At 42.7% G+C, this 261992-nt stretch overlaps 5 protein-coding genes across 7 annotated transcripts; 3 read left to right on the plus strand and 2 right to left on the minus strand.

Annotated features, from left to right (window-relative positions):
• The first annotated feature begins 5643 nt into the window (after positions 1–5643).
• Positions 5644–41034, plus strand: LOC112258335 (carbohydrate-responsive element-binding protein). The gene is made up of 17 exons (XM_024432647.2): positions 5644–6068; positions 11865–11971; positions 12733–12815; positions 12989–13078; positions 13195–13236; positions 23442–23616; positions 24007–24087; positions 33011–33162; positions 33424–34114; positions 34313–34386; positions 34500–34773; positions 34876–34988; positions 36921–37040; positions 38657–38784; positions 38885–39008; positions 39374–39503; positions 39703–41034. The coding sequence occupies exons 1-17, from the start codon at positions 5698–5700 to the stop codon at positions 39846–39848; spliced, it is 2901 nt and encodes a 966-aa protein (XP_024288415.1). The 5' UTR covers positions 5644–5697; the 3' UTR covers positions 39849–41034.
• A 3844-nt stretch (positions 41035–44878) lies between these two features.
• On the plus strand, positions 44879–188302 carry LOC112258336 (serine/arginine repetitive matrix protein 3). Its single transcript, XM_024432648.2, has 14 exons — positions 44879–45063; positions 133238–133539; positions 152143–152244; positions 161199–161315; positions 164371–164451; positions 165143–165211; positions 171227–171262; positions 171417–171467; positions 172686–172796; positions 173100–173286; positions 182740–183056; positions 183713–183982; positions 184235–184357; positions 185931–188302. Exons 2-14 carry the CDS (start codon positions 133250–133252, stop codon positions 186136–186138), a joined length of 1962 nt encoding a protein of 653 aa, XP_024288416.1. The 5' UTR covers positions 44879–45063; positions 133238–133249; the 3' UTR covers positions 186139–188302.
• A 4204-nt stretch (positions 188303–192506) lies between these two features.
• LOC112258337 (heat shock protein, alpha-crystallin-related, 1) lies at positions 192507–198271 on the plus strand. Its single transcript, XM_024432650.2, has 3 exons — positions 192507–193084; positions 196095–196158; positions 197172–198271. The coding sequence occupies exons 1-3, from the start codon at positions 192622–192624 to the stop codon at positions 197398–197400; spliced, it is 756 nt and encodes a 251-aa protein (XP_024288418.1). The 5' UTR covers positions 192507–192621; the 3' UTR covers positions 197401–198271.
• Positions 198272–205621: 7350 nt separating this feature from the next.
• ywhag1 (3-monooxygenase/tryptophan 5-monooxygenase activation protein, gamma polypeptide 1) lies at positions 205622–223287 on the minus strand. The gene is made up of 2 exons (XM_024432651.2): positions 223051–223287; positions 205622–208645 (listed from the first exon to the last, which is right to left on the minus strand). Exons 1-2 carry the CDS (start codon positions 223135–223137, stop codon positions 207989–207991), a joined length of 744 nt encoding a protein of 247 aa, XP_024288419.1. The 5' UTR covers positions 223138–223287; the 3' UTR covers positions 205622–207988.
• A 6753-nt stretch (positions 223288–230040) lies between these two features.
• LOC112258339 (scavenger receptor cysteine-rich domain-containing group B protein) lies at positions 230041–244649 on the minus strand. 3 transcript variants are annotated; one of them, XM_042327117.1, is made up of 12 exons: positions 244234–244649; positions 241053–241239; positions 240379–240411; positions 238014–238061; positions 236604–236906; positions 236328–236396; positions 234930–235244; positions 234703–234786; positions 234276–234344; positions 233751–234065; positions 230903–230977; positions 230041–230685 (listed from the first exon to the last, which is right to left on the minus strand). In XM_042327117.1, the coding sequence occupies exons 2-12, from the start codon at positions 241183–241185 to the stop codon at positions 230369–230371; spliced, it is 1761 nt and encodes a 586-aa protein (XP_042183051.1). In that variant the 5' UTR covers positions 241186–241239; positions 244234–244649; the 3' UTR covers positions 230041–230368. The 3 variants fall into 3 exon arrangements, with proteins under 3 accessions (XP_042183051.1, XP_042183052.1, XP_024288420.1); XM_042327118.1 differs by lacking the exon at positions 244234–244649 and having other exon boundaries at positions 241053–244215; XM_024432652.2 differs by lacking the exon at positions 244234–244649 and having other exon boundaries at positions 241059–244214.
• Positions 244650–261992: the final 17343 nt, after the last annotated feature.

The raw sequence follows: 261992 nt of genomic DNA on the forward strand, positions 1-261992 counted from the left end.
TGCTTTGAAGAAAGTCAAAGATAACATATTTTGATTTGTTTTACACTTCTTTTTGGTTACTACATGATTCCATATGTGTTATTTCATAGTTTTGATGTCTTCACTATTATTCTATAATCTCACCATCAACAATCTCAACATAAAAAATAATAATAAACCTTGAATGAGTAGGTGTGTCCAAATGTTTGACTGGTACTGTATATATAAATGTCCTACCGTTGACAGTGCATGTCAGAGTTGAAACTGTACCTTGATGTCTAAGGAACTGTCTGTAGACTCCGAGATAGGATTGTGATGAGGCCTATATCTGGGGAAGGGTATACAAGAATTTCTAGAGTGTTGAACGTTTCCAAGAGTACACTGGTCTCCATCATTGGGAAATAGAAAACATTTGGAACTACACAGATCCTGCCTAGAGCTTGCCATCCGACCAAACGTAGCAACCGGACAAGAAGAACCTTAGCCAGGGAGGAGACCAAGAACCCAATGACCACTATGACAGAACTACAGAGTTATTTGGCTGAGATGGGATAACCTGCCAGAAGGACAACTGTCTCTACAGCACTTCACCAATCTGGGCTTTATGGGACAGCGGCCAGATGGAAGACACTCCTGAGAAAAAGGAACATGAGAACATGCCTGGAATTTGCTAAAAAGGCTTGTGAAAGACAGAGCATAAGGCAAAACATTCTGTGGTCTGATGAGACAAAAATGTAACTCTTTGGCCTGAATGCAAAGCACTATGTCTGGAGAAAACCAAGCACAGCTCATCAACCGTCTAACCATCCCTACCATGAAGCAAGGTGGTAGCAGCATCATGCTATGGGTATGCTTTTCAGCGGCAGGGATTTGGAGACTGGTAAGGCTAAAGGGAACAATGAATGAAGCAAAATACAGGCAAACCATTGATGAGAACTTGCTTCAGAGTGCAAATTATCTTAGACTGGGGCAAAGATTTATGTTCCAATGACCCCAAGCATACAGCCAAAGCAACCCTGGAATGGTTTCAGAACAAGAATGTAAAAGTCCTTGAGTGGCCCAGTCAAAGCCCAGACTTGAATCCCATTGAAAATCTGTGGAAAAGACTTGAAGTTTGCTGTTTAATGCCGCTCCCCACAACAAACTGTGGAATAATTCAAACTGTAAATAAGCCAACAAATATTAGTTTAATAAAATATCTAACAGTAAATAAAAATGTTCAATATAGGTAATTAGCAATAAAACCTCACAATACGGAGCAGAACGTATGAGACCCCAGCTCTGCTAAAACCATTGACAACTACATGCCGTTTTCAACGGATTGTTAAATAAATTGTGTTGTAAACTATTTCGTTGTAATATCTATCATCTTGAAGAGCATAGTCAGAACCAAAACGTTTAGATTATTTCATGCAAAACAATCATTAGCTCTATCATCAGTTACTACAGTAAGTAACTGCATGTTTTTCATGATCAATAAACATCAATTAATCATACCCCCTAAATAAATAAACAAATATAAATTGATCATGTACTTTCCGATACGTGAGGGTAGCTTATCCATTTGGCATGTAGCTAGCAAGCTAAGCAAACAACGTGTAATTTAGCTTGCTTCATCAGAGATTGGGCTTTCGGGAAGAGTTTGACATCGGCAAATCCTCATCCTGGTAAAGTTGTCAGTCGTACTACTGTCATCACCACTATAGATGGAAAGCAAATCAAACAATATTTGGATATAGCCATCTAGTTTATCCCTTGAAAGTTAGCTTGTTAACTAACCATATTGATGTGATATGTTATTAGCTAGCTAGCCAATTTGATGTGGTCCCAACCAATGTGGCGTATCATGTCTGTCCATAGCAATTGTGATTAAGCACTCTTAAAAACAATGTTGATACGGGGATAATGTTAGCTAACTTCACTAGGTAGGCCTACGTTGGTTGGAGAAAAAGTACATTAGGACTACTTACCACTCTGTTTAGCCAATTGTACAATGTTTCTACCGGTAGCTTGCAAAGTAAACATTATCAGCTAACACAACAGAACATGGCAAATGCACGCTTCTGGTGCTTGACAGGCAGACCCCACAAAGGATGGGAAATTAACCTAAACCACTCATACTTGTCAGATATAGTTGACAATTATTTTATATCACTCAAATATGTTTACTGATCATGAAAAGCATGCAGTTAGTTACTTGCTGTATAACTCTGACGATGATGTTAAATGTGCGCAAATAATCGGAAATGTGATGTGATGAAGTGATAATATTACAGCCAAATAGCATGCAGTTTTCAATGGATTTTGCACACCCTGATCTGTTTCACCCCCTCCAGGTGTCACCCATCTTCCCCATTATCCCCAGTGTATTTATACCTGTGTTCTCTGTTTGTCTGTTGCCTTTTAATTTAGTTTGTTGAGCCTACCAGCGGTTTTCCCATGCGCCTGTCTTGCTCTTGTTCCTGTTTTCTAGTTTCCATATTTTGACCATTCTGCCTGCTCTGACCCTGAGCCTGCCTTCCGTTCTGTATCTTTCGGACTCTGTTCTGGATCACTGACCTCTGCCTGTCTTTCACCTGTTGTTTGCCTGCCCTCTGTTTTTGTGATAAACTTTGAAACTGTCTGCATCTGGGTCTTCTCGTGTGGTAGCCGTGCTGGTTAAGTGTGCCTTGAATTCAAAATAAATCACTGACAGTGTCACCAGCAAAGCACCCCACACCATCACACCTCCTTCTCCATGCTTCACAGTGGGAACCACACATGCGGAGATCATCCGTTCACCTACTCTGCATCTCACAAAGATACTGCTGTTGGAACCAAAAGTCATCAGACCAAAGGACAGATTTCCACCGGTCTAATGTCCGTTGCTCGTGTTTCTTGGTCCAAGCAAGTCTCTTCCTCTTATTGTTGTCCTTTAGCAGTGGTTTCTTTGCAAACAATTCGACCATGAAGGCATGATTCACGCAGTCTCCTTTGAACTTGATGTTGAGATGTGTCTGTTATTTGAATTCTGTGAAGCATTTATTTGGGCTGCTATTTCTGAGGCTGGTAACTCTAAGGAACTTATCCTCTGCAGCAGATGTTACTCTGGCTCTTCCTTTCATGTGGTGGTCCTCATGAGAGCCATCATAGCGCTTGATGGTTTTTGCATTTGCACTTGAAGAAACTTTCAAAGTTCTTGAAATGTTCCGCATTGACTGACATTCATGTCTTAAATAATGATGGACTATCATTTCTTATATGAGCTGTTATTACCATAATATGGACTTGGTCTTTTACCAATAGGGCTATCTTCTGTATACGTACCATGTCACAACACAACTGATTGGCTCCAATGCATTAAGAAGGAAAGCAATTCCAGAAATGAACTTTTAACAATGCACACCTGTTAATTGAAATGCATTCCAGGTGACTACCTCATGGAGCTGGTTGAGAGAATGCCAAGAGTGTGAAAAGCTTTTACAATGTAGAATATAATAAAAATAAAGAAAAACCCTTGAATGAGTGGTTGTGTCCAAACTTTTCACTGGTTCTGTTTTCCATTTTGGATCAAAAGTAGCTAGTAGCTGCCAGCAAAGGTGTCAGCTAGAGATGCCGGAGGAGATGCAGGAGATGCCAATTTAGCATTTTACAGTCTGAGAGTAAATGGAATGGTGAAAAAACAATTGAAAAAACATTTTTGTGTTTCATCGCTAGGTTTTATGGGCTCTAGTAGCCTATTTGCCAACATATTGGCAACTCTTTGAATAGTATATTGAAACTATGAAACTATATTCATTTTTTAAAGAATGTCCAATTATTAATTGTTGACAATAACAAAATTGAGCAGATTGGACTAGAATGGGGCATAGCCTACTGAACTTATCATCCACTGTTCCAGATTGTAAGAGTGGCCTCCTTTCAGCTGGTTCCCAGCTGACCCGGAGCCTCATAACAGGACATTTACATGGCATGGGACAACACATCTGATTTTGTGTCACACTAGAGGCTAGTGGGGCCAGTTTTGGATTGGATGTATCCCATGCTTTCCAGGTTACATCTGTCAACTTCGGCATGTTCTGCACTTACTCAAATGCCACAGTGATTGGCCAAGTTAGAATTGGACCAAAGTTGACCAAGATAAAATTAGTTTTATACTGGATATTCAGTGCTATTCTGTTTTCTCTCACCAATATATATATTGAACCAAGCATGCCAGGACTATGAAGATGGTATATTCTGAATCAGTAGTGTATGGAGAATTTTTTTAATTGATTATATATTTATTTTTATGAGATGGGTGAGAGGGGGAATTGGCAAGGAGGGGTAGTTTGAGGTGGGATTTGCCCTGGTGTTCAAACAAAACATGCCATAACTATGAAAAATATATATTCTAAAATGGGGGTTGGATGGACAAAAAACTGCTTTTGTGGGTGGAAATTTTGAGAAGAAAAAAAATATTCCAGCTTTCAATCTACACAATGCGTGCCATGACTATGAAAATTATATATTCTGAATCGGGGGAGGATGGGGGAATAATGGCTCTGGTCCACATTATAGTCCAGTTTGTGGAAATGCAAACAAATAAAGTAATGGCATGCTTTGTGTAAACTATTGAAGATTAAAAGATAAATTGATGTCCATCTGACTATGAAAACTATATATTCTGAATTGGGGGAGATTCAGAATATATAGTTTTCATAGTCATGGCAAGCTTTGGGTAAGGGCTATTGAAGATTGAAAGCAAAAAATATAAGCCAGGGATTTGGGTCCATCCTCCCCTGATTCAGAATATACAATATTCATAGTATTCACATACTTTGTCTAAGAGCTATTAAATATTGAATGCTAAAACAATTCAAAATAATTCACAAAAATAAAAGCTGTGGATTTTAGTCCATCCTCCGCTGATGTCCATCATCCCCTGACTAAGAATATATCATTTTTGTAGTAATGGCACACTTTGTGTTAGAGCTATTGAATATTAAAAACAAAAAATTGTATTAAATAAATACATTTCCCCCCGAAAAAGCAAATCTGTCGTTTTGCCCCTGAACAGGCAGTTAACCCACTGTTCCTAGGCCGTCATTGAAAATAAGAAATTGTTCTTAACTGACTTGCCTAGTTAAATAAAGGTAAAATAAAAATTAAAAGCCAGGGATTTTGGTCCATCCTCCCTCGAATTTTCATAGTCATAGCATGCTTTGTGTAAGAGCTATTATAGATTGAAAGCAAAAACATTTTTAAAACTACATTTATAATAAATAAAAGCCGTGGATTTTTGTCCGTCCTCCCCTGATTCAGAATATAGTATAATTTTCATAGTAATGGCATGCTTTTTTAAAGAGCTATTGAAGGTTGAAAGCCAAAATATTATTATAATAATTTTAAAAGTCTCTCTAGATAAAAAATTAAAAAGCATTGGATTTTTGTCCATCCTCCCCTGACTCAGAATATATAATGTTCATAGTCATGGCATGCTTTGTGTAAGAGCTATAGAAGATTGAAAGCCGAAATCTTATAATAATAATTTTTAAAAATTAAAAAGTGTGGATATTTCTCCATCCACCCCTGATTCAGAATATACCATCTTCATAGTAATGGTATGCTTGGTTCAATAGCTATTGACAAGAGAAACCCCAATAGCCACCGAATATCCAATATAAAACTAATTTACCTCAGTCCAAAACCGGGGGAAAAGTTCATTGCAGCGCGGAACAAGTTGAATTTTATACTGGAATGGCAATGGCAGAAATAATGTCCCCGGAATTGTCTCAGGGACAAGGACAAGGAAAGCAGAACCAGCTCAACGACTTAGAATCAGATTCGGACCAAGAGGAAGATCATGCGGCGACCACCGGGACTGGACCGGCTGTTGCTGGCTCTTTTCTCCGCGCGCAGGTCATCCATAGCGGACACTTTATGGTGTCCTCCCCGCACAGCGACTGCACCCCGCGGAGACGGAAAAGCGGAGCTACGGTGCGATATGATTTCGATACCGTGAACAGGACTTGGTGTCAAACATACAGATTCGGTCCGCTAAGTTCTGGGAGCCTTAGCATCGACCCAACGCTGACCCGGTTATTTGAGTGTATGTCACTGGCTTACAGGTAAATACCTCATTATTGATTATTGTATTGTTTACTTGTGTGTAAAGTTGTCAATGGTTTCAACAATTCCACGAGGGAAGTTGTCAAAGGTGTCTACATTTCCACACTGCATGAAAATGAACCACAGTACCACCAATTAAAAACGTTTTTGTTGCATCACATCGCCAAAATATTGTCTGCCCTTACTGTAAAAGCTAGAATTACAAGTCTCCTATTATGCCTAATATTATTACACTTTCACAAAACAATTGATTGATACTGTATGTATAGAGAATGATTAGGCTTAAATAGAAATTACAAACTCAAAAGGTGTGTCTGTGTGTGTGTAGGCTGTGTGTGTACTGTGTGTGTGCGTACATGTGTGTGGTTGGGTGAAGGGATTCAGAACAGGCTGGAGCCTACTTGCGAAACTGTTTTGAAAATCTTGACAGAGAAGTGGACTTTGGTTTGAGTTGGCAGCCGGTATGTTATGGAAGATTACAGTGTAACTAAGGGAAAGGATAAGAGAGAGTTACCACAAAGACCCTGTGCTTGCTTGCTCCTCTCTATCCCCTTACCCTATATTCAGTGTTTTTCCTTTTGTAATGAAGAAAACAAACTGATGCCAACAGGGACTTTGGCATGCTGCAGGATATTTCACTGCTGATTAGTCTATACATTATTATTAGCACTTCCCTTTCTGTGAATCAATTACATCACAAGTATTTGTTATCAACATTTTTTTTAACAACCACTGGTTGATAGACAGTATACATTATGTACAGTGTCCAACATTGTTGCCCACCTTCCATTGAGTAAAGCAACTGTTCTTGGCTGAGTAATGGACAGATAGCGGAATACAAATATTAAAAAAACCTTGACAATAAAATATTTTCACCATCATCAGGAATGATAAAGGGAGGAAGGAGACAAGAATACTTGACAAAAAGTTTTTATGATACATTTTCAGGGGCAATTTTCCATGCAATATTGCTGGCAACGGAGTGTTGAATGAGACACTGTCGCAATTATGAGCAATGGGCAACATGGACATGAATAATAAATGTTAATTCCAGTACAGATGTGGCAGTCAACAAAAAGGAAAGTGAAAGGGCTATAGGAGATTCGTTAATAAATGGGGAAATTGAGTTTTAATAAGTTGAAAAAGTTTTTATGATACATTGGCAATTTTCAGGGGCAATTTTCCATGCAATATTGCTGGCAACGGAGTGTTGAATGAGACACTGTCGCAATTATGAGCAATGGGCAACATTGGACATGAATAATAACATTTATTATTACAGCCACATCTGTACTGGAATTTATCAGCTAACAAACAAGCAACAAAGGGGTGTTGGCCCTGCCCTGGGCACCCACTCAACCTACTGCCAGTCAAGTCAATGACAATGCAGACATAAGGATAATTAGACTTAGAAAACGTTTTACCTCACAATTCTAAGCTAGGAAGTGCAAACAGTATTCATCAAGCTAGCCAGCTAGTTAAATATAAAAAAATATATAAAATTAAATGTAAAATCTACATGACTAGCTAGATAGCGAATTAGCCTGTTTGTCCCATTGACTTAGCATGGGTTTGCGGTTAGCATGCTAATCAATTAACATGCGCACCACCGTGGATGTTTTTGGCAGTTAAACCTGACAAACTGAACATAGTATGTATGTAATAATGTACAGTATCATGATATAATATTGTAGTGGAGTAACATATTGGATGTGAATGGCCAACAATTCATTCCAACATGTGAGTTGATTCTCTCTCACTTCAGCTCAAAAACAGCCGCCATGTTTTTCTCAATATTTTGGAAGAACAGACTGTTCACATGACCAATATCTGTGCTCTGATTGGAGGATTCCTACACATTTCCCACTAGGTGGAGCTGCCGATCAAGAGTCGCAAGATAATAAAAAATTGCTAATTTTCAATGTAAATTAGTTGCAGCAACCATTGCTGGCAACATTGCTCAGCAATATTGTATTGGGTCTTGGTTAGAAGGGATCCAACTTTTAAAAAATTAACATCAGATTTGACTTTCGTAACAGGGTAGGAAAACTTATGCATCAGGTTAGGAGAATTAACGTAGTAGTTTAGGATAATTAGGTTAAGGTTAAGAAAAGGGTTAGAGTTACCAAAAACGCAAAAAATATAAACTGTTGACGTTCATTTTGACAAAAGCTGGATTCTTTCTAGCCATGACCGCAATTAATTTGGCCGCATATTGGCGGTGTATCCTGTCCTTTATTATCTGGGGAATTTTGATATGCAGCGCCACTGTGTGGACAGTTGTATTATTTTACAAATCCTCAATTAGAGCACAGATATGGACTCCCGAGTGGCTCGGCGGTCGAAGGCATTGCATCTCAGTGTAAGAGGCGCCACTACAGTCCCTGGTTTGAATCCAGGCTGTGTCACATCCAGCCGTGATTGGGAGTCTCATAGGCCCAGCGTCGTCTGGGTTTGGCCGGTTTATGCCATCATTGTAAATAAGAATTTGTTCTTAACTGACTTGCCTAGTTAGGGATAGGCGGGATGCAAATGTCTCAACTGGCCAATTGCCAGGGAAAATGCAGAGCGCCAGATTCAAATAAAATATTATAAAAGTCAAACTTTCATTAAATCACACATGTAAGATACTCAATTAAAGCTACACTCGTTGTGAATCCAGCCAACATGCCAGATTTTTAAAATGCTTTTCGGCGAAAGCATAAGAAGCTATTATCTGATAGCCTGCACCATCTGCACCAGCAGTAAACAAAGGAGTTAGCATATTTCAACCCTGCAGGCGCTACACAAAACGCTGAAATAAAATATAAAACATGCATTACCTTTGACGAGCTTCTTTTGTTGGCACTCCAATATGTCCCATAAACATCACAATTGGTCTTTTTGTTTGATTAATTCCATCCATATATATCCAAAATGTCCATTTATAAAGCGTGTTTGATCCAGAAAAAAACAGCTTACAAAAAACCCAACGTCACTACAAAATATTTCAAAAGTTGCCTATAAACTTTGCCAAAATATTTCAAACTACTTTTGTAATACAACTTTAGGTATTTTTAAACGTTAATAATCGATCAAATTGTAGACGGGGCAATCTGTGTTCAATACAGGAAAGAAAACAAACCAGCGCCAGTTTTCAAGTCTTGCGCAACTCACAAAAGTGTCCCCAGTTCCTAGTTGGCCTACTTCTTCAAGGAATAACCTCAACCAAATTCCAAAGACTGGTGACATCCAATGGAAGTGGTAGGAACTGAAAAAAGGTCCCTAAGAAATATCCCTTAGCAATAACAAGTCAGGAAACAGATCTGAACAGTTAGTCCTCGGGCTTTTGCCTGCTACATAAGTTCTGTTATACTCACAGACATGATTCAACAGTTTAAGAAACTTCAGAGTGTTTTCTATCCAAATCTATGAATAATATGCATATCTTATATTCTTGGCATGAGTAGCAGGAAGTTGAAATTGGGCACGCTATTTATCCAAAAGTGAAAATTCTGCCCCCTAGCCCCAAGAGGTTAAATAAAAACAAATAAACTATTGGTCATGTGATCAGTCTGCCATTCTAAAATATTTAGGAAAACATGGGAACTGTTTTTGAGCTGATGTGAGAGAAAATCAACTCCTGTTTTGGAACGAAATGTTGGCCATTCATATCTGAAATGTTTTCTCCCTACAATATACGATCATGATATGTAAATACATACATACTGTGTACAGTTTGTCATGTTTAACTGATGAAAATATCCATGGTTGGTGCAAGCTAATCAGTTAGCATGCTTACCGGAGCTCATGCAAAGTCAATGGGACAAACTGGCTAAATTAGCTAACTAGCTAGCCACGTAGCTTGTTAGCTAGCTATAGCCATTTACATTTAGTTTTCCGTTTTAGATATTTTTTTGTACGTTTAGCTAGTTTGCTAGCTAGCTTAAAACCATTGACATGTTACTAGCTTATTATTATGACATATGTTTGCTAAATTTAGTTATCTTTACTGTATGTCTGCATTGCCATGGACTTGACTGGCACCTCTTTATTGCTTGTTTCTTAGTTGATGAATTTCAGTACAGCTGTGGCAGTTAACTGGCAATAACAAACTATAGATGAGTAAATAAATGGGGAAATCAACTTTTAAATGGATTTATGCTTCATATGAAATCTATTATCATGTCCATGCTACTCATTGCTCCAGTGTCTCATACTCCTCTCCGTTTCCACCATCATTGCTCATCAATATTGCATAAAAAATTGCCAATGTGTCATGCCTTTAGAACTGCCCAAAAAATGTCTTCAGTGTGTGTGTGTGTGTGTGTGTGTGTGCCACGCCATCAACAATGCTTGGCACAGAGAGGAAGTCTCTTCCTTCTACTACTCCAATCAAGCTTTTACAATCTGATAGTTGCTCCATGAATAAAACACACACGACCAGAGCCAAGAAAAATACTGCAGCCCTAAAGAAAGACTGCTACTAAATCCATGTTTCAGGTGTTTACTAGACTATATTCAGCGATAGACCTTTCTTTGATTGAGGAAGGAAGCTAGGAATATTTTATCATGCTAAGGATACAACAACAAAGTGTACTAGAATAACCAATCATTCAATCATAACCAATCAATGAATGTATCCTGTATCAGTTTAAACAAAAGCTAGCTATTGCCAATGAAATGCAGCACTGAATCTGATAGGATACACACTATTAGCACAGGAATTGTTATTTATTTTTAATGTCCGCTGATGGATCTAATGAACATTGCCTTTTCAAACAGTTTTTCTGAGACATCTTAGTGTTCGCTTTTTTTGTAAGGTGTTAACAGCATAGTTTATGTCAGGTACTTTGTTAAAACAACATTTTACATAGAACATTTATTAGTCACCCTCCAGATGGGTGAATGTTATGGTTTATTTAACCCATTAGCTTCATCAAGTCAATTTGTACCCGGTTAATGTGCCTCCTCTGCTGTTTTCCTGAACGTGGATGCTGACAGGGTTTTCACTTTAGCTATTTGACATCATCCAGCATCCAGCCCCTAGGAAATGATTCACCTGGCTTCCTAGCAACCCAATAAGCACCAGCCATTAAGTGGCCCCTTCTCACCAACTGGTGTGCTGACTGTCTTAGTCTCTGACACTGGAAAGGCACAGGGTCGAAAAGAGCCTGCTTTTTCGCTCAGTGGCATCTTTTTCCCTGTTTAGTTAACCAAAAGTAGAACATTATTTAGGAAAGAGGGTGCCATTTTGTACACATACCCTTTCAGTGTTCTGGTGGAAAGGCTCCTCTGATTGGGTACCATCAGGGCTGTGTGAAAATGATGACGTCAAAGAAAGAGGCAGCATTAATATACAGTTTCAGTGCTCTTGTTTTTAACAATGAGGCAGAGGACTGGTCCTTTCATATATTGTATTGTATAGCTTTTTCTCAATGCTGGATGATATGTGGAGAATAGAATAGAGAATAATAGAATAGAGCATTCAGTTTCTGCATCTCTAATATTTATCCTCTGCTTGTAATCTCATCGTTGTGTTTTGACAATCATTAACTCTGTCAATTGCTTGTCTCTCTGTCTCTCTTTGTAAATGGGAGGGAAGGAAAGTTTACCCAAGGTTGTCATAACATAACCATTCCTCCCTAATAAATAGAATATCTTGAAGTGGGACACAAATTACATTGAAGCATATTTTTTACTTAAATATCACAGGTATAATGCTTTATTACTTGTTATAAGCATGTATATGAACCTTTTATAATGTTTTAATTCCTTTATTTTGTGTGACTAAGGATTATGTTATGTCTTTTCAGTGGTAAAATAGTCTCTCCGAAGTGGAAGTCTTTCAAAGGCCTGCGGCTGCTCTGGAGAGATAAAATCCGTCTGAATAATGGAATCTGGAGAGCCTGGTTCATCCAGTGTAAGTTCTCCTCTCCTCTCCTCTCCTCTCCTCTCCTCTCCTCTCCTCTCCTCTCCTCTCCTCTCCTCTCCTCTCCTCTCCTCTCCTCTCCTCTCCTCTCCTCTCCTCTCCTCTCCTCTCCTCTCCTCTCCTCCCTCTCCTCCTCTCCTCTCCTCTCCTCTCCTCTCCTGTGTAGCTAAGTTCGTAGAACATGATGGTTGAAACACCAGAGTTGTAGGTTTGATTCCCACAGGGGACCAGTATGAAAAAGTACCAAAATGTATGCACTCGTTTCTGTGAATTGCTCTGGATAAGAGTGTCTGCTAAATGACTAAAATGTAATTCCATTCATCCTCACTCTGTTCTTTCACTCTGAGCAGCTTGCATGTCTCCTGTCGTCCCAGGGTTGTTTAATCTGATAACAGACAGGGAGAGCTTTGTTCAACCGAACTGATACATGGACTTGTTACTACAGTACAGTCACACAACAAAGAGAATAGCTCGAGTGGGATGTCTCCTACAACTACTGTACAATGTGGACTGAATTAATTTTAACACAATGCAGTGTACAGCTTTCCATGCCAAAAACATACTAATGAGAGCTCCATTACTTTATTCACATGATGTTGAAACCACATTTGGAAAGAAAACACAGAAAAACTAACAGAATTTACTGATTTATTGAGAGAATTGGCAGAGTTGACAGATGTGAGAGTCCATTGAACCATTAATCCAAGTCATGATTGAATGATCAATTGTTTCTCGTCCGTCCCGTGGTACAGACGTGGAGAAGAGGAAGAACCCTGTGTGTGGGTTCGTCACCCCACTGGAGGGCTCCGAGGCCGACGCCCATCGCAAACCTGAAGTAGGTGACCTTTGACCCCCAAGGCCGAGTGAGGAAGTAGCCAATATAGTGCACTGCTTTTGAGGAAGGCCTATAAGGCTCTTGTCAAATGTAGTGCACTATGTAGGGAATAGGACATACCCATTTAAAATCAACTCCTATTAACTCCTATGTTTTTTGTTTTCTCTTATAAGGCTATAGTTCTAGAAGGCAGCTACTGGAAGCGTAGGATCGAGGTAGTGATCAAAGAATACCACAAGTGGAGGATCTACTACAAGAAGAGGGTGAGTTCTCATTTTGGACATAGATAAGGATCCTTTTGCATTATGACCTTTTGTTATGCATTCTTTTCATGTCATTCCAATTGTACTAAATTCTGTTTCTTCTTCATCCATTGAAGCTTCAGAAAAACAAAGATGGCCTTTTGTCAATGCTACAGAAGGTAAGATAAAGACTTGAATAATTCAACTCTACTTATAATTTCCCTCTTTTTGGAACAGGTTTTAATTTCCCAACATTTTTGTAACAGGCCCTGCCAGTATGTGCACTCCTTAGTCAAACATTGAAAACATGTGTGAGGAGAGTTTCCATATCTCAATAATTATATATGTTTGGTCAAGTATGGGAACTGACCATCGTCTGACCGTTTATGCAATTAAGTTTAGCCAAATGTGCATGCATGCGCGCGCGTGTGTGCGTGGCTGTGTGATATTGACAGAGCAGATTAATGACCCAGGTGTATTGTGTTTACCTTAGTAGGTTTGGAGCTCACCATATGTTTGTCAAAGTCCTATCACTGTCTATTAATAGATTCCATTCAGATTCTTCCGGCCTTGGTCAGTCAGAGAAGAAAACAGAGGGGAGGCACAAAAAGGAAAAATAGAAAACATGCAAAAGTACTTGCGTCACAGGCCGACATTGGTGATCAAGTTTGTATTGTCTTCTGTGACAATACCTCTAATCTCTCTCTCTGTACCCCCACCCAATCTCTCTTTCTCTGCTCTGCCTGTCTTTCACCAAGGATGTGGCTTCAGACTTTAATATGTAATTTAATCAAATCTGACCCACTTGCTGATGGGTTGCATTGTGAAGCAGGGGGAAATGTAAGGTCTTTGTTGTTCTACTGGATGTGTGAACGTGAGTTTGTGACGTCGGTGTCACTCTGGCGCAAAAACAAATTAGCCATATTGGGAAGAGGATGTGGTTTATTTTTTGTTCTTTTTTGTATTTAACCTTTATTTAACTAGGCAAGTCAGTTCAGAACAAATTCTTATTTACAATGACGGCCGACCCAGGCCAAACCCTAACCCGGACGATGCTGGGCCAATTGTGCGCCGCCCTATGGGACTCCCAATTACAGCCAGTTGTGATACAGCTTGGAATCAAACCAGGGTCTGTAGTGACGACTCTAACACTGAGATGCAGTGCCTTAGAACGCTGCGCCACTTGTTTAAGAAGAGAAGCATTGGGAGGAAAGAAAGAGGCTGAGGGATGGAGAGGGGAGAGCTGCTGGATATGTACCTTATTAATGACTCACATGAGCACACGTGTGTCCTCTCAACCCACAAAACCCTAAACCCACTCTGTGTGCAAAATACATGGTCAGGTGAAGTTCCACACCCACTCTGCATTATGCAGTACATGGTCAGGTTTCCCCTATGCTCCTGTGTTGTCTCCCAACCATTCTGTCACTCTATCTCATTCATCTTCCCCATCCTTTCCTGCACCTCTTCCTTTTCACCTCTATTTTACTTCATCTTAATCATTCTACTACACTCTTTTTAAAAAGTGTTCTTCATTTATCCCCGTAGGAGAACCCTTTTTGGTTCCAGTTAGAACCCTTTGGTAGTGAAAACATTTCTACCTAGAACCATTTAGTGGTGAAAGGGTTCTACGTAGAACCTCACATTAGTTTAAGGATTCCTCTTGGAGCCTAAAATAGTTATTTTCAGAGGGTTTACTATGGGGACAATTGAAGAACCTTTTATGGTTCTAGGTAGCACTTTATTTTCTGAGAATGTACAGTTGAAGTTGGAAGTTTACATACACTTGGGTTGGAGTCATTAAAACTAGTTTTTCAACCACTCCACAAATGTCTTTTTAACAAATTATAGTTTTGGAAAGTCGGTTAAGGACATCTACTTTGTGCATGACACAAGTCATTTTTCCAACAATTGTTTACAGACAGATTATTTCACATATAATTCACTGTATCACAATTCCAGTGGGTCAGAAGTTTACATACACTAAGTTGACTGTGCTTTTAAACAGCTTGGAAAATTCCAGAAAATGATGTCATGGCTTTAGAAGCTTCTGATAGGCTAATTGACATCATTTGAGTCAATTGGAGGTGTACCTGTGGATGCATTTCAAGGCCTACCTTCAAACTCAGTAGATCTGGTTCATCCTTGGGAGCAATTTCCAAACGCCCGAAGGTACCACGTTCATCTATACAAACAATAGTACGCAAGTATAAACACTATGGGACCACGCAGCAGTCATACCGCTCAGGAAGGAGACGCATTCTGTCTCCTAGAGATGAACGTACTTTGGTGCGAAAAGTGCAAATCAATCCCAGAACAACAGCAAAGGACCTTGTGAAGATGCTGGAGGAAACAGGTACAAAAGTATCTATATCCACAGTAAAACGAGTCCTATATCGACATAACCTGAAAGGCCGCTCAGCAAGGAAGAAGCCACTGCTCCAAAACCGCCATAAAAAAGCCAGACTACGGTTTGCAACTTCATATGGGGACAAAGATCGTACTTTTTGGAGAAATGTCCTCTGGTCTGATGTAACAAAAATAGAACTGTTTGGCCATAATGACCATCGCTATGTTTGGAGGAAAAAGGGGGATGCTTGCAAGCCGAAGAACACCATCCCAACCATGAAGCACGAGGATGCCAGAATCATGTTGTGGGGGTGCTTTGTTGCAGGTGGGACTGGTGCACTTCACAAAATAGATGGCATCATCATGAGGCAGGATAATTATGTGGATATATTAAAGCAACATCTCAAGACATCAGTCAGGAAGTGAAAGCTTGGTTGCAAATGGGTCTTCCTCAAATCAAATCAAATTTATTTATATAGCCCTTCGTACATCAGCTGATATCTCAAAGTGCTGTACAGAAACCCAGCCTAAAACCCCAAACAGCAAGCAATGCAGGTGTAGAAGCACGGTGGCTAGGAAAAACTCCATAGAAAGGCCAAAACCTAGGAAGAAACCTAGAGAGGAACCAGGCTATGTGGGGTGGCCAGTCCTCTTCTGGCTGTGCCGGGTGGAGATTATAACAGAAAATGGCCAAGATGTTCAAGTGTTCATAAATGACCAGTATGGTCGAATAATAATAAGGCAGAACAGTTGAAACTGGAGCAGCAGCACGGCCAGGTGGACTGGGGACAGCAAGGAGTCATCATGTCAGGTAGTCCTGGGGCATGGTCCTAGGGCTCAGGTCCTCCGAGAGAGAGAAAGAAAGAGAGAAGGAGAGAATTAGAGAACGCACACTTAGATTCACACAGGACAACGAATAGGACAGGAGAAGTACTCCAGATATAACAAACTGACCCTAGCCCCCCGACACATAAACTACTGCAGCATAAATACTGGAGGCTGAGACAGGAGGGGTCAGGAGACACCTAATGGACAATGACCCCAAACATACTTCCAAAGTTGTGGCAAAATGGCTTAAGGACAACAAAGTCAAGGTATTGGTGTGGCCATCACAAAGCCCTGACCTCAATCCCATAGAAAATTTGTGGGCTGAACTGAAAAAGCATGTGCGAGCAAGGAGGTCTACAAACCTGACTCAGTTACACCAGCTCTGTCCGGAGGAATGGGCCAGAATTCACCCAACTTATTGTGGGAAGCTTGTGGAAGGCTACCCGAAATGTTTGACCCAGTTAAACAGTTTAAAGGCAATGCTACCAAATACTAATTGAGTGTATGTAAACTTCTGACCAAGTGGGAATGTGATGAAAGAAATAAAAACTGAAATAAATCATTCTCTCTACTATTATTCTGACATTCCACATTCTTAAAATAAAGTGGTGGTCCTAACTGACCTAAGACAGAGAATTATTACTTGGATTAAATGTCAGTAATTGTGAAAAACTGAGTTTAAATGTATTAGGATAAGGTGTATGTAAACCTCCGACTTCAACTGTATGTACCCATCTGAAGTGCAAATGTATTGCATTGGGAAGTCTATACATTGCATGGGAAGTCTGAAGTCAGTTAAGTCATTGTTTACTGTGTCGAAGGTTCTGCAGGTCCTTGTAATACCTGATCAGGTTTGTGACCACCAGAGATAATGTTTGACTGTATCTAGAACTCTGTGTTGTCTGGGACTGTGCTGTACTAGAAGGATAGAGGGAAAACTGTGTATACAGGGCAGAGTATTACAGGACTGACTGTGGTTAAAAGGAACACAAGCCGACAAACCTCACTGAGGCACAATAGAACACAGAAGAGTAAAGTACAGTACAGTACAAAACGGTAGGGTACAGGACAGTAGTTTTTTCAGTACATTACAGTATGGTATATTATAGTAGAGTTACAGTAGAGTTTAATTCATTAGAGTTAAGTACAGTAGAGTACATTACGTATAGTTTAATTCAGTAGAGTACAGTACAATACAGTAGTTTAATTCAGTACAGTAGAGTATGATACAGTTTAGTTTAGTAGAGTAGGGTACATTAAAGTATGGTACAATACAGTACACTACTTTATACTTTACAGTACTCTAGTGTGCTCTAGTGTAATGTACTGTACTCTACTGTCAAATTTTTGTAGGTCTGTTTTGGGGGGGTTTATTTATTCGCACCAAAGAAAAGAAGTGAAAGACAAAACAGTACGGACAAAAAACAGGTAAAAAAGGTGTGCAGGTGAGGTTGGAAGCACAAAAGCGCTGATATGAAAACCACACCACAAATAAGTACAACCACAAAAAAGTTTGTTCAATCAGTTTAACAAAGCATGTTAGTTATAATTGCACATGATATACTCAGTATACAAGAAAAAACATGTTTGATTATGTATGTGTGTGTTAGAGTGTGAGAGTTAGGCTACATGGAGGGGATTATTGGTAGTTTGGTTCATCAGACTGACCCCCAGTCTTCACTTGGAAGTTATTGAGGGATGATGAAGTTTTGGCAAGATTACGAAAATGATTCCAGAGTATGGTACCTCTCTATCTGATAGAGAATTGGCTATGTGAGGTGTGGCAGTGGGGAGGGTGAAGGTTATCGCGGTGTCTTGTGTTCTATAGATGGATTTCAGAATGAACCTGGAATAATCTATTGAAGGGTTTAGGTAAACAGTCTGCGAGATATGAGTATTTGTGTACTGGCCCAAATAATATTACAGTAAATGAGATATGGGTAAATTAAGCTATAGTATAGAGTTAGGAAGCAAGTCTGATGAACCAAACCACTAATCCTTTTGATGATACCAACAGATTTCATTACTTTGCTAAAGACAAATTGAACATGATCTTTCCAGGATAACTTTTCATCAATTCGAAGGAATCGAGTGGATGTGACTTGTTCCATTTCATTCCCACCAATTCCAAATCAAATCAAAGTTTATTTGTCATGTGCACCGAATACAACAGGTGTAGTAGACCTTAGAGTGAAATGCTTACTTACAGGCCCTAACCAACAGTGCAATTGAGTAAAAAATTGATATTAGGTGAACAATAGATAAGTAAAGAAATAAAAAACAACAATAAAAAGTAAGTGAAAAATAACAGTAGCGAGGCTTTATACAGTAGTGAGGCTATATACAGTAGTGAGGCTATAACAGTAACGAGGCTTTATACAGTAGCGAGGCTATAACAGTAGCGATGCTATATACAGTAGCGGGGCTATAACAGTAGCGATGCTATATACAGGCACCGGTTAGTCGGGCTAATTGAGGTAGCATGTACATTAATGTATAGTTAAAGTGACTATGCATATATGATAAACAGAGAGTAGCAGCAGCGTAAAAGAGGGGTTTGGGTGGTATATTGCAAATAGTCTGGATAGACATTTGATTACCTGTTCAGGAGTCTTATGGCTTGGGGGTAAAAGCTGTTGCGAAGCCTTTTGGTCCGAGACTTGGCGCTGTCCGGTACCACTTGCCATGCGGTAATAGAGAGAACAGTCTATGACTGGGGTGGCTGGGATCTTTGACAATTTTTAGGGCCTTCCTCTGACACCGCCTGGTATAGAGGTCCTGGATGGCAGGCAGTTTAGCCCCAGTGATGTACTGGGCCGTACGCACTACCCTCTGTAGTGCCTTGCGGTCAGAGGCCGAGCAGTTGCCGTACCAGGCAGTGATGCAACCAGTCAGTCTCCTGAGGGGGAATAGGCTTTGTTGTGCCCTCTTCACAACGGTCTTGGTGTGTTTGGACCATTCTAGTTTATTGGTGATGATTGAGATTCTGGCTCTATTTTTTTTCAATATTTCCTATCCTTACTAGTGAATACAATAAAGTTAGATTTGTTTTACATTTAAAGATCATTTGTTTATCTGGAACCATTCAGAAAATGTTGTCATACCTGAGTTGGCTTCATGAGTTAGTGAATCAAAATGATCGTGTGATAATAATCAAATTGGTATCATCAGCAAAGAGAATGGGAAGTACAGTAGAAGATACAGCAGCAAGGTCATTGATATAGATTAGGAATAACAAAGGTCACAATTATCCAACCCTGTGGCACATCACAGGATATCTTGGCCCTGGTAGATGCACAGCCAGCCGATTGCATAAACACATTGTTCTCTATCATAAATATAACTATATAACCAGTTATACCTGTATGTATAATCATGAAAACTGTAATAATGCAATTTAGAAAATAATATTTAATGATTTACCGTGTCAAACGCTTTGGATAAATCAAAAAAGATGCCAAGAGCGTATTCATTGTTGTTAAGGGCTGTAAAGATTTTATCCACAAATTGCAAAATAGCCATATATGTGGAGTAGTTTTTACAAAAACCAAATTGGTGCTCATAAAGAATACAGTGTTGATTTAAATGTTTCAACATTCTTTTATACATATATTTTTCTAGGATTTTAGAAAAACATAATACAGATATTGGGAGAACATTTGTAAAAGATCTTGGATCCTCAGATTTATAGAGGGGAATAACTTTAGCAATTTTCAAATCAATACCAGTTTGCATAGATTTGGTGAAGTTTGGTGAAACTTAGATGTCCATGATTGGTTCAGATTTGGTCTGGTCATATTCTGAACGTCTATGTTTGGGCCAGACGTCTGTGGACGTTTAAGGTAAGGCCGGCCCGGGTCAAATCTGAACCAAAAAATAGGCGTCCATGTTTGGCCCAAATCAAGGCCTGTACGGATCGGACCAAATCTGAACCAATTATGTTCGTCTGTTTGGCCCAAATATAGGCCGGTCTGGACCAGACGTCTGTGGAAATAGAAATCAAGGCCTTCTTATGATTGTTTCTGATTTGGTCAGAATCGGACCATAAACTTACGTCCGTGGACATTGAAATCAAGGCCTGTCCAGAACCCATCTAAAAAAGACGTACAAAAGACGTGGCCTGACGGTAAATGCTTAGCGGGTTGACTCCATTCTATTTGCACCAAAATTACAATCTGTTTGTCTGAAATGCTTTTTGAAATCTTAACACTGTAAGATCATATTTTATAGCTTACCTAGCTAGCCATGTTGGCAATAGAATAAACTTTCAAATATTGACCACCTGATCCAGATTGTGATTTATACGTTTTTGGATTGCGTAAACAACAACAGTAATTGTATGATAGTTGAAAGCTATTTCCTTGAGTCAGTAAAGTGCATTGGAATTTACACTGAACAAAAATATAAACGGAACATATAACCTGTTGAGCATTTCTCCTTTGCCAAGATAATCCATCCACCTGACAGGTGTGGCATATCAAGAAGCTGATTAAACAGCATGATTACTACACAGGTGCGCCTTGTGCTGGAGACAATAAAAGGCCACTCTAAAATGTGGCATTTTCTCACACAACACAATGCCACAGATGTCTCAAGTTTTGAGGGAGCATGCAATTGGCATACTGACGACAGGAATGTACACCAAAGATTTTGCCAGAGAACTGAATGTTAATTTCTCTACGATAAGCCACCTCCAGCTTCGTTTTTGAGAATTTGGCAGTATGTCCAACCGGCCTCAAAACCACAGATCACGTGTAACCACGCTAGCCTAGAACCTCCACATCGGGCTTCTTCACCTGCTAGATTGTCTGAGACCAGCCACCCAGACAGTTTATGAAACTTTGGGTTTGCACAACCGGAGAATTTCTGCACAAACTGTCCAAAACCATCTCAGGGAAGCTTGTCTGCATGCATCCTCACCAGGGTTTTGACCTGACTGCTGTTCTGGGTCGTAACCAACTTCAGTGGGCAAATGCTCACCTTCAATGGCACGCTGGAGAAGTGTGTTCTTCATGGATGAATCCCAGTTTCAACTGTACAGATTTATTTATTTATCTGTTATTTTACCAGGTAAGTTGACTGAGAACACATTCTCATTTGCAGCAACAACCTGGGGAATAGTTACAGGGGAGAGGAGGGGGATGAATGAGCCAATTGTAAACTGGGGATTATTAGGTGACTGTGATGGCCAGATTGGGAATTTAGCCAAGACACCAGGGTTAACACCCCTACTCTTACAATAAGTGCCATGGGATCTTTAATGACCTCAGAGAGTCAGGACACCCGTTTTAACATCCCATCCAAGAGACTGCACCCTACACAGGGCAGTGTCCCCAATCACTGCCCTGGGGTATTGGGATATTTTTTAGACCAGAGGAAAGAGTGCCTCCTACTGGTCCTCCAACACCACTTCCAGCAGCATCTAGTCTCCCATCCAAGGACTGACCAGGACCAACCCTGCTTAGCTTCAGAAGCAAGCCAGCAGTGGTATGCAGGGTGGTATGCTGCTGGCAATGACAGACAGCATGTATGGCGTCGTGTGGGTGAGCGGTTTGCGGATGTCAACGTTTGGAAAGGTGTGTGGCCACCTTGTGACATCAGTTAGACCTCTCACTCAAACCCTATCTAATATTTTTTTCTTATCGTGCACCTAATCAAAAATGTCTATGAATATTCTTATTATGTAACCGAATGTATCAGAGTATTTTCAGATTTTGTTATTGACAAATTCTGTGAAAAGTACAGTAAATTTAAAAAGCACATAGTTGTTCTGTTAGAAACATTTAAATGTGGCCCTATCCCTATAGGACAATTTCCACGAATGTAAGGGGTTAATTATTGGCTTAATATTAGGGCATTATCACAATTGACATAGCCTAAAAATTGCTATTATTATTGTGATAAAGTGTAGGGAAAGTGGAGGGAAATAGCATGTGATTGAAAGAATAACTGAATAAAACAGGTAGAAGTGACAGAATAGGATAGTTAGTATTTCTTCTGTATTTTCTCTGAGGTTCATTGCGTCCGTGTGTCTGCAGAGGGGTGGGGGTCTCTTCATGTCTGTCCGTCTGCACGTGAATGTGTGACTGACAGAATTAGGTCAGGGACAATAGACTGCTGCTCTCATTATATGGAGAGACATTAAAATAAAGAAATTACTAAAAATAACCAATAATGGAACCAGGTTCCCTGCACGTACACACAGCACATCTATGCTATAATTCCATTTCTGTGAATGAAAAAAACTAAAAGGTGTAAACAGGGGGTTTGTCGTAATCAAAAGTCATTTCCGCCTCATTCAGGGCTTTTCTATAAATGTCTCCCCTGGTTTGGGACGGAATATTAAAAGGTTAGGACATGAGTGTGTAACACAGCATTTTAAACACAGAGAGCAGACAGAGACTAGATTAGCTGTGAATGATCGTGAATATTTATATGATTATTGGATGGGCTTGGGGGACTTGATGAAGAATATTTAAACTATATTTAACCTTTGGGCTTGAATAGCTGAATTGGACATTATTGGACACAATGAGGGAGGCAAGTGAAGTTCCATTAATGCTCAGTTGTTTTTGTCTGAGTTTAGTACATTTAATGGACAGATGAGGACTGTGAAACATTCCTTTGCTGTTTTGATTTGAGTTGATATTCATAGTCTTGCATTTGTTTAGAATTAAGAGAATTGGCCAATTTAAACATTTTATCATAGTTTGAGAGCAGTTAAATTCACATGACACGCTGTGAATTACTTTCTATTGGACTTACTCAATATTCTAATGTGATGTTTGCCAGTCTTTTTCATCTACCCCTGTCAAATATTGTACTGTACTCCTTATCACATGCTTTAGTGTTGTTGTTAGTGCCCTCTAGTGTGAGGACCAGGTTTTGAGATGTGATTTGTATCCTGAAATCTCAATTTGGGTGTCCATTCTTCGGCTCTATCTCAACTAATCTTTCCGTGTTTCCTTGCACCTCTCTACGCCTCCTTCTCAACCCAATTGGAGGAGAAGGCCCAAGGGCTCTCCTCTCTGACCTTCTTCTTCAAAGGGTTTTGAGAATGACGCGAGGAAATAGTATGGGAGGAAGTGCATGAAGATGAATTGCGATAGAGCCATTTTAGATCAGTGATTTCTTCAAGGGAGGCAGGAAGGATTTATTTTAGTGTTGGAACTGAGCCTTCATGTTATCCCCACCCCACTGTGTCCAGGGTCAGATCTGCAGGGCGGAGCTAGAGAAATGGTCCAGTCAGATGTACCAGGAGCCTGAGGTCATGCCAGAGGAGGTCCACATGTTTGACCTGGACTGCTTTCTGTCCGACATCTCTGACACCCTGTTCACCATGACCCAGAAGCCCTGCCCGTGGGCCAACGACCGGCACAACAGTGAGTACCACCCCACAACGTCCATTCTACTTACTTATCTACCTACAGTATTAATATTATACTTAGAGGAACCATTTTACTGTCTACTGAAGCCCTACAGAAGCCCTGTCTACGATACTTGTAACACTATGATGCAAATCCCAATGAAATTGAAAATATTTCTTCTTCTTTTTATTTTATTGACAAAAATAACAGAATACACCACTTACCATTTATCCAACCTATGGTCATGTGAGACAATAATGCAGGAAAGAAACCGCCCAACAAATGAGGAACTTCAAATGAATAAATTAGGCTAAAGATGCAAACAGAGGAACACAGCCACTGTCTCCCTGTCTCTGGTATGTTTTTCTGTATGTGATTGTAGTGTTCTACCTCATTCCTCCTCAGCGTACACCAGCAATGCTGACATGATACAGCCAGGTCTCACCCCACTGCAGCCCAATCTAGATGACTTCATGGATATCCCAGGTAATTGTGTGTGTGTGTGTGTGTGTGTGTGTACTGGATTTCTCTAGCAGTTTACAAACTATCAGGTCTAACCGATCTGTTCCTGGCTGGTTCAGATGTTTTTTTCATGACTTCTCCGATCTCTTAAAGTCAGCTATAACAGCCTCCACTCTTCTGGGAAGGCTTTCCACTAGATGTTGGAACATTGCTGCGGAGCATTAGTGAGGTCGGGCACTGATGTTGGGCGATTATAGGCCTGGCTCGCAGTCTGCGTTCCAATTCATTCCAAAGGAGTTTGATGGGGTTGAAGTCAGGGCTCTGTGCAGGCCAGTCAAGTTCTTTCACATCTATCTCTACAAACCATTTATGTATGGACTTTGCTTTGTGCACAGGAGCATTGTCATACTGAAACAGGAAAGGGCCTTCCCCAAACTGTTGCCACAAAGTTGGAAACACAGAATCGTCTAGAATGTCACTGTATGCTGTTGTGTTAAGATGTCCCTTAATGGAAACTAAGGGGCCTAGCCCAAAACATGAAAAACAGCCCCAGACCATTATTCCTCCTCCACCAAATGTTACAGTTGGCATTATACATTGGGCCAGGAAGCGTTCACTTGGCATCCGCCAAACCCAGATTCGTCTGCCGGACTGCCAGATGGTGAAGCGTGATTCATCACGCAAGAGGACGCGTTTCCTCTCCTCCACAGTCCAATGGTGGCGAGCTTTATACCTCTCCAGCCGACGCTTGGCACTGCACATGGTGATCTTAGGCTTATGTGCGGCTGCTCGGCCATGGAAACCCATCTCATGAAGCTCCCGACGAACAGTTCTTGTGCTGACGTTGCTTCTAGAGGCAGTTTGGAACTCGATAGTGAGTGTTGCAGCAGAGGAAAGACGCTCAGCACTCGGCTGTGAGCTTGTGTGTCTACCACTTAATCTGAGCTGTTGTTGCTCCTAGACGTTTCCACTTCACAATAACAGGATTTACAGTTGATCGGGGTAGCTCTAACAGGGCAGAAATTTTTATGAACTGACTTGCTGGAAAGGTGGCATCCTATGACGACGCCACATTGAAAGTCACTGAGCTCTTCAGTAAGGCCACCCTACTGACAATGTTTCTGGAGATTGCGTGGCTGTGCGCTCGATTTCATACACCTGTCAGCAATGGGTGTGGCTGAAACAACCGATTCCACTGAGTGTCCACATGCTTTTGTATATATAGTGATATATCGAAAGCTTGGGACTATAATGTTGTATCTGCATTTTTGTCAAAACTGAGTAATTGACATAGCCTTGTTCTATTCAATGTTCTCTAACTACATAGTACTCTAAGTACCTCCAATTCATGTTGTTAAGTTCAAAAGAGTACAATATAAAAATAGCCTACACCATTTAAACAAATGAGGGTTCGGAACGTTAAAGTCAATTATCTCAGAATCATCTTTTTGCAGATATAAACTTAAAGTCCCAAGCTCTTGTTATGACTTACATTTAATTTGCTCTGTTAAACCTACCCTTTGGAATGACTTCGACAGCAAAAGTGAATCTATTTTAGTTAGTAAGAGATCCCTCAATAATCATTTTCATGACCGCACATTGGTAGTAGTCAGTGACAAATATCAAATATTGGTTTTTAATATTTATTGATGTATTTAACCTTTATTTAACTAGGCAAGTCAGTTAAGAACAAATTCTTATTTACAATGACGGCCGACCCCGGCGATGCTGGGCCAATTGTACGCCTCCCTATGGGACTTCCAATCACGGCTGGATGTGATACAGCCTGGAATCAAACCAGGGACTGTAGTGACACCTCTTGCACGGAGATGCAGTGCCTTAGACCGCTGTGCCACTCAGGAGCCCTGGATGGGAAATCAAATGTATAGCTGTAGATAGATCAACTCTCCAGTAAGAGGTGATGCCAATCCTAAAAACAATTTCTGATACTAAATCAAATCAAATCAAATCAAATTTTATTTGTCACATACACATGGTTAGCAGATGTTAATGCGAGTGTAGCGAAATGCTTGTGCTTCTAGTTCCGACAATGCAGTAATAACGAACAAGTAATCTAACTAACAATTCCCCCAAAAAACTACTGTCTTATACACAGTGTAAGGGGATAAAGAATATGTACATAAGGATATATGAATGAGTGATGGTACAGAGCAGCATAGGCAAGATACAGTAGATGATATCGAGTACAGTATATACATATGAGATGAGTATGTAAACCAAGTGGCATAGTTAAAGTGGCTAGTGATACATGTATTACATAAGGATGCAGTCGATGATATAGAGTACAGTATCTACGTATGCATATGAGATGAATAATGTAGGGTAAGTAACATTATATAAGGTAGCATTGTTTAAAGTGGCTAGTGATATATTTACATCATTTCCCATCAATTCCCATGATTAAAGTGGCTGGATTAGAGTCAGTGTCATTGACAGTGTGTTGGCAGTAGCCACTCAATGTTAGTGGTGGCTGTTTAACAGTCTGATGGCCTTGAGATAGAAGCTGTTTTTCAGTCTCTCGGTCCCAGCTTTGATGCACCTGTACTGACCTCGCCTTCTGGATGACAGCGGGGTGAACAGGCAGTGGCTCGGGTGGTTGATGTCCTTGATGATCTTTATGGCCTTCCTGTAGCATCGGGTGGTGTAGGTGTCCTGGAGGGCAGGTAGTTTGCCCCCGGTGATGCGTTGTGCAGACCTCACTACCCTCTGGAGAGCCTTACGGTTGAGGGCGGTGCAGTTGCCATACCAGGCGGTGATACAGCCCGCCAGGATGCTCTCGATTGTGCATCTGTAGAAGTTTGTGAGTGCTTTTGGTGACAAGCCGAATTTCTTCAGCCTCCTGAGGTTGAAGAGGCGCTGCTGCGCCTTCCTCACGATGCTGTCTGTGTGAGTGGACCAATTCAGTTTGTCTGTGATGTGTATGCCGAGGAACTTAAAACTTGCTACCCTCTCCACTACTGTTCCATCGATGTGGATGGGGGTGTTCCCTCTGCTGTTTCCTGAAGTCCACAATCATCTCCTTAGTTTTGTTGACGTTGAGTGTGAGGTTATTTTCCTGACACCACACTCCGAGGGTCCTCACCTCCTCCCTGTAGGCCGTCTCGTCGTTGTTGGTAATCAAGCCTACCACTGTTGTGTCGTCCGCAAACTTGATGATTGAGTTGGAGGCGTGCGTGGCCACGCAGTCGTGGGTGAACAGGGAGTACAGGAGAGGGCTCAGAACGCACCCTTGTGGGGCCCCAGTGTTGAGGATCAGCGGGGAGGAGATGTTGTTGCCTACCCTCACCACCTGGGGGCCCCGTCAGGAAGTCCAGTACCCAGTTGCACAGGGCGGGGTCGAGACCCAGGGTCTCGAGCTTGATGACGAGCTTGGAGGGTACTATGGTGTTGAATGCCGAGCTGTAGTCGATGAACAGCATGCTCACATAGGTATTCCTCTTGTCCAGATGGGTTAGGGCAGTGTGCAGTGTGGTTGAGATTGCATCGTCTGTGGACCTATTTGGGCGGTAAGCAAATTGGAGTGGGTCAAGGGTGTCAGGTAGGGTGGAGGTGATATGGTCCTTGACTAGTCTCTCAAAGCACTTCATGATGACGGATGTGAGTGCTACGGGGCGGTAGTCGTTTAGCTCAGTTACCTTAGCTTTTTTGGGAACAGGAACAATGGTGGCCCTCTTGAAGCATGTGGGAACAGCAGACTGGTATAGGGATTGGTTGAATATGTCCGTAAACACACCGGCCAGCTGGTCTGCGCATGCTCTGAGGGCGCGGCTGGGGATGCCGTCTCTGGGCCTGCAGCCTTGCGAGGGTTAACACGTTTAAATGTCTTACTCACTTCGGCTGCAGTGAAGGAGAGACCGCATGTTTTCGTTGCAGGCCGTGTCAGTGGCACTGTATTGTCCTCAAAGCGGGCAAAAAAGTTATTTAGTCTGCCTGGGAGCAAGACATCCTGGTCCGTGACTGGGCTGGGTTTCTTCCTGTAGTCCGTGATTGACTGTAGACCCTGCCACATGCCTCTTGTGTCTGAGCCGTTGAATTGAGATTCTACTTTGTCTCTGTACTGGCGCTTAGCTTGACTAGATCTCTAGATCTCATGTTGTTTCAAAGGCACAAATTCAACATATTTTATGGATGGTTTGTCTATGTTGAAAATTGGTTACCATGATGACAATCCTGTGATTGACATTTCACCTTCAAAACAGCAGTTTACATTGACTACTTTTTTCAAACCAATGTATTTTCCATGTAGATTCCACGCCACAATACGTTGGCAGATTACGTTGAAGCAATGTCGATTTAACCAGTTTGTGCCCAATGGGTTACTACAGTATATGTGTAGGGAAATCTGATGGACAGATGTGGTGACCAGAAACGATTGAAGCTCCTGATAAAAAGTTATAAATGCTACTTTACCTATATATAGATTAGACTTATGTACTCTGTCAAAGAGAGTTAGAGCTACAAGAATAGTTTTTCACATACAGAATCACTGCATGTAGCCAAAATGACTCGGTTAAGCAGGTGGCCAGATATGCATCTTTAATCGATTTATATTTAGGGCTTCTCTTCTAAATATGCAGCTGGGGAAACCCATATGAAAATTAATATATTGGCATGTATTATTATATTGTTGAGTTAAAGATTCCTCTGTGAGTGGCACCCCTGGGCTGTGTCATGTTTATGCCATGTCCGGAGTGAGCTGGAGGTCAGAGGCTGGGTTGAGACACAGTAGAGTAGGGAAGTGGAAGCGCATGTGGTTAACCGCAACACGTGGCAAAGGGGCCCAGCGGGATCAAGGGATAGAGATGGAGGGAAAAAAGGATGGAGGGATAGACAATAGAGGGATGGAGATATTGGAAGGCAGTATGATTTATTTTCTTCTCCGGTGGTTTGAGTAGAGGATTACATTGTTTATGAAAGGAACTCTTTATTGCATTGTTGCAACTCTCAGTTTGATCACTTCCTAGGATAGTAATATGCTCTGGACTGCCATATTGATTTGATAATTATGTATTTGTCAGTGCTGCATTTCGTCCTTCTACATATCGGTACTGTAGTCCCCTTTACTGTGTGTGAGAGTGGGTTGTCAGGGGTATTGGCACGAGCATGTTCCTCACGGTCTGTTCTTATGGCCTTGCCAGTACCAGGGTCCTTTGGCAGTAGGGTCCTTTGGCAGTAGGGTCCTTTGGGATCAGCTTTCTGCCTCCGTCACCAGGGTCAGCAGGGTGGCAGGGTGCTTGTCAGGGCCCATGTGTTTAACTGATGGACACCCAAATAGAGACACCCTTCCCTTCCCTCCATGTGACTGTGTCACAACATACACCATGCCATGATGTGACTGAGACAGAAGGAAACAAAGCCTCGCCGCTGGTCACTGATCTCAGGTTGTATATCATACCAGGTTGGTGTGAGTGGGTATGATCCTCAGTTGTTAGAGTAGGGTTGCCCATTGATACAGTGTCTTCTTGAACCTTCTTGAAGGTTCACATTGCTAAGGAACTAAGGTTCATATTGGTAAGTATTCTTGTAAATTATCTCTGAAAATGCACTACTGCTAGATTTTATGGGATTTTTTCATATCTTAACAGGTATTCCCTTAAAATATTGCATTCAGTAGGGAAGGACATTCTTTCGTTCAACTTGTTTTAAACTTTAAAAAACGATTTCCTGATTTCACTGAAATAAATTCCTGGTTCCTGCTGTGCAAAAGATTCACAGAATGTTGTTATCATAGAGGCGGGAATTGAATAGGGTTAAAATTATAGAAACTAAATAAGTGATTGACAACAATGGGCTTGGGCCAGTATCATGGTGCAGTGATGTACTCACGTGTGTTTATTTGCTTTGACTGCTGTACTTTACAGTATTTGTCCTGAAAGTGTATACTTTGGGTTGTGGCGGTCACGAAATTTCGTCAGCCAGTGATTGTCAAGCAAATAATTGTCGGTCTCATGGTAATTGAACGTTAATTAACATAAACAAATTGAGCATATCCTGTCTTCCACACACAGCCTACAAGCCACTGATGCAGACCTTTGGAACATCTACATTTGAAAAAGTCTAATAAATCCATGTAATATAGCCTACAACTTCACAATAAATCCATTATTTATTTTAGAAGCATGATATGAAGAAAATGTAGTCTATTTCAGAAGAACAGAACAGAATAACATACTCTGAGTTGTCCTATGCCAAATGGCTGTTGGCTACACTAGCTCATTTAGCAGACTTCTAAGATTTGCTTAGAATTCCATGGCATTATTTTCTCCAAATTATTTGAGGGAATGTGGCTATTCTGTGATGGGCGGTTAAAAAATAAATAAGTATTCCTATATGCTTAATTTGGAGTTATTAATGTAACTTTAGATGTTCTACAAACATTTGACTATATGTTTAGATTTCTAATACATCGTAAGGCTGCATGATGCAACTCTAATGATGATTTTAAAAAAAGTTGCTTGAAAGGCATGAGCTCTGCTTTGTTTTTTTGAGTAGGCTGTACACACTTTATCAGTCTCTCATTCAGAATTTGACAAGCACTTGATACCAAAAAGTTCTATTTTGGTTTCATCTGTCCATATGACATTCTCCCAATCTTCTTCTGGATCATCCAAATGCTCTCTAGCAAACTTCAGACGGGCCTGGACATGTACTGGCTTAAGCAGGGGGACACATCTGGCACTGCAGGATTTGAGCCCCTGGCGGCGTAGTGTGTTACTGATGGTAGGCTTTGTTACTTTGGTCCCAGCTCTCTGCAGGTCATTCACTAGGTCCCCCCGTCTGGTTCTGGGATTTTTGCTCACCGTTATTGTGATCATTTTGACCCCACGGGGTGAGATCTTGCGTGGAGCCCCAGATCGAGGGAGATTATCAGTGGTCTTGTATGTCTTCCATTTCCTAATAATTGCTCCCACAGTTGATTTCTTCAAACCAAGCTGCTTACCTATTGCAGATTCAGTCTTCCCAGCCTGGTGCAGGTCTACAATTTTGTTTCTGGTGTCCTTTGACAGCTCTTTGGTCTTGGCCATAGTGGAGTTTGGAGTGTGACTGTTTGAGGTTGTGGACAGGTGTCTTTTATACTGATAACAAGTTCAAACAGGTGCCATTAATACAGGTAACGAGTGGAGGACAGATGAGCCTCTTAAAGAAGAAGTTACACGTCTGTGAGAGCCAGAAATCTTGCTTGTTTGTAGGTGACCAAATACTTATTTTCCACCATAATTTGCTAATAAATTCATTAAAAATCCTACAATGTGATTTTCTGGATTTTTTTTGTAATTATGTCTGTCATAGTTGAAGTGTACCTATGATGAAAATTACAGACCTCTCTCATCTTTTTAAGTGGGAGAACTTGCACAATTGGTGGCTGACTAAATACTTTTTTGCCCCACTGTATATCAGTTAGGCTCTACACCCCTTTTAAAGCAGCTTAATGTACTTAATTTTAGTAAGTTATTTGGCCACTTTAGTTGTAATACAAACCTTATTAAAACATATAGGCCTATGGGCTAGGCTACATAAGGTGTGTGACTATGATTTGAGAAAGTAAAAACAAAAGGCTTTGTTACTTATGCTGGGCATCATTCACAGGTGATAATATATAATTCACAAGTGATAGGCTAATATTGTCACCTGAATCAAAACAGGAGCAGGGAAAAAATACATTTTATCTATACACTTAAATAAAGGAGGACGCTTTTCCCCGTGGTTTATTTTCATGCCAGTCAGGTAGGCTATACTCCTGTAGTAATTATAATTAATGTGCTTAATATTAGGAAAGTTGAGAAATAAATATAGTAGGTCAAGCCTATAGAAAGCTGAGCCTCCTCTTTTTAGTAGAGGCCATCATTCTGTTTTCTCACGCAATTTCATAGCCTATTGAAATGTTGCGCAACATGAGCTCATGCGCCATCATGAAGTGTTTGATTAGATTTTCAGACACATTTGCATTGATGTCAGAGTGATTAGAGGGACAATAGAGTGCTGAGTACCAGGCAGTTAGCAAGTTTAGTATGCTACTAATGGCCATCAGCAGCATCAGAGCTTGGAGAAACCCAATTACCATGACTAAACGGTCACGTGGAATTTGACTGCCTTCATGACTCGTGACCGCTGGTGTGGTGGTAATACGGTCACCGCAACAGCCCTAGGTATTCCGTATTCTGCTTGAAATGCATTTAGTGCGAGGTGGAAACAATGTATGTCCAGTTGGTACAGTATCACTGTGCCTTGCCAAGTTGGCAGTGGCCGAGTTGTTTTATGATGCTTCATGACCGCTGGCAAGGGCAGACATACTCTGGAAGCCCACCCAGTCTGATTCTATGATGTCATCATCACACCACAAGCAGATAAGATCATAGAATTATGTAATGGATCAGATGCCTTTCCTGAGTTAGCAACAGACAGGCAAACATAATACATATTGAAGTACACAGAATAGACTATAATAGTTGACTAAAATAGAAAAAATTGAAAATATCTTTATTTATTTACATTTAACATTTTAATAATTTAGCAGATGCTCTTATTCAGAGTGACTTACGGCGAGTGAGTGAGTGTGGCCATCTTCATACTTTTTTTGTACTTTTTTTATCCACTTTTTTATCCATTTGCACAAAAATTAGGCCCCTACATGTACATTATTCAGTACAGACGTTATACTTGCCAAGACTGCAGATGTGTTTTATTGACAGTATGTTGATTCATCAACATGGTTCAGGTGTGATCTTTCTTTCAAAGTCGGTGACATTACTGACAGATCCTCAGGTGGGTGGGGCATACGCCTTGCTAATCTCCTTCCATCTGTCCAGGCAGGTTCTACCTGGAACCAAAAAGGGCTCTCCTATGGGGTCAGCCAAAGAACCTGTTTGGAACCCTTTTTTCTAAGAGTATAGGGTTGATGATTGTCTTTTTTCCTGTCCTGTGTTAGATATCTTTATGAGCTACCGGGGCCAGTCATTGGAGCAGGCTGCTTATGCTGACTGTGGCTACTTTGAGAGCTCCTCCAGCGGGGCTTTCCCCTCTGTGTCCAGCCCTGTGATCACCGTTCCACAGCTACACGTCGACACTCAACTAGCTCAGGTACAGTAGCTAAGCGTTTTGCTTGACAATTTGGAAACTGTTGTTCTTCCACTGTTAGGGGATGGAAAAGTGATGAAAAAGTAAACGATTCACATGAAATTTGGCACATATTGCCTGGACTATGCATTCTTTGTTTTGGGTACCTGCGTTTTCATTGCATAGTTTGTTTTACTGTTTACTGTTAAAGTGATAGTTTATAATATAAATTGTACCCAAAATGTTTTAGTCATGAATGAAACTTACAATAAATCTCTCTTCCAGTCCAACCTCTCATCTGACAGCCTGTCTCAGCCCTCTTCATCCAACTCTCTGTCAGGCCCTGGCTACCACAGACAACCCCTGACCTCTGAAATTACCTTCAACCCCACTAACAACCCCAAGTTCAAAGGTCACCAACAACAGGATTACCACAGTGAGTACCATACTCCCAGCATGGTATCAGGGGCCATGCCCTCCTATGGACACCAGGCTTACTCCGGCGCCGCCGTCTCCATCGCAACCACCAACATACAACAGCAGCCCGTCTCCCCAGGAGACGGAACCTTTTTGTATCCGCCTCCCTGTCACAAGTACGGTTACCACGCCACCACTGCCAGCTCAGTGACCTCTACCGTCATCACCCACACGGGATCCACTATGGGTGGCAGTATTCTGGGATCAGATCCCCAGGGTCATCACGGGTACTCCACCACGGGAGACATGTACTCCCCAACATCCTGCCTCTCTCAGGGGTACTCGTCCGTGGTCTCGGCCCCGGCCCTCCCCTCTCTCAGTGTACCTCCTCACTGCTTCTCAGCCCCACAGCAGCCGGGTGTGGCGGGTGGTAGAAGGGGGAAGCACAAACAGAAGACAGCAGTGGGGGTGCAGATGGGGTCCCGTCTGTCCACCCCTCAGACGGCTCCCCCCCAGACCAGCTTCCTGGCAAAACTACTGTCCTCCAGCACCCAAGAACGTGAGCATATCCATTCACTTATTTTTTCCTTCGTCATAATTTCATACTGCAGTGATACACTGATGCACATGCCGTTCCAACACTCTTGGTCTTGTAATCACCATTATCCACTATCACTGTCTTACAGAAACATTAACCAAAACCATTGTACGCTTGTTTTACCTCCGCACAGTTCACTTTTGACCATCTTGTTTTTAGGCAAACCAACGCTGGGATTCGATGCAACTTTAGTAGCAACCAAAGGGCACAGGTCAACCTCTCCCAACTCTCCAGTAAGTCCAATATAGTTTCTTTAGTTAACACAGGTGTGAGTTTAAAAGACATAATTCAAACCTTTACTGCAGATTACAGTTGTACTTTTAATCAGATAATGTTTTTGGTTCAGCATTCGAGCAGCAGCATGCGTATCGGAGGAGTGTCTGGATCTCAGCTGCAGCCTGGGTCTCCCTGGCCCTCAGGGATCCCACTTCTTACACCAATTCACTGCCAGACGTCTACCCACAGCCACACCGGTCTATACACTAGTACCTCCCACGGATCTGCCGTCTCTGCTCTCCTCACCCAGGGCTCAACACACCCCAACATACCTCTCCTCATCCCCAAGACAGAAAAACTCTCCCCTGTACAGATCTACGGTTCTGAGAGAACTAGTTTAACAGGTAATTAAGGACGAACATAATTTCATGTAAAAATGTTAACATGTCATGTGTGGTTGAAGAGCAAAGAAATCCATTCCTCTTTATTTGTTTGTTTGTTTTTAGTGAGCTTCTCGGGACACTCAGGGCAGATGTCCCCAACCAACCTTCTAGAGAGGGCATCCAACACTGAGTCTCCGCACTCCTTACCTGGACATTCCAAAATGGAGTCAAACAAGGTAAGCAAAAACAACTTGAACATTCATTACTCAACACACATCCTATGGAATACCTAAAACTACTCTCTTATAGAAAGACAATGATGAATAAACAAAATACTGAAAGGGAAAGGTAAGTTGCTATTGTGTCTTTCCTAAATTGAACTCGAGGTCAGACGACTTATGTATTTTTCCCCCAATCAAATCAAATCAAATTTAATTTGTAACATTCAACAAATTAAACAGGTAGACCTTACCGTGAAATGCTTACTTACAAACCCTTAACCCACAGCGCAGTTCAAGACATAGAGTTAAGAAAATATTTACTAAATAAACTAAAGTAATACAATAAAATGAAAAGTAATACAATAAAATAACAATAACGAGGCTATATACAGGGGGTACCGGTACCGAGTCAATGTGCTGGGGTACAGGTTAGTTAAGGTAATTTGTACATGTAGGTAGGGATAAAGTGACTATGCATAGATAATAAACATCGATGTCAATGTGAATAGTCCGGGTGGCCATTTGATTAATTGTTCAGCGGTCTTAAGGCTTGGGGATAAGACTTGGGGATTTTGGGATTTTTTGGGCCTTCCTCTGACAGCCTAGTATATAGGTCCTGGATGGCAGGAAGCTTGGCCCCGGTGATGTACTGGGCCATACTCACTACCCTCTGTAGCGCCTTACGGTCTGATGCCGAGCAGTTGCCATACCAGGCGGTGATGCAACTGGTCCAGATGCTCTTAATGGTGCAGCTATAGAGTTTTTTGAGGATCTGGGGACCCATGCCAAATCTTTCAGTCTCCTTAGGCTGAAAATGTGTTGTCATGACCTCTTCACTACTGTCTTGGTGTGTTTGGACCATGATAGTTTGTTGGTGATGTGGACACCAAGGAACTTGAAACTCTCGACCCGCTTCACAATAGCCCCGTCGATGTGAATGGGGGAGTGTTCGGCCCATCCTTTTCCTGTAGTCCACGATCAGCTCCTTTGTTTTGCTCACGTTGAGGGAGAGGTTATTGTCGTGGCACCACACTGACAGGTCTCTGACCTCCTCCTTATAGGCTGGTTCATCGTTGTCGGGGATCAGGCCTGCCGCTGTTGTGTCGTCAGCAAACTTAATGATGGTGTTGAAGTCGTGCTTGGCCACGGACTCGAGGGTGAACAGGGAGTACAAGCGGGATCTAAGTACGCACCCCTGAGGGGCCCCCGTGTTGAGGATCAGCGTGGCAGATGTGTTGTTGCCTACCCTTACCACCTGGGGGCAGCCCGCCAGGAAGTCCAGGATCCAATTGCTGAGGGAGGTGTTTAGTCCCAGGGTCCTTAGTTTAGTGATGAGCTTTGTGGGCACTATGGTGTTGAACGCTGAGCTGTAGTCAATGAACAGCATTCTCACATAGGTGTTCCTTTTCTCAAGGTAAATGTCCTATTGGTAGGATAGTCTTGAGCAGAGTTTATTTTCAAGTGATTGCACGTTGGTCGGTAGAAAGGATGGTAGAGGCGGGTTACCCACTCGCCGACAAATTCTCACAAGGCACCCCTACCTCCGCACCCCTGTATTTTCGTCTTTTCTTCATGCAAATGATGTGGATTTGGGCTTGGTCTTGGAGATGCAGAATATCCTTCGCGTCAGACTCATTAAAGAAAACATCTTTGTCCAGTTCGAGGTAAGTAATCCCTGTTCTGATATCCAGAAGCTATTTTCTGTCATAATAGACGGTAGCAGCTACAAAATAAGTTACAATCAATGTGAAAAAAAACAAAATATCACAGTTGGTTAGGAGCCCGTAAAACGGCAGCCATCCCCTCCGGCGCTATTCTTCATTGCACTCCACCCGTGTCAGAGAAATGAACAGTGTCTGTGTTGAGGAGACCGTCGATAGATAGATGTTGACAATCTCAATTTATAAGCACACAGTTCCTGATTGATGAGGGGTGTGTTTGTTGCAGACAGAGACCAGGAGGATAACTCACATCTCTGCTGAGCAGAAGAGACGTTTCAACATCAAGCTAGGCTTTGATACTCTACACAGTCTCGTCACCACACTAAGCTCTCAGCCAAGTATAAAGGTAGGTACTGCAGTACGATATCCAAGACTCGTTAAAAAGTGTGCCAAACAAAAATCTTTGATTGCAAATGTAAACAAACCACACTCTTCTATCCACCAGGACTACTTTTAACCATTTCCACAGGAAATTTTACAAAAAATACATGTAAAGTGCAACAGAATGTGCACGTTTTCCAAAAACTCAGTTAAATATCTACTCCGAATTAAGATTCAAAGATCTTAATTCAGAAAGAATGGGGTGTCAGCTATGACATGACAACTTGAGTGTGAAAAAATATATTCTGGTTCAGTACAGTAAAGTACAGTACAATACAGTAGATTATACTGTACTCTACTCTAATGTGCTGTACTGTACTAAACTGTACAGTACAGTACTGTACTATATTGTACTGACCTGTACTCTACTTTCCTTTACTGTACTGTACAGTGCTGTGCTGTCCAAACTTGTGAAACAGATGTCTATGATGGGTTCAGATTTGGACTGATCAAATTTCAACTACTTTTCAACGTCCGGTGTTGGTCGATGCACAGTGGTTGAGAGGGCTGGTTACAGTAAATGGAAAGAGAGTGGGCTCATGGGTAGTTGTCAGTAAGAGCTGGGAGAAGTGACATTAACTGGAGAGAGAGAGAGAGAAGAGAGACTGGGAGAGAGAGGGAGGGGTTCTTCAGACAGTTTTCACACTCTTGCTTTAACTACCATGTTACAGAAAGAGAAAGAAAAGAGTGGAAGGGAGGACAGTAGCAGGTGACCCAACTGTGGTTTGTAACTACTATGAATTCCCATAGGCAATTCAGTTGCAGTCATTCTGTTACTGATTTGGGGTTATTCTGTTACTGATCTGGTAGCAGAATGATGCATTTTAATCACGTAATAAATCACAAAACCAAATTGCTATCAGTAAAAACACTATAGCTAATTGGTCGGTCTACCTTTACTTGTTATTTCCGTGAATTTTCATTATCCTTTCTCCTCATGAGGGTTGAGAAATTAGAAAATATCTGAAAGATATGTGAGTTTTTGGTCACAGAAGACAAATAATTTCTGCACAACTAACTATAAATGTTGATTTTAGTTGGCAGGGCTCTTTACTTCAGCGTTATTGTGTTTTGATGTATTTCTAATACCTTTTAAGACTTTTGCTACCAGGTGTTTTCCAATAGCCCTTTTCCAACTGTTTGACCATAAATCAATGCCTTTGCTTTTTAAAATTTTGTGAGATTTTTTTAGATTTTTTATATGCCTTCATTTCTCATGCTTCATGCTCTTATCATTCATTTGACACCAACTTTTATGTGCTACTATGAACTTCATATGTTAGTGCTCATGCAGGTTTTACATTGGAAATGCCTACTGCACAAAACAAGGCATAGTGGAGCAGAGGATGGGAAGCTGCAATGAGCCGTATTTAGGAACTGTTATCAATACCAATCACCTCAGTTACAGTAACACAGAATGGTTTTAGTAATCATATCTTGCCACTATTCCAAACACACAGCATGAGATTCCGTGTGGTGTTTCCCAGCAGTAACCCCTTTGTTCCATCGAAATAGAACAAGTAAATACATGGAGCATTATGTATCTACATTATTGTCTCTGTGCTCTGTCCCATGTCCCAGATCAGCAAGGCCACAACGCTACATAAGACAGTCGAGTACATCAGTAAGATGCAGCAGGAGAGATCTCAGCTACATGAGGAGGCTCAGAGACTCAGGGACGAAATTCTGCTCCTCAACTCTGCCATCAAGTAAGACCACCATCTTGAAACACATTAAACATAATCTGTGTGTGTGTGTGTGTTTGTGCGTGTGTGTGTATGTGATCATACCACTTCTCTCCCGATGCAGTGTATGCCAGCAGCAGCTGCCTGCCACCGGTGTGCCCATTACCCGTCAACGTTTCGACCACATGAGGGAGAAGTTCAGAGAGTACGTCCGGGCGCAGACACTACAGAACTGGAAGTTTTGGATCGTATCTTTAAACTCAGTGATAGCACAATTAGGAGGTGCATAGATTCAGTGTTAGATCCAGACCTGGGTTCAAATAGTATTTGTTTTCTTTCAAATAATGTACTTTTTCTGGTGTGCCAGATGGTCTTTTTTTTTTTTAAATAGATGACTCCATTGTTTACATTGCACCAGACAAGATCAGTCAACCGCGCCTACAGTATTTGGAAAAAGCTAATCAAATGGTCTGTTTTTGACTAGTAGCTCACATATGAACAGCCAATGAACAGCCAATGAACAGATATGCATATTTTGTATCATATATTGTAAATAGTGTCATGTGTGTCATAATAATACATGAATCAGGTGCTTTCCTAAACACGGGCTCAGTTCAGCATTATCATAGAGCCCTTGTTTGAGTCCTATAACGGGATGGTGTCCACAGCCAGTGTTGAGGATCTTTGTCGCACCACTCTGTCCTGGCTGGACCAGCACTGCTCTCTGCCTGCCCTCAGACCCAGTGAGTTCAACATCACCAGCTTCAATGACTATCAGTTCGTCATCTAGTCTGTCTGTCTGTTAGTCATCTAGTTTTTGTCTATCTGTCTCTGTGTTTATCTGTCTTTTGTCAGTTAGTCATCAAGTGTTACTCTGTGTGTCTGTCTCGTTTTTCTCTTTCTCTCGCTCCTCATCTCCCTCTTACCTGATCCTCTCCTCAGTGGTCCTTAGTTCACTCCGTCTCCTGAGCACCTCCACGTCCATCCTGACAGACCCCAGCCTGGTGCCAGAGCAGGCCACCCAGGCGGTCACCCAGGCTAAGGGCCTCCCTCACCCTCACCTCCCTGGCCAACCGCAGGACCACTGAGAGACCGTAGCCTGCTCCCCAAGCAAGCCACCCAGGTTGTCACCCAGGACCACTCCCCCTCCACGTGGCCCATTAACAGGGAAAACACACAGCCTATGTGACCCTATGGAACATTATAGTACCCTGTAACACAAAAGCCCAGTGATCCTATTAAACATTTTGAATACCGTAGATTGAAAACCAAACGGTGCCAATGGATCACAGAGCTGAACCCACTTTCAAGCACACATACAGTAGGTATGGTACGGTTTAGTGCCCAAAATAACTATATGATTCTCGGAGGGACCAGAACATTTCTATCCTTTACAAAAGGGATCATGTATATAAGGAGGACTGGAGGTTCAACATGGAGGGACTTAATCCCAGACCAACACCCACCACCTCACCATTTCCCGATGAACCAATGTACTCGAATAAGCACAAAACATTCCAAAGCTATAATCTTAGTTATATTCTTAGCTATAACCTTTCTGTAAGGTTACCTCATATAATGCACTTTTATGGGTGATTTTATAGTGCTGAAATAATTTTGAAGTGACCATTTTTGTGTTCTGTTGTCCCAATAAAATTCAAATGAGGGAAGAGAAATTGAACGGGGGTGCTTTTCAATCCACATAGGCTACTATATCTGTGAATGAATTATGTAACTATAATTATATCCTGTAGTTATATCATTTTGAAATGACATCTGGTAACACAGCTGCCAAAGGTATTTAACTATTCTGTGCTAATTGTCTCTCAGGTTATAATTGTATTGTATATTGGAAGTATGTTCATACCCAACAACACACTATCCCCTGCTTAATATAACTGTCTTGAAGGCAAATAGATGAGCCATATGTTTCCTACAGGCATGCTAATATTTCGATATTAATCTGATTATGGCAATACTCCGAGTTTGGCATTAGTCATTTTAACGCCTTACTCTGATTATGTTTTTTGGAGTAAGGTCATAATCTATGCATAAACCGATTAAAACACCTGGATTTTCAGCTCTTTCAAACATGTAAACAGTATTAAAGATGTATTACATTTTTATCATTGTAACATAGAAACTGCAACCAATAGCCCCTGGCTATCCCTAAATACTTTACTTTTACAGTGGTAGTAAAAGTAAAGATACATTGATAGAAAGTGAAAGTCAGTAAAATACTACTTGAATAAAAGGTTTAAAAGTTTTAATTATAGCCTACTTACAGTGCCATCTGAAAGTATTCAGACCCCTTGACTTTTTCCACATTTTGTTACGTTACAGCCTTATTCTAAAATGGATAAAATAAAAACAATTCCTCAGAAGTCTACACACAATAGGTGTGTCCAAACATTTGTATTAAAAATACAAAACAGAAATAGCTTATTTGCATACAGTACCAGTCAAATGTTTGGACACGCCTACTCATTCAATGGTTTTCTTTATTTTGACTATTTTCTACATTGTAGAATAATAGTGAAGACATCAAAACTATGAAATAACACAAATGGAATGCATTTCAATTTTACAGGTGTGCCTTGTTAAAAGTTAATTTGTGGAATTTCTGTCCTTAATGCATTTGAGCCAATCTGTTGTGTTGAGACAAGGTAGGGGTGGTATAGAGAAGATAGCTCTACTTGGTAAAAGATCAAGCCCATATTATGGCAAGAACAGCTCAAATAAGCAAAGAGAAACAACAGTCCATCATTACTTTAAGACATGAAGGTCAGTCAATGCAGAACATTTCAAGAACTTCTTCAAGGGTAATCGCAAAAACTATCAAGCGCTATGATGAAACTGGCTCTCATGAGGACCGCCACAGGAAAGGAAGACCCAGAGTTACCTCTGCTGCAGAGGATAAGTTTATTAGAGTTACCAGCCCAAATAAATGCGTAAATCAGGCCTTCATGGTCGAATTGCTGCAAAGAAACTACTACTATAGGACACCAATAATAATAGGAGACTTCCTTGGGACAAGAAACACGAGCTATGGACATTAGACCAGTGGAAATCTGTTCCTTGGTCTGATGAGTCCAAATGTGAGCTTTTTGGTTCCAACTGTGTGTCTTTGTGAGATGCAGAGTATGTGAACGGATGATCTCTGCATGTGTAGTTCCCAACATGAAGCATGGAGGAGGAGATGTGATGGTGTTAGGGTGCTTTGTTGGTGAAACTGTCAGTGATTTATTTATTACTCAAGGCACACTTAACCAGCATGGCTACCACATCATTCTGCAGCGATACGCCATCCCATCTGGTTTGCGCTCAGTGGGACTATCATTTTTTCCCCAAGAGGACAATGACCCAACACACCTCCAGGCTGTTTAAGGGCTATTTGACCAAGAAGGAGAGTGATGGAGTGCTGCATCAGATGACCTGGCCTCTACAATCACGCAACCTCAACCCAATTGAGATGGTTTGGGATGAGTTGGACCGCAGAGTGAAGGAAAAGCAGCCAACAAGTGCTCATTAAACTCCTTCAAGACCGTTGGAAAAGCATTCCTGGTGAAGCTGGTTGAGAGAATGCCAAGAATGTGCAAAGTTGTCATCAAGGCAAAGGGTGGCTACTTTGAAGAATCTCAAATATAAAACATGTTTTGATTTGTTTATCACTTTTTAGGTTACTGCATGATTCCATATGTGTTATTTCATAGTTTTGATGCCTTCACTATTATTCTACAATGTAGACAATATTAAAAATAAAGAAAAACCCTTGAATGAGTAGGTGGTCCAAACTTTTGACTGGTACTGTTAGTATTCAGACCCTTTGCTATGAGACTCGAAATTGGGCTCAGGTGCATCCTGTTGCCATTGATCATCCATGAGTTGTTTCTACAACTTGATTGGAGTCCACCTGTGTTAAATTCAATTGATTGGACATCATTTGAAAGGCACACACCTGTCTATATAATCTCCCACAGTTGACAGTGCAGGTCAGAGCAAAAACCAAGCCATTAGGTCGAAGGAATTGTCTGTAGAGCTCCAAGACAGGATTGTGTTGAGGCACAGATCTGGGGAAGGGTACCAAAAAACTTCTGCAGCATTGAAGGTCCCCAAGAACACAGTGGCCTCCATAATTCTTAAATGGAAGAAAATTGGAACCACCAAGCTCTTCCTAGAGCTGGCCGCCCAGCCAAATTGAGCAATCGGGGGAGAAGGGCCTTGCTCAGGGATGTGACAAAGAATCCGATGGTCACAGAGCTCAAGAGTTTCTCTGTGGAGATGGGAGAAACTTCCTGAAGGACAACCATCTCTGCAGAACTCCACCAATCAGGCCTTTATGTAGAGTGGCCAGACGTAAGCCACTCCTCAGTAAAAGGCACATGACAGGCCGCTTGGAGTTTGCCAAAAGGCACCTAAAGACTCTCAGACCATGGGAAACAAGATTCTCTGGTCTGATGAAACCAAGATTGAACTCTTTGGTCTGAATGCCAAGTGTCCCGTCTGGAGGAAATCTGGCACCATGATTTTCAGCAGCAGGGACTTGGAGACAGGGACTTAGGGACTTAGTCAGGATTGAGGGAAAGATGAATGGAGCAAAGTACAGAGATCCCTGATGAAAATGTGCTCCACATCGCTCAGGACCTCAGCTTGGACGAAGGTTCACCATCCAACAGGACAACGACCCTAAGCACACAGCCAAGACAATGCAGGAGTGGCTTCGGGACAAGTCTCTGAAGGTCCTTGAGTGGCCCAGCCAAAGCCCGGACTTGAACCCCATCGCACATCTCGGGAGAGACCTGAAAATAGATGTGCAGCAACGCTCCCCATCCAGCCTGACAGAGCTTGACAGAATCTGCAGAGAAGAATGGGAGAAACTCCCCAAATACATTTTAGCCAAGCTTGTAGCGTCATACCCAATAAGACTCGACGCTGTAATCGCTGCCAAAGGTGCTTCAACAAAGTACTGATCAAAGGGTCTGAATGCTTATGTTAATGTGATATTTCCCTTGTTTTTTTAAAATATAAATTATCACACAAAAAATTAAACCTATTTTTGCTTTGTCATTATGGGGTATTGTGTGTAGATTGATGAGGGGGAAAAAACTATTTAATCAATTTTAGAATAAGGCTGTGATGTAACAAAATGTGGAAAAAGTCAAGGGGTCTGAATACTTTCCGAATGCACTGTAAAGTAGGCTATCAATAGTAAATGTAATTGCTAAAATATACTTAAGTATCAAAAGTAAAAGTATATAGCATTTCAAATTCCTTGTGTTACGCAAACCAGAAAGCACAATTGTATTTATTTTATATAGGCATAGCCAGGGGCGATCTCCATCAATTGGACATCATTTACAAACAAAGCATGTGTGTTTGGTGTGTCCCTCAGATCAGAGGCAGTAGGGATGACCAGGGATGTTCTCTTGATACGTTTGTGAATTGGACCATTTTCCTGTCCTGCTAAGCATTAAACTTTTTGGGTGTCAGGGAAAATGTGTGGAGTAAAAAGTACATTATTTTCTTCAGGAATGTAGTGAAGTAAAAGTTGCAAAAAATATATAAATAGTGAAGTAAAGTACAGATACCCCCCCCAAAAAAAAAAAAACTTAAGTGGTATTTTAAAGTATTTTTACTTAAGTTCTTTTTACCACTGCACATAGGCATATCATGGCGTAAAGGCATGTGTAGAATTGGATGAAATTAGTTTTAAAACATTTTGCCCACAATGTGGGGCTGCCCCTGACCAAATATTGCTTGTTATTAAATCTACAAGGAAGTGAGTTCGGAATCAATTGGACTTTCCCCCAAAAATCATAGATTCACAATAATGGGGTTATTTTGTGCATGTAAACGTAGTCCTTATGGTATTATTTTGTACTCTCTACAATCAACCAGCATGTGCTTGTGGTCAAAAAAAGTCGCGCTAGATGGCGCTATCCGAGCGTACACGTCCACTAAATATTACTCTTCATTGTCCAGGATTTTGTAGGCTATTTTTCTCAGACGTCATCCTGCGTTGTTCATAGATGCAATGTTCCCTCCCATCCGGTAGAGGTTACTGTGCAGTATTTTGGGCGTGGAGCGCTGTGTTTTTACAATACTGCTTTGCCGCTTCTTAGCGCTGTCCACTTCAGCACCAGGCAGGATAACAGTCAGCTCGAACTTTGGAATCCAGGACCACGAACAAAACCTTCACAAGAGGACGGCACCGCTAAACGTCACACGGTGTCCGAAATACATAAACCATCACCGCCGTCAGCCGTCCAACAACTCCGTTATTCACGAGAAAGAGAGAACAAGGTAAGAAACATCACGTAAAACCGTGCTTATTCATAGAAGAGGATGAAGTTGGCAAGCTCGCGACAGCAGGCTGTTCGCGCATCAGTGAAGAATGAACGGTAGCTTGAGCCCCGTTAGCATACGCAGGCTGGATTAAATAAACAGATTAACTTCGCCGTTTTTATTTGACAATTACTTCTGTATTTGCATCAGATAAACACGACAATCTATTTTGCTATGGTACCGGCTAACTTCTGCGTTCAAGAACTGTCCATGTACAAAGAAAGACCGTTGTTGTTGTTAATCACACTGATCCGTGCTCTGCAGATGTCCCTGTTTTTTTTTTTTACATTTATTTCCGGAGCTAAAATGTTGCTTGCTACGTCTTTAATTTGCAGGTTCATGAGTTGAGATGTTTACTGTTTACCGTTCAGGGAATTGTCTGTGGTTGTTCATAATCATTTTTGTCTCGAACATGAGCCACATTGATATGAGTGGGTGATGACAAAGTTCATTGGGTATGCTTGGGGGAGATGTGTTTATAATTACTTACTGTTATTCATCTTACTTGACAGTGCATTCAATGGAGTATGTTTCATCCTATCCTTGACTCCCTCCCCCCAAACCTTTAGTTATACATAATCTTCAATGTTGCATTTCTCACTATCATAGTCAGAGTCCTGATCGTGATGAATGTCCTTGATTGTTCCCCAATAATGGTACAGTATACAGTACATACTGAAATAGACCGGCATCCATGAATACAGGAATCCATCTCAGTTCAGTAGGGCTAAACGCAACTTAATGGGTACATGTCTGCAAGCGTTTTGCTACACCCGCTAAATATGTGTGTGTGACCAATAAAAATGGGATTTGATTTGAAATTGCTCCCATTTCCCCATGGTTCCTGATGCAGTTGGCACTTGTTTAGCAGTGGGTCTGTCTGGCTTAGTTCCGCGTGGAGGTAGACACCTTTACAATAACTAAATGTACACGTCATGACAGCATTGAAAGACGAGGAGAGAGTCGGTGTCGTCCTAACCAATATCAAACAACTTTTCCTTGTTTCACATCTGATGAACCAGTTGTACAGAAGATGCCGCCATCATACGGTGTTGTTTTTTTTGTCATACTGTGTATTGGTTGTCAAACACGGTGTAGCGGTTGTTTGTCACATGGTGAAGGTTCTGCAGTTGTCGTCATGCCGATAGGTCTCATCCAATGTTACTGTTAGTTTGTTTGTGTGTGTTTGTTTAGCCCTCACCTCAGCAACCCTAAGGCGGTCAGCTAGTCAGCCGGCTAGTCCAGTCTAGCCCGATAGGCTGATAAAAAAAAAGGATTAGATCAGATTGTATTAAGATGAAGCTAGCTGCTGGCTGCTTGTTGTTCACACGCAAGGTGACAAAGAGAGGAAAGTTGAAGTCTGGCCAATAGAGATCCCTAGTCGCTGAGCTGGACGAGCCGTTGAAGCCGGTCACGGAACAACTACTCTCAGCAGAAACCTCTCCTGTACTCTATATCGCTCTCTTTCTCATGCTCTCTTTTGTCTCTTTTTTATCTACATTTACATTCTGTCTGCTGTTCTATGAACTTGGTTATGTGACGAGCAGTGACATTTCCCCCTGTCTGCCACCCTTCTCTCTCTGTGAGTCTAGCTACTCCTGCTATTCTCTTTCTTCACATCCAGGCTCTGTCAGTCAGTGCCTCCCTCCCTCCCTGGGTGCTTCGTCCCCCAGCAGACACACACTACTCCTCCTCCTCCTCCTCCTCCCGTCCTACTTCCCTCATCCCCCTTTTTATGAAGGACACCCAGCACAGCTGGAAGTGGGAGGAAGGGAGGGGGAGATGAAGGTTGTAGCAGGGGGAGGGAGATGTGTCAGTTATGGGGTGCGGGGAGGACGAGAATGGAGGTGGAGGGGGGAGAGGGAGAGGGATCCAGGGAAGGGGGGGGTGTATCCTCAAACTACAAACGAGGTCTGCACATGTCGCCCCACATCCACCGCCTTGTTTTTAAAATCCGAACTGTAGATGTTAGAGCACAGCGGGTGGCGGATAACTCTTCCTTGTTTAAAGACAGTGATTCCTTCCAAATGATGCTCTTATCTCTGAGCAGCATGGGGAAGGCAGCCAGAAACTGTTCTCCTTCAACCCCCTTGAACCACCAGGCAGCATTGGGCTGATGTGTGTGTGTGTGTGTGTGTGTGTGTGTGTGTGTGTGTGTTTGTGCGTGTTTGTGCGAGTGGGCATGTGTGTGTGTCCGGGCATATGCGTGTGTGTGTGCATGTGCTTGTGTGTGGAGAACAGAGAGGACAGAGAGGTGAGAGACAGTGTGAGGCACTAATGGCAATAGGTCATATACATTTAGCTGGTTGTATGTAAAAGTCCCTGACAGTTCAGTAGACCTGAACTTGGTCATAGATGTATGACGAGGTCAGTAATGTGTGACTAACCACATGTTGTTTGATCCAGGAAGTCACCTTCAGATCTGTACTATCAAAGGAGGCTTTCTATTTGGGTTATAATGATGCAAAGGATTGCAACACTGTATTCTATAGCCTCTTCCGTAGACAAACTACAGAGTGTTATCTGAATGATCACATAAAGACAAGCCGCTAGTCTTTCCTGTCTGCCTGCCCCATATACGCCCAGGGACTCGACATACAGTTCTGGTGGCCAAATTAGCACACCTCCGTTTCCTTGTTATAACACATACATATTTTTGATCTTATCCCCCTCCACGCAATCACACACACACACACTTCACTTCATTCAGTCTCTTAATGTCATTCTGCGTGCTTGTGTATGTGAGGGAGATCTGGCAGCTGGCAGGCCTGTGTGTGTGTGTGTGTGTGTGTGTGTGTGTGTGTGTGTGTGTGTGTGTGTGTGTGTGTGTGTGTGTGTGTGTGTGTGAGTGTGAGTGAGAAAGAAAGATCTGGCACACATGCATGTGTGTGTGCTCGTTTGCGTGCTCATCTGCCTGTCTGCGCTACTGGAGACCTAGTCATGGACCCAATGTCGTGTTCCTCACAGATGGGAGAACGTATGCTTCCTCTTCCTTTTAGAGTCCCTCTGCATGTACAGTAGTTCCCATGTATCCCTCTACAGCAGATGCTACTGGAGAAGGCTTGCAATTACCACACCAGATGAGTCGTCTACAAAACTAGACCGTGGCTCTTTCTGTCACTCACATCTGATAGAGGCTTTAAAGGGGCAATCTGCTGTTGCTACATCAAACGTATAATATGTACCCATTGATTCTTTAACTTTTTAAATGCCTCATGAGCTTAGTTCAACTGCTGTACCCCATCAGAACCCAAAATATAAGCTTTTTTACGCCAATGTGTGTAAACAAAGTAAGTGTTAACGAACACTGTATAGCCTCAAAACATGGTTAAAACCATAACGTTGATATCATGGGAACGTCAGTTCTTGCATCCATAGCTCTGTCTATGAATTTGACGACTGGTTACATTTCTCCAGCCCCGTCCCTCAGCTTTTTACAGCAACGCTTTGTCATTGTTTATATTGCGGATTGCCCCTTTTAAGATAAGCCACCATTCTGGTGTGCTGTGTACTGTATTTACTTAGATAGCTTGTGTCCGTGTCCGTGTGCGTTCGTGCATGTCGGCTACCTGAGGTATGTGAGTGTGAGGTCAGCATAAAAGCGTGGGATCTAGATATTCCTTTACACCCAGAAGAAGACTTTACTCCATGCCCTTTGATCAGAGACAGTCAAGGCTTAGATTCTCTCATCAAGCAGCAAAAACACATTACATACAATTTAGATCAAGGACCCAAATGGAATAATTGAATAATTAAACCAGCACGATACATTTTTTCTTTTTAAAACTGCGTCTTCTGCTAATATATTGTGTCCTCTGCAGGCTGGTAGTTGTTAAATCAAGACTGATATATTCTCTTTTTCTCCCCCCTGAGATTTCTTATTACTCAATAAAATATTGGCGTTGTTATTCATCGTTTGGATGAATTATAAAAACATTACTCCCCTACAGGGCTAACAGGCTTCTCTGCAGTATAGTAGAGCTGCTTCCCAAATGGCACCCTCTTCCCTACATAATGCGCCCTATTCCCTATGGGCCCTGGTCCAAAGTAGTGCAACGCACTAGTCTATAATAGGGTGCCGTTTGGGACGCTACCTAGATATTAGAGCAGGGAAGGCCTGTGTTTTTGATGAGAGGATCAGATGAAACTGCATTATTGAAGCGAACACACAGTCATGACAAAAACTGGAGGGTGAAAATGCAGAGTTTTTCACACGCACGCATGCACAAACACACACACAAACAGGCACAGTCACGCATGCACAAATGCACACGCACACAGGCACTCTTAGAGGGTTGGCTCTGTTTGAAGCTGTCGCTGAGTTACTACTCTGCAGCGAGAGGAAAGGGCACACTGCGCCTTTGGACAGCTCTGGGTGCTGTGTGTGTGTGTGTCCTCTTGGGATCCCTTCTCTCTCTCTTCTTTCCCACTGACTTCAGAGCTGCTTTGAAGTTTCCTCCACAGTAACGGGGTGAAAGGAAGAGAGAAAGATGAAGGGAGGGAGATATAGGGATAGGAAAAGAGGACAGTAAAGGAGTAGAGAGAAAGAAAGGGAGGTACAGAAAGAGAGGAGCTGCTTTATTTCTCTTCCCTTAGTCCCTTCTCCGTCAGCGGAGTAGTGGGAGAAGAGGACAAAAGAGAGAGAGGAGGGGAGACGAGTAGAGAGGAGAGAAGAGATGGGTAAAGAGGAGATGAGTAGAAAGGAGAGAAGAGATGGGTAAAGAGGAGATGAGTAGAAAGGAGAGAAGAGATGGGTAAAAGAGGAGAGAAGAGATGGGTAAAGAGATGAGTAGAAAGGAGAGAAGAGATGGGTAAAGAGGAGATGAGAAGAGATGAGTGTAGAGGACAAGAGAGGAGAGGAGAGAAGAGATGAGTATAGAGGACAAGAGAGGAGAGATGAGTAGAGAGGAGAGAAGAGATGACTATAGAGGACAAGAGAGGAGAGATGAGTAGAGAGGAGAGAAGAGATGAGTATAGAGGACAAGAGAGGAGAGATGAGTAGAGAGGAGAAGAGATGAGTGGAAGAGATGAGTAGAGAGGACAAGAGAGGAGAGATGAGTAGAGAGGAGAGAAGAGATGACTATAGAGGACAAGAGAGGAGAGATGAGTAGAGAGGAGAGAAGAGATGAGTAGAGAGGACAAGAGAGGAGAGATGAGTAGAGAGGAGAGATGAGTAGAGAGGACAAGAGAGGAGATGAGAAGAGATGAGTAGAGAGGACAGGAGAGGAGACGAGTAGAGAGGAGAGATGAGATGAGTAGAGAGGACAAGAGAGGAGAGGAGACGAGTAGAGAGGAGAGGAGAGATGAGTAGAGAGGAGAGGTGTCGTGTAGAGAGGAGAAAAAAGATGAGGAGAGAAGAGATGAGTAGAGAGGAGAGAAGAGATGAGTAGAGAGGACAAGAGAGGATAGGAGACGAGTAGAGAGGAGAGGAGAGATGAGTAGAGAGGAGAGGTGTCGTGTAGAGAGGAGAAAAAAGATGAGGAGAGAAGAGATGAGTAGAGAGGACAAGAGAGGAGAGTAGACGAGTAGAGAGGAGAGGAGAGATGAGTAGAGAGGACAGGAGATGAGAGGAGACGAATAGAGAGGAGAGATGAGATGAGTAGAGAGGACAAGAGAGGAGAGGAGACGAGTAGAGAGGAGAGTTGAGTAGAGAGGACAAGAGAGGAGACGAGTAGAGAGGACAAGAGAGGAGAGAAGAGATGAGTAGAGAGGACAAGAGAGGAGAGGAGACGAGTAGAGAGGAGAGGAGACAAGTAGAGAGGAGAGATGAGTAGAGAGGACAAGAGAGGAGACGAGTAGAGAGGACAAGAGAGGAGACAAGTAGAGAGGAGAGAGGACAAGAGAGGTGACGAGTAGAGAGGGGAGAAGAGATGAGTAGGGAGGATAGGAGAGGAGACGAGTAGAGAGGAGAGAGGAGATGAGTGGAGAGGACAGAAGAGGAGAGACGAGATGAGTAGGGAGGACAGGAGAGGAGACGAGTAGAGAGGAGAGACGAGATGAGTGGGGAGGACAGGAGAGGAGACGAGTAGAGAGGAGAGAGGGGATGAGTGGAGAGGAGAGAGGACTGAGGGGAAAGAGAGTGTTTGACTTTTGAGCGTGGTGGAGCACAGTGCACCTCCCTTCAGTGAGCCCCTGAATAATAGAGGAGAGGAGTGTCTGCTTCCAGAGCTCACAAAGCAGGATCAGAGGATGACTTTCCTCTCCTGGCTTGGGTTACAGGGAGGGGAGGTACATGATATGAACAGCTGCCGCTCAACTAAACTGTTGATCAACTGATCATCTGTTGTGTTATATTGAACCACACACACACACACACACACACACACACACACACACACACACACACACACACACACACACACACACCTGACCTATTCACACACTGGGCACCTGGAGTACCCCTGAGACGTCACACTCTCATCATCTCCTTGAAGGAGCCATCTACCTGAGCGAGAAAGAGAGGGGGGGAAAAGAAGGAGAGGAGAAGTCAAGCTTTTATTTATTGTTTATGACAAAACTCACACGGAGAAAGCAGCTCAGTCACCGCAGTGATAATGCTATCATTTTCTATAGTGTGGCATTGAAGGTATCAGTGTCTTATCCTACGCAGACATAACAGCCGTCATGTGGGGTTGTAAGTGCCTATTATCAGCTTCTCTAGTGACTCTTTACACTCATACCTGTAACCAGGTTGAAAATGGCAGATTTGGGCACCGATAAACGCCTGAATTGGAACGCAGTGGCTGTACAGTAACATGCTATACCTGACGTCAGGCTCTGCGTTTCACAGCTGTGTGGGGGTTTTTGACTGACAGACGCTCTGAACTTGAGCACCTTGTGCGACAAGAAGTTCCCCCGTCACCCCTGCTAATTGGGCAACTTTTGCAAGCGTTTTGTTGTCTGAGTGAGGAAAGGCAGTAAAATACGATGACTCGATGTATTTTGAAAGATGAAACGTTGAGGATTATAATAAATACCCCGTTGACGCCATAAAAGCAATCCAAACACTTGTGAGTCCAAATGTGCACTTCACATGTGCACTTCCTTTCCATATCATAAAACTCATGTAATATACTGTGTCAACATTTATGAACACTATGTTTGATGAACAGTTACAAGATGACTTTGGCATCATACCCTGGGTTTGTTCTGAACTGAATGAACCCATGTTTGCCTATTGTGAAGAACATTTGACCCGGCGCACACACACCTGAATGCACTTGTGCATGAGTCCTTTCCATGCACACCAAAATTGCGTTGTGACGCTGCAATGTCATATTTTAGAACTTGGCTAGTTATGTTGTCAATAGGTCAGGCTTTCAAATGTTGCCCAACTGACCCAGATTGTGGTCTATAATGGACCTTTTTTTTGGGGCGTAAACAACAACAGTAATTGTGTGAGGGCGGGGATGCAGGCTTGTGTTTCAAACATAACAACTACAAGGGTGCTTGTTCAAGCTCCTCACCGACAAAGCTAGGAGAGCTCAAAAGAAGTACCTTATTTATAGTCGAAGACTCTTCTTTGAGTAATTAAAAAAAGTGTGTTGATATTACTTTAGGAAATGTGCACACTTTGGAGAGGTGTGTGGAGACTCCAGTAAAGTCTCCTCACTCAAACCTTTGTCCATTTCTTTTGTTGTTGTCTTATGTTGCACCAACACCACATTTGACAGGGATATGTTTATCATTGTTACCGAATGTATCCAGAGTATTTTAAGATTTTGTTATCAACAAATGGACCAAAAAGTACAGTAAAGGTCAAATACACATCAAATCAACAGTGTAATGTTTGGATTCAGTCTTGTGTCAGGGGAATGGTTGTGTCCTCACCCATTGTCTCAAAACTGTTCCCTTTCAAATTGCGACCATAGTTAGGTGTATGCTTTTCATATTTCTTCTGTAAGAAACATTTCACTTTAGCTCCAACCATAAAGGCCAATTCCCATGAGTGCAAAGGGTTAATGGCCATTTTTGGGAAATTACAAATATAAACACAACATGCAACAATTTCAAAGATGTTACTGAGTTACAGTTCATATAAGGAAATCATTCAATTGAAATATATAAGTGAGGCCCTAATCTATGGATTACTCTTGACTGGGAATACAGATATACATCTGTTGGTTACAGATAGCTTTAATTTTTTTTTTAAGTAGGGGTGTGGATCAGAAAAGCAGTCACTAACTTGTGTGACCACCATTACCTCATTCAGCATGACACCTCTCCTTTGCATAGAGTTGATCAGGCTGTTGTTTGTGGCCTGTGCAATGTTGGCCCCCTCCTTTTCAATGGCTGTGCGAAGTTACTGGATATTGGCGGGAACTGAAACACTCTGTCGAACATGTCGATCCAGAGCATCCCAAACATGATCAATGGGTAACATATCTGGTGAGTATGCAGGCCGTGGAAGGACTGGGATATTTTCAGCTTCCAGGAATTGTGTATACATCCTTGCCACATCGGGCCATGCATTATCATGCTGAAACATGAGGTGATGGCGGCGGATGAATGGCACGACAATGGGCCTCAGGAGCTCCTCACGGTATCTCTGTGCATTCAAATTGCCATCAGTAACATGCAATTGTGTTCATTGTGTGCCATCTGCCCGGGACAGTTGAAACCAGGATTTATACGTGAAGAGCACACTTCTCCAGCGGGCCAGTTGCCATTGAAAGCGAGCATTTGCCCACTGAAGTCGGTTCCGATGCCGAAATATGGTCAGGTGAAGAACTTGGTGAAGACGACGAGCACGCAGATGAGCTTCCCGAGAAGGTTTCTGACCGCAGAAATGATTAGGTTGTGCAAACCCACAGTTTCATCAGCTATCGGGATGGCTGGTCTCAGAAGGTCCTGCATGTGAAAAAGCCGGATGTGGAGGGCTGGCGTGGTTACACGTGGTCTGCGAGGCCGGTTGGACGTACTGACAGAAATAAGCTTGTTGTACATATGGAACATTTTTGGGATATATTATTTCAGCTCATGAAACATGGGACCAACATGTTTCATGTGGTTTTATTTTGCCCCACAAGCTTTCTGAGGACAAACAACACGTTTAAAAAAAAATATATATATTATATATTTTTTTATTGACATAAAAGACTGTAAAAAATAACAGGAAATCAGCTTCAAGTGATTTTTATTTAAGACATCTGTTCCGAAGTACACATAATAGAGAGACACGTTATCGTATATAAATGTAAGCAAGGTTTGAAATGATTATCTTTAGTCAAACATTGGATCTGTTAGGGCTTCTTGCGGTCAATCAATTTGCAGTCTAAAATTTGCAGTCTTGTAGTTATGTTCTGGCCCCTAGACCATCCGCTCCAGAACAAATTGGCCGGCTGCTGAATCTAGTTGATGATCCCTGCTTTACATGTTGGATTTATATCTTTGTTCAGTGTCGTCAAAGTAGACCATACACCTCAAGTTGCTTAGAACCAACTAACAGTCATTTGTGTGTGATTAGCTAGCCGTTTAACTCAAGTTCAGATTAGTGACTAACCAGTTGGCAGTAAGTGGGTGGTAACTCATCCAACATTTAAAAAAACGATGTCTGTTGCACCACCTGGGCATAAGCCCTTCTATGAGATACTGGGCGTATATTCTACGTGAAGTAGTGAGCAGGTGTAGGGGTGTTAAATTGTGATGAAATAACCAAATGTAGCCTACCAAATGTAGCCAAATGTAGACAGAGATTCAGTGAAACAAAATTATGATTGATTATCAGACAAGTCAAGGGCTTTTAGTCGGGATATGGGCTTCTATAATCCACTTGCAAAATCATCCACTTGTTATACTAGGCTACATAACATGCTAGCAGCATATTCTGATCAGTGCTAGATGAGCAAACTAGACTAAAGATGATATTACCGGCCCCTGGAAAATAATGTCTCCACTGACCTTTTCACTCTTTTCTTTCCGGAACAGTCTGGGAATTCATATCAGACCTCTCCTGCTGATCCGCTGTCCTTTCAGACACAGCCAGGATTCAGACTGACATTCTTGGGCTGGATTTCAAACGATCTAATTTTCTGCCCAGAGACTGATAGCCCCACAGTGCAGAGATGATTGTCTTGTAAATGTCTTCTAAAAACACAATACACCAGCATTCTCATCATCATTCTATCATAGAGCGGTATGTGTGTGTTTTGGGGGAGGGATGTTGCCGTTATAAACCTGTGTCTTTCTGTGTGTGTGTGCACACGTGTGTGTGTTTTGGCGGGAAGGGTGTGGTAGCTGTATGTTCACTCAAGTCTGTCTATAGGTCTGTGTGTCTTGGTTTGTCTGTCTATAGGTCTGTGTGTTTATAGCTCTGTGTGTCTATAGGTCTGTGTATATAGGTCTGTCTGTCTATAGGTCTGTCTGTCTATAGGTCTCTGTGTCTAGGTCTGTCTGTCTATAGGTCTGTCTCTCTGTAGGTCTGTGTGTCTATAGGTAGGTGTGTCTGAAGGTCTGTGTGCCTATTGGTCTGTATGTCTATTGGTCTGTGTGTCTAGGTCTGTCTATAGGTCTGTGTGTCTATTGGTCTGTGTGTCTAGGTCTGTGTGTCTAAAGGCCTATGTGTCTATTTGTCTGGGTGGGTGTAGTGCTTCAGTTATGAGTGTTCAAGTGCCTACTACAGTCTACCCAGGTCTTGGGCTGTATGGTTCCAAACACCTGACCGTTTTCCTCTACCATCCTGCCATGCTGAGAGAACTATGTAAATAATGTACAGCTCACTTACCACACAAAAAGAGAAAGATGAGGAACGGTCAGACATGCTAAACATGTACACACCTTTACACACAAACACATTGTTAGAACCATGAAAGTCCAGGAAAAGCAGCCATTTGATCAAATGGCGATATTCATTCCACCCATTGACAATCTCTCTGACTCCGTGTAAATAGATTGGAATTGGGTGTCATAAATGTCTAAATTGCTCATTGACACTATTAGCCCATATAATGCCAACACAATGGGTAACATGCAATGTATTTATTATGTTGAGTGTGTAATGACTAGTGTCTATTGTATACAGCAGTACTGTGTGTCTAAGACAATTTCCCCCAGACAGACTCTGTAGCTGAACCTAGTTCTAGTACTTCACCTCTTGAGAGGGATCCGCAGGTAAAGGACATTGATAGTGAATAGTGAATAATTTAGAGGCTCAGTCAGTATCAGACATTGTCACAGAGTGAGGTGGTTGTTTTATCCTCACTGTGGATACAACCTGAACTGTTATGGAAAAAGTGAGGGTTATGATTGCACCCCCTTAGTCGAAATGCTCTATCTCCTGCTTACACTAGATAGTGTTACAGTTGAAGTCAGAAGTTTACATACACCTTAGCCTACTACATTTAAACTCAGTTTTTCATCATTTCTGACATTTAATCCAAGTAAAAAATCCCTGTTTTAGGTCAGTTAGGATCACCACTTTATTTTAAGAATGTGAAATGTCAGAATAAAAGTAGAGAGAATGATTTATTTCAGCATTTATTTATTTCATCACATTCCCAGTGGGTCAGAAGTTTACATACACTCAATTAGTGTTTAGTAGCATAGCCTTTAAATTGTTTAACTTGGGTCAAACGTTTCGGGTAGCCTTCCACAAGTTTCCCACAATAAGTTGGGTGAATTTTGGCCCATTCCTCCTGACAGAGCTGGTGTAACTGAGTCAGGTTTGTAGGCCTCCTTGCTTTCACACGCTTTTTCAGTTCTGCCCACAAATTTTCTATGGGATTGAGGTCAGGGCTTTGTGACGGCCACTCCAATACCTCGACTTTGTTGTCCTTAAGCCATTTTGCCACAACTTTGGAAGTATGCTTGGAGTCATTGTCCATTTGGAAGACCCATTTGCAACCAAGCATTAACTGATGTCTTGAGATGTAGCTTCAATACATCCACGTAATTTTCTTTCCTCATGGTGCCATCTATTTTGTGAAGTGCACCAGTCGCTCCTGCAGCAAAGCACCCCCACAACATGATGCTGCCACCCCCGTGCTTTACGGTTGTGATGTTGTTCTTCGGCTTGCAAGCATCCCCCTTTTTCCTCCAAACATAACGATGGTCATTATGGCCAAACAGTTCTATTTTTGTTTCATCAGACCAGAGGACATTTCTCCAAAAAATACGATCTTCGTCCCCATGTGCAGTTGCAAACCGTAGTCTGGCTTTTTTATGGCGGTTTTGGAGCAATGGCTTCTTCCTGGCTGAACGGCCTTTCAGGTTATGTCGATATAGGACACATTTTACTGTGGATATAGATACTTTTGTACCGGTTTCCTCCAGTGTCTTCACAAGGTCCTTTGCAGTTGTTCTGGGATTAACTTGCACTTTTCGCACCAAAGCATGTTCATCTCTAGGAGACAGAACACTTCTCCTTCCTGAGCAGTATGACGGCTGTGGTCCCATGGTGTTTATACTTGCGTACTATTGTTTGTACAGATGAGCGTGGTACCTTCAGGCGTTTGGAATTGCTCCCAAGGATGAACCAGACTTGTGGAGGTCTACAATTTTTTTTCTGGGGTCTTGGCAGATTTCTTTTGATTTTCCCATGATGTCAAGCAAAGAGGCACTGCGTTTAAAGGTAGGCCTTGAAATAGATCCACAGGTACACCTCCAATTGACTCAAATTATGTCAATTAGCCCATCAGAATCTTCTAAAGCCATGACTTCATTTTCTGGAATTTTGCAAGCTGTTTAAAGGCCCAGTCAACTTAGTGTATGTAAACTTCCGACTTCAACTGTTTCATGCCTTAGATGCACACTGTGAGGTGCAAAACCCAGAGTACTACATCAATCTATGCTCCAAAGAAATAGCTACATAGTTACAGACATAACTGCATTTTGAGTGAGCGAGGTGGATTGTATGTAAGTCTGATTGGTTGTCCTGCTGGCTGCGTGTGTGCTGCGTGTGTGCTGCGTGTCATTGGGAGGATTAGTGTAAGTCTACAGACATGCAAAGACAGGCTTCCATTAGTCTGACAGGCAGGCTGCAACACAATCGGTAGCTTGTGTCTAAAGACATTTTAGGGTCTGTGTCACCCAACGTCTGTCCCGTTGTGACAGGGCAGGTATCAGCAGCTCCTTCCCCAACACAATTTCTTAAGTGGCGCCAATTTACAGAGTGAAGTGTTTATCAATCGTGGTGGCCTGCCCTCCTGATCCGCCTTCTGAGAGGGAAATGACCATCGTCGTAAAACATGCCATTCCCAACTGCTGTTTTTCAGAATATATTTTTTTCTCTGATGTTTGACAGTGCCGATGTTCTAGGGCTGTATTAATCAAATTCGAAATTGTGATATTGACGTGTGCAATATCCATATCGCAAGACGTTCCGATTTTCTCCTTTCTTTGACACTCCATTAATACAACAAAAACTCAACTACGGTACCTCCTCCAATGAGATGCGCTAGAAAAGGAGCTTACAGTCATGCATGCTTTTATTTTTTAAACTTATTTGTGGTCCTGGAAATCAAACCAACTATCCTGGCTTTGCAAGCGACATCCTCTACCAACTGTGCTATAGAGGACCACTGTATAATGAAGCAATACGGCCCGAGGAGTTGTGGTATATGGCCAATATACCACGGCTAAGGGCTGTTATGCACGACGCAAAGCGGAGTGCCTGGACATAGCCCTTAGCCATGGTATACCGTATACAAAGGATATGACAAAAATGTATTTTTACTGCTCTAATTACGTTGGTAACCAGTTTATAATAGCAATAAGGCACCTTGTAGGTTTGTGGTATATGGCCAATATACCACGGCTAAGGGCTGTGTCCAGTCACTCCGCGATGCGTCGGGCCTAAGAACAGCCCTTAGCCATGGTATATTGGCCATATACCAAACCCCCTCGTGCCTTATTGCGTAAATAGACCACGGCTAAGGGCCTTATTGCTTAATTATACAGTAGTAATAAACGTCTTTAAAAGCTCTAATGCTAACCAACATTCATTTGAAACACCAACTACGGCAACAGTAATTGCTGTGTGATTGAGCTGTGTGATTGAGCTGTGTGGACATCCTCTGCTTTCAGCTAGAGAGGGACTATGTGGGGTAGAGAATCAGCAGCATGCAGCAGCACAAACAACCCACCGAGAGAAAGAGAACGCATGATCCATGTGAATGCTGCTTGTGGCCCCTGGCTGCCCCCCTCTATCCAATCTCTTTACCAGGGAATGTTTCTCTTCATTGCTCCCTATGGCTCCCTCCTTGCTCAGAGAATTGGAAATTGGAACACACACATACATAGAGAATTGGACAAATGTAGGTGGTTGGAGGGGTCGGGCAGGGAGTAGCGTCGGTGGCAGTATGAGACGAGAGCCCTGTTTATTTTTCTGCGCTCTTCGTCACGGGGCCTAATGACACACGCGCAGGGAGGGCCTGCATGAAGGCGCAGTGAGGGAAGATGGAGATAAAGCTGGACGTTTGAAGTATTTCAATTGTATTGAAGTCAGAGCATTTGTCGGCAGGCAATATAGAACTGCTGTTTACCAACCGACCTTGGTTATATTACCAGTCTGATAAAAAGAGTCAGCGTGCAGAGACTGAGAACGGTGCCTTCGCTTTGCTTTGTGAGGCTCCCAATGTTGTTAAACCACTGATGGCTCTTTTCACTTTTAAGGGATGAGATTTGAAGACTGTCTTTCTCAGCAAGACGGGATAGGAGGATAGGCCTATTTTATTTTTCATGGGGTTTTATACCTTCTCCTAGCATCAGCAGTGTTTTGGTTTAAAGTCTTTTATGATGTTCCACAGTCATTCTATTGGTTTTGTAATTGATTAGAGGCACGAAGAAGCCATTTTATATGCTTCTTTGGTTCCCACAGAGACCATGAGCTCCCGACTGCATCATTAAGTAACGTAAGTTACTGCAATCAGTGATGCTTCATCTCTGCACGCAGCTGGCTGAATCATTACTCCAAGAATGGTGAGAGAGAAAGAGAGAGAAGAGAGGGAAAGAGTAGGGAGAAAGAATAGAGGGAGAAAGGAGAAGATTGAGGTAAAGGGAGAGACAGGGAAGAGAGAACGATTGAGAGATAGAGAAAGCAAGATATGCTACTGTAGCTGAACACCAGCTGTTAACTGCCTCCCTGTCTGCTGTAAGTGTGTGAACGTTAAAACGTTTCAACAAAATTGGGATTAATGTTAAGAAAAATCCCTATCTGAAAAACAATGTTTTTTTGACGTATAGTGAGCTCCAAAAGTATTGGGACAGTGACAATTTTGTTGTTGTTTTGGCTCTACTCCAGCACTTTGGATTTGAAATGATAAAATGACTATGATACAATGACTATGATACAATGTCTATGATACAATGACTATGATACAATGACTATGATACAATGACTATGATACAATGACTATGATACAATGACTATGATACAATGACTATGATACAATGACTATGATACAATGACTATGAGGTTCGGGTGAAACGTTTAGAAATTACAGCACTTTTTGTATATAGTCCCCACATTTTAGGGGACAAAAAGTATTGGAACAAATTCACTTATATGTGTATTGAACTAGTAAAAAGTAAATTATTTGGTCCCATATTCATAGCACACAATGACAACATCAAGCTTGTGACTCAACAAAGGTGTTTTCTGTTTGTTTTGGTTGTGTTTCAGATTATTTTGTGCTCAATAGAAATGAATGGGAAATAATTTATTGTGTCATTTTGGAGTCACTTTTATTGTAAAGAAGAATATAATATGTTTCTAAACACTTCTACATTAATGTAGATGCTACCATGATTATGAATAATACTGAATTAATCGTAAATAATGATGAGTGAGAAAGTTACAGATGCACAAATATTATACCCCCAAGACATTCTAACCTGTTACCATTACAATAACAGGGGAGGTTAGCATTACTGTTGAGAGTTAGAATAGTAGAATACACCGGGTGCAATTTTGAAATATAATTGATAGATAATTACAGCCAAAATGACGTTGCTTTCACCCCTGCTATGTAAACAAAGCTGATTTCCACGACAATTTCGCTTCTTAAACTAGTTTTCTTTAGCTAATAAGATGAAAACATGACTTTGAACTACTTTTGGGTACCTTGTTAACATTTCAACAACACGAAATACATGTTTTAAACGTTGCTACATTTCCAAATAGCAAAGAAAACGTGTAATCTGCTTGACACATTAAAGCTAATTACCTTACAGATCACGAAGTCAGCTAATTTCCACTCCATTCATAGGCAAATCCATTTGATTCATACACTGGCTTGTCTGGCTGTCATGTTTTATTTTAACCTGCCCTTCCCTTATTTACACTGAAATAATATCATTTCAGAAGTCCTCTATTATGATTTTTTTAAAATTATATCTCACATAGCTCATTAATACACCCTTGCATATATATGTATATATTGTAGGTCCTAGGATACAACAATGAATACTATTGAACTAACTGCCACTTTGTTCTGAGTGTTTGCAGTGCTAGTGTATCTGTGTATCTCACATATTATGTTCCCAGTATAGTACAGCAAGCTAACTTTCTTAGGGTGGTTGGTAATGGAGGACATCAGGTGGACCCACGTCTGGATGTTGGGCAGAACCCCTAGGTCCTGGAGAACAGGAGCAGAGATAAATGGAACAGGGGACGAGACAGAGACAGAAACAAGCAAACTCGTAAGCGGGATATCAAAGGTGCTTGAAAACAGCTTAAGACCTTAAGCAGGATATGAGCTACTATCAGGAATACTGTGTGCATGTAAACATGGTCAGTGTTTGACCATATGGGGCTGACTCCACCCTACTGTGTAATGGGCTCCGGGACACTTCTGCCATATTACTCAAATATAGAACCTCCAGATATGCAAACACTAACTAGAGACCAATGTCCATTTCCAAGCATCCCTGGTCTAAAGTTTGATTTGGAAATGGACACTAAAGATTCATGGCTAGGGAGAAGGGGTTAAGGACCGGTAAGGAACTGGGCAACTGAACAGTCAATTGAACATTTCAATTTCAAGAAATACACTGAACAAATAATATCAACACAACATGTAAAGTGTTGGTCTAATGTTTATTGAGCTGAAATAAAAGATCCCTGACATTTTCCGTGTGCACAAAAAGCTTATTTCTCTCAAATTTTGTGAAATGCAAACATTTCTTTACATCCCTGTTAGTGAGCATTTCTCCATCCACCTGACAGGTCTGGAATATCAAGAAGCTGATTAAACAGCATGATCATTACACAGGTGCACCTTGTGCTTGAGACAATAAAAGGCCACTTCAAAACATGCAGTTTTGTCACACGACACAATGCCACAGATGTCTACATTTTTGAGGGAGTGTGCAATTGGCATGCTGACTGCAGGAATGTCCACCAGAGCTCTTGCCAGAGAATTGAATGTTAATTTCCGCCTCCAACATCGTTTTAAAGAATTTGGCAGTACATCCAACCGGCCTCACAAACGCAGACCACGTGTAACCACACCAGCCCAGTTCCTCCACATCCGTCTTCTTCACCTGCGGGATCGTCTGAGACCAGCCACCCAGACAGCTGATGAAACTGTGGGTTTGCACAACCGAAGAATGTCTGCACAAACTGTCAGAAACCGTCTTAGGGAAGCTCATCTGCATACTCGTTGTCCTCACCAGGGTTTTGACCTGACTGCAGTTCGGTGTCGTTGCTGAATTCATTGGACAAATACTCACCTTCAATGGCCACTGGCACACAGGAGAGGTGTGCTCTTCATGGATGAATCCTGGTTTCAACTGTACCGGGATGATGGCTAAACTGAGGATGGATCAACAACATTGTAGTTACTCCACAATACTAACCTAATTGACAGAGTGAAAAGAGGGAAGCATGTACAGAATAAAAAATATTCCAAAAGATGCATCCGGATTGCAACAAGGCACTAAAGTAATACTGCAAAGCAATTCACTGTCCTGAATACAAAGTATTATGTTTGGGTTAGTCTGCTTTCCACCAGACACTGGGAGATGAATTCACCTTTCAGCAGGACGATAACCTAAAACACAACGCCAAATCTACACTGGAGTTACTTTCCAAGAAGACAATGAATGTTCCGGGGTGACAAAGTTACAGTTTTGACTTAAATCTACTTGAAAATCTATGGCAAACAAACAATTTGACAGAGCTTGAAGAACTTTGAAAAGAACAATGGACAAATGTTGCACAATCCAGGTGTGGAAAGCTCTTCGAGACATACCCAGAAAGACTCACAGCTGTAATCGCTGCCAAAAGTGCTTCAGCAATATGTTGACTCAGGGGTGTGAATACTTATGTAAATGAGATAATTCTGTATTTCATTTTTTATGCATTTGCATACATTGCTAAAAACAAGTTTTCTCTGTCATTATAGGGTATTGTGTTTAGATGTTGAGATAAAAATTATGAGCATGCAAGAACTGGAACATGTTCAGCTTCCAGGAATTCGGTGCAGATCCTTGTGAGATGGGGCCGTGCATTATCATGCTGAAATATTGAGGTGATGGAGGCGGATGAATGGCACGACAATGAGTCTTAGGATCTCGTCACGGTATCTCTGTGCATTCAAATTGCCATCAATAAAATGTAATTGTGTTTGTTGTCCGTAGCTTATGCCTGCCCATACCATAACCCACCGCCACCCTTTATAGAAAGTAGAAATGTATTCCATTATTTAAAAAGTTGACACACTGAACTAGGCTACTCCTGATGCACTGAATTAGTAATTGATGCACTGCATTACTCTTAAAGCACTTAAAATGAACTATTAGCAATATTTCATTTTAATAAAAGTACTTTATAAGATTGTAATTTTGTTTGTGCATTGTTTTTTTATACCGGTCTTATGTAGAATATGTCTGGCCCACCCTGTAAATATCCTTTTTCAAATCTGGACCCAGTAAGAATATCGTTGAATAGCCCTGGCATAGTGGGTCAATTTCAGTAAGAGTGAGGCTCAACTTCTCTGCTGTCTTGGTGCCCTGGCTACCACGCTGTAAACAGCTGAAGCAAACACGTGCACATGCGCAGATACTGTGTGAAAGGGGAAGTGTTGCATCTCACTCATCTCATTATCCTAACCTATTCATTGATGAGAGGGCCTGCTTTATTGAGGTTGCGTAACATTGCAAGCGAAGAAATTACATTGCAAGATACATCATTCCATTGCGAGACACATCTTTTGATAGCCAATAGATAGGACTATTGCACGGCTATGACTGTCTGCCTGGTGGCTGACCTGCCTACACTGTGCCCCTCCCCTCTCTCTCCGTCCCTTGCAAGCTCGCTATGAAAGATGCAAGTGGTCTCAAAAGTACAACAACTAATCAGTCTCTTCAGTTCCAAACATACTGAATTTTAGGATACTCAAAAATGGCAGTTGACACCGGGAGTCGACATGCAAGGATCGAGGAATCAATCAATCAATCATCAATCATCATCAGCAAAGTCCTGTATGACAATGATTTGAGAAGTTAAATGAGAAGGAAATGCAAACTTTGCGAGGTATAGAGACCCTGTAACGTGTACGCTGTGAGTCGGGAAGCAAGTTCAGGGAGTGTATTTAATCATCAAATTAACATAGAACAGAACAAGAAACACGTGTAGCTTACAGACATGAACACTGGAACAGAAACAATAACGCCTAGGGGAGGACCCAAAGGGAGTGACACATATAGGGAAGGTAATCAGACAGGTGATGGAGTCCTGGTGAGTCTGATGAGGCGCTGGTGCACGTAACGATGGTGACAGGTGTGCGTAATAATTAGCAGCTTGGTGACCTCGAGCACTAGAGAGAGAGGTTACGTGACAGACCCAAACAGTTGCTGGCAGGTGCATTGTGAATTCACATGGAATTTTATGAATTGTTCTTATCGTTTTAACAGATACATTTTTTTTCAGTTTAAACATGAATGTTTCCATTTGTCACATCCCTAGTCTGACCCACTGTCTGCTGAAGCGCACTGTCAGGGGAAATGAGCGTGAAGGGAAGGGCGACCTGGCAGCCATGTTCTCCAGGTGACCTCCGTTCAGAGTGACTGAGTGGGGTGGAGGGGGCCGCATGACCTTTTCCAGCCCAGTGGAGATGGTTGCCCTTGGGCCACGGATGATCTGAGCCCAGCCTCCAGGCCTGGTTATTAACACAGTGGCTTCGATTGGCCGCTCAGCTCGCCGAGCCTTTTGTGTCTGATCCGCTACACAATGGTAGCTGTACGTCAGGAGCTCTGAGCTCTAACAAGGACAGGATGGATGGTAGGCAGAGGGAGAGAGAGAGAGAGAAGGGGAAGACCGAGAGAGAGAGGGGGGTGAGAGAAAGAGAGTGAGAGAGACTGAGAGCAGGTTTAATCTCCACAGGATTTCAAAAACAGAAAGAGACAAAGAGGGATGAGAAAGAGAGAAGCAATTTTAGAGGTGTTTATCTCACCGTCTCTTCTCTCAACTCTCCTCTGTCTGATCAGTATTCTGCCTCTGTCACCCCCAGCCCATCGATTAACCCCACAGTGTATAGTATAGCATCAGATCCTCTGGTGGGTTTAGGAGAGATGGGTGTCAGGGGAAATTTCATGCTGACTGCTCTTTTCCATTAGGGAGGCAGGAACAGTGGAGTCCACCTCCCTCCTCTAGGGCCCAGCGCTGTGAAAGTTTGTGAAGCGTGAACCCTATAGAGGAGAGGAGGAGGAGAGGAGGTGAGAATGAAAGAGAGAGATGGAGAGAAAGAGAGAGGGGGTAGAGAGAGCTTGAGGAGATTGAGGGAGAGAGATGGTAAGAATCGAATGGGAGAGAGAGATGGAGGGAGAGCTGTTTGGTGTAGTTAGCTGCAGGCCTCTGGAGAAGGAGGATGAGGAAAGGTCAGGGAGGAGGAAAGGTCAGGGAGAAGGAAAGGTCAGGGAGGAGGAAAGGTCAGGGAGAAGGAAAGGTCAGGGAGAAGGAAAGGTCAGGGAGGAGGAAAGGTAAGGGAGAAGGAAAGGTCAGGGAGAAGGAGGCAGAGTGTTTTTGGATTCTGTATCCGTACAGTATTTTATTGACTGATGGGATGGTGCCAGTTTGAGCTGACCTTTCCAAAACTCTTCAAAGAAACAGTTACCACAAAACCCTGAGAAACCCTTACAGTAGGAGGCTTACTGCACACTACCTAGGCCAGTAAAATCAAAGGATCCATGAGAGGATTGCATGCTGCTACAACATCCCAGTACATTCTCCAGATATTTCTCCAGATATGTAGTGAGTAAGTACCTGACATTCTCCGCAATAGTGCATGCTCTGTCTCAGGAATTGGAGGTAGCAGAAGTCAGAGTAAAATTCATTATAAAATCGATCACCTCAAGCTTTCTCAATACTATTATTAATTAATTAATAATCAAAGAACCTGTGTGTCTATTGCAGCCATGTACTGTAGTAAGTAGTCAGTCACTAGCCTAACTAGTATAAAACCCTTGTCTTTAGCATTACACTCACTCGCCAAACTACAACCTGCGTTGTGGGTGTCCATGTTAAAGTGTGGGTCAGGTGGGGCAACTTTCTCTTTTATTTATTTAACCTTTATTTAACTAGGCAAGTCAGTTAAGAGCAAATTCTTATTTACAATGACGGCCGACCAAAAGGCAAAAGGCCTCCTGTGGGGACGGGGATTAAAAATAAAAATATAGGACAAAACACACATCACGACAAGAGCGACACCACAACACCACATAAAGAGACATCTAAGACAACAACATAGCATGGCAGCAACACATGACAACACAGCATGGTAGCAACACATGACAACACAGCATGGTAGCAACACATGACAACATAGCATGGCAGCAACACATGACAAAACAGCATGGTAGCAAAACATGACAACAACATGGTAGCAACACAACATGGCAGCAGCACAACATGGTAGCAGCACAAAACATGGTACAAACATTATGGGGCACAGACAACAGCACAAAGGGCAAGAAGGTAGAGACAACAATACATCACGTGAATCAGCCACAACTGTCAGTAAGAGTGTCCATGATTGAGTCTTTGAATGAAGAGATGGAGATAAAACTGTCCAGTTTGAGTATTTGTATCAGCTTGTTCCAGTTCGCTGCAGCAAACTGAAAAGAGGAGCGACCCAGGGACGTGTGTGCTTTGGGGAACTTTAACATATTGTGACTGGCAGAACGGGTGTTGTATGTGGAGGATGAGGGCTACAGTAGGTATCTCAGATAGGGGGGAGTGAGGCCTAAGAGGGTTTTTATAAATAAGCATCAACCAGTGGGTCATTTGACGGGTATATAGAGATTGACCAGTTTACAGAGAGTATTGATTGCAGCGATGTGTCCTATAAAGAGCATTGGTGGCAAATCTGATGGCTGAATGGTAGAGGAACATCTAGCCACTCGAGGGCACCCTTACTTGCCAATCTATAAATTACATTGCCGTAATCTAGCATGGGTAGGATGGTCATCTGAATCAGGGTTCGTTTGGCAGCTGGGGTGAAATAGGAGCGATTACCATAGAGGAAACCAAGTCTAGATTCAACTTTAGCCTGCAGCTTTGATATGTGCTGAGAGAAGGACAGTGTACCGTCTAGCCATACTCCCAAGTACTTGTTGGATGTAACTACTTAAAACTCTAAATCATTTGTGGGGAGAGGGGGATTCTTCTTACCAAACCACATGGCCTTTGTTTTTGGAGGTGTTCAGAACAAGGTTAAGGGCAGAGAAAGCTTGTTGGACACAAAGAAAGCTTTGTCGTAGAGCGTTTCACAGCCTCTCCCTCAGTGAGGTGTGTGGGTGTGTGCAGCTCAGAGCCACTCAGTGTGGTGTTTCAGTATGATGCTCTAGAGGTCAGAAATGCTGAGCACTGCAATTTTATAAATGAGCCGGAAAAGCAGGGAGCACCATTCACAACTGACTTTGGCCTGAGTGGAGGCAGGAAACAGACGCACATACACACCCTGCCTGGACAGATTGCTTATTTCAGCGAGGAGCGACAACGTTTTGTCACGTTGGTATCACGGCATTCGTGTGGTTGAATCCGTGTCTGCTTTAAATTGGAATATGTTACAGCAGAAACGGAATCAACTGCACGAATGCCCGGCCTTTCTGTGTTGTCAGCTGTTTGTGCCAAAGAAGAAGATTCTTTTATTTTCATGACGGTCTTCATTCATAACCGTCAGTTACACGGTTATATAGCAATTGTTCCAGCATTAACTCTAACTAACTAAAGTACAGTTTAGATGCCAAACTTATGGCAAGTCGAAATGAATAGATATTAAGAGTGGGCTGGCACGGTTGAGAGCTTTTCTTGATGCCCCGATTGGTTTCATACAACCGTTCTCAGCACTGCAGACCTTCTCATTGATTTGAGGTCGCATTCAGGCATAATAGGGACCTCTTTTATGTTATAGAAACCACAAAGTTTATTGCACTTATTGTGGTAGCAAAACAACATGTATTTACATGCAATTAACATATATTAATATGCATGACTATTTCTCCCGTCAGTGGAAAAACTGCTCTGGTGCGCTGCATGAAACAGAGGTGTGCTTCACCCGCACAGTGCAGAAAAAGCTGCAGAGGCTGCCAAACTATCGGCAAAAGTCCAGCGAGGCGCACCTCGTGGTTTCAGACAGCACTTTATCCAAGCCAAAGAGAAAGTGAAGTATTTTTTAGTTTGGTGCGGCGATGGTGCAGTGTTTGAACTATGGCTAACGCTACCCTAGACTGGAAGATGGCTGCTGCTGCTGCTCTCCTCACAGCCATTCTGTCACATGATACAGTCTCCCTCAGTGACCCCTGACCTCTGCAGTATAGAGGGGTCAGGACTGCGAGGCTCCAGGAACTTCTACACTATCCCATATGCTGGGCTAAAGAGAGAGAGAGAGAGAGAGAGAGACGGTGGTGGTGGAGAGGTGTGTCCTCTTCCCCCAGTGAGACCACTTTCCAGGTGCAGCCAGCACTATTTTTAGCTGAAGCAGGTGTCCTCATTCAGCTCAGCATGCATATTAAATGACTGGAATATTCTCTCCTCCTTCTCTCCAACTCCCTCTCTCCCCCTCACCTGCTCCCTCCCTCGCCTCGTCTATTCCTCTCACTTGGCTGGGTGGAATATTCTCCATCCTCTCTCTCCCCCTCTTCCTCTCTTTCCCACTCTCCCCCTCCCTCTTTCCCTCCCTTTTCCTCTCACCTGGTCTCTGTAGAGGCATCGGGTGATTTTGTCCCCCACCTTTTGCCAAATGGATTTCTTTAACTAAGGGCTGTTGTAGCAGATAGTGTTAGGTGTGTAACGGCAGCATTAGCCTAAGTATTGACTTTCTCTGCTGTTTTATTGCATCCAGTGACAATTCTGGTATTATGACCTCATCTCTGGTGCTGCAAGGGAAAAGTCCAAGCGGGATCTTTGGGATGTCCCAAAGTTGACATTTCAATAGGGTGACATTAAAGTGGAACTTAAAGCGTTTTAGCAACATGAAATCTTATTAAACTCTGTTCATATACACTCCCAGGAAGAATAAACACCTTTTTTTTTTAAGTGAGCACCTAGATATCGTAATTTTCACATTTTCATAAATTCATAGAATGTTTGGGAATGAAGTAGAGTATGGCATTTGTGAAAATTCTATAGGAATTTAGAGTGGGAAAACGACCATGCGTTTGGACAACTAAAAGACACTGCAGCAAATAAAACCTAATAAAAATATGTCTCGTCTATGATCAAGTCTACGTATCTAGAGCATTTTTAACTAACTGTACTGCTTGCAACCATTTAATAACTTTTTTTTGACAACGTTTACTGACACTGATCATATTCAGTGGGTGTTGCGTGTTTGTAAATTCTTCAGTGATTCTGCCCTCTGGCACACTCAGACGAGAGTGCTCTGAAATCGTAGATAGCAAGAGGGAATTTACGAACGCAAGAGATATGCTAACTGGATAACAGTCATTCAAGTTCAGCATAGCTAGCTAGCTAGAGCGATTCACTTTGTTTGCTAGCTAACCAAATGACACCTGCATCTCTAGCTGTAGCCCCCAAAAATTGATATGAGGGGGAAAAAAGTAGGTCACTCAACCACTCCTTCAATGACATGACATCCTCCTAGCTAGCTAACGTTAGGCTCCGTGTTGTATCGTGCTAAACAAATAGGTACGTAAATAGATACACTAGCCTACGTTTCGACTGACTTGTGATCACTGCCCTTGCTAGTTTGATTGTATTGACATTCCCAGCCTTAGTTACATTTGTCCATTTTTGCCTACAATATTGTGTAATTGAAACTGAAACAGTGCATCCCGAATGGAGGCAGCAAACAATGTACCAGGCCAGCTATGATTTACAACCTAATAGCAATATTTTTGGGACAGCCAAGAAATGCATTGGTGAATTATATGAATCATCCATCTATTCTGCCAACAATTCCTTTAGTGTACGTCATGGAATCATGAGTCAAATATAACCTATTTTTAAAACCTCTTATAAAGTTGGTTTTGTAGCATAAACTGGGAACTTGATATTGTTGACTAATATTATGATTGTCTGTGTGTTTCATATCTGCAAAGTAGTTAAAACACTGTCAGTTCCACTTTAAGGCTTACACGGTTAAGGTAAGAGTTAGCGTTAGGGCTAGGGTAAGGGTAGGGGTTAAGGTTAGGGAAGGATCGTCCCAAGGATTCCGGATAGCACTAATGGTGCCACAAGGGGCTGGGGATAACCTTTGAGGTGCCAAACTGATTGCTCTTCTAAAAAGAGCAAGCTGATCAACTGACCTTTAGGAGCCCTCTTTAGGTCCCTTCTCCCCATCCTCACATCTCTGTCTGTTTGTCTGTCTGTCTCTCTCTCTCTCAATTCAATTCAATTCAAGGGCTTTATTGGCATGGGAAACATGTGTTAACATTGCCAAAGCAAGTGAGGTAGATAATATATAAAGTGAATATATAAAGTAATAAGAAATAAAAGAAAAAAAGAAATAAACAATAAAAAATTAACAGAAAACATCACACATACAGAAGTTTCAAAACAATAAAGACATTACAAATGTCATATTATATATATTTACAGTGTTTTAACAATGTACAAATGGTAAAGGACACAAGATAAAATAAACAAGCATAGATATGGGTTATATTTACAATGGTGTGTGTTCTTCACTGGTTGCCCTTTCCTTGTGGCAACAGGTCACAAATCTTGCTGCTGTGATGGCACACTGTGGAATTTCACCCAGTAGATATGGGAGTTTTTCAAAATTGGATTTGTTTTCGAATTCTTTGTGGATCTGTGTAATCTGAGGGAAATATGTCTCTCTAATATGGTCATACATTGGGCAGGAGGTTAGGAAGTGCAGCTCAGTTTCCACCTCATTTTGTGGGCAGTGAGCATGTCTTCTCTTGAGAGCCATGTCTGCCTACGGCGGCCTTTCTCAATAGCAAGGCTATCCTCACTGAGTCTGTACATAGTTTTCCTTAATTTTGGGTCAGTCACAGTGGTCAGGTATTCTGCCGCTGTGTACTCTCTGTGTAGGGCCAAATAGCATTCTAGTTTGCTCTGTTTTTTTGTTAATTCTTTCCAATGTGTCAAGTAATTATCTTTTTGTTTTCTCATGATTTTGTTGGGTCTAATTGTGCTGCTGTCCTGGGGCTCTGTAGGGTGTGTTTGTGTTTGTGAACAGAGCCCCAGGACCAGCTTGCTTAGGGACTCTTCTCCAGGTTCATCTCTCTGTAGGTGATGGCTTTGTTATGGAAGGTTTGGGAATCACTTCCTTTTAGGTGGTTATAGAATTTAACAGCTCTTTTCTGGATTTTGATAATTAGTGGGTATCGGCCTAATTCTGCTCTGCATGCATTATTTGGTGTTCTACGTTGTACACTGAGGATATTTTTGCAGAATTCTGCGTGCAGAGTCTCAATTTGGTGTTTGTCCCATTTTGTGAAGTCTTGGTTGGTGAGCGGACCCCAGACCTCACAACCATAAAGGGCAATGGGCTCTATGACTGATTCAAGTATTTTTAGCCAAATCCTAATTGGTATGTTGAAATTTATGTTCCTTTTGATGGCATAGAATGCCCTTCTTGCCTTGTCTCTCAGATCGTTCACAGCTTTGTGGAAGTTACCTGTAGTGCTGATGTTTAGGCCAAGGTATGTATAGTTTTTTGTGTGCTCTAGGGCAACAGTGTCTAGATGGAATTTGTATTTGTGGTCAGGTGACTGGACCTTTTTTGGAACACCATTATTTTGGTCTTACTGAGATTTACTGTCAGGGCCCAGGTCTGACAGAATCTGTGCATAAGATCTAGGTGCTGCTGTAGGCCCTCCTTGGTTGGTGACAGAAGCACCAGATCATCAGCAAACAGCAGACATTTGACTTCATTTCTCTCTCTCTCTCTCTCTCTCTCTAATAAACAGTAAACATTACACCCACAAAAGTTCCAAAGGAATAGAGACATTTCAAATGTCATATTATGGCTATATACAGTGTTGTAACGATGTGCAAATAGTACAAAAAGGAAAATAAATAAACATAAATATGGGTTGTATTTACAATGGTGTTTGTTCTTCACTGGTTGCCCTTTTCTTGTGGCAACAGGTCACTAATTTTGCTGCTGTGATGGCACACTGTGGTATTTCACCCAATAGATATGGGAGGTGATCAAAATGTGATTGTTTTTTAATTTTTTGTGGGTCTGTGTTATCTGAGGGAAACATGTGTCTGGGGGTTAGAAAGTGTATCTCAGTTTCCACCTAATTTTGTGGGCAGTGTGCACATAGCCTGTTTTCTCTTGAGAGCCAGATCTGCCTACGGCGGGCCTCTCTCAGTAGTACATAGTCTCTCTCTCTCACTCCTTCTCTCTCTCTCTCTCTACTGGCTCCACTATAGCCCCAACCCCCCCCATCCCGTCCTGCCCAGATAGTCCTCTCCTGCCTCTGGTAGCCAGGCTGAAACTGCTGTTGCTGTCCCCAGCTCCCCTGAGTTCTGCCTGACCACCATAGCCTGTCTGTCTGGCTCTGCATTGAAATCCAAATCCACACACATGGATGTGACATTAGAGGGCGATCCACTGGCAGACAGACAGAGTGGATATCTATCTATATTCTAGTGAATTCAGGACTCCAGAGTGTCGCCACTGACTGGTATAGTAGTGTAGTGTGTAGTAGTGTAGTGTGCAGTAGTGTAGTGTTACTTAGCCACTGATTCCATTGAGCTGCCATAGTTCTTTCAGCTCAAGGTCACCTCCAAGGACACCAAAGATTCCAGCAGTTTAACACAAATCCACTCCACTCCACTCCCCCTCCCTTCCCCTCCTCTCCTCTACTCTCCTCTCTGTCATTGACTCCAGTAGTTAGATCATCCTCAGGCACGTCACCGGACTAAAAACGACAAGGACTTGATTGACCCATCTGATCCATTAGGAGTGTAAAGGAAAGTGAATTTCCACAACAGGATCATTCTAGAATCTCCCTCCAACCAGCTCCAAATGACCCTGCTGCTAAAAAAAATATTTTAAATTACTTCTGTCTAGTAAATTATGGCTCATAGGCAACCACTTAGTATAAGGGTTGAATTACACACAGCAGCTGTGAGTCACTAAAATAAGATGTAGACTTACATCCTCTATCTATCCTATTTGTTGATCCTGATCATTAAAATACAGAATAGGATATTATCTTCTCTTCTCCTTGGGGATATTCCTGTGGTTTCTTTTGATATAGAGGAGTACAGGAAACAGACACACGCACACACATATACATGTATGGCACTGGAATGTAATAGCGGCTGTTTTACGGGCTACTGACAAATTCTGCTATTTTGTGTTTTTTTTTTGCACTGATCTTCACCTTTTTTGTGCATAATGTTTCCGCCATCATTTCCTATGACCGAAAAGAGCTTCTGGTCATTAGAACAGAGTCAGCGGAGCTGGACATACTGCTGACCCCGGACCAGGCCCTAATCCCCGAAACTAGGAAGAGAAAGACGGCGATATAGAGGCTGACATGTTCTATTGGCTAATATACAATCGCTGGAGAATAAACTGGACGAGCGCTGTTCGAGACTGTAATATCCCATGCTTCTCGGAGTTGTGGCTGAACAAAGACATGGATAATATGCATCTAGTTGTTTTTTCTATGCATCAGCAGGACAGAACGGCAGCGTTGGGTAAACTCAAGGGGGAGGTGTGTGTCTCTTTGTTAGCAACAGCTGATGCACAATCTATACTATTAAGGAAGTCTCGAGATTCTGCTCGCCTGTGTTAGACTACCTCATGATAAGTTGTATACCATACTATTTACCAAGAGAGTTTTCATTTATATTTTGGCACTAAGACTGCACTCAATGAGCTGTGTAGAGCCATGAGCAAACAAGAAAAGTCTCATCCAGAGGCGGCACTCCTAGTGGCCTGTAGTGGAGCAGGATGAGAGCTTCAAGTTCCTCGGTGTCCACATCACGAAGAATCTATCATGGTCCAAACACACCAACACAGTCGTGACGAGATACCAGGCTTTTTTTGCACTCATCACATACGCTGCTGCTACTGTTGACTATCTGTTACTTTATTCCTAGTTCCTCAGTTACCTTGTACCCTGCATCCTTACTCATTGACTTATATATAGCCAAGTTATCCTTACTCATTGACTCAGTGCTGGTACCCCTTGCATATAGCCAAGTTATCCTTACTCATTGACTCTGTACTGGTACCCTTATATATAGCCAAGTTATCCTTACTCATTGACTCAGTGCTGGTACCCCTTGTATATAGCCAATTTATCCTTACTCATTGACTCAGTACTGGTACCCTTGTATATGGCCAAGTTATCCTTACTCATTGACTCAGTATTGGTACCCCTTATAAATAGCCAAGTTATCCTTACTCATTGACTCAGTGCTGGTACCCCTTGTATATAGCCAAGTTATCCTTACTCATTGACTCAGTACTGGTACCCTTGTATATAGCCAAGTTATCCTTACTCATTGACTCAGTACTGGTACCCCTTGTATATAGCCAATTTATCATTACTCATTTACTCAGTACTGGAACCCTGTGTATATAGCCAAGTTATCCTTACTCATTTACTCAGTACTGGAACCCTGTGTATATAGCCAAGTTATCATTACTCATTGACTCAGTACTGGTACCCTGGTACCCATAAGGCAAAAGTGATAACTAAGTGGCTTGGGGAACAAAACATCAATATTTTGGGTCCATGGCCAGGAAACTCCCCAGACCTTAATCCCATTGAGAACTTGTGGTCAATCCTCAAGAGGCGGGTGGACAAACAAAACCCACAAATTCTGACAAACTCCAATCATTGATTATGCAAGAATGGGCTGCCATCAGGCTACCATCAGTGGCCCAGAAGTTCATTGACAGCAATGCCAGGGCGGATTGCAGAGGTCTTGAAAAAGAAGGGTCAACACTGCAAATATTGACTCTTTGCATCAACTTCATGTAATTGTCAATAAAAGCCTTTGACACGTATGAAATGCTTGTAATTATACTTCAGTATTCCATAGTAACATCTGACAAAAGTATCTAAAGACACTGAAGCAGCAAACTTCGTGGAAATTAATATTTGTGTCATTCTCAAAACTGTTGGCCACGACTGTACAGTGCATTCGGAAAGTAAGACTTTTTCCACATTTTGTTACGTTACAGCCTTATTCTAAAATTGATTAAATATTTTTTTCTCATTAATCTACACACAATACACCATAATGACAAATCAAAAACAGGTTTTTAATAAATGTTTGCAAATTTCTAAAAACAAACAGGGAAAAAATGACCTTTTGCTATGAGACCCGAAATTGAGCTCCGTTGCATCCTGTTCCCATTGATCATCCTTGAGATGTTTCGTCAACTTGATTGGAGTCCACATGATTTCGCAAGGCACACACCTGTCTATATAAGGTCCCACAGTTGACAGTGCATGTCAAAAACCAAGCCATGGGGTTGAAGGAATTCTCTGTAGAGCTCCAAGACAGGATTGTGTCAAGGCACAGATCTGGGGAAGGGTACCAAAAAAAGTCTGCAGCATTGAAGGTCCCCAAGAACACAGTAGCCTCCATCGTTCTTAAATGTAAGAGGTTTGGAACCACCAAGAATCTAAAATCAAAAATATATTTTGATCTGTTTAACACGTTTTTGGTTATTACATGATTCCATATGTGTTATTTCATAGTTTTGTTGTCTTCACTATTATTCTACTATGTAGAAAATAGTAAAAAATTAAGAAAAACCCTTGAAGGAGTAGGTGTCCAAACTTTTGAATGGTACTGTATATATATTTTTTGTTATGCACATTTTGTCCGCTCCTGACTGCATGTGCTGCATAGAAATATAATGAATAGAACAGGCGTCCCCATTCAAGTTAAGGATGGTTGGACGGGCGGCCATTGAGAGTGTACCCATAGGAGGAAAGCAGAAAGTAAAAGCAGGAAGTGTACCCATTAATAAGGGCTGTGATTTGTTGATTCACTTCAACTGACACTACAAAAACTACATTCCATTGCATGAGCCATTGCACATCAGTTACCATCATTTGAATTAACATTCTAAATTACCATGGAAATGATGCATCACAATACCAGGCAGCCATTGCGAGTGTACCCATGAGTTTACCAATTAAATTGCAAGGGTTAGAGGTTCCCAGCCCATTCTATTCATAATTTGTCACAACACCTTGTTTGTTTCAGGCAAGAGGCAACAAAGTTTCATCACGTTGTTCAGAGTCCATGTTATCGCAGAGGAATCAGAGTCCATGTTATCGCTGTTGTCAGTGAGAGAAGGGTGGGTGTCGGGGAAAGACAGAAAGAGGTGTGTCATGACTACAGACATCACCGCCTGACTCGCCCTTTAATTCCAGTTTGATTTGGTCATCTTTCCGTTTATCCACATACTAAATGCTCCCCATCCAAAACCAGTCATCTGTGAATCTGTGAAATGGGTGCCTTTAATGATACAAGGGCACAATGAAACTGACTTGAGGTGACCCAAGGAGAGCTAAGATGGACAATCTTTAATGATACAAGGGCACGGTGAAACTGACTTGAGGTGACCCAAAGAAAGCCAAGATGGACAACCTTTAATGATACAAGGGCACAATGAAACTGACTTGAGGTGACCCAAGGAGAGCCAAGATGGACCATCTTTAATGATACAAGGGCACAATGAAACTGACTTGAGGTGACCCAAGGAGAGCTAAGATGGACAACCTTATGTTGAGTTTTTAAACAACTACTTGATATCATCTATTTTACTGTACCTGTGTAAGATATTCAACGTGGATTACCCAAATTAAAAAGTAAAACGCCATTTTAAAGATCACTACAATTAAATGATGATTGATGACTCAATACCCAGTCATTCTTCCTCCTTTGATAAAAGCTTCTCCTTAATTCAAAGGAAGGACAGAAGGCAGATACATCTTTTGTACATTTCTTTGCTTAGACAGAGTGACATTTTGCACTTCTTTCTCTATGTTAAATGGAATGTAGCCAGTGTCTGCTGTCGACCTACCTATGGGCTTAATTTGAAATGGAATGTCAGGGTTGCCTTGGAGACATGGTGAAGTGAATCCTTTCCTCCCTGTGTGATGTACTTGTATTGGCTGTCTGTCAGGGAGAGAACGGGCATGGAAAGGATGTTAAGGCTACAGAATCAGGCAATTCATTTGTGAGGGTTGGGAAAGTCTCTCATTGAATATGATATAGAAGAATGGAGCTGAGAAAATCATATTACATTACAAATAGGATTCAGTCAGGTCATTCATATTTGCCTTCTCAAGGCCAGCACACATTTCATATACAGTATTCCATTACAACAACACATATAGCATACTGCTAAACTAAATTGTTATATGGAACCTAAAAGGTTTCAATGGATAACTTCACATATGGACGCATTTTTTTAACGCTTAAAACACGGAAGCACGAAAACTATGGATACGATTTCCAACGCGCTCGTACGTTATCATAATTCATATGCGCGAACTAGAAATCCCTGCATAAGCATGTTTCTGTTAGCCGAAACATCCTGACAAAATGCAGCATATTGCTGGTCTTATGTGCCTGGATCTTGTTGACTAAATTGCCGAGAAAAAAAACACATAACTGATCCAAATGGTTGCCCAATCAGGCAGGCTAGATGCAGTTATTTCGAAAAGTATACCGGGATGCTTTCACAACGCCAGGCTTTTGAGCGGTTATTCAAATGAGATAGGCTATTCACTGCAGTTTACAGGCTAAACTAAAGTTGTGTACTCACTTGAAAACAATAATAACATTCTTCATTACATTGTGTTGTTGTAGCCTAGGTAGGATGCATTTGTCGTTTGTAAGAAACTGAAACATATGGTTGCTTTTCCAACTGCACACCCGGGGACTGGGAGGGAGGGCACGCACTCAACGCAGCCTCGGGAGCGCAAATAGTGTATCTGATATACTTTTCTTCTTTCACTGTGTACATTGACTGGATATATTCACTGCATTATTAATCCTAACATTGAGCTTATGAATTATGGTCTAATATGCATACACTTCAACATATGCTATAGGCTGCACCTCGAGCCTATCCCTCTTTGTTCTGTTGCGCACCTGGCCTCTCCACTGACACAGCTATTCCTCATAAATCTTGTCGAGTCTCCGGAAAAAAACAGACTACAAAAGCTTTTTGGACACTTACTTCAACCTTTTTTTCTTTAGCCTACTAACAGCCTATTGGTGGACAGATGCACGCTTGCTCTTGCTTGCTGAATTTAAAACAGGCTACAGCATTAAGAACGGGCCAGGAATTGGAAAGCAGAAGCCCATATTTTCCTATAGTGGGCCTATAATTAAGACTGCATACTGACAAAATATATCATATGAGTGGCCTGCTAATGTTCCTTCTGGATCTTATAAACTGTTGAGAATTAGACCCAAACTGATCCAAAGGGTTGCATAATCAGGTTATGATAACATTGTTGCACTGATGCATTGCAAATAGTTGCACAGGGTGTAGCCTAGATGAATGAGCACAGTGAAAAATAAAGACCCAAAGGAATTGACAACCATTTGAAAAATGGAAATCGCTTGCAAGCCACTTGAGCAATGAGGCAATGAAATGCTGTAAAAGATGCACTGGCTCTGCGTTTGTTGTTGAAATGTCTCATTTAAATTGCAATAAAAAAAAATGTTAGGCCTACATGTACAGTACATTGAAGCATTATTTACAGTTGTCACAATGAACACACCCTGAAAGCACTGAATGGTCTGAAGATGTAGACCATCTGTGTGTTAGAGACCTCATCAATGGTCTTGAGTTACCACCTGATTAATAGGCAGTGTGCAGTAGGATGCGTCGATCAGTTGATTAACAGGTGCAGGACTGTAGGACGATAAACAATAAACTTTCCTTTAGTGTGGATACTCACCAACTTTTAGTAGTTATGTAGCCTAGATTTATTTATTTTATTTATCTGTTATTTTACCAGGTAAATAGACTGAGAACACGTTCTCATTTGCAGCAACGACCTGGGGAATAGTTACAGGGGAGAGGAGGGGGATGAATGAGCCAATTGTAAACTGGGGATTATTAGGTGACCGTGATGGTTTGAGGGCCAGATTGGGAATTTAGCCAGGACACCGGGGTTAACACCCCTACTCTTACAATAAGTGCCATGGGATCTTTAATGACCTCAGAGAGTCAGGACACCAGTTTAACGTCCCATCCGAAAGACGGATGGTTTATTACTATAGTTTATCATTATAGTAATCGTTATAGTTATTTGCTTGGTGGAGGCCCTGAACTCTTACATGACACAATTAAAGGAATCATCACAACATAACTAACTACTCATAAGTCTAGCCAACGTTGGCGAACTTGAATGAAATACATATAAAAATACACTTACACTTGTTTACTCGACTTTTATTGTCTATAAATTGACTCCTAATAATTTACTCGAGCAACTTAGCCACCGGCACACTGCAGTAGGTAAGTAAAGCACAAGTTTAATCCATCACTACTGTTGTTTAGCTCTGCAAATAGCAACGTTCGAGAATGAGATGGATGACTAACAAGATGGCGCCGAAAGAACATGGCTGACGTTTTACATTCTCCCAACCAAGTGTGCAATTTAAATCAAATAAAAATCAGTTTTGTGTAACTTATTATTTTTTACTTATTGTGTATAATGTTACTTATTGTGTATAACATAATGTTGCTGCTACTGTCTCTTATGACCGAAAATAACTTCTGGACATCAGAAAAGCGATTACTCACCACGGACTGGAACAAACTTTTTCCTTTAACGAGTCCGGCGAGAAGGATATCCTGCTTTCACTGGAACAGGCCCAGATCCACGCCTATTTGTGTGAAGAAAAGACGCCGGAAAAGGGACCGCAGATCGGGCATCCTTCTGAGAATCTGGAGGATGCCTCCCGGGTGGCGCAGTGGTTAAGGGCTCTGTACTGTGCCACCAGAGACTCTGGGTTCGCACCCAAGCTCTGTCGTAACCGGCCACGACTGGGAGGTCCTTGGGGCAACGCACAATTGGCCTAGTGTCGTCCGGGTTAGGGAGGGTTTGGCCGGTAGGGAAATCCTTGTCTCATCACGCACCAGCGACTCCTGTGGCGGGCTGGGCGCAGTGCGCGCTAACCAACGTTGCCAGGTGCACAGTGTTTCCTCCGACACATTGGTGCGGCTGGCTTCCGGGTTGGATGGCGCTGTGTTAAGAAGCAGTGCAGCTTGGTTGGGTTGTGTATCGGAGGACGCATGACTTTCAACCTTCGTCTCTCCCGAGCCTGGGAGTTGTAGCAATGAGACAAGATAGTAGCTACTAAAACAATTGGATACCACGAAATTGGGGAGAAAAAGGGGTACAATTCAAACCACAAAAAAATTCAGAGAATCTGGAGGCAAGCTAGTAAACTCCAATTGCCTTCCATTCTTCTCGCTAAAGTGCAATCATTGAAAAATAAAATTGATGACCTACGATTAAGATTATCCTACTACCAACGGCCCATTAAAAACTGTAACATCTTATGTTTCACTGAGACGTGGCTGTCTTTTATGGTTGCTTTGAGGCAAGCAACACTGAAGCACAAGCTGTATTGGATGGCTGTGTGATAACGCTCTCGGTAGCCGATGTGAACAAATGTTTAAATAGGTCAACATTCACAAAGCTGCAGGGCCAGATGGATTACCAGGGCGTGTACTCAAAGCATGTGTGGACCAACTGTCAAGTGTCTTCACTGACATTTTCAACCTCTCCCTGACAGAGTCTGTAATACCTACATGTTTCAAGCAGACCACCATAGTCCCTGTGCCCAAGGAAGCGAAGGTAACCTGCCTTAATGATTACCACCGCGTGGCATTCACTTTGGTAGTCATGAAGTGCTTTGAAAGGCTGGTCATGGCTCACATCAACAGCATTCTCCTGGACACCCTAGACCCACTCCAATTCACATCCTGCCCCAACAGATCCATAGATGACACAATCTCAAATGCACTCCACACGCCCTTTCTCACCTGGAAAAAGGAACAACTATGTGAGAATGCTGTTCATTGACTACAGCTCAGTGTTCAACACCGTAGTGCCCACAAAGCTCATCGCTAAGCTAAGGACTCTGGGACTAAACAGGACATCAACCTCTCCCTCAATGTGAGCAAGACAAAGGAGCTGATCGCGGACTTCAGGAAAAGGCGGGCCGAACATTAACATCGACGGGGCTGTAGTAGAGCGGGTAGAGAGTTTCAAGTTCCTTGGTGTCCACATCACCAACGATCTATCAAACATACCAAGACAGTCGTGAAGAGGGCACAACAAAATGTTTTCCCCCTCAGGAGACTGAAAAGATTTGTCATGGGTCTCTAGATCCTCAAAAGGTTCTACAGCTGCACCATCGAGAGCATCCTGACCAGTTGCATCACCGCCTGATATGGCAACTGCTCGGCATCTGACCGTAAGATGCTTCAGAGGGTAGTGCGAACGGCCCAGTACATCACTGGGGCCAAGCTTCCTGCCATCCAGGACCTATATAATAGGCAGTGTCAGAGGAAGGCCCATACAATTGTCAGAGACTCCAGTCACCCAAGTTATCTCTGCTACCGCACAGCAAGCAATACCGGAGCGCCAAGTCTAGGACCAAAAGGCTCCTCAACAGCTTCTGCCTCCAAGCCATAAGACTGCTGAACAGTCCATAAAATCGCCACCAGACAATTTACATTCCCCTCCCCCTTTGTACACTGATGCTACTCGCTGTTTGTTACCTATGCATAATCACTTCGCCCCCACCTACATGTACAGATGACCTCAACTAGCCTGTACCCACGCACACTGACTCGGTACCGGTACCCCCTGTATATAGCCTTGTTATTCTTATTCTTATTGTGTTACTTTTTATTATTACTTTTTATTTTAGTCTACTTGGTAAATATTTTCTTCTTCTTGAACTGCACTGTTGGTTAAGGGCTTGTAAGTAAGCATTTCACGGTAAAGTCTTCGGCGCATGTGACAAATAAAGTTTGATTTCATTTGATTGATTTGATAGAATCGCAAAGCACCCTTAATTTTAACAGTGAATTACAGTGTAACTGCCAGAAATATTCAGAAGTATTAATTATTCTTCATTATTCTCACCCAAAAAGGTAGCAAAAGTAATTTAAACGTCCTGTCAGATGTGCTGATGAGGCTAATGAAGGAAGTTTGCTCAATGAATCGTCAGCTCACACTTAAAGAACCGCACTAACAAGCTGCACTTCGTTGTTGTGTTCTATTTCAGTACATCATCATCATTCCGTCTGAGACTTTAGGCTTCTTTCTCTTCTACTTCTCTATTCCCATCTTTTCTCATAACTGAACACATTCTCCTCATTAACAGAACATGTAAATTCAGCTTGTTTAGACAGCAGATGGATGATGCTCAAATAGTTTTTCTTCTTCTCCTAACTTCCAGATGTCAGAGTAGGCTACCTCTCTCTCTCTCTCTCTCTCCATGCCTTGCTCTCCCACGCTCTCCCGCACTCTCTCTCTCTCTCCCGCGCTCGCTCTCTCTCTCGCTGCCTCTCGCTCTCTCCCTCCAGGCAATCACAGCAGTGCTGTAGGGATATCATATGCTGCATATCCCAGTATCTAAGCCTACCTACTCACCTTATTCCCCTCTCTCTGTCACACCTAGTTATCCCGTTAACAAGCTGTCTCCCTCCTGCAGCAGAAGTGTTTTGTTCACATTCTGTGGCAGACAGTGTTGATTTGTGTTGATTTTAAATCAGATTTTAAATGTCCTGCTTGGTGTAGTCTAACCAATCAAATATTTTAAAATTATACATCTTGTTTTCAAAGCATTTTTTAAATGGAAAATTGACTGCCTCGCGGCTCTCCAATACCCTCCCCCCTCTTCGCCCTCCTCTGCTGTCTGTCTCCCTTTTTCTCATCCCTCTCTCTTGCTCTCTTTCTTTCTTGCTCTCTCTCTCTCTCTCTCTCTCTCTCTCTGCCATCTCACTAAACACCCTCTTCTCTCGCTCCCAATTTTCTAAAAGATGGGCTCAGTCTTTTCTTTATCTCTCTGCCTCGTTGACTGGTTGTAATCCTGAGAGAGAGACAGAGAGTCTAATCTGTCCAATTTCTTTCCACTCTGCTGTGCAGGGAGCCCCTGATACCAGCCCACAATGGCCTGATCTTGTTTGTCTTTGCTTTCATTTGATATTTTCTCATATCTCTCTGTCTCTCTCTTCCACATTTGCTGGGTCTCTTTCTCTGCGTAGCAGCACTCAGTGTTGAGGAAAAGGCTGGTTAAACTCTCCCTTTCGCTCTCTGTCTGTCTGTCTGTCTGTCTGTCTGTCTGTCTGTCTGTCTGTCTGTCTGTCTGTCTGTCTGTCTTCTCTGTCTGTCTGTCCCCTGTCTGTCTGTCTGTCTTTCCCTCCCCCTCTCTCTCTGTAATCTTTCTCTCTCTCAGTCTGTCCCACTCGCTCTCTCTCTCGTGCTCTTTTCCACATTTTTAGGTCTCTTTCTCTGCGTAGCAGCACTCAGTGTTGAGGAATTGGCTGGTTAAACTCTGTCCGTCTGTCTGTCTGTCTGTTTGTCTGTCTGTCTGACTGACTGTCTTTCCCACTCCCTCTCTCGCTCTCCGTCACTCTCTCTGTCATTCTCCCAGTGTGTTCCACTCTCTCTCTCTGTACAAGCACTCAAACTGAGGAATGGGAGAATGGTTGCTGGTTGGTCTCTTTCTTTCTGGTTGAGCTGTCTGTTTGTTCAGGAAGCCAGGTGGCAGGAGACTGTGTGTGACAGCGGGGCTGTGGATGCCAATAGGGATGGCTGAGTCAGAGTAGCCCCCATAGCTCAGCCTGCTTCATATGAGCTCTGACTCTGGCTGCCTCCCAAATGTTGTCCTATATGTAGGGAATAGGGTGCCATCTGAGACTCAGCCTCTGACTCATGTTCAGTGCTGCAGCAGACTGACTTTAGCAGATGCATGGGCACAATAGCCAGAGGAGGATGTGGTAAACTGGATGGCATTTCCATAATTACGGTCTGATTAACTTCATCTTCTGGGTGTTTGTTCACTTTGCCTGGCTAGACATACTGTATATTCAGAAGGCATTATGCTCATACACATGCTCATGACACTAAAAGGCTTGCATTGCCAAGGCTGGCCTATACCATACTCGTCTTCCTTGTAGTCTCCATAAGCAGAAGATGTTTACTTGGCATAGGCATTTAGCAGGTGTGTTTATCCAAACTGACTTACAGTTTATACATTTTGCGTACGGTGGTCTTGGGAATCGTACCCATTATCCTGGCGTTGCAAACACCATGCTCTACCAACAGAGCTACAGAGGACCAGATTCTTCTAATCTACAGGGATTGTTGTGCCTTCTGGTCATGTCTTTAACCACTATACCACAGAGAGCACAGAGGGGGGTACATTACCATGCTATCTGAGGACACATCCTGTGGTGTGTGTGTGTGTGTCTCGCTCTGTGGTTGAGTGAGGAATCATCTTCTGCTCCGCTCCTTCTTCCAGCTCCAAGGATTGCTCTAATACCTAATCCTCCCCCTCTCCACCATCTTTGTGTACAGTTTTCTACTTTCTTAAAATGTCTCCCTGCCCTCTTTCTTCTCTGCCTCTTCCCCACCAAAAACAAAGTTAGGCTAATTCTGTGACCTAAATCTGAGAGACTCTTTGAACTGAACTGTTTGGCTGGTAGAGTGTGTGGTAGTCTGACGTGCGAAAGCCTTTTTAGAGATTCAGCCTTGTCTTGTAATGAGAGACTGTAGTAGAGGGAACATTAAGTCAGTGAAGTGAAGAAGGCCAAGGCCCCAGAGTCTTGATCATTACTGACACAGATACATCTTAGAGTGGACTCAGTGAAGCTCTGGAGAAATAATATGAACCGCCTCAGTGAGTCCGTCCGTCTGTCTCTGTCTGTCTGGCCCTTCAATATGTAGGAGTAAAAATCCACTAGAGAAAAACTGTCTGGTTGACAAGGTTGACAACATTAGCAAAACATCCATATTACAACTCTTCCTCAAGTCCTTGTAACAGTTGTTTCACAACCGTTTTGTGGAATAAGATGTGTTATTTCTTTCCTTATTTCTTTCCTTGATGTCCTTGAGATACAGCTCTGGAAAAAATGAAGAGACCACTGCAAAATGATCTGTTTAAATAGTAAAACCAGAGATAGGTATGTGTTTGGGTAAAATTAACATTTCTGTTTTATTCTATAAACTACTGACAACATTTCTCCCAAATTACAAATACAAATATTGTCATTTAGAGCATTTATTTGCATAAAATGTCAAATGGTCAAAAGAGCAAAAAAAGATGCAGTGTTGTCAGACCTCGAATAATGCAAAGAAAATACGTCATCAGTGTTGTCAGACCTCGAATAATGCAAAGAAAATACGTCATCAGTGTTGTCAGACCTCGAATAATGCAAAGAAAATACGTCATCAGTGTTGTCAGACCTCGAATAATGCAAAGAAAATACGTCATCAGTGTTGTCAGACCTCAGTGTTGTCAGATAATGCAAAGAAAATACGTCATCAGTGTTGTCAGACCTCGAATAATGCAAAGAAAATACGTCATCAGTGTTGTCAGACCTCGAATAATGCAAAGAAAATACGTCATCAGTGTTGTCAGACCTCGAATAATGCAAAGAAAATACGTCATCAGTGTTGTCAGACCTCGAATAATGCAAAGAAAATACATCATCAGTGTTGTCAGACCTCGAATAATGCAAAGAAAATACATCATCAGTGTTGTCAGACCTCGAATAATGCAAACGCAACATCCATGGCTGTACTAAATTCTACAGGGACTTCAGGTTATGAAAAAAAGAAAGTATGGGAGCTGTAAAAATATCTGAACACTATGAAGTGGATATGAACACACACATACTCAATTACGTGCTCGCTTAAACATACGGACTTATACATACACCTGATCTCGCTTTCTTCTCTCTCTATTGTTGAGAACTGTTTTATAATTTCATGTTTCTTGTATGTCTATCTTTTTATGTATTTGTCTACAAGTTTATATATGTTTGCAACAAGCAAGGGGAAGATATCAGAATATGGGCAATAGGGAATAATAACATATTGTACGGAATACATTTGTACTGTAGTGAAGCCGTCTCTATAGTAATGCAAGGTCTCTTTCAGGATCATGTGAAACATCAATTGCTATGGAAATGCAGGGAGGTGTTTTTCAATGATGTTAAAGGTAATTATGATGCAACTGTGACGGTCATAAGACATGAATTACAATTATCATCATCAATATTAAGGCTATACGCACTACATGTTACACACACAGACACTCAACCATGCAAATTGGCAGAGTTATTATTTATTTGGACAGCACACATTATAGTCTTACTCTTATACAGACATAGTACACACTCTCACTAAATCACATCCAATATCATACACATCAACCTACTCAGATTTACTACACACAATATCTTGTCTCAATTTTCTAACATCTGTGGCATTGGCTCACAGGCAAACAGGCATGGGAATAAAACAAATATTGCTAGAACCTATTTCTTGAATTCTAAATATCAGACATTTGATACCTCTGATGGCAGTAACTTTGCAAGCACTAATTATGGTCAATTTAGACTGAATAGTGTCTAGTTATGGTAAGGCGTGAAATAAGTATAGCCAGTTATAATTGTAATGGTTTACCAGATTATTTTAAAAATTGTCTTTACGTGGCTAAAAGAAAAGGAATATAACATATAATGTTTACTAGGAAACTCATTCTACATCCTCAGATGAAGTTGCGTGGAAAAGAGAATGGGGTGGTGAAATAATTTTCTGTCATGGACAAAGGAACTCAACAGGTGTCACGCCCTGGTCTTAGTATTTTGTGTTTTCTATATTTATTTGGTCAGGCCAGGGTGTGACATGGGTTTATTTTGTGTTGTGTTTATGTATGGGGGTTTTTTGTAGGTTTTGGGATTGTGGCTTAGTGGGGTGTTCTAGCTAAGTCTATGGTTGCCTGAGGCGGTTCTCAATAAGAGGCAGGTGATTCTCGTTGTCTCTGATTGGGAACCATATTTAGGCAGCCATATTCTTTGAGTGTTTCGTGGGTGATTGTTCCTGTCTTTGTGTTAGTTGTCACCAGATAGGCTGTATAGGTTTTCACGTTCCGTTTGTTGTTTTTTATTGTTTGTTTTTTCTTCGTTATTAAACATGTATCTAACTTATCACGCTGCATTTTGGTCCTACTCTTCTTCGACGGAAGAAAACCGTAACAACAGGTGTGATGATATTAATTAACAAAAATGTTGATCTGAATGTGCAAATAGGAATGATTCGCAAGGAAGGTGGATATTTTTTTATATGAAAGTGGACGAAAAAGAGATTTGGCTTATTCATTTATATGGTCCAAATCAGGATAATCTATACTTCTTCAAAAACATTTATACCAATTTATTGAACTTACAGGTAACAAATGATCATATCATTATGGTAGGAGACTATAACACAGTGTTAAGTACCTCAGTGGACTGTAAAGGTAATCACTCTACAAACTATCATCACCGTGCCCTTAAGGAAATCACAAATATTATGGACACATTAGAAATAGTGGATATTTGGAGACTAAAAAACCCAGACCTAGTGAGATATACATGGAGGAGACTTAATCAAGCTAGTCGTCTTGACTACTTTCTTGTCTCTTTCTCTCTTGCATCAAAGGTTAAAAACGTTTTAATAGGAGACAGAATGCGATCGGATCATCGAATTGGCATTCACATAACTCTTATAGATTTTCCACGTGGACGGGGATATTGGAAATGTATTTTTAACTAAGACAAAATCATTTATAACTGAATTTTTCCAGTATAAAATAGGTTCAGCAAATCCCCTTTTTGTTTTGGATACCTTTAAATGTACCTTTAGAGGTCATTCATTTCAATATTCATCAATAATAAAAAAGCAGTTTCTGGCTAAAGAGACAAGACTAACAAGGGAAATCCATTAACTAGTACAGGTAGATAGCAATAAAAATGATACTACAGAGATGCAAATTAAGTTAGAGGAAATACAAAAAGAAGTTGAGGAACTTATTCAAGAACGATCTAATGTAATCTATTACAAAAATAAAGCAAACTGGATGGAATATGGAGAAAAATGCACACAATTATTCCTGAATCTCCAATACAGGAACGCTAACAAAAATAATTTGCAGAAACTCGTTACTGAAGACAGAGTCATCTATGATTCTCTGAATAATATTTTAAAAGTGGAAGCTAAATATTTTAGGCAGATGTTCTCTTTTCCGTCTCAACCTCTCCCACTGAAGATGTTGTGATGCAAAAATACTAGCGAAATGCATAGCACTCAGAATTAAAAGGGTTTTTACCAGGTATTGTTCATCCTGATCAGACAGGTTTTTTGCATGGACGATACATTGGAGATAATGTATGACAACTACTCGGAAAAAATAGAACATCATGAAACATCTAAGAAGCCAGGCCTGGTATTTATAGCATATTTTGAAAAGGCATTTGATACAGTAAGACTGGATTACATTTATAAACGCCTGGATTTTTTTCAATTTCGGTGATTCTCTTATAAAATGGGAAAAAATCATTTATAGCAACCCCAGGTGTAAAATAGTAAATAATGGCTACTTCTCAGAGAGTTTTGAATTGTCAAGAGGAGTTTAACAAGAGTGTCCGCTGTCATCATATCAATTTGTTATTGCCATTGAAATGCTAGCTATTAAAACTTCTTGGCGCACCCATCCTGTTAGCGGGATCATTTTCGTCAACATCCGCTGAATTGCAGAGTACCAAATTCAAATTCTACTAAAAATATAACATTTTCATGAAATCACAAGTGCAATATAGCAAAACACATCTTAGCTTGTTGTTAATCCACCTGGCGTGTCAGATTAAAAAAAAGCTTTACAGCAAAAGCTATCCAAGCGTTTGTTAGGACATCTCTCTCAGCAGACAAAATATTACAAACAGCTAGCAGCAAAGTAGATTGGTCACGAAAGTCAGAAAAGCAATTAAATGAATTGCTTACCTTTGATGATCTTCGGATGTTTGCTCTCACGAGACTCCCAGTTACACAATAAATGTTCCTTTTGTTCGATAAAGATTATTTTATATCCAAAATACCTCCATTTGGTTGGCGCGTTTTGTTCAGAAATCCACAGGCTCGAGCGGTCACGACAGGGCAGACGAAAATTCCAAATAGTATCCGTAAAGTTCGTAGAAACATGGCAAACGTTTTTTATAATCAATCCTCAGGTTGTTTTTACAATAAATAATCGATAATATTTTAATCCAGAACGTTGCTTTTTCAATAGGATAGAGAGAGAAAATGTCTGCTCCAATATGTTGCGCATGCAAAACTCTGCTGGCACCCAGCCATCCACTGATGCGATGTGATCGTTCTCGCTCATTTTTCAGAATAAAGGCCTGAAACTATGTCTAAAGACTGTTCACACCATGTGGAAGCCATATAGAAAGGAATCTGGTTGATATCCCTTTAAATGGAGGGAAGGCATGCAATAGAACAGAGAGGTTTCAGGAAAAACAGCTCTTCCTGGTTGGATTTTCCTCAGGTTTTCGCCTGCAATATCAGTTCTGTTATACTCACAGACAATATTTTGACAGTTTTGGAAACTTTAGAGTGTTTTCTATCCTAATCCGACAATTATATGCATATTCTAGATTCTGGGCCTGAGAAATAGGCAGTTTCATTTGGGTAGGTTTTTCATCCAAACATCAAAATACTGCCCCCTACACTCAAGAGGTTAAAATTGAATCCATATAACAACATTAGAGGATTATAAATCCAAGGCTTAAAACAAAGGTGTCCATGTATGCCGATGACTCAAGTTTTATATTAAGTCCGCAAGCTAGATCCCTGCAATGTCTCATTGAAGATCTACAGTCGTGGCCAAAAGTTTTGAGAATGACACAAATATTAATTTTCACAAAATGTGCTGCTTCAGTGTCTTTAGATATTTTTTTTGTCAGATGTTACTACGGAATACTGAAGTATAATTACAAGCATTTCATAAGTGTCAAAGCTTTTATTGACAATTACATGAAGTTGGTGCAAAGAGTCAATATTTGCAGTGTTGACCCTTCTTTTTCAAGACCTCTGCAATCCGCCCTGGCATGCTGTCAATTATCTTCTGGGCCACATCCTGACTGATGGCAGCCCATTCTTGCATAATCAATGCTTGGAGTTTGTCAGAATTTGTGGGTTTTGTTTGTCCAACTGCCTCTTGACAAGTTCTCAATGGGATTAAGGTCTGGGGAGTTTCCTGGCCATGGACCCAAAATATCGATGTTTTGTTCCCCGAGCCACTTAGTTATCACTTTTATCTTACGGCAAGGTGCTCCATCATGCTGGAAAAGGCATTGTTCGTCACCAAACTGTTCCTGGATGGTTGGGGAAGTTGCTCTCGGAGGATGTATTGGTACCATTCTTTATTCATGGTTCTTAGGCAAAATTGTGAGTGAGTCCACTCCCTTGGCTGAGAAGCAACCCCACACATGAATGGTCTCAGGATGCTTTACTGTTGGCATGACACAGGACTGATGGTAGCGTTCACCTTGTCTTTTCCGGACAAGCTTTTTTCCGGATGCCCCAAACAATCGGAAAGGGGATTCATCAGAGAAAATGACTTTACCCCAGTCTTCAGCAGTCCAATCCCTGTACCTTTTGCAGAATATCAGTCTGTCCCTGATGTTTTTCCTGGAGAGAAGTGGCTTCTTTGCTGCCCTTCTTGACACCAGGCCATCCTCCAAAAGTCTTCGCCTCACTGTGTGTGCAGATGCACTCACACCTGCCTGCTGCCATTCCTGAGCAAGCTCTGTACTGGTGGTGACCCGATCCCGCAGCTGAATCAACTTTAGGAGACGGTCCTGGAGCTTGCTGGACTTTCTTGGGTACCCTGAAGCCTTCTTCACAACAATTGAACCGCTCTCCTTGAAGTTCTTGATGATCCGATAAATGGTTGATTTAGGTGCAATCTTACTGACAGAAATACCACCCTCCTTTTGAAGCTTCCAGTCTGTTATTCAAACTCAATCAGCATGACAGAGTGATCTCCAGCCTTGTCCTCGTCAATACTCACACCTGTGTTAACGAGATAATCACTGACATGTCAGCTGGTCCTTTTGTGGCAGGACTGAAATGCAGTGGAAAAGTTTTGGGGGGATTCAGTTAATTTGCATGGCAAAGAGGGACTTTGCAATTAATTGCAATTCATCTGATCACTCTTCATAACATTCTGGATTATATGCAAACTGCCATCATACAAACTGAGGCAGCAGACTTTGTGAAAATTAATATTTGTGTCATTCTCAAAACTTTTGGCAACAACTGTAGATAGCTTTTCTGTCCTTCTGGACTAAAACCTAATTATGATAAGTGTGCAGTATTACATATTGGATCTTTAAAAAATACAACTTTTACATTACCCTGCAGTTTACCTACAACATGGGCTGATGGTGAAGTAGACATACTTGGTATTCATATGACAAAAGTTATAAATAAGCTCTCCACAATGAATTTCAATAGAAAACTTGTAAAAATAGACAAGATCCTGCAAACATGGAGACATTAAAACCTGTCTATTTATGGAAAATTTGCCCGGATTAACTCCTTAGTCATATCTCAGTTTACTCACTTACTTACTTATGGCGCTGCCTCCTCCTGATGGTTTGTTTTTCAAATCATAAGAGCAAAAAATATTTTGCTTTATCTGCAACGCTAAACTAGACAATATAAAGCATGCCTATCTATATAATGAGTATGAATTGGGTGGGTTGAGATTATTAAATATAAAAGCACTAAACCTCTCTAAAAGCTTCACATATTTAAAAGTTTTACTTGAACCCTAAATGGTTCTCAAGTAGATTACTATGAAAAGCTCATCCATTGTTTAAAAATGGCCTTTTTGCAGATTGCCATGTCGCATTTTCGATTAAAAAAGCATTGCAGAGCTGGCTGCAATTTCAATATCATCCCCCTGAAACGATAGAATAAATATTACAAGAAATATTATGGCTGACCTCAAATGTGCTTGATGATAAAATACCTGTATTTAAGGGAAAGATGTTTGAAAATGGTATTTCGTTCTTAAATGATATTGTAAATTGGAATGGTAGAGTTATGTCCTTCATGGAGTTATCAGAATTGTTACGGGAAGGTCTGCTCAATCCAAGAGTACAATCAATTGATTACAGCATTACTCCAAAAATGGAGGAGGCAGGGAACTGGTCTGTCTGCCCAATATAAAGGATCAAAACTGGCGGAGGAATAAAAATAGCATAAATAGGAAAGTATACTAGTTTCATTTGAGGACCAGGATGTTGACAGCTGTGCCATACAAATTGAAAAATAGTTGTGAAGAGATTTTTGATGTACTGATTCCATGGTACAGGGTGTATGAGTTGATATATAAAACAAAGCAAGATTCAAGACTTTGTGCTTTTCAGATAAAATTATTATATAGAATTCTTGCCACCAACAAAATGTTGAATATTTGGGGCATAAAATCATCGACGCTCTGCAGATTTTTTTGCGAGGATACAGAATCAATAGACCATTTATTTTGGTATTGCCCTCGGGTAGCCCGCTTCTGGTCTCAGGTTTAGGAATGGCTGAAAATGCATAGCATTCTAAAATTGACCCTATAAATAGTACTGTTAGGAGATCTGGAGAGACTGGGTCAGTCAATTACTAATATACTAATACTCTTAGTAAAAGTATTTATCTACAATTCGCAATCTGTGGATTCTGTTCGATTACATAGATTGAAATTGTACGTTATACATCACAGCATAGTTGAAAGATATATGTTGCGTAGAAACCCGAAGAGGGTGGCCAGCAGACATAGGTGGAATGGGCTGAGGGAAGCTGAGGGTTGGGATGTGGAATTGGAGACAAGTGGGAGTGGAGTTGCTGTGCAGGAGATAGAATGATGGTCAAAGATAAAAGTCAAAAATAAAGTCAAAATAAAAAGTATGTTTGAATGACAGAGGGTCAGTGTTTTTACAGCTAATGCCGGTTTGCCTGAGGCTGATGCCATGCAGGTGTTTGTACACATGCATATACTGTACACACACTGTTGTTCAAATAAATACACACACTGTCATTCACAAAGACAAATCTGCCCTATTCCAGCCTTGCTGAAGCCCCCCCAGATCATCACCAATCCTCCACCAAATTTCACAGTGGCTGCCAGACCTGGAGAGGCCTACAAGCCACAGTGTGAATGGACCACAGGCATTATAAAGGATTCTAATGCAGCCAGACACACACACACAAAAGTACTGTATGTGGACACCCTTTCAAAATAGTGGATTCGGCTATTTCAGTCACACCTGTTGTTAAAATGTGTATACAATCGAGCACACAGCCATGTAATCTCCATAAACAAATAGTGGCAGTAGAATGGCCTTACTGAATAACTCATTGACTTTCAAGGTGGCACAGTCATAGGTGCCACCTTTCCAACAAGTCAGTTGGTCAAATTTCTTCCCTGCTAGAGCTGCGCTGATCAACTGCAAGTGCTGTTATTGGAAATGTCTAGGCGCAACAACGGTTCAGCCGTGAAGTGGTAGGCCACACAAGCTCACAGAACGGGACCGCTGAGTGCTGAAGCACGTAGAGCATAAAAATGGTCTGTCCTCGATTGTAACACTCACTACCGAGTTCAAACAAGCACAAGAACTGCAACGTCAGTACAATAACTGTTTCGTCGGGAGCTTCATGAAATGGGTTGAGGGCAGAGCAGCCACACAAGCCGAAGATCACCACGCGCAATACCAAGCGTCGGCATTGGACTGTGGAGCAGTGTAAATGCGTTCTCTGGAGTGATGAATCACGCTTCACCATCTGGCATTCCGATGGACAAATCTGGGTTTGGCGGATGCCAGGAGAACGCTACCTGTCCGAATGCGTCGTGCCAACTGTAAGGTTTGGTGGAGGAGGAATAATGGTCTGGGGCTCTTTTTCATGTTTCGGGCTAGGCTCCTTAGTTCCAGTGAAGGGAAATCTTAATTCTATAGTATACAATAACATCCTGGACGATTCTGTGCTTCCAACTTTGTGGCAACAGTTTGGGGAAGGCCATTTTCTGTTTCAGCGTGACAATGCCCCTGTGCACAAAGTGAGGTCCATACAGAAATGGCTTGTCAAGATTGGTGTGGAAGAACTTGACTGGCCTGCACAGAGCCCTGACCTCAACCCCATCAAACACCTTTGGGATGAATTGAAACAGCCTGCGAGCCAGGCTTAATCGCCCAACATCAGCGCCGACCTCACAAATGCTGTCGTGGCTGAATTGAAGCAAGTCCCTGCAGCAATATTCCAACATTTAGTTGAAAGCCTTCCCAGAAGAGTGGAGGCTGTTATGGCAGCAAAGGGGTGACCAACTCCACAAGCAGGAGTCCATGTACTTTTGGTCATGTAGTGTACACACACACACACACACAGAAAGAAAAAGTTCAGACAGAATGTTCAGGAGATTCCGATCCCTAAGTTCTGATTGGGAGTTAGAAAATGAAGGCCTGGTGGTAACTGGTAATTGACAGGTTTCAGGTTTTATTTGTGTGGTGATCTCTCTCCTCTCTGACAGTGCTCTCACTCTCTCTCTCTCTCTCTCTCTCTCTCTCTCTCTCTCGGGTTTAGATTGCTGTAGGCAGGCACACACTGATTTGGCTCTCCCTCCCTACCTCGCTCTGACAGAAGAGACACGTGTGTTGGAATGAGATTTCCATTCTTTCTCCATGTCATCCTGAAATGTCTTTGAAGAGGATAGGTGCCAGTGTCTGGGATATGTATAGAGCGAGCTGTTAAAACACTCAAACTAGTGCATCAACTTCAACATGTCTGCAAGGAAGGCAAGGGAAAGAATGATACACCACAGGCATTAGAAGAGCATTCTGAAGCAACGCATAGGAGACAAAACAAACACACACGCACACAGGCTCTCTTCCTCCCACCGTCCCTCCATCCACTACCTCTCTCTGAGAAAACACTGTCTATCTCTGCTTCCCCTCCTCCTCACTGTTTTCACTCCTCAGCACTGGCTGACGTAACCAGTCTGGGGTAGGCACAGTGTGTGCACTGCTGAAGTTGGTTTACAGTTGTAACAGTGTTGAAATAAAGATGTGAAATTGCACACAGTCTTCAATGTTTGCGAATATCTCCTTTAAAGCCAGTGTATCTGGCAGGCTTGTGAAGAGTTTTGTAATGGACTGTTGGTTTGGATGAGGGGAAGAGAGAGAGGGATGTATGAGAGGAAGAGAGAGAGGTAGTGGGCACCAGGTTTACCCTGCTGGTCTAATCCATAGATACTCACTGTCAGAGAGGAGGGAGGACAGAAGAACGGAAGAGGAGAGGGAGGTCAAAGATGGAGCCCACTGCTCTAACTGTCCTCGGATATAAGAAATTATTTATTTTCCATTTTCTAATTTCTGTTGCTCTCGGGGTAAGGAGACGAGTCATGCTGAGAAGGTTACTAAGAAGAACTTCTTTAGTTATTAGAACATGAAACAGAAAACTTGCGGAAATGCTTTTGTTTCCTATGGGATTATTGCTTTCTTTTAGTGAAGAGAGTCACCGCCTGCCTACTTTGTAACTTCTTCTCTTCCGAAATGCAATATAAGGCTTAATACGATTGCAGATTGAACATTGCCTGCAACAAGGATAGAGTTTCGACTGCAGCCTTAGATCTGCCTTATTGTGAAAAGATTATCTTTGTCAGGCGAGCTGTCATCCACAAACATGCTGTAGCAATACAGGGGTACTGATACTTTGCCAAAAAGAACATTGAACCTATCCCACCGCTGTAATTATGCTTCGGGCCCAAGACTTAATCAGCTTGGTGATACTGTAGCAAAACTGGATTGATCATGTCTAATTATGCCATTGAGTTTTTGTTTAATTCAAAACGACGTACAGTCATGAATGCATACGTTTTCGTATGAGTGGTCCCGGGAATTGAATCCACTATCCTGTTGTTGCAAGCACCATAGCTGGGGTTGTTAAGGGAGGTGGAGGGGGGAGAAGTGTGAAAGAAGAAGATGAAGAAGGGGGAGAAGAACAATTTGGAAAAAATGTAGAAAGAAAAAGGAAAAGGCAATCATTGAGGGTTTTTCTTCATGATATAATTTTGTGCAAAGCTGTCATCAAGGCAAAAGGCGGCTACGTGGAAGAAACTCAAATATAAAACAGATTTTGATTTGTTTAACACTTTTGCTTACTACGTGATTCCATATGTGTTATTTCATAGTTTTCACGTCTTCACTATTATTCTACAATGTAGAAAACAGTAAAAATAAAGAAAAACACTTGAATGAGTAGTTGTTTCCAAACTGTTGACTGGTACTGTATATACAGTGGGGCAAAAAAGTATTTAGTCAGCCACCAATTGTGCAAGTTCTCCAACTTAAAAAGATGAGAGAGGCCTGTAATTTTCATCATAGGTACACTTGAGAAAAAAAAAATGAGAAAAAAAAATCCAGAAAATCACATTGTAGGATTTTTAATGAATTCATTTTCAAATTATGGTGGAAAATAAGAATTTGGTCACCTACAAACAAGCAAGATTTCTGGCTGTCACAGACCTGTAACTTCTTCTTTATGTGGATAGAATATGTAGTATATCTGAATAGTACGTAGGATAGAATAGTATATGTACAGCAATAGTTGACTAGAATACAGTATATACATATGAAATGGGTAAAACAGTATGTAAACATTAATAAAGTACCAGTGTTCCATGTCTATGTACATAGGGCAACAGCCTCTAAGGTGCAGGATTGAGTAACCAGGTGGTAGCCGACTAGTGATAGTGACTAAGTTCAGGGCAGGGTACTGGGGGGAGGCCGGGCTGTTTTTCAGTGTCTCGGTCCCTGCTTTGATGCAACTGTACTGTTTCCGCCTTCTAGATTGTAGCAGGATGAAAAGGCAGTTGCTCGAGTGGCTGAGGTCCGTGAAGATCTTCTAGGCCTTCCTGTGACCGGGTGCTGTAGATGTCCTGGAGGGCAGGCAGTGTGCCCCCGGTGATACGTTGGGCAGAGTGCACCACTCTTAGGAGAGCCCTGCAGTTGTGGATTGTACAGTTGCTGTACCAGGCAGTGATACAGCCCGATAGGATCTTCTCAATGGTGCATCTGTAGAAGTTTGAGAGAGTCTTAGGGGCCAAGCCGAATTTCTTCAGCCTCCTGAAGTTGAAGAGTCACTGCGCCTTCTTCACCATGCTGTCTGTGTAAAGGGACCATTTCAGATTGTTAGTGATGTGTATGCCGAGGAACTTGGGGGTGTGCTTCCTCTAAGATCAGGTCCTTTCTTTTGTTGATGTTGTGAGAGAGGTTATTTTCCTTGCACCACTCCGCCAGGGCCCTCACCACTCCGCAGGGTGTTATCCTCAAAACGTCCGAAGAAGGTGTTTATCTTGTCCGTGAGCAATAGTCAGTGTCCGCGACATGGCTGGTTTTCCCTTTAAAATCCGTGATTGTCTGGAGTCCCTGCCACATACGTACTGATCTGTGCCGTTGAACTCCACTTTCTCTCTATACTGACGTTTTGCTTGTTCGATTGCCTTACAGAGGGCATAACTGGACAGTTTGTATTCAACCATATTCCCGGTCACCTTGCCATGGTTAAATATGGTGGTTGGCGCTTTCTGTTTTGCGTGAATGCTGCCATCGGTTTTTGGTTTGGATAGGTTTTAGTCATCACAGTGGGAACATCATCCCCTATACACTTCCGTTACTTCCCCGGACTCCACGTGTAGAGATTTGTACAATGCATGAACAAGGCTATTGAACTTGACATTGGTGTCTGTCTTTATTCCTTTATCCAACATATCATACTGAAACATGGTATCAGAAGTAGCATGAAAACCACACGTATAGGCGCAGTTACAGGCGCAGTTATGTTCCATATGCCGTTTCCTACTGCTAGTCACAACACTGATCAACTCGTTGTTAGCTGGCTAGCTAGCATCACTACCTACCTCGATGACTGAAGGCAAAGAAATCTCCTATTCCATTGCTATGGCAGCGAAAATTTTGCCACCAAATCCCATGGTTCTCACAGTGGACTGGAATACTAATTGGGACAACTTCAGGGATGAATTCGAGGACGATGCACTGGCGACCGGTCTACATGAGAAACCCAACGAGATACAAGCGGCAACTCTGAGGAGTTTAATGGGCAGCGAATGCAGGCATATCTACCGGCACAATCTCACCCTCACAGCACAACAACAGTCTGATGCAAAGGCTATATTGGATGCATTGGAGAACTACTTCAAACCCGCCAGAAACGTCATTTACGAGTGGTTCGTTTTAAGAAGCTGCAAACAGGAAGAGGGTGAGTCAGTACACAACTTTGTAACCCATTTGAGAGACAAATCCGCCACTTGTGAATATGGGGGATTGAAAGATGAATTGATTCTTGACAAATAGTACTGCGAATTGCAAATGAGGATACGCACCGGCGTTGACTGAGAGAGAGAGGCTTAACAATAGTAACTGCCATTGAAAAGTGCCGCACATGAGAATGAGAGCAATGGAAATCAAATCCCCACGCTCCGATGTTGATACTGTTCACGCTGTTGCTAGGCAGACATTCAGACAAAATCAATCGAGGCAGAGTAATTCACCACGAACGCTGAACACCTGGCAAAGAGCACTTCCCTGCCTACGGAAAACTATGCAGAGCTTGTGGAACTAATAATCACTACGCAAAAGTGTGTCTCAAAAGCAAAAGAAGGGTGAGTGAGGGCAAGAGTCACTGTGTTGATGATGTCACTTAATGTTTAGAGCTGAACAGGGAAAGTGACATTTACATGCATGAATCCATTGGGGCTGTACACTCAAGAGGGAAGAAATGGTTTGTGACACTATGATTACACAACAAGCAGCAACAATGTCAACTGGATTCCTGTGCTACATGCAACGTGATGAGCACCAAATACAAAATCAATCTGGCACCTGACACACATCTATTTGCCCAGCGATACTAGACTAAAGCTGTACTCAGGAGAGCTAATGAGCTCTATGGGCACCTTTGAGACTGAATGTGTTATTCGGGGACGCAAACACAAGCTGGAGTTTGAGATTGTGAAAACCAGTCAACATCCTCTCCTCTCAGGCTCTACATGCGAACGCCTGGGACTGATGCAGTTCACTGTACCAAATGACCTGCACATTGTGGAGCATGTCCAGCATGGACCCCTGTCCAAAGAACAACTACTCAGCAGATATGACAATGTATTCAACAGGCCCGTTGAATCAGTGCCTGTGGAGGTACACTTTGAAGTGGATGAGAGCATCACTCCAGTCCAGTGTTCTCCTCGCAATGTGCCCATTGCAATGAAAGTGGCTGTGAAGGCCCAGCTGAACAAGTATGAGGCCGATAGAACTATGACATCTGTGACTGAACCAACTGACTGGATCAGCAATATGGTCATAGTGGAAAAAAAGAGAAGCTGAGGGTCTGTATTGACCCAAAGCATCTGAACCAAGCACTGAAACAATCCCACTACATCATGCCGACACTAGAGGACTTCCTCTACAAGCTTCCCAGGGCCAGGATTTTCACCTTGGTGGATGCCCGAGATTAATTCCTTCAGTGCAAGCTGGACGAAGAAAGCAGCTTCATAACTACCTTCTGGACCCCCTGGGGTCGGAAACGCTGGCTCAAGCTCCCATTTGGTGTCTCAGTGGCGCCTGAGGTATACCAACGCAAGCAGCACGAGTTACTGGCTGGGCTCAAGGGCATTGAACCCATCGCCGATGATGTCCTGATCGTAGGCTGTGGTGACAGACGAAAAAGCAGAACGCAACCACGATGTGAAGCTCCTGGCACTGATGGAGCTCTGCCAATCAGTTAAGCTTCGTCTTGGCCTGAAGAAGCAGCAGTTCAAGGTGAAAGACGTCCACTTCCATGGCCACATTCTCTCGGCAAAACGCCTGAAACCGGACCTAGACAAGGTCAGAGCGATCCTCGACATGCCAAACCCGTCTGATGCGAAAGGAGTACAGCGTTCTATCTTGTGAAGTTCATGCCACACCTATCAACAGTCTGTGAGCCTCTGCGCCGGTGGCTGGACAAAGACACACCATGGCACTGGCTACCCATGCACGAGGCTACAGTGCAGGAGATGAAATCTCTGGCTTCATCCATGCCAGTGTTGCGCTACTACGACGTCACAAAGCCTGTCACAATCCAGACCGACTCCAGCCAAAGGGGACTTGGCTTCTGCCTTATGCAGGAAAGCCAGCCCGTTGCGTTTGCCTCGAGAGTGCCTACCCCCACCGAATGGACTTATTCAGCCACGGACAAAAGGACCAAAAAATTTAACTGTGCTCCCTGACTTGTCTGCAGAGACGGTCATTAAGCGCTGCAAGGCGCAGTTTGCAAGGCAAGGTCAGCCTGACAAGGTAATCACGGACAATGACCCACAATTCACTGCACAGTTCAAGCTTTTTGCCTCAGAATGGGAGTTTGACCATGTGACTTCCTCTCCAAGACACCCAAAAGCAAATGGCAGGTCAGAGTCAGCTATCAAGATTGCAAAAAACCTATTAAGCAGGACCTTGTGTGACAGCAACGACCCATGGAAAGCGATCTTACAGTGCAGGAACACACCCACCGAAAACATGGACAGCAGCCCAGCACAAAGCCTTCTGTCCAGACGTCTGAAGACTACCATCTCCGTAGCTAACAAGCTACTTGAGCCCTGCGTCATGGTTGGTGTCACGGACAAACTGCGTCACAGAAAGCAGCTCGCTAAGTGCTTCTACGACCGGACTGCTCGAGACCTACCCGAGCTGGAGGTGGGTGAAACGATAAGGATGAAACCACTGCCGGGAGACCACACAGGACTTTGGAGGCTGGGCACATGCCTACCGGGAGTTGCAACACGTTCTTACCTGGTGGATGTTGATGGCTCCCTCTATCATCGCAATCGGGTGGATCTGCGCAAAGCAGAGCAGGCAACAAACCAGAACACGCCATACACTCACCTAGATGAGCTGGATCACAGTCCAGGCCTAAGGGTAAGGGCCGCAGAATTGAGACATGAGCCAACAGAAGGTGAGGCTTCTACCCCACCAAGCTCTCCAGCTCGTGGCCCTAATCCTACCCCTGTCAGAGCCAATACTTACTCACGGGTGGGTCGGCTGTGCAAGCCACCGGACAGGCTTACTCTGTAAACAAGAGACTGTGTTAACTTGTCCTGTGTTTATAAAAAAAAGAGGAAGATGACAACTGAAGTAAAAAGAAAATGTCATGCTTTTTCAATTGTTATTGTTATGCCGTTATGTTTGCACTTTCTATTGAAAAGTCTAGTTGATAAGTAATCGACTAGCCGGACTGTTCCCCGGACTCCACGTGTAGGGATTTGTACAATGCATGAACAAGGCTATTGAACTTGACATTGGTATCTGTCTTTAGTCCTTTATCCAACATATCATACGGAAACATCACCGTGTCAGTTTATAAGTTAATGTTATTCTCAGAGATAACCCAGAACATATCCCAGTCCACGTGATCAAAACAATCTTGAAACCTGGATTCTGATTGGTCAACCCAGCATTGAACAAACCTTAGAACGGGTATGCTCGATCTGATTGTATCAATACCCTAATTTTAGAAAGAAGATAAAAAGGGCTGGAGTACAGTAGGGTCTATATGGACTCCACTTATCAAACAATTTTTTTTTTTTTGCATGGGTGGAGTTGGCTGGCAGCAGACTGTGCTGTGGGTGAAACAGGCCAGGTACTGGTAGCAGCAGACTTGGTACTGGAGGGAGCAAGTTGGTGTAACGGCAGATTTCCTCCTCTTCGTCTGAAGAGGAGTAAGGATCGGACCAAGATGCGGCGTGGTAAGTGTTCATGACGATTTTAATAAGAAAAGCGCTGAACACTATGAAATACAAAAACAATAAACAAATACCTGAAATAACCAACCGAAACAGTAACAAACACACACGGAAACAAACACCCACAAACCAACAGTGAAACCCAGGCTACCTAAGTATGATTCTCAATCAGAGACAACTAACGACACCTGCCTCTGATTGAGAACCATACTAGGCCTGAACAGAAACCAAACATAGAAACACAAAACATAGACTGCCCACCCCAACTCACGCCCTGACCATACTAAATAAAGACAAAACAAAGGAAATAAAGGTCAGAACGTGACAGTACCTCCCCCCAAAGGTGCGGACTCCGGCAGCAAAACCTGAACCTATAGGGGAGGGTCTGGGTGGGCGTCCATCCGCGGTGGCGATTCTGGCGCAGGACGTGGACCCCACTTCACCAAAGTTCTAGTGCGCCTCTTCGCCCGCCTCCGTGGCATCTTTAAAGCGGCGACCCTCGCCACCGACCTTGGACTGGGAACCCTAGACATGGGTCCCGAATGGACGGGGGATTCCGGCAGCGCCGGACAGGCGGGAGACTCCGGCAGCTCCGGACAGACTGTCGGGAGACTCCGGCAGCTCAGGACAGACAGGCGGGAGACTCCGGCAGCTACGGACAGACTGTCGGGAGACATCGGCAGCTCCGGACAGACTGTCGGGAGACTCCGGCAGCTCCGGACAGACTGTCGGGAGACTCCGGCAGCTCAGGACAGACTGTCGGGAGACTCCGGCAGCTCAGGACAGACAGGCGGGAGACTCCGGCAGCTCAGGACAGACAGGCGGGAGACTCCGGGCAGCTCAGGACAGACAGGCGGGAGACTCCGGCAGCTCAGGACAGACAGGCGGGAGACTCCGGCAGCTCAGGACAGACAGGCGGGAGACAGACAGGCGGAAGACTCAGGCAGCTCAGGACAGACAGGCGGGAGACTCTGGCAGCTCACAGACAGGCGGGAGACTCCAGCAGCTCAGGACAGACAGGCGGGAGACTCTGGCAGCTCAGGACAGACAGGTGGGAGACTCCAGCTCAGGACAGACAGGCGGGACAGACTGGACAGACAGGCGGGAGACTCCGGCAGCTCCGGACAGACAGGCGGGAGACTCAGGCAGCTCAGGACAGACAGGCGGGAGACTCAGGCAGCTCAGGACAGACAGGCCGGAGACTCAGGTAGCTCAGGACAGACAGGCGGGTGACTCTGGCAGCTCAGGACAGACTGGCGGGAGGCTCTGGCAGCTCTGGACAGACAGACGGGAGACTCTGGCAGCTCTGGAAAGACAGACGGGAGTCTCTGGCAGCTCTGGAAAGACAGACGGGAGTCTCTGGCAGCTCTGGACAGACGGGAGACTCTGGCAGCTCTGGACAGACGGGAGACTCTGGCAGCTCTGGACAGACGGGAGACTCTGGCAGCTCTGGACAGACGGGAGACTCTGGCAGCTCTGGACAGACGGGAGACTCTGGCAGCTCTGGACAGACGGGAGACTCTGGCAGCTCTGGACAGACGGGAGACTCTGGCAGCTCTGGACAGACGGGAGACTCTGGCAGCTCTGGACAGACGGGAGGCTCTGGCAGCTCTGGACAGACGGGAGGCTCTGGCAGCTCTGGACAGACGGGAGACTCTGGCAGCTCTGGACAGACGGGAGGCTCTGGCAGCGCTGGAGAGGAGGAAGGCTCTGGCAGCGCTGGACAGGCGGGAGACCCTGTAGGCAGAAGACGGAGAGACAGCCTGGTGCGGGGGGCTGCCACCGGAGGGCTGGTGCGTGGAGGTGGCACTGGATAGACCGGACCGTGCAGGCGCACTGGAGCTCTTGAGCACCGAGCCTGCCCAACCTTACCTGGTTGAATGCTCCCCGTAGCCCGACCAGTGCGGCGGCTGGGCTGTGCTGGTGAACCGGGGACACCATGCGTAAGGCTGGTGCCATGTACGCCGGCCCCAGGAGATGCACTGGAGACCAGATGCGTAGAGCTGGCTTCATGGCACCTGGCTCGATGCCCACTCTAGCCCGGCCGATACGAGGAGCTGGAATGTACCGCACCGGGCTATGCACCCGCACCAGGGACACCGTGCGCTCCACAGCATAACACGGTGCCTGCCCGGTCTCTCTCGCTCTCCGGTAAGCACAGGAAGTTGGCGCAGGTCTCCTACCTTGCTTCGCCACACTCCCTGTGTGCTCCCTCCCAATACATTTTTGGGGCTGACTCTCGGGCTTCCAACCGCGCCGCCGTGTTCCTATCGCTGGCTCCTCTCTCCGGCTGCCTCTGCTCTCCTAGCTGCCTCCACCTGTTCCCATGGGAGGCGATCCCTTCCAGCCAGGATCTCCTCCCATGTGTAGCAACCCTTGCCATCCAAAACGTCCTCCCATGTCCAGGAGTCCTGACATCGCTGCTGCTGCTGCTGCTGCTGCTGCTGCTGCTGCTGCTGCTGCCCGTTACCACGCAGCTTGGTCCTCTGTTGGTGGGTGTTTCTGCAACGGCAGATTTCCTCCTCTTCGTCAGAAGAGGAGTAAGGATCGGACCAAGATGCGGCTTGGTAAGTGTTCATGACGATTTTAATAAGAAAAGCGCTGAACACTATGAAATACAAAAACAATAAACAAATACCTGAAATAACCCAACCGAAACAGTGTGTGGTGACAAACACACACGGAAACAAACACCCACAAACCAACAGTGAAACCCAGGCTACCTAAGTATGATTCTCAATCAGAGACAACTAACGACACCTGCCTCTGATTGAGACCCATACTAGGCCGAAACAGAAACCCAAACATAAAAACCCGAAACATAGACTGCCCACCCCAACTCACGCCTGACCATACTAAATAAAGACAAAACAAAGGAAATAAAGGTCAGAACGTGACAGTTGGACTGTAAATAGGAGCAGCCTTGGTGGGGGTGGCAGCAGATAAGTCAGCAATGGTGGTGAACTCATCCAGAAGAGTATGAACTGTGGGGTGCATTGTATAGTCCTCAAAATCAGTCTCCTCCGAGTCCTTCAACAATCTGCCTGAGCAGGTAATCCGCACCAATCCGCTCTCCTGAAAATGAAAAAGACAACAGAATGTTTTTTTAATGAATATGATTACTCACAGTATATTCATCATATCAACTTTAAAAAATAAACAATTGCACAAGAAATATAGGAATATTTATTAACACTGTTACAAAAGAGAGAAGAGAACATAGGCCTAAATTGAAAATCTGACAAGGAAATTACTCTTTGGCACTTTTTGTCTTCATCTCTTATTCACCCTAGATGTACAGTGCCTTCAGAAAGTTGTCTTATTCCACATTCTCTGGTGTTGCAGTCTGAATTTGAAATATATTAAATTGTGTTTTTTTCTCACCCATCTGCACGCAATAATGACAAAGGAAAACATGTTTTATACATTTTTGCAAAATATCTCATTCACTTAAGTATTCAGTGTCAATAAATGTTAGAATCACCTTTTGCAGTGATTACAACTGAGTCTTCCTGGGTAAGTCTCAAAAAGCTTTGCACCCCTGGATTGTACAATATTTGTACATTATTCTTTAAAAAATTCTAGACAGCCATTTTCAAGTTTTGCTGTAGATATTCAAGCCGATTTAAGTCAAACCTGTAACTAGGCCACTCAGGAACATTCAATGTTGTCATGGTAAGCATCTCCAGTGTATATTTGCCGTTATGTTTTAGGTTATTTTCCTGCTGACTTCCTTCTTTTCACTCTGTCATTTAGGTTAGTATTGTGGAGTAACTACAGACCAAACAGACCAGGCCGGGGTTTGGGGTTTGAGAAGTCAATGAGAGTAAAAAAATATTTATTAGGTGTACATTTTCTCAAAATCTAAAGGCAGAACCTAGATTTGAGCCAATGTCTTAAGTAGTTGAACATGTTATTACTCCAACCTCGTGAAAGTGACAAACTGGCACATTTTCATTTTCATCTGGTGGGAGACTTCCCTGTCTTAGGTCAGTTAGGATCACCATTTTATTTTAAGAATGTGAAATGTCAGAATAATAGAGAATGATTTATTTCAGCTTTTATTTCTTTCATCACATTCCCATTCCCAGTGTATCAGAAGTTTACATACACTCAATTAGTATTTGGTAGCCTTGCTTTTAAATTGTTTAACTTGGGTCAAACGTTTCGGGTAGCCTTCCACAAGCTTCCCACAAGAAGTTGGGTGAATTTTGGCCCATTCCTTCTGACAGAGCTGGTGTAACTGAGTCAGGTTTGTAGGCCTCCTTGCTCGCACACACTTTTTCAGTTCTGCCCACAAATTTTCTATGGGATTGAGGTCAGGGTTTTGTGATGGGCACTCCAATACCTTGACTTTGTTGTCCTTAAGCCATTTTGCCATAACTTTTGGAAGTATGCTTGGGGTCATTGTCCATTTGGAAGCCCCATTTGCGACCAAGCTTTAGCTTCCTGACTGATGCCTTGAGATGTTGCTTCAATATATCCACATAATTTTCTTTCCTCATGAAGCCATCTATTTTGTGAAGTGCACCAGTCCCTCCTGCAGCAAACATCCCCATAACATGATACTGCCACCCCCGTGTTTCATGGTTGGAATGGTGTTCTTTGGCTTGCAAGCCTCCCCATTTTTCCTCTAAACATAACGATGGTCATTATGGCCAAACAGTTCTATTTTTGTTTCATCAGACCAGAGGACATTTCTCCATAAAGTACGATCTTTGTCCCCGTGTGCAATTGCAAACCGTAGTCTGGCTTTTTTATGGCGGTTTTGGAGCAGTGGCTTCTTCCTTGCTGAGCAGCATTTCAGGTTATGTCGATATTGGACTCGTTTTACTGTGGATATAGATACTTTTGTACCAGCATCTTCACAAGGTCCTTTGCTGTTGTTCTGGGATTCATTTGCACTTTTCGCACCAAAGTACGTTCATGTCTAGGAGACAGAACGTGTCACCTTCCTGAGCGGTATGACGGCTGCGTGGTCCCATGGTGTTTATACTTGCGTACTATTCTTTGTACAGATGAACGTGATATCCTTCAGGCGTTTGGAAATTTCTCCCAATGATGAACCAGACTTGTGGTCTCGGCTGATTTCTTTTGATTTTCTCATGATGTCAAGCAAACAGGCATTGCGTTTGAAGTTAGGCCTTGAAATACATCCACAGGTACACCTCCAATTGACTCAAATTATGTCAATTAGCCTATCAGAAGCTTCTAAAGCCATTACATAATTGTCTGGAATTTTCCAAGCTGTTTAAAAGCACAGTCAACTTAGTGTATATAAACTTCTGACCCACTGGAATTGTGACACAGTGAATTATAAGTGAAATAATCTGTCTGTAAACAATTGTTGGAAAAATTACTGTCACGCACAAAGTAGATGTCCTAACCGACTTGCCAAAACTATAGTTTCTTAACAAGAAATGTGTGGAGTGGTTTAAAAACCTAAGTGTATGTTAACTTCCGACTTCAACTGTATATTCTCTCTCTCTCTATCCCTCTATCCCCTGTCAGTGGCCCTGATAAATCTTCCAGCTTCTCTATGCTAACCGCTCCACTCCAGGACCTGTCTTTGCTCTCACACAGACAGACTAGTATGAGAGTACACACACTGAAGTGTGTTTTGTAGGAATATGTGCGCGCACACGTGTGTGTGTGTGTGTGTGTGCGTGCGTGTGCTGCCTGCTGAGGGTTGTTGTTGGTTCAAGCGCCTTTTGGGTGTGAATGCAAATCAAGAGTTTGCCAGCCCGCCTGTTAGCTTATCCAGAAATAACCCAGCTGTAGAAATAAAGGAGTGGAGAGAGGAGGATAGCAGACATAAAAGCCAGAGCAGAGAAGCAGTCAGCTGGTCTCTGAGGATTGCTCACAGCCAAGCAGTCTCATCCCGAGAGCTGTTTTCAGCTGGTGTTGTCAACCCTCACCCCCACTTAAAAGTCTGAAAATGTTACTTCATACTAGACTAGGCAAGAAAGAGTAGGCTAGGTAATTGCCTTTCAGATTGTATCGCTTTCAAAATCTGAAGCCAAAAGTTAGTTTCGGTCGCTGAAATGAAACAGGACAGAAGCAGTGGTTTATTTCTTACCTTCTCCCTCTGTCGTGTTTGTGTCTTTCTGTCCTTCTCTCCGTGTGTTTGTACTGTAGCCGCTGTGGGTGTTTTTGCACCGGAGGCGAGTGCTGTCCTTTCCCCAGCCTCCTCTCTGATCCATGTTGAAAACATTGTTTCTCCTCTACAGCTCTGTGGGTGTCGGGGAGCTAGCTCCAGCTCACCAGACACTACCTTTTCACACAGCCTGGATTCATCATACTAATGGGAGAGAAAGAAAAAAACATCCCAAATCATAGGAATTGACCTGAGACCAGGTTGCCTCAGAACAAAACAGAAGCAATAGCATGACAAGACAGAACCCCAGCTTCACCAGAACCACCTTTGTCAAGAACACTTGATATTTTCATTCCTCTGAGAGGACTTGTATAGATTAGTGATGAATGCTCCTTGGTCTAATAGGAGCAATTAAATAATGGTTGTTACCAGCCATGCAAGCAGCACAATCTCTCTAGCTCTCTCGCACTCTCTCTCTCCTTCACCCTCTCCCACTCTCTTCTCTACCTCTCCTTTACTCTCTCTCCCTCTCCTTCACTCTCTCTCCCCTCTGTCTCAAAAGGCCTCTCTAGCTACTGCCCACAGAGCGATACATAGCCATGTCTATTACAGCCTCGCATAGCGCTCTGTGCTCCAGCCCTCAAAGGGCCAACAGAAATAAGTGGACCACTTTACAACACTCACTCTCTCTCACTCTCCTTTCTAGGAGAGTGGGCTGAAAAATAGTCCAAATTGGTATTGTGTAGGTTGTAATAGGACCCATAGAAACCTGAGACCATCATTGAAAACCTCTATAGAGGCAGATCACTCAAAATCCCCATTGAACTCCATTCTGTTTCTGTCTTATTTTATCCAGTTCCCTCATGTTTGATATTGTTCTATTTATGCAATAAAGCCCGAAGGGATGTGGTATTTGGCCAATATACTACGGCTAAGGGCTGTTCTTATACAAAATGCAACGCGGAGGTGCCTTATTGCTATTAGATGACGCAGATGCTAAGTTACTGGACTGTTTTACTAGCACAGAATGGAATATATTCCGGGATTCATCCGATTGCATTGAAGAGTATGCCACATTCACCACATTCATCAATAAGTGCATCGCGACGTCGTCCCCACACCAACCAGAAGCCATTGATTACAGGCAACATCCGCAATGAGCTAGGGTAGAGCTGCTGCTTTCAAGGAGCGGGATTCTAACCCGGACACTTATATGAAATCCCACTATGCCTTCCAACGAACCATCAAACAGGCAAAGCGTCAATACAGGACTAAGATTGAATCCTACTACAATGGCTCTGATGCTCGTTGGATGTGGCAGGGCTTGCAAACTCTTACGGAATACAAAGGAAAGCTGTTTTCCGATGACGCAACGGTGGTAGACCTGATCACTAAAAAAGATAAGACAGCCTATAGGGAGGAGGACAGAAACCTGGCAGTGTGGTGTCAGGACAACAACCTCCCGCTCAACATGATCAAGATAAAGGAGATGATCACGGACTACAGGAAAAGGAGGGCCGAAAACACCCTCATTCTCATCGACAGGGCTGTAGTGAAGCAGGTTGAGACCTTCAAGTTCCTTGGTGTCCACATCACCAACTAACTATCATAGTCCAAACACACCAAAACAGTTGTGACGAGGGCACGACAACACCTATTCCCCCTGAGGAGACTGAAAAGATTTGGCATGGGTCCTCAGATCCTCAAAGAGTTCTACAGCTGCACCATCAAGAGCATGACTGATTGCATCACCACCTGGTATGGCAACTGTTTGGCATCCAGAGGGTAGTGCTTACGGCCCAGTACATCAATGGGGCCAAGCTTCCTGCCATCCAGGACCTCTATACAAGGCAGTGTCAGAGGAAGGCCCATAAAATTGCCAAAGACTCTCTGCAACCGTATGGCAAACGGTACCTAGGCGCCATATCTAGGTCCAAAAGGCTCTTTAACAGCTTCTACCACCAAGCCATAAGACTGCTGAACAGCTAATCAAATGGCTACCCGGACTATTTGCATTGACCCCCCTTTTTTACGCTGCTGCTACTTGTTGTTTACCTCAATTACCTCGACTAACCTGTACCTTCGCACATTGACTCGGTACCCCCTGTATATATAGCCCCGTTATTGTTATTGGGTTACTTTTTTTAACTTTCGGGGGTTTTTGTAAATATTTTCTTAACTCGCAGTTTTCTTAAAACTGCATTGTTGGTCAAGGGCTTCTAAGTAAACATTTAATTTTAATGTCTACACCTGTTGTATTCGGCACTTGTGACACATTACACATGATTTGATTTGAATTAGCTTAGTAAAAATACATGTTTTGTCACACCCATGGTATGCGGTCTAATATTTGAAGAACAAAAGGAGAGTCGCACACTCTAGGAGCTCAGATGCAATAATTGAATAACCTAATATCCAATATTTCCACAGACAAGCTGTCTTCATCAGGGTATAATGACAAACAATGAGCATCACTAGTTTATCTAGTGTCAAAGGACACATACAGGTGTCTGTCATCATGGCCGGGTGTGGCCTGATATCATTGGTTAATTCTTAGATATAAAAATAACGTACAAAAACATGAATGATAGCATACAATCATAGATACAATTTGGCTACCTAGGCCTACAAACAATTACAATGAATAGCAAAATCACAATAATCACAAGAATGGCTTCAGATCAAAATCTACGTTGAGACCGATGGGAGCAAGGGTCTTTAATTTAACTTCTTCGGGTTCGGTGTCCCTTCCACAGGACGGTTGAGCTAACGTAGGCTAATGTGATTAGCATGAGGTTGTAAGTAACAAGAACATTTACCAGGACATAGACATATCTGATATTGGCAGAAATATAATCATTTACTGTAGCTATTACAGTGAAAGAATAATAATAATAAATACATTTTACCCCCTTTTCGTGGTATCCAATTGTTAGTAGTTACTATCTTGTCTCATCGCTACAACTCCCGTACGGGCTCGGGAGAGACGAAGGTCGAAAGCCATGCATCCTCCGAAACAGAACCCAACCAAGCTGCACTGCTTCTTAACACAGTGCGCATCCAACCCGGAAGCCAGCCGCACCAATATGTCGGAGGAAACACCGTGCACCTGGCGACCTGGTTAGCATGCACTGCGCCCGGCCCACCACAGGAGTCGCTAGTGCACAATGAGACAAGGGTATTCCGACCGGTCCAACCTTCCCTAACCCGGACGACGCTAGGCCAATTGTGCGTCGCCCCATGGAACTCCCGGTCGCGGCCGGCTGCGACAGAGCCTGGGCTCGAACCCAGAGTCTCTGGTGACACAGCTAGCACTGTGATGCAGTGCCCTAGACCACTGCGCCACCCGGGAGGCAGAGAATGCACAAAAGTTATTAATAAACAAATTAGGCACATTTGGGCAGTCTTGATACAACATTTTGAAAATAAATGCAATGGTTCATTGGATCAGTCTATAACTTTGCACATACACTGCTGCCATCTAGGGGCCAAAATCTAAATTGGACATGGGCTGGAATAATACATTATGGCCTTTCTCTTGCATTTCAAAGATGGTACAAAAAATACAAAAGAACGGTTGATTTTTTCTTTGTATTATCTTTTACCAGATCTATTGTGTTGTATTCTCATACATTCCTTTCACATTTCCACAAACTTCAAAGTGTTCCCTTTCAAATGGTACCAAGAATATGCATATGCTTGCTTCAGACACAGGCAGTTAGATTTGGGTATGTCATTTTAGGCGGGAATTGAAAAAAAGGGGCGGATCCTTAAGAGGATCTACGCAGCCTCTCGTTTGTAACAATAAATTGCCGAGGGTGACATGTTCAATGACGATATAACGTAGGGACGAAATTGAGTGGTTCGCTTACAAAAAGTGAGCCTCAACAGGGTAAGTCGAGCGGGCCGGGCGCAGTGCACGCTAACCAAGGTTGCAAGGTGCACTGTGTTTCCTCCGACACAGTGGTGCGGCTGGCTTCCGGGTTGGATGCGCGCTGTGTTAAGAAGCAGTGCGGCTTGGATGGATTGTGTATCGGAGGACGCATGACTTTCAACCTTCGTCTCTCCCGAGCCCGTACGGGAGTTGTAGCGATGAGACAAGATAGTAGCTACTAACAATTGGATACCACGAAATTGGGGAGAAAAAGGTGTAATTTAAAAAATAAAAAATAAATAAAATAAAAAGGTGCAAGATAAATAACTGCCTTCGTGGAGCACGTAATAACACCTTTGATTGGGATCTCTTTCCCTATTTGGGATCTACATTTGTAAGTGCCATTGCATTGAGCGTAGCCAATATACTTGTAGTTTCCATCCAGTAGAGGCGCAAATAGACGTTGTGTAGGGATATTTTGGGGTGGTAAATCAGAGTTTACCATTCGATCTCTGAGATTTCTGCTTGCCAGAATACGACCAAGGGAGGGTCCGAAAACACATTAGCGATACTGTCATCGGATCTTAGAAAGTGAACGATTCTCTTAATTTGTTCAGAGCACTTTGAATAGTGGGTAGTTAGAACACAAGAATGCTTCTTTTTGCTAGATTGTCCTTGAAAGAGATCATGTCTCAATTTATTTCGATTTTTTTCAATGGCTGTATTAATCTGACCATTTTTGTACCCCCTCTCCTTGAATTTTCTTTGCGTCTCAGCCATATTTCTGTCGAAATCATATTGTTTTTTGCAAATTCTTTAGGGCAAACTGTTTTTCAAGGGAAGCGGGTGACAACTATCAGCCCTCAACAAACTGTTACGATCAGTAGATTTCCTGTAAAGATCAGTGTATAGAACATTATCTTCACACAAAATCAGAAGATCAAGGAAACTGATTTGACGTGTGTCAGATTGCATAGTAAATCTCAGGTGCTCAGAACAAGAGTTAGTAAAGGCATGGAATGCCTGGAGCTGTTTTGCATCTCCCCTCCATAGAACAGAAATATCATCAATGTACCGTTTCCAAATAATACTGTTAGGAAAGAAAACATTTTTGAGAGGGTTGAATATTGACTGTTTCTCCATGTAACCCACATACAAATTAGCATGGTTAGGAGCCATAGGGGATCCCATAGCAGTACCCTTCGTTTGAATAAATAAATAATTTAGAAACATGAAGTAGTTGTGTGTGAGTACTATTTCAGCCAATGTTATAATGCATGCACTGGAAGGTACTTCATAAGGGTCACGTTACAGAAGAAAATGTTCCATGGCTTCAATGCCGACCCTCGTGTGGGATATTTGTGTATAACGACTCAACATCAAAAGTAACTAACAAAGTATTATCAGGGAGAGGATCAAGAGATTCAATAATATAGATCATACTGCTGGTGTCACGTGTGCTCCCACTCCAGCCTCTAGGTCACCAGCCTGCTCGTTATGGCACACACCTGTCACCATTGTTACATTATCAGACTCACCTGGACTCCATCACTTCCCTGATTACCTTGCCTATATATATGTCACTCCTTTTGGTTCCTTCCCAAGGCATTATTGTTTCTGTTCTTGTGTCATGTCTGTGCGTTGTTCGTGTTTCTTATTTTGTATTATGTTGTGTTTATTTATTAAAACACTTACTCCCTGTACTTGCTTCCCGACGGTCAGCGCACTGGTTACAGCTGGTGTCCTTTACAAAGGAGGGGAGCTGTTCTGCGAGTGGTCTAATAAAAAAGTCATCAAAAGACGATAAAGGGGCCGTCACTGCGTCAATGCCCGCAACAATAGGGCGCTCTGGAGGTTTTGTAATGTTCTTGTGTAATTTCAGCAAAGTTAGGTGGATGTTGAATAGCCGAAAAGTCATGTTTTTTTTGGGTGATTTGACCAGAAATTAAAATACCCATCTAGGACAGTAAATATAGTGTTCTGAAATTGGGAAGTGGGGTCACTTCAGAGTTTCTTGTAAAAGGTTTGTCAAGCAGTTGTCTATGACACTAATTTACATAGACTGCCCTATCCATGAGTACAACCGAGCCACCCTTAACAACAGGGCGGGTAAGGACTGACGTATCGGATTGTAAATCAAGCAAAGCTTGTTTTTCATCCATAGGTAAATTATGGAAATAAACTCATCAAAAAAGAAACGTCCTCTCACTGTCAACTGCTTTTCTTTTCAGCAAACCTAACATGTGTAAATATTTGTATGAACATAACAAGATTCAACAACTGAGACATAAACTGAACAAGTTCCACAGACATGTGACTAACAGAAGTGGAAAAATGTGTCCCTGAACAAAGAAGGGTCAAAATCAAAAGTAACAGTCAGTATCTGTTGTGGCCACCAGCTGCATTAAATACTGCAGTGCATCTCCTTCTCATGGACTGCACCAGATTTGCCAGTTCTTGCTGTGAGATGTTACACCACTCTTCCACCAAGGCACCTGCAAGTTCCCGGATATTTCTGGAGGATCATGTCAGGATGAGCCTGCAGGAAGGGTACCACATGAGGGAGGAGGATGTCTTCCCAGTAACGTACAGCGTTGGGATTGCCTGCAATGACAACAAGCTCAGTCCGATGATGCTGTGACACTCCGCCCCAGACCATGACGGACCCTCCACCTCCAAATCGATCCCGCTCCAGAGTACAGGCCTCGGTGTAACGCTCATTCCTTCGACGATAAATGCGAATCTGACCATCACCCAAGGTGAGACAAAACCGCAACGTCGGTGAAGAGCACTTTTTGCCAGTCCTGTCTGGTCCAGCGGCAGTGGGTTTGTGCAAATAGGGGACGTTGTTGTCGGTGATGTCTGGTGAGGACCTGCCTCACAACAGGCCTACAAGCCCTCAGTCCAGGCTCTCTCAACCTATTGCTGACAGTCTGAGGACTGATGGAGGGATTGTGCGTTCCTGGTGTAACTCGGGCAGTTGTTGTTGCCATCCTGTACCTGTCCCACAGGTGTGATGTTCGGATGTATCGATCCTGTGCAGGTGTTATTACACGTGGTCTGCCACTGCGAGGACGATCAGCTGTCCGTCCTGTCTCCCTTTAGAGCTGTCTTATGCATCTCACAGTAAGGACATTGCTATTTATTTCCCTGGCCACATCTGCAGTCCTCACAAGTTATTTGAATTTTTACGAATTATCTTTGAAAGACAGGGTCCTGAAAAAGGGGCATTTCATTTTTTGCTGAGTTTATATGTACTCCTGTTTGTTCTTAATAACCTCTTGAAGCAAGGGGGCAGTATTTTGATGTTTGGATAAAAAACATTCCCAAAGTAAACTGCCTATTTCTCAGGCCCAGAAGTTAGAATATGCATATAATTGGCAGATTAGGATAGAAAACTCTACATTTTCCAAAACTGTCAAAATATTGTCTGTGAGTATAACAGAACTGATATTGCAGGCGAAAACCTGAGGAAAATCCAAGTGCTGTTTTTCTGAAACTACTCTGTTCCATTGCAAGCCTATCCCCCATTTTAAAGGGATATCAACCAGATTCCTTTCCCTATGGCTTCCACAGGGTGTGAACAGTCTTTAGACATAGTTTCAGGCTTTTATTTTAAAAAATGAGCGGGAATGATCACATCGCATCAGTGGATAGCTAGGTGTCCCCAGATTTGTTCATGCGCGCGACACAGGAACGAGACCTTTTCTTTCTCTCTTGTATTGAAAAGGCTACCATTCGGTTGAAATATTATCGATTATTTATTGTAAAAACAACCTGAGGATTGATTATAAAAAAATGTTTGACATGTTTCTATGAACTTTTCGGATATTATTTGGAATTTTCGTCTGCCCGTTGTGACCTGCACGAGCCTATGGATTACTCAACAAAACGCGCCAACCAAAGGGAGGTTTTTGGATATAAAAATCATCTTTATCGAACAAAATGAACATTTATTGTGTAACTGGGAGTCTCGTGAGTGCAGACATCCGAAGATCATCAAAGGTAAGCAATTCATTTTATTGCTTTTCTGACTTTCGTGACCAATCTACTTTACTTAGCTGTTTGTAATGTTTTGTCTACTGAGAGCTGTCCTCACATAAACGCTTGGTTTCCTTTCCCTGTAAAGCTTTTTTAAAATCTGACACACCAGGTGGATTAACAGCAAGCTAAGCTGTGTTTTTGTATATTGCACTTGTGATTTCATGAAAATGTTATATTTTTAGTAATTTAATTTTCATTTGGTGCTCTGCAATTCAGCGGATGTTGAAGAAAATTATCCCACTAAAGGGATCGGTGCGCCAAGTTAAGGAGATTACCAACATATTTTTCAACGAGTCTGCAATATGTCTCAAAAGAGTGATTGCAATTGGCTGGATGTACAATATAACTCTTCGAAAAGGAGTCGGAGTATGTGCAGGTGAGCAGCCTACATGATCAGTTGAAATATCAGGATTAGGGGAGCTACAGTATTCCCTTAAATGGATGTTTCTAAAAAACACTTCAACATGTCTACCCTTAACTTCGAAATCATTGCACTGAGTTGTAGGCACAAAATATAACCCTTTATTAAGCAAGGAGACATGGGCAGGGCTCAATATCTTGCTTGATAAATTAAAGCCCGTGTGAACGGCCCCCTCTGCCTCTGATAGTAATTTCTTCTTACCCCGTCGGGGTCTAATATACCATGGCTGTCAGCCAATCAGCATTCAGGGCTCAAACCACCCAGTTTATAATGTAATTTATGTAACCATAATTAGTGTGTCTAATTCAATTCAGGTCATCAGTCAGTCAGTCATTGTATCCCCCATAGTCAGGGAGTTATGCTGAACATGAGGAAATGTGCAATTACTGTGTGAAGGTGATTTCCTCCATTTTTGAACCCTTAATCAGACACTTCAAATTATGCTTTGTACTGTGTAGGTCTATTCCTACCTTCTTTGGTATTCACATGACTATTCTCAAGAGCTCTGCTATTGGTATGCACTATACACCCTCGGAGTCTGATTAAAACAAAAGGTTGGCACAGGTCTGTCACCACACAGAAAGCGACACGTGCCTGGAATGAAGAGTTCCAACTTTGAGGATGACAAATACATCCTTTGGGTGCCACACTGTAATAAACAAAAACAGCAGCCTCCAGCCAAGGGTCAGATTAGAATGGAGGATATTGTGAAGGAGAGAGAGGCGGAGGGTGATGAGAGGAGAAACAGAGAGAGAGTGGTGTGTGAGAGAGAGAGAGAGAGACAAACCCTTATGGAAAAAACACATGATTTCACATGTGGAGAATAACATGATTTCACGGGAAATGTGAACACTTCAAATGTGATGATATTTCACATGTGAATTTTCACGTGATCACATAGCCTTTCACATGTGGATTAAAATTTTCACATGTAAATATTTTTCACATGAGATTTCCAAGGTGATGTCCAGCAAACAAAAATGACTCGTTACACGGAACCCAAACTGGCTGCGCGTGCACTATCGTGCATAAATGTATTTCGTCCCCCTACACCAAACGCAATCATGACACGCAGGTTAAAATATCGAAACAAATTCTGAACCAATGACATTAATTTGGGGACAGGTCGAAAAGCATTAAACATGTATGGCAATTTAGCTAGTTAGCTTGCACTTGCTAGCTAATTTGTCCTGTTTAGCTAGCTTGCTGTTGCTAGTTAATTTCCCTTGGGATATAAACATTTAGTTGTTATTTTACCTGAAATGCACAAGGTCCTCTACCCCGAGAATTAATCCACACATAAAACGGTCAACACGAATCGTTTCTAGTCATCTCTCCTCCTTCCAGGATTTTTCATCTTGGAACTTATATGGTGGTTGGCATCTACACTTTCATAGTATTACCACGACAACCGGCAAAAAAGTTTGTCTTTCAATCACCCACGTGGGAATAACCAATGAGGAGATGGCATGTGGGTACCTGCTTCTATAAACCAATGAGGTGATGGGAGAGGCAGGACTTGCAGCGCGATCTATTTATTTTGTGACGCGAGCATTGTAGTCAGGGTATTAGGATGACACGAAATAGCGACAGTGTTTTCAACTTACATATTTGACACACTGACATATGTACATGATGACATTGTGTATGTTTACCAACATGTTCCCACTGGGGATTTGAACTCACACCCTTTTAGTTCACGTCATTCCGATCTTCCTGCTACACCACCATGTCTGTGTCAATGACTGAATTCACATGTAATTCCTACATTTTGGACTTCAGATTAACTCTCAGCTTTGTTCAAAATGCACACAAGAAAAACTATTATGTTAATCATAGTGACTCAGGAGTAACATTAAACCAGAATAATATGCCCCACCAACATTAGACAACTATACAGAAAAGCCTCAAATTGATGAAATAAGTAAATCAAAATAACTCACTACAGATGGCACTTTTGCTAAGTGCAGAAATGTGTTATAGACCGTGGCGATTTTAGCATGTAAATCTTGGTGGGGCAAAAAATAATAATTGGGTTGCAGGCCAGCAAAGCAACAACACAACACTAAACAATACATTTATTGCACTATAACGGTGACAAATGGTGCCCACAAACTGTTAGGGCCTACATAAAGCTGTCCCAACAGCAGTACCAACACCTTACCAATGCTACAGTTCATTCAGCCTCATTTACTGCCTTTTAAAAAAACATATCTGATATGGCTGACTTGCTTAAACAAATGTGGTTTCTACTGACAATTGAGATGTACAAACATTGGCATAAGGGGACAACGAGCTGATAATAGGAAATCCGTAATTTCGATTAGGACATTAATGAGCGCGAGACGACGAACGTATTCAATATAACTATTTGTTCAGCACTTTTGAAATGTACAGCGACAGAATTCAGAACATGGGCCGTTCTTACATATAAACAGACAATGAAAGCTCTAACAATATTCGGTGATTACATTTCTCTAAAACAGATTATAGGCAAACAAGCACACATCGGCCACGAACGATGTGTTTACAATACCGTGTTTGTGAAAATAGACCAAATGATTAGGGTGTTTCACATGAGCTACTAACAGCCTACTACACAACATACACGTTGTATTACTTTAGCTACAGTATACATATCTCTCTGGTATACTATATCATTTATGAAGCAGCATAAGACATTTTTGGACTCACGTTGTGATGTGCTTGAACAGGAAAGTGGCGCGGCGGTCCTTTGTGGGCAAATTTTGTCATCAAAGAGAAAGATTCCGGATTTACAATTCCGAGTTGAATGACCATTCAAAACGTATTTTTCCAGTTGTAGCTAATTCTTTCCGAGTTTCCAGTTGTCTTGAACTCACAGTTAGCCACTGATTCCTTCCCAAACCACTCATTGTTGAATTGAATGTGCGATTTCCAACTTGTTGTGTAATGTTTATGTCCAATGGCCGATGAGCACCGAGACATTTTATCTCTAATTTCTCTTCATATGACAAGAATTGAAAATGATTTGAATGTTGACTTGATTCATGGTGATGACTGTTAGCTTGCTAGCTAAGATTTTCAAAGTATGATGTTGATCAGTCCAATCAAAGCTATCACGTGATTTGATGTCATTATATCTGTGGCCAAAGACCTTGAGCCTTCTTAGTTGGGCACTTCTACTATAACTCTATGGCATTTTTTGAGCTCTAACCTTAGAATTGGGGATGACGTACTGTCCCATGAGTGACAGAAAACTGAGCCAATCACAACAGAAGACTGAGCCAATCAGGTGCAACGCTCTGTACTTTCTGCTGGCTAGCCCTACCACCACAGAAAGCACTGAGCTAGGCTGAAATACCTGCATTTTGGAGCTGCCTTACTCAAGAAAGCAAAAAAGAGACCATGTTTGTATGCGGTTTTATTAACTCACTCTTTTTTTAGTACATTGTTTGCAAACTGATATGTGACACGTATTAATGCCAAATAACAAGCAAAACAGGCAAGCTCCCCCCACAAAAAAAATATATTATTTTTATTATTTTATTTATTTTTTAACCTAAAAGTGTGGGGCTCAAAACACCTGCCCTGAATGACGGGTCGTCACTGATTATAGATAATAAATGCTCAGGGAACTTCTGAGAATGCTACAGACTTTGTGGCGCAGCAAAAATATCAGCATACTCCAAATACAGAGGTTGTGAATTCAAATCCCAGTTAGGGTCATAGTGCAAATTCAGTACAAGTGATCATTTAAAATATAATCAAAATTTGTTGGTTGTGTACACAGGTGCAGAAAAAATGCTTGTGTTTCTAGCTCCAATTGTGCAGTAATACCTAGCAATAAAAAAAGATGCACACATAATCCAGAAATATAACAAAATAAGATATATAGGATGAGCCATGACTAGACTACAGTATATACATAAAGTTGGTGAAGCAGTATGTAAACATGAGTAAAGTGACCAGTGTTCAATGATTATGCACATAGGGCAGCAGTCTCTAATGTGCAGGGTAGAGTACCAGGTGGTATCAGGCTAGAACAGTAACTAAGGTTCAGGGCAGGGTACTACTGGTTATTGGTGACTGATGGCATGGTGATAGAAGCTGTTTCTCAGTCTCTCTGTCCCAACTTTGATATACCTGTACTTTGCATTCCAGATGGTAACAGGGTAAACAGGCTGTGGTTGAGATCCTTGATGTTTTTATTGGCCTTTCTGTGACACCAGGTGCTGTAGAGAGAGCAGGCAGTGTGCTCCTGGAGAGCAGGCAGTGTGCCCCTGTTGATGCGTTGGGCTGACCCCACCACCCGCTGGAGAGCCCTGCGATTGCAGACGGTGCAATCGCCATACCAGGTGCTGATACAGCCTAACAGGATGCTCTCAATGGTGCATCTGTAGAAGTTTGTAAGGATCTTAGGGTCCAAGCCAAATTTCTGCAGCCTACTAATGTTGAAGAGTCACTGTTGCAACTTCTTCACCACGCTGTCTGTGTGAAGGGACCATTTCAGATTGTCAGTGATGTGCACGCTGAGGAACCTTTGACCCTCTCCGCCTTGTTGATGTGGATGGGGCTGTACCTTCTCTGCTGTCTCCTGTAGTCCCCGATCAGCTCTTTTGTTGATGTTTAGGGAGAGGTTATTTTCCTGGCTCCACTCCACCAGGGCTCTCACCTCCTCCATGTAGTACAGGACTCTCTATCCCTGTTCCTGGAGAGCCACCCTCCTGTAGGTGTTCGCTCCAACCCTAGCTGTAACTAACCTGATTCAGCTTATCAACCAGCTAATTGTTAGAATCAGTGGTGCAAGATTAGGTTTTGAGCGAAAACCTACAGGATGGTAGCTCTCCAGGAACAGGGTTGGAGAGTCCTGCTGTCTTATTGTTATTGGTAATCAGGCCTACCACTGCTGTGTTGTCAGCAAGCTTCATGATTGAGTTGAAGACGTGCATGGCCATGCAGTCATGGGTAAACAGGGAGTACAGGAGGGGACTAAGCACGCATCGATGTGGGGCCCCCTTGTTGAGGATCAGTGTGGAGGAGGTGTTGTTTTCTACCTTCACCACTTGGGGTCGGCCAGTCAGGAAGTCCAGGACCGAGTTGCACAGGGAGGTGTTCAGAACCAGGTCCATGAGCTTAGTAGTGAGATTGGAGGCGCTATGATGTTGAAGGCTAAGCAATGAACAGCGTTCTTACATAGGTATTTCTCTTATCCAGGTAGTGTGCGTCGTCCGTGGATCTGTTGGAGCGATATGCAAATTGCAGTGTGTCTAGTGTTTTGGATAAGATGGAGGTGATATGGTCCTAGCCTTTTAAAGCACTTGATGATGACAGAAGTGAGTGCTACTGGACAATATTATTGTCATTGATTAAAGATTGTTATACTATTTTAGTTGAACAGCGTACCACTTACACACTTTTCATAACATTTTATTACTTCCCTTACAAGAAAACACATGTAAGATAGCTGTTTTAACGTGTGAAAACAAATGAGACATGTGTCGTCAGTTGTTCACATGTATTACATTTAGAGTTCACGTTACCACCTTTTCACATGTGAGGAGAATAACATGTTTTTCACCTCATTGTGAATTGTAGTTTCACATGTGAAAATCACATTTGCATTTTCACATGTGAAAGCCTACCAGTCATGAACCATTCCAAAATAGAATTTCACCTTCACGTGTGTAAAACATTTACGTGAAAATCTAACTCTCACATGTGAAATTGCAAACTCGAATTTGCACTTTCACACGTGGAAAACCAAAGTGAAAATCGAATTTTCAGTTTCTCTGCCTGTCTGTGCGTGTATGTGGATGAGAGAGAGGAGTGTCACGGAATATCAAGTGGTGATTTAGTGTAAAATGTTACTCATTTCAGGAAACTAGGCGTATGTCGCTGGTCACTACTTACAGGAGAGCCTTTTGAACATAAACTTTTCTTCTTTTTTTATCTAAATGTGTTTTTTGGCAGAAATGCCTTATGGAACATGTGAACTTTCATGCGCCTTAATAACAAACTTGTATACCATCTGTAAATGTGAATAAAATTGCTAAATTACAAGCCTAGTTTTATTAGCCACAGAAAAAGTGAGCAACCTTGCCGCTAGCCATGATTGGCTGAGATAATGAGTGGGCTGGACATGAGTTCGAATTGGTCTGCCATATAGCACGCTTTTGTTTATTTGAGCTGGCCAGTATGTGTAGGTAATCCTGTCTAACGCAGCTTATTTTAAAAAAATAGTTTGCGTAGTAGAACTGCATAGAACTGCTGCTCTCCACTTTCTGGGTGTTGAAATCAGTGGAATTAGAGTATGATGGCTAAGGAGATGGAGAAAACACCTGTCTCCAGATTACATCTTAAAACTAAGGGCAACCATGGCAGCCGTGACAGTGAAAAGTGCCCATCCATGATGTATACGGACGGGTAAGATAGTCTGGCTATCTACGTTTTCAGATATTACATGTTTCTAATTTTGACAGAAAGTTTTTTTTCATTTCAAGTTAAAGTGTGCTGTTAGCTAGCTAACCTTGTACCTGGTCGGTTAGCTACCTGCAGATTCATGCAGGGTAGTATGTCATGAGTTGGGATAGACGTAGCTGGTAAATTCGCTCTGGCTATCTTCTCTGATTTCCGAGCACTTTCATCTGAGTGCAGAATAACTGACGAATTTGCAAATGATCAACACCCGTTGAAAATGGCTGGTGTCGGTAAATATTGACAAAATTGTTTCCAGCAGCACAGTTGCAGTCACCAACGCTCTGGATAACATGATAACAGCCTAACCAGCTCTGCTGGGGCGAGTATAATGGTCAGTGAGCTGTTCTCTTATTTGTGTCTGGAAGTAGCTGGCCAACATTAGCCAGTTAGCTTGAGTGTTTGACTGCTGTTGAAAGGACAGAACGCTCGGATCAACCCTTAAAGAGATGGGTGGGGCTAAAGAATAAGAGGGTGTGAACAATGCTGAATGGGTGTAGGCAATGAAGAGCTCTCCAGTAGGTACCAAAATGTTCAAAGGCCATTTTCTCAAAAGTGAGGTTACAGGTTTATCAACTTTCAAAGCAGAATTACCTTCCCATTGTTCCTCAAATGCAGCGTATGATATACAATTTTGTAACTCTGTCTTCTTTTATCCAAAATTATTTCAAATTTTGTTACATAAGACCAAATCAAGGCATCAAGGCGGTCAGTCACAAATAGATTCAGTGATGATTTCTCCTGCTGTCCTGCCACCTTTTCTGTCCTATCAGTCGCACGCACGCACACACACACACACACACACACACACACACACACACACACACACACACACACACACACACACACACACACACAACCAAAAATATCCACCCTTCCAGAAAAACTCATCCAATAGATAACCACCCATACAGACTCAAACTTGAATTGATGTTGGACAACTCAGACTTAGGATGCATGTGACAAGGACCACAGACTATCATAGACTACAAAGGCAAATCCAGCTGTGTGGTGCCCTCCGAAGCCTCCCTCCCAGATGAGCTTAACACATTCTATGCTTTCTTCGAGGCAGACAATACCGAACCATCCAGGAAGACTCTCGCTGCTCTGGACGACCAGGTGCTTTCGCTCTCCGAGGCTGACTTGAGGAAAACTCTCAAAAGAGTGGAAACTCCTAATGGCGCCGGCCCAGAGTGTGTGCTGACCAGCTGGCGGGCATCTTCTCGGATATCTTCAACCTGTCCCTGTCCCAGGCTGTAGTCCACACTTGCTTCAATAAGACCATCATCGTCCCAGTGCCCAAGAAAAACAAGGTGACATGCCCAAATGACATTCCCGTCGCATTCACCAGGTCATCATCAAGTGCTTTGAGAGGCTGGTCTTGGCCCACATCAAGGCCAGCATGCCAGGCACACTGGACCCACTCCCGCTCCAAGAGATCCACGAAAGATGCCATTTCCATCGCTATTCACACGGCCATAACACATCTGGACAAGAGAAACACCTACTCTACATGACTGAAAGTATGTGGACACCTGCTCGTCGAACATTGCATTCCAAAATATAACAGCCTCCACTCTTCTAGGAAGGCTGTCCACTAGATGTTGGAAAATTGCAGCGGGGACTTGCTTCCATGAAGCCACAAGAGCATTAGTGAGGTTTAGCACTGATGTTAAGGCGATTTGTCCTCGCTCGCTGCCGGCGTTCCAATTCATCCCAAAGGTGTTCGATGGGGTTGAGGTCAGGGCTCTGTGCAGGCCAGTCAAGTTCCACACCAATCTTGACAAACCATTTCTGTATGGACCTCTCTTTGTGCACGGGAGCATTGTCATACTGAAACAGGAAAGGGCCTTCCCCAAACTGTTGGAAGCACAGAATCGTCTAGAATATCATTGTATGCAATAGTGTGTCACGGATCCCTCCGGAACTGTCACTACGCACACCTGGTCCCCATTTCCTTGATTCGTAATTGTATAAGTGTGCCCTTTGATCACCGTGTTCTTGTTGATTATTGTTACAATGTCCGTTGGTCGTGTGAGTAACTGTGCTGTGTTGTTTTGGCTTTCGTGCCACTTGTATTGCACAGATGATTACGGTTATCATCCCATGTGGTATCATTGTGCACTTCTGTTATTTATTCGAGGTACTCCTTGCTCTTTTCTTTGGGTTTCAACCCTGTGTTTTGTATGCGTGTTTGTTTGGTCTTCGTCCCCGTGCCTGTAATTTGGGTATACTAAAAAACCCTGTTAAGCATTCCTGCGCCTGTCTCCTGATCCTTCATACCAACGTGACATGTAGCATTAACATTTCCCTTCAGTGGAACAAAGGGGCCTAGCCCGAACCATGAAAAACAGCCCCAGCCCCAGTGTTGCAACCGAAGACAGACGACTTTTACACGCTACACACTTCAGCACTCAGCAGTCCCGTTCTGTGAGCTTGTGTGGCCTACCACTTCGCGGCTGAGTCATTGTTGCTCCTAGACGCTAATTTATATCACACTGATAGTAAGAGCATGTGGATATAATCATCTGGTCCTCTGTACTTCAGTTGGTAGAGTATGGCGTTGGTGCTTGTGGGTTCGATTCCTGGGACCCTTGGTAACAAAAATTAATGCACGCATGTCTGTACGTCGCTTTTGATAAAAGCGCCTGCTAAATGGCTTTTATTATTACAGTATATTACATGTAGGCCTAGTATGTGTGACCGATATACTTCAGTCTTGCAAGCAACCTTCTTCACCCTTGAAACAATGGATAAAAATGCCTCCCCATCAGTAATAGTTCTCAGATAAACTCCCAGAGGAACAGGACTCACACACAGATAACTGTTGTGTTCTGCCACCTTATCAGCCCCCTGACAAGCCTCTTTCTGCAGTGACTGTTTCATTTAAACAAATTAAACAATTTAGTTGTTAACTTGAGAGAAAGGAAACATATTTTTCCATGGTCTCTCGTGGGAACAACAGGAAATGACCAAGGACCACCAGACATAACTAACTGGATTTACATGATGTGTTCATGTGGTGAGGTGTTATGTTCCCATCACCGTCATTATTTTAGACCCAACACCTGGGATCTGTTGGGGCATTTCTGCCGGATTGGATCATCTGTTGTTTTCACACAGTTTTTTATTTGACATGTTCATTTTAATGTAGTTCCAGTCTGTTGTTGTCCGTACAGACTCCGGTACAGAGTTGCAGTCACTAAAGTCCTAAACTGTTCTCTCTGCTACCGCACGGCAAGCGGAACCGGAGTGCCGAGTCTAGGACCAAAAGACTCCTTAACAGCTTCTACCCCCAAGCCATAAAACTGCTGAACAGTTAATCAAATGGCCACCTGGACTATTTACATTGACCCGCCTTTGTTTTTACACTGCTGCTACTCGTTGTTTATTATCTATGCATAGTCACTTTACAAATTACCTCCACTAATTACCTCCACCTTTACAAATTACCTCCACATTGACTTGGTACCGGTACCCCCTGTATAGAGCCTCATTATTGTTATGTAATTTTCTTTTGTTACTTTTGTTACAAAATAAGAAAATACATGTTTACTTTAGTTTATTTAGTAAATATTTTCTAAACTCTATTTATTTCTTGAACTGTGTTGTTGGCTAAGGGCTTTGTAAGTAAGCATGTCACGGTAAGTTCTACACCTGTTGCATTTGATTTGATATGATTTGCAGGGAGGATACATTATAGTGTCAGCGTTGTGTGTGGCCCCCCATGGTGCTTCAATGAGATGAGGTGATCTGTTCGTGCCTGTGTGAGCGTGCGTGTGTGTGTGTGTGTCACCTGGGGCGAGCCAGCGGCTCAGACATTTGGGCCATTGTGCACGTGAATAGCATGGGTAATGGCATCCAGCATCCAGCCCTGTCTCCTCTACATTGTAGGCTGATGTCAGAGACAGACCCAGGCCTGGTCTGCCCCAGGCTACTGGCAACAGCAGATGCAGTAGACTGATTGTAAAGCAAGGAAGGATGCTGTTATTTAGTAAAGACAGGACATCATAGGAAGATTGTCTTGTTGTTGTGTTGTCTACCTAATATAAAAACAGTTATGGTCACTCAACACAGTCACAATTTATTTACCGGTGTGGGATCTTAATTTGACCAGTTTCTCTCAGCTGGATTCATGCAGCAACAGGAAATGTGAATTAATGTGGGAATTATAATTAATGGACATTTTTGATGGGGTTGATACATTTTAGTTAGGGCAAATCATGTCTGAAATTTAAATTGGAAATTGCAAACTTTAGAAGCCTTTTTAAATCTTGAATACACTACAAGTTTGCATTTCCTGCTGTACAGGACATTTCCTACAACAACAGGGTGATCAAATGAAGATCCCACGTCTGTATTCTCATATCTCTCTTCAACGCCAGCCTGCTTGTCCTGTTCCAATCCTGCTCACCATATGGCAATTACAGGACAGTTTTACCAAACAAACAGACAAGAGTTCATGTCCTCCTTGGAATCTTCTTCAGGGCAAGTGAGTGTGTGTGTGTGTGTGTGTGTGTGTGTGTGTGTGTGTGTGTGTGTGTGTGTGTGTGTGTGTGTGTGTGTGTGTGTGTGTGTTTGTGTGTGTGTGTGTGTGTGTCTGTGTGTCTGTGTCTGTGTCTGTGTCTGTGCCTGTGTCTGTCTGTCTGTCTGTCTGTCTGTCTGTCTGTCTGTCTGTCTGTCTGTCTGTCTGTCTGTCTGTCTGTCTGTGTGGATGAGAGAGACTGTCACAGAATATCAAGTGGTGATTTACTGTAAAATAGATTCAGTGGTGATTTCTCCTGCTGTCCTGCCACCTGTTCTGTTCTATCAGTCAGTCACACACACACACAACACACACACACACACACACACACACACACACACAGACACACACACACAGTTAACAGAGTCACGTCACTGTGAATTCACAACACAGCTTGTTTACCAACGCACAGCTCCCCAAAATCAAACATCATCACTATAATGCTACTTTACCCAGCATAATCAGAGACAGAATCAAGACTCACTGTTGCCTCTCAACAACGAACGAAACACATCACTATATACAGTAATGCTGTTTTACCCAGTCAGTGACACACCAAAAAACTCCATTGGAGGTTATACATACAACTATCTTTACACTTGAAAAGCTTCTTTCCAAAATGCTAACATTTTTCTTTTCACAGCAAGGGGCTGTTCGATGACCTTATTTTTTAAATATATTCTTTTCATCTCTCAAAAAAAAATCGTGTTTCATGTCATATTTTTGTGAAACGCTATATCGTCTCACTCTCAGATATTTTTTTTATTTGATCTTTTTTTAAATCGGCAAGTCAGTTAAGAACAAATTCTTATTTTTAATGAAGGCCTATTAACAGTGGGTTAACAGCCTTGTTCAAGGGCAGAATGACAGATTTGTTACCTTGTCAGCTCGGAGATTTGATCTTGCAACCTTTCGGTTACTAGTCCAACGCTCTAACCACTAGGCTACCTGCCACCCCAAATAAGGAGTACTCCTAGATTTTACACAGTCAAATGTAACAAATAACTACAAATTATAGATATGTGACATCTATATTTAATCAAATGTAAAAAATGTTTTAAAAATGTATCAATTACAGTAATATGAGATCTGTATGTAAAACATTTAAATTTGACATTTAAGACATTTAGCAGATGCTCTTATCCAAAGCAACTTACAGTATTCATCTTAAGATAGCTAGGTGAGACAACCACATACATTCAAATATAAAGTATTCCATTAGCAGCTAAACAATGGATATATAGCATTTTTTTACAACAAAAAAAACACATTTTAATAAACATCTCAAATCTTTGAATACAACATCTGAGAAAACTAATATTTTACTCACTCGTGAAGGTACCCATAAGAAATTATTTCTGGTGAAAAAACACAAATGTGAAAAATTGGTGGATTTAGCATTTTGAAAATGAACTCTTCACTTGATGCAGTCTCTCGTGACAGACTTGTTCTATTCTATGGTACTGTAGCTGACCAGCAAGCACGCGAGATTTGGGTCTGGGTGCCAAGATTACTTACCGTTGCTATGCTGATTGTCATCGAAGGCTAAAACTACAGAGCTTTGGACAGGGATTGGGCACTCAGAGATGATGGTCTACACTGACTACACTGAGTGAGTATTACATCATTCTCATCCCCTAACTCTCTCATCCCAGGCTGATCACTAGAAATACACTTCTATTTTGTACGTTTGAAAAGGTCCTGAGAACGTCTATATATGCCTTCTGCTCTGCTCACCAAAAAAAGTGCAACTATTGCTCAGCACTGGCATGAACTCATGATGCTCAGAGGCAAAGTGCACTGCTCAGACTGAAATGTGCTGTTCTGTCCACTGCGTCACAGCAGTTCACAATGCTCTAGCAAGCCTTTCCCAAACCGTAGCCCTAACCTTGACCAATCGTAATTCATATCTAAACTTAACCCTTTGAGTTGTTTCTGTTTTAGCCCTGTAACCTCGCAGACTTAACCTTGTGACCACGCTTAATTAATGCGTCAAAAATAGACATTAATCCATAATGCACAGGATTTGAAACTATGAGATCTTGTTACCCATCCTCCCCTAACTCTCCTATCTGTGACAGTGATGAAGTGCCCTGGCTGGGCTTTTCTGACTCCTCAGTGAAAAATGAAGCCATTAGTTTTGCAGGACCAACCGGTGCTGGGGTAGGGAGGGAAGATGTGTCTGTGTTGTGCGTGTGTTGGAATGTGTGTGCTCTTAGGCATCACACGCCTGCATCACTAACCTATCCATCTCAATCACAACCCCAGTCTGAGCCTAGCCAGAACAGGACAGCATTCAGATGTGGAAATGTATACATCCACTTGTATTGTGAATGGAACTTTGCAAGTCACATTGATACTTAAAGACATGTTCTGGAACTTTGGCGACTACAATATATATTTTTAAGTCTCCTGCTTTGGGCTGGATTTGTCGATGTGTAGTTCATTCATGCATAATCTATGAGCACAATTAGTTTTACCTCAATTTACCACAAAATCCCTAGTTTGAAAGCGACTGTTTTTTTGGAAGCTGTGCTGCACCATTTTCTATACATTTCCACTTACGTGGGCCAGCCCCCTAGCAATTCGAGTTCTAGCCAAATAACTTACATTTTTCGGGGACCACTTTTGGCTTGTGAGCGCTACTTTCACTGTCTAAAAAGGAAAAAAGGATATAAATGTACAAGATTTTTTACTTTAAAACAGTATTTGAATCTAGCTTTTTGACTACAGCATAGTGTCATGACGTTGGCCTGGGGGTAGGTTTCTTTCCCCCTTCTTCCTCTGTCTACCCTACTGATGTTACATTTGCAAACCCCTTGGTTAACATAGAGATTCTGGGAACATCAGAAGGTGGGGGGAAATTAACTATATTCTGGTAATCCGATCAATTGAACATATGCGGTGGTACTTAATGAATATGATGTCAGTTCGGTTGTCATCTGAGACATTCTCATCAATGATAAGATGACATAAACTCTACAGTGGAAAGTCTACATATCAGAGTTATCGGATTCACATGGAATTGTTGTTCAATTTAAATGTTTGAATATGAAATTATTCGTGATGGGATGAAATGTGATTTTAGCTTCTAAAAGGTGAGATTTGGGTTTTCATAAGGTAGGGCTCTGCTCAATCAGTGGCCCGCCCCTGTGAAGGGACATGGGCTATAAAACTTTTCAAACACGCCCTCCCCTCCCTTCCTATATAAAGCCTTGACGACAATATAACCTCCTGTTCCGAGGATGTGAGGACGACGGTCCGATTTCAGAATGGTTCAGATAATAACTACAGAACGAAGCCAACATCAGTGTGAGCTTTGGTTGCGAATGGTATGAACTTTGAACTCTTATTCACTACAGAAGTGATACCTCCTAGCCGTTGAGTTAGCAACAGCAGCTGCAAACGCAGGTTAGGAAGGAACAGACAGAGTATCCCGTCTACCACACAACGACGTTACTACAACGTATTCAATTTACCACCAGAGACATTCTTCAAAGGACAAAGGACTCGGTTGGGCAACACGGCCTTCCATCTACCACCAACCTACCGAAGCGCAGCTCAGAGTAAATATTTATTGCATTTTCCTTTTCCGAATGGGCGGTAATTTAGAATGCTTAAGATACTGTTAAGATTTTGTATTGCTGATTCAACTTGTTAGCCAGGGTTCGTGCAGATATCCAAGAATTTACAACTTTCAGATGAGACTGAATTAAGATGACGATTAATATTGACTGCTATTGATGTAAAATATTACTAGGTCTTTAAGAGTTTATTCGGAAGATAACAGCTCTATAAATATTATTTTGTGGTGCCCCGACTCTCTAGTTAATTACATTTACATGATTAGCTCAATCAGGTAATATTAATTACGGAGAAATTATTTTATAGAATAGCATGTAATATCACTTAATCCGGCATAGCCAAAGACAGGACAATAGCGATCCATTTTTGTTTATATTCAGTCTTTGTTGTGTGTTCAACACATGTCCAAACGTACACATTATCTGGGTGTTATAGTATGTGTGAGTGATTTTCAATATCCTCTCACTCACTGCAGGCTAAGCCAGGGCCTGTATCCACAAAGCGTCTCAGAGCAGGAGTGCTGATCTAGGATATGTCCATGCAATCTTATTCATTATGATCTAGAAGTCAAACTTGATCCTAGAGACTTTTTGTGGATACGGGCCACAGTATGTCCTGAAGGGAGTCATATTTCCCCAGCTTTCTCCTCTCCTCTCCTCTCCTCTCCTCTCTCCTCTCTCTCTCCCTCTCCTCTCCTCTCCTCTCCTCTCCTCTCCTCTCCTCTCCCTCTCCTCTCCTCTCCTCTCCTCTCCTCTCCTCTCCTCTCCTCTCCAACTCATCTATTAGGCTATACTTTGTTTATGTGACCTTGATCTACAGTGTGTGTACAATCGGTGTCACGAGACTTGTTTGTCCTACAGTATAGATCTGTCAGCTACTCTAGTGTTGACGCATGCATGGACCAGAGGCTGCTGCTGCGGCTGCTGTCGGCGGCCGGTTCGGTTGGTAGTGATGCATGTCGACATGTGCCTACGATCCAAAATAACCCTGACTGTGTGTGTGCGTCTGTGTGTGAGAGAGTGTGTGTGGTGTTGCTCAGTTAAGGGAAAAATACTTCATCCTGTCCAGAGACATAACCATCAAAACTACCACAGCAGCAGCTCACTTTTCTGTGATGAGGAATACAGTACAGTACTATTTGCATGGTTGGCTTAACAGAATGTGTTATGAGAAGCCAAAAGTCTGAAACAGGTAATGAGGGGCTTGTTAGGAACGTCCAGGATCCGCCTATTGTTTGCCATCTGAGGAGACAGAGCAGTTTAGAAAAATGTGAACCTCTCGCACCTCAGGAGCCTGCCATCCCAGATTCTGTTACGCTTATAACAGGCCTCCGACCTCCCCCTAATCATCCCCCACCCCTTATCTTAACATACTCTACATTAGCCATTGTAACAGAGTTGGAAATGCATCCTTATACAGTTGGAAATGCAAATAAATGCATTTGTGTGAAATATAAACTTAAAGTATATGCCAGGTAAACAATTGAACTGGTCCCACTAAACCCCCCGTCTCTCTCTCTCTTGCTCTCCCTCCCTCCCTCCCTCCCTATCTATCTATCTATCTATCTATCTATCTATCTATCTATCTATCTATCTATCTATCTATCTATCTATCTATCTATCTATCTATCTATCTATCTATCTATCTATCTATCTATCTATCTATCTATCTATCTATCTATCTATCTATCTATCTATCTATCTATCTATCTATCTATCTATCTATCTATCTATCTATCTATCTATCTATCTATCTAATCTTTCTCCATCTCTCTCACTATCTCTCTATATCTCTCTCCTCTGTCTCTCCTTCTCTGTCTGTTTCTACAGAGCATTGTGGCCATGTACGATGGGGCGAGGGTGCCTTCCCCCCAGGACAGTGTCAACGGTGTGCCCCCTGCTGCCGTGAACCTGGCAGGAACAGATGCGGGGTCAGGCGGGTCAGCGTCAGTGCCCACCCCGGCCGTGCAGCCCAAGCCAGAAGAAGAGGAGGGGCCTGAGGTGGAAGAGGAGGAGCCCAGACCAGAGCCTGTACTGGTGAAGAAGGCCCATAGGGAGATCCTAGACCACGAAAGGAAGAGGAGAGTGGAGCTGAAGTGCATGGAGCTGCAGGAGATGATGGAGGAACAAGGGTGAGTTAAGTTTAGTTAAGTTACAATACACACTGGGTTTACATTTGGAGGGATACACCCTTGTTTGGATGGTCTCTCATGTAGACATACGCTAGAATAGTTTGGTGGATACACAGCATAGGTTATGCCTTGGTTATTGAAGATTTTTACATGGGCAGGAATACACATTGGAATCTTAAAAAGCCATTTTTACATGCTCACTTCAGGTTACACGATGAATTAGACTCCTGATAACAATGAGACATCAAGATGCTCTAGCATGGAGAGAGAGAAACCAAATATACCAAACAGACAGAGCCTTCAGGTTCTACCCTTTAATAATGATCTATCGCACAGCATTTGATGCACATTACCATTCTAATCGAACATCTCTGCACTTAAAGAAAATGACAACACAGCACTTCTTGCCTCCAGTCAGTAATGGCTGCCAGTCAGCCTGAGCCAGAGAGCTCTGAGAGTCATTGGAAGACACAGCCACTCTCATTAGCATGTTATCACTCCTCCAGAGCTAAATGAGAGAGAGCCTTAGCGATACACTAACAGCTAGAAGGCTAGCACTACACTATCTACACTACTACCATGGTGGATTTGTGTGGTGACGGGCATCTGCTCTAATCCTCCTAAGGCTCTGGCTGGCTGGCTGGCAGGCTGGGTGTGCGTGCGTGCGTGTGTGCGTGTGTGCGTGTGTGTGTGTGTGTGTGTGTGTGCGCGTGCGTGCGTGTAAACAGGCCTTCAAGGCAGATACTTCAGGCTAGCAGACCAGCCTCATGGAGGGTACACTAAACAGGTGTTCCAGGGACAGACATACTTCTCCAGTCTAGCTGTGACCGTCCTTAATAAGGTGTAGTGTGACCTTGTGTTTGGCTGTGAGGCGTGAACAGAGTTATCCTCTGAGACGACTGCACTGTACACAGCCCTGGTGGAACTCACAGAGGCTTCACACTTCACATTGTCGTGTGAACTAGAAAACGATTGAGCCTCGTCATTTCTGATAGAGGTTTGCCGTGACGTAAGTTATAGCGTCATAATGTTTATGATGGTAGACACTTAAACCCAGAGATATAGCTATTATTTATGAATAGAGATTTTGGATGACACAGCACCAGGATGGCACAGCAAAGCACACCGTTGACACAGCAATGTTACTGGATGGATAGCAGTATGCAAAAATGCAGACCTTGGAATAAAGTTGCCTCAGTACAAAGTGTAGGCTACTCCCAGTTAGCATCAGTGGTGTATGTTTGAATTGCAGGATAGGATAAGCATGTTCGCTAGTACTGCCAAACAGCATTTCTAACAGAAATTGGATCATCATGCCTACAGGAAACAGTGTAACTGTACGCTGAGTGTACAAAACATTAGGAACACCTTCCAAGTACTTAGTTGCACCTCCCCTTTTGCCCTCAGAACAGCCTCAATTCATCGGGGCATGGACTCTACAAGGTGTCAAAAACATTCCACAGGGATGCTGGCCCATTTTGACTCCAATGCTTCCCACAGTTGCATCAAGTTGGCTGGATGTCCTTTGGGTGGTGGACCATTCTTGATACACATGGGAAACTGTTGAGCATGAAAAACCCAGCAGCTTTGCAGTTCTTGACCCAAATCAGTGCGACTGGCACCTACTACCATACCCTGTTCAAAGGCACTTCAATCTTTTGTCTTTCCCGTTCACCCTCTGGATGGCACACATACACAATCCATGTCTCAATTGTCTCAAGGCTTAGAAATCCTTCATTAACCTGCCTCCTCCCCTTCATTTACACTGATTGAAGTGGATTTAACAAGGGACATCAATAAGGGATCATAGCTTTCACCTGGATTCACCTGGTCAGTCTCTTTCATGGAAAGAGCAGGTCTTCTTAATGTTTTCTACACTCATTGTATATTCTCTGGCAGCTGTTTTCCAGTGTGTAGAAGGGTCATTCAAACTGTCCTTTAGGGGAGTCACAGTGAATAGATTGTGTAACATGAGATGCCTAACTGTCACAGGGTTTTGAAGGGTTTTGAAGTGCAACCCCCCTCCTCCAGAGCAATGAACTAATCCATGGCTCCTGCCTGGGGGTCTAGGATAAGTAGGGTCGGTTGCGTCTTAGCAACATTATCATATGTGCCTCTGCCTGGAACCCTATTTGCTCTCCTTTTAGCCCCCCATCCATACCCAACAGTAAGCAGCCAATCTTCCTCCCTCCCAGCCCTCCCTCTCAAGTTAGGTGCCATGCTGGAACCTGGCCTCAGCCTCATTAGGGCTGATAGTTAATGGCGGCTGGAAGGCCATGCCTGGCTGGGCCAGATTGATGTGGCTGATAGGGAGCTGGCTGCCTGGATGTCAGCAGCAGAGGATAGGAGAGCGTCACCACTGCCATCTGTCAGACAGGAAAGGGCCCACTCTCTCTGGGCTCCAGGCGGTCCTCTCCAGGCTCTGGACTAATTGCCTCTGGTTTGATAAATGGGCCATATGTCCAATGGTGAGCCCCAGTGACAGCTATTATAAAGTAGAATCCCCTGACTACCAGTGTGTTTGTTAAGTACGATAGAGCCACGTGTTTTTATCCCAGCCCTCCATATTCCTCCACATTCAGACAAGGCCACTTTAAATGAAAAAAGAGTGGGAGGGATTGGGGAGGAGGGGATAAATGGATGTAGAGAGGGAGATAGAGAGGGAGAGGAGCGCAGGGCTCAGGCATTAGAAGCAATTAAAATGGTGTCAGGAGTCTGTTTTCATCTGCTAGTGGATTAAAGCCAGCGGGTCACCCTCTAACCTCCTAAACACACACACACACACACACACACACACACACACACACACACACACACACACACACACACACACACACACACACACACACACACACTGGCACCCTCCAAGGCCATGGTCAGGAATTAGAATAAAGTGACAGGTTGTATACCAACCCCCCATCATCAGTGCAACTTCCCTACCATCCCCCTCTCACCCTCCCTCCCTCCCCATCCAGGATGTATTAAATCAGTGGATTAATAGTCGGTCGTGTGTTATAGCCTCACAGCATCACCCTGGGAGCCAATTAGAACAGCCAGTCAATTAAAGGAGCCTGCTCATTAAGCTATCTGAAGCCTGCCAGCCTCCCCCATTCACTGGTACTAAAGGCTTCCGCATGTTTCGGTCCGGCTGATGCCTAGCCGAACGAGTGTGCTCGCGTACCTTCGATGTTAGCTTGAAAAGACCTTCACCTGAAAAACAAGAAAAAAGCGGCAATAGTAGAGTTTGTCCATCTTGAGATGACACAGTACAGAGCCAGTATACACTTCCTCAAAATAGTCCGAATTAATCTAAAATAACTCGAGAAATCTGTAATTTATTTGGACGTTTTTGCAGAGGAGATCTTATTTGCGCAATTCTACATCTAACTAGGATGTTTCGAGCAGTATTTCTCAAGGTAAAACTTTTGCATTAAAACACTTCATTGAAGAATCCCTACTGTTGACCAATCACCGACGAAGGGGCGTAGACTTGCCTCAAGACATTTTTTGTGTGCATGAACACACACAAAAAAACCTTGCAGAAGGCCAAAACAAATAAAAACATTCCAAAATGTCATCATAATATACAGTACCAGTCAAAAGTTTGGACTCAAATCAAATCAAGTTTTATTAGTCGCATGCGCCGAATACAGTGAAATTCTTACTTACAAGCCCTTAACCAACAGTGCAGTTAAACTTTGGTTGAGCTGTGCGATTAGCATGATTAGCATTGTGTTTGTACGTAACAAGAACATTTCCCAGAACATAGACATATCTGATATTGGCAGAAAGCTTAAATTCTTGTTAATCAAACTGCACTGTCCAATTTACAGTAGCTATTACAGTGAAACAATACCATGCTATTGTTTGAGGAGAGTGCAGTTTTGAACATGAAAAGTTACTAATTAACAAATTAGGCACATTTGGACAGTCTTGATACATTTTTAACAGATATGCAATGCTTCATTGGATCAGTCTAAGACTTTGCACATACACTTCTGCCATCTAGTGGCCAAAATCTAAATTGCACCTGGCCTGGAATAAAACATTATGGCCTTTCTCTTGCATTTCAAAGATGATGGTACAAAAAAAGGTTGAAAATTGAAAAAAAAAAAGGGACCGATCCTTAAGAGTTACCCTCCCCTCCAAAAACAAATAACCAATCTAAAATACAAAGAATTGGCAAAAATATAAAATACTTACCCTATTAATTTATTTTCACTATTTTCTACATTGTAGAATAGTACTGAAGATATCAAAACTATGAAATAACACAAATGGAATCATGTAGTAACCAAAAAATTGTTAAACAAATCTAAATATATTTTATATTTGAGATTCTTCAAAATAGCCTTGAACAGTTGATGTTGAAATTGGTCTGTTACTTGAACTCTGTGAAATATTTATTTGGGCTGCAATCTGAGGTGCAGTTAACTCTAATGAACTTTTCCTCTGCAACAGAGGTAACTCTGGGTCTTCCTTTCCTGTGGGGGTCCTCATGAGAGCCAGGTTCATCATCGCGGTTGATGGTTTTTGCAACTTCACTTAAAAAAACGTTCAAAGTTCTTGAAATTTTGCAGATTGACTGACCTTCATGTCTTAAGGCGCATGAAAGTTACCATGTTCCCGAAGACATTAATGCCAAAAAACGCATTTTGATAAAAAAACATGTAAAACATTAAAATGGCTCTCCTGTGAAGTCGTGACTTGCGACATACGCAGTTTCCTGAAATGGAACACATATTCTCTTTACCCTCTCGATCTGGTTGGTCTGAGGATAGTAGGCCATGGTCAGTTCGGCAACAATACCTCAGTAGGTACACAGCTCTTTATAGATTTATGAGATGAACCTCGTCAGAGAGAAGATGATCTGGAATTCCAAATCGGGTAAAAATTTCCCTTCGCAGAATGAGGTCAGCAGTTAATCTCAGGAATCTACAAAGAGCTATGTACCTACTGGGATGTAGTTGACAAACTGACCACGGCCAACCATCCTCAGACCAACCTTACCTAGAGGGTATAACCGCACCCTGAAGGGGATGAATGCTTCATTCGTGGGGGATCAGCACACAAGTCAGAATCATCTTCCAGAGTTCCAATTTGTGCTGAACTCTGCTGTCCAGGAGACTTCCGGGGTCACTCACTCCAAACTAAACCTGAGAAGACCACTGAAAGGCCGATGGACAGATACTTGCAAAGTTACAACGTTTCACCTGACTGCTCTATCTCTGATGCAGGCCACCACCACCATACATTTCTAGCCAGAGTGGAGGCCAACAGAATCAAAGCTAAGCAGTGATGGTGCAGAAACCAGTCTTGTGTCTGAGTCCGTTCTCGTCTTCTGTCAAAGGTGGCCAAACAGTTCACTGCAAAGCTGGCTTTGAGATGGAAATTCTCTGGAGAACACTGGGGAAGATGTTCGGATGGTACATACTGTTGATCTAAAGCCCTGCTACCCTATAGCAGAAGAGCTGGATCGCAGGCAAAAGCAACACCGGCAGGAACTCTTCTTGGAGGACTCTGATGAGTACTTCCCTGGTTTTGCTTAGTATGAATCTAGCCTACCAAAGCCTGCATCCTCTCCGTTTCTACAGGCATTGTTTTTTCATGGGGGGAGGAGTGTGGTAAGATCCTGGACGGAGCCTACACCGTGCGCTGCCACTTTAAGAGTGCACCGTCTGTCAGGATGGAGTAAGGAAATATGGTTCTCCTTAATGGGTGTGAGAGTTCTTGGTCAGCATGACAGTTTTCAATGTGTGCACAACCAGTTGCAGAAGCCTTGGTCATTTTCAGAGTGCTTAGATTATAAAAGTTTTGTGTTTGATCGGCTGTTGTTATCGCTCTACTCCTGAAGTGTTTGGAACCTGTTGTGGCCGTTCAAACCTTGATCTCTTGGATTACTAGCAACATTGTTGTGAAGCTGGAGTTGGCCTACAACAACTAAGACCCTCGCCCCCTTCTCTTCTTCTCCTTCTCTTCTCCATCTCCTGTTCTCTGACTTTGGAACATTTAAAGGCCTTGTTTTGTTTTGGCATACAAATACACCCCCCCACACACACACACACTTACACACACACATTCATACACCAACTCACTCTTCACTCTGTGAATGAATACAGATGATTGCAAATCATCTTATATTGATAACTGGGTTCTTTGTTGTCTGTTACCTCTATTAAATTGCCTCAGAGTTGCTCTAATCATTAATATTGTATAAGATATCATTGGTTGGTTTACCCCGTATTGTGACTTGTGTTTATATCGTGTGTCTTATCCATTCTCTCCACTGGCTATCTGGTAAACAGGCTACACTCTAGGCAGTATCTTCTGCTGATGTGTGTGGGTCTGGTAGCAGTACTCTCTCTATCCTACTCTTTTCACATCGGCAGTGTAAATACCTGCCTGGCACCCAAACAAAAATCTGTATCTTTATCCCTCTCTAACAACTATGCTACAACACTGACTTATACTCAACCAAAGTGCTACTCCCTACAGCAGTGTGTGTTGGGGTATATATACAGTGCCTACCCCACTTATTCCACACTCTGTTGTGTTACAGCCTGAATTCAAAATGGATGGCTTTTTTCCCCTCTCACCCAGCTACACACAATACCCATAATGACAAAGTGAAAACAGAAATATTAAACACAGAAGTATGTAATATACATAAGTATTCACCTTCCTGGGTAAGTCTCTAAGGGCTTTGCACACCTGGATTGTACAATATTTGCACATCATTAGTTTTAAAATTCTTCAAGCTTTGTGAATTTGGTTGTTGATCATTCCTAGAGAGCCATTTTCAAGTCTTGCCATAGATGTTCAGCCAATATTAAGTCAAAACTGTAACTATGCCACTCAGAAACATTCAATTTCGTCTTGGTAAGCAACTGCAGTATATATTTGGCATTGTATTTTAGGTTATTGTCCTGCTGAAAGGTGAATTTGTCTCCCAGTGTCTGTTGGACAGCAGACAGCACCAGGTTTTCCTCTAGGATTTTGCCTGTGCTTAGCTCTATTCCATTTATTTTTAGCCTAAAAAAACTCCCTTGTCCTTGCCGATGACAAGCATTTCATAACATGATGCAGCCACCTTCCTCTCGGGCAACTGAGTTAGGAAGGACGTCTGTATATTTGCAGTGACTGGGTGTATTGATACACCATCCAAAGTGTAATTAATAACTTCACCATGCTCAAAGGGATATTCAATGTCTACTTTTTAAAATTGTATTACCAATAGGTGCCCTTCTTTACGAGGCATTGGAAATCCTCCCTGGGTTTTGTTGTTGAATCTGTGTTTGAAATTCAATGCTCGACAGAAGTGCAGTGATCTGTGAGCTACTCTAACAGCTGGTGCTTAAAGCTAGTGAGGGAGATATGAGTCTCCAGCTTCAGTGATTTTTGCAATTCGTTCCAGTCATTGGCAGCAGAGAACTGGAAGGAAAGGTGGCCGAAGGAGGAATTGGCTTTGGGGGTGACCAGTGAAATATACCTGTAGGGTACAGAGATGAGGTAGTCATTACACAATCCTGTTAAACAATATTATTGCACACAGTCCATGCAACGTATTATATTATTATCAGGAGCGGCAGGTAGCCTAGTGGTTAGAGCGTTAGATCGAATCACCAAGCTGACAAGGTACAAATCTGTTGTTCTGCCCCTGAACAAGGCAGTTAACCCACTGTTCCCTGGTACCGTCATTGTAAATAAGGATTTGTTCTTAACTGACTTGCCTAAATAAATTGTTAAATTAAAAAATATTTACGTGTTCTTAAGCACATTTGTAGTCATGATCTTATTTAGGTTTGCCATAACAAAGGGCATACTTTTTTTACTTAATTTTTTATACATTTGTTAAAAAATAAATAAAAGTAAAAATCTATAAACATAATTCCACTTTGACAATATGGGCTATTCTATATAGGCCATGGACATTTTTAAATTCAGGATGTAACACAGCAAAATATGGAAAAAGTCAAGGGCTGTTAACACTTTCTGAAGGCACTGTATGCTAATATCATAGTACAATGACTCCACCAAAATGCCACTAGCAGTGCAAAGTAGCAGTGTGTTATTGAGCAGAGTGTTATTGAGCTGTAATGAACGTTGCATGATTAGTCCCTGTGGAGTGCCCCAGCCTTTCCTCTGTCCTATTAATGGGGGACGTAAAACTATGCTACATACTGCTGACTGAACTCTGGCTTGCATGGTCCTTCATCCACAAAGACCTACAGCATCACCCACTTACTTAGTTAACACTCGCCTTTCACAACGCCACGCTCACTTAGTTAAAGCTACACACTGCTGTATACTGGCTGAACTGAGGCCTGTCTAGCTCCTCCATCCACAACACACTGATGGGCGATTTTTAGAAAAGCTGTGATAAGACTGAAGAAAGTGGTCCTTTCACCTCCCTGGCCTCCTCATGAAGATGAGAGTATTTGCACCGGGAGCTTCAAGGAAATGGTATTTGTTGTGTAAAGTAGGATTATACGCAGACAGGGACAAACAGGCATACACTCTTTGAAAAAAAGGTGCTGTCTAGAACCTAAAACAGTTCTTTGGCTGTCCCCATAGGAAAACCCTTTGAAGAACCCTTTTGGTTCCAGGTAGAACCCCTTTGGGTTCCATGTAAAACCCTTTCCACAGAGGGTTCTACATGGAACACAAAATATTTATACCTGGAACCAAAAAGGGTTCTCCTATGGGGACAGCCAAAGAATCATTTTGGAAAAAGACACACAAGGATACACATGGGATATTTGCAAACGCCTTTAATCCGTATAAAGCCATCATATTGCAAAGCCAATTTCATTATAGGAGTGTAGGCTATAGATTGTGTGCTTCATATTCAGAAACTCATGATATTGTATTCACTTTTTGGGGTACCTGGGATTGAATTTGACTTTCTCCCCAACACCTCCTCCAGCAGAGTTTTATCTCCTGACCTAGGTTCAAATACATGTATATTTGGTTATTTGTATTTGAGATACTTATTTTCTGTGTATTTGAGTAATTTCAAATAATGTGGCCCGGATTGTTTTATAATTTCCTATAAATATCATACTATTTGAAACTATTTTCAAAAACGTATTTCCAAATACATTATTTCAAATAATCAAACGACCTGGGTTGAAAAACATGCAGTATTGAAATATTTGTATTTGAAAATATGAGTATATAGTCAGTACTGTCCAAGTGTATTTCCAAATATATTCCAATATTCAACTACTTGTTGAAGTATTATAATTATATTCAATTATATTATATATATATATTCAACTACACAAAAAATATTATAATAATAATACTTACTTCCAAATGTCTTTTGAAAGTAATTGAAATACCCTAAATAGTATTTGAACCCAGGACTCTTAAGTCACTTAACATCCTGAATACCTTATAAGGTTTATTTTAGTGTATAAAAGAGAGGGGTGTTTACGCCTTGATCAGACAGACATCGTCATTGCATCAATAATAAATTCAGCAGTCAACCTTTTTTCATTATGCAGTCCATATTTTTTTATGGATGTCGTCAACAAACTTCACCTTTTGCTACTATTTCTGTCAAGTCTACGCATACATTTTAATCCAATGTATGCACCACACAGAACACAGAATGCACTGCAACTGCCTCTGCAATGCAATGCTGCAAGGCAAACGCAGCTTTCCATTGGAAATCTGGTGCAGACACACAAAGACTGAAAATAACCACCCCAACTCACGCCCTGACCATACTAAATAAAGACAAAACAAAGGAATAAAGGACAGAACGTGACACCCAGTGGGTCAGAAGTTTACATACACTCAATTAGTATTTGGTAACATTGCCTTTAAATTGTTTAACTTGGGTCAAATGTTTTGGGTAGCCTTCCACAAGCTTCCCACAATAAATTGGGTGAATTTTGTCCCATTCCTCCTGACAGAGCTGGTGTAACTGAGTTAGGTTTGTAGGCATCCTTGCTCGCACATGCTTTTTCAGTTCTGCCCACATATTTTCTATGGAATTGAGGTCAGGGCTTTGTGATGGCCACTCCAATACCTTGACTTTGTTGTCCTTAAGCCATTTTGCCACAACTTTGGAAGTATGCTTGGGGTCATTGTCCATTTGGAAGACCCATTTGCGACCAAGCTTTCACTTGAGATGTTGCTTCAATATATCCACATAATTGTTGTAAAGTGAACCAGTCCCTCCTGCAGCAAAGCACCCCCACAACATGATGCTGCTACCCTCGTGCTTCACGGTTGGGATGGTGTTCTTCAGCTTGCTAGCCTCCCCCTTTTTCCTCCAAACATAATGATGGTCATTATGGCCAAACAGTTCTATTTTTGTTTCATCAGACCAGAGGACATTTCTCCAAAAAGTACAATCTTTGTCCCAATGTGCAGTTGCAAACCGTAGTCTGGCTTTTTTATGGCGGTTTTGGAGCAGTGGCATCTTCCTTGTTGAGCGGCCTTTCAGGTTATGTTGATATAGGACTTGTTTTACTGTGGATATAGATACTTTTGTACCTGTTTCCTTCAGCATCTTCACAAGGTCCTTTGCTGTTGTTCTGGGATTGATTTTCACTTTTCACACCAAAGTACGTTTCATCTCTAGGACTTGTGGAGACCTACAGTGTTTTTTCTGAGGTCTTGGCTGATTTCTTTTGATTTTCCCATGATGTCAAGCAAAGAGGCACTGAGTTTGAAGGTAGGCCTTGAAATACATCCACAGGTACACCTCCAATTGACTCAAATGATGGCAATTAGCCTAACAGAAGTTTCTAAAGCCATGACATAATTTTCTGGACTTTTATGTCCTGTTTATAGGCACAGTCAACTTAGTGTATGTAAACTTCTGACCCACTGTAATTGTAATGCAGTGAATTATAAGTTAAATAATCTCTCTGTAAACAATTGTTGGAAAAATTACTTATGTCATGCACAAAGTAAATGTCCTAACCGACTTGCCAAAACTATAGTTTGTTAACAATAAATTTGTGGAGTGGTTGAAAAATGAGTTTTAATGACTCCAGCCTGAGTGTGTGTAAACTTCCGACTTCAACTGTACTTCTGGTGTACCAAAATGCAACGATGCTGTCGGTCTGATCGAGGTGTTAGAGACAGACAGGATGAAATAGAAAAATCAAGGGAGGAATGTAGCAAGGAAGTCTTATTAAAAGAGGAGACGGTGGTCTAGCTACTATCACAAAGTTGTATTGGGACCACGCAGCCAAAGATCTTTCTCATTAGTCTTCTGAGGAGATTGTTTTCCACAGCCAAGTAGGGACAAGCTCTTTGTGAAGTCTGAAGGGATTAATCCCCACCAGGCAGGAGCAGGAGGGATTTACCAGGCTAAGAGCAAATGCCCCTCTTATTCAATGTCACCAAGTTCAGCACTAGCCTGAGTCCCAGACCTGTTTGCTATGTCTTGCCAACGCCACATGACAATGACATCAAATGAGTTGGCAAGACAGCACAAACACAACTGGGACTCAGGCTATAGTTGCCTGCCCTACGTGAATCTGACTTGAATCTGCTTTGGACCATCTAGCCACCGTGTTAATTCCGCCAAATGTTGTCCCTATTGGTCAAGGTCTTAGTGAGGATGAGCAATCTAGAAAGAGAGGCAGAGAATTGGTGCACTGTCATGTCATCCGCGGATCTGCTTATCCTCCTAGAGCTGCTGCCGTGTGGGAGATGTAAGAGGGTAGCTTTGTGAAGAATTCAGTAGTCTCCTCTCTCCACACACCTCTCTCTCTCTCTCTGCTCTCTCTCTTTCCATCTTCCGCCCGCTCTCTCTGCCTTTCTCGACTCTACAGTATAAGCACATCTCCCTTGAACATGTGCAACTTTATAATTTGTTATTCAATTAAATTCCTGATTGAAATGTTCTCCTCCACATGAGAGTTGAACCATTTCATTATGAAGTTGTTGCTGGTCTTTTAATTTGGTCTCTGAAATTGAAATAATTTTCTCTACCCCTCTTCACCAAGCCCAAAGCCACTCAATCTTACTAACTGCATCATATTGGCATAAACTTATTGCACAAGTATTGATGGCCACTGCCTTTGTCCGACATGTGCTACGGCTGCACCTGGGGATGTGAGTTGAGACGGTGTAAGAACAGTCTCTCTCTCTCTAGCCCAGAGCCATAAGCTGTGTTCGAATACCCATACTAACATACTGTATTCTACATACTTAATGAGTATATACTGCATACTATATACTATTAGTTAATTTTAGTATACTACAAACAAACAGTATGCTTTCAGTTGAGTGTACTAGCTCTTCACATGTCTACCGGAAGTTGATTCTGTTGCTATGCAACCTCTTGGTAGCTAGTTAGTTAGCATAACAAATTACTAGTTAGACCTTTTACGACTTCGGGTGTGTTCTTTAAATTCAGTCTGGAGTGCGAGAGTGCGCTTGTAAATTCAGAGTGTTGTCAGATTGCCCGTTTGTAAATTCAGAACGTTTTGCTCTTGGAGCGTACACTGGAAGCTCGGGCCGAGGAGTAGGGTTGATTTGAGCGTTCTGACCTTACAACGACAGTCAAGCACCTAAGCTAATGTTGGCTAGCTTGCTAGCTACTTCCAGACACAAATGGGACCACTCTGACCATTTTGCTCGCCCTCGCAAAGCTGGTTATGCTGTTCTCATGTTATCCAGAGCGTTGGTGACTGTAACTGTGCCGCTGGCAACAATTTAATTACGCTTTTTTTGCCGACGTTTACTGACACCGGCCATATTCAATGGGTGTTGAGCGTTCATAAATTCATTATTCTGCTCTCTGGTACACTTAGACGAGAGTCCTCTGAAATCTGAAATCGGAGTAGATAGCCAGAGCGAATTTACAAAAGCACCTGAATGTCCATTGAGAACGCACAATGTCTATACCATTTAGCTAGGCTAAGAATGACGGGAATAGTCAAGTCAATAAATGTTGGGTGGGTAGTTAGTTAGTTAGCCTATAGGTATTATACTGGCAAGTTTGACGTTTAAGTAGCCAACTAATGTTAGGTAGCTAGCTAACGACAATACCGGTACACACTGCTGTAATGATACGCTATGTGTTTGTCAGGCACTATAATGTGTAAGGTAACTTATTTTAATTATTTACATTGCTCAACATGCTTAACATTTCTCATAATTAGTTAAAGTAATGAATTTGTTTAAAGACTAGAGAGACTTGTTTAAAGGCTCTCGTTGTACTTCGACTGCATATTTTCCGACATCTTCTTCAAATCTGGAAACGATGTGAAGCCACGCCCATTTGCTTAAGAATTGCATTATGGACCCTAAAGTACGGAAATAGTGTCTTCTACGTGTATACTTCATATTTTGTTGAATTTAGTACAACATCTGGGAACTTTTTGCATTCTATATCCATACTATGACCAATAAGCATACTGTAATACTCACAAATAGTATGGTTACTGCGGTTAGTATGAGTATTTGAACACAGCTCTAGATTTAAAAAAAAATATGTGTGTCACTTCGCTTTGACAACACTGACCTTGTCATTCATGCCATTAAAGCATTTTGAATTTGATTTCCCTGAGCCCCTAGCTAATGGAGACTTTCTTTCTCACTCTGTTTCTCTTTCTCTCTCTCTCTAGCTTCTGTCTAATTACTTCAATCAGGCTGTTTAATCTAGGTGATTTGTCAGGGCTGGGCTGGCGGGACAGGAAGAGGGAGCCAGTCTGTCTGATATAGTGTATGCCCCAGTCAGTCATGGTGACTGTGTATGTTGAGGGCCATGGGGCTGGCAAAATGGCCCTCAACTCATCTAGCGTATCTATCGCTGATGACTCTCTGTTCTCTACTGTATGGACACACACACACTCGCACACACACACAATCCACACTCAGTTTAACATTAATTTAAACAGGTGTGTGCTTGTGTGTGTGTGTGCGCGTGTGCGCGTGAGTGTGTGTCTGTGTGTAAATCAGTGACGTTTAACCCCCACAACAGCACTAATTAACAGACAGAATCCGAGATGTGAAGTTTGGATGCTCGTCCACTAATAGCCCCTGAAGAAAAGCTCAATACATCACCATTTATGCACATTGATTTTGAGTTTAGAATAGATTTTACCACTCTAACTCAACTCAAAAAGCAATCTTGCATCTGAGAGACCCAGAAAGGACAGATTTTGTTGTGTTACGGAACTGAATAATGAATCATTCCCGTAGCTATTTGTCTGTGAATGGGCTCTAGTTTACCATGAATACATTTAGATCACCCTTTTTTAGAAAAGAGGTGTACCTCTTTGATTGACTTGGCACCGGTACTCCTTGTATATAGCCTCGTTATTGTTATTTTTCCCCCCAAAAAATATTTTCCCTAAAAAAATTGTATTTTCCTGTTTCTTTCTTTCTTTTTGACTCTACATTGTTGGGAAGGGGCTCGAAAGCATTTCACAGTAAGGTCTACACCTGTTGTATTCAGTGCATGTGACAAATAACATTTTGATTGATCTTTGTGTAACCGGTGTGAAATGGCTGGATAGTTTGCGGTGCACGCTAGTGGCATTTCAATCAGTGATGTCACTCACTCTGAAACCTTGAAGTAGTTGTTTCTCTTGCTATGCAAGAGTTGCGGCTTTTGTGGAGCGATAGGTAACGATGATTCAAAGTCGACTGTTGTTGATCTGTGTCGAGGGTTCCTGTTTTGATCCCAGGTTAGGGCGAGGAGAGGGACAGAAGGAATACTGTTACATTTCTGTCTGAAATGAAGAGAGGAAAAAGAGAATCAAAATGCATAACCTCTGCAGAGGCCTGGAATCTCAAACAAACATATTCTGGTCAGTAGATCCACAGGTGATGCAGGGGTATTCTAGCCCCACAGCACATCAACCTCAACCCCAGTGTTGTTGTAAAGCCGTTACACGTAAAACCACAGCCGTTACACGCACCGTTAAGCGTACGCCCACTGCCCATGGTTAGCCAATCCCCTCAGACCATCCCGCAGGGTAAACCAATCGGGGAGAACGGAGGTGTCTGACTTTAGGCTTGGCTGCGCCACAAAACCATGTGAGAGGAGTCCAGAGAGGGAGGAGACAGTCGTGTATAATCTACACAGGGACACTTGAAGTCAATCTTAAATTAATCATTGTATATTAACAGCAAGCTTGAGAGGTCACAGTCAAATTTAGATGCATCAAGTACCAGTCTGAAGTGAGCTCCGCCGGGGCAGTCCCGTTAGTTCTCTTATATACTGCTTACACAGACAAGTTATATTTGCATGATTTAGCTTATTCATCATTAATTCATCATTAAAGTTTGGTTCATGCATGTGACTGACCAATACCTCACGAGGCTTCTTCTATCCAAGCTGAGACCTTGAAACTGAGATATCCTTTCATTCTCAAAACAAGGTTCTGTGCGTACTGCCAAATTGCAGATACTGATGGTGAGGATTCGTTCAATCAGTCACTTGCATGAACACAGAAATTGGTTATTAGAAAAGCACAAACATGACATTTTCCATCACAAGATGGTGCTGGAGGAGGAGGCCAGGAGGGTGAGGAAGACAAGGGGAGGAATAGGAGAAGAGAGGAGGACATTACAGTACACTATAACTATCCGTTCCACAGAGCTCTTAGAGCTTGGGGTTGTGAGTCTGACACCTTATTTATGTCTTTACACTAGCTGTCAGTAAACAGAGCGAGTGTCAAGCGTTAATATATCTCAGCCTGCTATCATCAGGACAGTGAAGTGTGAAGGAAGGAGAGCGCCTTAAGCCAAGCATTTTGTTTTGGTGTGTGAGAGCATTAGTGCACAATACGAGCCTATTATATTCTAAGGCTTTTCACCCTCTCCCTCTTTTTATAGCACTGTCAAGGTACGGTAGAGTAGAACACACTGTAGAACCCACACCCAGACATAGTATATATGTCTAGTGACTACAGTGATGCACACAAACACAGTAAAGTAACATTACGTATGGTGATGGGGCCTGCCTCATGCATGGAAAGATATAAATATAGAGTGAGTTGAGTTCTTTGCCACTCTGTTGTGATTGTGATGTGGCTGACAAGCCCTGCTAGGCTGAGAAATGACTAGAGATTGCAATAGAGCACACACACACACACACACACACATTCACTCACTCACACACACACACACACACACACACACACACACAGAGAGAGAGAGAGAGCGATTACAGTGAAGCAGGGAGTGAGTAGTGGTGGTGTCACACTGGGCTGTCTCTGTTCTGTACTGTCAGATCTCCTAGACCACTACCTTAATCTCCTGTCCCTAGCCGCGGTACTGATAGCGCTGGGCAATTCTGGGATAAATGGACACAGCACCTACACAGCTTTCTGGTCTGGTTCAGACTACTGCTATTATTTTCACTATTTACTGGGATTGGTGCCGTGACTGACTGGCAATGAACAGAGAGTCTCTTTTACTGAGTGGGAATGTGTTTCAGCACCGACCAACAGTGGACAGCTCCCACAGTGTGTTCAGTTCAGCAGCTTTTGAATGTGTTTCAGCACCGACCACCAGTGGACAGCTCCCGCAGTGTGTTCAGTTCAGCAGCTTTTGAATGTGTTTCAGCACCGACCACCAGTGGACAGCTCCCGCAGTGTGTTCAGTTCAGCAGCTTTTGCTACACCCACAGAGAAAGATAGTGCCATTGAAACAACTGATAGAGAGAGCATGTTGTAAAATGCAGATTGACAAATAATGAAATACAAGATATTGAACAAAAGGAATCATACAGACGGTCGTCCTTCATTCCTTCCACTGCTCTCTCTGCATTTGACCTTGAGTTGTGTTCTAAATAGCTCCTCTGTGATGCTCACTGAACAGTTTTCCTTCTCAGAGACTGTATTCGCTCTGTGTTCTTCTGGCACTCCTCCAATAGAACTAACTGGCAGGGAGTCATGACTCTCATCCAGAACTGTACAATCTGTGTGTGGACATTGGAGCGGTTGTCAGTGGTAATGTCTGAACAGGTTTGTTACAAAGCTACGCTGAGCTTGTTTTCCACCCACATACAAATAGAGTACATATATATATATATATATATATATCTATATATATGTTTTTTTTACCTTTATTTAACTAGGCAAGACAGTTAAGAAAAAAATCTTATTTTCAATGACGTCCTAGGAACAGTGGGTTAACTGCCTGGTGTAGAACGACAGATTTGTACCTTGTCAGCTCGGGATTTGAACTTGCAACCTTCCGGTTACTAGTCCAACGCTCTAACAACTAGGCTACCCTGCCACCCCATATCTAGTACTACATTAGTTAACTTGGCCACAAAACATACATTCAATAGGCAATTATCCCACTCAGGTTCTTCTAACTGAAGTATACGTATATACCACAGAGATCCTATTAAATGACTAATATGTCAATCTGAGTTTCACCACAGAGATCCTATTAAATTACTATGAGTTTCACCCCCACATGATGGTGACCCACAGGATTCTAGCCAATGCTGATAACGTTGAGAAATTGGCTCGCAGGATTGAGTGTATTGATGTGTTGTGTACAACTGGGGTTTCTAGTGAGCTCCACCCCTATTTCTGCTGTCAGAATAAAACATGGCATGTACAAAGGGGCCTCAAGGAAGGACTCTGGGGAATTGGTGATCTAGCAAAGTGAATCATCTGACACATGCTCACGCCACACGCACGCATGCCCACACACAGCGAATCATCTCTCTCTCACGTGTGTACACACACAAACACAGGGGCCGGAAGGAAGGACTAGGGAGATTTTAAGTTGAGCTGGCACAGCAAATCACCTGCATTTCCTTTCCCCCAGTTGTGTCGTGTATCAATTAAGCCATACTAAGGGAAAGGCATTCCACTACATATGGTTCCTGGCCAGCCATCTTATCCCCTTCTGGACAAGCTGTACATTTATGCCCCCCGTTTGGAGATGACGTGGCGTTACACACGCACCAGCGCCCGTTGTGACAGATGGCGATAAGCCTTGCTGCTTTCTCTGATAGGACGGGAAACATGTGATATTGAAAATGACTAGCCGTGTGTGTGATGCTGTTGCTGTCTGTGCCTGGCTAAATTCTCCATCTCCTGTCTGCACCATGTCTTAGTCACTAAGACTTAGTGGTTCCCATATTTTGCCTTCGCCATGACAGTTAGCCATCACTCCTCCTCACTGCCTTGCAAATATATCTTTGAGTCCTGCCCTGTCTGCTCTGCTCCACCGGGTAAATCAACCGTGTGTGTGTGTGTGTGTGTGTGTGTGTGTGTGTGTGTGTGTGTGTGTGTGTGTGTGTGTGTGTGTGTGTGTGTGTGTGTGTGTGTGTGTGTGTGTGTGTGTGTGTATTAATGTCCTCATGGGTACCAGAAGTCCTCACAAGGATAGTAAAACAAGGTACATTCTCGTTCGTGGGGGCATTTCCCACATCCCCACGAGGACAAAAGGTATTTTAAGCTTACAGGTTATGGTTAGGCAAAATAGGATTTTGAGTTTAAATCAATTTTAGGTTCCCTCAAGGATAGATAAACATATGCTGTGCGTGTGCTTGCGTGTGTGCCTGCGACTGTGTGTGTGTGTCTCTGTGTGTGTCTCTGTGTGTGCCTTGAGTGTGTTGGTCTACACCCACTGAGTGTGTGTTCTCTCCTGTAGGTACTCTGAGGAGGAGATCAGGCAGAAGGTCGGCACCTTCAGACAGATGCTGATGGAGAAAGAGGGGGTAATCACCAGAGAGGGAGCACATACACGCCCACCGTAAGTCACACTCTCCTCCGTATCGCTCTGTTGCTCTCTCTCTCTCTCTCAATATCTGTCTCTCTCTCTGTCTCTCTCCCTCCTTTCAGGCTGTATCACAACCGGCCATTATTGGGAGTCCCATAGGGCGGCGCACAATTGGCCCAGCGTTGTCCAGGTTTGGCCGGTGTAGGCCGTCATTTTAAATAAGAATTTGTTATTAACTGACTTGCCTAAAATAAAGGTTAAAATATATATACAGTTGAAGTCGGAAGTTTACATACACACACACACATACATATTTCAATTATAATTCACTGTTTCACAATTCCAGTGGGTCAGAAGTTTGCATACACTAAGTTGACTGTGCCTTTAAACAGCTTGGAAAATTCCAGAAAATTATGTCATGGCTTTAGAAGCTTCTGGCTAATTGACATAATTTGACTCAATTGGAGGTGTACCTGTGGATGTATTTCAAGGCCTACCTTCAAACTCAGTGCCTCTTTGCTTGACATCAAAATCAAAAGACCTCCACAAGTCTGCTTCATCCTTGGAAGCAATTTCCAAACACCCGAAGGTACCACGTTCATCTGTATAAACAATAGTACGCAAGTATAAACACCATGGGACCAGGCAGCCATCATACCGCTCAGGAAGGAGACGCGTTCTGTCTCCTAGAGATGAACGTACTTTGGTGCAAAAAGTGCAAATCAATCCAAGAACAACAGCAAAGGATCTTGTGAAGCTGCTGGAGGAAACAGGTACAAAAGGGTCTATATCCACAGTAAAACGAGTCCCATATCGACATAACCTGAAAGGCCGCTCAGCAAGAAAGAAGCCACTGCTCCAAAACCGCCATAAAAAAGCCAGACTACGGTTTGCAACTTCACATGAGGACAAAGATCGTACTTTTTGGAGAAATTTCCTCTGGTCTGATGAAACAAAAATAGAACTGTTTGGCCATAATGACCATCGTTATGTTTGGAGGAAAAAGGGGGAGGCTTGCAAGCCGAAGAACACCATTCCAACCGTGAAGCACGGGGGTGGCAGCATCATGTTGTGGGGGTGCTTTGCTGCAGGAGGGACTGGTGCTCTTCACAAAGTAGATGGCATCACGAGGAAAGAAAATTATGTGGATATATTGAAGCAACATCTAAAGACATCAGTCAGGAAGTTAAAGCTTGGTCGCAAATGGGTCTTCCAAATTGACTACGACCCCAAGCATACTTCCAAAGTTGTGGCAAAATGGCTTAAGAAGTGGCCATCACAAAGCCCTGACCTCAATCCTATAGAAAATTTGTGGGCAGAACTGAAAAAGCGTGTGCGAGCAAGGAGGCCTACAAAACTGACTCCGTTACACCAGCTCTGTCAGGAGGAATGGGCCAAATTCACCCTACTTATTGTGGGAATCTTGTGGAAGGCCAAGTTAAACCATTTAAAGGCAAATCTACCAAATACTAATTGAGTGTATGTAAACTTCTGACCCACTGGGAATGTTGTGAAAGAAATAAAAGCTTAAATAAATTATTCTTAGTCTTAAAATAAAGTGGTGATCCAAACTGACCTAAGACAGGGAATTTTTACCAGGAATAATGAAAAACTGAGTTTGAATGTATGTATATATAATTCACACACGCAACCCACTTCATATCGTTATGTGTATTTTCAGTTAAAATGTAACTCTGCCCCTTCCCTATGCCCCATGTATCAATTGAAATAGAATATGAGCATAGCCAGAAGGTTATCACTGAGCACCCTTCCTATTTTATAGGCCTGTCAGATCAGGTTCTCCAGTCCTGTCGTCCCATCTCAGAGCTAATGATGTGTAATGTTTCTGATGCCCCGTATCATCACAGAGGGCTGACTAATGATTGTTTCTCCCTGGCATGCATTGTCACCTTGGCTGTGACCTGACGTTTGCCTATGCATCAATTCTGAGAGAGAGAGAGAGAGAGAGGGAGAGAGAGAGGGAGAGAGAGAGAGAGAGAGAGAGAGAGAGAGAGAGAGAGAGAGAGAGAGAGAGAGAGAGAGAGAGAGAGAGAGAGAGAGAGAGAGAGAGAGAGATGAATTTGGCCCTGTTCCTGAGGCATAGACATAATTCTCCCTTCTGCGGCATTCATAGCTCAGGAAAGCCTTGGTGTGGAAAATTGAGACAGGAGGGTAGCAATTAGCAAAAGAGTTTTCTCCTTTGAGCCAAGTTTACTGACTCTCGCTGTTTCTCACACACACAAACACACATTTTCATCATTTAGCAGAAGCTCTAATCCGGAGCGATTTACAGTAGTGAGTGCATACATTTTCATATTTGTTCGTACTGATCCCCTGTGGGAATCAAACCCACAACCCTGGCGTTGCAAGTGCCATGCTCTACCAACTGAGCCACACGGGAGCAAAACACACACACACATTTTGAATTAGTGTCTTGGAGACAGGGTTTTTGGTCAGTTATCATTTTCCAGCCATAATATAAATTAAATCCGGAGGTACTTTACAACTTCCTCCTGTGGTTTCCATGGGGATAAGGAGCAGTAGGATGCAGTAGTAGCAGTTTGCTTGTCTGTTGTTTCATGCAGAACCATCAGAATGCTACTGCAATAATGTCTGCTCTGCATTGACCAATCATGATCAGACCTCAGCAAAAAGCCTTCCTCATTAGTGAGTCTGACCAGGAAGAACACGCACAGATTCTGCAGAACAAGCAATAACCACCACCACTTGACAGTCTTTATCCCTACTGCCAAGTGTTCCTTGTATTTCAGTTCCACCATGCTCCTCCATTGATTTCAGCCTGAGCTCAGGGGATGGTAGGATACGAACATTTCTCTCTTTCTCTCTCTCTCTGCTTGTGTGTGTCTGTCTGTTTTGTATGTAATCTGCAAAATCTATGTAGACTGAATTCTAATATACTCGTATTCAGTGGGGCAAAAAAAGTATTTAGTCAGCCACCAATTGTGCAAGTTCTCCCACTTAAAAAGATGAGAGAGGCCTGTAATTTTCATCATAGGTACACTTCAACTATGACAGACAAAATGAGAAAAAAAATCCAGAAAATCACATTGTAGGATTTTTAATGAATTTATTTGCAAATTATGGTGGAAAATCAGTATTTGGTCAATAACAAAAGTTTATCTCAATACAATGACAGAGGTCAAACGTTTTCTGTAAGTCTTCACAAGGTTTTCATTCCTCCATGCAGATCTCCTCTAGAGCAGTGATGTTTAGGGCAACACGGACTTTCAACTCCCTCCAAAGATTTTCTATAGGGTTGAGATCTGGAGACTGGCTAGGCCACTCCAGGACCTTGAAATGCTTCTTACGAAGCCACTCCTTCGTTGCCCGGGCGGTGTGTTTGGGATCATTGTCATGCTGAAAGACCCAGCCACGTTTCATCTTCAATGCCCTTGCTGATGGAAGGAGGTTTTCACTCAAAATCTCACGATACATGGCCCCATTCAATCTTTCCTTTACACGGATCAGTCGTCCTGGTCCCTTTGCAGAAAAACAGCCCCAAAGCATGATGTTTCCACCCCCATGCTTCACAGTAGGTATGGTGTTCTTGGGATGCAACTCAGTATTCTTTGTCCGCCAAACACAACGAGTTGAGTTTTTACCAAAAAGTTATATTTTGGTTTCATCTGACCATATGACATACTCCCAATCTTCTTCTGGATCATCTAAATGCTCTCTAGCAAACAGACGGGCCTGGATATGTACTGGCTTAAGCAGGGGGACACCTCTGGCACTGCAGGATTTCAGTCCCTGGCGGCATAGTGTGTTACTGATGGTAGGCTTTGTTACTTTGGTCTCAGCTCTCTGCAGGTCATTCACTAGGTCGCCCCGTGTGGTTCTGGAATTTTTGCTCACCGTTCTTGTGATCATTTTGACCCCACGGGGTGAGATCTTGCGTGGAGCCCCAGATCGAGGGAGATTATCAGTGGTCTTGTATGTCTTCAATTTCCTAATAATTGCTCCCACAGTTGATTTCTTCAAACCAAGCTGCTTACCTATTACAGATTCAGTCTTCCCAGCCTGGTGCAGGTCTACAATTTTGTTTCTGGTGTCCTTTGACAGCTCTTTGGTCTTGGTCATAGTGGAGTTTGGAGTGTGACTGTTTGAGGTTGTGGACAGGTGTCTTTTATACTGATAACAAGTTCAAACAGGTGCCATTAATACAGGTAACGAGTGGAGGACAGAGGAGCCTCTTAAATAAGAAGTCAGAAATCTTGCTTGTTTGTAGGTGACCAAATACTTATTTTCCACCATAATTTGCAAATAAATTCATAAAAAATCCTACAATGTGATTTTCTGGATTTTTTTTCTGATATTTTCTGTCATCGTTGAAGTGTACTTATGATGAAAATTACAGGCCTCTCTCATATTTTTAAGTAGGAGAACTTGCACAATTGGTGGCTGACTAAATACTTTTTTGCCCCACTGTATATGTTTGTCATATTTTTGCTGATGTAATGAGAATAGGAAATGCAGATTGTTTTGGTGTTGGGCAAGGCTATGTATGTTTGTGGACATGGAAGTCAGTGATTTATCTTTACTGTAGGTTAATGAGGTAATACAAATGTGATGTGACTGCAATGTAACAAATTATTAGGCCCTTAGTTGACTAAAATGGCTCACAGACAATAACTAGATTAAATCATTAATCAAATGCCAAAAATGTAACTAAGACTTAATACTATTTTAGTCAAATGACTAAGACTAGACAAAAAACTAAAGGAGTGCCAATATTCACATTGCTTCAGAGACCCTAAAATGGTTCCCCTATGGCAGGGGTGTCAAACTCCAAGGAGGGCAGAGTGTCTGTGGGTTTTGGGGTTTTCCTTTCAGTTAAGACCTACACAAACACGTGAGGGGAGTTCCTTACTATGCTGAACCAAAATCTAAACGCGACATGCAACAATTTAAACGATTTTACGGAGTTACAGTTCATATATGGAAATCAGTCAATGTAAATAAATTGATTAGGCCCTAATCTATGGATTTTACATGACTGGGCAGGGGTGCAGCCGGTCTGGGCTGGGCTAGCGTGGTTACACGGGGTCTGCAGTTGTGAGGCCGGTTGGACGTACTGCCAAATTCACTAAAATTACGTTGGAGGCAGCTTATGGTAGAGAAATTAACATTAAATTATCTGGCAACAACTCTGGTGGACATTCTTGCAGTCAGCATGCCAATTGCAGACTCCCTCAACTTGAGACATCTGTGGCATTGTGTTGTGTAACAAACTGCACATTTTATTGTCCCCAGCACAAGGTGCACCTGTGTAATGATCAGGCTGTTTAATCAGCTTCTTTATATGCCACAGCTGTCAGGTGGAGGGACTATTTTGGCAAAAAAGAAATGCTCACAAACAGAGATGTAAAAGCTTTTTGTGTGAATGGAACATTTATTTTATTTCAGCTCATTTTTTTATTTAACCTTTATTTAACCAGGTAGGCCAGTTGAGAACAAGTTCTCATTTACAACTGCAACCTGGCTGTCACTCCCTGGCCATAGAGAGGTTTTTATTCTCTATTTTTGGTTAGGCCAGGGCATTCTAGTTTCTTTATTTCTATGTAGGTGTGGTTCCCAATCAGAGGCAGCTGTCTATCGTTGTCTCTGATTGGGGATCATATATAAGTTGTCCTTTTTCATTTGGGTTTTGTGGGTAGTTATTTTCTGTTTAGTATCTGTTTTACCTGACAGAACTGTTTGCTTTCGTTACTTTGGTCGAGTGTTTTTGATATGAAATAAAATCATGAACACTTACCCCGCTGCGCTTTGGTCCACTATTCCTGACGACGAGCGTTACACTGGCTGGCCAAGATAAAGCAAATCAATGTGACAAAAAACAACACAGAGTTACACATAAACAAACGTACAGTCAATAACACAATAGAGAAGAAAAATAGAAAAATCTATGTACAGTGTGTGCAAATGTAGAAGAGTATGAAGGTAGGCAATAAATAGGCCATAGAGGTGAAATAATTACAATTTAGCATTAATACTGGAGTGACAGATGTGCAGATGATGATGTGCAAGTAGAGATACTGGGGTGCAAAAGAGGAAGAGGGTAGGTAATAATATGGGGATGAGGTAGTTCGGTGTGCTATTTACAGATTGGCAGGTACAGTGATGACAGGTATAGTGATCGGTAAGCTGCTCTGACAGCTGATGCTTAAAGTTAGAGAGGGAGATATAAGACTCCAGCTTCAGAGATTTTTGCAATTCGTTCCAGTCATTCCAGTCAAAACTGGAAGGAAAGGCGGCCAAAGGAAGTGTTGGCTTTGGGGAGGACCAGTGCAATATACTTGCTGGAGCGCATGCTACGGGTGGATGTTGCTATCGGTAGGATAGTCAGTTTTATGGTTGTATGTTTGGCAGCATGAGTGAAGGGGGCTTTGTTGTGAAATAGGAAGCCAATTCTAGATTTCATTTTGGATTGGAGATGCTTAATGTGACTCTGGATGGAGAGTTTACAGTCTAACCAGACACCTAGGTATTTGTAGTTGTCCACATATTCTAGGTCAGAACCGTTCAGCGTAGTGATGCTAGTCGGGTGGGAGGGTGCGGGCAGCAATCGGTTGAAGAGCATGCCCTTAGTTTTACTAGCATCAAAAGCAGTTGGAGGATACGGAAGGAGTGTTGTATGGCGTTGAAGCTCGTTTGGAGGTTTGTTAGCATATCACCAGAGGAACAGAGGAGGAGTAGGATACGAGTACGGCTAAAGGATAAAAGAACTGGTCGTCTAATGCGTTCGGAACAGAGAGTAAAAGGAGCAGATTTCTGGGTGCGTAAGAATAGGTTCAAGGCATAATGTACAGACAAGGGTATAGTAGGATGTGAGTACAGTGGTGGTAAGCCTAGGCATTGAGTGATGATGAGAGAGGTTTTGTCTCTAGAGGCACCATTTAAGCCGGGTCACCTGTGTGGGGGTGGAACAAAAGGGCTAGCTAAGACATATTGAGCAGGACTGGAGGCTCTACAGTGAAATAAGACAAAAATTACTAACCAAAACAGCAATAGACAAGGCATATTGACATTAGGCAACGGCATGTGAAGCCGAGTGATCAAAGGGTCCAGTGAGTAGCTAGGCGAGCTGGAGGCACGGCGATTCAGACTGCTAGCAGGCTAGCAGATGGACCTCAGGGGGACGTCGCAACGGGAGAGCCTGTTGAAACCCCCTCAGACAGTTACGTCGGCAGACGAGTCGTGATGGATCGGCGGGGCTCCGTGTCGGCAGCAAAGGGTTCAGGCCAATTGGCAAAAGAGGTATTGAAGCCCAGGAATTGTCTGGGCCTTGCTCGAGGCTAGCTCCAGGCTAACTGGTGCTTGCTTCGGGACAGAGACGTTAGCCAGGAGTAGCCACTCGGACAGCTAGATAGCTGCAATGATCCGGAGTAAAGGTAGCTTGCGGTAGGAGCTTGTGGTAGGAATCCAGAGATGTGGTAGAGAAAAGCAGTCCGATATGCTCTGGGTTGAAATCGCACTGTGCAGACTGGCAGGAATTGACCGGGCTGAGGCTGGCAGATGTCAGAGTTAACGGTGATGACCGCTAGCAGTGGCTAACTGACTACTAGCTAGTAGCTAGTTAGCTGGCAATCTTCTGAAGGGGGTTCCGGTTCCAAAAATAGCAGATCCATACCAAATTGGGTGAGGCGGGTTGCAGGAGAGTATGATCAGTCCGTAGATGGAAATTGAGATAAAAAATGTTACAAATATATGCGAACTATATACGAAGAAAAACAATATATACACAAGACAATCAGAACAGACATCCCATTGCTATGCCATCTTGGAAATGGGGACCAACACCTAAAAACCTGGGTCCAACACTTTACATGTTGCATTTATATTTTTGTTCAGTATAATTAGTGACCTTAATTCATCAATAAAATGTTGTTGTTTTACAGGGTCAGCCATAGTAGTAGGGTTAAGTGCCTTGCTCGAGGGCACATTGACAAATTTTTCACCTTGTCGGCTCAGGTATTCAAACCAGCAACCTTTCAGTTACTGTCCCAATGCTCGCCTCAACCCCTCGCACACAAACAATTGTGGCAAGATTATTAATAAGAAAGATTCAAACATGTTTCAACTCTTAAATGTTATGGAATGTTGCTATGTGTTCCCTCTTTATAGCTTATGTAATAGCCTAACATGAAAGAATTGACAGGGCAAAGATTTTTTTTACATGTACCTAATTAATGTAGACCCAATTAACAATGTTATAATGTGGTTAATGTGTTGTGTTTATATACAGGCATTATAACCCCCACCTTGACAGACGATAAACAATGCAGGGGTCCAGTTAGGAAAGTGGATTTTATACTGTGGAGTTAATTCCCTTAAGGCAGCTGTTTGGAATTGAATGAATCAGACGTTGTCACATTGTTGTTATAAATAAACTTGGTTGAATGGTAATCTTTTAAAATGTTCACACGTTCAATGGCTCATTTATGGCATTCATCACCCCTCATATGTGTGTGTGTGCTCGTGTGCGTGTGCGTGTTCCATCCTCCTCTCTCTGTGTGGGTGTACTGTTCATGGCCAGATGAGATGGATCAGCAGAGGGCACATGGTGCAGGCCAGGAAGTGAAAGGGATGGGGGATTAGGGGGGGGTAGGAGTGCAACACAGCCATCTGCATGCGTGAGAGGGAGAGATGGTGTGAGATGGAGAGATATGTTAACTCTAGGATGGAGAGATGTTAACAGTCACATTTTAAGGTCAGATTTTAGTTATTTTATTTGTGCTTCGACAAGAACATTTGGACTCGGATAAGTAAAAGATTTGTGTTAGAACAAAGGATTTTGTATCACGGAATGTTTAGAAAATAGGGTTAATTTTCGGAGTCGTTCTGAGCTGCATGCAGCTGCTGTATTCCTCAGTTCTTGTCATTCTTACCACACATACACCCAATTCCTGGTCCCTGGTCTCCCATTGGCTGCTTCCAGTGACCTATGACCTGTGTTTTCTCTGTAGGGTCAAACACATGGTCCATGGAGAGCATGGGGAGGAGCAGACCGACCCAACCCTGGCTGAAGGTTACCAGGAGGACACAGACTGGCATGGAGACTACTACGATAAAGACGGTTATAGGTATGGAACAACCACACGTATTCTCACTCATACACACACATGTATCGTACACACACATTTATATTTGCATGTACGCATGCATGCACACACACAAAAACACAATCACACACACACTTGCTGACCAATAACTGAGAATGGTCTTGGAGGGGATGGCTGCCGTTTTACGTGCTCCTTAACAACAATTATCTTTTTTCACGTTTGTAACTTATTTTTTTACTTATTTTGTACATAATGTTGCTGCTACCATCTCTTATGACCGAAAATAACTTCTGGACATCAGAACAGCGATTACTCACCTCGAACTGGACAAATCATTTTTCTTTAACGAGTCCGATACAAAGGATATACTGCTTTCTTGAGAACTGTCCCAAATCCCTGTCATTTGCGTAAAGAAAAGACGGAGAAAAAGGGGATGGAGGTCGGGCTGCCTTCTGAGAATTTCATAGGCGAGTGACTAAACCTCCACTACCATCTGTTCTATTGGCCAACGTGCAATCATTGTAGAGAAAAATAGATAGTGTAGGTTTAGTCACAACAGTGGTAGGCCTGATTAGCAACAACGATGAGACAGCCTACTATAGGGAGGAGGTCAGAGACCTGGCAGTGTGTTGCCAGGAAAACAACCTCTCACTCAATGCGAATAAGACAAAGGAGCTGAACGTGGACAACAGGAAAAGGCGGGCCAAACGGGCCCCCATTAACATCGACGGGGCTGTAGTGGAGCCGGTCGAGAGTTTCAAGTTCCTTGGTGTCCACATAACCTTCAAACTATCATGGTCCAAACACATCAAGACAGTCGTGAAGAGGGCACGACAACACCTTCAGGAGACTGAAAAGATTTGGCATAGGTCCCCAGATCTTCAAAAGGTTCTACAGCTGCACCATCGAGAGCATCCTGACCAGTTGCATCACCGCCTGGTATGGCAACTGCTCGGCATCTAACCGTAAGGCACTACAGAGGGTTGTGCGTACGACCCAGTACATCACTGGGGCCAAGCTTCCTGCCATCCAGGACCTATATACTTGGCGGTGTCAGAGGAAAGCCCCCAAAAATGTCAAAGACTCCAGTCACCCAAGTTATAGACTGTTCTCTCTGCTACCGCACAGCAAGCGGTACCGGAGCACCAAGTCTAGAACCAAAAGGCTCCTCAACAGCTTCTACCCCCAAGCCATAAGACTGCAGAACAATTCATCAAATGCCAACCCGGAATATTTACATTGACCTCCCCATTTGTTTTTACACTGCTGCTACTCGCTGTTTATTATCTATGCATAGTCACTTTACCCCTACATGTACAAATTACCTCGACTAACCGGTACCCCCATACGTTGACTCAGTACCGGTACCCACTGTATATAGCCTCATTATTGTTATTTTATTGTGTTACTTTTTATTATGTTTTACTTTAGTTTATTTGGTAAATATTTTCTTAACACTTTCTTCAACTCCATTGTTGGTTAAGGGCTTGTAAAGTAAGCATTGTATTCGGTGCTTGTGACAAATAAAGTTTGATTTGATATGGTACCATTTTAGCCGGGCCGGTGAAATGTACCTCCATTTACGTTTTGGGTCATGGCTTCCCCTATATTGTGCCAACATGGCCCCATAACAGCTTAAAATGTTTGTATTTGTTTTGGGAACACATTTAATCAACTACCAAAACCATATGGCCTTTTGTTTATGATTGCAAAAATGAGGAAAAAACACCAACATTTGCAGTAAAATTTTGATATTTTCACTTTCAAAGGGTTGTAATTAAATACAAAGTTTCCTTTTACACTCTAAAAAAGCTATATGCGTTTTCCCTAAAGTCTACTGATTACAATAATACATATGATATTATTTACTGTGTCACTTTTAAGAAATGTCAGGAAGCCTGCCCCATACACCACTCCTACACAGCACATGTGTGCCACAGATAGGGGAGCGGAGGTGGGAGGCCTGCCAGTACAGGAGCTTACCTCCAAGCCCTCCGGAGAGGATGTAGTCCATGCTGTCAGCGATTAAGGTCTGCGGTACACACACACACACACACATGAATGCGCATAGACAGACACAAGTACAGACAAAGCATGCACGCACACACACTACCCACCTCTTGAGATGGAAATCCAATCAGCCTTTTCCAATCCTCTCCATGTGGCCTTTGCCGTTTCATATACACTAAATATACAAAAGTAGATGTGACTATTTCAGCTACACCCGTTGTTGATAGCTGTATAAAATTGAGCACACCGCCATGCAATCTCCATAGACAAACATTGGCCAACAACATTGGCCAACCTCACTAATGCTCTTGTGGCTGAATGGAAGCTAGTCCCTGCAATGTTCCAACATCTAGTGTAAAGCCTTCCCAGAAGTGGAGGCTGTTATAGCAGCAAAGGAGGGACGAACTCCACATTAATGCCCATGATTTTGGAATGAGATGTTTGACGAGCAGGTGTCCACATACTTCTGGTCATGTAGTTTATATGCAGATTAGATAGATATCAGTTGAAGAGGGCTCTTCAGACCAAGTGCCATAGCCTTCAGAATGCACCCCCACACAAATACACACACACACACACACACACACACACACACACACACACACACACACACACACACACACACACTTCGTACAGGGAATTCTGACATACACATTCAAAAGACAAACAACAATGTAGTGTACTACATTGTTGTTTGTCTTTTGAAGTATGGCCAATACACCATGGATTCATTAGAATGTATTATCGGAATTACATTTTCCCAGAAATTAATAATTGTATGCCAGATTGCCAGAGGCAGTATGAAGTGGTACGCTCCCATGCACTTGCATGCACAGTATGGATTGTCGCATCACTCAGAGGACATTAAGCTTGCTCGCCTGGGGAAAATCTTGCCTGTAGCTGATCAATTTATTTGTGACTGAAGATTACTGTAATGACAAACGCTTGTATGTTTCGCTCACTGAATACTCTCCCCTCCCAACTCTCTCATTTCTCTTTTTTTCTCTTTCTTTCTCCCTCTCTCTTTCTCTCTCTCTCCCTCTCTCTCTCTGCCTGGCTACCATAGAATGAAGAGGAAATCTAGCAGCTCTCCATCTCCTCGACCAAAGAAGAGGAAGAAAAAGAAATCTGGTCGCAGAAGGAGTCGGTCAGTGGCCTCACAAGATGTAGAACTATTCTTCCTCAGTGATGAGATATGCATTATGCTGTTGTTACATTGCGTTTGAATCATTGCTTATGTATTGTGTGTGTATTCCCTTTAAACACAAAGATGGGCAGGGCCATGGACACCGACGTGATGGTAGATACAGATTGGAATTGAAAAAGAGTAAGACAGCTCCCTGGTTTTCCTCAAGGTCGTCAAAGGTGGTGAGAGAGATTGGTCTGGATGACAGACAGAGAGAGAGAGGCAGTGCTACAGATGAAAGCGAGAGACCGACTGTAGGGAGAGAAGGACACAGGTGAATAGAGACATGTATGACACAGAAAACTCTGGCCGCTCTCAAGGACTCTTGGTGAGGAGAACTGGAAAAGCTACTAGAGGAAATGTAACGATGAAATGTAAGGAATAGAATGGAGGACTGGGTTCATTGTTCACTATGACAGTACAGACCATTCTCTGAAGAAATAATGCATGAGTGGCCCTGCTATATCATTAATAGTGGCAAGGTTAGAGGTGTGCTTTGCTACGTTTTCTTAACAATCTTTCACAATTCCTTCTGGATAGGCTTTATTTTGTAGGACTGCTCTTCTTTCGCTCTCTTCATCTCTCTCTCTCTCTCTCTCTCTTTCTTTCTCTCTCTCTCTGAGCTCTCTCTCTCTCCCCATGTCTCCTCCAGGTTCGACAGCTCCTCTCCCTCCCGCAGAGAGAAGAAGAAGAAAAGTGGAAAGAAACACAAGCGAGACAGGTGTGTATGTGTGTGCATGCACTTTTCATGAACATTCATCCTCTAGGTTACTCATAGAATGTGAGCATACCCTGATGCTTTTCAGCCGGTTTGCTTAACAGGGGAAAGGTGCTCAGCTGAAGGACTTAGGGATAAAAAACTCGAGCTCTGCCATTACTCAGTACTGTACTTTCACTACTCACTTTCCCTAAGGCCCAAATAGTATAGGAACCACAAATAAGCTATGTTTTCTAGAAAACAACAGACTATATATGACCGACCTGCTCGATTCGGTTTTATGTAGCAACATTTGAAAATGTGTTTATTACAATGGATAAAAGCAGAGACACAGAGCTGCAAAATGGAATATCATACACTACATTTGAGGAACAATGGGAAAGTAATTCTGCTTTGAAAGTTGATCAACTTGTAACCTCACTTTTGAGAAAATGGCCCTTACATACATCGACAGTTGTTGCAGTGACATCATGAACATTATATTGTCGTCCAACATCAAACTTGTTGTTGTCGTTATGAAAAAGTATAAACACGAAAACTACAAACTGCATGAGATCAGTCTGGTGGTCCAAAATAGCATCACTAGTATATTTTAACACCAATGAACCCACCCGTTTAAAAATTAATTCAGTGCATGTTAATCTAGCAAACCAGGCAACTAAAATCAACTTTCTAAACAATGTTTTGGTTTGTTTCTAGCTTGATAGCTAGCTAGCGAGCTAATGTTAAGTTAGCTGGCCTTCCATTTCAAATAATGACCATATCATATAGCTGACCATGTCTTCACTTTAGCTCATTTGTCTTCATTATTACAGGAAAATAAATTCACAACAAGATCATCATTTACAAGTTAATAGCAAGCCAATTGAAGAAAATAGTTTACGGTTGTGAGTGTGACGAAATGAAACCAGGTCATTCTACTAGAGAATGTTTAAACTTGGACACTGTCTTGTTGGCCTAACGTTATGTCCTAATCTGACTTTGGTACAGGTCATGTTGTTCTTCACATTACCGTCGCTGGTACACACATACTATATCAATTAAAATCAACGTTTATTTGTCACATGCACAGGATACAGAAGGTGTAGTGAAATGGTTACTTGTATAGTGGGGTCTTTTGTTTAGACATGTAGCTAGCTAAACAATCAACCATAATTCCAACTCATAACTTTACTACCCTGCATGAATCTGCAGGTCGCTAACCAACCAGGTTCAATGTTAGCTAGCTAGCTAACAACTGGCTACAACTAGCAAAGCAAATGGCTCTGAGATAGGAATAATATTACTACACAGATCATACACGTAACGTTAGCAACGAGCAAGCCAGCTAACTTTAGCTAGCAAGCTAACAGTACGCTTTAACTTGAATTGAAAATGACAAAATTAGAAACGTATAATATCTGAAAATTTAGCTAGGCTAGACTCTCTTACATGGATGGACGATTCTCCCTCTCTGTCACAGATGCTTCTCCCTCTCTGTCACTTAGTTTGAAGATGTAATCCGGAGACAGGTGTTTTATACAACAGCCTTCTGGGTGTTCTCTTTTTGACTTCCTCTGCATACTTGCAATCAACCAAGATCATTTTCTCCATCATAATCTAATTCCACCGGGCATTCCACTGATTTCAGAACTCATTCCTCCAGAAAGTCGAGAGCAACACTTTTGTAGTTCTACTATGTGATATCTTTCAAAAAATCTGCGTTAGAAAGGATTACCTACACATACTGACCAGCTCATGTTATAGACAGAAACGCGCTACATGGCAGACCAATCCAAACTTATCTCTCGTCATGTCCAGCCCATTCATTATCTCAGTCAATCATGGCAAACGGGAAGGTTCCTGACTTTTTCTATGGCTAAACCAACTAGGCTCGTAATTTAAAAATTGTATTAGTATTTACAGATGGCGTACAAGTTTGTTATTAAGGCATATGAAATTTCACATGTTCCAGAAGGCATTTCTTCCAAAAAACGTTTTTTTATTTTTTATTTAAAGTTTACGTTCAAATGCCTCTCCTGTGAAGTAGTGAAGCGTGACATAAGCCTATGTTTCCTGAAACGATCACATATTATTGATAAGGATATTGAAACTCAAAGTGAGATGTAGGATATTGGAGAGGATATTCTTCCAGCGCATTCATTCATTATTGATGATGTTTAATAAAACCTTGAAAAAATGTTGCTTATACTTTTCTTACGAAGCAATCCTCCTCCGACAATAAAGCAATAATTATAGTGTCAGCACAAAATGAAAAAGAGAATGGAGAGAGAGAAAATGAGAAAGAGAGCTCAGCAGAGAATAATACTGCTTCGCCCAGGGATATCATAAGGACAATAAGCAATTCTAAATAGCACATCCCTCCTCCTTTTTTTGTCTAGCTCTTTTTCTCTCCTTCTCTATTTCTCTCTACCTATCTCTCTCTCTCTTTAATTCTTTCTCTCTTGTGGGGGCTAAACTCATTCTCCTAATAACCAAGCCTGTATGAGAGCCGCAAAAGAAGAAAAATTAGCCTCTCACCAAATTGCAGAGCATCCCTGTGCTGCCCCCCCCCACCACCAAATTAACCCCACAACACCCCTACCCTCCTCACACTTATAAAACTCTCCTCCTCCCCCTCTCTCCCACCTTTAGCCTCTCTCTCTCCCCTCCTCATATTTCTCCAAACATCCACTGCATTGCAGGTATTGTCTACACATGAATAATGAATGCTTAGATAGGGGGAGAAGGAGGAGGTAGGTGCGTCCCTTGAGTTAGGTAGCCTCCTGTGATATGCTCTACTGTGTGAGTCTGTTGCGGCATTGGAGAAGGCGGTGGAGGGGGAGGGGAGCTTTTTCCGATGCAGTTGTAACAATCTGAACTATGAGCTGCTATGGTGTCCACCAACCAATACTCACTTTACATAGAAAAGTCACTTTGTAACAACAGAAGATGACGTTTTCTTTAGTTTGGGCTCCCATTTCAAGTGTAGCATAGCGCTGTATATTCCTTCAATTAGGAGAAAAGGAGGGGGTAGAGCAATAGAGGAGGGTGTTAATAATGTAGGGTTCTAAGACTTGATGCTGTGGAGATAGTCAAGGACAAAAAAGACACAGACTTGAAACCAAGTTCAGGTTATTTAATAACGACTGGTCATGGAAAAGAGCATTACAAGCAGAGGCTGTGTCTGTGAACACACTATATAGAGGAGGCTCTCCCTCCTTACATCCTGTGGGATCTCTGCCTAAACAGAAGCATAAATTACAATAGGCCAACCCAATGTATACATTAAACCCACATTCCTTGTCTTACGAGGGTGGGTCTTTCTAACACTGATGTCCCCCCAGCTAAACCTCTCCAGTTCAGGGGTGGCAGGTAGTCTAGTGGTTAGCCGAAAGGTTGCTGGGATCGAATCCCCGAGCTGACAAGGTAAAAATCTGTCGTTCTGCCCCTGAACAAGGCAGTTAGCCCACTGTTCCCCGGTAGGCCGTCATGTTACATAAGAATTTGACTTGCCCAGTTAGAGTGCCTTGCGAAAGTATTCGGCCCCCTTGAACTTTGCGACCTTTTGCCACATTTCAGGCTTCAAACATAAAGATATAAAACTGTATTTTTTTGTGAAGAATCAACAACAAGTGGGACACAATCATGAAGTGGAACGATATTTATTGGATATTTCAAACTTTTTTAACAAATCAAAAACTGAAAAATTGGGCGTGCAAAATTATTCAGCCCCCTTAAGTTAATACTTTGTAGCGCCACCTTTTGCTGCGATTACAGCTGTAAGTCGCTTAGGGTATGTCTCTATCAGTTTTGCACATCGAGAGACTGAAATTTTTTCCCATTCCTCCTTGCAAAACAGCTCGAGCTCAGTGAGGTTGGATGGAGAGCATTTGTGAACAGCAGTTTTCAGTTCTTTCCACAGATTCTCGATTGGATTCAGGTCTGGACTTTGACTTGGCCATTCTAACACCTGGATATGTTTATTTTTGAACCATTCCATTGTAGATTTTGCTTTATGTTTTGGATCATTGTCTTGTTGGAAGACAAATCTCCGTCCCAGTCTCAGGTCTTTTGCAGACTCCGTCAGGTTTTCTTCCAGAATGGTCTGTGTATTTGGCTCCATCCATCTTCCCATCAATTTTAACCATCTTCCCTGTCCCTGCTGAAGAAAAGCAGGCCCAAACCATGATGCTGCCACCACCATGTTTGACAGTGGGGATGGTGTGTTCAGGGTGATGAGCTGTGTTGCTTTTACGCCAAACATAACGTTTTGCATTGTTGCCAAAAAGTTCAATTTTGGTTTCATCTGACCAGAGCACTTTCTTCCACATGTTTGGTGTGTCTCCCAGGTGGCTTGTGGCAAACTTTAAACAACACTTTTTATGGATATCTTTAAGAAATGGCTTTCTTCTTGCCACTCTTCCATAAAGGCCAGATTTGTGCAATATACGACTGATTGTTGTCCTATGGACAGAGTCTCCCACCTCAGCTGTAGATCTCTGCAGTTCATCCAGAGTGATCATGGGCCTCTTGGCTCCATCTCTGATCAGTCTTCTCCTTGTATGAGCTGAAAGTTTAGAGGGACGGCCAGTTCTTGGTAGATTTGCAGTGGTCTGATACTCCTTCCATTTCAATATTATCGCTTGCACAGTGCTCCTTGGGATGTTTAAAGCTTGGGAAATCTTTTTGTATACAAATCCGGCTTTAAACTTCTTCACAACAGTATCTCGGACCTGCCCGGTATGTTCCTTGTTCTTCATGATGCTCTCTGCGCTTTAACGGACCTCTGAGACTATCACAGTGCAGGTGCATTTATACGGAGACTTGATTACACACAGGTGGATTGTATTTATCATCATTAGTCATTTAGGTCAACATTGGATCATTCAGAGATCCTCACTGAACTTCTGGAGAGAGTTTGCTGCACTGAAAGTAAAGGGGCTGAATAATTTTGCACGCCCAATTTTTCAGTTTTTGATTTGTTAAAAAAGTTTGAAATATCCAATAAATGTTGTTCCACTTCATGATTGTGTCCCACTTGTTGTTGATTCTTCACAAAAAAATACAGTTTTATATCTTTGTGTTTGAAGCCTGAAATGTGGCAAAAGGTCGCAAAGTTCAAGGGGGCCGAATTCTTTCGCAAGGCACTGTAAATAAAGCTAAAAATAAGTATAAATAAAACATTTAAATAAAATAACTTAAGCCATACTGGTGGTGGGCTAACAGACTCCCAAAGGCCCCTTGTAGTGTATATGGTAGACTGTATGGTTAACATAGGCTACTATTTGGTTATAGCCCTATAATAAGAAGAGCACTATCAGGGGACATTGTGTTTGACAGTTGATGGGAGTAAAATAAATTAAAGGCGAAGCCTCCTTAGAGCCCCCAGTCTGTTCTCTCTGGTGGAACAACAACATGGTTTACATCCCAAATGGCACCCTATTCCCTATTTAGTGCACTACTTAAATAGGGAAGAGGGTGCCATTTTGGGACACCCACATGGTCTCATAGCCTAGACGCCACAACAATTCTTCACTGGACCTATATTACTCTGACAGCTTTATTAGTCTCTTTCTCTTCACTAGCGCAGACCTGACATAGTTTTTCTGTTCCTCTCTCCTTGTGGTACATGTGCCAGGTGTATTATGTGTATGTGTCTATGTTCACATAAGGTGAATACAGTGTTGTGTAAAAAGAGGGAAAAGAAGAGCTTTTGTTGTCCAGTCTGACTTATCACCATGGCAACAGTAGTGTGAACATACTAAGGACTTTGAAGTACTGTATGTAGTCAGTCAAGCATATATCCCCTCATTATATATCCCCTTATTAAGGTCTAGAGAGATGGTCAGGCTAACTGGAGTTCAGTGTGTGTAACAGAATTTTTATAATTTGAATAAAAATAACATATGCCATTTAGCAGACGCTTTTATCCAAAGCAACTTACAGTCATGCGTGCGTGCATTTTATGTGCGGGTGGTCCTGGAAATTGCACTACCAACTGAGCTACAGATGACTCAGGTTTCTCTTTCTCTGTAGGTCGACGTCTGGTTCCAGGAGAAAGAGGAGATACAGGTGGGGATGCAGATCAATAAAGTACTCTGTGTACTGTACAGTCCACATCACATAGGTTTTACAGTCAGGGACACTATGTCAATGACTGATTATTACAGTGCACGTACCTTGTTACCTGTTTAAAGAAGATTCATCAACGCGTTTCCCTTTTCAGATCCGGTAGCCCAAAGAACAAACAGAAAGACAAGAACAAAACCAGAAAGAGGTAATGATCCCTCTTGTTCATAATCTAACAATAATGGACCCTGAACTGAGAGGATCTGACTGAACTGAGAAGATGTTAGATGTTTCGTAGACTTTAGTTGCGTATACAGTTGAAGTTGGAAGTTTACACACAAATAGAACTGTTTGGCCATAATGACCATTGTTATGTTTGGAGGAAAAAGGGGGAGGCTTGCAATCCGAAGAACACCATCCCAACCGTGAAGCATGGGGGTGGCAGCATCATGTTGTGGGGGTGCTTTGCTGCAGGAGGGACTGGTGCTCTTCAAAAAATAGATGGCATCATGAGGAAATAAAAGTATGTGGATATATTGAAGCTACATCTCAAGACATAAGTCAGGAAGTTAAAGCTTGGTTGCAAATGGGGCTTCCAAATGGACAATGACCCCAAGCATACTTCCAAAGTTGTGGCAAAATAGCTTAAGGACAACAAAGTCAAGGTATTGGAGTGGCCATCACAAAGCCTTGACCTCAATCCTATAGACGATTTGTGGGCAGAACTGAAAAAGTGTGTGCGAACAAGGAGGCCTACAAACCTGACTCAGTTACACCAGCTCTGTCAGGAGGAATGGGCCAAAATTCACCCAACTTATTGTGGGAAGCTTGTGGAAGGCTACCTGAAACGTGTGACCCAAGTTAAACAATTTAAAGGCAATGTGACCAAATACTAATTGAGTGTATGTAAACTTCTGACCACCGGGAATGTGATGAAAGAAATAAAAGCTGAAATAAATCATTCTCTCTGCTACTTTTCTGACATTGCACATTCTTAAAATAAAGTGGTGATCCTAACGAACCTAAGGCAGGGAATTGTTACTAGGATTAAATGTCAGGAATTGTGAAAAACTGAGTTTAAATGTATTTGGCTAAGGTGTATGTAAACTTCCGACTTCAACTGTAAGTATACTATTTGAAAGAAACAGATAGTATCTAAATAAATGTATGCATGCCACAAGCTTGAATGTGACATGGTGTCAGTCTTGTTTCATTGAAAACGCTTCAATAGATTTCATGACTGAGTTGCTGAATGTGTTTGTGTGTCTGTCATTGTGCGTGTGTGTGCTGGCAACTCTGTTGTGTATGTGTAAATTTACGTGCACGTGTGTGTGCTCGTGTGTGTATGCATGCGTCTGTCCGAATGTTTTTGTTTGTGTGCTCGTCTGTATGCGTGTGTGTCTCTGAATGTACGTGTGTCCCACAGGTCCCCAGTAGAGTCCCCCAGTAGGAGGTCTCAACGTAGAGGCAGCTGCTGTAGCTCCCGCAGTGCATCACACTCCTCCACAGGCCACAGCCCCTCCAAGTCCCCCAGCAGGTAGGACTCCCATTACCTCCCCCCCTCCCCTTAGATGCATGCCTTCACTGTTTCACACAATCATACTCTTCTTGGTCTATTGATGTAACACTGACTTAAGGTTTGCAACAGCTTTGCTAGAGATTCATGATTATTATTTGATCAGAATGTAGTTGACTGTAATTGAAAAGGTAATGATAGCTTAGACTATACTGTTTAGTCTCAAACAGCCTATACGTAGCTGGTATAGTATAATATACTCTTGAGTCTGTGTCATGTCAGCAGCTTGGTTCAGTACTCCTGTTCGTCCGTCTGTCCCTCCAGGCCCAACTCCAAGCATAAGACAGACGGACACAAGGCCTGTGTGAGCCCGTCCCCGTCTCCCGGTCCTGGCGGTCCTGACGGTCCTGTCGCGTGGCACAACGGGCACCACCACCAAGACCACGCCCGCAACGGCAAAGCCGGCAGACTCAACCATAACCACGTGGCCGAGGGCAACAAAGGGCAAGATGTATGTAGTCTCCTCTATCTCGCCCCGCCACCTCCCTAATCCCCCCCCACACACACACATTCTAATCTACACTCAAATGGTAACCTCCACACCTCCCTCTCCTATGAACATGATTTATTTTCTTTGTGTCGGTTTGTGACATTATCTCCTCTCTCTTTATTTGGTACTGTTATAGAATTACTCTTCTTTTAGTTATTCCTGTTTTTGCAGGCTAGTTTTACTCTATATATCTTCCAACCACTTTTGTCCTTCTGTGCAATCTTGCAGACACTAATTATTTCCGGCATCACTTTGATACTTATACCATCTCAACATCCCTTTGACGTAACAGGTTAGAGGGATGGATGTTTGAGTCATACATACGTAACAATGAGTTTGCTGTGGCCTCATCCCAGATCTGTTTGTGCTGCCTTGCCTCCTATGGTCATTTCCACGCCAAGACAGCACAAACATGTCCACGCCAAGACAGCAAAAACATGTCCACGCCAAGACAGCAAAAACAGATCTGGGACCAGACTAAGTTTGTTAGAGATAAGATTTCAAAAATGAAGACTGACTATGATCAATTAATCTCTGGCCCAAGTGAGCGTTTGCATGGCACATGTTATGTATCGTACAATGGTAATATAGAGGTTTAAATGACACCTAAATGACACCAGATTCCATACAGTGCATTTGGAAGGTTTTCAGACCCCTTGACTTTTTTCACATTTTGTTACGTTACAGCCTTATTCTAAAATGTATTTTTCCTCATCCATCTACACTCAATACTCCATAATGACAAAGTGAAAACAGGTTTTTAGAAATGTTTAAAAATATATTAAAAATAAATAACAGAAATATCTTAAAAAACAGAGTCCACTTGGTAAATTAAATTGATTGGACATGATTTGGAAAGGCACACACCTGTCTATATAAGGTCCTACAGTTGACAGTGCATGTCAGAGCAAAAATCAAACCATGAGGTCGAAGCAATTGTCCGTAGCGCTCCAAGACAGGATTGTGTCGAGGCACAGATCTGGGGAAGGGTATCAAAACATTTCTGCAGCATTGAAGGTCCCCAAGAACACAGTGACCTTCATCATTCTTAAATGGAAGAAGCTTGAAACCACCTAGAGCTGGCCGCCCGGCCAAACTGAGCAATCGGGGGAGAAGGGCCTTGGTCAGGGAGGTGACCAAGAACCCGATAGTCACTCTGACAAAGCTCCAGAGTTCCTCTGTGGAGATGGGAGAGCCTTCCAAAAGGACAATCATCTCTGCAGCACTCCACCAATCAGACCTTCATGGTAGAGTGGCCAGACGGAAGCCACTCCTCAGTAAATGGCACATGACAGCCTGCTTGGAGGTTGCCAAAAGGCACCTAAAGACTCTCAGACCATGAGAAACAAGATTCTCTGGTCTAATGAAACCAATACCAAACTCTTTGGCCTGATTGCCAAGCGTCACGTCTGGAGGAAACCTGGCAGTATCCCTACGGTGAAGCATGGTGGTGGCAGCCTCATGCTGTGGTGATTGTTTCAGTGACAGGGACTGAGAGACAAGTCAGGATTGAGGGAAAGATGAACGGAGCAAAGTACAGAGATCCTTGATGAAAACCTGCTCCAGAGCGCTCAGGACCTCAGACAGGGGTGAAGGTTCACCTTCCAACAGGACAACGACCCTAAGTACACAGCCAAGACAACGCAGGATTGGCTTCGGCCCAGCCACAGCCTGACTTGAACCCGATCCAACATCTCTGGAGAGACCTGAAAATAGCTGTGCAGCTATGGTCCCCATCCAACCTGACAGAGCTTGCTTGAGAGGATCTGCAGAGAAGAATGGGAGAAACTCCCCAAATACTGGTGTGCCAAGCTTGTAGCGTCATATCCAAGAAGACTCGAGGATGTAATGTCTGCCAAAGGTGTTTCAAACAAAGTACTGAGTAAAGGAATACTGAATACTTATGTAAATGTGATATTATTCTTTCTTTTTTTAAATAAATGAGCAAAACGGTCTAAAAACCTGTTTTTGCTTTGTCATTAAGGGGTAAGGTGTGTAAATTGATGAGGGGGAAAAATGATTTAATCCGTTTTATAATAAGGCTGTAACATAACAAAATGTGGGAAATGTCAAGGGGTCTGAATACTTTCCCGAATGCACCCTATATACAGGATAGTGCACTACTTTTGACCGGGGCCCATATATAGGGAATAGAGTGCCATTTGGGGCGGAGCCTCAGGGTTTGCTAATGAGCTGGAAACTCTTTGGTTTTTGTTAGGCAGCAAGCTCCTGCAGTGATGAAATAGTGAGAGCTCACTTCTGAATCAGTTTAGCCAGGGAAAGGAAACAAATAATACTTTTAATGTTTGCTTTTGCTACAGATCCCTCAAATGTAATAAAATATGAAACAGGAGGTTGCTTATGTAAAAAGTACTTATTAGTAGTTCTCGTGAAGGCACTGTTTTATTTCTTTGATATGCTGTAGAGTTTAGGACATTTTGTAAATGTTAGTCAAAAGTTGTCATTTGATCATGCTGATGGTAATGCTTGATAACAGCCGTCAATGAAACCATCTGTAGCTGACTGATCTAACAAACAAAGATGGATGTAAAAATGTAGGTCTCAACTATGCTATTTTTACATCTGAACTCAAGCAGTTCTATCTTATGTTGTCATATGAGAATGATATTATCTGGTTTGGCCTGTGAAATTATGTGGTGATTTGAACTGAACCTAATTTATGAAATGTCCAATGCTTCTAGTTGATACACGTGATTGGTTTCAGTTTGGTTACGCGTTCAGCTCTAGTGCCACCAAACGCCTCAGTACAGTCACTAAAGTAGGCTATAACATGGATGCAATTGCTCAGAACAGAATGAGCGACAGAGAAGTCATTGCTGTACTGGTACAGTAGCAAGAATGATAGGTGTATAAAAAGTGAATGTATAATTGCTAGGTATTTATCACTGAAACTAACCAGACATCTTGTCTAGTTTACTCAGAATTGATTTTGTCTTCTGTCATTCTTATTCCTCCCTAACTGTCTCGTTTGGAACTGTTTCCATGCTTTGGCTCCTTTGAAAACGGTAACCCCTCCTAATCTGCTTTATTTTGATCTATCTGTGAAACAACCACAAAGAACGACAGACTGACTGGACTGTTATGTTTTAAATCACTATCTTGCAGTCGTCACCATAATCTCCCTACTATAGATGGCTCATTAGAACTGAGGTAGCATTTTGCGTTTGAATCTAACTGAACCTAGCTACAGCGCCTTGCAAAAGTATTCACCCCCCTTGGTGTTTTTTCTATTTTGTTGCATTACAACCTGTAATTTATATGGATTTTTATTTGGATTTCATGTAATGGACATAACACAAAATAGTCCAAATTGGTGAAGTGAAATGAAAAAATTATTTGTTTAAAAAAATTATACAAATTTAAAATGGAAAAGTGGTGCGTGCATGTGTATTCACCCCCTTTGCTATGAATCCCCTAAATAAGATCTGGTGCAACTAATTCCCTTCAGAAGTCACATAATAAGTTAGATTGCATACAGGTGGCCTTTATTTAAGTGTCACATGATCTGTAACATGATCTCAGTACATATATATACCTGTTCTGAAAGGCCCCAGAGTCTGCAACACCACTAAGCAAGCAGCACTATGAAGACCAAAGCTCTCCAAACAGGTCAGGGACAAAGTTGTGGAGAAGTACAGATCAGGTTTAGGTTATAAAAATATCAGAAACTTTGAACATCCCACGGAGCACCATTAAATCCATTATTAAAAAATTGAAAGAATATGGCACCACATCAAACCTGCCAAGAGAGGGCAGCCCACCAAAACTCACGGACCAGACAAGGAGGGCATTAATCAGAGAGGCAACAAAGAGACCAAAGATAACCCTGAAGGATCTGCAAAGCTTCACAGCGGAGATTGGAGTATTTGTCCATAGGACCACATTAAGGTGTGCATTCCACAGAGCTGGGCTTTACGGAAGAGTTGCAAAAAAAAATAAGCAAACATGTTTGCTTAAGGCATGTGGGAGACACCCCACACTTATGGAAGAATGTACTCTGGTCAGATGAGACTAAAATTGAGATTTTTGGCCATCAAGGAAAACACTATGTCTGGCGCAAACCCAACACCTCTCATCACCCCGAGAATACCATACCATGTTTTTCTTCGGCAGGGACTGGGAAACTGGTCAGAATTGAAGGAATGATGGATGACAGGGACATTCTTGAGGGAAACCTGTTTCAGTCTTCCAGAGATTTGAGACTGGGACGGAGGTTCACCTTCCAGCAGGACAATGACCCTAAGCATACTGCTAAAGCAACACTCGAGTGGTTTAAGGTGAAACATTTAAATGTCTTGGAATGGCCTAGTCAAAGCCCAGACCTTAATCCAATTGAGAATCGGTGGTATGACTTAAAGATTGTCAGCAGAACCCATCCAACTTGAAGGAGCTGGAGCAGTTTTGCCTTGAAGAATGGGCAAACATCCCAGTGGCTAGATGCGCCAAGCTTATAGAGACATACCCCAAGAGACTTGCAGCTGTAATTTCTGCAAAAGGTGGCTCCTCAAAGTATTGACTTTGGGGGGGATGAATAGTTATGCACGCTCAAGTTTTCTGTTTTTTTTTGTCTTATTTCTTGTATGTTTCACATAAAAAATATTTTGCATCTTCAAAGTCGTAGACATGTTGTGTAAATCAAATTATACAAACCCCCCAAAAATCTATTTAATTCCAGGTTGTAAGGCAACAAAATAGGAAAAATGCCAAGGGGGTGAATACTTTCGCAAGCCACTGTAACAGTGTGCTCTGCTGACAAAACAACAGACATCCTTTAGACCAAAGGCAATAGCCCTTACTGTTTCACCTTCACTGCTGACTAAGCAACTAAATGGGGTGTAGAGCAGCCTCCGAAAACATTCTGTCTAGAATAATGAATGACAGATGATGCTATCTCCTTCAATTTCCTTTCCTTCTGAAGCTTGCATGTGTTTATGAGAGGTCTCACCTGCTCTATTTGTCTGTCTGTTTGTCTGTATGTGTCTGTCTGTCTGTCTCTCTCTCTTACTGCCTGTATTCATTTATGACTGTTTTATTTCCTGCTTTTTATCGATTTGAGTAGTATTTACCCCATGAAATAAATGCCCAATGCTCCTTTTCTGTCTCGTTTATGTAAAAAGCACTCATATGCTTTGGAACTGGACAAAGTAGGTTAACTGGGTATGTGTACTACTAGTTTTTCTTGTCAATACAGTCTTTATAAAGCACAATGTTTTGCTCAGTGATAGTTAGCCCCTTCCTTCAGAAGTCTGAGAGAGCTCCCAGACATCAGGTGTACAACAACCCTTTCTCTCTCGCTCTAGTCTCTCTATTTTCTCTATTGACTTCCTGTTTACTACTTCCTGTTTACTGTATCATGTGACCTACATATTGCCTCCAGGTGACAGTATCACTTCTGTCAGACTTTCCAAGTCAATGGGGATTGGCAAGGGGAGTCTCATGTGCCATTGTTGCATAATGAGGGTCAGTGTTTGAAAATTTGAGCCAATCGGTTGTGTTGAGGTGAATCAAGAATTGCTAGGTGTTTATCACTGAAGCTCAAATCTGTCAACCTTTCGACAGTTAATCCTATACTATCAGCCTTAAACAGGTTTTTGGTTCATGAGACCTCTCCTGTCAATCGCCACAAACAGGGGAATTATTGTGTCTCTCCCTTGCTGACAATTCATCAGCGCTCAGACACCTTGTGTATTTGGGAGGTTGCTCGCTCAATATTGTTCATTTTGGATACCAACCTTTCTGGGAGATCATAGATCCAACAAAAGCTGGATAATACTGTAGTATCTCTATGGTTAGCCCATGTGCAGCAGCAACTTGGGTCTTGTCTGTCTCTTCTATTTTTACATCTCGGTTTGTCCTTCTGATTCTGTCTGTAGTTTTCTTGTCCAGGGTAAATGTATATCTGCTAACACAAAAAAAAACAGTGATACAAATGTTGAAACTAAATAGGACCACACACACAACATTTAGTAACATTGGTATTTTAAAGGGACCCAAGCCATTTTTGAATGCGAGTGCCGTATTTAATTTCCCCTTTGTATAGATATTGATATGTTCAGTACCACCCTCCCCAAGGCTCACTGTACTATTCGATTTACATGGCTTTAAATTGACCAAGAATCACCCTTTTATTCTGCCTTAATAACAATCGCCTTGTACTAACATGGGGCACTGTAATGACCCTGGTGCATTGCTGAGCCCAAAGGAATATGTAAGAAGTGTGCTTTCTGAGACGGATTCGATAGCTTTCGTAAACCACAATGGGTTTTGTTCTCTGGTTGAATAATATATTTTCCAAAATGTAACTGGGGTCCCTTTTAAATGTGCTGACTCTACTAGTTGTCCATTCTAGCAGTTACTGCCCCGCCCTCAGCTTCCCTCCTTCCAAAACTCATCCACTCTCTGTGTCCATCCGTGTTCTGTCCATCCGTGTTGTGTGTGACACATCTTTCTCGCCCTCCGCTGTCCGGACATGCTCTTCTCCCTTCTTCTCGTCTGTCATATGCCAGCTCTGCCTGCTCTTCCTTCTCTCCACCCATCCCTCCATCCCTCCTTCCTTCCTTTCCTCTAGCAATTCTATCTTAACAATGGATTTAATTTTGTTTCATGAATCACTCTATTCACTTACCCAACCTTATCCCACCTCTCCCTTTTGATGCAACCATGGCTGCATTCGAACAAGCGAAAAAGACAGCAAATCATTTTAGTTTTTAGATTCATTTTTTAACCTTTAGTTTGATTTTGATTTTAAGTGTTGGTTTTGTTTGTCCATTTTCTTTAGCTTTTTTGTCGGTTTGTTGGTTTGTTTACCTTCTCCTCCTTAGTCTCTGGAAGAAGTTCGTAGCGTTGATACTAAAAGAGGTTCATTGTCTTTTTCCCATTTCGCTGCGGAGAACATTCCTTTCTCCTTGTTTTCTTTTTTCTTCCTTTCCTTTTTTTGTTGATATTGCATACGTGTCACTGATTGAAATGGAAGGTAGGTAACGCTCTGCCTTGGCACGTGGTCTTTCTTTATGCAGAAATGAGAATGTCAGAAGCACCCTCTATCTTGATGTCAATGTTTCTTTGTCTCTCTTTCTATGATTTAACCACCAGGGAACCTTAGCTTTAGGAAGTTTATTTTATTGTTCCTTTTTTTCTGTTATATTTTGCTTTTAAGATTTGGATTATAGTTTATCCTTTTTTCTCTACCCTTCTTAAATGTTCATACTGAATTCAGTCCAGTATCCCACCCGATATATATATCAAGAAGGCCCATTTCTTTGTGTACTTCTTTCTGTTTTGGTAGAATGCATTTATTCCTGTTTGTCCAGCATCTCTCTGTTCACTTGGTGAAATAGTTACATTCGTCTTATGATTTGATCATGTTTATTTCCTTGGTGGCTGTTTCTAACAACTGTCATCATCTGCGTCAGTGGTTGTGTGTTTTCTTATATCTACAGCTCAGTCTTTTGTTTGTTTTGTGGAGAAGGTTTTAATATCCTTGTTGTTTTTAATGAAGAGTCCCTGTTTTAGTCATAGTTCAGCGGTCAGCGTTTACAGGGGAGAAGGTTAATGCATGCAGGAGAGCTCGCTGTGTTTTGATATTTACCTGCTTTGACATTTGATCTGCCTTTATATCCCAGAGACACACACAGCCATGCAATTGCTCCACACAAACATCTGCACTCACAATCTTCTCACAATACTTTGTGAAACCCCTTGCCCTGTGTACACTGCTATTACAGAATATGCCTGCGTCCTAGTTCAATGTCCTCAGCATACCTTATCTCTCAACATCGTCCACTTGCTTAAAAGCCTCCTACTGAAGTTGATCTACTACACACATTTGTGTTTAAAATGAAACTGTAGTTTTAAGAATCCCATCAATAAATGTCTAGAAGTACACAATATTTGCAGAGGTTCTGTTCTCGCAGAGGACTGTTTCTTTTGCTAGAGTTAAATTCAATAGTACAGAATTTTTCATATTAATTGATATTATTAAAACAGAGAACTAAAACAGAGATCTCAACAGAGCCAATTAAAATGTCATATGCCTGAGGCTTGCAGGGGAAGCGCAACCCAACACTGACAAGAAATGCCTTGGTTTGAACAAACTGTAACCTAAAATACAGTACCTGGGGGTTGAACTCCTAAACGTAACTCTCTGGAAGCCCTAAACTTAAAGGTAGACTCAGCAAGATGACATTGTCACGAGCACCACCGCAGATATTGAGATGAGCGAGATGAAAGACTTTGCTCTCACACAGTCACACACAGTATCTGCGCATGGGCACACGGGTTCGCTTCACACTGTTTACAGAGTGGTCGCCAGGGCACCAAAACCGCAGAAGTTGAGCCTCTCGCTCCAACGCTCTTAGTTGTTGCAGAAATTGGTCCACTATGCTGTTTACTTTCTGCATCTATGTCATATCGCTGAGACTACTTTTAACTCAATGGTCATTCACACAGACTGTCTGCCCTGCCCTCTGGTGGAGTGGGCTGGGCAGGAGAATGATCTGGAAGGCGTAGCTACTCTCGGTGTGAGAGGTTCCCTGAACATTGTGGTGTGTTCCTTCCTCTTTTTCTTTTTGATTTAATTTCAGTTGATTTCCATGCATTGTCTGATGCCTCACTCTGCCAGGGAGGGTTTTGTGTCTTTTTCTCTTGCATTTTGTGAAATCTAATGATGCACTTATGTTGCCCCACTTTTCCCTTTTCTTCATACCTTACCTACTAAAGGAGGGAATGCCACTTTATTGGTAAGTGGATGTTAACCAAAAGGGAGTTAAACAAGAGTAACGATAAAAAAATTACAAAAAATGGGTCGCTGTTCACATCTCAGCAATTGTCTACTACAGGGCAAAAAAATCCACAAAGAGAAAATTATTGAGTAGCAGACGATTAGTTTTTCTGATTCGATTTGACTCTATAATTGTTCCTTGACTATTTTATTTTGTTCCTTCCATTTCTGTGATGTTCTGTCAAGTTGTCTACTCTTTTTTTTTTCATATTTATTTTTTTCCATTACTAAAACTTGAAGAAGTCCTCCTTTTCTACTCTACAAAGTCTGTAGCTCTATACTCTCTTTTCTCTCTGCTCTTTAACTTAATTTGGGTCATAATACAAATAAAAAAATCCCTTTCTCTTCTAGTTTTTTTCCGTTTCTTTTCGGGATTATGATTTCTTCGACTCATTATGGTTTTGCATGCCAAGTATTGCATGCGCTGCACCATAGAGGACTGTCTATAAGCCATAACGAGAAAAAACCTAGATCTTTTCTTTTAGATGTTGACCCTCTTTTGCCAAATACACCGTAGCGCTCAAACACTCCACTGTGACAAACTCTAAGGCCCTTTTTCTATTTTTTTCCCCTTTTTTTTCTTTTTTCTTTTGTTGGTTATCATTTCTCTACAGAAGCTGAGAATGCTGACTGCTGCTACTCCGGGAGACCAGCCGACCATGATGCTGCCTCAGCTGAGAGGAGGAGAGCACAAGACCCACAATGCCCTTTACAGGACCCCAGGAGGAGGTTCGGCAATCCAGGCTGGACAGGCTGGAGAGGCCCTACACGGAGAGGAAAGGCAGTCGATAGGGTCGTCGGGCAGACGGGGAGGTCACAGAGGTCACAGAGCTCATGGGAAGAGCTCCCATTCGCCAGCTCACAGCAGTGACTCCGCACACTCTCAACGTAACCTGCATCCTCACAGAGGAAAAAGCTCTCACCGGAAGAAGTAAGCAGAGAGATTCGACCTTCCATACTGACATAACCTTTACCTGTTCTGTCCTTCAATCAATTAAATAAAATATATTTATAAAGCCCTTTTTACATCAGCAGTTGTCACAGTGCTTATACAGAAACCCAGCCTAAAACCCCAGAAAGCAAGCAATACATATGTAGAAGCACGGTGGCTAGGAAAAAACTCCCTAGAAAGGCAGAAACCTATGAAGAAACCTAGAGAGGAACCAGGCTCTGAGGGGTGGCCAGTCCTCTAATCCAGGTGAAGATTATAAGAGTACATTAAGGCCAGATTGGTCTGGGACAAGTTCCGGGACAAGGTCTTCGCCCCTTCTTTTATGTCCACTGTGTTTGGTGCTTGGTCTGCTGTCCAGGGCACAGTCCTATGCACTTCCCTCTCCACTCTCATTCTCCTGACTTGTGCTATCCTAAGATATGCTAATTAGAATGAAAACAGGCTGATCTCTTTGAGAACTGAACAACCTGTTTGGTGATCTGTGGCACATCACAAAAAATGAGTGACGCATTTATTTGCCTCACTCTCTCCCATTTCATCATACATTATCTACTAAAGGTATCCAACAATCCTGACCCCTATCGGTCCTCTGTTCCCAATAATCAATTGATACTCATTTATCCATCTACCTCAAGGACTAAAGGGGGCCACTCGTCCAAGCGGCACCATCATGGGGTTCGGGGACAGGCCCATCACCAGAGCCAGTCTGGCTCCCCGGGGCGGCACCGCCACACATCTGGGTCAGGCAGGAAGAAGAGTGAGTCTCGGGGGCGCGGTGGCATGGGGGTCCGACAGCGTAGCAGCTCCTGGAGCTCCGGACGCTCTTCATCACGCTCCGGCTCCAGAGAGAGAGGCCCCAGCAAGGCCAAGTCCCCCCACACCCATGCCAGACAGAACAACTCCAGGTGACCACTTACGGAAGGGTTACTTATTGGTCTATGAATGATGGTTAACCTACCACCAAGAGGGCCTACTTGGCTTTCCTGCTTACCTGACCCGGAAGGCCAGATAACACTAGTTTTGGATTAACTAGAAACTTTTGCAACTGTTCTTGCTATCCAGATTTATTTAGACACAAACATAACTTTTCTCATATATTCATTTTTTTCTTTCCAATACATGACAATTTGATGCGTTTATTTTCCTTGCTCCACTAGGGAGAGAGACAGCCCTCACCACTCTGATGCTGACCGTGCTCGCCGTCGCTCCAGGAGCTATTCTCCCATCAGGAAGAGGAGACGAGACTCTCCCAGCTTCATGGAGGCTCGCAGGATCACCAGGTAACAGAGACTCTATCTAACCATGCTCCCTCAGTGAGAGCAGAATCCAAGTGTAACACTGACATCTATGGGAGAGTTTGTCAAGGTTTCTCCCTCTCGGGTTTTCTTTCTCAACAATTTTATTGTGAATCCTCAGAATAATTACTGTAAATGTGGGGTGCTTATATGTTCTCTAATCTGACATGCCATAGTATTTAGTGTATGTGTAAATGTGAGTGTCTGTTGTATAGTACCATCCAAGTGGAACTGAACACAGTATATTATTTCAGGTGAAATGTATTTATATCACAGAAGTGTACAACCTTTGCCACCTCTGAGTGATGCCACACTGTAGCAATAATATGATTCCATTGTATTTCCCAGAATGTGTGTGTAGTGGTTTCCCATAAAATGCAGGTGAAATGTTCTGTGACACTCCTCTCTCACTTCTCCTGTACGAAGGAAGGTTCCCCGTCTCTCTCCTCCCCCCGAAGCCAAGACAACGGAATACTGCTGAGCTGCAGGCTAGGTTACCGTGGTAACAGTTGCCGTGCAGCAGGACTCCCCTAGTCCTCCTTGCCCAAGCCTTGTGAAGCAGTTAACCAACCGAACAGACTTCCCTAGAGTAACGCTGCACCCTCCCCTTTCCTCTCGATCTCCCTCTTTCTATCCATCTTTCTTTCTGTTAATCCACATTCACCTGCACTAGACATACAGTCACTGATGTGCAATAATGCTGTAACACACATTTTTTATAAAGGCGCTATCAAGGTTCGTCAAACGATGTCTGTCTGTAAACCAGAAATTGTGGTTCTATATAAATTCTTTGGGATTCTGTATTTGTGATCCACAACTACCACATTTTTTTTGCAAAACATCCCCGTAGGTAGTGAGAGCACCTTGATAACGCTGACGTCCTGCCTCTAGATTAACTCTCCTGATTCCTGGGTGATGGCTAACCTTCAGATGATTTTCTGCCTTTTTTGCGGCTAACAGCTCTCAATTTACCGGCAGCAACCTCTGTGGGCACTTAAGTTACACCTTGAGGGTGCTCACTAACAAGGCAATCTCAATGCTCCTAACCCTTTTGAAGTGTGTGTGTGTGTGTGTGTGTGTGTGTGTGTGTGTGTGTGTGTGTGTGTGTGTGTGTGTGTGTGTGTGTGTGTGTGTGTGTGTGTGCGCTTGCGGACCCCTACTTACTAACACATGGAGCCGCTCTCTTTCAGCATTTCTCAATTTGACTGCCGCACCTAATAACTACTATGCCACGTTTCTGGCCTGCCCCTTGAAGACAGCTGACCCAGACCCTTTTGGTTGACCTCTATTATGTTCCAAACATGACCCTCTCCTTATGCGATTATAACATTTGACATAGTATAGTTGAAGTACAAAATATTTTGGGAATCAGAAAAGCATATGATAATATTGCAAACCTACAGTATTCCCATTGGAGTGTACTGTACAATGCAGAGGCAAGCCAAAAGAGCAGTTCTCAGATCAGCTGTCAGAGTGGTGGTCCTCCTCACACTAACTGGTCACAAGCCTTTTATACACTGTATAACCTTCTATCCCTTCTATCGTCTCCTCTCCTCAGCGCTCGGAAGCGGCCTATCCCGTACTACCGTCCAAGCCCCTCCTCCTCCAGCTCCATGTCTAGCCCCTCCCACTCGGAGAGGAGTCGCAGCCATGACAGCTACAGCAGCTATAGCCGCAGTCACAGCCGCACCAGGAGCCACAGCCGCTCCCGCAGCCGCAACCACAGCTACTACAGTCGCAGCAGTTACGAGAGCCCCGGCTTCTGAGGAGAGAGAGACAGAGAAAGAAAGGGCGACGGGGAAAAAGAGCGAGCGAGGGGGTAGATAGAGAGAGAAACAGAGAGACAGAGAGAGAAAGACAAGATAAATCATGTAATGTATTCGTACTGTATGTCCCTGAATGGTTCAAACACAGGGCCAGACCTCTGGTCCATTTTTACCCTCAGTCTCCATCTCTGTATACTTCATGTTAATCCGCAAGTATGGGTAGCTGCTGCCCATTATGGTGACCGGAGTATGGGCATTGGGTGTATAGAAAGCGAATAATCTAATTGGGCAGATTTGTTGCCACTCAAGACCGTTTTGCGTGGCTGATTGGGATGCACGATGAGTCAACCAGTGCACCGGTGTTGTATCAACATGCCTGCTGACTTGAAGTGCTTCCTACTGGGTATCACGGTCGTGTCGCTGACGGTATCTTACGTGGACATTTTTTCACACCGGTGCAGCCTTGACAAGAAATAGCTAATATTGATAACCATCTAGATGTCACCTTGATGCAGTCTACTACTCAATGGGAAGGGCATGAACGTCAAGAACACCGCGACTCCACTACCTAGTAGGCACTATCAGGGTGACAGTCACAGTAAGCACACGCATGAAGCAACAATACACCCATCATCAATACCTTTAATCTAAAATGAACAGTCGTCAGTTTTCTAACTGAAAGTGTACAATTATTTGTGTAAAACTATCACTGAAATACAACTCCGACTCAAGCAGAAGTCCAAACTCTCGCGGTATGGTAGGTCAGTGTACGGCAGTAGCGTGGTAAGAAACGGAAACAACAAAAAAAACGTCTCAGTCAAAACCTTCTAACCTACAGCAGAGCGATTCCGACACACCCACTCCTTTCCACACGCCCACTACTTTCCTTTCGACACACCCACTACTTTCCTTTCGACACGCCCACTCGCCCATACGCCGGTCGCTTTATTGCTACTCCTTTCTCTTAACCTGAGCCTGGATCAATGGAAGGAAGAGGGAGGTTTTTAATAGTATAGCACATTCATTTGAAATATCCATTTTTTTTCCACAAGTGGGAGGGAAAAAAATCGATATATCAAATGAATGTGCTATAATATTAAAATGGATGCAACACACTGGTAATTATTTAAAATAACATTCCCCGGATCATGGTTTTAGAAAATAAATGATAAAGCCTAAAGAACAAGTCTGTAAGCACTTTCTCCATAATCTTCCACGGAGCAAAAGTAACCAGAAAATAAGTTGTTATTTTATTTGATATATTCTAACATTGGGACACTTCATGAGTTTGTGGAAGAAGAGGAAAATAAGAAACACACATGGAAAAAATAAGTCAAATTAAATCAAACAGTACTGGGCCATTTTTTTCTCCAATGTCATTACATCATTTCCCCAAAGACACTAATGCTCTATTTAAGGAACTTGAGATACCAAGAGAAGCGATAAAGAACAAAACAAAAATCGGCTGACAATTTAGCACACAGAAGGGAACTGGTGTATGTTTTTTTTTAAGGTTGTAGCATATATGTCAGGATATATAAATGATTCTAAACTGTAAGTTCTGGCTTGTAAACTATGCACTGTATATTCCATGTGATTTTGAAGAGGCTTGTTATTTGATGGTGACTTAGTATGATGATGCACCAGGAAGGAGGAAGGCTGCTGCTTGTACCAGAGAGCCCTGCTGGCTGCCACTATAGGTCCCAGGCTGCATCTGTCACGGACACTACAGCACTACAGGTCCCAGGGTGCATCTGTCACTAAAGTACTACAGCTCCCAGGGTGCATCTGTCCTCTCTCCGCCCATTCTGATCTGTATTGTACGTGGCGTACCAGAGCTGTAATTACACACAGAGGCAAGAAGGGATATAAAACCCAATGTATTATTATGTACTTTTCCTCTCTTCCCTATTCCACTATTTATTGTGTTCAAACTATTAAAGCTGCAATATGTACATTTTGGGGCGGCTTGACCAAATACACATAGAAATGTGAGTTATAGATCTGTCATTCGCATTGAAAGCTTGTCTAAGAAGCAGTAGATCTGTTCTATGTGCGCTATTTCTATTTTTCCTGTTTACAAGGTTTCGTTTTTGCATCTTTTACTTTCGGTTTTGTACACCAGCTTCAAACGGCTGAAAATACAATGTTTTGGGTTATTGACAATATATTTCACAGCGATTTAGATGGTACAATGATTCTCTACACTATGCATTGCGTGTTTTGTCACGTAAACTGAAATTAGGCAAACTATTAGAATTTCTGCATACTGCACCTTTAATGTAAATACTACTGTACCTCTTCTGCAATGACCAATGAGGTGAAGTCGCTCTGTAAAGATGCTCTTTCTTAAGATACTTCAGAAACCTTCTGCAAAAGCATCCATGTATTCTTGTGGTTCTATATTTTATCCACAGCTATTTATTAAATTATTTATTCCAATTATCTATTAAGTTATTTATTGTTTATTTATTTGATAATTTATTTGTTTTGTCTCATCAAATGTTTTTAAAGCAATTTGAAGAATCGTGTCATTGAGATACTAATATATCATGGGAGAATTGCTGCAAATGTATGTATTCTCATCTCTGAATATACAGTATGTCCATTGATGTTTTAACCTAAATCCTTTTTATTTGTGATGAAAGCTTCTGCTTCCTTTAAGAATAGGGGAGTGAGCTGAGTTGGCGGTAGCTTGTTTCTATGGCGGTGTTCCCTTACCTGATGTATTTTATAATGCTCTTACACAGGGTTCATTACAGTACTGGAACAGTCCACAGAGACCATGTATTAAACGTTTGTGTTGATGCAATCTTTTATTCTTCTGCCTGTCTGTTTCCTGGTGCAGGGGATACATAGTTAAAGTTACGTAGAGGGGCTGTTACTCTGCAGGGCTCCAAAAACACTTCTACCAACTCCTTCTGTCCAAAACGTTGATCAGACCTGGATTATCTCCCTCCAGACATAGATGGGTTGATTGGGCTAGTTTGTTGTTGGTCTAACCAATCACATTGCCCCTGCTGTAACAGGCTGGCCCTATCCCCTGCACCCTGCTTCTACCAGAGGTGTCCTAGTAACTGGCGCTGACCTGGCATGAGGTCTCAGACAGAGGGTCAACTCATTTTGCAAGCCGGTGGTCAGCTAAACTACGTACACAGCAAATGCCCCTGCTTTCAAAATGCTTGAACCCAGACACAGGTAGTCCCACAAGAAACCCATCATGTTCCCTGCCTCAGTTTATTACTCTGTGCTGATAGGACAGCTGCTGGTGATGATGCAATCAGGGAAACCCTTCAGTCTTCCTTCCCATTCGTCAAGCCTCCTGTCACTCATGCAGTGTTACATTAAAAATGTAACCAGAGTTACTGTAACCTAGTATGATATTAAACAAAACCTGTTCCGATATTAAGAGTACAGCGCTAAACCTTTGGATTGTATACAAGTCATTTAGTTGTAGTGTAAAAGTTATTATACAGGACAATAAATATAAACCAATGAAAAATGAGCTACTTGCGTTGTCTTTCAAAAGTTACTCTTTTTGACATGGGAAAAAAAATGGTGGCACTGAGGTCTACACGATGTTCATACTGTAATACGTGCATGTGCTCTTTGTAGGTACCACCAACAGAGGTTGCTAATGTAAATATTGACTTTATTTCATAGTGATACTGGAAACTCTGGCCTGAGAGAAAAGGACTAGAATATTATGTAACCTGGTGTACTTTTCCAACTCCCTGTTTATCTTTCCTCCCAATTCCATAAATTCAACCTATGTCATGTAACCTGTGAATATATGATGAATACAGGCAGCATCGCTCCCGGGAAATTACAACGTTATTGTTGTATCTGTCTGAGTCTGAGGCACAGTCTGATGAATGAATTAATGAAAATGCATTAACCTGAACCTGAACCACAACCCTAACCCTAGGCTCTGTACTTTTGACCTATACAACAACAGGTATCCTTTGACATGAGTTGGGAACAACAACAAAAAATCCAGCTCATGTATGTTCAACCATGCACTGCACTCTTGAGTCCGAGTTCAACCTGTGCTCTTGATTTATCTTGCCTGGCAAATGAAGTGTGTACTTTTGGAACCATTCCATTGGTTTCATTGTGCCAAACCAAATACACATTGAGAATCTCAGATATTTGGACTGTGCATTCAACTCAGTCTAGTCTAGAGTTAATGTGACGGAATATTGACTCCCATCCAGTGCTGCTCTTTGGAATAGACACAAGGCAATATTACCCCTCCAATAAAACCCTCAAACAAGATGGGTGAACTGTCAAGTTAGTGATAGTGTCACGCCCTGGTCGAAGTATTTTGTGTTTATCTTTATTTATTTGGTCAGGCCAGGGTGTGGCATGGGTTTTTGTATGTGGTGTGTATATATGGGGGATTGTAGCTAGTGGGGTGTTCTAGATAAGTCTATGGCTGTCTGAAGGAGAGTCGGACCAAAATGCAGCGTGTAGATTGCGATCCATGTTTATTCAACAAACGTAACACGAATCTAAATACAAACACTATAAAACAAATAACGTAACGAAAACCGAAACAGCCTATACTTGCGTAAACTAACACAGAGACAGGACCAAAGACACTAAGGACAATCACCCACACCAAACTCAAAGAATATGGCTGCCTAAATATGGTTCCCAATCAGAGACAACGATAAACACCTGCCTCTGATTGAGAACCATATTTAGGCAGCCATATTCTTTGAGTTTGGTGTGGGTGATTGTCCTTAGTGTCTTTGGTCCTGGCTCTCACTCCTGAGTTGAATTAGCTCTTGCGATTTTACTGTGAGAGTAAATAACTAACTCTAGAACACTGATCAACAACACTACAGGGAGTTTAAAAATAAAAAGTTATTTTCAAGTAATACTGTACAGAGTGAAATGCAATGATGCAGAGTTAAATATCAAGACTAAATTGAGAGAATACAACTCAGAAAAAAATGACTCCATTGCCAGAGTACATTTGTCTCTTTTAAGACTGGGACTAAAATGTTATCTGTCGCATAATTCTATTTTCCTCAGTCAGACTTAGATTTACTCTGTCATTTTTACTGTGAACTCTATTACACACTGGGACACGAAATGTGGCGCTGCATCTCTGATGTAACCTGTACAGGAACAGTATTGATACCATGGACTAAATGGACATTAGTCCTAACATTTATCCACATTTTCTGAAATCAATATAATGTAGGCTGAGCACTGAAAGGTGTATGCCAAAACCAAGTCCTTGTTCAAGATTGGTAAAAAAATATATAAAAAAATGTATTGGAGCCAAAATACCACAGGGCATAGAGCCAGCAGTGGAACAGATCTGAAATGAAACAGGGTGTCCATGAGATTAGTAGGATGCCATTCTGTTGGTGACTTTACTATCAGAAATAGGAAGGGGATATACTGTCTACATCAGTATCAACCACTGTCTAACTAAGCTCTGGTTCCATGCATATCAGGAGTAACTCATATCACAACAAATACCTCCATGTTTGTGTGCATTCTCTGTGTGTTTTTGTGGGTTTGTGGGTGTGTACTTTATGCAAGCATACTTGAGTGTGTGTGTGTGTTGTCAGTGGAGTCTGTGTTGTGTTTCGCTTGTCCGAGCTCCTAGGATTTACAGTGTGCATTCTAATAGCACGTATGTGGCTGGTTGGCTTGTCACATAATGTCCTGTCCTCTACCAGCCTGTGTGTTAGAAACAGCATACGTATGTCTCCCCTCCATGCAGGGGGGGCTCCAGTTCTGCTGAGCAGGGCTGTCTGCTTTACAACAAACTCTCAGATTCCTCTAGCCCTGTGTCATGGCTAGGATGGGCTCAGAGGGGGATTACAATTGGGAGGAAGGGCGGAGGAGAGGGTGAAACGGAGTGCTTGGCAGTTGTTAGAGGGGTAGTGGGGTAAAGGGGAGGGCCTTTGCACTGGCATGGCACACCCTGTCATTGTCCCCAGGCTTTGGGAGTCGCAGATAGCATATGAACACGTCATATGCCATGACAATTTTAGGAGGAATAAGAGGAAATTAGCTTTAAAACTGCTAAATATTCTCTCAGCCTCATGGCAAAATGTGTAGAATAGCAGGAAGTGACCTCTAAAACAGCAACATTTTCTCTCTAAGCCCCATGGCAAGTATGTCAAATAGCATGAGATTAGCTGTAAAATCCCAGCGAAACTGCTCTACGTCACTGTCTTGGACTTGGATTCCATTCTAGTGCTATGTCTGACACGAATAGACCTAGTTCATTCTATATCTGTCCGGGGAGGGGGGAGGCAGATGGGGTGAGAAGGGAGGGTCAGTGACAGTGTTGACTAGAAGTGGGCGGTGGCTGTGTGTATAAAAGCCCTCTGCCGAGAAGCAGACGTTAATTTCGGTGGAAGTTTGAGAGAGACACCAACCAAAGGCATCTACAGCCAGCCAGCTTCACAGCTCTATTACTGCAACAGTACTACTCCTCTTCTTCCAGCAAACATGACAGAGAGACGCATCCCCTTCAGCCTGCTCCGCACCCCTAGCTGGGACCCCTACAGGGACTGGTACCAGGGCAACCGACTCTTCGACCAGTCCTTCGGTATGCCTGCCCACGCAGAGGGGTTACCCTCCTTCTCCAGCACCCACTGGCCCGGATACATGCGCCCCGCCCTCGGCCACGACCTGTCCTCTGCCGGCTTCATGCCCTCTATGATGCCCCACCAGCAGAGTGCAATGATGCCCTTAGTCCCAATGATGCCCCAAGCCCCAATGATGGTCCAGGCCCCTATGATGGCCCAGGCTGGGGCAGCATCGTACTCCCGCGCCCTTTCCCGCCAGCTCAGCACTGGCATGTCTGAGATCAAGCAGACCCAGGAGGCCTGGAAGGTCACTCTGGACGTCAACCACTTCTCCCCTGAAGAGTTGGTGGTCAAGACCAAGGATGGCGTGGTAGAGATCACTGGTAATAAACTCATCTCTATCTAGCTCTATCTAGCTCTATCTAGCTCTATCTAGCTTTGGCTCTGTCTCTGCCTGTATCTTTCTCTCTTTATAGCTGTGTTTACACAGGCAGCACAATTCACATTTCTTTCTCACTAATTGGTCGTTTGACCAATACGATCATCGCTGAAGAAGAACTGATGAGAAAATATCTGATGTGATTTGGTCAAACGATCAGAATTAGGCTGCTTCTGTCTCGGAGCTGGTTTCTGTTTTGCATCTCTTAGCATCATAATGTTTTATTTAACCTTTATTTAACCAGGTTAGTCTCGATAAAAATCTACTTTTCAAGTGAGACCTGGACCTAATGAGTTTTAGTGGGTATAGGTCACACATGCATTTAACGATGAATGAGGCACATGAGATGTCTCACTTACTAAATACTACTAAGCACACTACAGTGTTTCACTTGTCATAGTAAGTGAGTTGTTGCTGTGACATGGAGGACAGTGAGAGTAACACTGTGTTGATTGTTTTATGTGAAGGGCTTAGCCCAAAGTCACATCACATAACATCACAATATATTACACAGCCATGGTCTCTGTAGACCAGAGGACGGGAAGGAGGGGGAGATGGACAGAGGGAGAGAGGGGTTGAGGGCTGATGGAACAGAGCCCATAGATTCCTGAGACATTATTCACATTACAACAACAGAGATATGCATTGTATTGTACACTAGTGGAAGTAGACCATTACAACAACAAGTGGGTTTAACGTTCTGTCCAAACCCATTTTATTGTGTTACATATGCTAGTTTTGAGAAGACTATTACAACAATAACATTGTTTTAGAGTGGGGACTTGGGCAGTATGTCCAAATTGTAAATTAGACTTACAATAAGTTGCCTAGTGGTTAAGAGCGTTGGGCCAGTAATTGAAAGGTTGCTGGTTTGAATCTCTGAGCCGACTAGGTAAAGAATCTGTGCCCTTGAGCAAGGTACTTAACCCTAATTCCTCCCATAAGTCGCTCTTGGATAAGAGTGCCTGCTAAATGACTCAAATGTAATAAGGACCCTGTATTTTATGTTGAAGTATAACATACTTCACCCTGTTACGGTTAGGGTGTACAAACTGTAGATTGGACTTAAAATAACACTTTTTCATATTGACATTGAACATCTTCCCTTAGTTACTTGTTGGTTAGTCTGGAACAGAAAGTACTTTCAAGGAGAATAGTTAATGATATCATCAAATCCATGAGAGAGAGAGAGCGAGAGAGAGAGAGAGAGAGAGAGAGAGAGAGAGAGAGAGAGAGAGAGAGGACATTTTATCCATGACTCACTCTCGCTGTGTCTCTGATCTGCTACTTTAAATGGGCTGCTGGTCCAGTTCCAGAGCGTATTCTTGTTCTCTCCTCCTCTAGCAGCAGACGGTTATGATCAACAAAGCTCTGACACTGGGAATGAACACTGCATCCTTGTATAGTTGCTTATAACACTTGCACGCTTCCCATGTTCCTATCAAAGCTGAGTAACTGGTGTGGCTGTATACGGTGTGGCTGTTTATCCGTGTTTGATAAATGCCTGGTTAAAGGCCCTTTCACAGTGTTGTAGTCCTGCAGGAAAGGGGACTGGTCCCTGTGGCAAACTCCTATTATCAGATCAGCTGTTGTCATAACATAATCATAACAAAAAGATATGCTGTCAGTATTTCAAGCCTGGCATGTGTATTTATAGGGACCTGGTGAGAGACATAGAGATATAAACCAGTTGGCGCCCACACTCGGTGGACAGTTTATTAGGTACACCACCCATTCAAGAAATTAGATCGCTCCTACTGACAATAAGTCACGTGGCTGTGGCTTGTTTTATAAAGCAGGCAGACAGGCATTGAGGCATTCAGTTACTGTTCACTGAACGTTAGAATGGGCAAAACGAGTGACCTAAGCGACTTTCAATTTGGTATGATCATCTGTGCCAGGCACGCTGGAAAACGGTTGCACTCCTGGGCTTTTCACGTACGTCACTGTCTAGGGTTTACCCGAGAATGGTACAACAAACAAAAAACATACAGTCAGCGGCAGCCCTGTGGGCAAAAACAGCTCATTGATGAGAGAGTTCAAAGGAGAATGTCAAGAATTGTGCAAGTTAAGAAGCTCAATACAACAGTGGTATGCTGAATGGCATCAAGGAATGCACAACTCAATCCTTGTCACGGATGGGCAATTGCAGCAGACGACCACACCGGGTTCCACTCCTATCAGCTAAAAACAAGAAGAAGCTGCTCCAGTGGGCACGAGTCACCAACACTGGACAATTGAGGAGTGGAAAAACATTGCCTGGTCCAAAGGATCCCGGTTCCTGTTGCGTCATGCAGAGTCAGGATTTGGCTTGTGCAGCATAAGTCCATGGATCCATCCTGCCTGGTGTTAACGGTACAGGCTTGTTGTGGTTGTGTACTGGTGTGGGGAATGTTTTCCTGGCACACAATACGTCCCTTGATACCAACTGAGCAACAAATAAAAAACAGCATATCTGAACATTATTGCTGACCAAACCCAATAGAGCATCATTGGGATGAGATGGAATGGGCATTTTGCAGCATGAATGTACCGCAACTGCGTGATTCCATCGTGTCAGCATGGACCAACATCCCTGAGGAATGCTTCTTGTAGAATCCACGCCTTGAAGAATTCAGGGTGCTCTGGATGCAAAGGGGTGTCTGACCTGGTACTAGATGGTGTACCTAATAAATTGGCTACTGAGTGTACATCACACAGGTAACATGCTAGGGAACGCGTCGAAGGGGACATGCATGTACAGTACAGACAACAGGCAGGGGGACAGGGACATGACATCTATTCTCAGCCCCTTGTCCAACAGAAAAGAAGGTTCTCCTAAACAAAACGCTCAAGGAAGCTTGTGTTTTTGCACAAAATAACATTTATACACAGTGGTCATGGCACATGAAGTGACTGCAGTCTCCAGTGTGAGACAGGGCTAAGACTGACCCATGTGTGTTCTGTGTCCACAGGCAAGCATGAGGAGAGGAAGGACGAGCATGGATTTGTGTCCAGATGCTTCACTAGGAAATACACGTAAGTAACACAACGTCATTGTCAATATTAATAACGATGATACAACTCACAGTGACACTCCTATCAACGAACCTGTGCAACAGATGAATAACCCATTGTTGCGCAACCCGTCGTAGCCATTTTGTCACCGTGCTGAAAAAGGCATCATAAAAATGTGTGTGGTGTCTCTGTCAATGACTGGCCAAAATAATGTCTCTCCCATTGTTTCAATGTTGATCACATCAACAACAAAAGTCTATTTTCACAGGAGGGTTGATTAAAGCTATTTCAAAGCTATTCCTAAATCTTCTGCTACTGAAATTGGTTGGTTATGCTACTTCATGGCAGCTTTTGTCAGCTTTCCGTCATATGCTGCATGCTCCAGGATTAGTCCAGACTCCAGTGATACTGTTATCATGGGTCTGGTCCTGTGAGCCTCTTTTGTTTGATTGGTCAAGCCTGCGGAGGGTTGAGTGTAGCGGAAGGCTGAGCAAAGCAACACCGGCGGCGACGGACTGTGTTTGTATAGTACAGCCAGCTGTCCTCCCTCTGGGCTGAGCTCCATGGGTCTCTGTATCGCCATCCACGGGCCACTACATATACCATGACTCTGACAATCAACACTGCCCCTCCGGCAGGCTGGAAAGCCTATAATAAATGAAGGTTCTATCAAATTACATTTCAAGAAAATTAAGATGTCTCAGTAAAGTATTTTATAGGCAGCATCCAAATAGAAGCCTTCCTTACTTGATTTTAGGCTCATACTCCCCCTGGAGCATAAGCCACCAATAACAGCTTTCCAGCGTATCTGGTCTTGTACAGCAACCTGACTGTGCTGTTATCTCTCCTCCCTGCTCCAGACTGCCCCCTAGTGCTGAAGCTGAACTCATACACCAGTGATTCTGAATATAGTTGATATCAAATGACATTAAAGATACTGCACATTGCGAGATAAAAGCACTGTCTGCCTCAGTAAAGTATTTTTTTACTGTACAGTAGCCTGACTGTGATGTTTCCTTTCCTCCGTGGTCCAGACTGCCCCCTATGGCTGACGCTGAGAAGGTGACGTCCACCTTATCTCCCGAGGGAGTGCTGACCGTGGAGACTCCTCTGAACAGGCAGGCCATCAAGGCTGCAGAGATCTCCATCCCTGTCGCCATGGGCAGCAGCAAGACCAAGCCCTACGACATGACAACGAGGAAGGGAAGTGGCAATGGGCACCATCATGATGAGCATCATGAAGAGGAGGAAGAAGAGGAGTGAAACTCCAAACATAAACATAAACACACACTCACACTCACACACACATAGTAGACACAGATGAAATGGTTAGACAGAAAGAGAGAAAGTAGGCAAAACTGTGATAATTCCACACCTATTGTATAGTTACAGTAGGCTCTGGAAATTCATCTATAACGTTATACGTTTCACGTGTGCTCACACTAACACCACTTGCCTGCTCTATCCCACACTGCAGTAATTACTATCTGCATTTGAGTCAAGCCACAACAAAAAACAGTTACACACACACACACACACATACACACACTCTCCTCATTCCTACTATGCGCTTGCTAGGAACTGAAAATGATTAGATCTGCAAACAGTGACTGCAGTCCTGCTGTTGCATCATCATTCTGTGCTTACTGCCTCTCTCTCTCGCTCTCTCTCTCGCGCTCTCTCTCTCTCCCTCTCTCTCTCTCTCTCTCTCTCCCTCTCTCTCTCTCTCTCTCTCTCTTGCTCTCTCCCTCTCTCTCTCTCTCTCTCTCTCTCTCTCTCCCCTCCCTCTCTGCTTACAGACGTTAACACAGCCAAGAAGAGCCAGTGATACTGTAGCCTAGTCCCAGATCATTTTGTTGACAATGACCATAGGAGTTGGAAAGACTGCACAAACCGATCTGGACCAGGCTAGTGATACACACAGAACACCAAAGAACCAATGGGCCAGCACATGGGCCTCTGACTATTACACCCATAGAAATTCTATTCATTCTTTTTCTATGATTTCACCATCCTCTGACTGTTACTGGCCACTCACTGTTGTTAAAATATGGTCTAAAACACTGGTCTGTACTGTAGTTGCATTTGGAAAGCTGTACCCACGTATAACGGTGAATAAAGACAAATCCTAATAGCTTGGGCCTCCTTTATCTGTTATCTCTTCTATTTAGGTACGATGCGATCTGAGTGATGTAGCACAATTATTAACATGTTGTTTCGAATAATATGATATCAATTATGTCATATTTTTGTTGTGGCGGTGGCATCAGTAGCATCTGACAATCTACCATGTGCTAGTCTGAAGATAAACACTGTAGAGAGAACGGGAGAAAGGAGCGATAGATATCAGGTAGATAGATGGCCAGACCGGAGATTGAGCAACACTGCTGTAAATCACATCCCAATACACATGATGGGGTGTGATGATCACTGTGTCACACTTTGTCACACACCTGTTTCCATGGTTGCAGGTACAGTAGAGGACTCACACGAAGTGTTGATCAGACCACTGTGGAGAAACCCAGGACTGGCATTAGAAAAGGAAATTGTGAGAGGAAGTGTTAAAATCCCTACCATCACTGTTCCTACATGGTTATACCATGCCTTAGTACACAAACTCACACACACACATACACACACACACACACAGCCACTGTCCCCTCCAGCAGCATGCTATTACTTAATGCCATCTACTGAAGTTCCTGTGGTAGCAGGCTACATTTATAACTCAAAAGGTAAGTCTATGCTGTAGATTTGCCATTCTGACATTTTCCCTAAGAGGCTGAATTAACTTACTACTACAGTTGTTTGGTTTTCTTCAACCTTCCTTCCAGTTGGAAAGGTCTGTCTGAGTTGGGGGTGTAGTAGAAAGAGGCTAGTTGTTGTTTATTTCCAACTTTCATTCTCTTCCAGTTGAAACCCAGGCAGTGTACCAATGCACACGCTCACTAGCTCTCCTCGATTGCTATTTATAGAGGAAGAGGACTGCTTTTTATTCTCTGGACTTCCGGCAACTTCTCTGACCACACTAGGAAGAAATCTGATGAGCACCAGGAATTTTTATTCTTTCCCTATCGAGTGAAAAGTTGTTGTTGGCCAGGCATTGGCATCTTGACCACACACCAGGGTTAGGCGGTATCCAGATGTTCATACCATCCTACCATTTCTGTACCATACCAGGGTATACAGTATTAACGGAAGTGCACACAAATGGCTCTATTTCGAAAAAAAAAACGAAACAATTTAGACATCAGGGATTTTGCAATGAGTAGGTCCGGAGACGCGTTGGACAAAACCCGTTGAGCAGATGATGACTCCGAAAGCCTTTTGGAGTGGGTCTATGGACTTTTCCATGTGAATATTAAAGTCACCAAAAATGTGAATGTTGTCTGCCATGACTACAAGGTCCGATAGGAATTCAGGGAACTCAGTGAGGAAAGCTGTATATGGCCTAGGAGGCCTGGAAACAGTAGCAATAAAAAGTGATTGAATAGGCTGCATAGATTTCATGACTAGAAGTTCAAAAGATGAAAATGCAGTCAGGCCAATCACATCAAGATTATGATCAGTGATTAGTTCATTGACTATGTGACTGCCTTGGAAGTGAGGGATCTAACATTAAGTAGCCCCATTTTGAGATGTGAGATATCACAATCTCTTTCAATAATGCCCAGAATGGAGGAGGTCTTCATTCCAGTGAGATTGCTAAGGCGAACACCGCCATGTTTTGTTTGCTCAACCTAGATCGAGGCACAGACACGGTCTCAATGGAGATAGCTGAGCTGACTACACTGGCTGTACTAGAGGTTATAATGAACTTGTAAGCAGTGGCGTAGCATGCAACACCGCAGCCCTGAGGTGAGGGTCAACCATGTTAATTTATTAGGCACTTAATAGGCACTTTTTATGGTCATTTTATAGTCATTTTAACCTCTTGAGATGGGAAAACATGTTTTTTAGGAAGTTGAAGATGTGCTCTTTATGATCATGTTAAAATTAGGTGAAATCAAACGTTTTTTGGGGACCTTTCTGAAAAGGCACTGAATTAGTTGAACGACTCATTACAGTATCTACTGCAGAGGGAGCTTTGTGAAAGTTCTATTTCAAAGTCACTGATAGGGCAAGACACTGAACTTCAGTCTTCTGCTTTTTTCTCGTATATGACTTACCATTCCCATTCCATTTTAATGTCTTGTTAAATTAGTAATCTCTATCTCATCTATCCTATCCAGCTGCAGCCACCCAGCCAACCCTAAGCCAGAGATATCCAGGGCTCGATCTCCATCTCTCAGCCCTGTGTGTGTGTGGGGGGGGGGCTATTAGCAATCAGCCCTCTTATTGGCTGCTTCATCACCTGGATGCCTCTCCATCCTCCCCACACCTCCCCCATCCTCCCTCCATCCTCCCTCTATCCTCTCCACCCAGGCTGACAGGTCTAAGTAGGCCAGCTCGCTAAAGGCAGCAGCCCCCTTAACATGATCTGGAGACAATGTTTATAAATGCAAGGTGGGAAAGAATGGAATTTGTTCAGATGCTTTCCCCACCGCTCTCAGAGGCATCACTTCAGTATCTAAGTTACAGTACCAGTTAAAGATGGACTCTTGGCAATTGAGCCTTTTTGCACTGCACTGCACTGCACCACCACCAATCCCCTATAACTACATTTAACAGGCAACATAAAGCCACAGCACCTGTTCACTGTCTGTAACATATAACTGTCAGGTAGAGGAAAGGTGAAGACAACCAGCGTCCACAGATGATGCCCCTTTCACACCCAATAAACAAATAAGTTCCTCCTTGAACTCACTCACCACATAGGACATCACCCTGAGAAAATAGATTTCAGAATGTTTGTGAGAGACTGCACCATCAGCAGTACTCTGTGACCAAAAGTGAACACTCACTCCCAAGATCAGATGGATACACTCCAGCAGAGATGTCTGAGAACACAGGGTCACAGAAGCCAGTCAGGCCGCACAGCAGCCTGCAAGACATGAGGACAGGAGACACCTTCCTTATCTGGGAACAAACCAAGAATCCTCTTACCATATTAGTTTGTGACGTGATGATGTATGAGGTCTTTTTCTGCTTGGAGGGCTGAATCACTGTTGGAAATGCAATCCCATCAATCCTGTGTCTCAGACAGTAACAGGCAAAGGTAACCCACGATGACACTGATTGTGTCATGTGCCCCATTGTTAAAATGTTTTGAGCGTATAAAGGTGTGGTTAGGCCAATGCTTTTAAAATGGTCTGATGGCTTTGTAAGATATAGGCCATGTGTGTGTGTGAGAGAGAGAGAGAGAGAGAAAGACACACACACACACACACACATATGCACATATGCACTACTGTATCTGTATTAGTCATTCTCCCTCTTGCTGTTTATAATATAATGCATACCAGCATGCGTGTCCTCATCTCTACCACTCACTCCATCCCAACTATATACGTTTATGCCCCCTCCTCTGTTTGATCCGCTGCGAGGAGAGAAACATGAGTAAGCAATCCTCCTCTCTGTGATGAGGGCACTTCTTCACAGAAGAGTGTGAAGAGTAGGATAATGAGAAAAGGAGCAAATGAGAATGGAAGCAAAGGAAGGAACAGCCTTGACTCAGACTGATTGACAGCTGCATCAACCAATCCCTGCAGTTTATTTGGGGCATCAAACCAATCACTTCAGCAGGTTGTGGGCATAAACACATCACATCAGCTCGTTGTGGGCATCAAGCAATTATGTAATTTGTCTAAGAAACCCCTTTAGTCAGGCTTTTAGTGTATAGGAGGGTTGTAATTTAAATCAACGGTAAATCCATCAGACAAATGTGCTATGTGTTGTGTGTAGGATATGACTTTTAACAGACAGAAAGACATCCCAGCTCAGCTATGCTGTCTCTGAGTAGCACATGGATGGAGGCCTTTGTGTCGAGCAGAAGTTATGTCATGAATGAACATCAAATCCTATTGAGAAAGTGGCTGTGGAGGATGGACATGAGATTGAGCCTTTTGTTATGTAATTATCATTTGCAGACTTTGTACTTTCAGATTTGTAAAATATATATTTTTAATATTATACTTAAAAAAAATATATATCATTCTGTGCATTTCCAAGCACAGAATGATAGATTATTGTTTCAACTGTATCTTTCTGTTTCAACAGAAAACCATACTAGACTAGACTAGACATAAAGAGCACACTTCCTCCCAAATTCCAAATGCGCTTCAACACAACTAGCTTTTATCTCCAGCAAAATGGGGATGAGAGAAGTGTATGTGTCTGGTACGGTAGCCCTATAATGAGGAGGACTGCTGCTGAGAGTGGGGGATGCGTATTCTAGCCTTAGCAACAGCAACTGGATTGGTGAGTGCTGATGCTCTAGCCCGGCTACCATTGGCTAAAGCTTGTACAGGAGAACAGGGCATGATAATTCATCTTCTGAAAGAACTTCTTTGACAAGACATGGCTCAGTACAGTGCAGAGCCAAGTGAGGATGCATTTGTGTCATTTCATGCTTCACCCTTTCTCACATCAGCAGTATTTTTCCCCCCAATGGTAGGCAATGAATTTGATTGTCATCATATGAGAAGATATGATGGATATTTAGTCATTTGCATCTGATACATTTTCAGTCAGTAAAAGTAAAGCAATTTCAAAACCAACTGGGTATGTGCACTGATAGATACAAGTTTTATCTGGCAAATATGAAAGCTTGGTGCCATTGTAATTTACTGGTAGACTATGTGATGGGCCCCTTGTTCTCTGTCCATCAGCTGTTCTGGAATAGCCCTGCTCTACCAGAATCGTCTAGTGTTTCACCAAGGGCTTTTCTCCTTCCCCGTCTTCGATTGACTGTGGAGGAACTGAGCCTGTTACCAAAATCAATAACTACTATGGGGAATGAACACAATCTGCTTACAGATGGCCTATTGACTCCATTTTACTCAGCCAGATAGATTGTACTTTTGACTTTGGAAAGGGAGTAGGGGTGGGGTTGGATGGGGGTTAGGCCTGGTTCAGTAACACTTCTCCCCTGATTCAGCATGAGGTGCTCTTCTCCTTCTGTCATCCAGAGCTAACGTAAGACCTCATTTCACCTAAGTATCAAGTCCAGCCTATACTATAACCTATACTGAGGCGAAGCCTGGCTCGTGTGTGTGTGTGTGTGTGTGTGTGTGTGCGTGTGTGTGTGTGTGTGCGTGTGTGTGCGTGCGCGGGCGTGCGTGCGCGTGTCAACCTTGCATTGAAAGAATGTTTATTCAGATGTATTTTCTATGAACCAACAGTTTTATTGATACATACCAGTGTTGCATTTGTTGGATGAGAAAACATTGGGTTTCAGTCATATGAGGCATCTTAACCTTCAGCCAGGTCAGGGGCGATCATAATATTATGGTACAGAAGAGCATTACTTTTGGAATAAGATTTTAAAATCACATTCATATCTAAATGAATGTGAATTCATGTTTAAATTCATGTCACATTCACATCTAATACTGTTTGCCGATTGCATTATAAATGTATTCATCAATTGTGATGGGAAACCTGTAGCATCTGTCATAGTTCTTTCTATCAAGATTTATTTGTTCATCTATGTTCATCCGTTATGTCACCGTGACAAAAAAGGTGTATATGGAGAATAGGCAAAAAAATAGAACTAGGCAAACAAACAAATAAATACATTTACACTTCACTGTCTTAGCAGGGCAGACAACCATAACCATCACTGTGTTTCCAGGTCAGCTGAACAGGTCACAGTTTGATGATGTCACACTGAGGACAACCAGCTGTTTGGCTTTCAGGATGTGACATAGGCAGATGTTACATTAAACCGGCATTGTGTGGTTGGATAAGCGAGTAACCAGCTTTCAAACTTCAGTTGAGAACTGTTGGTGCCTGATGCTAGATTAGATGCAGCATTTAGTTAAGAGGCCCTGAACAATCTGAAAGATAGCATTGGGTGGCACTGGAGGAAGCCTGGACCAAATGCTGCTTTTCAACATGACAGTACACTACAACACAAGTTACTGCAGATTTTCTCCAGTAGAGCAACTCAGTGGCTTGCTGTTTCTTATCCAAAATGTATATGTTATAATTTGTTAACACCAAACTATAAAAATATATATCTAGCGACCTAGCTATGTACCTAATTACAATATCTATCTATCTATCTATCTATCTATCTATCTATCTATCTATCTATCTATCTATCTATCTATCTATCTATCTATCTATCTATCTATCTATCTATCTATCTATCTATCTATCTATCTATCTATCTATCTATCTATCTATCTATCTATCTATCTATCTATCTATCTATCTATCTATCTATCTATCTATCTATCTATCTATCTATCTATATCTATCTATCTAAAACCTACCTACCTACCTACACTTAGAAAAAGGTGCTATCTAGAACCTAAAAGGGTTATTTGGCTGTCCCCATAGGAGAACTCTTTGAAGAACCCTTTACGTTCCAGGTAGAACCCTTTTTGAGTTATATGTTCAACCCTTTCCACAGAGGGTTCTACATGGAACCCAAAGGGGTTCTACCGGGAACCAAAAAGGTTTATCCTATGGGGACAGCCAAAGAACCCTTTGTGTACCTACCCGCCTACCTACCTACCTACCTACAGTATCTAGCCATCCATGAACAACTGTACAACTGCATTGACAACAGATGCAACAGAGGTGTTCACAATATATGATAAATATCTCATTATATACTATATAAAATGCACATGTAACTATATTTAGTGTACAATAAATGTATAACTATATCTATCCATCTGTATATCTTCCTTCCTTCCTACCTACCTGTAGTGAACAACAGCTATAACAGTACTACATCTGCCTCGTTGTGCTAAAACAGTATCCATTATATTGCCATGACAAAAATGGGAATCTAAGGAGCCCCTTTGGATTCATCAAGAAGAAGTAACATTGTAAGAACACAAAGCAAAACAGCATCAGAAAGTCATCTGAAAAGGCCAAACACCTACTGCTGTATATGACGATAGGAATTCAATAACAGCAGCACTGAAATGTGGTTAGAAGAGCTTTGTAATATTTGAATGAAGTTGTTATTATCATTGTTATTATTGTTGTTATTATTTTGTCTTGTGCAACCGCTACATTATTCACATTTAAGATAGCAGAAGACAGATGAAAGTAAAAATGGTATAAAAAAAAAACGACAATAATGTTTCATGAGTATTCCTACGTAGAAAATCAAACACGGTTCAATCTTGACTATCTCACAGCATCATGTGACATTAAAAGCACAGAAAGGTGACTCAAATAAATTAACTATTTTACAGTGTGATCATTCTACATCTACACTATATGTCACTATGACAAAACCTCCCGACGGTAAGGTCAAAGGTTGAGCTAACACTGGTGTTTTTTTCCCTCTGCTTTTATTATAATTATTTGGGATCCTCCGCCTTTTGTTATGCAAAAGCACAAATACAAGAATTGCATGTCACTATAGCAATGTCCATTACAGATCAATTTATTGTTAACAATCATTGTTTTGGCATAGCGTACTTTCAGCAAATGGAGTAAAGGAAACACAGATTCAAATAAAATGTCAACAATCCAATATAAAGTATAAATAGAAAATAAATCAGACTGAAGTCTAGTCATTTCATGTTCATATGAATACGTAACATCCACAGTATAGGTTAATAATAATAAAGTCAAGCTACTGTATATAAATACATCACCAGCATGCACAATATTATATTATCGAGAATATTGGAGCAGTTATCGTCTTACACTGAAGAAACAGTTTAATAGGCAAGTGCATTTCTTGACAATTAAAAAAGTTAACACAAAAAGAAAATCCACAAACCTCAAATATGCTTTTAGATTGGGAGAGACTATATGCACATTCCTTGTGCCCAAAACTGTCACGCAGCGAGAGTTGAGTGGGAACAAACGGATTCGGTCTAGTCATTTCAGTCAGGCATCTTAATGAGCTTTTCCCAGCTAGCTAGTTTATGTTTGTGGCTAGAAACTTCAGACAGAATTTTTTACTTGTCTGCCAAAGCTGGGACTTGGGAGTGTTCAGAATCATTCTGTTTTTAACGGAAATATTGTTTCGGTTAAAATCATTACAATAACTGTGCTTTAGTTGTCACCCGGCCTGATATTGGCTAAACTATCTAGCTACTTTCCTCTCCTTACAGCAGGATAGCAGTGGCCAGCAAGTTGGGTGAAGGACACACTGTGCCCCATTGAGCAGAAGACTGTATCACGGTGACATCCAGATGGTTACTATACTACCAATATTACAAGTTATTTCTCGCTGCTATCCTACTCTAAATATAATGAAGTGGGATGAAACAAATAGCTACCGCCAGCGAAAATGTGTTACAGCTGCCTGGTGAAGCAACTGCTGCCCAGTGGGAAGCAACAGTGGGAACTGGGAAGTACCTCGATACAACACTGTTGCACTGGTCATTCACACCGGCTTGTCGTTACGTTAGCTAATTGGCATGTCACGGTGACATCCAGATGGTAACCAATCTACAAGTTATTTCATCCGTGGAAATAAAAAGCACTTTCTTTTACAAGTTATAACTAGTGCCATGCTGCTGTTGTTGCCAGCTAGCCAGCATAAACTAGCTAGCTGGGAAGGGCTCAACAGGACGGCTGACTGACTGTCAGTACCGAATCCATTCGTCTCCACTCACAGCTGTGTGACATACGTCATCAGTTTTGGGCACCAGGCGTGTCCATATAGCCCAGGTAATGTGTATTTTGTCCACTGAGTATGTGGTTCCAGTCAACTCAGTGTCATGGATCCAAGATTGTTGTAAACATGAATATACCGTAATTTAGGATAAAATATTCTGTTGTCTTACAATATCAAATGATCTCCTCTGCACGATAATTGTTTTTGTTGTTTTAGTGATTTTCTTTGTATTAACCTATTCTATTAATATGGCACCCTTGACAACCTAGGTAAGGGGAGAGTAATAATAATAATAATAATAATAACCAGGTGCTTGAAAATGTTTATGTATAGCATATCAGCGCATTAGTGGGCTGCACTGGCTGTGTATTTACTACTTTAGTTACAGTAATATAGTCTGTGTCTGAGTACAAACACATTCCTGACATCATGGGAACAAAACATTGGTTATGTATGTTCAATAATCACAGAGGATACCTGCTTTCACACAACAATTACCATTACAGGGTGATGCACACCTTTTAGATTCCATGTTGGTAAGTCTGAAGTGGTTAGCTAGAGGTACGATACCTATTTCTCCCTCTCTGGAACCTATTTGCAACTCTTTCTTTTTGCGAGGCGATGACATTCAAGTTTTTTTTTTTTTGCACAAGCTTCTATCTCCCCTTACGATTTTGAATGCTCCTCCTCCCTCACCACATCAGTTAAATAAGAAGCTCCATTTCATTTAGTGCCATAAGAACAGTCTTTATGCCAGTATGAGGGTGTCATTTCTAACCAAATAGCCAGACTCTACTTCCTGACTGACTGTTTGAGATACAGAACTTCTTCCTCTTAAGTGGTTTGGCAAATGTCGCAGAGGTAATCAAGAAGGAAGGGGTTCAACTATTTATTTTTTAACGATACTAAAAACTAAAATCATCTCCCTTCCTACTCCTCTTTCAATTTTTTCTTAACTTTTTAAATTTGTGTACAAATGAAGAACTGCAGCTGCGGTAGTATCATCAACGGCAAAAGTGGCTGCCAAAGTTCCACCAGCCAAATCATTTATTTCTAAGAACTGGTTTCATATTTTGTTGTGATTTGTGAGGGAGCGGGGTGTTGTGTGTATTGGCTGAAACAGGACACGGGAGTCTCTTTAGGGACTCTCTAGTTGTTGGTCTCACCACCCTCGTCATCCTGCTGGTCGCTGGTCCAGAGTGTCAAGTTGTCTCGTAGCAGCTGCATGATGAGGGTAGAGTCTTTGTAGGAGTCTTCGTTCAGGGTGTCCAGCTCAGCGATGGCGTCATCGAAGGCGGTCTTGGCCAAGTGGCAGGCCTGCTCAGGTGCATTTTGGATCTCGTAGTAGAACACGGAGTAGTTGAGGGCCAGACCCAGGCGGATAGGGTGGGTGGGCTGCATGTGCTCCTTGCTGATCTCATGGGCCTCGCTGTAGGACTTCTCAGAGGACTCCACCACGCCGACCCTCTTCTCGCCCGTGGCCACCTCGGCCAGGTAGCGGTAGTAGTCGCCCTTCATCTTCAGGTAAAACACCTTGCTCTCGTGCTGCGTTTCGTTGCAGTTCTTGATCAGGAAGTTGTCCAGGAGGTTGAGCACGTCCCGACACACGGTCTCCAGCTCCTTCTCGATCTTCTCGCGGTACGCACGCACCATCTCCATCTTCTTCTCGTTGCCGTCCGCCGAGGTCTTCTGCTCGATGCTGGAGATGACGCGCCAGGACGAGCGCCGCGCCCCTACCACATTCTTATAGGCCACAGAGAGCAGGTTCCTCTCCTCATTGGACAAGGCCTCATTCAACTCTGTCACCTATGAGACAAGGAGGGAGAAAGAGAGACAGCAATGTTTCAGAGTTGCAGTTTACCTTAAAACAGCATTTTAATCTTGTTAATTACTTTTATTGTCAGATTTGAAAACGTTTTTTTTCGTTAGGCCAATATGCAATCATTCATTGATGCCATGTTCTCTGACTTCTGCCAACGTTATGGATAGGAAAGGATATAGTAATGCCATGCCATGTGTTCACTTGCTAGCTGAAATATCCTATTATATTGATATAACCTAAATGGCTATTCACATATCGTCATTCATGATTCACAACGATCGAGGTCAGAGATGGGCTAACTCCCATGATCTTCTACACCAGTGATCATGGCATCCAGAGGCTGCAGGCTGGGGTTGGACCACGCCTCCATGTAGCAGGCTGACATCATCCCCCTGTCCCTGGCTTCTCATTGGCTTTCTCTTGCTCTGAAAGCTTGTTTTGTTTTGTTTCCACAGGCCTGTGTCTGTCTGGCTAGAGGATTTAATCCTTTATACCCCCACGAGAGGAGACCATGCGGTGCCGCACGCATCACAGCCGTCTTTACATACCTAACCCTCTGCTCTGAATATAAAGCCAGCTACTCTCTGGTTGCATGTCCCAAATGGCACCCTATTCCATTTTATAGTGCACTACTTTTCACCAGGGCCCAAAGGGCTCTGGTCAAAAGTAGTGCATATGGACGCAGCCTCCATTTCAGGGCCTAAATTCCTCTCCAATCCCATTCAAAGCAGAGCATGGGGCCCTGGCTGTGGCTGTGGCAGTATAGTTCGCAGCAAGCCCCCTTTGTCTGATGATAGCCCTACTGAATGTGTTGTCTATGAAGAAAAAAAATCTTTCTATTCTTAACCTCCCGAACTAGAGAGATTTTGGTGATATTTAAATACACAAAAATCAGAAAAGCACAGAGCTAAACCCACTTGATTGCTTGCTTGCTTTAAGCCACCTTGCTCTCTTGGCCCGTTGGCAGAGGGGTCCAGAAAAACAATCTACAGCTAGCTGTTTGATGATGTCAGCTTGGGAGCTCAACGATAGTTTACTGCCAAAGCTAAAAGCATTGCTTTGAAGGTATATATTGTCATTTTCCAGTGCTGTCAGAACAACGGTTAAACTTAACCCTAACCTTAACCATCAGCTGCTTATCAACAGATAGTTTGTTAATAGGCCATATAGGCCAGTACCATATGTAGAGCATCTACAGATGGATAATCCGGACAATTCAAATAAAGTGTGACACTTTGCTCTACTATATTTCTAATCAGAATCCTCAAAACTATAACGAGAACAGGGTACTTTTTGAAACTTTTGTTAGCCTGGAGGTTCTCTAAGTCTTTCTCCAGCTTTGAGAGCATAGCACATCCAAGGGGCAGATGGTAACTCAAATCAAATCAAATCAAATTTTATTTGTCACATACACATGGTTAGCAGATGTTAATGCGAGTGTAGCGAAATGCTTGTGCTTCTAGTTCCGACAATACAGTAATAACGAGCAAGTAATCTAACTAACAATTCCAAAAAAACTACTGTCTTATACACAGTGTAAGGGGATAAAGAATATGTACATAAGGATATATGAATGAGTGATGGTACAGAGCAGCATAGGCAAGATACAGTAGATGATATCGAGTACAGTATATACATATGAGATAAGTATGTAAACCAAGTGGCATAGTTAAAGTGGCTAGTGATACATGTATTACATAAGGATGCAGTCGATGATATAGAGTACAGTATCAACGTATGCATATGAGATGAACAATGTAGGGTAAGTAACATTATATAAGGTAGCATTGTTTAAAGTGGCTAGTGATATATTTACATCATTTCCCATCAATTCCCATGATTAAAGTGGCTGGAGTAGAGTCAGTGTCATTGACAGTGTGTTGGCAGTAGCCACTCAATGTTAGTGGTGGCTGTTTAACAGTCTGATGGCCTTGAGATAGAAGCTGTTTTTCAGTCTCTCGGTCCCAGCTTTGATGCACCTGTACTGACCTCGCCTTCTGGATGACAGCGGGGTGAACAGGCAGTGGCTCGGGTGGTTGATGTCCTTGATGATCTTTATGGCCTTCCTGTAGCATCGGGTGGTGTAGGTGTCCTGGAGGGCAGGTAGTTTGCCCCCGGTGATGCGTTGTGCAGACCTCACTACCCTCTGGAGAGCCTTACGGTTGAGGGCGGTGCAGTTGCCATACCAGGCGGTGATACAGCCCGCCAGGATGCTCTCGATTGTGCATCTGTAGAAGTTTGTGAGTGCTTTTGGTGACAAGCCAAATTTCTTCAGCCTCCTGAGGTTGAAGAAGCGCTGCTGCGCCTTCCTCACGATGCTGTCTGTGTGAGTGGACCAATTCAGTTTGTCTGTGATGTGTATGCCGAGGAACTTAAAACTTGCTACCCTCTCCACTACTGTTCCATCGATGTGGATGGGGGAGTGTTCCCTCTGCTGTTTCCTGAAGTCCACAATCATCTCCTTAGTTTTGTTGACGTTGAGTGTGAGGTTATTTTCCTGACACCACACTCCGAGGGCCCTCACCTCCTCCCTGTAGGCCGTCTCGTCGTTGTTGGTAATCAAGCCTACCACTGTTGTGTCGTCCGCAAACTTGATGATTGAGTTGGAGCGTGCATGGCCACGCAGTCGTGGGTGAACAGGGAGTACAGGAGAGGGCTCAGAACGCACCCTTGTGGGGCCCCAGTGTTGAGGATCAGCGGGGAGGAGATGTTGTTGCCTACCCTCACCACCTGGGGCGGCCCGTCAGGAAGTCCAGTACCCAGTTGCACAGGGCGGGGTCGAGACCCAGGGTCTCGAGCTTGATGACGAGCTTGGAGGGTACTATGGTGTTGAATGCCGAGCTGTAGTCGATGAACAGCATTCTCACATAGGTATTCCTCTTGTCCAGATGGGTTAGGGCAGTGTGCAGTGTGGTTGAGATTGCATCGTCTGTGGACCTATTTGGGCGGTAAGCAATTTGGAGTGGGTCAAGGGTGTCAGGTAGGGTGGAGGTGATATGGTCCTTGACTAGTCTCTCAAAGCACTTCATGATGACGGATGTGAGTGCTACGGGCGGTAGTCGTTTAGCTCAGTTACCTTAGCTTTCTTGGGAACAGGAACAATGGTGGCCCTCTTGAAGCATGTGGGAACAGCAGACTGGTATAGGGATTGATTGAATATGTCCGTAAACACACCGGCCAGCTGGTCTGCGCATGCTCTGAGGGCGCGGCTGGGGATGCCGTCTGGGCCTGCAGCCTTGCGAGGGTTAACACGTTTAAATGTCTTACTCACTTCGGCTGCAGTGAAGGAGAGACCGCATGTTTCCGTTGCAGGCCGTGTCAGTGGCACTGTATTGTCCTCAAAGCGGGCAAAAAGTTATTTAGTCTGTCTGGGAGCAAGACATCCTGGTCCGTGACTGGGCTGGGTTTCTTCCTGTAGTCCGTGATTGACTGTAGACCCTGCCACATGCCTCTTGTGTCTGAGCCGTTGAATTGAGATTCTACTTTGTCTCTGTACTGGCGCTTAGCTTGTTTGATAGCCTTGCGGAGGGAATAGCTGCACTGTTTGTATTCAGTCATGTTACCAGACACCTTGCCCTGATTAAAAGCAGTGGTTCGTGCCTTCAGTTTCACACGAATGCTGCCATCAATCCACGGTTTCTGGTTAGGGAATGTTTTAATCGTTGCTATGGGAACGACATCTTCAACGCACGTTCTAATGAACTCGCACACCGTATCAGCGTATTCGTCAATGTTGTTGTCTGACGCAATACGAAACATCTCCCAGTCCACGTGATGGAAGCAGTCTTGGAGTGTGGAGTCAGCTTGGTCGGACCAGCGTTGGACAGACCTCAGCGTGGGAGCTTCTTGTTTTAGTTTCTGTCTGTAGGCAGGGATCAACAAAATGGAGTCGTGGTCAGCTTTTCCGAAAGGGGGGCGGGGCAGGGCCTTATATGCGTCGCGGAAGTTAGAGTAACAATGATCCAAGGTCTTTCCACCCCTGGTTGCGCAATCGATATGCTGATAAAATTTAGGGAGTCTTGTTTTCAGATTAGCCTTGTTAAAATCCCCAGCTACAATGAATGCAGCCTCTGGATAAATCGTTTCCAGTTTGCAGAGAGTTAAATAAAGTTCGTTCAGAGCCATCGATGGCTACAGTCCCAGCCCTGCCTTTCCAGTGATGTCGAGGCCGAAATATCTTTTATCTTTCCATGTCAGCTATCATTTGATTGAGCAGGGGGAGATTGTTCACTATAATTTATTCTCTAATCTTTCTCAGTTCTCTCTCTCTCTCTTTCAATTTCTCTCACTCTCTCTCCTCATCTATTTATCTATCTATAGTCTGGAACATATCCCTTTCCCAGTCCATTTTTCTGCCTCCCCTGACCAATCAAGAGGGGTTCCACTCTCTCCTCCGACAAATTCTGTGCATTACAGCTTACAGTACACGTCCAGAATCAGAGCAAGTCATCTATGAGTCATAGCTCAATCTAATATTCCAAGCCGCTTATGATGATTACAGCCCTCGAATTGAAGAAAAAAAGAGATTACTTTGCTGTCAGTGTTTTCTTCTGCTACACATGAAGCTTACTAAATTGTCCAAGTGGGAGTTGTTATTTTCGTTGCCACATGCTTGGAGCCTTGGGCTGGCTATACAAGGAACTTTTTATTCCTGCAAAAATGTAATATATAAAACACCAAGTTCAACTGCTGATACTGCTCACACGCACAGGTGTATCCTCCAACACACAGAAATGTTATCATATAGGAGAACACTGATTTCACCCCTAACTCTTCCATGACACTACAATCCTTCATAGATCAACTTCCTTCAGTGATTCTTCAAAGTCAAAACAACACACGATTTAAAAAAAAAATGTTATTTAACCTTTATTTAACCAGCTAGGCCAGTTGAGAACAAGTTCTCATTTACAACTGTGACCTGGCCAAGATAAAGCAAAGCAGTGTGAAAAAAACAACAGAGTTACACATGGAATAAACAAACGTACAGTCAATAACACAATAGAAAAAATCTATATACAGTATGTGCGAATGTAGTAAGATTAGGGAGGTAAAAGCAACAAATAGGCCATAACTGCAAAATAATTACAATTTAGAATTAACACTGAAGTGATAAATGTGTAGATGATGATGTACAAGTAGAGATTCTGGGGTGCAAAATAACAAAAGTAAATAACAATATGGGGATGAGGTAGTTGGGTGGGCTATTTACAGATGGGCTGTGTACAGGTGCAATGATCGGTAAGCTGCTCTGATTATTAAGGTTAGGGTTAGGGCTAGGGTAAGTGGCTGGTTACAACCAGCCAATCCCAGCCTTCTGCTCTGGCCAGATGACTGGCTAGTGTCTACCTACTGTAACAGGGAGGGGCCGAACTCTGAAAGGAAAAAATATCTATCTATCATGCTATCTTCAGTTTCCATGGGAACTGACTGAGAGATCTGCTTTGTTTGGGACAACCAGATATTCTATCTCTACAGCCCAAGGACAGGATAAGGAGAATGGCCAGTGGAGGTAGTGGATTGGGGTATAGTGTGGTAGTGGGTCAGGGGAAGGATCTGCTAATACACACACACACAGTCCACAAATAGCTATGTCAAAGACAATCCCCTCTATGGGCTAATTCATAGTATCGCACAAGGAATTACCTTTTCGCCCTATCTGTATCCACTGCTAAAACAACAGATCTTCTTCTTAAAATTTTATTTCAATTGATATAACAGTAGAACAGCTAGCATCTCTCTGACACACGCTACAATTTCAATGCTTCCAAGACAATAATGGACACATTATACTACTGACCTTGAGTTACCTTCATATAATGCAACGTGTTGCATCATAAAGCATCATAAATTGAACAATGGCCATATAGATGACCTCTGGACTGGTGTTGTTGTGCTATTACTGAAAAGGTAGGGAAACAGAGAAATGCGCATGACCAACAGAACAAGCACTTGACACTACTTTTCAAACACACACACACACGAAAGCACGCACACACACACACACACACACACACACACACACACACACACACACACACACACACACACACACACACACACACACACACACACACACACTAGACAGGCCATGGGCTTTGTAAAAACATGGCTGCCTTTATTTCAGCAGCCTGGGGGTGAAACAGAAAGGACTGACGGAAGCTGTGGTGCAGGGATCACAATAGAGCCTTCTGTCTGCCAGCAAAGCTCATCAATCGCACTGGCTCTCTCGTGACTCATCCCCACACTGGCTGCTGTCAACTCCCAAACATCTGTGTGTGTTAAACGATAACAAAAGCAACAGGAAACCAAAAGATCAATTATTTCTCTCTGATGGCTGTCTACTGTGAATCATGGCTCAGGCCCACTAATGTCTAATATCTATAGAAGGGAAGGCATGTAGCGGAGGAAGTGAGGTTGGTTAAAGTTGGAAAGGGTGCGGAGTGGCACCATACTCATTTTGTTCCACCTCTGCAACCCATCCCACCTACTTGAAGGCCACACATGGATGCAGGGCTGGGTCATTCCTCAAATCTGGTGCCTTTTGGACCAATATGTTTGACTTACAAAAAAACATATTTGTCAAACTCAGACACTTAAATCCTAAAAATTATAGGTGGATTGTTTACATAATGAGATATTACAAATTTGTATCAACAGTTGAAGTCGGAAGTTTACATACACCTTAGCCAAATACATTTAAACTCAGTTTTTCACAATTACTGACATTTAAAAATTCCCTGTCTTAGGTCAGTTAGGATCACCACTTTATTTTAAGAATGTGAAATGTCAGAATAATTGTAGAGAGAATTATATATTTCAGCTTTTATTTCTTTCATCACATTCCCAGTGGGTCAGAAGTTTACATACACTCAATTAGTATTTGGTAGCATTGCCTTTAAATTGTGTAACTTGGGTTTAACGTTTCGGGTAGTCTTCCACAAGCTTCCCACAATAAGTTGGGTGAATTTTGGCCCATTCCTCCTGACAGAGCTGGTGTAACTGAGTCAGGTTTGTAGGCCTCCTTGCGCGCACAAGCTTCTTCAATTCTGCCCACAAATGTTCTATAGGGTTGAGGTCAGGGCTTTGTAATGGTCACTCCAATACCTTGACTTTGTTGTCCTTAAGCCATTTTGCCACAAATTTGGAAGTATGCTTGGGGTCATTGTCCATTTGGAAGACCCATTTATGACCAAGCAGCTTAACTGATGTCTTGAGATGTTGCTTCAATATATCCACATAATTTTCTTGCCTCATGATGCCATCTATTTTGTGAAGTGCACCAGTCCGTCCTGCAGCAAAGCACCGCCACAACATGATGCTGCCACCCCCGTGCTTCATGGTTGGAATGGTGTTCTTCGGCTTGCTAGCCTCCCCCTTTTTCCTCCAAACATAACAATGGTCATTATGGCCAAACAGTTCTATTTTTGTTTCATCGGACCAGAGGACATTTCTCAAAATAATACGGTCTTGTGCAGTTGCAAACTGTAGTCTGGCTTTTTTATGGAGGTTTTGGAGCAGTGGCTTCTTCCTTGCTGAGCAGCCTTTCAGGTTATGTCAATATAGGACTCGTTTTACTGTGGATATAGATACATTTGTACCGGTTTCCTCCAGCATCTTCACAAGGTCCTTTGCTGTTGTTCTGGGATTGATTTGCACTTTTCGCACCAAAGTACGTTCATTTCTAGGAGACAGAACGTGTCTCCTTCCTGAGAGGTATGCGGCTGCGTGGTCCCATGGTGTTTATACTTGCGTACTATTGTTTGTACAGATAAACGTGGTACCTTCAGGCATTTGGAAATTGCTCCCAAGGATGAACCAAATTGTTTGGAGGTCTACAATTTTTTTCTGAGGTCTTTGGCTGATTTCTTTTGATTTTCCCATGATGTCATGCAAAGAGGCAATGAGTTTGAAGGTAGGCCTTGAAATACATCCACAGGTACACCTCCAATTGACTCAAATTATGTCAAAAGCTTATCAGAAGCTTCTAAAGCCATGACATCATTTTCTGGAATTTTCCAAGCTGTTTAAAGGCACAGTCAATTTAGTGTATATAAACTTCTGACCCACTGGAGTTGTGATACAGTGAATTATAAGTGAAATAATCTGTCTGTAAACAATTGTTGGAAAAATTACTTGTGTCATGCACAAAGTAGATGTCCTAACCGACTTGCCAAAACTATAGTTTGTTAACAATAAATTTGTGGAGTGGTTGAAAAACAAGTTTTAATGACTCCAACCTAAGTGTATGTAAACCTCCGACTTCAACTGTATATACACATAAAATATAAATATATTAGTAATTTATTTCATATCTTTTCTAACAACATTTCCATGTTTGATTGAGTTCTTTTTTTAAAATATACACTTCCATTCAAAAGTTTGCGGTCACTTAGAAATGTCCTTATTTTTTAAAGAAAAGCACATTTTTTGTCCATTAAAACAGAAATACAGTGTAGACATTGTTAATGTTGTAAATGACTATTGTAGCTGGAAATGGCTGATTTTTTATGGAATATCTACTTAGGCGTAATCGAACCCACAAATGCTTGTGCTCCAGATACTCAACTAGTCTAAAGAAGGACAGTTTTATTGCTTCTTTAATGAGGACAACAGTTTTCAGCTGTACTAACATACGTGCTAAAGGGTTTTCTAATGATCAATCAGCCTTTTAAAATACTAAACTTGGATTAGCTAACACAACGTGCCATTGGAACACAGGAGTGATGTATCCTGCTAATGGGCCTCTGTAGACTTATGTCGATATTCCATAAAAAATATGCTGTTTCCAGTTACTTTAATCATTTACAACATTAACAATGTCTACACTGTATTTCTGATCAATTTGATGTTATTTTAATGGACAAAAAAATGTGCTTTTCTTTCAAAAACAAGGAAATTTATAAGTGACCCCAAACTTTTGAACGGTAGTGTATATTTTTTATTAATATTAATTTAGCCTAACAGGGTGGAGATTTATGAGTGACACAAACAGAATAACTCATGAAATATGGAAAAAATATATAAAACAGAGTGTGTATATTTATTTAGCTTTGCACCGATTTCACACTCAAAGAATTATGACACTTCCTGAACGTTATGTCATTGTGGGAATGGGCTGTTTTCTTAAAGGGGAATTACAACATACTAACAGGGTGGAAAGGGAAATCAGGGACCTTAAAATACAATAATAACAAACACAATATTCATGAACATTTTAAGTAGGATTATAAAATAATCTCTCATAGAAGTTGGTTAATAGCACCCGGGGACAATGCGAAAATGCCTACATCCACTAAAAACAAAGTGCATAAAATTCCCTTTGAGATCCATTTCTTTGTGTTTTTATGGTAAAGGACACATAACTTTATCTTTAAAGCCCTTTGGATGCCACATTTGACACGAAATAGAAGGTGATACGAGGTGATATTTCCTGGGGACAGAAAAGGCACCAGATTGTAGGAATGACCCGACTAACACAAGAGTGGGCTCAGTCTACATGTCCCTAGCTCCCGATCTCTTCATCGCTTACACCCCCCACCTCTGTTTCTCTCCCCATCTCTCTTTCATCCTTCCTGTCATCACTTTCTCCTCATTCCCTTGCACTTCCTCCCTTGCTTTCCCTTTCTCTCTAACTTAAAGTGACATCTCTCCTGCCTACCCTCTCCCTCTATCAGGCTGCAGAGCACAGAGACGACGTGTGCTAGCGCTACCTGACGTCACTAGCTGTGAGAGTGGTGCGAGCGTGGATGGCTGGTTAAGGCAGAGAGAGGGAGAGAGAAAGGGAGAGAGGAAGAGTGGAAAAGAGAGGGCGTGCTGCTGGGAAAGGGGGATGTGTGTGTGTGTGTGTGTGTGTGTGTGTGTGTGTGTGTGTGTGGGGGTGTTTCAGGGAAGGGGTTGCTTCAAGTAGCTCTTTGTTGTTATATAACCATACATGACTGCAGTTTTTCATAGAAGTTTTTCTCTGTCTCTGTCATTGCTGCTGCGGCAGGCATATAAAAATACAATGCGTAAAAGGCAAGGAAAAAACATGAGTAAATTAGTATGTTTTTTAAAGCCAGGTCCATGTTGGTAGTGAGGGTGATAACCTGCCCTGCTACAATACAGAGAGTGAGGAGGGTACAGCATTCAAGATATACAGCATCAAGGCGGGATTTACGATTCGACACATTTGAGTAATAGCCTACTGTCATTTATAATCTGGAGAATGTTACCTTTCATTTTAGATCGGTATGAAATAATAAATAAGGTGCCAGTGAAATGAGATGATCACAAAAGCTCTGACAAAGGTTCAGGGGACAGGAAGGGGATTGGGGGATCAGGTAGCTCCTGAGTGGCCCAGTGGTCTAAGACACTGCATCTCAGTGCTAGAGGCGTCACTACAGACCCTGGTTTGATTCCAGGTGTCACGCCCTGGTCAAAGTATTTTGTGTTTATCTTTATGTATTTGGTCAGGCCAGGGTGTGGCATGGGGTTTTTGTAATTGTGGTGTGTTTTGTCTTGGGGTTTTGGTGGTGGTATTGGGATTGTAGCTTAGTGGGTTGTCTAGCAAGGTCTATGGCTGTCTGGAGTGGTTCTCAATCAGAGGCAGGTGCTTATCGTTGTCTCTGATTGGGAACCATATTTAGGCAGCCATATTCTTTGAGTTTGTCGTGGGTGATTGTCCTTAGTGTCTTACTTGTACTCTCTGTTAGTTTGCACTAGATAGGCTGTTTTCGGTTTTCATTACGTTTATTGTTTTGTAGTGTTTAGTGTTTAGTCGTGTTTACGTTTTGTTTAATAAATATGGATCGCAATCGACACGCTGCAGTTTGGTCCGACTCTCCTTCATCACCACTAGAAATCCGTTACACCAGGCTGTATCACTTTGTTCACCATGGTGTTGTTGAATATTGTTCCCATGTCCGTTGGTGCGTGTGAGAACCTGTGCTGTGTGTTTTGGGCTTTCGTGCCCTTGTGGATTGCGCAGATCTTAATCATCGCGCGCTAGTGTTATTTATTCGAGGTACTCCTCGCTATTTTGTTTGGGTTTCAACCCTGTTTTTGTTACGTGTTGGTTTGGTCTTCGTCCCCGTGCCTTTACACGGCACGCCGTAATTTGGGTAAAATAAAGAACCTTGTTATGCATTCCTGCGCCTGTCTCCCAAATCATTTATACCAGTTTTGCCCGGGGTAGGCCATCATTGTAAATAAGAATTTGTTCTTAACTGAATTGCCTAGTTAAGTAAATGTTAAATTAAAAAAATAAAATATAAAAGCTGCCTATTCAACAGCATGATGGTCTTTATTTTCTAAGACGGTAAAGTAGGACAGTGTCACGCCCTAACCTGAGAGTTTTTTTATTCTTTATTTTGGTTAGGTCGGTGTGTGACTAGGGTGGGTAATCTAGTGTGTGTATTTCTATGTTGGCCTGGTATATGGTTCCCAATCAGAGGCAGCTGTTTATCATTGTCTCTGATTGGAGATCATATTTAGGCAGCCATTTCCCCACTGTGTTTTGTGGGATCTTGTTGATGTGTAGTTACCTGTGAGCACTCCATAGCTTCATGTGTCATTTGCTCTTTATTGTTTTTTTGTGCGTTTCACGAATTAAAAGTGTGGAACCCATATCACGCTGCGCCTTGGTCCGAGTATGCTTACAACGACGATCGTGACAGACAGACGCTAAAGGAAACATGACATCACAGGGTGACACTGGATGCAACCCTCCTCCCCGCACTTTTCCCCATTCTCTCTCCCCCAAAGGATGAATGAACTGCTTCACCTCAGATAGAAGCCCAGCATGTGAACCATTTCTGACTCAGATTCTGAGTTATAGCGAGGGTTCATTCACCCGACTGATGAATGAAAAACATGTTACATCATCAGCCCAACCACATATGCTTTGCTGCTTTGAATTGAGTAGCTGTTAAAAATCCTGTTTATAACGTTGCATATAACACTCAGTGCTTGAATTTGGCAAATTCACGCAGGGCAGGTACCTCTACATATCTACTGCTCTAGTCTAGTTTATTAGGATCCCCATTTGCTACTCTTCCTGGAGTCCCCGCTCTAGTACCACAACCAGAATAATTGCTCTAAAATATCAATACCAGTATTGTAAAAATGTCACCATGGTGAAGGAAAATATAATTATTGAATGCCATCCAAGTATACATGCATCACATTCTCTTTTGACACATTAACGGCCGACTAACTGACTGACTTTAGAGGAGGGATCCTCTGCATGTGGGTAGTGACAACGAAGTAGAATGCCAGCATACCACTACTGCCAACCACTCGTCATTTCCCCAGAAAATGTAACTGATGGCCGGGGAATCCCTTGCCACTGATGCCCAGTGGAGTGGCAGCTAAATCAAAAATCAGTCAGACACACCCTGATACCCACTGCTGCAGCACAGCCAGGGCTGGAGCTGGTGTTGGGGGCTGGCTCGGGCTGCATGGGGCTGGAGATAGGGATGGGGCTGCATCTGCAGGGGAGTCAGGCCGGGCTGGGGATGGGACCGGGGATAAGGATGGGGGTGGACTTCCTCCATCTCTGACTCAGCATCATTTAGAGGGAGGAGCCAAAGCCCTTCTCCCCTCTGACATTATCACCACCTGGCCCTGAAGCAGCCTGCTTTCCTGAAGAGTATAATTCATGACTAATACTACTGCCAGCTTCTGTAATTAAATCTGTGTCTGTGTTATTATAGTGTACTAAAGTAACCCCTCAACATTATAGTGCACTGTTCAAGGTAATTATACCATGCCTTCTATATGGACTAGTAGTCTGTGACAGAGCATTACCTCAGAGGTGGATATAGGCAATTTATTTAGGATTTTCTACTTAACGTGGATCTACAGTAATTGGCATTCATGTTTTTTGGGGTCAGAATGAGGATGAGAGATAGGCTAGACAGACAACCTCAGCTCAGTGGATAGATCCCAGGAACACCATACTGGCCTGGCCAGATCATATCATTGGATTAAGCCTCCATATCATATACTTCCTCAGCTATTGTATATACAGTGAGTAGGCGATATCATCAATTACAGAATTCCTGCATTTCTGAATTGTGGGCTACAGATAAATGGGCTGAGTCTGATTCTGAAATGGTGCAATACGGGTACTGCACCTTGGCACACTGCGACACGCCTAGTGCAAGAAACTGCTATGCCTTCCTTTCAAGGGGGTCGAGGAGGACGCAAGTATAAAGCATTGGGTGCTATAATGTGTCTTTGAGATTGAATTCAGAACCCTGACCATTCTAACACGTTCTAGTCTGCACATTGAATCCACTGCAATATGACAACCACAGAACGTTCTGGAAGGATTTCTGCTGCCACCCACGTTTCAGGTTCCCAGGATCATATTTTATGGGGATATTGTTTATTGCCCAAATCAATATCGGCTACGACACTAACGTTTGCGTTAGGCCTATTCTACACAGGTGGGTAGATTTTATGACATTGTGTGTGTGCGTAAATTGATTTCCTCACAATGATAGATGTGACTAATAATGCATCTTTGCGGGAGATTGTCATGTTTAGGGAACATCATCACAATCAGGGAATGGGACATGCCTATCTCCAACCCTGCTGTCACTCACATTGCAGTAACCTACAGTAAACCTAGAGTTGGCTACCAGTAAATTGCTTTCCCTCTGGTGTCTAGCCAAATGTTCATCGTTTTATGCGAAGATTCCACTGCCCCTCCCTGCCAATTGTATCTGTCCTTTCAATTTAATTCAGTTAGATCAACAATTAAACAAACAGGTTTCATCTACAGAGCAAGGTGCTTTGTCGGTTATTGCCTCCTATCATTACTGCCATGCTGTCTAGCTGATTAAAAAGCAACCTAGCAAAAGGCACCGCCCTAAGATCACACAGTCCGCACAGTCCGCATTCGTTCGCTGTTTTCATCATCTGACAGCCGTATTCCACATTGACAACCCATTTCTACTAGGCTATGAGGTAATAACTGACCATACATAGCTCAATGTTTCAATAAACATTACCTTTCATAAAGATAATGAACGGTGAGCAAATAATCGTTGGATTTAAAAATAAAACAGATGTCGAAAGGTATGGTGAAAGCCTACATGGGCCTTGCCAGTAAAGTTCCAGAAAATGTCACTGGCATGATATATTGGCTTTCCCCTGTCTTATTCCAGTTGAAGGTTTTGACATAATAATGATCTTTCATGGCATGTTTAATACACCAAATATGGAACACTACAATAATCAGGGAACGATAATTGCCATAGGATACACCACAGTTATTCTTTATGTAAGCCTAGCTACATCAAACAAAACAGAAAAAAAATGAAAGTGTAAGTATTAGAAAGTGGAGGTTATTTATGATTCCTTATGATACTCAGAAATATGATTCCAAAGCAGAACTTACCGATTTCATGGCTGCTGCCATATCATCATATCTTTCAGCCTGTTCGGCCAGCCTGGCTTTCTGCACCAGTTGCTCGCGATCAACCATTTTAGCTGTCGTTAATACAATGTTATTCTAGAATTGGTAAAATTTAAATGGTAATATGTCACTCTCAGCAATGCAGTGAACGTTACCAGAGGTCCTCTTGCTGCAGCTGCTGTCTGCTGTCTGCGCGTGCAGACGGGACACCCCCTCCCCCTCCTTACCACTTTCCGTGGATTGCGTCACCACCTGAAAAGGCGTGTCTATGCGAAGTGATGTAACAATCCTTATTGGGAGAACGGTCCGTGCCGGATACCGGTAACAAATAGGATTTTACGGTTAGAATCAGACGCTATTTACTCTGCGCAGGGTGCTGTGGGAAATGTAGTGGTTTAGGCTAGCATCTTTCATTCTAAACCATCAAACACACTATAATTGAACAATGGTATGCATATAATCAATGAATGTGTTTCTGTCTGTAAAGAGTGAGGGTTATTCTTATACAAATTCTACCACAGAAGGTCTAGTATAGCCTCCAATAGGGCATTTATGGTGGAACGTGTAGAGCCTAGGCTACCTTTCATATATGAGTCACTTTGCAAAGTAAATGCTATCAAATAGAATAGAATATTGCAGTCATTTATTAGCCTCTATGTTAAGCAGCAGAGTGCAGGCCTGTAGGCTACTGAACACATCCACCAATAGCCTGTGTTCAGAGAGTTGTCCATGCAGCTTGACCATGTCAGTCAACCAGCCTGGCCACAGCCTGGCCACAGTGAGCAGCTGTTTGGATGAGTGATGCTCTTGGCTCTGGTAATAGCACCAAATGGCTGCTGAGTGGGTCGCCTGGTAATCCAAGCAAGGCCTGTTCCTCCCTATAAGCAGCTTAGCTCTCAGAGAGTGACTGGTGGGTGGTGGCAAAGAGTGAGTCCGGTCCTACATACAGACAGACCCTTGCCTCGGCACCTATTGCCTAAAAGCTTGAACCTCAACACTATAGCTAGGACTCTGTTCAATTCAAGTTTGTATTGTCACGTACACAAGTACAGTGAAATGCCTTTCTTGCTTGCTCTTTCCCAGCATTGCAGTAATTAATATCAGTAGTACTATACAAAACAAATAAAAAATGTATGTAGAACAAAATCGAGAAATAGAAATAAGAACATGAGAAAGTAAGTCAGCTATATTGAGGGTCAGTTGCAGGGTCAATGCCAATACCATATTAACAATGTGCAGGGATTCGACTGGAGTGGTAGGATTAGATACTGTATGTACTGTATAGGCGTAAGTTGATATACGATAAACAGAGTAGCAGCAGCGTATATGATGATTGTATGTGAGTGTATGTGCATTGGTGTAGAGTCAGTATGAATGTGTGTGCATGTTATGTGTGTGTGAGCAAATTAACTGTGTGTGTGTGTGTGTGTGTGTGTGTGTGTGTGTATATAGAGTGTGCATAGAGTGAGTGTGTGTGTGCATATTTTTATAAAATAGAAGGGTCAATGAAGACAATCCATGTAGCCAATATCTTGGGGATAGAAGCTGTTAAGGAGCCTGTTGGTGTCAGACTTGCTCCGGTACTGCTTGCCGTGCGGACACAGATGACTGGAGTCTTTAACAATTTCCAGGTCTTACTTTCACACCTCCAAATATAGAGGTTCTGGATAGCAGGGAACACTTGGCCCTAGTGATGTACTGGGCTGTCCGCATCACCCTATGTAGCGCCATACAATCGAGGGCGGTGCAGTTGCCATGCCAAGCAATGATCCAGCCAGTCAAGATGCTGTCAATGGTGCAGATGTATAACTTTTGAGGATTTGAGGGCCCATGCCAAATCTTTTCAACATCCTGAGGGTAAAGAGTCGCTATCAAGCCTTCTTCACGACTGTTTGCATTTGTGAGGACCATTTTAAGTCCTTAGTGATTTGGAACATGAAGTTTGCGAGCTGCTTCACTGCAGCCCCACTTTCGATGTGGAATTCATGATCAGCTCTTTGGTCTTACTGACGTTGAGGGAGAGATTATTGTCCTGGCACCACACTGCCACATCACTGTCCTCCTCCCTGTATACCGCCGTCATGTCGTCAGCAAACTTGATGATGGTGTTGGAGTTGTATGTGGCCACGCAGTGGTGGGTGAACAGGGAGTACAGGAGGGGACTAAGCACACACTTCTGTGGGGCCCCCTTGTTAAGGGTCAGCATGGCAGAGGTGACGTTGCCTACCCTCACCACCTGGGGTTGACCCGTCAGGAAGTCCAGGATCCAGTTGCAGAGGGAGGTGTTCAGTCCCAGGGTCCCAAGCTTGGTGACAAGTTTAGAGGGGACAATGGTGTTGAATGCTGAGCTGTAGTCAATTAACAGCATTCTCACATAGGTATTCCTCTTATCTAGGTGGGTAAGGGCAGTGTGGGAATAAAGAATGCTATGTGTCACTCTGAAGCTGCTTCAGCATTGTCAGTGCATTAAAATTTGTACAAATAAAATGTTCTGATTTGCAGAAGGTTGAGGATGTGGGAGGGGCATCCTCAACCTTCTGCAAATCAGAACATTTTATTTGTACAAATTTTAATTCATCCTTGTATGCTTGCTTGTGGGTAGAGTAGCAGGACTTTATCGGCCCTAGTGACGGAGGAGACGTGTTGATAGAAGTTGGGCATTACATGTCTAAATGACACAAAATTAAACTCACCGGCAACAAGGAAACCTCTTGGTGCACGTCTTCCTTCTTGTTTATAGCCTCAAACTGTTCGTTAAGTGCCAGCTTATTATTTTTCTGAAAAATAGGTGAAAAATATGCAGCAATCAAGATAACAGCTGAAAACTCTCTTGGGAGATAGAAGGGTCGACATTTGACCCTCAGGTACTCCAACACGGGTGAACAATGGGTCGAGACTTCCACTGCGCTTGAGTCAGCATACAATTTTCTGTTGATGAAGAGGCAAACCCTTCCCCCTCTCTATTTCCCATAAATCCAATGTCCTGTCTACTCGGTGAATGAAGAATCCATCGAGTTGCCCAAAAGTCATGTTTCAGAAAAGCTGAGAATACTGCAGTTGAGAGTGTCCTGTTGATCGCAAATCCACGATCGGAGGTCATTCTTATTATTATCAAGAGACAGACAGTACATTAGCTAATAGAATGGAGGGAAAAGGTGGCCGTTTTTATTTCGCCTTAATATCGCCAAGGCTCCCCTCTCCTGCCTCTTTTTCGCTGGTGTTTCCTCTTGGATAGCCCAAACATTGCTTCGGAATTACACAAAGAAGCCAGGGCAGATGATTCAAATTCAAAGTTGAAGCCAGAATTGAAGTAACTGCCAATCTGATAGAGTGATAGCGAATACATTTTGCGAAACAACAAAAAACGGCAAAGGAATCACAAAATAGAAAAGTTGGGTTGCACTCGCAAGACAGCAGGCATACAGTTCGGCGCCATTTTAGGAGACATGGCAAAATGTCGTTATAATGAGGATGATTATTATAACATTTTATTTGTCCACATTTTTGTGCACTGACATTGCTGAAGTAGCATCAGAGTGACACATAGCATGCTTTATTCTCAGTTAAATATATCATAAACACCACCTCACAGAAACATCTCTTCACTTTAACATAGCAGTCAGTGGTTTAGCTGTATAAACACCACTATTCTGCTCACAGGTTCACAAATGAGGGGGGGAGGAAGATCTACATGATCCTCTTATCTTTACTGATCTATTTTTTAAAATTGTTTTAATGAAAGTGTAGACACCCCTTGCACAGTCTTCACAATTTGCTGTCTTAAAATTGAATCAAAAAATGTATTAAATTATGTATTTTTTCTACCTATGTACACAACCAACTCCACGTTTCCAAAATGAATGAAACTGTTAAAAAAAAAATCTGTATAAAAATACAAATACAAAAAAAATATGCGTATGTCTTCAACTCTTCGGCAACATACAGTGCCTTCGGAAAGTTTTCCGACCCCTTGACTTTTTCCACATTTTGTTAAATTATAGCCTTATTCTAAAATTGACTAAATGGTTTGTTTTTTTCTCATCAATCTAAACACAATACCCTATAATGACGAAGCAAAAACAAGTTTTTAGAATTTTTTGCAAATTTATTACAAATAAAAAACGTCAATAAAGTTTGCAGACCCTTTATTCAGTACTTTGTTGGAGCAGCTTCGGCAGCGATTACAGCATCAAATCTTCTTGGCACACCCGTATTTGGGGAGTTTCTCCCATTCTTCTCTGCAGGTCCTCTCTGTCAGGTTGGATGGGGAGTGTTGCTGCACAGCAATTTTCAGGTCTTTCCAGAGAAGTTTGATCAGGTTCAAGTCCGGGCTCTTGCTGGGTCACTCAAGGATATTCAGAGGCTTTTCCCGAAGCCACTCCTCCGTTGTTTTGTCTGTGTGTTTATGGTCATTATCCTCTTGGAAAGTGAACCATTGCCCCAGTCTGAGGTCCTGAATACTCTGGAGAAAGTTTTCATCAAGGATCTCTCTGTACTTTACTCCATTCATCCAGATGTGACGCTTGGCATTCAGACCAAAGAGTTCGATCTTGGTTTCATCAGACCAGAAAATCTTGTTTTTCATGGTCTGGGAGTTTTAAGGTGTCTTTTGGCAAACTCCAAGTGGGCTGTCATATGCCTTTTTCTGAGGAGTGGCCAATCGACCATAAGCAAAGGGTCTATATACTTACGTAAATAAGGTATTTCTGTCTTAGTTATTTAATACATTTGCTAAGATTTCAAAATACTGTTTTCGCTTATGGGGTGTGTAGATTGCTGAGGATTATATTTTTTTGAAATCCATTTTAGAATAAGGCTGTAACGTAACAAAATGTGGAAAAGGTCAAGGGGTCTGACAATATCCATTGTTTTTTGTCAAAATTGTTCAAGCTCAGTAAATTTGGTTTTGAGTCATTGATGGACAGCAATATTCTAACCTTGTCTCTAATTTTCAAGCAGTACTGACACTGGACCATTCAGGAACACTCAACATGGTAAAGAAATGAACTTTTTTGCCTACCAGTAAATAAAAACGACATGCTTGGGTCAAATCCAATAGAACACAACACAGAATGAACTCCTCTGTATTTTCAAGTAATGTGGTGGCAGCATCATGTTATGGGTATGCTAGTCACTGGCAGGGACTGAGGAGTTTGTTAGGATCAAACAAAATGTGAAATCTGAAAGGAGCAAAGCCCAGGTAAAAAGTTGGAGGAAAAGCTGTCTCAGTCTTCTGAATTCCTAACCCTGGAATATTTCAAGTCAAATGCAAACCAGAATGGCTTTCTAACAGGTGTTGAGTGTTCCTGAGTTGGCCAGCCTCAGTCCTGACTTAAATGTGCTTTAAATTCAGAGACAAGGTTTGACTATTACTGTAGCTGTCCATCAACGACTCCAACGTAAATTTACTGAGCTTGAGCAATTTTGACTTTTTCAATGGGTTAATGTTGCCCTAAGAGTTTTGGAAAAGTTGGTAGAATCTTATTCAAAATGGTTCACAGCTGTAATGGCTGCTAAAGGTGGTTCCACCAAGTGTTAACTCTGGGGTGTACATACTTTATGTAATCAAGACAACCTCGTTTAATCTTTAAAAACTAATTTTTAAAATGTTCTGTATTTTTTCTTTAACTTTGAAAATGTGAAGTAGGTTGTCTAGGAAAAAATCCAATGAATTCCCTTTTGAGATGAAACTTTAAGGCAGCAAATGGGAAGACTGTACAAGGGGTATGTAGACTTTCACTAGCGACTGTACATAACATTTCGCACCAATTTCGCACCATGCCATACAGACTCTGGAATAACTTGGTGAGCCTAACACCTCAATTCATTCAGATTAATTTCCTGACCCCATATAGTTGAGGCATTTCATTAAACCTGAGAATCGCTGTGCCACTCATCGTTTCTGATAAAGGCTAACCTATTCTTGTGCCCTCCCTCTCAACCCCATTTATGGTGTTATTAAAGTAACATTTCCCAATCATTCATTCCCCATTTAGACTTTTTCAGATTCAGATTTAATCATTGCAGTGACAGATTTGAGCAATCTGACTACTGCCATATTGTAATAATTCCACAATCAGTGTACATGTCACTGACTGTATATACTGTACGCACACATTCACAAACAGTACAGTAGATCTGACTCACCTGCCAGACACACAAATATTAACTCACAGACACAGATGCACATCCTTACACACTGAAATGAAATGTACACCTTGTAGTGTGAAATGTCTGATACAAAATATGAATGAAGAGGCATGAGCAGATAATTAAGGATATAGCTAAGGCTTAGATCATATGCCATACTCCACCTGAAATAGCACTGTCTGACAGAGAGAGAGAGAGAGAGAGAGAGAGAGAGAGAGAGAGAGACAGAGACAGAGACAGTGAAGACAAGCTAGCCTTTTCCAAAACCAGACATCAAAATACACAAGTCAGACAGAAAATAATGGGTCATAAGAGAGTTTCATAAGAGAGGAAAAAATAGAACACAAGCTAGCTGGGGTGATTATTTACACAATAAAGGTGTCAAATATAACAGATATTTCAGCAAAATAACCAAAATACTGGGGCTTTGGAAGTCATCATGATCAGATTTCAGATACACATCCACCTCTGCTCAGGAATAATACATTAAAAAGCTTGTCAAATTAGGAAGCATGTGCCAAGAGCACTATAGTGTCATGTACATGTACTGTCCATCTTTCTGCCTATGTTCAAACAAATAGATTTGGCCATAGAAATACATAGCCTTTTCTATAGATAGTCTATAGTCTCTATAGAGTCTATTTCTATAAGTTTGGCTTTGGTATTGTGGGCCTGGATTGCTGCTGTTGTTGTTGTTGAGCACCATGCCCTGGTACAGTACACTATCGCTGTGTGTGCGGCTAGTGAGAAGAGGGTTAGTGAGAGGACCTATATTTTAGTATCTTGACAACAAAAAAAGAAAAGAGCCAGAGAGACAGAGAGTCGGTTTAAAACGTTGGTTTCCACTGTTTATCAAATATATAAAAAAATGTGTACAGCGTATTTTATATCATATATATTTATATATATTTATAAAGTGCTTAATAGGAATAGATTATTATAATATTTAATCATATATCATCATATGTTAGTTTCTTTTCTTGTTTGTTTGTTGTTGCTGTAGTCTTCCTTATGTTTGGCATTGGGATGAGCTGTTATTTACATAATGTTTACAAGTCCCGGGTTGTGCTACCCATGGCGCCCGTCCTATTAGTTGGCAGTGGATTTGGGAGGAGTTTGGCGGCTCCATGGCGGCGAATCACTGCTGGAATCACGACAGTGAGCAGGTGACGCCGGCGTCTTCAGAGTGGTCACAGTTGTGCACTTCCCAGGATATGTGGGAGCACTGCTGGAGAGAGGCCTCAGAGCCGCTGCACTTCAGATTGTCCAGGAGGATGGTGCCGCTGCCGGGCCCAAAGAAGGCCTCCACACGGGCCGTAGCAGCCTCCCCACAGCCCAGCTGGCGACACACCACCTGGGCATCAGGCATGTCCCAGGCATCGTCGCACACCGTACCCCATTCCGCCCCTGAGAACATCTCCACCCGGCCCTCGCAGCGGTGCTGCCCGCCCACCAACCTCGCCAGGCCTAGAGGGAGAGACAGGATAGAAACAGTCACATATACTGGAGCAAATAAACATTAAACACTAGAGACACATATCACATACCTGATCCTAAGTCATGATTGAAGTATGATGCATTACATAAGACTGCCTCTGACAAGTGACGTTGGGAAGGTGTGTTGATCTTTGGATACCGTGAAACCCAGAACATGTAGCTAAACCTCAACAGGTACAAGACTCACCTTCACTTGGTGGTCTAGTGGTGGGCGTTCTCTCTGTCATCCCAAAGTCATTTCCAGGTCCCACAAGCTGAAAGGCTGGAGAAGGAGGGGAAGACAGTATGAGACTTTAATCTGCTGTGTATGTTTCCCAAGGGAGTGGTCATCTACTTGAGAACAACTGTTGATACAGTCCTATCAGAACAGTCTGGAGCACTCAAAACATTGTAATGAGTTAATCAAGTGATCAGTTAATCAGATACATCAGAAGAATACTGCTCCAGAAGTGAACTTAGTGATTCCCTTATCATCTCACTCAGAAATCAAAGGTTCACTTGTTCACCTAGTCTGCTCTACTAACCATGATTTGATGTAGACCTGAGTAACAGGAATGAAGTCTTTGTCTCTTTCATTCTTTCTTTCTCTACTGTTTGTTTTATTTGTCCTTAAAGAATGGAGGTTTAGCCTGCAGGCTGCCAGTGAAGCTAATGACCCCTGACTTCTCCACTCTATATTTCATGCCACCCAGCTACTCAACCCTGCACGTTAGTGGCTGCTGCCCTATACAGTATACATAGACATGCAATCACTGGCCACTTTAATAATGGAACACTAGTCACTTTAATTATGTTTGCATTCTGCTTTACTCATCTCGTATGTACAGTGCCTTGCGAAAGTATTCGGCCCCCTTGAACTTTGCGACCTTTTGCCACATTTCAGGTTTCAAACATAAAGATATAAAACTGTATTTTTTTGTGAAGAATCAACAAGTGGGACACAATCATGAAGTGGAATGACATTTATTGGATATTTCAAACTTTTTAACAAATCAAAAACTGAAAAATTGGGCGTGCAAAATTATTCAGCCCCCTTAAGTTAATACTTTGTAGCGCCACCTTTTGCTGCGATTACAGCTGTAAGTCGCTTGGGGTATGTCTCTATCAGTTTTGCACATTGAGAGACTGAAATTTTTTCCCATTCCTCCTTTGCAAAACAGCTCGAGCTCAGTGAGGTTGGATGGAGAGCATTTGTGAACAGCAGTTTTCAGTTCTTTCCACAGATTCTCGATTGGATTCAGGCCTGGACTTTGACTTGGCCATTCTAACACCTGGATATGTTTATTTTTGAACCATTCCATTGTAGATTTTGCTTTATGTTTTGGATCATTGTCTTGTTGGAAGACAAATCTCCATCCCAGTCTCAGGTCTTTTGCAGACTCCATCAGGTTTTCTTCCAGAATGGTCCTGTATTTGGCTCCATCCATCTTCCCATCAATTTTAACCATCTTCCCTGTCCCTGCTGAAGAAAAGCAGGCCCAAACCATGATGCTGCCACCACCATGTTTGACAGTGGGGATGGTGTGTTCAGGGTGATGAGCTGTGTTGCTTTTACACCAAACATAACATTTTGCATTGTTGCCAAAAAGTTCAATTTTGGTTTCATCTGACCAGAGTACCTTCTTCCACATGTTTGGTGTGTCTCCCAGGTGGCTTGTGGCAAACTTTAAATGACACTTTTTATGGATATCTTTAAGAAATGGCTTTCTTCTTGCCACTCTTCCATAAAGACCAGATTTGTGCAATATACGACTGATTGTTGTCCTATGGACAGAGTCTCCCACCTCAGCTGTAGATCTCTGCAGTTCATCCAGAGTGATCATGGGCCTCTTGGCTGCATCTCTGATCAGTCTTCTCCTTGTATGAGCTGAAAGTTTAGAGGGACGGCCAGGTCTTGGTAGATTTGCAGTGGTCTGATACTCCTTCCATTTCAATATTATCGCTTGCACAGTGCTCCTTGGGATGTTTAAAGCTTGGGAAATCTTTTTGTATCCAAATCCGGCTTTAAACTTCTTCACAACAGTATCTCGGACCTGCCTGGTGTGTTCCTTGTTCTTCATGATGCTCTCTGCGCTTTTAACGGACCTCTGAGACTATCACAGTGCAGGTGCATTTATACGGAGACTTGATTACACACAGGTGGATTGTATTTATCATCATTAGTCATTTAGGTCAACATTGGATCATTCAGAGATCCTCACTGAACTTCTGGAGAGAGTTTGCTGCACTGAAAGTAAAGGGGCTGAATAATTTTGCACGCCCAATTTTTCAGTTTTTGATTTGTTAAAAAAGTTTGGAATATCCAATAAATGTCGTTCCACTTCATGATTGTGTCCCACTTGTTGTTTATTCTTCACTAAAAAATACAGTTTTATATCGTTATGTTTGAAGCCTGAAATGTGGCAAAAGGTCACAAAGTTCAAGGGGGCCGAATACTTTCGCAAGGCACTGTATATACTGTTTTCTATTTTACTCTATTTAGCCAATGCCACTCTGAAGTTGCTCGTCCTAATATTTACATATTTCTTAATTCCATTCTTTTACTTTTAGATTTGTGTATTGTTGTGAATTGTTAGATACTACTGCACTGTTGGAGCTAGGAACGTGAGCATTTCGCCTCACCCGCAATAACATCTGCTAAATATGTGTGTGATCAATACATTTGATTTGATTTGATGCCCTTTGGACCATCTGGCCGGGCGCCTGCTCCTCAGAGACCAACACTCACACAGTTAAATGCACCAGCTCAGCAGGGAAGAGGAGAGATGGATGACTGTTGGGATGGTGACTATGGGATGACTGTGTGAGTAACTGTGAGCGAAAGCTACAGAGGAGTTTTGTGTGTGTTCATTTGAGTGCGTGTGTGTGAGTGCGTGTGTGTATTTGTTTGTGTGTGTATTTACATGACTATGTGCCTAGCTGTCTCAGTCTTAACAAGTCACTACTGCAGCAGTACTGCCTGCAGCAGATCAACATATACATTTCTGATTCGCATCGGGCAACAGTTATATTGCCACAGTTCCAGTCGGTCTTACGTGTACAGATGACTCCAGCGTCTTCATGATGTCCACAGTTGTGCTGTCCCCAGCCCAGGTGGAAACAAGCCGACAGCTCCCCTTCACTGCCCCTACAGTCCACATTGTCCAGCAGGATGGGGCCCGAGCCGTAGCCGAAGTAGGCCAGGACCTTGGCAGAGATGGCAGGGCCACAGCCCAGATGCCTACACACCACCTGGGCATTGGGCAGATCCCAGTCATCGTCACACACCGTGCCCCACTGGTTGTTGTGGAACACCTCCACACGGCCCTGGCAGCTGCTGTTACCATTCACCACGCGGATGGTGGGCCGCTCTGGAGGAGGAGAAGGAGAGACAGAGGGGTATGAGGGGATGAGGAGAACATTCTTCATGGAGAGGTTCATCGAAAATGGTGGCACTGTGCCTCCCTGTTGCACAATTTAATATTTGTGAATAATCAGCAAATATGATAATAACTGATATATGAGTTTAGAGTGCATTAGCGGGAGTTTATAATTATCACATGGGGGTGCAACATCATTACCTCTCGTTGTCATAGCAACCGGTGTCACAGCCGTAGTTGCTTCGGTGACTAATTCTGTTTGGTCGGTTACTAGAACAATAGGAGAAATGCATTAGAATCAGAATGATGAGTCAGTTTACACATATGCAAGCTGATGCCTACAGTACACAGCAAAGGGTTTTCCATCGACTGAGATGAGAGACTGGGAGGAGAGTGGGTGGGGCGACATGATTTACTTGCTCCACTACCACCATTGATTGAGTGGCGCTGCTGAGTCACAGATTTTAGACAGAGAAACCTATAGGGGAAACAGCACCGTCTGTTGCTCATAGGATAGAGTTGCAGCAGTGTGGCCTGATGATATGGGTCTGATGAGGGCCTACACTGCAGCTGTTATTGCTATTGTAGTACTGCAGTACATGAAAACGGAAATGACCTCAACAATTACCTGCAGTGCTGGCAGTCTGAAAGAATCCCCTTCCCATGCCCATGGTTTCAGTGTTCATAGGAGGAACGGTAGTGGATCCTGAGCCTGCACAGATAAAACAGACATGAATAGCAGATATTAAAAATAGTGTTAAAGTAATTAGCAACATGAATTTAAGAAAGAGAGATCGAGAGTGACAGTGAGAGAGAGAAAAAAAGAGACAGAGAGAATAAGAAAAAGCTTCTCACCTGAACAGATAACCCCAGCGTCCTCATGATGTCCACAGTTGTGTATCCCCCAGCCCAGGCTGTAGCACTTACTCAGCTGGTTCTCGTAGCCATTACAGTTGACGTTGTCCAGTAGAATCAGGCCTGTCCCGTAGCCAAAATAGGCATTGGTGGTGGAGGAAATGGCATGGCCACAGTATATCTGCTGGCACACCACCCCTGCGTCTCTCATACCCCAGTCGTCATCACACACCGTCCCCCAGCTGCCACGGTAGTAGACCTCCACCCGTCCCTGGCAGTAGTCCAGTCCACCAACTAACCGGATTGTACCATCTCCTAAAATAAAGGGGAGGGGAGGGATTCATCACCATTCCATACATCTTCTCAGTCTAAGCCGGGCTTCATTCTGACATACAGTCCACAATGGCATAAGATCCTTCAAGCTGAATATCTCTCTGTTTCACTATTTAGCTTGGATTCCAGGCTAGATTTATTGAGATCTTGTGTGCAGATGTTGTCTTTATACAACACATTGAATAAAAACTCTGTGTTGAGCATGTGTTCATTCTTTTTCAGTTCATTTTCTGTCCCTCTGTGACAGTGTTTGTAGACGGGTTGGCTGACAACATCACGAAAATTGAAAAGTTGAAACAATACCAAAGTGTCCTCCCTGCCACTGTTTTGGTAAAAGGCTAAGGGATAGGGCTGGAGAAGTATAACCACTCTCAAATCCATAGATAGCTAAATTATAGTTTTAAGGCCCTGTGCAGGCAAAAACTGGATTTTCCTATGTTTTATATATTTAAACACTACGAGGTTGGAATAACACTGAAATTGTGAAAATGATGATAATGCCCTTCATACGCAAGCGCTGTTTTCACGCCTGTTTTGCTGCGATGGAGTTTTGGCCTGACTGGTAACATCACCATCTATTAGTTAATAGACCAATGAGAAAAACAATAGAGTTTCAAACCTCTGTGCCAATAACAGTTAGTTTTCAGTTTTACCCTCCCCGCTCAGACCACTCTCAGACAGTCCTAGCTAAATTCTTGATTGAGAAATTGCTCTTTGCTAAGAAGCTAATTTATTATTATTTTTTTACCATTTTAATTGAAAACAAGAGTAAGGTACTTCAATGTTACCCAGAAATGATTTGATATTGAGATAAAAACAGCTGCATTGGACCTTTGAACATGTTTTGAGGCTATACGGTGTTTGTTTCCATTTTGAAGTTATATTCTTCAAGAATTAATGAGTACATATCGTTGATTTAAAAATGGATGTAGCAACTACAGATTGGCCCTTTATTAAACCTATTAAGTGATTAAAATAAACCCTTCTTGAATCAATTTTGTTTACTTCTTTTGTGTGTGTGTGTTTGACTGAAATTAGAGAGAAATAAATGAAATAATCACTTACTTAACCCTGAGTTTCTCCTAGACGGAGTGGTGGGCTCGCCCATGCCCCGTGACTCCAGCACTGATGTATCTGAGGAGAGATGAGGAAAAAAAGGAGTGAAAAATGATGTTTTTATTAGTGAAAATAGATTATTGTATCAGTCACCAGGGATATGGCCCTCTTAGAGATCTTAGAGATCCTTATAAATTGTAAAGACCCTACCTATAGAAAAGGAATTAGAACAGTTATAGATTATAGACTTTATAGACTTTTTATATATATCTCTATGGGCCCTACCTTTGCATGTGACAGACACGTCCTCATAGTGGTAACAGTTGTGGATGCCCCAGCCCAGACTTCCACACTGTCCCAGGTCTGTCTCCCCTCCTTTGCAGTCTACATTGTCCAGCAGGACGGGCCCTGAGCCCTGGCCATACTCTGAGATGCTGCCCACCGCCATGGCCAGACCACAGTCCAACTGCCGACACACCACGTTGGCATCTACCATGTCCCAGTCGTCATCACACACTGTACCCCATGTCCCGTTGTGCCAAACCTCCACACGCCCCTCACACCTGTTACGCCCGTTCACCAGACGCACTGGAGAGGAGAGGGAAGAGAGATCCAAAGATACACTGTCAGCGAGATACAAAATAATATTACCAGACGCACTGAAGAGGGGGGAGGATTCACTGAGGAATCAGCAATCAGGACAGCTGACCTCCCTGCTCTCTCCCACACTGATGCTGATGTCATGAATGTTACTGTAAGTGTGTGATGTTGTCATATTATCCTGTCAGGAGGCTGGTTTCTAGATCTCATTTAAGTTAATTCAAACCTTGTCCTTTTACTCACTTTGACTACACGCTAGCCACTCTTTTTGTATTCTACATGTGCCACACAACATAGAACAAAAGTCTGTGCAAGCACATAAAAAGCCTACTGTCTGTGGGACAGTATACTGTGTGTTACTGTCTGGAAATATCACTATCATATAATGATAGTTAATAGTGACAAGAATCCATTTAGAATAGCTTGTGTAATCCCTTCCACCTTCCAATTTAAGGAACAAAATAAGACTAAACAAGCCATGAGAGAGAGAGGAGGAGATGGAGAGCGAGAGATAGAGTGAGGGATCGAAGGAGATGGCGAGAGAGAGAGAGAGAGAGAGAGAGAGAGAGAGGGGGAGAGAGAGAGAAGGAGAAGGAGAGTGAGATAGAGAGGGAGAGAGAGAGAGAGGAGAGTGAGAGAGAGAGGGACAGAGACAGAGAGACAGAGACAGAGACAGAGAGACAGAGACAGAGACAGAGAGAGAGAGAGAGAGAGAGAGAGAGAGAGAGAGAGAGAGAGGGGGAGAGAGAGAGACAGAGACAGAGACAGAGCGAGAGAGAGAGAGAGAGAGAGAGAGAGAGGGAGATGAAGCACACTGTAGCAGAATAAGTCATTCCGGGGGATTAGGTAAATTGAGAGCAAAAGGAAGTGACCTTGTTGTAGTGTCCCTGGGGCACTGATCTATCTCTCGCTCTCTCCTTTTCCTTCCTTTTCCCTCCCTCCTTCCCTCTCTCTCGCTTCACAAGTTAAGTTTGATAGTCTTTTATTCATGAGTTGGATGTGGACATGTATTTGTTGAACATGGGTACTTCAGACAGACAGAAGGTGTGGTGGATGTGGTGAGAGTTGGCGGGAGCCCAGCAGCGCATTGCCAACCTTGAGAATGCGTTGTCTTCATGGCAGTCATCGTCGTCGTGCTATTGGCTGGAAAAGAGGGAGGAAGGAGAGAGAGAAAGAGGGAGAGACTTTGGTCAAATGATTTGTTGAAAGGAGGTTCTTGGCCCTTCATAGTTACTGTATTCTGTATCTACTATATCTATTTTCCTGTAATTCGAGACGCAGCTTGAAAACGCAGCAGGAAGCCTATTTAAACCATGTAGCTAAACCAGCTAAGAAGTCTAACATAGAAATATGTATTGAAGGTTGACACGTTCCAGTTTGTGAACTTTGGGGGTTTTCGTTTTGAGAATGGAAACATAAAAGTCACCAAAATAATACCCACTGTCTCTTATTTTTAATAAGATCGTCAGGTTTTATTTTGTTACAATCACTGTAGAGTTGGATGTGGAACTGGGCACTCCAGTCAGCCTCAAGTCTTCTTGGGTTTGACGCTAGAAGCTTGGCACACCTGTATTTGGGGAGTTTCTCTCATTCTTCTCTGCAGATCCTCTCAAGCTCTGTCAGGTTGGATGGGGAGCATCCCTGCACAGCTATTTTCATGTCTCTCCAGAAATGTTCGATCGGGTTCAGGTCTGGACTCTGGCTGGGACACTCAGGGACATTCAAAACTTGTCCCGAAACCACTCCTGCGCTATCTTGGCTGTGTGCTTATGGTCGTTGTCCTTTTGGAAGGTGAACCTTCGCCCCAGACTGAGGTCCTGAGTGTTCTGGAGCAAGTTTTCATTGAGGATCTCTCTGTACTTTCCTCTGTTCATCTTTCCCTCGATCCTGACTAGTCACCCAGTCCCTGCCGCTGATAACATCCCCACAGCATGAGGCTGCCACCATCATGTGTCACCATGGTGGGGTTGGGATGTTTCCTCCAGATGTGATGCTTGACATTCAGGCCAAAGAGTTAAATCTTGGTTTCATCAGACCAGAGAATCATGTTTCTCATGGTCATATTCCTTTAGGTGTCTTTTGTCAAACTCCAAGCGGGTGTCATGTGCCTTTTACAGGGGAGTGGCTTCCTTCTGGCCACTCTACCATAAAGGCCTGATTGGTGGAGTGCTGCAGAGATGGTTGTCCTTCTGGAAGGTTCTTCCATCTCCACAGAGGAACTCTAGAGCTCTGTGAGAGTGACGATCGGGTTCTTGGTTACCACCCTGACCAAGGCCCTTCTCCCCCGATTGCTCAACTTCTTTAATTTAAGAATGATGGAGGCCACTGTGTTCTTGATGACCTTCAATGCTACCAAATTATTTGGTACCCTTTCCCCCAGATCTGTCCCTCAACACAATCCTGTCTCTGAGCTCTACGGACAATTCCTTCGACCTCATGTCTTGGTTTTTTCTCTGACATGCACTGTCAACTGTGGGACCTTATATATGTGTGCCTTTCCAAATCCTGTCCAATCAATTGAATTTATCACAGGTGGACTCCAATCAAGTTGTAGAAACATTTCAAGGATGATCAATGGAAACAGGATGCACCTGAGCTCAACTTCGAGTCTCATAGCAAAGGTTCCGAATACTTATTTAAATAAGGTATTTCTGTGTTTTGTTTTTTATACATTTGCTAAAATCTTTATAAACCTTTTTTTCTTCTCGCTTTGTCAATATGGGTTATTGTGTGTAGATAGATGAGGAAAAACATACATTTGATCCATTATAGAATAAGGCTGTAATGTAACAAAAACTGGAACAAGTCTAATACTTTCTAAATGCACTATATGTCTTTGACTACGCATTAACCAAACATCTGATAAAAATCAATACAGATATAATGATTGAACACCTCTTCTCCCATCATTTAGCATCCACACAGATTCCATCGGGTTGGGCTGTGTTTAGTACTGTGTTGACAAACCTCTAAGCCTCATTCACTTGGCTATATTGGTATGACTGTGAGAAATCTGGAAATACTCTGTGTTATTCCTCAGGTTCCTTTACTGGGACTTGTTGGCCTGTATGTCTGGGACCATAAAGTTTGAGGACATCAACTGTGTCTTATAGGGGAAGTATAAAGCCACTGAAACTGTGGTTTCTGGTTACCTGCCTCACAAAGAGAATAGAGGAACCTTTCTAAACATTATGCCAAAAATAGGTAAATTCACCCCTTGAAGACTACCTGGCTCATTGAAACTAAAGGCCCTAAACACATTAACAGTTATGTTATGTTCGCTATGTGGGTTAGTTATTGAACGCGTCCTGGTATTAGAATATGTTGTTTCTTGGTTTTTGTCATATGTATTCATAAGTGACGTAAGACTGAAATCTGGGGTGGAAACAGTAACGTTACGTGCATTTCAGAAAAGATGGGTCAGTAAAACGAGAAGAGATTGACTTGGAAATATACTCACTGGATATGGCTCGTCTGCTGATTTTGGTCATATCTTTTGAAATCAGAAAATAAAGAGCAGTATGTCAGGGCACAAAGAGATGTCTTAGATACCACAGCAATCCAATGCATATTTGAAGTTTGTAAACATGTTCTATTTTTAGCAAGGGGTTCGTTCGATCCATTAAGTCCAAAGTAGTATAATCAATAACTACTCAGTCACTCCCCGACCGTATCCCTGTTCCGAACAACTAGCAGAATGTTTGTACTTCAAATCCTAACTCGGTAACAGCTACTAGAGGCAGGCAGTCCTACGGGGACTTGTTCCTCTGTCCCAAGTACACCCAGGTACACCAGGTTCTCTAGCTCTGTAAAGGTTACATACACATGTAAATGTTCTGACTTATTCAGCTCATGACTATGAAAATCAAGACAGATCTGTCTCTTTGCAGTACATATCAAAACTAATTTCTCCCACCAATTTATCTGCAAGGAGGGAGCATTCCTTGAGCTGGTGTAATGTTGGTTAATTCACCCACCCCCAAAGCCCTCTTTTGCCCCCACACACACCCCAACCACCCTTTCCACCCTCACCCCCCAACCCCCTCCACACACACAGCCCAGACAACTATGGGGTTTAAAAACGATAGTCTCCCAATTCGAAATGAGCAGTGGTGAAATAGCACGCACACGTACACTCACCGATCTGCAGAATCCCACTGATGCCCACCAGTAGCAGGGAACCTAGCAGGGACAACAGCAGCCAGACAACCACTGTCCAGCCTCCACATGGTCTACGCACACAATCTGCTACGCGCTGCCCTCGCATGGCTCGCTGTCTGACTGACGCTCCAATCAGTCTGGGTGCCTGGTGGAACACACACTTACACACACAACCAATCAGTGCACTGGACTCTATCTCCGTCTCTGTCTCTCTGTCGCTCTCACACACACATTACCTACCTTCCTGCCTTTTTCTGTTTCTCTTCACTGCTGAAACAGTCCTGGACCCCTAATACTGGTACTCACTGCCCACCACTAGTCTACTGCTACTACTCATAATCAATAACATTGTATTCCCAACATAGTATTGGATAGCTGTTTCTAGTGCAACCCCCTGCAGCCAAATGACTATACAGTAGTGGGGAGTTAGTATCGATGATAGTATCAGGCAAGTGAAGCTTATTGGTTGGAAGTTGGAACATAAATAGTTTCCAAAAACCATGCACTGAAATGAAACCGGTGTGTGTGTGTGTGTGTGTGCGTGTGTGCGTGTGCGTGTGTGTGTGTGTGTGTGTGTGTGTGTGTGTGTGTGTTCCAGTGATGGAGAGGAGAGGTGTGAGTGGGCACACCATGCTGTGTAGGATATACTTAAGGTTGATTTAAAATGGAATAAGTTTAAGGGATTCATTTTATATTTGGGGTAGCAGTCAGCCAATGAACTCTTCAGATTTTCATTTTTTTTGTCTTTGTGTCCACTCCAGATTGATTGGCACTAAAACAACTCCCAGTGTGCCCCAGGACCTGCTGGAGCATGAAGCCGACTGGCCCATTTCCCCAGGCCAAAATGGCTGCCTAGCTGCCTACTACACTGCCACCCCACCCCACCCCACTGCACACTGGCTGGCTGCTAAAACACTGGGCACAGAGAAACTGTTGTGACCTGTGGTGAGCATGCTGGTACAAAATGGATACCAGTGCCATGCATCACCCAGGTGGCAGTGAGTGGACATGTGCCACCGCTACCCCAACAGAGTGGCAAACATTATATTTTATTTTCAAATTTGTCTATTCTGTACTTCGGAGGGCAGTAAGTAAGGGACGCCAGTAGTTATACAGTATGTCTAGAAGGCGTAGACAGTACGGGTGCATCAAAGCTGGGACTAAGAGACTGATAAACAGCTTCTTTCTCCGGTACCCTGCCCTGAACCACCTGCTATACTAGGAAGCACAAAAAAGCGTGACCAAAGAATCTGGTTTCATAGGGAGCAGCAAGAAACATTGCAAACTGCTGCTGCTTGATTTCTCTTGATTTTGCCAACAAACAGCTCTTGCCTGGAGGGATGTTTGTTTTTCAAAATAGGTCTGACTGACTTCTGTAATAAACTCTTTAATTGCATTGTCCTGAAATCACATCCTCATGCTCATATTTATCCACTGAATTCTGAAGAAAAGTTTGGTTTGTATAATTGTTTGATAAAGCGGTAAGCAATCTAAATGTGACATATTTTCAAAAGTCTTTTTTTTAGGAAAATGCTTGTTTTGCCTATGTCTGATCAGACTTTTGGGTTGGTTGTTTGTCTTTGTATTGGACCAAAAGCCTCTTTGACCTTACAAAGGAATGTGTACTAGTTAGTTTGGGGACTGGGGACGGATGATGAGGGGAGAAGGAGAATATGATATTGGCCCCTGGAGATAGTGGACATTCCGAGCCCAGGGGCCAACAAAAAGACATTTCTGCTGTCTGTGGTCCCGATCGTCAGGCCTAAACGCTGCTTCCTGCAATCTGTCACTGGAACTCTCCGAAACGCTTAGGCAGCCGATGACACCACAGGGGCGCCTCTCGGCTCCTGGGAGAATAGGAGGAGAGGGGGTAAGCAGCAGCTAGAAGGGGAGGGTGGCAAGACCAAATTCACCTGCTCCTCTACCTGTAGATATGTGTCCAGTTCAGTTGGATTCTGCCCATATGTTGTAGTATAGTGTAGCTACACTGTATATTACCATAGCAGATACTGTAATGCACTGTAAATACACTGACAGGTCAGTGAGGCCAAGTATCCTCCTCTAACACCCTTCAGCACCAATCAACAGCTTAACAAACCCGCTAACCTTGACCCTGTTCAACTACACTAACCCTGGCCAATGCATTTGGAGCCTCTACCCTGTGTTATTTAATTTAATTGTATTGACGGCCATATTGCATGTATGGAAGGCCATGACATTAAGTTGAAAGGTGAAAGGCAGGAGGGAGGAGGTTGTGGAGAGCAGAGGCAACCAGAGGTCATTGTGCTGTCCAATTAGGAAGCAGGGATTTTAATGCAGAGCAGCCCAGCACCATGGCTGTTCCATTGGGCACAGCGTGCTAACAAACCGCTCGAAACCCTGGGACAAATGGTTCAGTTATGAGGGATGAAAAATAATCTAGTCCCCAATGTTGTATTTTTCAATACTCCATTCATAACGGGATGTAGCGCAGATCCGCCGGGGAATAATGTTGCCTTTTGTGTCGGCTGTGCTTCCCCTCCCTCCTCTTTGCCCTGCGCCCCTGAGAAATAGCTGAAAGATCGTTTGCCCCATGAAAATACCCCTGAACGTCCGAGATAACCAGGAATATAACACTCTGACTCTCTCTCACGGTCACTCACACTAAAAGGGAGGAATTTTGAACCCTTTAAATTCAGATTCTTTGCATCGGTCGACAGGTCTATCTGCACCTTGTCCATTTCTATGGGTAACATCATCCCCGCATTGCATATTTCTTGTTCTTTGCCCATTAAGACGTGACAAATAAGACAGAAGAGTCATATCTTCAATCAGTTATTGACAAAAAGAAAATCATTTTCATGCTAACATAGGGTTGTAGAGTTATAATTGGCTATAATTGTGATATTATTTAGTAATTTTCCAATTACAATGCCCTTTAGAAATCCCTCAATTATTTATGTTCTTGTTTCATCCACTGAAATATTATTTGATTAACTACAGATTGAATATAGTTATACAAAATCACTGTGGTGAGACATTCAAAAGGCACATTTCACGCTACTTTCCAATCACTGGCTTGAAATATAATATATATTTAAACTGAGAGTTAGGATAATGTGCAATTTGAAAAATGTACCAAACATAAAGAAATTATAAGAATTTTCAAAGATACCTGGAATAAAGTTGCTCTCTTTTCCCACAGGATAAATAAAATAAAATAAATTTCCAAAAATATCTACAAACAAATTGTCCTTCGATTTTCTGATGGCAGGTAGCTCACAGAACAGTTCCCCAACTCTCGCAGCAGAAAAACATAGGAACTTTGTGTGGAAATAGAGGGAGAAAAAAACAGTTGTCCGGCTCTACATGTACCAAGCTGTCTTTCATCTCCTTCACCTTTCCGTGATTATAAGTACCTGGCTTCAGTGACAAGTTTTACTTAAAACAATAAAGACAACAGCATTGTATGTTAATATCCTAATGCCCCGTGACTGCCTATGGTTAGAAGAAGCAGAAGAGAAAAAAAGGAAATGTTGAAAGCCAACCCTTCACATGTACATCTCCAGTTTCAGCTAGCGCTCATTCAAGGTGCGGTCTTCCTCATCTAAGGGACTGTACAGTCACAAGGGGAGAATATGGAGGAGAGGGCAGTGGCTGTGGCCGTGTGCGTGTGCATGTGTGTGTGTGTGTGCGTGTGCGTGTGCGTGCATGTGTCTCCCACCCACAGTCACAATAGTAAAGTAACACAGTGTGAAACTGATTCAATGTTTCAGGTTCAGAGATTTGAAATAGAATTGCACCTTTAGTGGGTTTTTTAAATGTGAAAACAAAGAAACAAAAATGGACTCAAATATGATTGCAACAGCATTCAAACATGAGACACATCTACAGGACACTGAGAGAGGTATATGTTTTTGTATAAGAGCACAAGCATGACATGATAACTGGCAGGTCTACAAAGTAGAAGTTTCCATGAGTTGTGAGTTCAGGTACGCCTCCGCGCAACAGCAAACCAAGGAAAGTAAGAGGGGTGCTCGACAACAATGACAAAATCCAACAAAAGAGCTTACCATGAAAAACTGGCAAAAGGTCTAATTCGAGGCAGAAAGAAGTTGGAGCACTGAACAAAAACGGCAAAAGTCAGAGGTGAATTTTATCCATTGTTCAGGATGAGTACAGGTGACTGATGCTTCCTTCCTCGAACAAGTCCTTTTTCATTGTAAGTCCATTTGTTGGATTTCCATGATGTGTCTTTGGTCACACGATACTTCCAGCACTCACTGAAATAGACCCCCCCAGCCACAGCCACTGTGTGTTTTTTGGGGGTTCCATTTTTCTCGTAATCAGAATAATTATTTTTAAGTCATAAGAGCACACCTGCTGTGAGGTCAATACAGTACTTGACCTTTTTACTGTACTCTCAATACCTCTGAACATTAAACCATTTACAGTATATTGTATCGTAAGGAACTTTGTACCAGGATCATGGAGTCGATATCAGTGACAATATTATATTAATTTGAAGAACTGAGGTATTGACGGGGTGGCCTGTTACAATAAATCACAAAACAATGCAACCAAATATAGCTCTTATCTCTGCTACTGGTCCGATGCATTGCTACAAGAACAGGAAGTTTGAAAAGATAGTAGTAGCAGTAACCCTACAATCATACAGTACAAGCCGAAACAGGAGGCCTCCATCCTCCAATTGCGTATTTTTCACACAAGAAAAAGCCCTGGGCCCCCCATCCCTCAGCTGAATTGAATTGAGCCTCAGCAGAGAAACGTGGCTAGCTGCTCAGGCTCATTGTTAAGTTTCTCAAGTGCCAATTCAGGGCGCCTTCCTATGTTGTCACCGGAGTCATTGGATGAGCCAAAATACAGGAATTTTGTTTCACAAGGCTAATCCTCTATAGTCTGAACCTACAGGATTGGAGCCCAAGCCTGGATCACAAATTCTCTAACTGATATAGCTGATATTAGCTGTTAGTCGGATCATTTCGTAACCTGCTTGTGAGAGAAAAGGAAAAGCTAGCAAAAGCTAAAGCAACATGGTGCCATTATAAACACCACTACCCTTCTTGATCACTACTTCTCTTAATGCCACCACTGACTACAATATTAACAAATGCTACATACGACAACTACCACTGATAATCTATTCATATAACATACATTCACCCCATTATTGGAGCCCTTGATAAAGAAAATAAATTATAAAAAATACTGAGCTATATCGTATAATCAAAAAACTGTTTTATACTAATACAATTGCTCAGAAAAGGATTCATATTTATTTTCTCAGAAAGAGGTGTCAAAATGATTGCGTACCCTCCCCTTGCTAGGGTGACGGCACCAAGTTTTTTAAATATATATATATATCATGTTTTTGAGATCGGAGAACCTATTGGAAGGGATCTTAGACCATTCTTCCATGCATAATCTTTCCAGATCATTGATATCTTTTTGTCTGCGCTTACAGACTGCCCTCTTCAATTCAAACCACTGATTTGTGGTCAGTCCGGAGACTGACACTGCCATTGTAAAAAAAAATATTTTGTGGTCAAATAACTATTTCTTTGTGGATTCTGATGTGTGCTTAGGGTCATTGTCTTTCTGGAAGATCCACTCGCAGCTAAGTTTCAGCCTCCTGGCAGAGGCAACCAGGTTTTTGTCTCAAATGTCTTGGTACTTGGTAGAGTTCATGATGCTGTTGACCTTATCAAGGGCCCCAGGATCAGTGGAAGCAAAATAGCCCCATAACATCAAAAATACACCACCATATTTTGCAGTAGGTATGAGGTCATTTTCTGCATATGCATACTTCTTTCGACACGAACCCTCCACTGGCTTGCATGGCCAAAGGCCTCTATTTTTGACTCATCTGGTAAATAGCACCCAGTTCAAAACCAAGTGCCAATGCCGTTTAACTCCAGGAGTTTACACTTGTTGATTGTTCTCTGGGGCGGCAGCGTAGCCTAGTGGTTAGAGCGTTGGACTAGTAACCGAAAGGTTGCAAGTTCTAATCCCTGAGCTGACAAGGTACAAATCTGTCATTCTGCCCCTGAACAGGCAGTTAACCAACTGTTCCTAGGCTGTCATTGAAAATAAGAATTTGTTCTTAACTGACTTGCCTAGTAAAGTAAAATTTTTAAAAAATAAAGCCTTTTTTTCTGGCAACCCTTCCAAAGAGCCTATTGGCATGGAGGTGGTATCTAATTGTAGATTTGGAGACATTGTGACCCTAAGATGCAAACTGATTCTGTAATTCTCCAACTGTGGCCCTTGCCTCCTGAACCATCTTGCTCACTTGCTCACTGTGCGTCGGGACAAGATACACAGGCATCCTGTTCCAGTGGTTTTAAACTTCTTAATTATTGCCCTAATGGAGGTAAGTGGTATATTTATTTGTTGCTCTTTTTTTACCCATTGTTGGATTCATGAAGGTCAACAACCATTCGTCTCTTTTAGTTTTTAAGTTCTTTGCCTTTCCCATGGTGATGGATGACAAATGGTTTTTACATGTGTGTTACCTCATTTTTAAACCTCAGTGAGACAGGAAGCCATGGAAGGCCACAATACAGTTCCTTAAAGTAACTGCCTAGTGATCATCTAACTTTTAAAAGTTCATATTCTGTTAACTCATACCCAAATAAGTTGTTGTCTCATCCTATACTTGTATACTCTGCCATCCAGGACCTCTATACCAGGAGGTGTCAGAGGAAGGCCCATAAATTGTCAAAGACTCCAGCTACCCAAGCCATAGAGTGTTCTCTCTGCTACTGCACGGCAAGCGGTACCAGCGCACCAAGTCTGGAACCAACAGGACCCTGAACAGCTAATCCAATGGCTACATGGACTACCTGCATTGACCCTTTTTTGCACTAGCTCTCTTGCACATTGGACTCTTCCCACTCACTCACACATACTTAAACTGACACCCCAACACACAGATACAATTTTATTTGATTCTATTTGATCGATTTGTGGCCAAAGCATAAATTGGAGAGAAAAACACTTCAAAAACTTCACCTCAACGGTCAACAGACCGTTTTATCCTTGCAATTTACTCATAGAACATGATGCCATCTCCCTGAGGAGGATGAGCTGGCCAATCAGTGTGGTCTAGAGGAGGATGAGCGGGTACAGTATATACAGTTTACAGTATATGTAAACACCATTCTGTTGTTGGAGTACACCCACACCATTCCAACATAGAAAAGCTGATTTTTAACCTACTTAATTACCATTGTTTGGAAGGAAAACTATTTACCTCATATGTGACTCATTTCAGGAAACTAGGCGTATGTTGTGCCTCACTACTTCAAAGGAGAGCCATTTGAACGTACATTGAAAAAAAAATCTAAATGCATTTTTGCGGCAGAAATGCCTTCTGGAAGATGTTAAGTTTCATGTGCCTTAATAACAAACTTGTATGCCATCTGTAAATATGAATAAAATTGTTAAATTACGAGCCTAGTTGGTTTAGCCACAGAAAAAGACAGCAACATTCCAGCTAGCTGTGATTGGCTGAAATAATGAATGGTCTGGACATGCCGAGAGATGAGTTTGGATTGGTCTGCCATGTAGCACGCTTTTGTCTATTTGAGCAGGTCAGTATGTGTAGGTAATCCTTTCTAACACAGCTTTTTTGAAATATATCATGTAGTAGAACTGCAAAAGTGTTGCTCTCCACTTTCTGGAGGCCAGAGTGTTGAAATTAGTGGAATTAGAGTATGATAGCTAAGGGGATGGAGAAAACACCTGTCTCCGGATTACATCTTCAAACTAAGGGCAACCATGGGCTCCATGACAGAGCAGGAGAAGCATTCATCCATGTATACGCGTAAGATAGTCTACGTAGCTGCATTTTCAGATATTACACGTTTCTAATTTTGTCAGAAAGTAGTATTTATTTCAAGTTTAAGCGTACTATTAGCTAGCTAGCTAACGTTAGCTGGCTGGCTCGCTAGCTAACGTTACGTGTAGGATCTGTTGAACCTGGACCTGGTTGGTTAGATACCTGCAGATTCATGCAGGGAAGTATAACGTCTTAAATTGGGATTATGGTTCATTGTTTAGCTAGCTAGCTAAACTAGATGTCTTAACAAGAGACTCCACTATGCAAGTAACCATTTCAATAGAATGTGCATGATGTCACTGAGACAACTGTTGATAGACGTAGCTGGTAAACTTTCTCTGGCTATCTACTCCAATTTCAGAGCACTCTCGTCTGAGTGTGACAGAGCGCAAATAACTGACAAATTTACAAACGCTCAACACCTGTTGAATATGGCCGGTGTCAGAAAACGTTGGCAAAAAAGCGCAATCAAATTGTTGCCAGCAGCACAGTTGCAGTCACTCTGGATAATATAAAAACAGCCTAGCCAGCTCTGCTAGGGCGAGTGAAATGGTTAGAGTGAGCTGTTCTCTCATTTGTGTCTGGAAGTAGCTGGCAAGCTAGCCAACGTTAGCCAGTTAGCTTGGGTGCTTGACTGCTGTTGTTAGGGACAGAACGCTCGGATCAACCCTATTCCTCGGCCTCACATGCGAATCCTTAAAGAGAGGGGTGGGGCTAAAGCTTAAGAGGGTGTGAACGATGCTGAATGGGTGTAGACAAAGAAGAGCTCTCCAGTAGGTGTACCAAAACATTCAGGCCATTCATCCATTTTCTCAAAAGTGAGGTTACAAGTTTATCAATTTTCAAAGCAGAATTTCTTTCCCATTGTTCCTTAACTGTAGTCTATAATATACCAATTTCTAGCTTTGAGTCTCTACTTTTATCCAATGTAAAAAACACAAAAAACACAGGGATGTCACTAGCTTACCCCAAATTCCCCTGTAGTAAGTAGTGCAAGGGCATTCTGTAGTGTTGACAACATAATGTAAGAACACAGCCCAAGTGTCCAGGTCCTCTCTCTCTCTCGCTCTCTCCCTCTCGCTCTTGCTCTCTCTCAACAGCTCAGGACTGCCTGCCAGGAAGGTTATGTAAAAAATGAGAGAAAAAAAGATAGAACAAACAAAAGCCACAACGAATCAGAAACGCTCTTGATTGTGTGCCGCCGCAGAAATGTGCAAGATGATACAACGTCCAGAATAGGAAGGCACACAGAGTGAGAAAGCCTGTGATGGTCTGATAGGAAAATATACAGTTTAATTAAAGAGAACCACTCAACATTTAACTAATGGAGAAAAAAATATTTCAGTTGTGGGGGAAATAATCTCCAATCAAACTAGCACTGTTCCCCATTCACTAGTCATACTGCCACAGCACAATATCTGGAAAGCCTGATCTTGAATATTATTGTATGTGCACAGATAATGTAGAACCTCCATTCAGATTTTCAATCCAACAAATCCCTTGATTGATACAATTGTTATATGAAAAGTGGTGGAGAAGCATAATGTATACTTTCTAGATGTCTCAATGTTCTAGATGGAATGAAAACATTGTTTGTTCTTTGTTACCAAAAGGTGCTATGTGTTGTTTTCTATTAAAAAAAGACACTGATCTAACCCTTTCACAGCTATCAAATGCACATCAATGTACATCTATGTACTATCAAATGTAGCTATCACACGTATCATATACAGTACAGCAATAAACCATTCAACCAATCATGCCAGTCCTTCCTCAATCTCAGGCCTCTTGTGTCAGATCAAAAGGAATGCTTACATCACAGCAGAACAGATTATTCCTAAAACAAGCTTCAGTTGGTATGAATGCTGTGGAATTTGGCTGAGATCAAAATCAATCATCTTATTTCTGAAACCTCACAACCATCACCATTCATGCCAAACCTTACCCCATTTCAAGCCTTTTGTGTTTCATCGAAAGATGTATTTACAGTCGCGGCCAAAAATATTGGCACCTTTGCACTTTTTAGTAACTCACAATTTTCCCTAAAAATAAGTTGAAATTTACCAAAGTATTTGTTCTCCACAATTCTTTATTTCACTGTTAATGTTACAGAGGCTTTGTTTTTGATTCAGAACTTAATATATCAATTTAAATCAGAAAATAAACAAGAAATGGCATCGACAACATTATTGACACCCTAGACTTAATATTTGGTAACAGCCTAACAGCCTACAGCCTATGGTCAAAATAACTGCAATCAAGCAATTCCTATAGCCATCGATGAGCTTCCTGCACCTCTGTACTGGCAGTTTGGCCCACTCCTCTTATGCAAATTGCTCCAGTTCTCCCAGATTTGAAGGGTGCCTTCTCCCAACTGCTATTTTTAAATCTCTCCATAAGTTTTTAATTGGATTTAGATCTGGGTGCTTTTTGAAGTGTGTTTGGAGTCATTACTCTCCTGGAAGATCAATTACCTTTCGACAGAGATCCAGCTTTCTGACACATGATCTGATATTGCGCTCCAAAATGCCTTGGTATTCTCCTGATTTCATGATGCCATGCACACGTTAAAGGCACCCAGTGCCAGAGGCAGGAAAGCAACCCCAAAACATCACTGAACATTCTCCACGTTTGACTGTAGGGAAGGTGTTCTTTTCTTTGAAGGCATCATTTTGTTTTCTGTAAATGATGGTGATGGTGTGCTTTACCAAAAAGTCATCATTTGGTCTCATCTGTCCACAGGACATTCTTCCAGAAGGATTTTGTTCAGGTGTGTTTTGGCAAATTGCAGTCGGGCTTTCTTATGTGTCTCTCTCAGCAGTGGGGTCCTCCTGGGTCTCCTACCATATAAATCCCTTTCATTGAGTTGGCTACGGATGGCGCGAGTTGAAATTGTCGTACCTTGTGACTGAAGGTCAGCTTGAATCTGTGTGGCACTTGCTTTTTCCACCATTTGAAAAAAATCCTTCGCTGCAATCTTCCATCAGGTTTTCTCTTGTGGCCACGTCCAGGGAGGTTGGCTACAGTGACTTGAGCCTTAAACTTCCTGATAACATTACGTATGGTGGAAACAGGAACATCAAGGACTATGGAGATGGACTTGTAGCCTTGAGATTGTCCATGCTTGGCTACAATCTTGTGTCTGACCTCCTTGGATAATTCTCTGGTTTTCTTTATTTTCTCTATGATCTTTGCAGTATACACAGCGACACAAAACAGGAGAATGATTGGGAGAATGTCATATGGTCAGATGAAACCAAAATATAACTTTTTGGTAAAAACTCAACTTGTCGTGTTTGGAGGACAAAGAATGCTGAGTTGCATCCAAAGAACACCATACCTACAGTGAAGCATGGGGGTGGAAACATCATGCTTTGGGGCTGTTTTTCTGCAAATGGACCAGGACGACTGATCCGTGTAAAGTAAAGAATGAATGGGACCATGTATCGTGATATTTTGAGTGAAAACCTCCTTCCATCAGCAAGGGCATTGAAGATGAAACGTGGCTGGGTCTTTCAGCATGACAATGATCCCAAACACACCGCCCGGGCAACAAAGGAGTGGCTTCGTAAGAAGCATTTCAAGGTCTTGGAGTGGCCTAGCCAGTCTCCATATCTCAACCCCATAGAAAATCTTTGGAGGGAGTTGAAAGTCCATGTTGCCCAGCAACAGCCCCAAAACATCACTGCTGTAGAGGAGATCTGCATGGAGGAATGGGCCAAAATACCAGCAACAGTGTGTGAAAACGTTTGACCTCTGTCATTGCCAACAAAGGGTATATAACAAAGTATTGAGATAAACTTTTGTTATTGACCAAATACTTATTTTCCACCATAATTTGCAAATAAATTAATTAAAAATCCTACAATGTGAAAATTACAGGCCTCTCTCATCTTTTTAAGTGGGAGAACTTGCACAATTGGTGGCTGACTAAATACTTTTTTGCCCCACTGTATATTGACTTTTCTATTGTGTTATTGACTGTACGTTTGTTTATCCCATGTGTAACTCTGTGTTGTTTGTGTCGCAGTGCTTTGCTCTATCTATGCCAGGTCACAGTTGTAAATGAGAACTTGTTCTCAACTAGCCTACCTGGTTAAATAAAGGTGAAATAAACTACAAAATTAAATAAATAAACATACTTTTCTCTCTCTAAAATATGTTTTAGCTGAAGTCAACACCCATTTTGTTATCTGAAATATTCCCCTCTCAGGCCTATTGTGTCTGGTGTGCTTTTAAGCCTTATTGCATTACATTCAAAGACATTGTTAACCCAGTTAGTATCCTTGTTAGATATAGAATCGCACCTCGGCAGCAGCCAGCAGTAAGAATGACTGTTGCAAAGACAATTCATTGCTATCTCCCTCATCCCTCTTTCCCTCTCTTCAAACTACTAGCTGTGACAGCCCAGCATGTGTCTCAGGGTTCGCATGTCGCCAGACGGTGGACGCCATTCATAGAGGTATCTCTCAGATTCCCGGCTGGCGCTGGTGCAGGAGTCCCACAACAATGATGGCTGAGATGGTCACTAATGATTAAGAAGGTATTAACTTAGCCTCATTTCAATTGCAATCTATGGGATTAAATGACCAGAATCCTACAGTGTTATCTCTTCATCTAACATTTGACATCTTGTCGAACTTGTGTCAACTTGAAAGCAAAAAGCTAAAACAGTGTTACTGTAGCTAGCCTCATCTGAACCTTCAGAAAGAACAACGTCCGATGTCTGTCTCTGTATAATGGATGGGTCAATAAAGATGTATTGTAGTATTAAATCTTACTCTCTTATCTGCTTCATCAAGGTGACTCAAACCAAGTGTGGTAACATTTTACATTATAACCCATCGGAAATAGGGGGCAATCCCTAGAGAACTGATCTCTTTATATCATATTGCTCAAGAGACATTATGACTAGGGCCCTGTGTTTTGGGCTATCATGTCACATGACCTAGATTTTAACCGCAATTTCTGTTCCAGATTAATTAACCAATCAGCATTCAGGATTAGACCCACACATTGAATAAACATATGGACAGTATATGGATAGGATGTGTAGTATATCTGAAGAATAGTATATGCGCAGGAGGGATTGGCTGACGTTTTATGGGCTCCTAACCAACTGTGCTATATTTTTTTGCGTTGTTTATATCTCATTTTGTACATAATGTTGCTGTTATCATCTCTTATGACCGAAAAAAGCTTCTGGACATCAGAACAGTGATTACTTACCTCGAACTGGACTAAGATTTTTTCTTTAATACGTCAAGACACAGGCCAAATCCCTGTCATCAGCACGAAGAAAAGACAGAAGAAAAGGGGTAGGAGGGCGGGGTGTATTGTAAAAATTTGCAGACGAGAAGGTGAACCAACGCTACCCTCCGCAATTAATCACCAACGTGCAAACATTGGAAAACAAACTGGACGATCTATCCTACCAATGGGACATTTAAAACTGGAAGGCTAGAAGGATGGGAGTAGGCACGGTGGACCGATCCTCCGTGTCATAGACACGGGACAGCGCGTCGGCCTTTATGTTCAGGGAGTTTATGTTCAGGGAGTTCAGGGAGTTCAGAGACAGAGTGAACCTGAATCGGTTGAAGAACATGGCCCACCTTGCCTGACGCGGATTCAGTCTCCTAGCTGCCCGAATATACTCCAGATTCTGGTGGTCGGTCCAGATGAGAAAAGGGTGCTTAGCCCCCTCAAGCCAGTGTCTCCACACCCTCAGGGTCTTGACCACCGCTAACAACTCCCGGTCCCCCACATCATAGTTACGCTCCGCCGGACTGAGCTTCCTCGAAAAGAAAGCGCAGGTGCGGAGTTTTGGTGGCGTACCCGAGCGCTGTGATAGCACGGCATCCACCCCAGCCTCGGACGCGTCCACCTCCACTATGAATGCTAGAGAGGGGTCCGGGTGCGCCAACACGGGTGCATCCGTGAACAGCGCCTTCAACCTATTGAAGGCTCTGTCCGCCTCTGCCGACCACCGCAAACGCACCGGCCGCCCCTTCAGCAGTGAAGTAATGGGGGCCGCTACCTGGCCAAAACCCATTACCTAGTAATTGGCAAACCCCAAAAACCTCTGCACCTCCTTCACCGTGGTAGGAGTCGGCCAATTACGCACGGCCTTAATGCGGTCACACTCCATCACCACCCCCGAGGTGGAAATGCGATAACCCAGGAAGGAGACGGCTCGTTTGGAGAACACACACTTCTCAGCCTTGACGTATAGGTCATGCTCCAGCAGTCTACCAAGCACCTTGCGTACCAGAGACACATGCGTGGCGCGGGTGGCGGAATAAATCAGAATATCATCGATATAGACAACCATGCCCTGCCCGTGCAGGTCCCTGAGAATCTCGTCTACAAAGGATTGAAAGACGGCTGGATCATTCTTTAACCCATATACGGCATGACAAGGTACTCAAAGTTGCCCGATGTGGTACTAAACTCGGTTTTCCACTCGTCTCCATCCCGAATACACACCAGACTATACGCGCTCCTGAGGTCCAGTTTTGTGAAAAACTGTGCACTGTGAAATTATTCCACCGCCGTAGCGATGAGAGGTAGTGGGTAACTAAACCCCACTGTGATGGCATTTAGACCTCTATAATCAATGCACAGACGCAGACCTCCCTCCTTTTTTTCCCACAAAAAATAATCTTGAGGAGATGGATGAGATGGAGGGCCGTACCTCTGACCCAGAGATTCCGCGACATATGTCTCCATAGCCAACGTCTCCTCCTGGGACAATGGGTACACGTGACTCTTGGGAAGCACAGCGTTTACCTGGAGATTTATCCCACAATCCCCCTGTCGATGAGGTGGTAATTTAGTCGCTCTCTTCTTACTGAAAGTGATTGCCAAATTGGCATATTCAGGGGGGTTGCGCACCGTGGAACCCTGGTCTGGACTCTCCACTGACGTGGCACCGATGGAAACTCCCAGACACCTTCCAGAACACTCCTCTGACCACCCCTGGAGAACCCCCTGTCTCCACGAAATATTAGGATTGTGACTAGCCAGCCAGGAATCCCCAGCACCACTGGAAACGCAGGCGAATCGATAATGAAGTGACTAATCTGCTCCCTATGATTCCCCTGCGTCACCATGTCCAGTGGAACCGTGGCCTCCCTGACTAATCCTGACCCTAATGACCGGCTATCTAGGGAGTGCACGGGGAAGGGAGAATCTATCGGCACGAGCGGAACACCCAGTTTGATGGCGAGTCCGCGATCCATAAAGTTCCCAGCTGCACCCATATCGACTAGCGCCTTATCAGCAGGAAGAGGGGGAAAAAATCAGGAAAAAAATCAAGACAAACATGTGACCAACAGGGGGTTCTGTGTGAGTTTGGTGCTGACTCACCTGGGGTGACCGAGAAGCGTTCCGCCTGCCCTCTCGACTCCCAGACGGGCCTCCTCCTCCGGTACCCCTCGGCACGGCTCCCCCTAACTCCATAGGCATGGGAGCGGGGGAGCTGGGTGGTGGAACGAACAGGACCCTCTCCGAACGCTCGCGGGTAGCCAGCAGATTGTCCAGCCGGATAGACATGCCGATGAGTTCATTAAGGGACAGAGCGGTGTCCCGACACGCTAGCTCCCTGCGGACGTCCTCCCGGAGACTACACCGGTAGTGGTCTATCAGGGCCCTGTCGTTCCACCCAGCCCCAGCGGCCAAGGTCCGGAACTCCAACGCGTAATCCTGTGCGCTCCTCTTCTCCTGCCTAAGGTGGAACAGTCGCTCACCCGGGTAGTGCTCCTTCGCAGAGTCTGGGCCATTCCAGAACATGTTTAACCACTCCAGAGAATGACCCGTCAGGCAGGAGATGAGGACACTCACCCTCTCCGCTCCCGAGGGAGTGGGCCTCACGGTCGCCAGGTACAGTTCCAGTTGGAGCAAGAACCCCTGACACCCCGCCGCCGCTCCATCATAGTCCCTCGGGAGCGCAAGACGGAGAGCGCTGGAGCCGGAGGGGGAGGGAGGAGAAGGTGGATCCAGAGCTGGAGGAACCGAAGGTGGAGAGAGGAGACCACTCCTCTCCCATCGGTCCATTTTCTCCATCATCTGGTCCATCGCGGATCCTATCCGATGGAGGACGGTGGTATGGTGGAGGACACGTTCCTCCATCGATGGGAGGGGGTTGGCATCTGCTCCTGCTGACTCCATTTTTAATGGTGCAGGATTCTGTAACGCTCGGGGTGTAGTGGAGAAAGAAGTCAGGCGCAGGAAGCAGAGAGTTCAGGGTAGCGCTACTTTTAAATGCACACAACGGTGAAACGACGCCAACCCAAACAAATGCCCCAAACACGGGGAACTTAAACAATCCAGCAAAATACAAACACATGGACAACCGTGACCTACAGCCGTGTACACACATACACTGAAATAATCCAGCACAACCAGCAGGCAGGCTGGTAAATAAAGCCCAACCAATTAGCCTAAACTAAACACAGGTGCAACTAATAAACAGAAAAGGGGGAAAAGGGATCAGGGGCAGCTAGTAGGCCGGTGACGACGACCGCTGAGCGCCACCCGAACAGGAAGGGGAGCCACCTTCGGTAGGAGTCGTGACAGCGGGACACTAATCTGGACACTAAAAATCCTGCTATGCCCTCAGACAAACCATCACCAGGCAAAGCATCTATACAGGACTAAGATTGAATCCTACTACACTGGCTCGGACACCAGTCGGATATAGCAAGGGCTTGAAAAATATTACAGACCACAAAGGGAAACACAGCCACGAACTGCCCAGTCATGCGAGCCTACCAGATGAGCTAAATGCCTTCTATGCTCGCTTCAAGGCAAGCAACACTGAAGCATGCATGAGAGCACCAGCTGTTCTGGATGACTGTGTGAAAACGCTCTCTGTAGCCGATGTGAGCAAGACCTTTAAATACAAAGCTGTGGGGCCAGACGGATTACCAGGACGTGTACTCAAAGCATGCGCAAACCAACTCGCAAGTGTCTTCACTGACATTTTCAAACTCTCCCTGACCGAGTTTTTAATAACTGCATGTTTCAAGCAGACCATAGTCCCTGTGCCCAAGAAAGTAATGGTAACATGCCTAAATGATTACCGCCCTGTAACACTCACGTCAGTAACCATGAAGTGCTTTGAAAGGCTACCCAAGCCAAACACAGACAGAGCTGGTCCAATTGTGCACCATCCTATGGGACTCTCAATCACAGCCAAATGTGATACAGCCTGGATTTTAACCAGGGACTGTAGTGACATCTCTTGCACTAAGATGCAGTGCCTTAGACTGCTGCGCCACTCGGGAGCCCATTGCTCACATCAACAACATAATGCCAGAAACTCTAGACCCACTCCAATTCACATACCGCCCCAACCGATCCACAGATGATGCAATCTCAATCGCACTCCACACTGCCCTTTCCCACCTGGACAAAAGGAACACCTATGGGAGAATGCTGTTCATTGACTACAGCTCAGCTTTCAACACCATAGGGCACAGAAAGCTTGTCACTAAGCTAAGGACCCTGGGACTAAACACTTCCCTTTGCAACTGGATCCTGGACTTCCTGACGGGCCGCCCATAGGTGGTAACTGTAGGCAACAACACATCCCCCACGCTGATCCTCGACACTGGGGCCCCTTATGGGTGCGTGGTTAGTCCCCTCCTGTACTCCCTGTTCACCCACGACTGCGTGGCCAAACACAACTCCAACACCATCTTTAAGTTTGCTGACAAAACAACAGTGGTAGTAGACCTGATCACCGACAACGATGAGACAGCCTATATGGAGGAGGTCAGAGACCTGGCAGTGTGGTGCCAGGACAACAACCTCTCCCTCCATATGAGCAAGACAGGAGCTGATTGTGGACTATAGGAAAAGGAGGGCTTGCATCATCACCTGGTATGACAACTACTCGGCATCTGACCGTGAGGCGCTACAGAGGGTAGTGCGTACAGCCCAGTGCATCACTGAGGCCAAGCTTCCTGACATCCAGGACCTATATACTAGGTGGTGTCAGAGGAAGGTCCAAAAAGTTTATTTAGTAAATATTTTCTTAACTCTATTTCCTGAACTGCATTGCTGGTTTTGGGATTGTAAGTAAGCATTTCACTGTAAGGTCTACCTGTTGTATTTGGCGCATGTGACAAATACAATTTGATTTGCACCGCAATAGTTAAATAGGATAGACCTTTTACTAGAACACAGTATATATACTGAACAAAAATATAAATGCAACATGCAACAGTTTCAAAGATTTTATTGAGTTACAGTTTGTTTAATTAAGGAAATCAGTCAATTGAAATAAATAAATTAGGCTCTAATCTATGGATTGCACATGACTGGGCAGGGGTGCAGCCATGGGCGGGCATTATATATTTTTATTTAACCAGGCAAGACAGTAAACAACAAATTCTTATTTACAATGATGGCCTAGCCCATCCAAACCCGGACGATGCTGGGCCAATTATGCACCACCCTATGGGACTCCCAATCACGTCCGGATGTGATGCAGCCTGGATTCAAACCAGGTACTGCAGTGAAACCTCTTGCACTGAGGTGCAGTGTCTTAGACCACTGTGCCACTCGGGAGCCACTTGGCATAGGCCCACCCACTTGGGAGCAAGGCCCACCCACTGGGGAGCAAGGCCCAGCCAATCAGAATTAGTTTTTCCTCAAAAAAATGGCTTTATTACAGACAGAAATACTCCTCAATTTCATCAGCTGTCCGGGTTTCTGGTCTCAGATGATCTCACAGGTGAAGAAGCCAGATGTGGAGGTCCTGGGCTTGCGTGGTTACACATGGTTGCGGTTGGACGTACAACCAAATTCTCTAAAGGAGGCTTATGGTAGAGAAAGGAACATTTTATGGCAACAGCTGTGATGGACATTCTTGCAGTCAACATGCCAATTTCCCGCTCCCTCAAAACTCTGTGGCATTGTGTTGTGTGACAAAACGGCACATTTTATAATGCCATTTTATTGTCCCCCAGCACAAGGTGCACCTGTGTAATGATCATGCTGTTTATTCAGCTTCTTGATATGCCACACCTGTCAGGTGGATGGATCATCTTGGCAAAGGAGAACATCAGTGGATTCTGCTGAGGGGAGGATGGCTCATAATAATGCCTGGAACAGAGTGAATGATACCATTCCACACATTCCTATCCATCCATTACCAAGAGTCTGTTCTCCCCAATGTATATACACTCTGGGTTCCGACATCGCTTGTCCTAATATATCTTTATTTCTTAATTCCATTCTTTAACTTTTTAGAACCTTGTGTATTGTTGGATATTACTGCACTGTTGGAGCTAGGAATACAAGCATTTTGCTACATCCGCAACATCTGCTAAATTTATTTTTTATTTAACATTTAAGTAGGCAAGTCAGTTAAGAACAAATTCTTATTTACAATGGCGGCCTACCCCGGCCAATGCCTAACCCGGACAGCGCTGGGTCAATTGTGCGCAGCCCTATGGGACTCCCAATCACGGCTGGTTGTGATACAGCCTGGAATTGAACCAGGGTCTGTAGTGACGCCTCTATCACTGACATGCAGTGCTTTAGACTGCTGCACTCAATGAACAGGATGCGGTAACATACAGTACACAGGAGGCCAGGCCTCTGTCTTTTTGTCTGTGTGTGTGTCTCTCTATCGTTCTTTCCCTCTCTCTGTCTGTCTCTCTTTCTCTCTCTCCGATTCACTCTTTGGTGCCAGCTGTCTGCCACACGTGAACAGGGAGAGATGGGAATGAGAGAGGGAGCGGCCCAAGGACACCCTGATAACAAAGAGGAGTGTGCAAAACCACACACTTTCTCTCTTTTTCTCTCTCTTTCCTCAAACATAAAATTGTACTGAATCACAAGTGCACACAATCATATTCACTCTGTATTTTATGTTTTTTCATCATCAAATTTTGTGTGCAAGGCTTGGAGTTAATTTCACCAGGCTAATGGAGTTTGTTGGCGTAATTACCAGAGTAGCCTAGATAGCAGACAGTCATTCTCCACATCAGTTCCTTGTTAGCTCAAACTCCCTCCAGTGGCTAAACAAGATACAGTACATTCTCCCCTGGTGGACGTGGCACAATGGAATTGAAAAGATATGTAGCATACCTCAGGGGATTTAATCCATTCAATATCACAGGAAGTATTTTTTCCACATATTTATGCAATCCCAGGTATCATGTTATATGTTCCTGCTGGTCTGGACATATTATCATGTGAAAAATGTAATAGTGCAAAACTCAAAGCACACACAAAGACCTATTTATGACAGACAGTTGTCTTCAAAGCATGCACAAAGACCTATTTATGACAGGTACAGTTGTCTTCTTTAATGATGAGAGGGGGTCATGTCAGATTGTGATTAGGGAGCTGAGGTCACCAGGGTCCTCTTCATTTTCATCTGGGGTACTGTACTATAGATATAATCTGGTTAAAAAACAGTGTTCAATCTGGTTTAACAAAGCTACTATAGACATGCCCCTAAACATGTAGCTAGTTGAGGTCACCAGGTCTTTTTCACTGTGGTGTACTTATACCTTAGAGACCTGCCCCTAAAATGTGAAACGCAACCCTTCTCATGTTCCTCTCAGTGACGTTTAAGGTAGAAATCAAATCTCAAGGGTTCAGTTGTCACAAAGAAAACAAGGCAAAAACAACATAGATCAACAAAACAATGTAATGCTTCACAAAACTGTTTTTCTCCCTTTCCGAGATTTGGTCGGGTGTGGAGCTGGAGGGCAGGGACAGCTTCCTCCTCTCAGAGTTTGGAAATCAGGGCATCAGGCCAGCATGAGAAAACATTTAGAAGAGAGAATATTTTGAGGGGAAAAGAGTGAAAGAAAGGGAAGTTCACAATGATCTCTTTTCCCCAATGTCTCAACCTGTAGAGACACCTGACACTACTGATTGAGCGAATTCATAACCCTGTGATGGCAGCAAGGAATAAAACAGCAGATAGTAGCTGAGTGTGAGAGGAATGTGCAGAGACAAATAGGACACAAACGTTTCTTTGTCACAACAGACAGAGACACAGAGGAGGGACAGTCACAGGGCACAGCACACAGTCATCTCTGCCC

This window comes from Oncorhynchus tshawytscha, linkage group LG09 (assembly GCF_018296145.1).
Source record: "Oncorhynchus tshawytscha isolate Ot180627B linkage group LG09, Otsh_v2.0, whole genome shotgun sequence".
In the NCBI taxonomy this organism is placed as follows: Eukaryota; Metazoa; Chordata; class Actinopteri; order Salmoniformes; family Salmonidae; genus Oncorhynchus; species Oncorhynchus tshawytscha.

Excerpts from the sequence above, each read along its gene's own strand:
- LOC112258339 (XM_042327117.1), bottom strand. The coding sequence starts at position 241,185 with ATGCGAGGGCAGCGCGTAGCAGATTGTGTGCGTAGACCATGTGGAGGC. Across the intron at positions 236,907-238,013 it reads GAAGACAACGCATTCTCAAG|TGCGTCTGGTGAACGGGCGT; the intron begins GTTGGCAATGCG and ends TCTCCTCTCCAG. Across the intron at positions 230,978-233,750 it reads CGCTGGAGTCATCTGTACAC|CCTTTCAGCTTGTGGGACCT; the intron begins GTAAGACCGACT and ends CTCCTTCTCCAG.
- LOC112258336 (XM_024432648.2), top strand. The coding sequence starts at position 133,250 with ATGTACGATGGGGCGAGGGTGCCTTCCCCCCAGGACAGTGTCAACGGT. Across the intron at positions 133,540-152,142 it reads GAGATGATGGAGGAACAAGG|GTACTCTGAGGAGGAGATCA; the intron begins GTGAGTTAAGTT and ends TCTCTCCTGTAG. Across the intron at positions 165,212-171,226 it reads AAGAAACACAAGCGAGACAG|GTCGACGTCTGGTTCCAGGA; the intron begins GTGTGTATGTGT and ends CTTTCTCTGTAG.
- LOC112258337 (XM_024432650.2), top strand. The coding sequence starts at position 192,622 with ATGACAGAGAGACGCATCCCCTTCAGCCTGCTCCGCACCCCTAGCTGG. Across the intron at positions 193,085-196,094 it reads TGGCGTGGTAGAGATCACTG|GCAAGCATGAGGAGAGGAAG; the intron begins GTAATAAACTCA and ends CTGTGTCCACAG. Across the intron at positions 196,159-197,171 it reads TGCTTCACTAGGAAATACAC|ACTGCCCCCTATGGCTGACG; the intron begins GTAAGTAACACA and ends TCCGTGGTCCAG.
- LOC112258335 (XM_024432647.2), top strand. The coding sequence starts at position 5,698 with ATGGCAATGGCAGAAATAATGTCCCCGGAATTGTCTCAGGGACAAGGA. Across the intron at positions 23,617-24,006 it reads GGCCAACGACCGGCACAACA|CGTACACCAGCAATGCTGAC; the intron begins GTGAGTACCACC and ends ATTCCTCCTCAG. Across the intron at positions 37,041-38,656 it reads GCTCTCAGCCAAGTATAAAG|ATCAGCAAGGCCACAACGCT; the intron begins GTAGGTACTGCA and ends CCCATGTCCCAG.
- ywhag1 (XM_024432651.2), bottom strand. The coding sequence starts at position 223,137 with ATGGTTGATCGCGAGCAACTGGTGCAGAAAGCCAGGCTGGCCGAACAG. Across the intron at positions 208,646-223,050 it reads TGGCAGCAGCCATGAAATCG|GTGACAGAGTTGAATGAGGC; the intron begins GTAAGTTCTGCT and ends CTTGTCTCATAG.